General features: G+C 40.3%; 3 protein-coding genes across 6 annotated transcripts in view; 2 read left to right on the top strand and 1 right to left on the bottom strand.

Annotated features, from left to right (window-relative positions):
* The window catches only part of LOC126469879 (uncharacterized), a 406,588-nt gene extending 377,274 nt beyond the window's left edge, over positions 1-29,314 (top strand). For all 3 annotated transcript variants that reach the window (XM_050097207.1, XM_050097205.1, XM_050097206.1), the window contains exons 9-10: positions 12,826-12,968; positions 27,985-29,314. In XM_050097207.1, the coding sequence (XP_049953164.1) occupies positions 12,826-12,968; positions 27,985-28,104 (263 nt within the window). In that variant the 3' untranslated portion in view covers positions 28,105-29,314. The remainder of the gene's footprint in view (positions 1-12,825; positions 12,969-27,984) is intronic.
* Positions 29,315-90,872: 61,558 nt separating this feature from the next.
* Positions 90,873-183,881, bottom strand: LOC126469878 (ER membrane protein complex subunit 7 homolog). Of its 2 annotated transcripts, none has more exons than XM_050097204.1 (4): positions 183,577-183,881; positions 159,045-159,303; positions 136,581-136,655; positions 90,873-91,189 (listed from the first exon to the last, which is right to left on the bottom strand). In XM_050097204.1, exons 1-4 carry the CDS (start codon positions 183,777-183,779, stop codon positions 91,061-91,063), a joined length of 666 nt encoding a protein of 221 aa, XP_049953161.1. In that variant the 5' UTR covers positions 183,780-183,881; the 3' UTR covers positions 90,873-91,060. The 2 variants fall into 2 exon arrangements, with proteins under 2 accessions (XP_049953161.1, XP_049953160.1); XM_050097203.1 differs by lacking the exon at positions 90,873-91,189 and adding an exon at positions 133,160-136,084 and having other exon boundaries at positions 183,577-183,880.
* Positions 183,882-184,015: 134 nt separating this feature from the next.
* LOC126469877 (protein unc-50 homolog A) lies at positions 184,016-281,634 on the top strand. The gene is made up of 7 exons (XM_050097202.1): positions 184,016-184,442; positions 184,549-184,700; positions 214,802-214,867; positions 221,309-221,429; positions 257,331-257,470; positions 272,373-272,474; positions 281,260-281,634. The coding sequence occupies exons 1-7, from the start codon at positions 184,336-184,338 to the stop codon at positions 281,394-281,396; spliced, it is 825 nt and encodes a 274-aa protein (XP_049953159.1). The 5' UTR covers positions 184,016-184,335; the 3' UTR covers positions 281,397-281,634.
* The last annotated feature ends 6,724 nt before the right edge of the window (positions 281,635-288,358 follow it).

Here is a 288,358-nt window from a genome sequence, read left to right as displayed (position 1 = left end):
TGGGATTGACTCGACCTGCTCTTTAATAGTATCAAGCTTAGTAGCAACATACTCAGTTAGCTCTAGGCGTAACTTCTTCGCATTTTCATTACACTGCTGTGTGACTTGCTCAGTTTGAGCAGCTAATTTTAATTCTTTCTTTTCATTCTGAATTTTCAATTCTTCCGCAGTTTTATTTAATTTATCATCAAGTTTCTGGAAACTCTCTACTAATTTATTATTTAATTCCACTTTATTGGCTGCTAATTGTTCATTTATTTCCCTTTTAGTCTCTATTTGCGCTTTAGTTAAGTCTGTTACATTTTTGGCTAACAGTGTTAACTGCTGCATGATTACAGTCAATGGGTTTATTTTGTCCTGCTCAGATGACATCGAAACACTTAAGCTTTGTTGTGGGGCCTGACAATGGAGGTAAGAATAAGGGGAGATGGCGCTACGTATCCCAGCCGTACTACGTTTTGAAGCCATGAGGGCGTGGCTCGGTGCCATGACACTCTGACCAAAACATTGCCAGTGTGCTATAGCGCTGCGTGTATTACAATAATAATAATAATAATAATTTTATTGTCATTCGGCCATTACTTTTTTTTTCCTTCTCTCTTTCTGGCTTCGCGGTATCCAGTATGCAGCAGCATTGCGGTTTACCGAGGCGTGTAATACGGACAGTCCTCATGATTACATACTTCGATGCGTCGCTGCGATTAGCCTAGCAGCATCAGAGCGTTTTCAATAACACGTACTACCGACGAACAGCGGGTGGGGAGATGGGTGGATACTACAGTCGCTAATTGCACCATATACGCATGTAACGTCATCAGATTGGTTGTTTCAAAGTTTTTGTTTAAAATAAAATCTCGCAAAGGCGAAATTCCGCGTTTCTTCTGATTAAAAATAGTTTTTAATGTAATATTACGAATAGCTAGCCTTCAATGTAAACGATACAATTTTGTTAATTCAGTAATAAACGTATATCACAAACTAAATAATAGAAACTGAAAACTAAGTTAGCTATACCCTCCCTCCAAAGCCCCATAAATACATCTTGTTTGTAATACGTACTGGGACATTTCACTTACGTTACACTACTGGGAAACACTGTTCATTACCACCAATATTTACTGAAATACGGTACACAGAATGGCAAATCTACACAGTGTCCTGTTTAGGCCTATACTTTACGCCAGTTAATGTAGTGTTAGCTTTTAATTTGGTACATGATGAAGACAAAGTGAGTTACTCAACACTTCGATTATCGGCTATACGTACGTATTATACTGAAACATGAACTTGAAAACTAAGAATTTAATTCTTTGAATCAACATACCTTTTGCAAATGTTTTGGGTGTGTAGGGAAAACTGATGCTACAGCATTTTCTCGGAGCCTTACTGTTGAAAGGGAAGTTCGGTCTATGTCCTCTTCTCGGAAATGCTGAGAACATACAGAGCTCCATTTAGACGCACGCCAATTCTTCCTCCTCACGGTATTCTCCCACAGAGCTTTCCGACTTTCATTTTTAGGAAATCTATAAAATCATACAGGAGAAAAACACGCTATAGTATAAGTACCGCTGTAGCACACGTTCATTCACAGTGAAGTTGTAGAATCACACTTAACGAGACAACTTACACATGAAATGTTATTCCCTTCGATTTCGCATCCCAATCAGAACGATTCGTACATCCGAACACCACCCAAGTCACCATAATAGCGCAAAATCCTTCCAAAAGCGAGCGACAAGCCTATGCACACACGCTTACAGCAGCAATGTTATGGTCGGATTGAGATGGCTACCCTCGGCTTCACATAGTTTCACAGCTGTGACGTCACGGCGTCTCCCTCTATTCTTACCTCCATGGGCCTGACTAATGCTGCTCGAGGCACTACTTCAGTTAAGCTAGCGTCTAATGTTTCACTAACCTCAGAAACAGCTGAGGGCTGTTGTGATTCGCTCTGCTGTTGCATTGCCATTTTATAAGCCGCCCTAGTAAGAACCACTAATACACCGAACAACAAATATATAAAGTCACTCGCATCTGAGTTAATAATGTCACTGACCTAAATTTTGCATAATACTCACTTATAATAAACACTTCCTGTCTAAAGTTCAACTCAACATTCACTTAATGAATCTGATTCAAACCGATAGACGTTTAAATAGTTATTCTAAATTTCTATTTACAAAAATTTAATTGTATATTGTCTGGCCTGAACGACGTTCTCGTAGGTTGTGGCGAAATTGTGACTTCTGGAACAGGCCTCGTCTTCTTTTCTCTCGTGCACATGCAACATAAAATTCACACAATATTTAAGTAATGCTCAAAAATGTGTCCTGTCACAGTGAAGCCAAATTTAATATTTCTAAAATTTAAAGAACCTCTCTCACACCGGCCTGATTTAGCTTCACTGATCAGGATAGTAAAAAAACATGCGTATATTAAGGGAATTTTCATTGACAAAGCAGGCTTATCACATTCACACAGTTCAATACTGTTCTATCCTGATTAAATTGAGCTTAACTTAAATTCCATAAGGTAGTGAAGCAATTTCGAAGTCTCGGTGCGACGAAAATTGTCAGTCGATCTCCTGGAAACATTTGTAATAATTATTAACTTTCGGTGATCACATGGGGAAGACCGGAGATCTGCTGGTAAGACCGTGTTAGCCTATTTATTTGAAGTAACTGGATATCTTGAGCATACAAAACGGCAGGTTCGTCCAGTGTAAATCAGACGTTCCCCACTGATCCCGTGCAACACAGCGTAGTAAGCAGACACTGTCAATAATAATAATCCGTTAAATAATACGCGAACACACTTACTTCAGTTTAGTTCATGTATTAAATTCCTTCTCATACAGAATCTCATCAAGATGGCGACTAGCTCAACAATACATACATATACATCCTTCTGTCACGACTAATCGGCAAGAAGTCCCCTATTCTTTTTCCTAAGAGAAAACATAGATAGCAGAGAAGCTATTCCATGGAGTAAATGGACGCTCCAAGGAATAATTGGGCTTGAAACTACTTTGCATTGATAATCGGTAAGATAAGAAGAGATATTTCGAGATACGTACTGAGTTATATAATTTATAAAATTTCTGAAAATATCGTGGAGAGACCGCTGCAAGAGACATTACAGTATCTCTGGCCTTTTTTCTGGTACTAAACACTTTCAGTTTCTATTCTTTATCCTTATCACTAGTATGTATCCATTCCATGGGTATTTGATGGATTCCTTCCAGATATTTTATGGTGGTGTATAAACTAGCTGAATCAGCACAACTTTAACAGTACATACGTGATAAAGCAAAGTTATGTGTTTTTTCTGTTATAGGTACAAAAGGCTATAATCCTGCAGGAGAGTCCTTCTGTGCTTGTTGAAACTGTATCAGAAATTGCTTAGATCTAACTTCATATGGTACATTACGTCTGTCTTTTACTTTGTTAGGCAACTTCTCTTTTTCTGGTAATGGTGAAGAGACTTGTGGTAATGTATCAATCACTTGTTTAAACGGCTTCTCTCTACTGGCATAGACTACAGATGTCTCATTTGATAGTTGTAGTTTTACATTTACCAGTGAAGTTGTCAACAGTTTGGTATGGGTCGTTGATATTAGTTAAGAACTTTTTTGTTTTGCCCTTTGGGATATAAACGTTTGTTGGTAACATCCTATGCCCTATCCTGTATTGTAGTAGTTCACTTGCATGTTGCCCAACACACTCTTGATTTTCCAAAACCATAATGCTGGCATGTTTTATTTTCTGCCAAACTTCTCTTAACCATTTTGCAAATAGTTTGACCAGTTCACCTTGTGTCCCTAATTTTGGATGGATCATGCCAAAAGGTGGTGGCATTTTCCACCTATAAACTACTTCATACAGTGCAAGACCCATTCTGGTGTGAATTTTTTAATTAAATGTACTGACTACAAAGCTTAAATAGGTATCCCAGTCTACATGTTTGCTATTCATGTAATGACTTAGCATTTTCGATATTGTGCAATGAGTTCTTTCCATTTGTCCATTTGTTTGCGGATGGAATGGGCTGGTACATAACTTCTAGATTCACAGTAAATAACATAACTGTTTCGTCAGATCAGATGCAAAGTTAGTCCCTTGATACGTGATTATGCCCTCTGGTACACCAAACTTTAGTAACCAATTATTTACGATTTCCTGTGCAACAGTACGAACTTTCTGATCTGAGATTGTGACCGTTACTAGATATCTCGAAAAATGATCAATCATCATGAGTAAATATTTGTTAGCAGCAGGAGTTCTGTTGAAAGGTGCAAACACATCAAATCCTACCATTTCCTCTGTAACTGTAGTTTTGATAACTTCAGTCTCTATCTGCAGTCATGGGATGCAGTTTTCAACGCGTTTCTGTCCATCACTAAGCTGTGTTTCCCATCAAAAGCTTTTCGCAGTTTGTTTATCAGTTGTCCTCCTACCCCCATGACCCAATAGTACATGTCATGTACCTGTTGGAATACTTCGTTCTGAGTGTTATGGGAACCACAGTGGATGGACTGCACTTTGCAGACCTGCACAGTAAGCCCTTATGTGTTACAAACTGAGGTTGTGTTTTAAATGATTGACATTTACTGTCAGCTGCCTGTGCATTTTTCCAACCTGCAACACTTGCCTAGTGCCTGTAATATTGCTACTTTTCTATTAAGGGTGTCTGCATTTGTATGCTTTACTCCTGGCTTGTGAACCATAACATAATCAAACTTGCTCAGTTTGGATGACCATCTTGTTAACCAACTTGAAGGTTCTTTTAGGCCTAACAACCACTTCAAGGATGCATGATCTGTTATTTCTTTAAGTTTTCAACCATACAAATAATAACAAAAATAAGAAATTCCATATATTACTGCCAACATCTCCTTTTCAGTTGTTAAGTAATTTCCTCAGCCTTTTTCAACTGTCAGGATATGTATACCAGCAGGTGTTCCTTTCCATTGTAATTCTGACTCAGAATACAACCTAAGGCACTGTTTCTATAAGGACCAGTGAAATGAAAACTGAACACCCACCGCTGTATGATCACAGAATGGTTATATTAAAAAGTAATCGCCACACACATTAAGATATGTTTCCCACTGACAGACAAGACTATCAATTCTGTTACGTAGAACACAGTCAACTGTTGACAGATCCTCAACCGCACCCACTCATGCACCTCCTCGTCCACCTGAAACTGACGTCCACACATGTCTTTCTTCAGTTTAATTAAAGATGTGAAAATCACATGGTGAAGGACCCAGCTGTATGGAGGATGCTGCAGTTTTTCCCAACCAAATCACTCAAGCATAGCTTTTGTTTGATTGGCAACGTCGGGGTGAGCTTTATCATGCAACAGGATGATTCCATCAGATATTATTTGTGGGTGTTTTTAACTTTATGGCATGTCACAGTTTCTACAAGGTGTTGCTTGGTTGGTTTGGGGAAGGAGACTAGACATCGTGGTCATCGGTCTCATCGGATTAGGGAAAGATGGGGAAGGAAGTCGGCCGTGCCCTTTTAGAGGAACCATCCCGGCATTTGCCTAGAGTGATTTAGGGAAATCACAGAAAACCTAAATCAGGATAGCCGGACGTGGGATTGAACCATCGTCCTCCCGAATGCGAGTCCAGTGTCTAACCACTGCGCCACCTCGCTCGGTTCTACAAGGTGTCTTAATAGTGCTGCACACTGAGTGTTGTTCCACGCTCGAGGACCTCATCGAATGGAGGCCCCCTGCAGTCGAAGAAGAAGGTCATTATGACTTAAATGGAACTTGTGTGAACAGCTTTGTATTTCTTTTGTGGGGGAGATGTGGGAAGTTTCCACTGTTTGCTTTGCCATTTGCCCTTAGGTTGTCAGAATTATTTCAGGTGCACAATAATGCCCAACCCACACTGCCAATCAGATGAAGGCTACACTGCAGTGGTTTGGCTGGAAACACTACAATATCCCCCATACTGCCTGGCTACTTCACTGTGATCCGCCAGCGGCCAACCACATTCTACGAAAGAGGCATTGATTGTCTCATCTCCCAGTGGGATAAATGTCTTGACACATATGGTGATTACTTTTGACTGGAACCACTCCATGGTCCCATTGACAGGTCTTCAATTTTCTTTTGACTGTCCCTCAAAGCGTGACAGAAAAGCATGAATTCCTTCTCGAAATCATGGAATACTAACACAGGATCTGACATAAGTTGTTTCTTCAGCTTCTGAAACACTTCCTGATGCTCTGCGGACCATTGATTGAAACTTAACTCCCTTGTGATGTACCTGAGTTAATGGTTGCACAATTTCAGTAAATCCCCTTACAAATTTACGATAATAATTACATAAGTCAAGAAATGATTGCAAATGTTTTGTTGTCTTTGGTGTTGCAAAATCATGCACAGCTGATGTGAGATGAGAATCTGCCCTTACTCCCTCTTGACCAGTGATATGTGCGAGGCGGTTGCAAAATCATGCACAACTGACATGAGACGAGAATCTCCCCTTAGTCCCACTTGACCAGTAATATGTGTAAGGTAATTAACTTTTTCTGATACAAAATGAAACTTCTCTATGTTAAGTGTAAGACATGCTGTTCTCTGTCTGCTGAATACTTCATCCAAGCATGTAAAGCGCTCTTTTACATATCTGGAAAAAGCTATTATGTCGGCAAGATACACCATACATCTCTTTGGTTTCATCCCATGAAGTAGTCTGTCTAACAAGTGTTGGAACATAATCAGGAGCATTTTGTTACTCCATATGGCATCATGCAGTATTGATAATGAACTGACGGTGCTGTGAATGCTGTTATAGGCTCTGTCTTCTGTATGTACTTCGAGCTGCTGATAACCACTTCTAATATCCATTGTTGAAAAATATTTACATTGCTGAAGTTGTCTAATGTCTCCGTGATGTTCAGGATTGGATACGCATCTATTATAGTGCGTGCATTTAGGAAAAAGTAGTCACAACAGAATCTGTACTTATTGTTTTCATTGGATGACTTATTTGGTACAGTTACAATATTCTCTGACCGGGGACTATCACAAGTTTCGATAATGGCTTCAGTTAGCTGTTCATCTGTAAATTCGTCTTCCAGTGGTTGTAGGTGCTGTGATATTGTATATAGCTTCTTGTAGATTGGTGTATTACCACCTGTTGGAATGCAGTGTTGTGTTCCGGGTGTTGCTGGCAATGGACGATGTGACATAAACAAGTCTGAGTATTCTAACGATAAAGTTTCAATATCTTGCCATTCACTGTCTTTCAAGTGAAGAACCCAGACACTAGTGCAGATGCATTGACGGTTTGCTTGAGGCTGTGATTATCTGATGATCTATCCAAATCATCCTCATTGAGTATCTCTAAAGTTTCTTCTATTAATCCTTTCAAGAGACTCATACTGACCATCTCAAAATTATCCAGGTTTACCAGAACCACAAATTCACCATTTACGTTGCTTATGCACTCTACACTTCTTCATATAAAACAATGCCTTCCATCTAATGCATCATCTTCTGCAGGGGCTCAACCACACATAATACCCTTTGTGTTAAGTCAACATCCATGGTTACCCAAATTGACTTGCCTGTACGTGCAAGTACTTTCTCATCCGAAACTGTCTTTAATGCACCTTTTCACAGTTCAGTTGGTGGTTGGTGATACCTTAGAAGTCTGGCAGTTGTTACACCCATTGAAAATGAATTCCCTTTTAAGTTCAACCCCACATTACCAAACATTAGCTCTGGCATAATGTCTGTCCAGGAAGTCAAGTCTGAGAGCCACACAATGTCCTTGTCTGACAGTTGTCAACACTTACATGTGCTCACATAACTCTTTAGTTCCTACCTTAAAGCTGAGCCGTGTTGTCTGAAATGATTCCGTGTCATTAATTCCTACTCCACATAATTTGTACCTTGGAATGTTTGTGCTCCTGTCCACGAGGTCTAGACTAATGACCTACACATGTGTTGATTAAGCCCATTAAGCAGCAAACCATTTTTGTGCATGTATTTGCAGATTATGGTTTACTGGGAATGTTTCGTGATGGATGAAACATTCCCACTTGTATTTTAACTCCTGCTTCTGTTTGTTTCATTTAACCTGTTTCTTGTGTCTACATTTGTTTCCTTGTGGCCAAAGTGTTCTGGCGTCGTTGTACCTTCAGATGTCCCCTTTTCCCACATCAGTAACATCCTTTTTCAGAAGCAAAGATTAGTCGATTATTGCATACTTTTGTAACAGTGTCGATTTACTGTAAGTGTATGACAAAGCAAACTGCTGCAATAAATCATCCAGATATCCTGTACTGATTCTACGTGAAAATTCTGTTGGAATTCCCCATAGAAAGATGTCTGGAGCCCTATTTTCCACTTCTCTGTGCATGAGTGAATCTGCTTCTGGATTTTGTGTCAGCTCAAATTTCTGCACATTCAGTTTTCATATTCTGTCAGAAAAGGCTTTGACACTTTAACTGGCCTTCTGCACTAATCTGCTCAACTTCTCTATAAAAAATCTAGTGCTGTTCAGTTTACAATATCTCTGCCATAAACCGTCGGCTAATTGTTCAAATGTGTGAGTTTTGTTAAGTGTTTCCTGATACATCACATATGTTTTAGCCTCACCCATTAGAAGTAGATTGGCCATCTGCAAACTCATTTCATCTGAACAATTACTCAGTTCGGCTGTGGCTAAAACACCATTTATGAACACTGCCATGTCCTCTGTTGTTTTACCAGAGAAGGGTGTTATTAGGTTAGCTACTGAAGGATCTGTGGAGGAGGAGAGTACACTCACTGTTGCCTTAACATCATCTGAACCTGACTTCTAGTTGCTTGCATAACTCATCAGTAATCAACCTCTGCTGAGTATTATCCTCTCACAATTTTGATGCCTACTCCATTGGAATGGCTACAGTATTATTTGTATTAGCTGAAAGTGTTTCCAGCATCTCTGTGCAGTGTATTACTACTTTTGCACTTGCAAACCTAATATGAACTAAACACTTCCTCGTTTGAAAGCAATAGCAAAAATCAATAATCACACCCAAAACGTATACAAATAATCTTGAGTAATCTTTACGCCTGATCGTTGCCCAATAACACTTGGTACAATCATGTGCTGCATGACCATAACATCTGGAGCAAGTTACTGGTTCCATTCTACTATATGCTACACAATGCCCAATTAAACTACAGATTTCACATCTCACAGGTACCAAATAAATTTCCCTACAATTACCTCTAAATCGTGACTAGATCTACCGGTTCTTCAGGTTTGACAAAAGTCACTTTCCACATTGCATGCCAATCTCTACATCCAGTTCTGGCCATAACAAAATGACAATATAAAAGGGCCAGTAGAAAATGTTCTTCAGATTAAGCACATTGTGGTTGTAGCTGGTTCGTCAATCACTCCAGGACATCAATGTTGTATAGACCTTGCCGAAGAACTACTTCTGACTCTAAATTGTAGGAGTTCCAAGCACAGAAACCTCTGTGTTATCTGAATGATGTTGTGAAACCTGTGAAGTGTCTTTCGGCACTAGTAAAGCATGGTTAGCAAGTTAACATTTATTCATTCACATTTATAGTTCTGAATCTTCTTGTCAGCCTTGACTGACATCTCATGCCAGTGACACGGTGAAATCCTCCTGACTCCATTTGTCAGCTCAGCTGGCTGCCAAGGCCACTGCACCAACATTTTGGTGAAAGTGGTGTGGGCTGTTAGTCTGCAGGCGAAGCCATAGCTTGAAATTATGCTCCCACACTGTGGTAGAGCCTCCTTGATCCTGTTCCAGAAGATGATAATGACCCACAGTGGCCCATTGGGGTTGTACTGCGCTGTCAGAAGTCATGTAATCAGCTGATCGTGACCACACCATATAGGTAGACTCTTGGCACCGGAAGTGCCTGCAGCGATGACCAAGAACAGAGGCATCTTTGATCCTGCTCCAGAAAATGATGATGACCCACAGTGGCCCATTGGAATGTAGTAGTAATTCAACTAAAAGAATCCAGGGACATAATTCTGACTGGGAAGGCTCAATCTTAGGTCCACTACTGTTTCTCATATATGTAAATGATCTACCGTTTAATGCACAACAACAAGAATTAGTTCTGTTTGCAGATGACACCAGTATTGTAATCATCCCCAGTATACATACAGACATAGAAGATTTGGTGAACAAAGCTGTCAAAGGTATCATTGACTGGTTTTCTGTGAATGGTCTCACCCTGAATTTTACAGAAACACGTCATATTCAGTTCTGCACCTGTAGGGGTACTGCAATAAGTGTAACGCATGGTGAAGAAATAATACCTAGGGCGGAAACTTCTGAATTCTTAGGTGTCCATATTGATGAGAATTTAAATTGGGAAAAACACGTTTTGAAACTCCTAAAACAACTGAGTTCAGCCACATTTGCACTTAGAATCACAGCAAATTTTGGGGAGAGAGAAATCAGTAAGTTGACGTATTTTGCTTATTTTCATTCAGTAATGTCATATGGAATAATGTTCTGGGGTTACTCATCTTTAAGAAAGAAGGTCTTCATTGCCCAAAAACGTGCTGTAAGAATAATATGTGGTACTCACCCATGATCATCTTGTAGACATCTGTTTAAGGAGTTAGGCATTCTGACAACTGTTTCACAGTATATTTATTCCCTCATGAAGTTTGTTGTAAATAATCCACTTCAGTTCAAAAGAAACAATGAGGTACATAATTACAATAATAGAAGGAAAAATGACATTCATTACTCAACATTAAGGTTGTCTTTAGCACAGAAAGGGGTGCACAATGCTGCAGTAAAAATTTTTGACCACATACTCAGTGACATATAATGTCTAACAGACAGCAAGGTAAATTTTGAAAGTAAATTGAAAAAGTTTATCCCTGACAACTAATGTTCTGTAGAAGAATTTCTATGTTTGTTATGTGTAAAAGGTGGTAGGTAGGAATTGCTGACTCTGTCTGTATATCTTGTTTTCATTTCAGGAGGAGGAGGGGGGGATAATTATATGGTGATGTTTAGAGTACAGATAGATGTACAAATTAATTTGCAATATTAATGTAAAATGACTCATTCCACATCATGACGATTTATCGTGCAAAATGATCGATGGAACATGAGAGTAATAACTAACAGCATTATCAGAAGTCATGTAATCAGCTGATCATGACCATACCATGCAGGTAGGCTCTAGGCATCTGGAAGTGCCTGCAGCGTGATCAGGAACAGAGGCACAGGATGACCCTCTCACCCAGATGTGATGATGATATTAGTGTGATAAGCATAATGGTACCCTCAGTCACATTGGTGATGTGGTAAGTGGCAGACAGTGTGAAGTCCCACAAGCAGCAGGTCATGGTTACTTGGATGTTGCCATCTTGGGAACAGCAAGTAGTATGTTCACGAGAAGTGCTGGAACATCTAATACTCGGATGTCACTACACTACAATAATTATTGAACTGAGTGCTTCGGTATGAACACTATTCATCCAAATGAGCAACTGAATTCAGAGCTGGAGAACTGCAATATTTATGGAGATGGGCAGGAGGTGAATATGTGAGACTGTTCGTTATGCCTGAACATGGTCTGCTCCTTACTAGTTTTGGCAGGCCTCATTCTGCTGTGTTTGCTTCACGGTTTGTTACAGCCTCTGTAACTGCACAGTTAAGTCTCTGAAAGGTGTTATTCCATCCAAGATAAAGCTTGTTGCTTTAAGTAACAAGAGCTAATGAATCTCTGAATCTCTCTCTCTCTCTCTCTCTCTCTCTCTCTCTCTCTCTCTCTCTCTCTCTCTCTCTCTCAGTTGACATCTTGTTGAATGTGTAACTTGTGCCCTGTGATTGGCACCATTGTAGCAACGTATGCTCGTGTACGCAATCAACCTTCAGTGTTCATTGTTTCTTTCTGCTGCATACCTGAGTCACCACATCTGCCTGATGCCACCTGCAGTTTAATTTCTTCCTTCTTTTCTACTTTTTGGCATAATAAATAGAATAACATAGGAGATAACAGAGTGAAAATAACTGAAGTACCAACTTTCACATTTCAGTGTCAGTGAAAGTGGTACTTATCATTATAGTGAAGACAGTAACAATCAGTTAGTACACCTTATGTTGAATGTGAATGTGAGAGCTTGTCAGTTAAAGAAAATATACACCTTGAGGACATCCTTACACTTTTCAAAACTTCCCCGACATCCAAGTGTGAACATGTGCCAAAGCAATTTGAAATAATGAAAATGACAGCAAATAATATACAAAAGACTTCAATATATTTTTATGAACTTTAAAATTTGGAAAAAAATATAACCTAATGACAATTTTCATATTGCTATGCAAATGTTTTGTTTCATAATGAACTATATCAGTCATTTTGTGTAGCCTATTTGTGCTGCTCGATATGACAAGGCAGTTTTCACCTGAAGAACTGCAGGTACAAAAACTGCAGTAATGACTAATGTGTTAAGTATTGTACAGGACTTTATCATCATTGATCATAGTGGATGTTTATGGCATTTGTCCTCTAGGACAATTGAATTTGAAGAGAGAACACTTCAGTATTTATCTCATCAATTGTACAGTATGTTATTAGGAGCAAATGCAAGGCTTAAACATTTCCAGTAATTGAAATATTTTCCTTTGTTATTAATTTTGGATACATTTGGCAGACATGTGTTTGTTGGAGTTCTACAAATATTTGATAGGGAAGTTGTCATTTGTTTATTGATTTGTCTTTTGAGAAGTCACCTATTTACTTCTCAGTTAATCACATTTTTAGCGACATGTTTACCTTTCTGTGTTAAAGGGGCAACAGCCGCTGATTCATTAGCTATTGGATACCGAACTATTCTGATTGATGACTGTTGTCGTGGAGTTGATCTGAGAGATATTGAGAAGACTAGAAACACAGTCACATCAAACAATGGTGTCATTGTGAACTCTACTCAGGTAAGTTTTACTGAATATTTTTTTATACGGAACATTAGGTCATCAGGGTAACAACCTACCTCCTCCCCTTCTTTTTTTAACATGTTTCCTGTTGTAACATGCCTCCATCAATAGTGTCAATATAATAACTTTTCCACAGCATGGATGTTAGTTATTTTGAATGAAACTGGGAAATGATTTTCGTGATGTTGACTTCGTTAACTCTTCCCAGGGGTACAACAATGTCTGCAGGTTTTGCTTGTATGTAGAAAAGGTACTACTTCCAGTACTGTCAGTAACTACCAAACAAAACAGTTTCATCATCATATCTTCTGTATTCTTAATTTCTCTGATTACTGATTGCAGTACTAATAGAACTTTCACATTAATATTATTTTTAATTGCTCACCCAAGCTACAAAGTCCAACATGTCCTACAACTTTCACTGCCTACCTCTACCTTAAAAAATTCTTTAGTACGTTAGAAGTGCAAATGTTTACAGCAGATGTATTCTTGTGTTCACTCATAATTGGTTCCTCTGATTGCTCCTTTACCAACCATCATGGTCATGAACCTTCATTCTGTTGTCCTTTCCTTCATTAAAACTCCATCATAATGTCCATCCAATCAAGTGTAATTGTAATAGTATTTTACTTTGTCAAGTCACCAACAAATTGTTCTACACAGAGTCACAGTTCCCTATCACATGACAAAATATACACATAATAAAAACAAGTAACTGAAATGGTAGTGTTAAAAATTGATAGACAAACAGGTTATAGAATTTGAGGTGAGATTTCTTAACAGTAAACAACTTAATCAACAGGAAGACACACATTGTTTTATTAATTATTACACTAAAGCAAGTTTCATATATGAAGTTAGGTAGTCTCAGATAAATCATAATTAATTTCCTTTACAGCACTCTGTTAGGTTTACTCCGTTTGCTAAATTGTTTATAATTCAACATCTAATTTTAATCTGTGCAGTACAGCATTGAAGATTCTTTACATTAGTATTTTGTGGGATTTGCTGCACACAACTAAGTTTCATCTAACCTTTCCAGTCTCATGACTGTTCCTAACATATTTTCATGTGTCAAGGAATGGCCATCTTCAACATTATCTGCCTGTTTGACAAATGCAGTCACAATTTAGTGGATGTTCAACATTATTTATCTATTTGACAAATGCAATCACAACTGAGTGGACACTCAAATCATTTGCTGTATAGCAGATTATTACATTTCTACGTTATGTACCACACATTCAACACGTGTACAAGTGTCAGTATTAATCAATGTTGATAAGTACCTATATCAAGCAAGAAACATCTTTAAAATATATTGTACTACATGTTCAAATAACAACTACAAGTACACATAAATTCTATATACAACAAAATAGCATCACAAAATGTCAAAAGTTGGTATGTACATTAACAGATAAGTGGAAAGAACCATAGCAGTTCACTGAAATATGTCATAATATGACTTCTAATAATTTAAGTGTGTCGTTCTACATATGTGTAATCTGTTCATGTACAGTAAATTTAATTTAGCAAAGCTTTTTCATATTTTTCAGTAATATCACCCCTACATACCTTTTCCTACATTCTTCATTATAATCATCATTTATATTTGCCACAATTTGTTTCTGCTTATATTAGGATTTTAACATTATTAGTTGTTTTTTCAAACTGTTCTCATCAACACAGTATCACACATATTTGTCACAGTGAAATTATCAGATTTTTTTTATGTTACATGTCTAGTTCCATAGGACAAAATTGAGGAGCAAATCTCCAAGGTCATGGAATGTGTCAGTACATGAAAGTACCACATAAAAGTAATAGCAGATAAAATAAAATGTTTATGGACACAAAAACAGACAAGCCATAAGATTAAGTAAATGTAATCAACAATATGACATAGGAATCAGCTTAATTTTTCATGGAACTCCTCAACGGAATAGAAGGAGTGACCCATGAGGAATCTCTTCAGTTTCGATTTGAAAGTACATGGATTACTGCTAAGATTTTTGAATTCTTGTCATAGCTTCTTGAAAATGGATGCAGAAGTATACTGCACACCTTTCTGCACAAGATTCATGGAAGTGCGATCCAGATGCAGATTGGATTTCAGTCTAGTATTAACTGAATGAAAGCTGCTAATTCTTGGGAATAAGCTGATATTGCTAACAAGAAATGGCAGTAAGGAATATATATATTGAGAGGCCAATGTCAGAATACGCAGACTAGTGAACAGGGGTTGACAAGAGATTCACGAACATACACTTCTTATTGTCCGAACTGTCTATCTCTGACCCAAAAATATCCTTTGAGAATGGGAAGAGTTACCCCAAAATATAATACCATATGATATAAGTGAATGCAAATAAGCAAAGTAGATTAATTTTTCCGTCGAACTATCACTTACTTCAGATACCATTCGAATAGTAAAAATGGCACCATAAAGTTTTTGAACAAGGTCCTGATTTTGGGCTTTCCACGACAGTTTACTATCTATCTTAACACCTAGAAATTTGAACTGTTCGGTTTCACTAATCATATTTATGTTGAATTGCATGTTAGAAACTGTAAAAACTGAGTGGTACTGTGATTTACCGTTAATTTATTTTCTGCAAACCATGAACTTATGTCATAAACTGCACTATTTGTAACAGAGCCAGTGTTCCACACAACATCCTTTACTTCCAAACTAGTGTCATTAGCGAACAGAAATATTTTACATTTATCTGTGATACTAGAAGGCATATAAGGAACAGGAGTGGCCCCAACACTGAGCCCTGGGGCACCCCTCATTTTACTGTACCCCACTCAGACCCCACATCACAGCCATTCTCAACACTGTGAATAACGACCTTTTGCTGTCTGTTGTTAAAGTAAGAGGTTAACCAATTGTCAGCTACTCCCCGAATTCCATAATGGTCCATCTTCTGGAGGAATATTTTGTGATCAACGCAATCAAATACGCCTAGCGTTCGAAACCTTTTGTTTCATCCATCCAGTACTGACAGAGAAAAGACTATATAGCATTTGCAGTTATTAAACCACTTCTAAAGCCAACATGTACATTTGATAGCAAATTATATGATACAAAATGATCAAGTATCCTTATACACAGCCTTTCCAGTAACTTCAGCAAATAATGAGAGCATAGAAGTAGGTCCTAAATTTTCTACGTTCTCTCTTTCTCCCTCATTATAAAGCAGCTTTACTACTGAATACTTTAATCGTTCAGGAAACTTACCATTCATAAAGGAAAAATTACAAATATAGCTAAGTACAGGGCTATCATGTGCAGCACAATACTGTAGTATTCTGGTAGGCACTCCATCATATCCATAAGAGTCCTTAGTTTTCAGTAATTTAATAATTGACTCAATCTCCCCCTTGTCAGTATCACAGAAGAGTATTTCAGACATCAATCTCAGAAAGGCATTTACCAAGAGGGTTATATGATTCCCTGTAGAAACTAAGTTTTTATTTAATTCACCAGCAATGTTCAGAAAATTATTGTTAAATACTGTACATATATCTGACTTATGAGTAACAGAAATTTATTTACTACTAACTGACTTTATATCGTCGACCTTGTGCTGCTGACCACGCACTTCCTTCACAACTGACCATATAGTTTTAATTTTAATCTGTGAATTATCTATTCTGTTTGTATATCACTTACTCTTTGCCTTCCTAATAATATTTTTAATCATCATACAATACTGTTTGCAATGCGCTACTATAGCTTCATTGTGTTTACTTCTAACATTTTGATATAATTCCTGCTTTGTTCTACATGATATCCTTATCTCACTAGTCAACCACCCAGGCTGTCTTTTACTGTTGGTACCCTTTTTAGAAAGTTCTAATGGAAAACAACTCTCAAAGACATGAGAAATGTGTTAAGGAAAGCATTAGATTTGTCATCTATGTTATTGGCACTATGAACATCCTACCATTCTTGTTCCTTAATGAGGTTTAAAAAATTCTCTATTGCCATTGGATTAGCTGTGCTACGAAGTTCGTAATTATATGTAATGTTTGTTTGAGTACAAAAGCCTTTTAGTGTTAAAATTTGTGCATCATGGTCTGACAGGCCATTCACACTTTTACTAACAGAATGCCCATCTAGTAATGAAGAATGAAAAAAGATATTGTCTATGGCTGTGCTACTGTTCCCTGCACCCTGGTTGGAAAAAATACATATGAGTTTCGGAGATCTACCAGCATCCTTCTTCTTGCACAGTCATATACAAAATTAATATTGAAGTCACCACATATAACTAATTTTTGTTACTTCCCATAAAGTGAACCAAGAACCTTCTCTAGCTTGAGCAGAAATGCTCTGAAGTCAGAGTTAGGGGACCTATAAACAACAACAGTTAGAAGTTTAGATTCATTAAATTCAACTGCCCCTGCACAACATTCAAATATCTATTCAGTGCAGTGCCATGATATGTCTACGGACTCAAATGGGATACTGTTTTTTATGTATGTGGCCACTCCCACACTCCACAAAGAACTTCTTGAAAAACAGCCAGCTAATCTGTATCTTGATAAAGGAAGCCTCTGAATTTTCAAATTATTTAAGTGGTGCTCCTATGTACCAATAATGTCAGAGTCAACATCTATAAGCAGTTCACTAACTTTATCTCTAATACCTCTTACATTTTGACGAAATATGCTAATTCCTTCTCTACTTGGAGACCTGACCTCCTATAAAGGTGATTCCTTCATCAGAGCGACTTCCTTTAAGCAGGTATACTTATCTAACAAAGATGCAGCTCTAACATCAACTACTACATCAAATTTTCCATGAGTGATCTCACCACCACCATCACCACCACCACCACCACCTACTACACTGTCACCTGTAAGCTTTGCCAACCTCCCCTTCCCATACCCATTGAGGTGCAAGCCATGCCTAGTAAAACCCAATCTATCAATAGACTCAACTGGTACCACTGCAATGTGAGCCATGCCCTCTGCCACTGGTGCCTTCTTCAGCCACATGTTAACACATGTAACAGCAGCATTAAGATGAGGCTGATCATGACACTGAAACAGTTGCCCGAAATGCACATTTGTGTCACCAGTTTGAGTAGCTATCTTTACCAGGTCACCACCTACATCGTATTCCCTTACCCTATCAAGATTATTCCCTGCTCCATCCACAGTCACTACCTGATCCTCTTTCATAAAATTCCTACATAACTCCCCTATGCTGTCACTCAACCCTGCACGAAGCTTCACATTGCTGGTGACCTGGTACTCACTCCCCAACATTTCCTGCAACTGCTGGCCCTCACCTCTACCATGCGAACTACCTAGCAAGAGAACCTTCTTCTTTCTGTTAGAATTTGCAACTAACTTAGGTTTCCTGACTGCTGAGGACTACTGCGTGTTTCCCACACCTACAGTTACAAGAGGCTCCTCTCCACTCAACACTGACAGTTGGACCTCTATCCAAATCCATTGCATATATGCAAAGTACAACTGTCTGAATATCTCCTCCTCACTAAGTGCCAGTTCACATTCCTCAGCACCCTTCATTCTCCTCAACCTATATAGTTCCTCCGTTGTGCCTTGTAACTGAATTGAAGGGCACAGATCTTACACTTCTGCTCCTCTATCAACTTATTTCTGTTACAGATTCTTCATTCCCAGGAGAGAATCTCGCTAGAATGCCCACTGGCTTTCCCACTGCATCCCCCCCCCCCTCCCCCAGTGAAAATTTTTTGAACAGATCCCACAATGTAACCCACTACTCACAAACCTACTTCTCACTCATGGTAAAGTTTTAACAGTTACTGAAAAATCTAAATGTCTACATTACCTGAGTTCAATTACAACAGTAAAACTATTTAAAGAACTAAAAATTGTGGCCTTGAAATTCTCTCTATACTAAGAAAGCAACAACTTTTATTAATACTACCAAACCACAACTTATACCAATACCACAAAAACATCACACAATTTCTTACCTAAAACCAAAAATTCAAGCTGCCACTAGAACACTCAATGAAATTAAAACAGTAAATAAAAACCTTACTGAAATGTTTCAGTACAAACAACAAGAAACATCAGCTGAAAACTACCACACGTAATTTGCTAAACGACTTCATCGCACAGACAGCTCTAAAAAACACAATGGGTGAACATTTCCAAAAGTTTATTAAGCCATTATTTCGCCACAAACACCATGAGACACTGTTGAAAATTACTAAATTTAATAACTGCATAACAGTGCACAAACAACTTTGTCAGAACGAACCGCTACATCTGCAGCTGCACTCTGCGAAATGTAAACAAAATGTTAATATTTGGATAAATGATTGAAAACTACTAAATTGAATATTCGAATACAGTGCACAAATAACTTTGACAGTACTTAACTTTATAACCGCTACAGCTGCAACCACATGCCGTGAAATGTAAACTCACTGCTGAGGCCTGAGTCTTGAATGGACGATGTAAACACACTCACCTATGCAGTACAATTCTTTTCCCTTATAGTACCGTCAGAAGTACAGTCAGCGTACTACATTTTCTCTCATCAATGAAGAGACCTTTACCTGGTTACAATATTGCCATTACTTCTCTGTAATTACATTCCACGTAATTTAATGAATACAGTGCAATTCATTGCAACATCTGTCCTCATCATTATCACACAATATTCATCCATATAACATTTTAAGTTTAAACATCCTCATCATTATAATAGAGCTCTAAACTCTAGCACATAATAATTCATAAAAAATCCATATGCTCCATTATATTCCTCACTTCTTACAATTACCTGAGAACATCATGAAATTACCACATTAATATTCACTACATAACCATCCATTAGAGTATCATAAATGCTGCAACTTAAATATTCATCTTTGCTGTAATGAGATCATGACAAGAACATTCGTAGTTTACATCATTTGATGATTTCCATTTGTCACACTATGTGGTCTGACTTGAAGAACATTTTCCCCATAATTTTACAGTTTTTTCCCAACTATCAATGTAACACTTCTTAAAGAACATTATCATCACAATTGTCTCACTAGTTTTAACAAAACTTTTGTTCTTTCCCCATAAAGTTTTTCATTCATTGCATTAGTAAGTTTCTGACGTCCTTACTTCCACCTAGTAAGTTAACGTAAATATTATTTTAAAGTACACACCGTAATATATTAAATCAAGACCAAGGTGCATGTTAAGACCGGCAACAGTACAAAATAAATAAATAAATAAATAACGGTGACAAATCAAAAGATTTGTAGGGTGACACAAGTATCATAAGAAGATAATTGTGCATGAACAATTGACATCTCAAGACATTTTGTAAAGCTAATGATATTAATTATTTCACCCTATATCTATGATCAGTGTTTTGATTGAGATAAAGAAAAAATACAAGCTATCCCACAGACAATGTGTATAGAAGTATACCAATTGATGAGAAAATATAAAAAGGCCTACACAAAATAAAACATATACCATGTAACTAAATACACTGACATATCATATCAGCACATAGTGAAAATATTGAAAATACAAGTAATAACAGGTTCAAGTAAAAACTGTAAATCTCATTAACTGTACTTTCTACAGTCCCTCACATACAACAGTAATATTCAATCAGTGTAGTTCATAAATATTTCAAAGTGAACGTAATGTATGTATTTTTATACAGCAGAGCCAAGAGCATGTAATCACATAGCGTCAAGATCAAGTTACAGATGGCAGATCCCATTTCCTAATATCTCACAGAGTATAGACAAATATTTTATATTTAATGTTCAAGGTAATAATGAATGTCATCTCTATTGCATTAAAAGGATCAGAAAATCATTAGTGTTCATAATGCAGTAAAATCGTAGTAGCTTCATAACATTTGGATATTCAAAATTCTATTCAGCGGTACATGGGTCTCTCAGTAGAAAGATGTAATGTGTATCTTTCTCAATTTTTGTAATTTCATGTATGGTTTTATGTTTTGTAATAAAATAGTGCAAGTCTGAGCATAAATTAACATAATTAAGAATTACTAACTAATAGAAAAGAATAGTATTTATAGAAGGAATTAACATCAGTAGACTGACAGGATATAGTAATGCGAAATGTGTGTGTGACTAGGGCCTCACGTCGGGCGGATCGGTTACAAGGTGCATGCAAGTCTTTTTTACCTGACGCCACTTCGATGACTTGCATGTTGGTTGATGAGGATGAAATGATGATGAAGAGAACACAACACCCAGTCCACAAGTGAAGAAAATCTCTGACGCAGCCAGAAATCGAATATTGGCTCCTTGGATAGTGCCACAACAGCTGAAGCTCTGTGCTTGCCATGACGCAAAATGTACAAAGTGTGTATGTTCCCCTGAGGTTTTCTGTTGAATATGACAAAATCCATACAGAACACCAATTGTTGATGTAATGTGGAACAATGTATCTTTACACCTACATTCAAGGATGTTTGTAAACAATAGAGTAACTGTAATTAACATTTGACAAGATTTTTTAGTGAGAAGTTTTCCTTTAGGTGAATAGCAAAAATTGCAGCCTAAGTTTATGTAATCATCAACTTTTTAAACACCCCGAATGTGTGGTTTCAGTTCAGTAATAGTCTTTAATCCAAACAGCTTTCTAGATTTTGGGTAAATATCTCAGATTGATCTATGTAACTGTCAAAAAATTTCTTCAACTCGGCTATCTCTCATGAGCCTAAAACCATGTCTCCTACATTTAACTGTGTTATTTTAACCTTAGCATCATGTCTCCTTCTTTGTGTTTGACCTGGTTTCTTCATTACTTCTCTTACAATGACTTCTATTCCTTGTGCTGAAATAGGTTTACATTTGGAATTTCAATGAGACCATCCATGAGATTAGCCACTTTTTTAGTCAGATAGTATTTCATTTATGGTGAAGAGCTTGTGAAGGAATCTTGCAAACTGTTCATCTCATCTTCAAAGTTGGATAAGTGTTCACTCCAGGATGCGTATTTGTGACTGCATTAAGTCCTGCTCAACCTACCAGTTTGTCTCAGGCAGCTCCCTACAAGATTACTGGGTTGATGATAAGCAGATATTAAAATGATTTTTATTCCTGATCTCTGAGTCAGTGGCTTCCATGATATTGAGACAAATTGTTATCCATTATCAGACATTGCTGCTCATTGGTTTTGGTACCAGAAACTCTGCAGTGGCTCTAATTTTGTCCAGCAGTATACCTTTTCAGTAGTGCAGTGTCTCCATAAAGTTATATTTTTTTAATTTCAGTGCATAAAGTAATCCTTTTCTATTTTCAGAACCGCTGCTACACTTGTGGCTTTCGTAAAAAGGTTTTCTGGAAGTATTTTCCGCATGTATCCATGACAAGTTCTGTTACACTTACCTTCACAAATTGACATCTGTCACAGGTTGAAATTGTTTTCTGACCCTTTTTGCCATATTGTAAAAATATATACTTTCTTGTAACTTGTATAAGAAATTTTGAACACCGTAGCTTTCATGAGTGTCCATAATAAGTCTGCCAACATACTGTTGTGGCCATCACAGTTTTCAGTTATATGAGTCTAAACTGGTTCTTCGAAGTAGAATTCCCATGTGTATTTTGTCATATTCATCAACTTTGTCAGAATCCCTTGTGCCAGCACAACTCGTCAGTAGTCTTCAATTATCACCATAATTCTGGTTGTTATGAATGTTATTACATAAGGTCCCTATTACTTTTTCATCTTCAATCCCTTTTGTCTTCCTCCTCCTCCTCCTCAGTACTGTTTTTGTCCCCTTGTGTAGGCAACCGAGACAGTGCATCTGCAAGTAGATTTTCAGATCCCATAGCATACCTAATTTCATAGTCAAATTGTACTGGTTAACCTGCTATAATACAGTTTGCATTCTTGTAAGTAACGTAAGGCCATGTGGTCTGATTACACAGTTGTTTTGTGCCCTGACAGGTAATTTTTAAATTTAGTAAAAGGTCAATGTAATGTGCAGCTAGCAATTCGTTCACAGTTACAGTGTAATTTCTTTCATGTTTTTGGAACATCCTAATAGCAACAGCAATTGACTGGTGTTTATCATTCTCATTCACAGTTTCATCTGAAGTAGATATGCACCAAGACCTTAGTCACTACCATCACAAGATAGATAAGATCACAAGGATAAATGTGGTCTGTCCACACTGTTGCAGTTACACAGAACACATTTCATAAAATTCAAATTTTCTTGCCACTCTTGATCCCATACCCAAACAGAATTCTTTTTTAAAAAGTCATGCAAAAAGGAGCATTTATACGTAGACTACTAATGCACTTCCTATAATATCCACAAATGGCAAAGAAGGACTTTGTTTCTTATTTCTAGGCTTTAATTTTGTCAAGGTCTGGCAACATCACTACTAATGCATTTTTATAATATCCACACATGGCAAAGAAGGACTTTGATTGTTTCTTATTTCTAGGTACTGGAAACTCAGTGATGGCTTTAATTTTGTCAATGTCTGGCAATATACCTTTTTCAGTAACACAATGTCCAAAAATTTTAGCTCATTATCTTATAATAATAAATAATGCTCATTAAAACTGTGACTGCTAAGCAAAGTGTCATCAACATTTATGGTTAATTAAGAAGACAATTCATGGCTTAAAACATGACCCAAGATTTTGATGTACTCTGCCGCAGAAACATTTAAACCAAAGGACACAATGCAATGCTGATGAAATTTACCATTGTACAAAAATGCAGTGTTAAATCAAAACTTATCATCAACTTAATAAACTCAAACTTAGGTAATAACTCATTTCTATTTTCAGGATGGTAATTTTCTGATGTATGGATTTTTTGAAATGCTTGGAATCAAAGGCAAGTCTCACACCTCCATCACATTTTGCCACAACTACTGAAATACTATTATAATCAGTGGTACTTCTTTTATTATACCATGCCTTCACATCTTTTGCAACTCATTTCCAACAGCTGGTCTTCTTGTAAATAGTACATTACATGGTTTTATAAAAATGGCTTATGAGGTTTCACATTCAAAATTCTGTACAGTACCTAGTGTCCATATATTGCCACAACAAACCTTTGAGCTCATTCTTTTGTTCATAATTCACCCCTACAGTTTCAGATACTCTTCCGCAATAGTTCATGTGATCATTTCCATAACTGAATGGTTTGCATCGCTGTCTGGAAGGACCCAGGTTCCGTTCACCATACTTCCTTGGTTTTTTCTGACGTAAGGAGGTGTGGAACGGGTTTCACTTGGCCTTGTGAGGCTGAGTGAGGAACTCCCTGAATAAAGGAGCTACAGCACCATCAGGGTTCATCCACTGGCAATAACTGCTGGAAGGATTGACAACATGCTTATCACATTTCCCACCATTGTAAATCACTCCTCATACAGTCGGCCAGTTGGAACAGGCCCAAGGCCCAATCCATGAGAGTTGTTTATGTTTAGTTTTCAGTAACTCTTCTCTTTCAACTTCTAGTTCTGTATTGTCTTCTACTAATTCTGTATTGTCTTCTACTACATAATTTCCCTCTTTCATAAATGACAACCTATTTTCTACCACTGCCAGTTCAATGTAGTTCTTATTGTAATTTTATTACTCAAAGGTTCTGATATTCCAGAAATTGTGCTGCCTGAATAAACTCCAATTTACATAAGTAACATAACCTTACTATTTTGGATACCTTTGTTCTTTCTTCTGGTCAAGTCACTAAACTTGTTCATCTAATCAATTTCTGAATCAGAACTGTCACTGCCACTTACACTATTCTTATCATTGGACAAGTTATCAAAGAATATAGTCAAATCTTCATTCATTTGTGCCTTTTTGTGACATGATTCATAGATTTCATTACAGTTCTCTTTTCTTCAATCAAGATAAAGTTCTTCGCACAAAAATGCAATTTTTTCTCAAATTAAGTTATTAAATAGATCTTCCCAACATTTATCCAAACTTTGCACACAAATCTCTTGTTACTAACTTCAGAATGTTAATCTATAGATTAACCAGACAACTTACAGACGTATTTGTTCCCTATACCTGGACCAACTAGTCTATGTGCTTCATTTGACTTTGTCCATATGATGGATTCAGACATTTCATTTACAACTTCATTCACGTTTTCACTTACCTCTGTCAACTCGATAAAAAAACATAGAATCAGTATCTTTCTTCTCCAACAAATCTGTAGCAGTCTGGGGTCCGAAGTGTGCAGGGGGACGCTGTGCGGTGCCAGACAAACAGCCAAAAGTTTCCAAATAGCTTTATTGCAGCTCCCAACCGTGGTCTCGTACAGGTAGCAGTGCCATAGCTGAGGCATCCAGTGGCCTCCTGTCTCTTGTCATCCAGCAATGCTGACAGGGTGCAGCTTTGGCTGAGTGACGGCACGTGACACAGCTGCTTCTGTTAGCAACAACTCTGGTCCTGGCAGCCTCCTAGCTATGGCTGCAAGAGTGTGGTGCAGCTCACACCACAAGCACTGTCCAGCAGGTGGCAAGCAGTTGGTGTAATGGCCTCAGACCACTGTCCCATTTTGATAGCCGGCAAACTGCTTCTCCAGACTGGTGTGGTGACAGCTCCAGCTCCCATGGTTTCAGGGAAGACTGCCCTGTTGTAGAGTCAAACTGTGGTTCTCGAATGACATCCTGGATGGCTCTCCAAGCCTGACAGCTTTGTAATAGTAGAACTGTGATGGTAAGGAAAGGGACTGTAATACAAAATGGCTCGGTATTTGTATGCTTTCAGACTGCACTCACTCGAGCTTTAGTGTGCCTTGCAGCACATATGGTAAACATTTCTACAGCTGCAGGTGTGTAAAGGCATCCATGTTCTTCTGCTTAGGTACTGATGAGTCAGCTGTGTCCACACCTTGACAGGACGGCTTGCCTCACAACACTTGCCAGCTACGTTGCATTCTGTAAGTCACAATGTCTACACTTGCCTGTGGTTTGTGATGCTGAATTCTACTTCCTAATCTGTTCATTTCTGGCCGAATATGGTTGGTGCGCTACAAATTGTATTTAACCCAAGAAAATGATCTACATTTTCATCTATTTAATTACTTGGAAATCTCCATCATGATGAACATCACTTACATTACAGGTACTAACTGTTTTTTCATCTACCATGTGTTTATCATTATGCACATGTTCCATTACCTCTTCACTTTCAGAAAAGATCTCATAAAAATTTATCTTCACTAATCTCCTTAAAAAATTTGTCATATCCATATTGTAAAAGTTTTATAGATCCCCTTCTTGTAATTTATAATTAGGACTTTTGTTTCTACTTTACTTTGCTCCTCAACCCAATTTTACTGGAAATTACTCCATAACACTTGGTCCACTCTAATTTTATTAACTTGCCACTCTAGTGTACTTATCCTTTTACTATTTTGGTTTGTATAACAGCCATGATTATTGGTCCATGTCTTAAATTTAATTTTCCTTGCTCTCACATTGTGGACCTCCAACAGAGTGACTCTTAGTTTACTTGCTCAGTGATTTTAGCACCCTGATTGATATGTTGATTATGACTCCAGTTTATGTTACTTCTTTTGTGGTCTGCTATTTCTTTCCAATGCCCTATACAACTTGACTAGAGATTTAGAAACTGTTCAGCTAACACACAAAACCAATAGAACATTTTCAGGTAACCTTCTCTTCAATGTGTGAATTTATCAAAAAGTTGGTGCAATTGTACAAGTTTCTTTAATTGTTTTACGAGATTCTTTCGTGCCCCCTGTGTGGGCTCTGTAACTTGGTCAGTTGATGAATTAACTTGTAATCCTAACCTGTCCCGATCCTGACCAAAATTTATTAAGAAAATGTTTTCACAATCTTGATACATTAAATCCTGTGTACACGACATATTTTCCAACAATAGTACAGTCCCATCAAAATATATTTTCACAAATTTAATTTTAAGATTGTCAGTCATGTCAGGAATAAAATTGTCTTTACAGTGTTGTAGCAAATCAAAGAATGCAAACTACCACATGCACGAAAACTTTTCGCTGTCATGTTAGACAAAACATTGCAACCTGACTCAAAGAAGTTTTTGCAGCATACCTTCATGCAAATCACACAATTGTTTTGGAACATAAAACAATAATTCTCGAAAGATGATTCACTATTCTTACATTCGTAGTCTTTTTCACTGCTGGTCTTTTTGACTCCAACAACATTTTCATTTAAATTGCAAAGTTTTGTTTTGCAACTAATGGTAACAAATTGAACTTTTTTACATAAATTACTTATTAAATCAGAAATTTCACCTCACAAGTTTATTTCCAGATCAGTTCCTCTTTGATCAGGAAGTTGAACTCTGGATTCTGTGTTTGTGATTGTCATCTAATGTTACAATTTTTGAATTCGTGATTGCAACTTGATTACTTAGTTGATTTTTGACAGTAAGGATTTGATTACTTAGTCCTTCCTTGAATGTCAGAATCTGAGTGCCTGACTCCAATTTAACAGCAAAACAGTTTCTCACACAAACAAGAGTCACTGATAATTGGTTTTGTCACTGTTTCCTACTCTGATGAGAAAATTAAAGAAGGGAGTTGAGATTTACGTAACTTCACTGTTGTAGGTCCAGTTACATCTGCTTGGTTGTGCAGTCCCTTTGTTCACAGATTGTTGTAATTGGTTTCCAGTACAGCTTCCACTCCAATAAATGTTAGATATGTCCAAGTCTCTTTCAGGTTAACTGAAAAATGGGTCAGTGATTAATATTTCCTCATATGATATTAGATCCCAGACAACACCACCACCACCACATGTAATGTGCCTCTTTCAATAATTGCTATACAGTAACTTATCCACAGCACAGATGGTATTTACTTTGAATGAAATAGAGAAAAAAACATGCACATATTTAAAAAAATCATGTTTAAAAAAATAACAGACGTACGGAAAAATAATGCTTGCAACTTTCTTACTCTTCTCATATTTCATTTTCTTCATGCTATATTAAATCTGTTGTTGTTTTACAGGTTAAGAGCATGGTAGAAGGAAGAGACAGACGACCAGAACTTGGATACAAATTGGCTATGGAACTGAAAAGTGCCCTACATAATAAAACTGATTCAGCAGACCTTTCGGAGAATGCCTGATGCCTCAAAAAATGAGCATTAGCCTTTGTTGCTTTGTATATGCTCTAAAATATTTTTGAGAAGTGTAAAGATTTGTTTTTTTCCCCATGACTGCCTCAGTTCCTTTATATATATTTGTCAAACTTAAAACTCAAGTTTCATTTCCAGACTATATGACTGCACCCCTAAATGGCGATGTGACTTACTAAAAGCATTAAAATTTGTAGTTAGATCAGACATCTGATTCTTGTATTAGAAAGCTGCTGGTGAATGATTATTTGAAACTAGAATACTTCACATTTCATTCACATTAAGAGCGTAATATAAAATCTTTATATATTGTACATATAGTCAACAATAGATTCTTGTATGTTCATTAACCATCAGTCAGTCTCTTTCTTAATTCTGCATGGAGAATTTACAGAGAGTGAAATATCAGAATATTTCATGTTGTTCAGATACAAACATTTTAGAGAGGACACAGTTCAAATTACACACTTGTTCTTCATGCTAAATTACCAGCGAAAAACCATCTCCTGAGAGATTATAAAATGTCAGGTGTGGTACTGAGAAATGGTGGCATGTCTCTTAGTGCGGTTGTGTAGTGTGGCATAAAATGTGGCACTGCAAAAATTATCACCAAATAACTAATGTTCATTCTACTTACTTTTAAAATCATTGATGTAATTTGTCTTAATTGCATGTTATTAAGGATTTCAGTTAGTGCCATGTCTATTCACATATGCTCTCTCTCTCTCTCTCTCTCTCACACACACACACACACACACACACACACACACACACACACACACACACACACATTTCTGCTGTTAAATGTATGTTTTCTTAGACATTGAACACATTCCAGCTACATTAGCCTTGAGTTGGGTACTTAAGTTAGCATTTGTTTCTAAGCAGTTTAGTCCTTCACTTTTTAATGGAATTATTGTATCCTTAGGTTAAGAAGCAAGTGTACTTACAATGCATGCCTCTCATCTAAAGAACATATAAATAATACACATGAATAATTGGAAAGCTTCTAGTTGTAATAACTGAATACAAAACCCAGAAGAAAACAGATAAATTTTATTTTATGGAACACAAAAGTTGTTTTTGTTTGTAAGTAATTACTGTATGAGTTGCTATTCAAGCATTAGTGTCTGAGATGGTTTTTGCCTGTTCTTTTATATCTTTGTAACAGTAATGCAATTGCGGAAAATAAATACCCTGATTAAATACCATACTTGTTCATTTCTTCACACTGATAGTAAATCTGACCTTCATCCTCCATGTTGGAAATTGTGTGTGGGGCCTAACATCCACACACTGCGTAAGTATCACCATCAGAAAAAGCTAGCAAGAAACCTTTTAATGGATTTATGCTCTGTAACAAGAGAGCAAAAAAACAGGAACTTAGATTTGGATCTTGGAATGTGTTACTTATAGAAAATCAAGGAACAGTGATTGTTGTTTCTGAAATTAACACATATACACTGAAGCACCAAAGAATGGGACACAGCATCTGTGAGGTAGCAATGAAGGGGGAATTTTACTGTATGACTATTTCAAGAGTGTACCATAAATATCAAGAATCTGGTAAAACTTCAAATCTCGAACATCATTGTGGTTGGAAAAAACTCCTGCAAGAATGGGGTGAACGAGGACCGAAGAGAATCACTCAACGTGACAGAAGTGCAACCCTTCTGCAAATTGTTGCAGATTTCAAAGTGAAGCCATCAGCAAGTGTCAGCGTGTGAACCATTCAACAAAACATCATCAATATGGGCCTTTGGAGCCAAAGACCCACTTGTGTACCCTGGATGACTGCACAACACAAAGCTTTATGCCTCACCTGGGCCCGTCAACACTGACATTGGGCTGTTGATGACTGGAAACATGAGTCTCGTTATAAATTGTATTGAGTGGATGGATGTGTACGGATATGGAGACAACCTTATAAATCCATGGACCCTGCATGTCAGCAGGGGACTGTTCAAGTTGGTGTAGGCTCTGTAATGGAGTGGGGTGTGTGCAGATGGAGTGATGTGGGACTCCTGAAACGTCTTAGATACGACTCTGACAGATGACATGCACATAAGCATCCTGTCTGATCACCTGCATCCATTCACGTCCATTGTGCATTCCGACGGACTTGGGCCATTCCAGCAGGACAATGTGACACCACACATGTCCAAAACTGTACAGAGTGACTCCAGGAACACTCTTCTGAATTTAAACACTTCCACTGGCCACCAGACTCCCCAGACAAGAACATTATTGATCTTATCTGGAATCCCTTGCAATGTGCTGTTAAGAAGAGATCTCCACCCCCTCGTAATTGTACAGATTTATGGGCAGCTCTGCAGGATGCATGGTGTCAATGCCCTCCAGCACTACTTCAGATACTAGTCGAGTCCACGTCATGTTGTGTTGCGGTGCTTCTGCATGATCACTGGGGCCCTGCACGATATTAGGCAGGTGTACCAGTTTCTTTGGCTCTTCAGTGTATGAGGGTACTTCAAAAAGTTTTACACTTTATTATGGCAGGCCAAGTAACTTTTATTAAATGCTGTACTACGCATAAAAGTGAAACAGATGCGTGACACTACTTTTCAATGTAGTCACCACGTCTTTGTAAACAACAGTCAGAATCACAATTAAAATAATACTCTGAGCTGTTAGGCCATGGCTGTATGGATTTCACATTGAAACCCTTTATGTCCCCCTCCAGGAGATTTTTTAGGGGGATCGTTTGAGAGTGCTATTTACCCCTTGGCTCACTACTGACTTCAGTACAATTCCATTTATGCATGCTTGTGCACAGTGAAGTGATATAATGCTTTAATGTCTGGGCAAAACTGTCCATTGTTGGTTGCTGTTGTCTGTTGTTGCTATCACCCTATGGTGGAAGACTTGAACACATCTTCGGCACTGGGATCCAGGTGTCACTCGGTTTTATGCCCTCCTCCTTCCTACTGAAATTTCTGGGGTGTTTAACAATCTGTATTGGCTCTCTGTATAGCCTTTTATGGGTATCCACTTGTTGCTGCCAGTCTATGAGTCATATCAAAAACGAATGTGGTGGTCTCCTGACTGCACACGACAGCTGATCTGTCAGTATCTCCCCCTTCTGCAGTTTCTCTTGTGCTCTTCTTGTCATTTTTGACTGTTCTTTTTGTAGTACCTACATACACCTCCTCACAGCTACACAGAATCCTATAAATACCTGCTTTTTCCAGCAGTTCACAAGCATTCTTGGCTAATTTTAGGTGATCTTCTGGGAGGGTTTGTAGATTGCCACGAGGTTCCATTTTGTCAAGACAATTGTGAGAGCACAAAGCATTTGACACAGTTCCCCACAGTAGTTTAATGAACAAAGTAAGAGCACATGGACTACCTATCCAATTGTGTGATTGGATTGAAGGTTTCCTAGATAACAGAATGCAGCATGTCATTCTCAATGGAGAGAAGTCTTTCGAAGTTAGGATGATTTCTTGTGTGCCACAGGAGAGTTTTGTAGGACCGTTGCTATTTACAATATATATAAATGACCTGTGGATAACATCAGAAGTTCATGAAGGCTTTTTGCAGATGATGCTGTAGTAAATCGAGAGGTTGTAACAATGGAAAATTGTACTGAAATGTAGGAGGATTTGAAATGAATTGACGCATGGTGCAGGGAATTACAATTGAATCTCAATGTAGACAAGTGTAATGTGCTGCGAATACATAGAAAGAAAGATCTTTTATTATTTAGCTACAATACAGCAGGTCAGCAACTGGAAGCAGTTAATTCCATAAATTATCTGGTAGTATGCATTAGGAGTGATTTAAAATGGAATGACCATATAAAATTAATTGTTGGTAAAGCAGATGCCAGACTGAGATTCATTGGAAGAATCCTAAGGAAATGCAGTCCGAAAACAAAGGAAGTTGGTTACAGTACACTTGTTTGCCCACTGCTTGAATACTGCTCACCGGTGTGGGATCTTTACCAGATAGGGTTGATAGAAGAGCTAGAGAAGATTCAATGGAGAGCTGCACACTTCGTTACAGGATCATTTAGTAATCACGAAAGCGTTACAGAGATGATAGATAAACTCCAGTGGAAGACTCTGCAAGAGAGACACTTAGTAGCTCGGTATGGGCTTTTGTTGAAGTATCGAGAATATACCTTCACCAAGGTGAGCTGTATATTGATCCCTTCTACATATATCTCACGAAGAGACCATGAGGATAAAATCAGAGACATAAGAGCCCACACAGAGGCATACCGACAATCTTTCTTTCCACATACAATACGAGACTGGAATAGAAGGGAGAACCAATAGATGTCTCAAGGTACCCTCCGCCATACACCATCAGGTGGCTTGTGGAGTATGGATGTAGATGTAGGTGTAGAGGAGGATAGATTGACAGAACAGCTGCTGCAGAACATGCTTTGCAGCCAGGAAGCCACCACATATCATGAAAGGCTATACAGAGAGGCCTTAGAGATCGATAAACACCCCAGGAATTTCTATAGGAAGGAGGGTGGCATGAAGTTGAATGACATCTGGATCCTGGTGCTGAAGATGTGTTAGTCTCCCAGCATAGGACAATAGCAACAGAGGATGACAGCAGCCAACATCAGCCATTTGCACTCTGGTATTCAAAGCATGTGACATCACACCAATGCGCAGGAGTAGGTGTGAACAGAACTGTGCTGCAGGCGGTAGTGAGCCAGGGTGTGAATTTGAGACTAAAGGAAGCTACAATACCCCTTGACAATGTCCTCTGCAGATGAGGATGTAACATTTGGTTTTAATGTGAAATCCATCCAACCGTGATGTAATAGCCCAGAATATTTGCTTAATTGTGACATATCCAGCCAAGAAAGTCTATATTTTATAATGGGCAGAATGTTCTATAAGTCATTCAATTCTTTGACAGTATAAATCTGCTGCATGGTCACAGAGCCATCGGAGAACCTTTGTATGATTGTCCTCATTGTCGGAAAATCTGTGATTGGTGCAAATCACTTCCTTGAATGTGTGGACATTTTCGTCAGTGGCCTCCCTTCCCAATCAGCACCATTCATGTCTGTGAGGCCTTGGTCATATTATTGGCACCATTTCACTATACCTGGGTGTGAAATTGCATTTGATCCACGTACTGCCTTCATCGTGAATTTGTTTGCAATTTAGACATTTTGCCCACAAGAATAATATTGTCCTGCATATTTCAACTTTGGAGTATTTTCCAGTTGCTGCACCATTTCATTCCCACACTGTGATGCACATGTTATGCATACCTCAGCAGAACTGTATCTGTGGGAGACCTGGAATATGTACTCTTTTCTGACAAGGCACCACTCATTAGTGCACTGGTCTTAGTGTGGGGTAACATGTGCAGCTTAACTTAATTTCTGCAGTTCCCATGTAATTTAGATGTCATAGCTCTACAGGAAATAAAATGACTAGGTGAAGGAGCAGTAAATATTTCTGTCTACATCTGAACCCTAGAGGCTACTTTATGGTGTGTGGCGTAGGGTATTTCGTGTACCACACAAACTTTCTCGCTTTTCTTGTTCCAGTTGTTAATGGTCAGTGTAGTATCTACAGTTCTTTATTGACAATGACCAACACACAAACAATAGTGAATAGAGCAGCTGAATCGCAAAGGCATGAGAGAACGCTAACAGAAGGATTGCAGTCCACCTGAGTCCAATAACTTGCAATGTTCGTACAACATCACAGAATTTTCTTAGTCGGTAAGTGAAACATTCACTGAGCATGGCTAAAGCAAGAAATCCCTCTCCTCCTCTGGTGCGTCAGTGCCGCAGACATCAGTGGATAAAGGTGAAGGAACAACTGGTGGGGCTGCTGGAGATGGATGCAAGCTTAGACCGTGTCAAGGCTGGAGAAGGAAATTGGCCATGCACTTTCAAAGGAGACATCCCAGCATTTGTCTGGAGTAATTTAGGGCAATCATGGAAAACCTAAATCTGGATGGTTGGACGTGTATTTGAACTGTCATCCTCCCAAATGTGAGTCCAGTTTGATAGACACTGTGTCACCTCACTCTGTCTGAGGAGACCACTGGGTCCACCCAGGTGACTCAAAGGCAATGGCATGACAGCAGGTAGTTGGGTGTTGATGTTTGCCTCCATTAGCTTGTTGGTATCTGAAGAGGCACTGCTATCACAAGGCTGGACTGTCTGCTGTCTCCAGCCTGGCAGGGCACTTGGTCAGAAGTGACCACTATGATGGCAAACTGAGCAAAGGAACAACCCTGCACAGAGCAGCAAAAGCTGCACCACCTGTGTCGAAAGATGGTGACAGTGACAACAGGGAAGGGACTGATTGGTGCTCGTGTGGAAGGGCAGCAGCCAGCCAGCTGCTGTTACACACTGCCTAAAGGTCCAGCATAGTGGACAGCTGCATCTTGACATTGCCACCACCCAACAGCACATCAAATGCAAATGACCCGATGATGTGAGGCCTCTTGAGTGTAGTGCCACTTATGAGAGGGCTCCCTGCCAGCAGTCGTATTCACAGTGGGTCAGTGTCCCACTGAGGGCACAGCTGGTTCTGATGGCAGGAGAACAGCACCGCACTGACATCCATAGTGAATATTCAACTAGCGTGTGTTGCTCTCACCGTCGCTGGCACCTGTCCAGCCTGCTGACCGCAGATGCGAGCCCAGAGAGGGTTGCCTGGAGCATATTGAGAAGGACACGAATGCACCTCTGGCCATGTTGCAGGGCAGAGTAGGTGCAGCAGCAGCAGCTGGGGCCACCAGCCATGGATGATCACTGCTGTGGTATGGCCACACCGAGTCTGCAGATGAATCTGCTAAGTACTTTTTAAGTGTGTCTTAATAGTGTGCAACATATGCTCCACCTCCCAATTCGATTGAAGGTAGAATGGAGTGGACACGAGATGGGTAATACCATTGTGGGTGCATAATTCCTGGAACAATGCCAAAGCAAAGTAGCCCCCCAGGGGTATCATTCTTACATGAGTTCATGACTGGCTACCACGGAGCCCCAGCCTTTGCAGCACTTTCACCCTTCCATGCTGCATGTCTATCCTCCTGCTTTTCTTTTTCTCCTCCCATGGGGAACATGTCTAAGATATTTTTGAGAATGTGTTCTGAATTTTCAGTAGCCTGACATTGGAACAGTCCCTCCACTGCTTTTTCTTTCTTTCTTCATTCTCCTTCTCCTATCCTTTCTCTGCTTAAGCATTTGAGGTTCCTCCTTGTTCCTTCTTCCTGAAGGCCGCCCATGCATCTCGCATGTAACAGGTGACTTGGTAACGCGTAATTCCCAGCCCGGGTTGACAGGTAGGGTTTGCACGTACCGCCTGGTACAGACCAGGCCCAGGGAGGGTTGATTGCCTTCCCAGATTGCTAATTCATCCCTCTGTCAGGAGTTTTGGAGGTGTGACCTGAGCTGTGAACAATCACCAGAGGCAGGTGAGCCCTCTTTTGAGGGGGCTCCCCCAGTTGGAAGGAGCACGCGATTGGAGACACTGGCACCAAAGGGGGATTTTCTCGCAATGAGCCAGTCATCTTCATCTCAGTCTACGTCTACTAAATGTAAATGGAATGAGGCTACAGATTCAATGACTCTCCCTGCTGCACCTCGGTTCCTTGTGATTTCACGTACTGAAGACGGTCAGTCCTTTCCATTTATTATTCAGAAAAGTGTTGATGCAATTATAGGCCCTGTGGAATCCTGCTTATGCAATGACACTTTGCTTTTGGAGACTAATTGTGATTCCCAGGCACAACAACTGCTTGCAGCTTCATTCCTCCATTCTAACCTGTCGAGGCCCATCAAACAATGAATTCTTCATGCGTTGTTTGTTACAGTATGTTGCTCAATGGTCTGACTGAGGGAGGAATCCATTGGGTGATGAAAAAGGTTGATCCATCCTTAGTGCCTACACACACTCTTTTTCTCATGTTTGATACAGTAGTGCTTCCATCAAAGATCAAAGCAGCCTATGAAATCATCACACTCCAGCCGTACATTTCAAACATGATGTGCTGCTACCAGTGACAATGTTAAAACCTCAATCAAATGTCCTGTCAAAACCTGGACAAATGTGTTACTTGTGGTAGGGATGCTCACGAGGGCTCATTCCCGCTGTATCAAATGCAATGGTGACCATGCACACTCATCACAAGATTGTCCTGTGTATTTCAATGAGCAGGCCATCCAGGACATCAAGGTGAAGGAAAAAGTGCCTTATCCTGTTACCCACAAGTTGTTGGCTAGTCGAAAGCCCTGTGTTTTACCGTCTGGCACTTACAGTACCATTCTTGCTACACCTTGCTCCACAAAGGACATAGCCACACAGACTTGCGACGTCAAATCCAGCTCCATGGTTGTAAAATCGTCCAGTGTCATGGTAGCATCCCCATCTTCTTCTCATCCAACTGTGCCACAAGCCACCAAACTTTCGCCTCCAGCAGTGGAATCACCTGCTACACAACTGCCAGACAGGAAAGGACCAAAGGAATACTCTCGCAAAGACTTTATGTCCCTCCATCCAACAGACATCTGAGTCTTCATCTGCCAACCACAAAGGCTTCAAGAAATCGAACAAAGGCAAATGGTCTTCACCGTTGTCAACTCGGAGATCCTCATCAACGATGTCAGCACATGATACGCTCACCTGGCCAACCTCTGTTTCAGCTGTGTGCACCAGCAACTGTTTGTCTGCCCAGGAATCTGCAGACCAACTGAGGGAGAGTGCTGATGCCTTTGTAAATCTCATGGAGCAGGATTCTGCAACCTGTGCATCCTGTAGTAGTGAGTCATCGAAGGATGGCATTCAGCAGCCGCTGAGATGACAACCCCTCATTTTTTTCCCTCCTCCCCTTTCCCTGCCATATATCTCATCCAAAGGAACATTTGTGGCATTAGATGTAACAGGAAGAAATTACGGCTGCTCTTGGAATTGCTGCATCCACTTGTTTCCTGCCTCCAGGAAACAAACCTCTGTCACCTCTTGCATTTCTCTCCGGTCCACTTTGACGTTCCCTCAAGGGTGGCATTCCGTCTCATGAGGGAGTCATTCTCCTCATCCAGGATGACATTCATAGCCAAATCATCTCACTGAAAGCTGTTGTAGTCCACATTTTCCTTCCTCACTTCACCCTTTCTCTTTGTACCGTCTACATCCCTCTGTCACTCGGTGTCACCACCAAAAACTTTCTCCAGCTTATTGGGCAGCTCCCTCACCCCTTTTTGCTGCTCAGTGACTTTAATGTGCACCATCCCCTTTGAGGCTCTCCCAGAACCTATCAGAGAGGTGCCCTTCTAGCTGGCCTTCCTAATCAACTCAACCTCATCTGCCCTAACACAGGAGCACCCACATTCCTTTCAGACTCCACGGACACCTATTCCCATTTGGACTTCTCGTTCTGCACTGCACAATTTGTCAGTTGTGTCGAGTGGCCCGTTCTCTCTGACACATACTCGAGCAACCCACGTGCCGTCTGTTTGCTGACTCTTACCCCTCCTATGTGTAAACCCAGTTGGTAGCTTTCTAAGGCCAACTGGAGGCTTTACTCCTCCCTGTCGAACTTTGATGAACAGCATTTCCCCAGTTGTGATGACCAGGCAGAGTGCTTGACAAACATTATCCACTGCAGAACGTTCCATTCCCTGCCCTTCGCCTGTACTGCACCAAGTCCTGGGCCCTTGGTGTACTGAGGCATGCCACAATGCAGTTCGCACACGGAGACATGTTCTCCACATTTTTAACCTTGATCCTATTGATCCTATGATGGCAAATTGTATTCATTATAAACAGTTGCAGGCACAGTGTCATCGCATTCTTCAGGATAGCAAGAAAGATACCTGGATTTCACTTACTAGTTCTTTTAACAGTTCCACTCCCTCTTCTGTTGTGTGAACCATCCTTCAATGGCTCTTTGGAACCAAGGTCCATTCCCAATTTCCAGCCTGACCATAGCAGATGATGTCATTGTGGACCTTATTGGTATCTCCAACACCTTGGGCCACTACTTCGCAGAGAATTCAAGCTCCACCCACTATCACCCTGCCTTCCTTCATCAGAAACGAGTGGAGGAGGCTCGGGTAATACCCTTCTCTTCTCAGAATCATGAATTCTACAATGCCGCCTTTTCTATGCGAGAGATAGATCATGCTCTCACTTCATCCCAATCTGCCCCAGGGTCAGACGATGTTCACATTTAGATGTTGCTGCATGCTTCACTCACAGGCAAGCACTTTCCCCTTCATATGTAGAACTGCATCTGGGCGGATGGCACTTTTCCCAGACACAGGTGTGAAGCCACTGTCATAGCCATACCTAAGCCTGGTAAGGACAAACACCTTCCTTCTATCTACCACTCCATTTCTCTCACCACCTATCTTTGCAAGGTGATGGAGTGTATGATTCATGCTTGGCAGGTATGCTGTCTCATAATCTACCAACCACTGCACAATGTGGATTTTGAGTGTGCCATTCTGCAGCTGACCATTTATTCACTTTGTCAATCCATGTCATGAACAGTTTTCTGCTGAAATACCAGACTGTAGCCATGTTTTTTGACTTGGAGAAAGCCTATGGCACCTTTTGGAGGACTGGTATCCTCCGTACTTTCTACATGTGGGGCCTCTGAGGCTCCCTGCCCCATTTCCTTCAGGAATTTTTAAAAGGTAGAGTTTTCAAGGTACATGTCGGTTCTGCATTTCCAGGCACCTTTATCCAGAAAAATGGGGTGCCTCAGGGCTCCATCCAGAGTGTTGTCCTCTTTGCTATCAGCATTAACCCTATTATGGCCTGTCTCCCACTGGGTATCTCCGGCTCCCATTTCATTGACAATTTTGTGATCTGTTGCAGTTCACCACAGATTTGTCCCCTTGAGCAGCATCTTCAGCGATGTCTCGATCATCTTTACTTGTGGAGCATCGACAATGGCTTTCGCATTTCCACTGAGAAAACCATTTCTATGAATTTTTGGCAGTGCAATAGGTTTCTTCCACCACCTTATATCTTCGGCCTGTTGCTCTTCCGCTTGCTAAAACTACAAAATTCCTGGGGCTCATGCTTGATAGGAAACTTTCTTGGTCCTCCCACGTGTCTTACTTGGCTGTGTGCTGAACCCAGTCCTTCAATGTCTTACTTGTGCACAGCGGATCTGACCACCCTCCTCCATTTGTACCAATCCCTTGTCCGTTCTAAACTAGGCTATGGGTGTTTTGTTTATGCATCTGCACATCCATCCATGTTATGCCGTCTAAATACAACCCACCATCGTAGCATCCATTTGGACACTGGCACCTTTTACACTAGACTGATTGAGCATCTCAATGCAGAAACTACTGAACTACCCCAGTCATACCGAAGTGATGCTCTCCTCAGTGGATACGCATGCTGTTTTTCTGCCATGAGGCATGCTGTTTTTCTGCCATGATGCATGCTGTTTTTCTACCATGCCTGGCCACCCATCGTATGCTTTTTCCTTTGATGAGTCCTTTGACACCAGTATGGGGCACAACCCTCTTCTCTGTTACCTCCTGGACTTCACTTTCGGCTATTGCTCCAGCAGCTTAACTTCATGGTACCTGCCACTTTTGTGATGGGTGTGAACGCATCGCCACCTTGGCTTTGTGTGGCAGCCCGTGTTCACCTTCCTAAGGACCTTCCTAAGGACACCACTCCAGATTCAATTTATCACAGTAAGTTTCTCAACCTTCGCACGGAACTTTTGTGTACACTGTTAGCTTTCAGACTGACTGTGGTGTCGGGTGGGCCTTCATTATTGGCACTGACCATTTTCAGTATTGTCCTGCTCAGTATTTAAGGCAGAACTCTTCGCCTTGTATCAGGCCACACAGTACATCCAATGACACAGGCTTTTCAATTGTGTCATCTGCTCCAATTCTCTCAGTGCCCTTCAGAGCCTCTGTGTGCTGTACACCATCCATTCCTTAGTACAATGGGTCCAAGAAAGCTTTCACTTGCTCACTCATGCGGGAGCCACTGTGATGTTTATGGGGGGTCCCTGGTCACGTCAGTCAGACAGGAAACAATGCTGCTGAAGCTGCTGCCAAGGGAGCAGTCCTCCTACCTTGGCCCACCTAGTTCCTCCATTCCTTCAGATGATCTCTGTGATGCTGTCTGTCAGCAGGTGGGTCACTCTGCCATCACGACTGGTCTTCCCTTCATGGCAACAAGCTCTGAGGAATTAAACCTCTCCCAGTGACTTGCCCGACCTCCTCTTGCCATGAGCAGACCATTTTAGTTAGGTTGTGTCTTGGGCACTGTTGTTTTACCCATCGCCATTTGTTAAGTGGTGATCCCCCACCACTTTGTGCTCTCTGCCAACTTTTGATGGTTCACCATTTCCCTGACCAAATGTAATTTTTTTTAACCACTTATGTTGTAATGTATGTTTGTCATCTGTGTTATCGGTCATATTACTGAACAATGCTCGAGCTGTCAGCCGCATTTCATCTTCTTCCATTGTAGCAACATGGTGAAGGACATTTGATCTTTTGTTCAGGAGCACCATTGTCTATGGCATATTTTGTCTACCTTTTTCCTCAAGGAAGTCCTTGTTTTTAACTGTCTTTCTTTCCTTTGGTTGGTTTAATGTCTAATCACTTTTAATTCCTTTTTGGTCATAGTGTTCTAAGGTTCTGACATGGGCACATATGACCTTTCTTGTTTTTGTGGCATAAAACAAAACAAATTAAGCAAAGTGTGGGCCATTATCATAATGATCATCTGTTGCAATGATTTGATTGTGAAAACCTGGGTGAGAGCTCACACAATAGCTTCTGTCATGGTGAAATACATGCCTGACGTATGGATAGCTGAACAGTGCATCAACCACCACCAAACACACAGAATTACGGAAGGGGACCATGAAGTGAATGTGGATATGGCCGCAAGGCTTTGGCATGGGCTGTGCTGCAAAAGTGTGTGGCAGTGTTACCTGCTGCTCGGCACATTGTTGGCACTTGTGAATGATCTTCTCAACTGCAAAACAATGCCAGGCCAGTAGACAAAGCAGGACCTTCATGTGAATCATACTCCAATAGCCACAGTGTAGGAGAGCAAGGGTGTGAGGCTGTAGAGACAATGACCCAGGGATCATCAGTCGGTGCTAAGGAGGAGAGTGCCACTGACTACTGCCAGCTAATGGTGAAGGAGGAAATAGTGACAGAGTAGACCAGACTCCTTGGCAGGTAATTGCTCGGGCCAGCCGTTACACGCAAAATGGACCATTTGTTGCAATGGACCTGGCCTGGTGGCCTGCGGCACATGAGGGCCATTACCAGAAGTCTATCCATCATGCTGCAAGTGACTGTCGATCTGGCATCTTCAGTTTCATCTGAGGCTGAGTCGTGTCCCATGGGCAAGTGCACCAGTGCATCCACATTAGCATGCTGTGCAGTCGATCTGTGTAATCGATCTCAAAGTGATACTCCTAAACAAATCCCTGTACTGGAGTCATGTGGTCCTCTTGGGAAGCTGCAAATTGGGACCAAAAAGTGCCACAAGCAGCTTATGGTTGGTGATGAGATGGAATTTATTGCTGTAGAGGAAAACCTGGATCTTCCAGTCTGTGTAAATGGTGGCTATGCTTCTTTTTCTATCTGAGAATAATGGCATTGAACAACTGTCAACATCTTGGAAATATGCATGACAAGCTGTTCAGAGTGATCAACACTTATGTGAGCCAAAACCATCCAAACCTCATAATGGGAGGCATCTGTGGCAGGAAAAGATGTTTATCTGATGTAAAGGTACTGAGGCACAGTGGTGACTTGAGCAATGTCTTGACATGGGCGAGCTCTCTGCCGCAATCCACCAACCAAATGAAAGGAATATCTTTATTACACAATTTGTTCAATGGATGACTGATATCTGCTCCATTAGGGTGAAAATTCTAATAATAACTGACTTTACCCAGAAATGATTGGAGTTCCTTCAGGTTCCATGGTTTATGTAGGTTGCCAATATCTGCTATGTGGTGCTCCTTGGGTTTGATGCCTTCCTTCAAAAGCAGGTGGCCCAAATCTATTTCAGTCTATAAAAACTTTGATATCTACAGATTGCAACTAAGGCCCACCTCTTGCAGTTTAGTGAACAGAATCCAAAGGTTAGTGAGCTTGTCCTGCCTGGAGGAACTTGTGACAATAAGATTATCATCAACATATTCTGCACAGTGCAGGACACATTGCTTTAAATCTTCCAGAATCCCTAGAAAATTGCCGGAGTCCTTGTGATGCCAAATGGAAGGAAGTGTTGATGACCATAACCTGTTGAGAGGCAGAATACAGATGACACTGCAGGTATGCCTCTGCCAAACCAATCTTCAAAACACAGTAATCACCCACCAGCTTAATGAGTACTTCTTGAGGCTTACAAATAGCAACCAGGGATATAGTACACTGCCTGGAAGAAATTTATTCAATGGTGCCCAGGCTGCATCCTGTCCAGTTCATCCTTAACAGCCAGTCACAGAGCAAAGGAATAGGCTGAGCATGAGAAAATTTGGGGACAGGTGATTTGTTAAGGGTGATATGAGTTACATATTCTGTTGCAGCACCCAGACCAGGCAAAAATAGAGATCTGAACTTGGGGCAGATGATGTCCAATGCCTGGAATGGAATGGAGTCAAACAAGATACACAACATCCTGAATTTGAAACAAAAAACCAACGAATGTGAAAAATGTTTTCCATTGTCACATTGTCAATGGCCAAAAACATGAACAGCCTCATGAAATGGAAATACTCAATGTTGATTGTGAACTGGCCTTAAATTTGAATAAGTTGATTGTCATAACCAACCAAACAATGGTTTGCAGAGGAAAGAGTGGGGCAGCCCAAGCGATGACGATAGGTGTTAAGCTTCACGAGAAATGCAGAAACCTCAGTATCAACATGGACACTATGAACTTATATAAACTCTACGTCTGTGTCCAAACGCTGGTTGTGTGGACAGCTACAGCAAGCAGCTGTGACATGTCCATGTTTATGGCAAGCCTCACACTGTTCCTGCTGGTGTGGGCAGCGATAACAGGCCTGCACACAAAAATAATCATGACACAAGGATAAGCTGTGTCTGAAAGGGGCACAGTAGCGAACAGCATGAACCAGATGAGCATGACATTGGTGTTGGTGAATGATGCCTTTGATGTGGAAATGAACAATCTGACACTATGTCCAATATGTCCTCAAACTGCAGTCACAGCCTGTGATACCTAAAATGCCTGAGCAGTAGCCAGAACTTCCTTGACTGTAGGATCTCTTAATGCAAAACCTCAAAATGTACCTCTCTGTCCAAAGCAGAACGAACAGCAACATCATGTAGCAGAGAGTCAGCATAGCACTGTTAACGATGAGCACAAGTAAACTGGCACTTCCTACTTTCACCTAGGTCAGCTACCCATGCTTGATAGGTATAAATCTGTTTCTTTTGTTCCCAGTGAAACTCCAGACTGGCAAATCTTCTGAAAAATCCAGAAGTCTCAGGGAATTAAATTTTATCTGGAAAAATCAGGGAATTTCAGGAATTATGTAAAATCTCTGGGAATTCTGTGTTTTCAACCTTACATTGGAGTTTAATTTTATTGAGCTTTATAAGTCACAAATTTAAAGTACTGAATATTTCAGAGTATGTTAATTTTTTGGATATTAGTCTATGTAAATTATCGATGTTTGAAAACTGCTGTTAAGCTACAGCCGAGAGTAAAGAAAAAAGTTGTTAATTTGAGAAGCTTACCACCACCCCCTAACTCCCTCCCGCTCACCTTTAATTTGTCTGGAGCTTCTTATTACATCATCTTACCTCCCACCCATGGAATGATGCCTTTGATGTGGAAATGAACAATCTGACACTATGTCCCCCCCCCCCTGCCCCCCCCCCCCCCCAAGTTTGAGTAGCCTTCCTGAACTCCACAACGGAGTTCAGACACACACACACACACACACACACACACACACACACACACACACACACACACACTGTCCAGTCACATTAATGTGACCAACTGTCAAAAGCCTGAATAACCACTTCTCACAGTGCAAACTGCTTCAAGATGTGAAGGAAGAGATTCAGTGAGGCTATACCTACAGGGGTGTGGAGCTGTGCCAACTACAGTGCCATGGCCAGCTGAGCTAGGTTTCTTGTTTGGGGTGCAAATAGCCTAGTCAAGGTGGCCCCACAGATTCTTTACTGGCTTTAAATCAGGGGAGTTTGGTGGTCAGAGAAGTACAGTAATCTCATCCCAGAGCTCTGCAAACCACACTTGTACAGTGCAAGCTGTGTGGCATGTTGGATTGTCCTTCTGGTAGATGCCATCGTGCCAAGGAGAAATAAACTACATGTAAGGGTGGATGTGGTCCCCAAAGATAGATGCAAACATTGTGCCTTCCAGAATGATCAGATCATCCAGGTAATGCCATGAAAGCATCCCCCAGACCATAATGCTCCCTCCAGTCTGGACCCTTCTGACAACTGTTGTAGCATGCTTGCTTTCAGATGTTTCACATCCAATGGAGCATAAAATGTGATTCATCTGAAAAGGCCACCTATCACCACTCAGAGGAGGTCCAGTTGCGGAATAGGCATGCAAATTCCAGCCTTTGTCACAGGTGAACAGCAGTCAGCATGGGTGCATAAAACAGACACGTACTGTGGAAGCCCAATACACGGCAACGTTCACTGAATGGTCATTGAGGAAACACTGGTGGTACCCCCTCTGTTCATCTGGGCAGTCAGTTTCTTAACTGTTGCACATCTGTTTGCCTATACACATATCTGCGATTGTCTTTCACCCCTGTCATCTATGGTGTGTGGTATACCACAGTTGCCTCGGTGCCAGTTTTGTTAGATAGTGCTGTTTTGCGATGCACAGTATACTTTAACTGTGACAGAACATGAGTAGTTTACAAACTTAACCATTTCAGAAATGCTTCCACCATTGGCCCGAAAACCAATGATGATGCCCTTTTGGACGTCAGATAAATTGCTTCGCTTCCGCATTATGACAACAACTGTACAGTTCTCCACATCCCCCTGACATGTTTGATATTCACTCCAGTGCCAGCACTACCATCTGCTGTCTGTGAGTGATTATTGCATGTTGACGCCAAACATAGATGGTGTTTTCGAGTGGTTATCAATTTACTGATGCTTTGAAACAGCTTAAATTCATACCATGTATTGTAGGGTAAAGAAAACCCACCAAATACGAAGTTTAACTCCATAAAATATGGCAGTTCCTAAGTTCTGCTTGTGACTCAAAAATTGTGTCACATTTCACTGGCAAAATTCCTCTCCATGTGGCGAAAAATCTGACATGCCAAATTCTCCATTTCATGCTCCACAGTGCAGTGGAACGTGGAATTCCATGCTATGATGTCACTAGCTCCTTTCCCAAGGATGTTTTCACATACCGTGACAGAACGGATTAAGTGGAGTCTTCACTGAGTACAGCTAAAAAAAGAGTGAGTGAGGCCATGCCGATGCAACCACTATTTTGGCGTGAGTGCTGAGAGAGAGTGAAGCAGGCATTCTTGTTTCAGCTTTTCCCTAGTGGAGCTGAATACCAATTCTGTGGTCATGGTGGTGGCATATGCGAGTGTGCCTCTACAGTCTGAAAGAAAAATGATTCTTGGTAAGATTTTAGATTAGATTAGTTTTTCGCACCATAGATCCGTGCTGAGGAGATCCTCGTAGATGTGGAACATGTCAAGGCCTTTTTTTTTTTTTTTTTTTTTTTTTTTTTTTCTTTTTTTTTTTTTTTTTTTTTTTTTTAAAAAAAGGTGGCATAACAATACTAATAGTATGAATATATACAATACATCATTTGTTTCTATTAAAAAATTCGTCAATGGAGTAGAAGGAGTTGGCCACTAGTAAGTCTTTCAGGCTCCTTTTAAACTGATCTTTATTTGTAACTAAATTTTTTATGTTTGCTGGCAAATTATTGAAGATGAGTGTTCCTGAGTAGTGGACCCCTTTTTGAACTAAACTAAGTGCTTTTAAGTCTTTGTGCAGATCATTTTTGTTCCTGGTATTGCACATATGAACTGAGCTGTTTGTTGGAAAAAGACATATATTATTTAGGAGAAATTTCATTAAGGAGTAAATATACTGAGAGGCTGCAGTTAGTATACCCAGTTCTTTGAAGAGGTTTCTACAGGAAGTCTGTGAATTTACTCCACAAATAATACATATTACACGCTTTTGGACTCTGAAAACTTTTGTTTGACTTGAAGAGTTACCCCAAAATATTATACCATATGACATTATGGAATGAAAGTAGGCAAAGTATGCAAGCTTTTTCATTTTTATGTCTGCTAACACTCGAACTGCAAATGCAGATTTGTTAAGGCGTTTCTGCAGTTCTGTCGTGTCCGCCCCAGTAGCTGAGTGGTCAGCGTGACGGATTGCCGTCCTCTGGGCCCGGGTTCGATTCCCGGCTGGGTCGGAGATTTTCTCCGCTCAGGGACTGGGTGTTGTGTTGTGTTCATCATCATTTCATCCCCATCCGGCGTGCAGGTCGCCCAATGTGGCGCCGAATGTAATAAGACCTGCGATATGGCGGCCGGACCTGCCCCGGGAGGGGCCTCCCGGCCAATGACGCCAAACGCTCATCATCATCAGTTCTGTCGTGTGCTCCTCCCAACTGAATTTATTATCAATAGGAATTTAAGACTGTCAACCTCTTCTATCTGCTCTTCTTCATACTTTGTGCATATGCTGGGTGGAAACCTCTTACAGGTTCTGAATTGCATATGGTGAGTCTTTTCGAAGTTTAATGTCAGTGAGCTGGCTTTAAACCATTTATTAATATCCATGAAAATATCATTAGCAGATCTTTTTAGAACTGCACTAGACATACTATTTATTGCAATACTTGTGTCATCTGCAAACAAAACGAATGCTGCCTCTGGCGGTGTAACTGATGAGAGATCATTAATGTACACAAGAAAAAGCAATGGCCCTAAGATGGGTCCTTGTGGGACACCACATGTAATTTCTTTCCATTCTGATGATGACTGATGACTTAATTCACTAGTTCCTTGCTCTGACACCCTTCGTTTCCTGTTAGCGAGGTATGACTTGAACCATTTTGCAGCTCTGCCCGTGACACCATAGAATTCTAATTTAATTAAAAGGATGTTGTGGTTCACACAATCAAATGCCTTTAACAAATCACAGAAAATACCTGCTGCTTGTAACTTGTTATTTAATGAATTAAGTACATTTTCACTGTTGGTGTAAATAGCCTTCTCAATATCAGAACCCTTCAGAAATCCAAACTGTGTTCTTGATAATATGTTATTTGTGGTCAGATGGTTGAGAAGCTGCCTGTACATTACTTTTTCTAAAATTTTTGAGAATACTGGCAAAAGTGAAATTGGTCTATAGTTTGATAGTATCTCTTTATCCCCTTTCTTGAATAGAGGCTTAACATCTGCATATTTTAGCCATTCAGGAAATGTCCCAGTTATAATTGACTGGTTACACAAGTAACTTAGAATTAAACTAAACTCACAAGAACATGCCTTCATTAACATTGTTGATATTTCACCGTAACCACTAGAATGCGTCGTTTTTAAAGATTTTATTATGGAAGTTATTTCTTTTGGTGAAGTGAGTGAGATATTCATGTACCTGAAGTTATTTGTAAAGACTAGTTTCAGATATTCAAGGGCATTATTTACTGACCCTGACAATCCCATTCTATCAGTAACAGATATAAAGTACTTATTAAATAGATTTGCCACACTATGACCATCAGTTACTAATGTGTCATCTACCCTTATCACTATTTGCTCCTGTTCCTTTCTGGTTCTACCAGTCTCCCCCTTCACTATATCCCATATTGTTTTTATTTTGTTCCCTGACATTGCTATCTTCTTCTCGTAGTGCATTTGTTTGGATGTCTGAATTACTTTTTTTTAAATATTTTGTATTTAGCTAAATCATCAGCATTGGAGCTATTCTTGGTCGACAGATACATTTTCCTTTTTGTCTTACAGGAAATCTTTATTCCTTGTGTAATCCATGGTTTTATTATAGACTTCTGTTTCATTTGAGTAACTTTTAGAGGAAAACAGTTTTCAAACATGGTACTGACATTGTTCATGAATGTGTTATATTTTTCATTCATGTCATGAGCACTATAAACATCTTTCCAGTTCATATCTTTGAGCAGTTTTCTAAAACACTCAATTTTTGGTTGATTGACTACTCTCTTGTACTCAGATTTAGCAGTCTTGATAATCTGCTTAGAATTTACATCTAAAACAAGGAGTTGCATGTCATGATCTGATAATCCATTTATAACAGGTTTTATGATATGATTTTGTTCCTTTGATTTGTCTATAAAAATGTTATCAATGGCTGTCCTTGAGGATTTAATGATCCTAGTTGGAAAGTTTACAGTGTGAGTTATATTGAAAGACAACATTACTAACTGCAGTAAATGTTTACTGGAAGATTGCATTAGAAAATCTGTATTAAAGTCACCAGTAATCAAAATTTCTTTGTTTCTTCCTGTTAAATACCCCAAAAGAGCTTCTAGATGATTTATGAATAGATTATAATTTCCTGCAGTTGCTCGGTAAATATTTACTATTATATAGGATCTGTTATGGAACTCTACTTCTGTTGCACATGCTTCTAGATGCTGCTCTAAACAGAATTTATTAATGTCAGTGTTCTTGAATTTATGGTAGTTTTTAATAAATGTGTCTTCATATGAACTTGATTCACTCTGATTTTACCTTCCTGGTCTTTTTGCCAGGTATTATCTAGGAGGAAGTAATATATTGGCTGAAACTTCCTGGCAGATTAAAACTGTGTGCCGGACCGAGACTCGAACTCGGGACCTTTGCCTTTCGCGGGCAAGTGCTCTACCAACTGAGCTACCTAAGCACGACTCACGCCCCATCCTCACAGCTTTACTTCTGCCAGTAACTCATCTCCTACCTTCCAAACTTTACAGAAGCTCTCCTGCGAACCTTGCAGAACTAGCACTCGTGAAAGAAATGATATTGCGGAGACATGGCTTAGCCATCCCCTAGGCTGTCGCTAAGCCATGTCTCCGCAATATCCTTTCTTTCGGGAGTGCTAGTTCTGCAAGGTTTGCAGGAGAGCTTCTGTAAAGTGAGTCGTGCTTGGGTAGCTCAGTTGGTAGAGCACTTGCCCGCGAAAGGCAAAGGTCCCGAGTTCGAGTCTCGGTCCGGCACACAGTTTTAATCTGCCAGGAAGTTTCATATTAGTGCACACTCCGCTGTAGAGTGGATATCTCATTCTGGAATATATCGGCTGACTCTTTAAGCAATGTAGCCCCTTGAAATTTTAACAGTAAAGTACACCATCATGCAGAATGTTTCTCTTGTAGTGTCTGTCACTAGAGTTGGCTGAGCATATCTGTGACCTTCCTGCACTTATGAATTCAGCCTGTACTGAAACATTTTGCTCTTCTACGGAGCTTTTCCATTTATTCTGTCGATCCTATTTGGTACGGATCCTAGACTGATGAGAAATATTCAAGCACTGGTCAAACAAGGGTTTTGTAACCTTTCCTTTGTGGGTGTATTCTTCCATAGAATGTCACTCTGACATCTGCCTTACCTGTAATTAGTGTTATGTAGTCATTCCACTGGAAATTACTGTGTATACATACTCCTACATATTTAATGGATATGACTGTTTCTAGTGATTGTTCTGCAGTTATGTAGTCATACAATAATGGATCTTTTTGCATATTTTTGTGCAACATACTGCGTTTGTTTATTTTGAGAATCATCTTCCAATGCCCGCAACAAGTATAAATCCTCTGCAGGTCTTCTTGCATTTCACTACAGTTGTCTAGTACTGCATCTTCTCTGTATACAACACAATCCTCTACAAAAAGCCTCATGGAACTTCTGACATTATCCACTAGATCACTCTTAATAGGAACGATCCTATAACTCTCCCTCGACGTGTGTGCAAAGTTACTTTTATGGATGAAGGTTTCTCTCTGTTAAGAATGATGTGCTGTGTTCTGTTTTCTAGGAAGTCTGAAATCCAATCACACACCTGGTTTGATACTCTGCACACCCATATTTTGTACATTAGGTGGCGCTGCAGAACTTTATTGAACACATTCTGGAAGTTGAGGACCATGACTTCAACGTGGGTGGTGCTGGGTTGCCCAGATGAATAGAGTAAGCTAGGTTTCACACAATTGTTATTTTCAGAATTCAAGTTGATTCCTTCAGAGAAGAGTTTTGGTCTCCAGAATTGTCATAATGTGCAAGCATAAAACATGTTCTGTATTCTAAAACAAACTAAAATCAGTAATATAGGATTACAGTTTGAATGTCTGTAAAATGGGAATGACTTGCACTTTTTTTTCCAAACATTAGGAACATATCACTCATCTAGCAACCTACTGCACGCTGCCGCTAGAAGAGGAACACATGCTTTGGCATACTCTGTGCGGAATCATATTGGTATCCCTTTCCTCTGTTGAGCAGTTTCAGTCGCTTTTCTGTTCCATGGTCACTTATTTCAATATCTGTCATTTTGACATTTGTGTGACAATTTAAAGAAGGAACTACAGTATGATCTTCCTTTGTGAAACAGTTTTGAAAAAAAGTAACGTAGTATTTCTGCTTTCTCCCTGTCATTCTCCATTTCACTGCCATTATGGTCACAGAGTTTCTCGATGGATGACTTCGATCAGTTTTTAAATTTAACATAAGCCTAAACTTCTTAGGATTTTCTGTCAAGTCGGTGGAAACAATTTTAGTTACGGATTCTTTGAACGTTTTGTGCATGGCTCATCTTAGGTTAATTTTGGATTTATTCAGTTTTTGTTTGTCTGTGAGGCATTGGCTATATTTAAATCTACAATGAAGCTCTCTTTGCTTTCAGAGCAGCTTTCTAGCATGGCTGTGGAACTGTGGGATGTCTTTCTCATCATCCACAACTGGCTCAGCACATACCTGTGTAATGCCAATAGTACAATAATCTCGAACTATGTCCATTAGTGCTCAACATTTTCAGTCTCATATATGAATGTTTTGTGTTGACCACTTAAGTAATTTAAAATCTGTTTTTCATTACACTTGCTAAGCAGAATTATCTTTTTATGCTTCTGTATATTCTTATTTATAGAATATTCAGGACTGCTGTAATGGCCTTGTGATCAAGGATTTCCTGTTCTGTGTTAACTGACTTGAGAATTTCAGGTCTGTTGGAGGCCAGGAGATATAATTCGGTTGTCTGATTAACCGCCGAGGCTGGGGGTAATTCTTGGATAAAGCATTTCATTTGATTATATGTCCCTATTGCCTACCCTAGTCACTTGAACCTCCCGGTCTGTAGCTAATAACTTGAAATCGTAACCTAATAGCATAACATGACCAGGATATTTACATGATATCATTTCCACATTTTCCATCTAATGTACAGCCACTGCTGATCTTCGGGCAGGGCATCTACAAATGCATCCAATTACCATGTTTGATTCATGTGTAACACTTATCTTACCAAAATTATTTTCCATTAGAAATATGTACTAACCTCACTAGATATTATTGTATTATTCATGGCTATGAACATGCCTCTTCCACTGGCACTCGACCTGTCTTTGCAGTAAACATTCAAACCAGAATTTAGAATTTCAGTGCTATAACATCTGATTTCTGGTATCATTTATAAGCGAGACTTGTGCTGGGACCTTACCATGGACGCTTCTTCAGTTTTCACTTAACTAACACTCTATTAACAGTTTATTTCTCCATCCTGCCATGACAAGTGGTGCTATCTTTAATTAATGTGGCTGATATTCTTCCATGCCTGAAATCAGAGTGTATCTTCTCAGGCCCGTGGAAGGATTTCTCCATCCTAAAAAAAACACATCTGCATGCTGCACATTCTTCACTACCCTAGTTGCTACTTCCTGCACATAGTGAAAGTCTGACCTATTAAGGGGAGTCCACCTGATAACGGAAGTATAGAAACTTGCACCTGAGATAATCACAGACTCGTCTGACACTCTGGTTTAAGCCTTCCAGTCAGCTCCAAACCAGAGTCCCAGAATCAACTCTGGGAATGATGCCCAAGATCCACGAGGACCTGGATCAATTCTCGGTATTATGGGAGATTTTTCCTTGGCAGTAGGACTGGAATGGGGTGCACTCTGCCCCATGATGCCAACTGAGGAGATACTTACTTAGAAAGTAATGCCTCCTAGGTCTGGGAAATTGACAATGGCTGGGAGGACAGTATGCTGATTCCATGCCCCTCCATACCACATACAAATGACAGAGAATTACATGTTGGCCAGTCAGTTGTGAGAGACCAACCAGGGTCAGTACTCAGGGCTGGTATTATCCTAGTTAGCTTCATGCTCCAACTGATAACAAAGACAAGGATACATAATGAATTTTCAGAATGCAGTAGAAAGTGCACTCATTTGAAACTTCCTGGTTGATTAAATCTGGATGCTGAACTGAGACTTGAACCCGAAATCTTTGCCTTTTGTGGGCAAATGGTCTGTTGACTGAGCTATCTTGGACTGCCCAGTAAGTAGAGCATTTGTTTGTGAAACACAAATGTTCCAGGTTCAAATTCCAGTCTGGCACACATTTCTAATTTGCCAGGAAATTTCAAAGACAAGGTTAATTTTTATGAAATGCTGAAAAATGTTACGTGTTTTCACCTAGAAAGAGAGTTTTTGTAGAACTTGGCAACTTAATCCTGCAGTGCTCATGCTCTGAAAACTAATGTAAGTGGTTCCACGAATTATGGAGGGGGGGGGGGGGGGGGTAGGGGGGAGGGGGGAGGAGAGGGGGGAGGAGGGAGAAGAAGAAGCCATCGAATTTTTGAAAAAAAATTATTGTATTTTTTTTTGTGTTGCCCATGGTAGTGTTTATTAAAAATGATAAACAAAAAGTAAAACTATTTTGTTATATACGAAAAAAATTACTAAATTTTAATAATAAGTCATAATTTTATCTAAAATAACATGACTGGTGTTGACTGACTTTTAAAAAACACAGAATCTCATAAATATTAATCTAATCACGGTTTTCAGAAGAAGACATACAGATAATTTTGGAATGATCCACAAACACACACACACACACACACACACACACACACACGCACACGCACACACACACACACACACACTGACTTGGACAAAATTTCTAGTTGGTGTGATGACAGGCAGCATGCTCTAAATGTGGAAAAATGTAACTTAATGCAGATGAAAATGAAAAACAAACCAGTAATGTCCTGCTTGGCACAGTCACGTCATTTAAATAACTAGGTGTAATGATGCAAGGTTTGAGGATTGTGGTAGGGAAGGTGAATGGCCAACTTCAATTTATTTGGAGAATTTTGGTAAAGTGTAGTTAATTTGAAACAGAGGCTGCATGTAGTACACTAGTGCAACCTATTCTTGAGTACTGCTGGAGTGCTTGGGATCCACACCTAATTGGATTAAAGGAAGACATCAAAGCTATTCAGAGGTCAGCTGTTAGATTGGTTACCTATAGGTTCAAACAACATGTAAGTATTACAGAGATGCTTCGGGAACTCAAATGGGAATCCCTGGAGGGAAGGTGACATTCTCTACTGCCACTAACATACATCGTGCGTAAGGACCACGAAGGTAAGATACAAGAAATTAGGGCTTGTACAGAGGAATATAGACAGTCATTTTTCCCTGGCTCTATTTGGGAGTGGAATTGGAATGGAAATGGCAAATAGTGGTACAGGGTCGCCTCTGCCATGTATCATATGATGGCATGTGCAGTATGCATGTAGATGTAAAATGATTGGGTCAATTAATTTATTACACACTTTTCAAGTACTTCTATTTCATTTTTTTTTTTTTTTTTCTACAGTGATAGCAGCGACTCCCAGAACTCTTCTGTATCATTCCCAAGGTTGATGGCTGTCTTTACACCAGAGGAATGCCAGAATGCTCTTTCCCAATATATTCTTCATCACTATAACTCAAGTCAGGAATATCATCCTTGTTCTCACTTTCCTCCATGCATGTTTGAATTCAAGCTCTTTGCCTCTGATCTATGATGTTACTAGAATTTAATGAAATTATATGATTATTTCACATGTTTATACATTGTAAAACATCATTTAGTCAATTTAACGAACGTCTTCTAACAATCAAAGTGTAAAAACGCACTAAGGAAAAAAATAATGGACCTACCACAAAAAGACAAAGTGCAGAAATTCACATGAAAGGTCAACACTTGGATGGCATGACTAACATTCATGGCAGTGTTATGTGTGGACTGAAAAACATTCCAAAGAAGGTCTTTTTGGACAGACTGCAACACATACCTCTCCCTGGTCATTGGCTAGATGTACACTGAAGTAAAAGTTGTGCACAAGAGCAGCAGTGAAATGCCATCTTATATAAACAGTGAGTAACTGAAGCTTGATTACTGGCTGCAAATAAGGAACCAGTTTGATAACTAAGGTTGAACATATGAAATAGAGGATGTGTGGCACTAAGGAAGAGTTGCAATAATGAGGGCAGCAGCATTAATAATAACTGGGAGAAAAAGAAAACTGGATGGAAAGAAATGATTTAATGTTATGTGGTAAAGTGCAATTGAATTCAGAAGAAAAATTGGCCAGCTGCGATTAAGACTCATACAAGACTCTGTACAAACGTAGTTATGTATATAGACAGTTTATCCATTCTGAGGATTGAGAATCTCAATGATTTTTACCTGTTATTGACATTGATATGTGCAAGATAATGGTCTCAGAAATTCCTTTAATTTTAAGTTTGAAGTTGGATAATAAATAACTATTTTTTTCATTTGATGTAACTAATAATTAACAGTTTTCAGATTTCTTTTCCTTTAGCTGTTCTGTGAAACCTTGCTTCTTGCCAAATTTCATACCCAGCAGGGTAGCGCAGTGGTTAGCACACTTGAAAGGATGACTCACATTTGAAAGGATGACAGTTCAAACCTGCGTCCGACCATTCTGATTTTTATGTTATCCATTGTTTCCTTAAACAGCTTAAGGGAATTGCTGGGATGGTTCCTTCGACACTCCATCCTTTTCTAATCTGAGCTAGTGCTCCTTTTTTACGATGAGATATTAAACACTGATCCTCCTCCTCCTCTTCCAAATTTCATAATTCTGTGTCAACGAGAGGTACCCTGTAGGTTTTAATAAGTGAGTTTGCGAGTATCAGAATATGTGACATAAGTGGCCATATTCTTTGATTGCATTGATTAAGGAGCTTAACATTTTTGCTCCACCTTAGTATTTGACACAAATTTCAAATTGATACGTCTACCCATTCCTAAGAAAAAGGGGTCTTAAAAGATGGACAGATTCACAACCAGACAAAAAAAAATCTTTTTCATATGATATAGTTTCAGATTAACACTTTTCAGATATTTGCCTTTATATGAATTGTTAAGGTTTGCCTCTTGCCAAACTTCATGGTAGTACCCTACAGGTTTTGAAGAATGAGTTCGCAAATATCTTACATGAATGGCCTCATTTTTTGACTGCATTGACTTAGAAGATTACATGTATTACAATGACAAGGGACTATAGAACTTAGTAAGTGACATAAATATCAATGTGATACATGTACCCGTTCCTGAGAAAAAAGGGGTCTAAACAGATGGACGGATAGACTGTCGGAAGCAAATGACAAAAACAAAATATTTTTCGTGTAGTATAATTACAAATCAACAGTTCTTTTATTTTTTTCATACAGTTGTTCTGTGAAACCTTGCTTTTTGCCAAGTTTCATGTTTCTTGGTCAACAATAAGTACCTCACAGCTTTTGGTGTGCAAGTTTGCGAGTATCAAAATATGTGACAGAAATGGTTGTATCTTTTGACTGCATTGACTTAAAAGCTTCAATTTCTTACAGCATCAAGGGAACATAGATCTTAGTATTTCACATAAATTTCAACATGATACATCTAGCAGTTCTTGAAGAAAATGGCTTTTAACTGTCAGACAGACAGACAGACAGACAACAAGGTAATCCTATAGGTGTTCTGTTTTTACTGATTGAAGTACAGAATCCTAAAAAGAACAGAGAGAAATATCTAGTAGATACAGTGAACAACAGGAAGCAACACTTTTTTCATGTAAGCCAGAAGAGAAGCCCAAAGGAAAAGTGGAGTACGTGATCCAAGTCCTCGAAATGACAAAGCACTACAGTTAGTCCATCCAAGCAATGAAAAACTCAATAGGTGACATGCTCATGAAAATCAGTTTTATTCTAGTTGGCCATAGCAGGCAACAGCGAAGATTTGTCATGAGATGGATAGAATACTTTGACCCCCCTCCTAAATAATAAATATCAATCAGAAATAGCAAAATGTCATGTGATACTGACAGTGGAAGGAGAGGATGGAGGCAAGATAGGAGCATTCAGTATGCAAGAGTTGAAAAGCAACAAGACACTGACAGAATTGAGGCAAACTCAGTGAAAGGAGGGGAGATGTGCTGTATCATGAGGTACTGCATCTAATTACATCAAAACTGGAACACACATAATATACCTTAAGATTGGAAAGGAGCTATTTCATGCTGAACTTATAAAGAAGAGCAGAACATGGCCTGCAAAAACTATCAAGGTATATCAATTCTTACTACAATATATTAAATATTATGTATGATTTTGTTATAAAGACTTCAAAAAGCTGAGGAGCACATCTTGTGGGAGAACCAGACTTTTGCAAGGGACGGTCAGCTGTGGACAATACTTATTCTGAGATGACTATGGAAGAAGTATTATTAGCAATGGTGACATCCAACAAGAGAACTCATGTAATGTACATCTACATCTACATCTACATCTACATCTACATGACTACTCTGGCAGAGAGTTCATCGAACCACTTTCACACTATTTCTCTACCATTCTACTTTTGAAAAGCATTGGGAAAAAAGAACACTTAATTCTTTCTGTGCAAACTCTGATTTCTCCATATGTAGATGGGTACCAACAAAATATTTTCATATTTGAGGAAATGTGACTGGATTTGTGATTTCCTGTCAGAGAGGTCACAGTTCATAGTAACTGTCAGAAAGTCATTGTGTAAAACAGAGGTAATTTCTGGTATTCCCCAAGGTAGTGTTACAGGTACTCTGCTGTTCCTTATGTATGTAAATGATTTAGGAGACAATCTGAGCAGCCATCTTACATTGTTTTCAGATGATGCTGTCATTTTATCATCTAGTAAAATCATCAGAAGATCAAAATGATTTAGAAAATATATCTGTATGGTGCAAAAATTGGCAATTGACCCTAAATAATGAAAAGTGTGAGGTCATCCACACGAGTGGTAAAAGGAATCTGTTAAACTTTGTTTATACAATAAATCAGTCAAATCTGAAGGTCATAAATTTAACTAAATATGTAGGAATTACAATTAAAAACAACTTAAATTGGAAAGAAGGTATAGAAAATTTTGTGGGGAAGGCAAACCAAAGAATGCATTTGGCAGGTCACTTACAAAATTTAACAGATCTACTAAAGAGACTACCTACACTAAGATTGTCCATCCTCTTTTGGAGTGCTGCTGCACTGTTTGGGATCCTTACCAGATAGGATTAATGGATTACATTGAGAAAGTTCAAAGAAGAGCATCATACAGGATTTGGGGTGGACATAATTAAAACAAAGGCATTTTTTGTTGTGGCAGAATCTTCTCACGAAATTTCAATCACCATCTTTCTCCCCCAAATGCAAAAATATTTTGTTGACACTGACCTACATAGTGAGAAATGATCATGATAATAAAATAAGGGAAACCAGAGGTTGCATGGAAAGATATAGGTGTTTGTTTTTTCCATGCACTGTTCGAGAATGGACTAATACAGAATTAATGTCAAGGTGGTTAGATGAACCCTCTTCCAGGCAATGAAGGGTGGTTTTCAGAGTATCAATGTAGATGTAGATGTAGGAGGAGAAGTCTAGAGATTGAAACTTCATGAAAAGACTTCACTGTGATGAACAACATCCTTGTTTTAATGATTGCTCTGTATACAGCAACCATATTTAATGTTGTGGGGAAAGTGAACCAAAGACTGAGTTACTAACAGAACACTCAGAAAATGCAACAGATCCAATAAAGAGACTGCCTAAACTACACTTGTCTGTTCCCATCTGCATTATTGCTGAGCAGTGTGGGATCCTCATGAGATAGGATTGACAGCGGTATTGAAAAAGTTCAAAGAAGCTTAGCTCATTTTGTGTTATCAGGAGTAGGGGAGAGAATACCACAGATATGATATGTGAATTGTAGTGACAATCAATAAAACAAAAATGTTTATCATTGTGGCAGGATCTTGTCATGAAATTTCAACCACCATCTTTCTCCTCTGAATCCATACATAACATAAAAATTGATGTACATATAGTTTTATGTGTATGCACATATGTTCCACATATCATCATAAACCACTGGTCTGATTTCAACCAAACTTGGTACACATATCACCTACTGTCTGGAAAGAATCGTTGTGGAGGTAAGAACTACATACCTATCAATGGGGTTGGGGTGAAAAAGCAGTGCAGCACATGGACACCCAAATACCCATGCTTTAGTCATCTGTTCCTTAAGAAAGAGAGCCCTTAATGACTTGCAAAAAACTGCACACATAATTTGAAACCTTTGCAAAACTTTTTCTTATTTCTTGTTTGTATTTACATATATCACTGAATGTACCAACAAAATTGTATCATTGTACAACACATAGTTCAGGAGACATGACATCATAAACACTGAGTTTCGTGAAAAACTGCCGCATCATGTAAGGCATTTAAATTTATTGTTTTGTTGCTACTAACTCTATTCGCTACAATTTTTGCAGACATTTGCTGCTGAATGTACTTGCAAAATTATATCATTGTACAGCTCATAGTTCAGGAGATAGAACATCTTAAATATTGACCTGTGTGAAAATGAAACTGCAAGACAAAATTCACTAGAGGTACACGTGAAATATGTTTACAGGTCTGTGTGAGATATGTTAAATATTTGTGAAACTAGTTTGACATGTGTATATGCAGCCAAAGTCATGGGTAAAAATCTAATCCTAAGCCCATGAAATGATTTCAACCAAACATGGTACACATTTTAGTTACAATCTTGAAAAAAATATTGTGAATGGTAAGAATCACCAGTCTCCTGTCGGGGTGAGTGTGATAACATGGAGAGAGAAAGGAGGAGGAGTAGATGGACACAGATAGAGGGGAGGAGGATATGGACAGAGAGAGGGAGTGGGAAATGAGCAGAGAGACAGGAGAGGAGGAGATGGACAGAGAAAGAAAAGAGGAGAAGATGGAGAGAGAGAGGGAGGAAGAGACAGGTGGAAGGGGGGAGGAGAAGAACAGAGAGAGGATGAAGAGGAAAAAAACAGAGAAAGAGAAGGGGAAGAGATGGACAGGGAAAGGGGAAAGGAGGAGATGAACATGGAGGAGGGGCAGGGGAGGAGGAGATGGATGGAGAGAGGGGGAAGAAGGAGATGGATAGAGAGTGGAGAGTGGAGAAGATGGACAGAAAGGAGGAGGAGGGGGGGGGGGAGGAAAAGATGAACTAATAGAAGACTGGAATAAATACATACTCAGCTGGAACAAATATTATGTTGGTACCCACCTAGATAAGGAGAAATGAACATCATAATAAGGTAACGGAAACAAGAGCTTGCACACAAACATTTAAGTGTTCATTTGTCCCATGTGCTGTTCAAGAGTGAAACGGTAGAGAAATAGCTTTAATGTGGTTCAGTGAACCAGCTGCCAGGCACTTAATTGAGAATTGCAGAGTAATCATGCAGATGTAGATTATCACCCCAAAAGTGTATCACATGTGTGACACTCTCTCCCCTATTTTGTGATGATACAAAATGAGCTGCCCCTTCTCTGAACTTTTTCAATGTCATCAGTCAGTCCTGACTGGTAAGGATCCTAGACCGCACAGCAAACTCTAGCAGAGGACCAAGAAGCATTGTGTAGGCAGTCGCTTTAGTGGATTTATAGCATCTTCTAAGTGTTCTGCCAATAAAACACAGTCTTGGGTTTGACTCCCCCACAACATTATCTACGTGCTTGTACCAGTTGAAGCTGTTCGTAATTGTTATCCCCATGTATTTAGCTGAATTGACAGCCTTTAGATTTATGAGATGTATCATGTAATTGACATTTAGTGGACTCCTGTGCATGTGCATGATCTCACATTTTTAATTATTTACAGTCAACTGCCAATTTTTACACCATACAAATATCTTGTCTAAATCATTTTGCAATCAATTTTGATCTTCTGATGACTTTACTAGATGATAAAGGAGAGCATCATCTGCAAACATGACTGCTCAGATTGTTTCCTAAATCATTTATATAGATTGGGAACAACAGAGGCTATAGCACTTCCTTGGGGAAGTTCTGTTTTTCTAAATGACTCTCCATCAATTACTATGAATTATGACCTTTCTGACAGGAAATCACAAATCCAGTTACACAACTGCGCAATTTGATTAGGAGTCTCATGTGAGGAATGGTATGAAAAGCCTTCTGGAAGTCTAGAAATATCAAATCAATCTGAGAACCACTGTCAACAGCACATACTTCATGAGAATAAAGAGCTAGTTGTGTTGCACAAGAATGTTATCTTCTAAACGCATGCCAACTATGTATCAGTAGATCATTTTCTTTGAGATAATTCATAATGTTAAAATACAGTACCGGTATATGTTCCAAAATGCTACTGCGAATCGATGTCAGTGGTGTATATCCTTTCTTGAGTATTGATATGACTTGTTCAACTTTCCAGTCTTGCGTCAAACAAGCGGTTGTATATGACTGCTAAATATGGAGCTATTGCATCAGCATACTCTGAAAGGTGCCTAATTGGTATGCAGTGTCGACCAGAACACTTGCCTTTATTACGTTACTTACGTTGCTTTGCTACGTTGAAGATATCTACTTCTAACTTATTTATGTCGGCAGCTGTTCTTCATTTGAGTTTATTTTGTCTTCTTTCCTGAAGGAATTTCAGAATATGATATTTAATCATGCGTAATATTACCATCGCTCTTGTGCGGTGAGGGTACTGATGGTGTCTTTCCGTTGGTGTACTTTACATGCGACAAGAACTTCTTTCTATTTTCTGCTAACTTTGAGGCAGAGTTTCATTTTGGAAGCTATTAAAAGCATCCCACATGGAAATACTCACTAAATTGTGAGCTTCTGTAAAACTTTGCCAATCTTGGGGATTTTACATTCTTTTAAATTTGGTCTGCTTTTTTCATTGCTTCTACAACAGTTTTCTGATCTGTTTTGTGTGCCAAGGGTATCAGTTACATATATCATTACTGTTTCATTGAAACTATGCCACATCTGGTTATATACACTACTGGCCATTAAAATTGCTACACCACAAAGATGACGTGCTACAGACATGAAATTTAACTGACAGTAAGAAGATGCTGTGATATGCAAATGATTAGCTTTTCAGAGCATTCACACAAGGTTGGCGCTGGTGGCAACATCTACAACGTGCTGACATGAGGAAAGTTTCCAACCGATTTCTCGTACACAAACGGCAGTTGACCGGTGTTGCCTGGTGAAACGTTGTTGTGATGCCTCGTGTAAGGAGGAGACTTTGATAAAGGTTGGATTGTAGCCTATCATGATTGTGGTTTATCGCATTGCAACGCTGCTGCTCGCAATGGTCGAGATCCAATGACTGTTAGCAGAATATGGAATCGGTGGGTTCAGGAGGGTAATACGGAACGCTGTGCTGGAATGACAGGCATCTTATCTGCATGGCTGTAATGGATCGTGCAGCCACGTCTCGATCCCTGAGTCAACAAATGGGGACATTTGCAAGACAGCAACCATCTGCACGAACAGTTTGACGACATTTGCATGCAGCATGGACTATCAGCTCGGAGACCGTGGCTGCGGTTACCCTTGACGCTGCATCACAGACAGGAGCGCCTACGATGGTGTACTCAACGATGAACCTGGGTGCATGAATGGGAAAATGTCATTTTTTCGGATGAATCCAGGTTCTGTTTACAGCATCATAATGGTCACATCTGTGCTTGGCGACATCGTGGTGAATGCACATTGGAAGCGTGTATTCGTCATCGCCATACTGGCGTATCACCCGGCGTGATGATATGGGGTGCCATTGGTTACACGTCTCGATCATCTCTTGTTCGCATTGACGGTACTTTGAACAGTGGACGTTACATTTCAGATGTGTTACGACCCGTGGCTCTACCCTTCATTCGATCCCTGCGAAACCCTACATTTCAGCACGATAATACACGACCGCATGTTGCAGGTCCTGTACGGGCCTTTCTGGATACAGAAAATGTTCGACTGCTGCCCTGGCCAGCACATTCTCCAGATCTCTCACCAATTGAAAATGTATGGTCAATGGTAGCCAAGCAACTGGCTCGTAACAATACGCCAGTCACTACTCTTGATGAACTGTGGCATTGTGTTGAAGCTGCATGGGCAGCAGTACCTGTTCACGCTATCCAAGCTCTATAATTGGAAGTAGAAACGGCATTGGTTGAATTGTTTTGTTTTATTATCCGCAAAATGGATTTTTGGTCACTTAGTGACCATCCTCAGTGCTGTAATATATAATTAAAATTGGTAGGCACTGGTATCAACAAGCTTACAGCGATCACTCTAAGCTTTTTGATACCAGTGCCTACCAATTTTAATTGTATATTACAGCACTGAGGATGGTCACTAAGTGACCAAAAATCGATTTTGCGGATAATAAAACAAAAAAATTCGACCAATGCTGTTTCTCCTTCCAATTACATGCATTATCTGGCCGTGGTGCACAGAACGGTTGTTCTGGGTACTGATTTCTCAGGCTCTATGCACCCAAATTGCGTGAAAATGTAATCACATGTCAATTCTAGTATAATATATTTGTCCAATGAATACGCGTTTATCATCTGCATTTCTTCTTGCTGTAGCCATTTTAATGGCCAGTAGTGTAGTTACTTCAGAAGGAATGGAAACTGTCTCTTAGGAAGGCATCAAGTGTATTTTTATCTCCCCTTTTTAAATAGATGAATTTTGCTCTAATTTTTGGTAGGTTTGGATGTTATGGTATTCACCCTTGCTACAATAACCTTGTTGTCACTAATTACTGTATCAGTCACAATGCTTCCTATTTGCTTGGGATTATTTGTCGCTAAAAGGTCAAGTATGTTTTTGCAACCATTTACATTTCAAGTGGACTCCTGAACTAATTGCTCAAAATAATTTTTGGAGAAAACATTTAGACCATTTTTAACAATGTTTTATACCTACAATCAGCTTTGATCAAGTATAATCTCTACCCATATTAACTCACAGGAGCTATCTTCTTCAATTTCATTACAAGATAAACTGTTTCCAACAGCAACAACAAGCTGCCACCGATAGTATTTAACCTATCTTTTCTGAATACCATTATGTCCTTTGTAAAAATTGTGACTGAACTTATGTCCAGCTTTAGCCAAATTTCAGTATCTATAACAATTTGATCTTCAGTGCTTTCAGTGGAACTCAGATTCTTTCCTAACACAGCTATGACAGTTTACTACTATAACACCTATGGTTCATGGCTCAACCCTTGTCCTGTGGTTTCCCTGCAGCCTTTGAGACTGACACACTTCTTGTTATTTCTCAAGATCCTGTAACCTAAAAAACTGCCCAGTCTATTTCATACAGCCCCCACTACCTGTGTAGCTGCCTCCTGTGTGTGATGGACCTTTGACCTATTAAGAGGAACCTGTTGTGCCATCACCCTATGCTGAAAGTTGTGGAATATGCAGCCTAGATGATCATAGAACCATCTGGGCATCTGATTCAGACCCTCCACTCATCTCTGTACCAAAGGTTTGCAAATGGTCATGTCAACAATGTGATAAGTGGTGTGCTCTGCCTTCATCTTTCAAACAAGATTGACTTTCTTTACTACTTCAGTTACCCACCATAAGCCAGAGAGAATGTCTTCTGATCCAAAGTGACACACATCCTTAGTACTGACATGAGCCACCACCTTCAGCTGTCCGCATCCTGTGCTCTTCATGGCATCTGGCAGATACATTGCACATGTGAGATGACTACCACCTCAGGATGCACACAAAGTCCACATTGAATTACTTCTTCTCCTTGGCAGCCACATCACTAATAGTCACCAATTATGCACATAACATTAGAGCTCCCAATTACCAGTAATCCCACCCTCTGTGGATGCCCGGATCTTGCATGCCAAGAGGCCTTTCTCTGTACCTGGAGAAGCAACTGCATCTGGCTCAAGATCTTTATCAGCCACAGACAGCACCTGGAAAATTGTTGTCGTGGCTATAGTAGGGGACCAATCAGGGGGCATGTTTGATGTGCTGGACGTCCCTTGGATCCCTACATCCTGCTCCTCCCTACCCCCCCCCCCCCCTATTAAAAATAATTCTCAAATTAATGCTGTTCTCTCCTGTGGTGCTGCTGGTACAAGAGCTGGATCCATACTGAGAATGTAACAAGAAAGTTTAATTTACCCAAAATGCCAATCATCCTAAAAATAAAGTGAACACAAGCATCAATAGCAGTTCTGTATGATGGAAGGGTGTTAGGGAGGTTTTAAAGAAATGCATACCCAGGCAGGACGATACATCCCCACATTTATTTAATCCAGAGCAGGTATGGCTTACAGACACACAGTAGAGTGATGTAGAATTGAATGCCTCCACAGATGACGACGTGGTGGTGAGCTGAGACAGAGATGAACTGAAAAACAGGTCCATACAGAATGGCAAGCCAGTCTGAGAAAACTTTAAGATTTTTTGCAAAATTTTATTTTGAAGGCATCTATTGCGTCTTTCAGACACTCTTCCAGCCTAAATTCCCCCAGTGAGCATGTGACTGATAGAACCTGTGACATCAGCATCCCACCACACTATTTTTTTTTGCTGACAAAACTAGCTACACACACCACCCAGAATATGGAATGTGGGAAATGGTCTTGGAGGACAGAGCACAGCAGAGACACTCTCTTGTACTTCAGTCATCAGACAGAGCAGATGGCTTCCTGCCATCACCCTCTCTCTGTCTCACTTGTCTCCTATCTTTTCAAAAAAGTAAAATGGCTTAGAATATCTGCCTCTGACTTTGTTCTCCAGGACCAGCCAACAGCCAACTCGAACGTGAACCGCCTCCTCTCTTGCTTCCTAGTTCCTTTATTGTATTTGATCACCTAGAATGGCAGTCACCCTCTACTTCCACCTGAGGTGAACCCATCTGTACCCTGTACTGTCAGAATGTACGAGGGCTATCCACAAAGTACATTACGTTGTGGAATTAAAAATAAATAAAGTATTGGAATTTTTTTTATTATATACAGATGAAAGCCACACTTAAATACTACTTTTCTACATAGTTGCCATTTAAATTAAGGCACTTATCGTAGCCATGGACAAGCTTGGAAATTCCTTCATCGTAAAATTCCCCTGCCTGCGCCTTCAACCATGTAATGACTGTCTTTTGGGACAGAAAATGTGTGATTTTTGTGGATTTCCTGGAAAGAGGCACTACAATAAACTCTCAAAGGTATTGCCAAACTCTGCACAACCTCAGAAGAGCAATACAAAACAAGCACAGGGGAAAGTTGGACTCAAAGATCTTGCTGATCCACGACAACGTCCGGGCTCACACGGCAAATGCCACTCGTGAAGTTCTCGAATCTTTTAAGTGGGAGTTGTTTCCTCATCCGCCGTACAGTCCCGACCTGGCACCGAGCGACTTCCACTTATTCCCAGCAATGAAGAAGTGGTTGGCTATGCAGCGTTTTGATGATGACGCACAGCTTCAAGAAGAGGTAACCACATGGTTGAAGGCGCAGGCGGCCGAATTTTATGATGAAGGAATTTCCAAGCTCGTCCATCGCTATAATAAGTGCCTTAATTTAGATGGCAACTATGTAGAAAAGTAGTATTGAAGTGTGGCTTTCATCTGTATTTAATAAAAAAAATTTCCAATACTTTATTTATTTTTAATTCCAAAACGTAATGTACTTTGTGGATAGCCCTCGTATTTCAAAGTTCAGCGTATTTTTCTCTTTTACCTCGACACTCCCTTTGACACCATTCCCTTAACTAGACTCCACTTTGTATGCCTGTACAGGCCTGAAGATGAGTAAATATTGCAGAACTGAAGTCAATAACAACTGCCAACATGAATAACTTAGAAGTACATATCCTCAATGTAGCGAAGCAGCTTAAATCACTTAATAAAAACAAGGTCTCAGGTCCAGATGATAGACAAGTTAGGTTCCTTTCAGAGTATGCTGATACATTGTGAATTGCGTTTTATTCATCTCATAACATACATATGCTAATCATTTGATTAGAGTACATGAGACACATCAAAATATGGTTAATATAGTTTCACTGATATAAAGTTATAGTTAATAAGATGGAGTTGTATTTAAACATTAATGCAACTTTTTTGTGAAAAGATACCTTTACATATTCACATAACAAGACAATTTTTAAACTGCAATTTTGTCATACGATGACATGGTTGGAGACCGTGGCTGTTATTTGAAGACAAATGTTGGTGTTGGGACAGCAACCAGCCACAAATTTACATTCAGTTCCTTTATTCAAAGGGTACCGTTACCAGTTTTGAATCACTATGATTCATCTTCAGACAGTTTACACGCTTTCCTTATAACATGTGGTGTGTTTTTTACAGATTAATTGTTGTCAAATGTCTGCTCAAATATTCAGTTCATTGTTCACAAAATCTACAGCTGAGTAATAGCATCGCTGAAGCAGAGTATCATGCAGCTTTCTTCTCAGTGAATCTAGGTTCATGCTCAAAATGTTCTTGGCTTTTAATGTCTTATAAATTTTCATTCCCATATACTGGGGAGTCTGAGCATATAAGTTTAAACAATGAGCAGGAAGCATAAAATTTTCCTTATTTCTTGTAAAGTGTGATCAAAGTAGTTCTCCCTGCATAATTGTAAATTGGTATGCAAAAAAATGATAATATCGTAGATATACAGTGAGGGTACTGTTAAAATGTTTGATGTGCTGGATGTCCCTTGGATCCCTACATCTTTACTACTTCAGTGAGGGTACTGTTAAAAGGATATAGGGATTCAGGGACATCCAGCACATCAAACATGTCCCCTGATTGGTCCACTACTGTAGGTGCTGTCTGTGGTTGATAAAGATCTTGAGCCAGATGCAGTTGCTTCTCCAGGTACAGAGAAAGGCCTCTTGGTGTGCGAGATCTGGGCATCCACAGAGGGTGGGATTACTGGTAATTGGGAGCTCCAATGTTATGTGCATAATTGGGAACCATTAGGGATGTGGCTGCCAAGGAGAAGAAGAAATTCAGTGTGGACTCTGTGTGCATCCTGAGGTGGTAGTCATCTCACATGTGCAATGTATCTGCCAGATGCCATGAAGAGCACAGGGTGCAGACAGCTGAAGGTGGTGGCTCATGATTTCCTTGGATGCACAGCACACAGTTTCTAATAGTTCTTTTCTGTAATTTCAGTACACACATTAAGTTACTCAAATTTCCCCAAAAACAATATCATACCTTATAACTGATGTCAGTGGCATTTGCCAATATTTGCACTGCAGATGCAAAGCTATGTAGTTTGTTTACTAGATATTCCACATATGTGTTTCAATTTAAATTCTTGTCAAGTTTTAATTCTGAAAATTTCACAAATCCACTTCTTCTATATTTTGATTATTATGGTTTATTTTAATTTTCTGGGGTGTTGACTGTTTTGTTCTGAACTGGATCACATGAGTTTTTGGAATGTTCAAGGTTAACCCACTGAGATGAAATCTTGTATCTAAATGACCTATTGTGTTGATGATGGAGTCAGCGATAGTTTCTGGCTCATGCTCCTCAATTAGTGCAGATGTGTCATCTGGAAATGAAGTCAATGGGGCATTTATATTGATTGATAGATCATTAATGTACAATAGAAACAAAATAGGTCCTAGGATAGAACCTTGATGACATCTTGTGTTACTGTCTTCCATTCGGAAGAATAATTTGCTGCATTTGTAGAGACAACATCTCTTCGTTTATTATTACACAAGTATGAAGTAAGCCAGTGTAGAACACTACCCTGAATTCCATACCTGTCAAGTTTATGGATAAGACACGGATAAGAAGCTCCATATTTAGCAGTCATTTACCAGGTGGTTATAATGCAAAGTACAGCTACTCATGGAGGTCCAGTGTTGGCTGTAAGTATTGTATGGCAGTAGGTTTGCTAATGCATTACTGTGGAACTGATGGAAAAAATTTTCCCAATTTTAGCCACCAGGTGCAAATCTGACACTGTATAGAATCTTGCCAATGCCTCCAGAGCTCACACTGAACAATTTGTGAAAGTGGCAGTTGGTAATAAAATCAAAATTATGCCTCTCTTGCTTGTTTGAAATTCTTTACCTATATCCCATTCCTGATCCATTACATTTGGAACATTTCTATCCATCATTCTTGCATTCACATTTTTTTTTTCAGTGTAAATTAGTTCTGCATTATTACATTAGAATGTCTACCAAGTTTCACTGCTATATATTAATTACAGCCCACACTGAAACTCCGTGAGTTGCTGCACTTTCATTACAGCCACCTGCTTTAACTGCTCACTCATTGAAAGATCTGTACCTAAAGACTGGAAACTTGCACAGATTATACCAATAACCAGAAAGGAAATAGGAGTAATCCACTAAAATACAGATCCATATAACTAACATCCGTTTGCAATAGTATTTCGGAATATTAAATACTGTGTATCAACACCACAAAATAATTCAAAGAAAATGATTTGTAGACAAATACCCAACGAGGATTCAGAAAACATCATTCTTGTGAAACACAACTGGCTCTTTATTCTCATGAAGTAATGAATGCTATCGACAGGGGATGTCAAATTGGGTCCATATTTTTAGATTTCCAGAAGGCTTTTGACACTGTTCCTTATAAGCGACATTAGTCAAATTGCTTGCCTATGGAGAATCATTTCAGATATGCGGCTGGACTCGTCATTTTCTGTCAGAAATATCACATTTCTGAAAACTTACAGAAATTCATGGAGTAAACAGACGTGATATCTAGCATTCCCCAAGGAAGTGCTACAGGCCCTCTGTTGTTCCTAATCTGTATAAATGATTTATGAGACAATCTGAGCACTCCTCTTAGACTGTTTGCAGATGATGCTGTCATTTACCATCTTGAAAAGTCACTGGATGATCAAAGCCAATTACAAAATGATTTAGATAAGATACCTGTCTGGTGAAAAAATGATAATTGACTCTAAATAATGGAAAGTGTGACATCATCCACGTGAGTACTAAAAGGAATCCATTAAATTTCAGTTACATGATAAATCAGACAAATCAAAAGCCTGTCAGTTCAATTAAATACTTAGGGATTACAATTATATATAACTTAAATTGGAATGATCACACAGATAATGTTCAGGGGAAAGCAAACCGAACACCACAATTTATTGGTAGAACACGTAGAAAATGCAACAGGTCTACTAATAAGACTGCTTACACTACAGTTGCCCATCCTTTTCTAGAGTACTGCTGCATGATGAGGATTGATGGAAGACTTTGATGGAAGACACTGAAAAAATTCAAAGAAGGAGAGCTCATTTTGTATTATCATGAAATGGGGAAGAGAGTGCCACAGATGTGATATGCAAATTGGGGTGGTGATTGTTAAAACAATGTCAATTTTCATTGCGGCAGGATCTTCTCACGAAATTTCAATCACCAAGTTTCTCCTCAGAGTGTGAAAATACTTTGTAGTCACCCACCTACATAGGGAGAAATGATCATTATAATAAAATATGATAAATCTGAGCTCACACTGAAAGATTTAAGTGTTATTTTTCACGCATGCTGTCAAGAGTGGGACAGTTGAGAAATAGCTTGAAGGTGGCTCGCTGACCCTTCTGTCATGAACTTAACTGAATTGCAGAGTATTCATGTACTTGTAGATGTAGGCATCATGCAGCAGGCTTCAGAAGTGAGTTTACAGTTAGACAAAAGTAAGACTGAACATATAGGGTGGTTATAATTAAATTTTTGCTTCTTAAGCCAGTGTATATAACTATTTACCGTATGGATATCCAACATTACAGGAATGATGTTCAGGCTGTGTGCTGCAGGATTTGCTTTGTTAGTATTGTTAGTGTCATGACTTGTCATGAGGTGCCGGTAGTGGTAGATCTTCTGTACTTGAGATTGACATTAACACATAATGGCCATAAGTATCTATGTTTGAAATTTTGTATAAAACTCCTAAAGCCAGTTAGTGATCTACCAATGAATAGTTTCAAGCATTCCGTAGAAGTGTGGTTCAGATGTATGTCTTACTACTCAGTTGATGAGTTTCTGAACAGTGACACCAGTAGATATGCAATAATCAGCTGATAGCTACAGTATGAAGTTTGCCTATATCTGTGTGACAGTAATGTATACACATTTTCACTTTTTTCTACATGGCTGAAATATATTGTATATGATACTATTGCACATGTGATTATTGTAATATGTTATTACTATTATTATTAATGTGTTAACACTGAATAGTACCACTGTATGTATCATTATTGTATTATCATTATTATTTTAGCTTCTGCATCTCCTGCCCTTCACATGCATGTTTATGTAATTATATTGTATTGTTTTATGTACTGAACACACTGACAAAGCCAATTGTATGAGAAACATACCAAAAGGCAAATAAAGATTCTGTTCTATTGTTCTGATTTGATACAATGAAATAGAGTTGAAACAAAAGCATCGATCTGTATTACTGCTGCAGATAGTCAACATGGGTCTGAACAAGCTGTTTTATCAAAATAACAGCTTTAGTGCTGCTGCTCTTTGCAAGTATTGCCACATTAAAGGAATACAGAGAGGTCCTCTTTCTGCAATGGGATTGAAGAACATGGTTTGGAAGTTTGATTTAATAGGCAATTTGTGAACTGTTCCTGGAAGAAGCCGACGTCCAGTTGCATCACTAATTGTTGAAGAAGCTACACTTGCCATGGCTGAGAATGTTGGACGCAATGTGTGATCTTCAAGCAGTGCACAAGCTGTGTCACGACAGCTGAACTTTCTGTGGTCCACCGTTGTTTCAGGCAGCAGTAGAGCAATCTCTAGTGTGTTTCCAGGGTGTTGTGGATGCAAATGGTCTTCACATTGAGCAACGTCTGTAATCTGGAACTTAAACACTGTACATAATTAGCAAATGTTACCCTCTCATGAGGAAATTAAAATATGTTTCTTTCAATGGTTCATTCATTATTTCTCTTCCACATACCCTTACAATTGTTTCCACAAAGTTTCATTTTCCTGCAATCTCTTGTTTTTCATGGAAGCCATCTGAAGCAGCAAAAGTTTAATTATAACAATCCTGTATTATGATGTCAAGGATGACGAAAGTCAAGATCATGGTGTAATGCAGATGGATTGAGGTTTAAATCAATAAAAAAAATCAGATATCTGGTTACAAGATACACTGAATTAAACATTGGTTTAAAGGAGAAAATACAACCAGGAATGAGATACTTTTTCAGTCTAAAAAAAATTCTGAGCTCTAAAGCCCTGTCACACACAAAACATATAAAGATCTACACAATTCACTGGATGTGTTGAACACAGATATGAAAGGAGACAATAGCAAACAAAGAAGCTTGGGACATGATGGGAGACATCAGATTATGAACAATGTGAAAAGCAAGCAGATTCTGTGGTCTGTTCATTTGACATGGTGCCTGAAATGCAATTCCTAGAGTTGAAGTGGATACGGAAAATGAAAGATAGGGCATCTTTGTAGTGCAAGGGTTCCTTGAAGGTTTATACATCCACTGCCAGTACACAAGGATGCTTCAGGTGGTACGCATACAAGGAAACAAAATATATACTGTAATATACAAAATTATTCTCTTACATCACTTTACTTTTAAAGTAAAATGATAGTGATAAAACTGACTGATAAAAGTTGCATCTATAAATATTAAAGAAAATGGATTTACTGCAGAACGTTTGTTTTGGACTGTACCCTCCCTACCCCTCCTGTCATTAGTAGCTGTTGCCTTGGCCAAGAATGACTCATCTTTTTTTGTGTTTGGGATATTTTGATTGGGGCTTGTCGCTGGTTATTCAAAAGTTTTCAGGCGCTTTGCAACTGCTGTCAACTTATGCAGTGCACCAGTAGCAGCTGCTGCAGTAGTCACTGTGCAGTAGTTATTGCCACTTTGTTGGGCATTACATTAAATGGTATCATGATATGAAGAAAACTTGTATTTGTAACCAGGAATATGCGTATTACAATGAACTGATTCTTTACTACTATAATTATCATGTGAAGTTTGTTGTGTGACTTATACATGATTGTGTTTTAAGTTAACCATGAAATGATTTTTAAGCCAGTAAGGTCTTTCTACCTCCAAGGATGCAGTTTAAAAACCTAAACCAACACATAACCACAAGCATGATGAGTCTACTTACAATTTGGCTTTACAGCAAAGGCCATTACAGAAACCAGTGATAAACCCAATTCCCCAGTGTGTTGTATGTGTAGAAATGCTTTCAAACCAAGGCATGAAGTCTTTTTTAGTAAAAGGTCATCAAAGTTCTAAGGCCTATGAACTAGTTGGTAAACCTGTTGACTTTTTTCAAAGGAAGTCTGCATTTTGTAAAAAAGAATCCAATTGCAGGCCAAATTTTAACACTGATCCTAAAAAAAACTTTATAAAAGCTAGTTTTAGAATTGCAAAGGAAGGAAAACCTCATTCAATTAGCGAGTGTCTCCCACCTCCCACAGCTGGAGACATGGTCCAAGGAGCTTTGAGGGGTACTGACGAAAGGTTGTTATTGCCACTGCAAGAGTTCACTTACTTCGTTCTTCAAATAGATGAGTCCACAGCTCTTGGTCTAGTAGCTAGCGTTGCTGCCCACAGATCATGGGGCCTTGGGTTCGATTCCCAGCTGGGCCGGGGATTTTCGCCATCCAGGGACTCGGTGTTTGTATTGACTTTATCATTTCACCATCATTCAGGAAATGGTGACACTGGACAATGAAAAGATTGGAAATTTGTTTTGATGCTGGTAACCCTGCCATTGAGCACTCCACCAACCAAATCATCATCATCATCAGATTGACAACAGTACAGAGAAATTTTGAGTGAGCACTTCCCAGGAAGAGTCGGGCAACATATTACTTCCTGCAAATATGTCTCGGGTAATGACCATAAGAAATTAGAGCCAATTTAGAGGCTTACCGACAATCATTCTTCCCACGTGCTATTTGTGAGCGGAACAGGGTTGGAGAGGTCTCAGAGAGAGAGAGAGAGAGAGAGAGAGAGAGAGAGAGAGAGAGAGAGAGATGCATGATGGGGATTAGGTCTGATTGTGTCTAGTGTCAGAGAGAAGGCAGACACAATTTCCATGTTGCCAAGGATTAAAAACTGTTGCTGTCAACAACAAATATATTTATATCACAACTGAAGTAAGGCTACATAACAGGCTGAAAGAGAGCAGTTATCATCATACAGTGCTGCTCATTGGAAGGTTTCTGGGGAAAGACAAAATCACATTGGCTTGTGGTGGTTAGTAGAGATGGCTGTTTAAAACAGGGCCACCTTATGACATGTTGAGCATTATAGCAGCTTGAGCTGGAAAACTATCTAAACTATCTGGGTGTTTCATGAGATTGGAAGGAAGATGTTCTAGAGTGAAAAAGGTGCATGCAGCTTCTAGTGACAATGCATGGCCTTCCAAGACCTGGGACCACTCAATGATGATCGAGGGAAAGAAAAGTAAGAATGTTCCAGTAATGAGTTGGATTCTTCTCACAACTAATACTGTGTTGCGTGATAGCAGCAACATGAACAAATAAGATGGTTGGTTGTTTCGGGGAAGGAGACCAGACAGCGAGGTCATCGGTCTCATCGGATTAGGGAAGGACGGGGAAGGAAGTTGGCCGTGTCCTTTGAAAGGAACCATCCCGGCATTTGCCTGGAGCGATTTAGGGAAATCACGGAAAACCTAAATCAGGATGGCCGGACGCGGGATTGAACCGTCGTCCTCCCGAATGCGAGTCCAGTGTCTAACCACTGCGCCACCTCGCTCGGTAACAAATAAGACATTTAAGTTATGTAAAATGTTGTGAATTCCATAGACTACATACTGTATCTTCATTTCTGTAATCATCATACAAGCTAAAGACTATGAGAGAGGCAGTCATAAAGACTGCTGCATTGGTAAAGTACCGGAACTTCAAGCGCTGATAGAAACCACCGAAGCTGAAATTGTTATAGGTACAGAAAGCTGGCTGAAGCCAGAGATAAATTCTACCGAAATTTTTACAAAGGTACAGACGGTGTCTAGAAAGGATAGATTGCACGCAACCGGTGGTGGAGCGTTCGTCGCTGTTGGTAGTAGTTTATCCTGTAGTGAAGTAGAAGTGGATAGTTCCTGTGAATTATTATGGGTGGAGGTTATACTCAACAACTGAGCTAGGTTAATAATTGGCTCCTTTTACCGACCTCCCGACTCAGCAGCATTAGTGGCAGAACAACTGAGAGAAAACTTGGAATACATTTCACATAAATTTTCTCAGCATGTTATAGTCTTAGGTGGAGATTTCAATTTACCAGATATAGACTGGGACACTCAGATGTTTAGGACGGGTGGTAGGGACAGAGAATCGAGTGACATTATACTGAGTGCACTATCCGAAAATTACCTCGAGCAATTAAACAGAGAACCGACTCGTGGAGATAACATCTTGGACCTACTGATAACAAACAGACCCGAACTTTTCGACTCTGTAAGCACAGCACATGGAATCAGTGATCATAAGGCCATTGCAGCATCCCTGAATATGGAAGTTAATAGGAATATAAAAAAAGGGAGGAAGGTTTATCTGTTTAGCAAGAGTAATAGAAGGCAGATTTCAGACTACCTAACAGATCATAACGAAAATTTCTGTTCCGACATTGACAATGTTGAGTGTTTATGGAAAAAGTTCAAGGCAATCGTAAAATGCGTTTTAGACAGGTACATGCCGAGTAAAACTGTGAGGGACGGGAAAAACCCACCGTGGTACAACAACAAAGTTAGGAAAATACTGCGAAAGCAAAGAGAGCTTCACTCCAAGTTTAAACGCAGCCAAAACCTCTCAGACAAACAGAAGCTAAATGATGTCAAAGTTAGCATAAGGAGGGCTATGCGTGAAGCGTTCAGTGAATTCGAAAGTAAAATTCTATGTACCGACTTGACAGAAAATCCTAGGAAGTTCTGGTCTTACGTTAAATCAGTAAGTGGCTCAAAACAGCATATCCAGACACTCCGAGATGATGATGGCATTGAAACAGAGAATGACACGCGTAAAGCTGAAATACTAAACACCTTTTTCCAAAGCTGTTTCACAGAGGAAGACCGCACTGCAGTTCCTTCTCTAAATCCTCGCACAAATGAAAAAATGGCTGACATCGAAATAAGTGTCCAAGGAATAGAAAAGCAACTGGAATCACTCAACAGAGGAAAGTCCACTGGACCTGACGGGATACCAATTCGATTCTACACAGAGTATGCGAAAGAACTTGCCCCCCTTCTAACAGCCGTGTACCGCAAGTCCCTAGAGGAACGGAAGGTTCCAAATGATTGGAAAAGAGCACAGGTAGTCTCAGTATTCAAGAAGGGTCGTCGAGCAGATGCGCAAAACTATAGACCTATATCTCTGATGTTGATCTGTTGTAGAATTTTAGAACATGTTTTTTGCTCGAGTATCATGTCGTTTTTGGAAACCCAGAATCTACCATGTAGGAATCAACATGGATTCCGGAAACAGCGATCGTGTGAGACCCAACTCGCTTTATTTGTTCATGAGGCCCAGAAAAGATTAGATACAGGCTCTCAGGTAGATGCTATTTTTCTTGACTTCCGGAAGGTGTTCGATACAGTTCCGCACTGTCGCCTGATAAACAAAGTAAGAGCCTACGAAATATCAGACCAGCTGTGTAGCTGGATTGAAGAGTTTTTAGCAAACAGAACACAGCATGTTGTTATCAATGGAGAAATGTCTACAGATGTTAAAGTAACCTCTGGCGTGCCACAGGGGAGTGTTATGGGACCATTGCTTTTCACAATATATATAAATGACCTAGTAGATAGTGTCGGAAGTTCCATGAGGCTTTTCGCGGATGATGTTGTAGTATACAGAGAAGTTGCAGCATTAGAAAATTGTAGTGAAATGCAGGAAGATCTGCAGCGGATAGGCACTTGGTGCAGGGAGTGGCAACTGACCCTTAACATAGACAAATGTAATGTATTGCGAATACATAGAAAGAAGGATCCTTTATTGTATGATTATATGATAGCAGAACAAACACTGATAGCAGTTACTTCTGTAAAATATCTGGGAGTATGCGTGCAGAACGATTTGAAGTGGAATGATCATATAAAATTAATTGTTGGTAAGGTGGGTACCAGGTTGAGATTCATTGGGAGAGTCCTTAGAAAATGTAGTCCATCAACAAAGGAGGTGGCTTACAAAACACTCGTTTGACCTATACTTGAGTATTGCTCATCAGTGTGGGATCCGTACCAGATCGGGTTGACGGAGGAGATAGAGAAGATCCAAAGAAGAGCGGCGCGTTTCGTCACAGGGTTATTTGGTAACCGTGATAGCGTTACGAAGATGTTTAACAAACTCAAGTGGCAGACTCTGCAAGAGAGGTGCTCTGCATCGCAGTGTAGCTTGCTCGCCAGGTTTCGAGAGGGTGCGTTTCTGGATGAGGTATCGAATATATTGCTTCCCCCTACTTACACCTCCTGAGGAGATCACGAATGTAAAATTAGAGAGATTAGAGTGCGCACGGAGGCTTTCCGACAGTCGTTCTTCCCACGAACCATACGTGACTGGAACAGGAAAGGGAGGTAATGACAGTGGCACGTAAAGTTCCCTCCGCCACACACCGTTGGGTGGCTTGCGGAGTATAAATGTAGATGTAGATGTAGACTTAATTATCACCTAAAAAGAAAGTTACATAATTAATTTGTAACCTATATGATGTAATGAGCTGGCTGAAACCAGAATTGGAAAGTTCTGAGATATTTAGTGAGTCATGGAACATATATTGGAAAGATAGATTAGAGGCCACAGGTGGGGGAGTGTTTGTTATAGTTGACAAAAATATTGTCTCTAGTGAGGTCAAAGTTGAATGTGACAATGAAGTTATCTGGTTGTGTATAACAGGTATAAGTGAAACCAAGTTAATTGTTGGATGTTTTTAACATCTACCCGATTCTGCTGTAATGGTTCTAGAGGCATTCAAACAAAGTCTATGGTTGGTACTGCTTATGATACCCAGGTCATGCAATACTACTAGGAGGTGACTTTAACATACTGAGTATAGACTGAGATGTCCATGGATTCATTGCAGGGGGTAGAGACAGACAGTCATGCAAAATAGTTTCGAACATGTTTGCTGAAAACTGTCTTGAACTGCTAACCTGTTAGCCTAAATGCAATGGAAATATCTTAGACCTTGTAGCTACAAATATCCCAGACCTTATTGACAACATCAGTATAAAAATGGGGATTAGTGATCATGATGTCATTATAGCAACTATGATTACAAAAGTTAATGAATCAGTCAAGAAGGCTAAAAGAGTGTTTCTGGTAGACAGAGCAGATAGCAAGTTGTTAGCATCTCACTTAGATAGTGAACTGACTTCATTTAGTTCCACTAAGATAGTTGTAGGGGAATTATGGACAATGTTTAAGCAGATTGTAAATCATAGCCTAAAGAGTTATGTTTCTAGTAAGTGGACAGAGGATGGAAAAGGCCCACCATGGTTTAATAATGCAATTCAGAAGAAGCTGAGGAAGCAGAGGCTGTTGCACTCTTGATTCAAAAGGGAATGCATGAATGATGACAAGCAAAGGTTAGTAGAGATTTGTGCGGCTGTGAAAAGATCTACGCATGAAGCATACAGCAACTACTGCTGTCACACCTTATCAAAAGATCTGGCAGAGGCCCAAAGGAAATTCTGGTCTTAAACAAAATTGTTAAGTGGGTCTAAGGCATCCATTCAGTCCTTTGTTGACCAGTCTGGTGTGATAGTTGAAGATAGCAAAATGAAAGCTGAAGTTTTAAATTTCACATTCAAGAAATTGTTCACACGGGAGAAACATGCCATCATTTGACCATCAGACAGGCTCCTGTAGCAATGACATAGTAATTAGCATCCCTGGTGTTGAGAAACAACTGAAAGATTTGAAAGCAAATAAATCACCAGGTCTGGAATCCCAGTTCAATTTTAAAAAGAGTATTTCATGGCATTGGCCCCTTATCTAGCCTCACCCCACACAAAGTTGCAAATGACTGGAAAAAAGAGCAAGTGACTCCAGCACATAAGATGGGTAAAAGAACGGACCTGCGAAGTTATAAACCAATATCCCCAACTTCGGTTTGCTGCAGAATCCTTGAGTATATTCTTAGTTTGTATATAAGAAACTTTCTTGACACTGAGAAGTTTATGTCCATGAATCAGCATAGTTTTAGAGAGCATCACTTGTGTGACACTCAGCTTGCCCTTTTCTCAGATAATATACTGTGGACAATTGCTGAAGGTCAACAAGCAGATTCCATATTTCTAGATTTCTGGAAAGCATTTGAAATGGGACTCAACTGCAGGCTGTTAATGGAGGTACAAGTGTATGGAATAAATTCACAGATATGTGAGCAGCTTGAAGACTTCTTAAGTAATAGAACCCAGTATGTTGTCCTCAACTGTGAGTGTTCATCAGAGACAAGAGTATCGTCAGGAGTGCCGCAGGGAAGGGTGATAGGATTTCTGTTGTTCTCAATATACATAAATGATTTGGCAGACAGGGTGGGCAGCATTCTGCAGTTGTTTGCTGATGATGCCATGGTGTACAGTAAGGTGTTGAAGTTGAGTTACTGTAGGAAGATACAAGCTGACTTAGATGAAATTTCCAGCTGGTGCAATGAATGGCAGCTGGTTCTAAATGTGGAAAAATGTAAGTTAATGTGGATGAGTAGGAAGGTAAAACCTGTAATGTTCAGATACAGTATTACTAGTGTCCTCCTTGACACAGTCAAGTCATTTGAACATTTGGGCATAATGATGCAAAGCAATATGAAATGGAACAAGCATGTGAGAACTGTGGTAGGGACGGTGAATGATTGACTTCAGTTTACTGGGAGAATTTTAAGAAAGAGAAGTTCACCTGTAAAGGAGACCTATTCCTGGGATCCATACCAGACTGGATTGATGGAAGAATCAAAGCAATTCAGAGGTGGGCTGCTATATTTGTTACTAGTAGGTTTGAACAACTTGTAAGTGTTACAGAGATGCTTCAGGAACTCAAATGAGAACCTCTGGAGACAAGGTGATGTTCATTTTGAGGAATAATATTGATAAATTTAGAGAACTGGCATCTGAAGCTGACTGCCAAATGATTCTACTGCTGCCAACATACATTGTGTATAATGACCACAAAGATAAGATATGAGAAATTAGGGCTCATGTGGAGACATATAGAATGTCGTTTTTCCTTTGCTCTATTTGTGAGTGGAACAGGGAAGGAAGTGACTAGTAGTGGCACAGGGTACCCTCTACCACACACCCTATGGTGGCTTGCAGAGTATCTGTGAAGATGTAGATACAGAATTAGAAAGCCTAATTTACCCAAAAAGCCAATTTTCAGGAACAGCAACATTCCCTTTGCTGCCAAAAAGGAATTACCACATAATACACCACTTTTTCATTTTGTATCCTTGAGCAGCATACTATGGTACTGTAATGCTGGGATCACAATGTGTAACAGGATTACAAACATGTAGAGCTGACAAAACTGCACTGTTCACATGTCTTGATAAGTTTGGGTATCTTCGGTTATGTACAGCAAACAACAGTGGGAATAAAACACACACTGGTACTGGTGGCAGTGCCTCATGTAACACACTTTTAGGAGTTTATTTCTTCCCTTCTTATTACAATGATTTCACTTATAGATCTTTTTGATTTTCTGTGACTGTTTATAATTACCATATATTGTTTTATATACACACTATAACACTTATTTTTATCTGTTTGAAATGCCAAGGTCTTTCTTTCTCAAATATAAAAATAAAAGCAGATCTGTGTATTTACGTGGTAGCCACATGGCAACGTTTGAAGCTCTGGAGTTCCACATTAATGTTCACGTCCCCTCAATATCATATTTTCCTCTTTACAAGGTATTCTTTGTTGATGTGGTGCACACCTAACACAGACATAACCGAGGTATGCAAAACATGATAACACACTGTGCCATAAACAGGTATATGACAAACAGTCATTTACTGCCAGGATGTCTCAGCATACGCATGTCACGAGAGACAGCATCCTGGAAGTTGTCCAGTATGAGGGTTTCAGTGCACTGTCCCAGTGAAGTGATCCAGTTCCAGCAAGACCAGCTGGAATTGAATTCCATTGACAATTTGTGGGCCAAAATGAAACTTCATGTGAACTTGCACTGGCCTCTGGACCTAGTGTTTGACAAATGGATGAGGCTCATGGACAATGAGACATATTTCCAGAGGCTGACTGCCTCCATGTCTTGTCAGATGAGACAGGTACTTGATGCCAATGGTGGGTGGACCTCATACTAGCCTCATCTCTGATGTGAAACTTCCCTTGTCTTACATTACTCCACTTTATGTTACAACATTTGATACAACTGTATGTTTGTTAATGGAAATCCACATGAAATCATTATACTTTACATTTTATTTGCTGAATTTCTGCTACTTAACACTTAATACAAGTCAGTTTGAAGATAGCTCAAGCAAGTAAATTTGAATTGAAACACACATGATGTTGTAATATGAGAGAGTCAGAGAAAACACTTAATATCAACCACTGCAGAATAAGCATTCATCATCTTCTTCTTCTTTAGATTGCATATCTGAAACATTGCACTCAATCAAATTTGCATCAGACTATGAATGACTGGAAGAATTTCATGCATTTTTCTCTTTTTCTTTTTCAAAAACAAATCTTTTGCTTCTGTCTTCTTACATTCCACTGCAGCTTTCATATCTCTGAATTGTTTCAAACGTTCACTGTGTGGAGACAATGTTAGCTATGTGAGAGATTCAGAATGTGCAGATTTTAGTAGAGCAAGTGGCTCTTGATGTTGCATGCTTATTTTTGTTAGTTTTGCTCATTTTGTACAATAAATCATAACATTGTGGACCGATTCATTTTACATTCACATTCCAAAATAATTTGTACACATGGCTATAGGCTGAACATCGAGTGGTTTTTTTTTCCAAAATATACAGATTTGTGTTAGTAGTTCCTATCAACCACCTATTACACATTACAATAAAAGAAATTTTTCTGTGGCATAGAAGGAGTTGTCAAGGAGAAACTTTTTCAGTTTATTTTCAAATTTTACTTTCCTGATGTTAGATATTTTATATCACTGGGTAAGTGATCAAAAATCTTACTTGCAACATTGTGCCCCCTTTTATGTGCTAAAGATGACCTTAATGTGGAGTAACAAATGTCTTTTCTCTTGCGGTATTTTAATTACGTACATCATTGTTCCTTTTGAACTGTAGTGGATTATTTACTACAAACTTAGCTGGCTGAAGAGCCCCATATTCCAGAGGCTGGTTATAACATTTTCCATCGTTACTGCTCTCAAGCAGGTCACTCCAAATAACCTCTGAATTAAAAATGGGATGCTACATGACCTGAGCAATCAGCATTGATCGCTGCCATTTGACGACGGACCACACTGTTTTCGCTTTACTTTTATGTTGTACAATGAATTTCTTGTTTATCATTTGTTTGGCTGCCTTCACAACTTTCTTAAATATAGCTTTATAATGATAAACATACTCAGTAAAACGTCTGTTTTTATTATATTTCACTTCATTGTGGAGTGTCCTCTTTCTGGCACTAGAATTTTTTATACCCTTGGTTATCCATTTACGTTTATTAGTCATTTTGTTGCATGTGGTTCTAAGTGGAAAAGTTTCATTAAATATTTCAAGAAAGCTACTTAAAAATTGTTAAAGCTACTATTACTTGAAATAAAGCTGTTGTAGGGCCACTCAACCTCTCTTAATTTATTTCTAAATGTAATTGAATTTTTTTCATTGAGGTTCCTTTTCATATGGCTTTTGTTACACAAAATTACTTTCTTAATTTTTGGTAGTTCAGGGAATAATGCAGAATGGTCATAGATTCCTAAATCTGTGCAAAATTTATAAACATCTTCAAATAGATAATTTTTTAGAATATTATCAATACAGGAAGCTGACTGTACATTTACTCTAGTGGGCTGCATGAAGTTTATTTTGAAGTCAAAGTTTCTTATTAAGTCAGTGAATTTGGACACATCATTGCTTTCAACTATGGTATTGATACTGAAGTTTGCAGCTATTACTATCTCTTTCCTTTTTTCTTTACTGAGTTTTTCAAGCAGGCAATGAAATTTCACCGGAAAAGCTTCAATTGTAGCTTTCTCTGGTACTCTATAAATAGAAACTACTAGGCCCTTAACTCGATACAGCAGCTTTCAAATACTATACACACTCTTCATTCAGATTATTAAAATCAATTCTTATTTCATATTTTATATCAGAATGATTAATTATGCTAGAGCCCCCATGTGATTTCTCTCATTTACAAAAGCTGTTGGCTAGTTTGAAATTTTCAATTTTATTAAGAATTTTAATGTTGTCAGATGTAAACCAATGTTCATTGAGGCAAATAACTTTGATATTTCTACATTCAGACAGAATAATTTGTAATTCAGCCATTAACACTATTGTTCAAAAAGTCAGCACTTTAGACCATTTATATTCAGGTGCATTATGTAGGGACATTCTGTTCTATTTATGGTCTCAAGTATACTCTTTCTTGAGTACCATTGTGGTCTTGTCATTTTCATTACCTAACACCGTTTCTCATCCCCGCCATTTCTTATACATTTCCCCTATTTTTAAGAATTGTACATTTTACTAAAATTTTTGGATCCTAACTTATTTAAATGCAGATCATCTTTATCCAAACATTTATTGCTTAACAAAATAAACACTACAAATGGTTCCATATAAAACATTATACATACTACTCAGAGGCATACCACAAAGAAATCCAACAACTACACTATGTGGTGTAGTGCTATACATAACTCCTACAGAAATCTTACAATAGCTAGTAGCTCCATGCAGGTGGTGAGCCACGGCTCTCCCATATGAACCAGCTGCATGATAGTTGTTGTGGCTCCGGCCAAGAGGTGTCACTATTATACAGGTGACAAAATATCAAGCATGCTTTTATTATACTGATGCAGCATTTTCCAAATACTGAATGGAACAAAACTGCATATTTACATATATTAATGACTAGATACCAGCATATATTTAGCTTTTCAGTAACATTGGAAAAACAATACCTGTAAAACACTTTATTTTTCATAAACAATTATATCTTCTGCTGATTGTATGTTTTCATTTAAGTATAGATAATTTCATGTGTTTGATTATTTAAGTGATTGAAGGAATGTGACGGGAATATTTGTATTGCCTTTAACTAAGTATAAAGTAGCATGGGAACATGTATCAGAATTGGTTGTGCGATTCATATACATTGGGGAAATTTGTGGTATGTAATTCACCAGTTTATGGCACTAGGAAAATGTAAAACACACTCCAACTGTTCAGTTATGTAAAGAAAGGATTATTTTACTATTTACAGGTTTTCTGAAATTGTTTATTTAATAATTTTCTCTAAAGAGATATTGATAATGTGATTTGTGACAATAAAAGACGTCGGATAGCTGATAGGCTATCACAGATCTCAGCCAACCAGAAGAGAAAGCATTCATGCACACTTTGTGGGCTAGTGAGATTTATTTCTGGAGTCTGCACATTTGGGGCTCAGACATGATGATGATCAGATGCATTAACATTTCACTCTGAATATATGTTTCAATTTTAAAGCAATAATTCCAGATTTTTTTGTGAACTGTGCCCTTTTTTGAATTACTTAAATCCATGTGGCATATTATACAGATTGTGTCATTTTTCAGGTAACAGGTTAAGGTGTACATAATATGCTAGCTGTTGAGAGTGACTGTGATTATCTGTGAATGCCATAATTTTAACTCCAAAGTAATTTGGACTTGGTAATGAACATGTGTACAAGGTGTGACAATATATCAGAATTTTCATTTGATAATTTTATCTCATTTAGTGGCTAGCCAGACCTGGAACCAGAAAACATTTGCAGCACTCTGTAGATATGTTTAGTATACTGGTTTCTATTACAGCTCTCCCAGTCAAAGAAAGATTATTCATCCCCTCCAGGGCAGTTGTGTGCTGCATAAGAAGTCACCAAGATGTGAGTGGACATATTGTGTAGGAGAACTGGCAGTACCTCCACAATTAGGTAACATAAGCACATCACACAAACATAAAAATGAGATAACGAGGTGCACATCGTCACAAAAACCTGTCATTTAAAGACCATATAAATACAGTAAATGACCAGACCACAAAGATATAACAGGAATTAGCAACAATCAACATCACAGAATACACGCTACCACCGCAATACTTGAAAGTATACGATTGTGCTCTATTTTAGTTGATTGTACAGTTTGCAACAAATTCTGCCTTACTACTAAAGGCATTTTGGTAAAGTGCAGGCATAGGAGTGTACTCTTATTTCTGTCAGGGGCTATTGGTACCACGTTTTAGATTAGATTAGATTTACTTTCATTCCAATTGATCCGCAATGAGGAGGTCCTCCAGGATGTAGAACATCTCAGAAAAACAATACATGACAAATATTTACAACTCAGACAAATAAGCTAATGTACCATTCCACAGGTCCCAAGTGGTATAGTCGTCATTTTTAATGAACACTATAGGAAAGAATAATTTTACAAATACTAATGCATTGAACTTAAAATAAAAAAGTTTTTTATTTATTTATAAGGAAATAAATGTGTAATACAACTACTAAATACTTATTTACAATGAACACACTGTGCAGAAGTTTATATATATATATATAAGAAGTATATATATATATATATATATATATATATATATATATATATATATATATATATATATATATATATATATTATTGAAATTGCAGTACTCAGTATAGTTCTGGGAATAAACCCAGCAGACATCACCATCTGCTACTACACTGCATCAAACTGCCTCAAGATGGGCAGAGTGGACAAAGTAAGTGTGATAACAATATATATATATATATATATTGTTATCACACTTACTTTGTCCACTCTGCCCATCTTGAGGCAGTTTGATGCAGTGTAGTAGCAGATGGTGATGTCTGCTGGGTTTATTCCCAGAACTATACTGAGTACTGCAATTTCAATAACTATATATATATATATATATATATATATATATTGTTATCACACTTACTTTGTCCACTCTGCCCATCTTGAGGCAGTTTGATGCAGTGTAGTAGCAGATGGTGATGTCTGCTGGGTTTATTCCCAGAACTATACTGAGTACTGCAATTTCAATAACTTGCTGAATTTTCAATAACTTCCCAGCAGCCATAAAAACCTTAACAACCAATGAAATTCATTTTAAGAGAAGCCTAAGGAATTTGTTGGTGGCCAACTCCTTCTACTCCATTGATGAATTTCTCAGTAGAACCAACTGATTGGCGAGAAGGGCCAAAGAGTGTACAGTTCCTTTCCTAATATTAAGAAATGGTTGACAATGAAGGATGCCGACCTCAGGTGTGGTACTGTTTATGGTTCAAATGGCTCTGAGCACTATGGGACTCAACTGCTGAGGTCATTAGTCCCCTAGAACTTAGAACTAGTTAAACCTAACTAACCTAAGGACATCACAAACATCCACGCCCGAGGCAGGATTCGAACCTGCGACCGTAGCGGTCTTGCGGTTCCAGACTGCAGCGCCTTTAACCGCACGGCCACTTCGGCCGGCGGTACTGTTTATTTCCCATAAGCATCCTGTGCACCTCCACAAAGAGGACAAGTGCACATTGGAGAAAAAAACTCCTTCAAACACACCACCTTATAGTGAAGACAGTATGCCCATGGAAGACAATTACAGCATGCATATGGTGACATATGAGCTGAGCTGAGCCACATAGCTGACACAATACTGGCACACTTACAAAATAAGTACAGACAGCAAAGGCCACACAGGACAACTGGAATTCGTAACAGACAACATGAAAATGATACAACTCAGGAAGAAGACAAACTGTAACCTAAATGCAAATAGTACTACTCACAAATGCACAAACAAACAAAAAATGAAGTATTAATATAGAATGGAGGAACATTAAGTTGTTATGGGCTCTAATGCTCACCAGAATCACATAAAACTAGCATATAGCTAAGATAGGCTAAATTATGATGGGACATTTCCAAAGAATGTCACGTAAGACATGGAAAATGATAACATAGGCCAACAAAAGACAGATGCATGGCACAACCCCAAACAACTGGACCTGCACAAATCACCTGCTAACAACACTAACATAAGTTAAGCAGGGTTGCTCATCAGGGATGTTAGACTTGAAGTCTCGCCCAAGGTCTCCATCCACAGATAACACAGATGGTGGGATCTTCAGTTACTATAGTTACTATCACTGTCTTCTTTCCTGACATCTTTTACTTTCTTCTTAAATCTAAAATTTCAACACAGATGGTGGGATCTTCAATTACTCTCACTATCTTCTTTTCTATCATCTTTTACTTTCCTCTTAAATCTAAAATTTCAATTGTACATTTCCTCTTTCTTTATTTAATAAGTTTTCAGTATTTTTGCAGTTTACTTCTTAAAAGTAAGTTTGTATCATTAACAAAATGTCAAACTTACATTAACATATTTCCATGTATGATCCATTATAAAACAATAAGACAACAGTTCTTAAGAACTATACAAATAAATAAATAAGTAAATAAATAAATAATAACTAAACAAAAATTTAAAAGCCTTACCACTATAGTGCACTGACCATATTTGGCCATAACACGCAACGTAGGAAGTGACTGGCAGCACTACCAGCTACAGGCAAGGACGGATGTTACGCCTTACAAAATATAATACAACCATTGCAACACTGTGAGCTGAGACAACCTGGTGAGGTGGGGGAAGAGCTGATACAGCAGTGTTTAAGCAGAACAAGACAGAAGCCCTTCCACACTGGCAGCCATGGACGTGTTTAGTACACATGCCACAAGGTATAGCAAAGCGCAGCTTTAAAACATATAAATACCTAGCAACTTAATACTAAAGTCACTTGTGTTAGTATTAAAGTTCTACCACCATGGGGGCTGCGACACTTGGGGTGTCATTAAAAATGCTGTTCCAGGAACACAGTTCAACTCTACTTCATGGCAGCCCACCCTGAGGTTGCAGTGTACAGAGCCACAAGTCCATCAAAGCAGAATGCTGGTGTCAATGTGAGTCAGTGGGCCACAGCCATTACACCATCTGCCACTACTGCTGGCCAAGCCAACATGAGGGATGCAAGATGTACTGTCACACACATGGCTGCAGCCAGCCATAACTGCCAGAACATGGAGTAATTGCTAGCATAAGCAATTGCATAATGTGTCACAGTAGGCCATGGAATCCTGCAGCCATACTGCCACTGTCTGTAATGAATCATGGTGGGAAGCCACAATATAGTAACTTGCACAGCACCAAAATCCTTCCCTCCAGGACGTGCTAAAAATTGACACTCATGAAGTTAGTTTCAATGTGTAACAAGACATGTCTTCAGAATTTGTGTGTCATGTGTAGCATGATAGTACAATGTTTGGTTCTAGCACACACAAAGCAAGTGTCAGTGCAATAAACACTCTGCACTGGTGTTGTGATATGCACGCCTGCTGCATCTCGTGTAAAGAAGTTCATATTGTGTCTGGGTTTTCCTGTAAATCCTGTGCCGACAATAATAAATCTTGAATGCAGTGTGGCGCCCAACATAAAAGAAAGGACTGTCGATTCCATAATGCTACATGTTTTACGTGTGCACAATGGGTTCATGTTCCAATTGTTTATCACTCCAGTAAGCCTAACCGCACACAGCAGCATATGGGCATTAGTATTGTCTCTTCCAGTAGTGCTCCAGTGAATTCAGTGTTTTCCACCCTAACTACGTCTATGCATTGTTGGAAATTGGGCTGGAACTTCCATAGTCGGATTCGGTTGCTCAGTGTATCCCTATTGTGTAACAAGCTACCAGACATCAGTCAGTAGTTACACCGGGATTAGTAGCAGAGCTCATATCTTCCACCACAGGTGATGTTGCAGGTCCTGCACTCCAACCCACTGCTTCTGACCCACTTGGTTGTGGTTGTGTAGACTCCGACAGTCATTTGCCAGACAATGCTTTGAATTGTGAATTTGTGTCAATATCAGGTAGCAATGGTTCAAATCAGGCCAGCAGTTTTGCAGTTAATGTGGTAAACTCTGAGTGTGGACAGCAACATAACAGCCTTTTACACATCAAGTCTGGAGCATAACGTCGACGGGTACATCACAGTGACTTTCAGAACAAACTTCCATCATAACTTATGTCAGTTTCTCTACAGTCTAGTCACACTGCAAACAATTTTTTTATAAAGGGTTACTGGTGGAATTGAAATTGGATATGAGAGCTACTGCCACCTTGTTAAACCAGCATACATATCAGCTCCTCGGTTCCCCTTAGTTGTCCCCCTGTACCAAAGTTTTGTCTGCATACAATCGTGCATCAATCCCAGTCTTAGGTATCTGTGGTTTGTCTGTGCACTACGAAAGTCAGACGCACATGGTTTGTTTTATAGTGTTGGAATCTTTTGAGTCACCTAACATTTTAGGCATTGACACATTCAAAAAGTTTGGTTTTCCTCCTGTGGACAATGTGCTTCAAGTAGCTTCTCATGTACCCCCACAGCAATTTTGGAACCAAATTGCAGAATTTTGAGACAAATATTCTGACATTTTTCAAGAGGGACTTGGTAAAGCTAAGGGGGTTAAAAACCCATATCACTCGATGTCATTCGGCCTATTTCAGCATCTCAGTGGGCATCACCAGTGGCAGTGATAGAGAAACGGACTGGAAAGTTACGGATTTGTGCTGACTTCAAGGCCATGGTTAATCCAGAGCCAGTTGTTGATTCATATCCACTCCCTCAACCTGAAGAATTGATAGACCACCTGAATGGAGGAAAGTATTTTTCCAAAGTTGATTTCTTGCCTCTGGATGATGCTTCCAAACAGTTCGCAGTTATCAATAAGCATATGCAACTGTTTCAGTTTTAATGTCTTCAGTATGGGTCAGTATGGTTGGACAAGACACGCTTTTATGGCAACTGATGCAAGTTCTTGTGGCATTGGTGCAGTCTTGTCTTACCAAGTTGATGGTGTAGAATGTCCCATTGCATTCGCATCTAAGGTCCTCATGCCTACCCAATGAAACTATTCTCAGATAGAGAGAGTCACCTCAGTGATCATATATGGAGTGATGTCTCCAAGGGTCCCACCACTGATATCGTCATTCCTGCTGGCGGACACCCTGAATTTCATCTTTGGATGGCTCCTTACTCCCGCTGCATCCATGGATGCCCTTATCCTACGGTGCCAAAAATATTTGGGGAGGAGGGGTGTTGTGCTGTGCTTTCATACAGCGAGGTTGCTGCACGTAAGACATGGCCACCGCCTTCTCGAGCACCATAGGCTAATGCTCCAGTGGCAGCAGCACGGCATACTTCAAAGTGCTCACAGTGGTGGTGTCACAAGAGATGCAACAGTCATACCGCAGGAGTCAACGGCACCAATCAGGATGCAGACCCATGCGATTAAGTTGCATCGTTCCAGCTCGGAAGGGGAGTCTGCTGATGGACCTCCTGGAGAATGGAGCAGGTCTCCTCTCAGTCATGATGCTGTTACTGTGATAGTGTTTACAGGAGATGAACTTTGGCTACTGATCTGGACACAAGCAATTATGCAGATTTATGATCCACCTTGTTTTCAGAATAAATTTTCTAAGTTGTAATTAATTCCAACTTTCCATTTGGTAGTTTGTACAAATAACATTGTCATAGTTCACGTTTCTGCATTTATCGCACACACATTGGAGAGACCCAAATGTACACTAATCTCTTGCCTATATGTTGGTACTTACAATCCCACATCAGAGTCACACTATGTTGCATACATGCCGTAGCAACACCCTCAAATGGGAACTATTTGATTGATACTTAAATCTCAGCAGTGGCAAACTGCCTAAATCAGTGACCTTTTCAAATGACAGAACAAGATTCAGTGGAAAAACAGTAAAAGCACATTTTGTATGTGAATGATGTTGCCTGAAAAACTACTGTTTGATCTGTACATAAGCACATGATATCTTTACAAATTCAGAACATCGGATAGCACATCGCAAAGTCCAAAGATGAGATACAAACTTTGTAACATTTGTTTAACTATTCCAAAAGTGTGTTCAGTAACTGAGAAGAAACAGAGTCTAAGGAAGGTGTGCTACAGAAGGCCCTTCCAAACTTAAGAAGGCCCTTCCAAGCTTACATTTTGTGTATAATATTAGGGCTTAGTCAAATGAAAACAAGACAGGTGAAAAACTAAGTAAACTGTTTATTATTTCAAAAGTAATTGCCATAACTGTTAATACATTTATTTCACTATAAGACAAGATGGTCAATTCCTTCTCGGAAAAGTTTTGTGATTGTCGATGGAACTCTGATTTTACCCAGGAGTACACTTCTTTATCCAACACAAAGCGACGGCCATGAATGTGTTTCTTTAGGGCTCCAAAAACATGGAAATCATCTGAGGAGAGATTGGGACTGCACACAAGATGTGTAAGGTTTCCCAATGAAACATCTGCAGCATAGTCGAAACAGCCTTGGCAACATGTCGGGATGCATTGTCCTGCAACAGAATGATGCCGTCTGTCAACATGCTGCTCATTGACTTCCTGGAACATAGTTACAAAATCAAGAGGGACATAGGAGAATACGTATAGTTAGTTTCTCCATATTTCATCTCATAATGGAACTCGAAATTAAGCTACTGACATTACACAAACTCTGCTGCATACATTACTGAGATTTGCATGTTGAAGAATCTGCACAACCTGAGTAAAACCACGATAAACTTATTTATAAGTAATTCTGAAAAGCAATAAATAATTCAGGTCTCTTTTTCCATAAAGTATGTGTAATTATGTCCGTTTCTAGAAACTTCGTCCCATCTAGGGTATTGTGTCTTATCACGTTTGTAACTTCAGGATTTCTTGATAGTTTCTCTGTGAGAATTTAAGTTTAAATAAAGTATATATTGAAGAATATCTCACTAGAGGCTTCTGATGTTTGAATACTGCACATTCAGTTTACAAAACTAATTTTTATTAATACTTTCGAATGATGTATGTCATCTGCCATAGTGATGCAGTTATGATCACTAGCTGGTGACATGCGAGACACAGGTTCGATTTTCACAACCTCTAATTATTTATCATATAATAATATCAGTTGTCTTGTGACAGCCAGAGCGAGAGCACCAGCAGCAGCGAGTACTGTTTGTATAAAGCGTTTATTTTTCATTTTGTTTACGACCTTCCACTAAGGAAGGGATTCTATTTGTGTTTATCTGCTCTGCATAGTAACTAACAGTTCTTGATAAAACTTTACGTAGTTTTCGTGTTAGATTTCTTAGTGTTTTCTTGATCGTTTAGAACAGAAAGCGCCCTAAAACCGTCTTTTGTTTGTTTCGCGGCCGTTAGCCACTAGTCACTTGAATCAGCAGTTGTCTTGTGACAGCCAGAGCGAGAGCACCAGCAGCAGCGAGTACTGTTTGTATAAAGCGTTTTTGTACTTATTTGCTGCGCTTAGCTTTTAAATAGTTTTTCTGGGAAAACCTAGCGTAGTTTTCGCGTCTCGTATTTCAGTGAGTGTTTCTTGATTATCAGAGTAGCTCATCAGAAGATTATCTTGGGAATTTGTCACCGTATAGAGTAGGGTAAACATAGTCATGTGTAGGGACTGTGGTTGTTGTGAGCGGACGCAAGGAGAATTGGCCACTCTTCGGGGGCAGGTGGAGGCTTTGTCTGTTAGGCTCATCGAGCTCGAGGCGCAGGCGTCGGCTCGTAGTGGCATTGGGCAACTGTGGTGAGACCTATGCCTACTTCGGTGGCCTTGGAATCACATGGAACCCCTGATGTCGCTGCGTCTTCCGGCAGTGAGCATCTTACCGGTCAGCCATCACTCCAGGGTGAATGGCGGACAGTGGTGGGCTCGCGCGTGCCTGGCCGAAAGGCGAAGGTGGGATCTGGCCGCGTGGCAGCTGCCTTACCCCTTTCCAACAGGTACGGGGTGCTTCCTAGTGGTGATGACATCGTTTCCGAGCCACCACAGGATGCCTCGCCTGTTGGGCCAGTGGCCGATTCTCCGGCAAGGTCCCGACAGTCACAGAGGGCGGGCCTATTAGTTATAGGGAGCTCCAACGTTAGGCGGGTTATGGAGCCCCTCTGGAAAATAGCGGGTAGGTCGGGGAAGAATGCCAGTGTGCACTCGGTGTGCTTGCCGGGGGGGTCTCGTCCGTAATGTGGAGGAGGCCCTTCCGGCAGCTATTGAACGCACTGGGTGTGACCGGCTGCAGATAGTAGCACATGTCGGAACGAATGACGCCTGCCGCTTGGGTTCTGAGGCCATCCTTGGTTCCTTCCGGCGGCTGGCTGATTTGGTGAAGACAACCAGCATCGCACGCGGAGTGCAAGCTGAGCTTAATATCTGCAGCATAGTGCCCAGAGTCGATCGCGGTCCTCTGGTTTGGAGCCGTGTGGAGGGTCTAAACCAGAGGCTCAGACGACTCTGCGACTATAATGGTTGCAAATTCATCGACCTCCGTTATTGGGTGGAGAACTGTAGGGGCCCCCCTAGACAGGTCAGGCGTGCACTACACACCGGAAGCAGCTACTAGGGTAGCAGAGTACGTGTGGCGTGCACACGGGGGTTTTTTAGGTTAGAGGGACCCCCCCTTGGGCGAAACGATAAAATACCTGACGGCTTACCAGAGAGGACATTATCATCGTTGATAAAGAACGTCCGTCCTCAGAGACCAAAAACAGGAAAAGTTAACGTAATATTGGTAAACTGCAGGAGTATCCAGGGCAAGGTTCCTGAATTAGTATCTCTTATTGAAGGAAATAGTGCGCATATAGTATTAGGAACGGAAAGTTGGTTAAAACCGGAAGTGAACAGTAACGAAATCCTAGACACAGAATGGAATATATACCGCAAGGATAGGATAAACGCCAATGGTGGAGGAGTATTTATAGCAGTAAAGAATTCAATAATATCCAGTGAAGTTATTAGCGAATGCGAATGTGAAATAATCTGGGTTAAGTTAAGTATCAAAGGTGGGTCAGATATGATAGTCGGATGCTTCTATAGACCACCTGCAACAGCAACCGTAGTAGTTGAGCGCCTCAGAGAGAACCTGCAGAACGTCGTGAAGAAGTTTCGTGATCATACTATTGTAATAGGGGGAGACTTCAATCTACCAGGTATAGAATGGGATAGTCACACAATCAGAACTGGAGCCAGGGACAGAGACTCTTGTGACATTATCCTGACTGCCTTGTCCGAGAATTACTTCGAGCAGATAGTTAGAGAACCAACTCGTGAAGCTAACGTTTTAGACCTCATAGCAACAAATAGACCGGAACTTTTCGACTCCGTGAATGTAGAAGAGGGTATCAGTGATCATAAGTCAGTGGTTGCATCAATGACTACAAGTGTAATAAGAAATGCCAAGAAAGGAAGGAAAATATATTTGCTTAACAAGAGTGATAGGGCACAAATCGCAGAATATCTGAGTGACCACCATCAAACGTTCATTTCTGAGGAAGAGGATGTGGAACAAAAATGGAAAAAATTCAGAAACATCGTCCAGTACGCCTTAGATAAGTTCGTACCGACTAAGGTCCAAAGCGAGGGGAAAGATCCACCGTGGTATAACAATCATGTACGAAAGGTACTACGGAAACAAAGAAAGCTTCATCATAGGTTTAAGAGTAGTCGAATCATAGCTGATAAGGAAAAGCTGAACGAAGCGAAAAAGAGCGTAAAGAGAGCAATGAGAGAAGCATTCAACGAATTCGAACATAAAACATTGGCAAACAATCTAAACAAGAACCCTAAAAAGTTTTGGTCATATGTAAAATCGGTAAGCGGATCTAAATCCCCTATTCAGTCACTTGTTGACCACGATGGCACCGAAACAGAGGACGACCGAAGAAAGGCAGAAATACTGAATTCAGTGTTCCGAAACTGTTTCACTGCGGAAAATCATAACATGGTCCCTGACTTCAGCCGTCGCACGGATGCCAAAATGGAAAATATTGAAATAAACGATATCGGAATTGAAAAACAACTGCTATCACTTAGTAGTGGAAAAGCATCCGGACCAGACGAGATACCCTTAAGATTCTACAGTGATTATGCTAAAGAACTTGCCCCCTTTCTATCAGCAATTTATCGTAGATCGCTGGAAGAACGTAAAGTACCTAGCGACTGGAAGAAAGCGCAGGTCGTTCCCATTTTCAAGAAGGGTCATAAATCAGATGCGAATAATTATAGGCCTATTTCGCTTACGTCAATCTGTTGTAGAATAATGGAACATGTTTTGTGTTCTCGTATTATGATGTTCTTAGATAATACAAATCTCCTTCATCATAACCAACATGGATTCCGCAAACAGAGATCATGTGAAACTCAGCTCGCCCTATTTGCCCAAGAAATTCACAGTGCCGTAGACACTGGCGAGCAGATTGATGCCGTATTCCTGGACTTCAGGAAGGCATTTGATACGGTTCCGCACTTACGTTTAGTGAAAAAAATACGAGCTTACAGAATATCGGACCAGGTTTGTGATTGGATTCAGGATTTCCTAGAAGAAAGAACACAACATGTCATTCTTAACGGTTCAAAATCTGCAGATGTAGAGGTAATTTCGGGAGTACCGCAGGGAAGCGTGATAGGACCTTTATTGTTTACAATATACATAAATGACTTAGTTGACAACATCGGTAGCTCCGTGAGGCTATTTGCAGATGACACGGTTGTCTACAAGAAAGTAGCAACATCAGAAGACTCGTACGTACTCCAGGAGGACCTGCAGAGGATTAATGCATGGTGCGACAGCTGGCAGCTTTCCCTAAACGTAGATAAATGTAATATAATGCGCATACATAGGGGCAGAAATCCATTCCAGTACGATTATGCCATAGGTGGTAAATCATTGGAAGCGGTAACGACCGTAAAATACTTAGGAGTTACTATCCGGAGCTATCTGAAGTGGAATGATCACATAAAACAAATAGTGGGAAAAGCAGGCGCCAGGTTGAGATTCATAGGAAGAATTCTAAGAAAATGTGACTCATCGACGAAAGAAGTAGCTTACAAAACGCTTGTTCGTCCGATTCTTGAGTATTGCTCATCAGTATGGGACCCTTACCAGGTTGGATTAATAGAAGAGATAGACATGATCCAGCGAAAAGCAGCGCGATTCGTCATGGGGACATTTAGTCAGCGCGAGAGCGTTACGGAGATGCTGAACAAGCTCCAGTGGCGGACACTTCAAGAAAGGCGTTACGCAATACGGAGAGGTTTATTATCGAAATTACGAGAGAGCACATTCCGGGAAGAGATGGGCAACATATTACTACCGCCCACATATATCTCGCGTAATGATCACAACGAAAAGATCCGAGAAATTAGAGCAAATACGGAGACTTACAAGCAGTCGTTCTTCCCACGCACAATTCGTGAATGGAACAGGGAAGGTGGGATCAGATAGTGGTACAATAAGTACCCTCCGCCACACACCGTAAGGTGGCTCGCGGAGTATAGATGTAGATGTAGATGTAGATATAATACTTGTAATTTCTAGAAGGTTCAGGAACTTCCTAAAATTGTATGAGAAGTCAGGATGTCATACACGAAATTCACAAAGTAGTTGAGGAAACGAAGTTCGACATTCTGTGCTTACAGGAACCACACAAAAGGTAGAAAAACCTCTGGACTGCCAGTTGCATCTCAAGCCATCGCATACGGTCCAAAACTGATGACAGCCATTGTCATATTTAATAAGACCATCAAGGTTCTCTACTACAGAGTGACAGCTATGTGAATGACGGTGTGTGAGGAAGAATCCAAGCAACCTGAATGCGATACAGAGGCATCAGTGGTGTTTTTATAGCTGAGATCTTCTTCTTCTCAGCACCTTCCCATTGGAGTGGGTTATGCTTTGTCCATATGATGTCCTCATACCATTGAAGTCTCCATCCTCGCATCTTCTTACTGACTGGAGCACTCCAGTTAGTTGTGGGGTCATTAGAATGCTATCCATCCAAAATCAGAGATACATCGCACAATGGTTAGGCCAGTTGGATTATATAGAATAGTGAGTCACCCCATACCTAGATGTATTCAGACTCACTACATGTCATGGAAATGGAAATAATGAGCAAATCATTAGTCATTTCTCCGCTAGACCACATCAACAATACAATGATCCAACAACTAAATGGAGTGCTCCAATCAATGAGAAGATGCAAGGACAGAGACTTCAGTGGTATAAGGACATCATATGGGCAAAGCATGCCTCACTCCAATGAGAAGGTGCTGATAAGAAGAAGATCTCGGCTATAAAAATAGTGCAATACTATAATGAACACGTGACTTGTGTGGAGGTTCTGGTGGTCATGAGAAGTTTTATTTTTATGTCAATGTATTTCCAGTCCACTGATGTTATAGATCGTTATTTAGAACAATTTAAAGACATTAGTGACTTTGGCCAAAGGAGGCCACTAATCTATACTATGGACATGAATGCTAAATCACCTTTATGATGAAGTTCAGTGCAGAATGAAAGAGACATAATACTACAGGGAATCATAATGGAATTAAATATGGAAGTGGCAAGCAAGTTGAAATCCACCTACATATGAATGTAGGCCTGGTGTGGAGTCAAATATAGACATTACAACAGTTAATGAAAATGCAGCCGGGACAATCACAACATGGAAAGCTGAAAGAGGCCACACCATGAGTGACCACAGCATTATCTTTATAGTTGACTACTGTAGAAATGAGCTCAGAGATGATTATACATTAAACACATTAAATACACATTATAACATTAAAAAAGCCAATTGGAACCATTTAAAGGAGCATTTTCCATTGTCCGAGCCTGGTGGAAGTTATGTTGTGGATACAAAAACTTATGAATTTGTCACTGCATTACAAAAGAACATAAAAGGGGCAATGCCGGTCATAACATCAATGGATTGGAGTTCATAAGTACCAAGGAACAAGGGTCTCCAAAGACTGAGAACAGAAGTCAGAAGGGCTAGAAGATTCTACCAGAGAGACTGCACTGTGGAAGAAAGAGCTCACAGACTGAACAAATAAAGGGGCCTTAATCTGCAATTTAAAGACTACCTGCAGCAGGCAAGAATGGAGAACTGGAACAGATTCATGGCACAGAAACTGCATCTTGACCCACACAAAATCATCTGTCAAAAGATAAAATCTTTTACAATGTTATCAATTCTCAAATCAGCAGAAGGTAGCATAGCAGAAAACTGGCAACAATCTGCACAATTACTGATGGAAACTCTGTATCCAGACGGCACTGGAGACGACAAATTTGATGATCACATTCAACTGTAGGACAAAAGTGGGGAAGTATATGATGGAGATGGGATAGTTTGTCATTTTCGGAAGAGGTGGCGAGGAAATAAATCCTGAAACTGTGAAGGTATAAATTATCTGGTCCTGATGGCATTCCTGCTGAAGTTTTACATGCACTTCATATGCATATTAGTTGATATCGGTGCCAGTCATATAATGTATGTTTTTTCACGATGAAGAATACCAGATATTTGAAAGAAAGCAAATGAGATTATTTTGGGACAGGCTGGAGACAAAGATCCCTCCGCTCCAAAATCCTGTAGACCGATTTGCCTTCTCTATACCCTAGGGAAAGTGCTGGAGAAGCTGATATGTGGTACACTACAGGAAAAAGGACTTTTTCATGGAATGATCTCCCAACAGTATGAATTCAGAAGTGGGAATTTAATAAAAGACACTGTAAATGAAGCAACAAGCCTTGCAAAAAACACTCTGCATAAATATGTTGTAGCCATAATGGTGGACATTGCCGGGGTTTTGATTACTTATTACTTATGGTGGGCACCACCTTTTGACCTCCTGAGGGATTCTGACTGTCCACAAGTATTATACAACAATTTGAAGAACTATTGGCAAAACAAAGAAGCGATTCTGCATGTCCAGGATATACCCTTACAAAAGACATTTTGAAAGGTTGCCCACAGGGTTCTGTATGTGGCACTGTCTTCTGGGATCTAGTACTTGATATAGTGTTAGGAAAGCTACAGGATAACAAAGCAGTCATACATGTAGTGGTATATGCCAACAACCTGATGATCCTTGTAAAGGGAAGCTCCAGAAGCAGCCTGAAAGTTGGATCTAACATAGTCCAACAGTTACTTCAGTGGTACAAAGGAGTTAAAGTATCTGTTGCACCTGAAAACACCATGCACATGTTGTTAAAAGGGAACTTTTTGAGAGACCCAATCATGAAATTAAGCAGCTGGCCCGTAAAGAAAAGTCAGTCACCATATATCTAGGAACCTTCTTGGATGAGCAACAAGATTATAAAGTACATATTGAAGAAATGAGCAAGACATGCAGGAACATGACGAACAAAATTAGTAATCTAGCTAGTAATAATTATGAACTACCAATGCTAACAATAAGACCCCATCATAATGCTAGTCTAACTGAGACCATGGGATACTGTGCGAGTTCTTTGGTGCACAGATATCAGCTCGTAACACCAGCACGGGTAATTTACAGGGTACAATGTGGAATACTTCTTTGGTTGCAGGAGCTTTTGGTACTGTGTCAAATGTGGTGTTGCAACTAATACTTTGGATAGAATGAGTTCGAGTCTTGGTCCGGCACACAGTTTTAATCTGCCAGGAAGATTCAATACTTTGGATACTTCCACTAGATTTCCAGGTATGAAGAAAAGTCATGATGTATTGGCTGAAATAAGAGCATCATCATAAAGTACAGAATTTAATAAGAATACAGATCACAAGTATGCCACAAATTTACAAACACATCTACCTGTGGCACAAATGATGAGATGTTGCTCAAACAGTGAGACACATACGATTTTCTCCCTAAAACAGAGACTGGAAATGAGGCACCTGAACACTTCAAGAGACTTGACTTCTCGACAGGTCATGGGCTACATGCCATCTACTGGCACATAAATGGGAGAAGAAAAACTTCTGAATGTGTCTGTGGTGAAGAAGGTGTGCCAGAACATAGAAGATGTCTGCTGTATGCTGATGTTGCTGACACCGATCATCAGAAACTGAATTGGCGCAGAACACTCAATGTCAAGAAGATACTGCATTGCAAGACAAAATGGCAGATCCTAGAAAATATCAGCAACACTATTTCAAGGACAGTTTGGGTAGTGCCCCAATAGTAGAATGAGGCGCAATTCAGTGAAGACAGCCGAGATCAACAGCTGCAGCAGACGAACAATCAACAGTGGGATACATTGTGATCACGACCACAGAACCTGAGTGGAACCACAGCTATGGGTCATGTCTAATCACCCAAAGAATTAGAACCTGGGAGTCATGTATTGACATGTACCTACAAACCCCACTGCCCCACTGGCAACAATGATGCTCCCTTGGAACAACGGAGCCAGCAGACAATGGAAGAGGCAATTCCCACCACAATACCTTCCACAACACCCAAAGAACTGGCAGGTTTGGTCTGTGGACTGAGTAGTGATGGAGTGCATTGTGGAATGTGGCAGACAAAAAAACTATTTGAATTACATGTAGCATATACTAGTGACAGATAAGACAGAAACAAGTAGTAGGACAATAATAGGGGTACATATAGTTATGTATGATAAAAAGTTTAGTGTTCACTGATAGTGGAAAAAGTTATGGTGATTGGAAGCAGTATTGTGCTAGCTTTAAAAGTGCATTTTGTATCTTTAGATGCTGACGTAAAGGAGGAAGGGGGGGGGGGGGATGACTAGTCATAATAATAATAATTTAAATAGTAAAGAATCCAGCCTTTGTTTAAATTGTAGGTAATAGGCTACATTGTAATAAATAAATACTTCCTTGTGAATGAAATACAGGAATTTACTAAAATATACCCACACACACACTTTTTGTGTGCACTGCTAAGGCAGGCACTTCATTTCTGTCTTTACTTGTGTACTTAACAAATGTGTTTTCATTGCAAAGTTTTAGTTCTTGTTGAGGTCCCTGGGACTTTATTCTGGATTCTAGAAGGCACCTGGCAACTGTAGATGACAACAACTGTACGATGGATATTGCTATACTTTGGTTGAGGTCCTTTCCAACACAATGCATTCTTACCTGCCACCATACTGAGGTTTCATCCAATTGCCCAGATGCCAAAATACAGATAACTAAATAATGTGGCTGTCTATGGAGATTAAGTTGCCGTCAACAAAAATCCTTTGTGGTCAACAGTTGCCAAGTTGTCAGAAAAATTATGAATCTTCCTAAACTGTCCTGATACTAGCCAATTCTGGAGTGCTGTTTTCTGCTTATAATTGTCAGATGAAGATGATTATATTCTGAGATTCATAGGCTATTGTACTGAAGGTTGCAAGTGGAAAATAAATCTAGCCAACAGCAGGGGCACAACTACAGTCACTTAGCCCCTCTGTGATTGTTGGAAGTCAGCTGACTTCATGCTGCTCTGGAATGTTTACGCTTGTTGACAAACTTAACCTACATAATAGTATTGTGTGCCTTAACAATAAGTAGCCGTATGAATATTATGTTGATCCGTGTGTGCTGTTGTGCATAGTGACTGTTAATACTACTAACAAAAACGAGCAAGAGGCTGTACTTGGTCCTTTTAGTGACTCATCATCAACTTTGGTGTCACTTCTGCAATGCATTAACCCATTACATGTTTATTTCTTTCATAAACTATAAGCTGTCTACTCAGGGAGGAGGAGAGGGGGCTTGTCACAGCAGCCAGTGTGCTATGAGCCGACTGCAAGCTTCTCCTCCCAACAGCCTCTGCTCAGGGGCCAAGTAAAAGTGTGCAATCAGTATGTGAAGTGCAGTCCCCCTTCCTCTTCCTCCTTCTCCTCCAAAATTAAAACTTTTTCAAAGGTAGTCTACCTTTGTCTTTAGCAGCTCCATAATGTGAAAAATAATCTTACCAATATTTCTAGTGTATATCAATATTTGAAGTAACTATTAGTCCCTATATCATATCACATAAAACGTACTGTACATTACCAAAGGTGAGTTTTAATGAAATGAAACATTTTTTTTGTGAAAACCTGCATTGAAGTAATCAGATAACCTTCTTTACAAGACAATCCTCTTCCATCCAAAACAAAAACATTACAAATTAATTAATTAAAACACAGACTATTGACACAAGAAATTAAATACTATCTAACACAATACTGTAAAACAAAATGTAAATGAAAAGTCGACTGAAAAATGAAATACATAAATATGAATACGTGTGTTAAAATATATGGAAAATTGTCCATTATTTTATGAAAATTAACATTCCATGATCTTTCATAGTTAGTCATAGTGTTGACAGAGGAGAAAACTGTTCTTGATTCATTGTAGAAAGCAGTACTTTTTGTTACTTTTAGCTTGCAAAAATAACATTCAGGTTTTGCAACAGTCACAGGTGGTGGTGGTTACTTGGGTTGAGGGGGTGCTTGACATCATGGTCAACATGCAAATCTCATGGGTGGGGACGAAGGCTATCCCCACATGCGGAGCAATTTATAACGTGTTAAAGTCTGACGCCCTTCCCCACCAATATAGTCACAAGTAATGTTGAGTAGGACAGCCGATCATAAGTCAAGGGGACTTCATACGTTTTACTATTAACAGGTCTGCTGCATTTTGTGCACCAGGCTGTTTAGATTTTGTATTTTAGATGAAGTTCTCACTAACATCACCTCTCAAGGCAGCAGAGGAGAAATGTCAAGGGAAAATGTCCTCAGTAATGTCATTTTTAACATCTTTGTCACATGTGGTACATAGGGTCTATTGTTTTTACGCATCAGTAACTTGTTTCATTCCATTAAGCCAGATAGAGTACAGGAATGAAGTTGTGCAAGGAGGAAATATTACTCCATATTGCATAGGTTGATACACAATGTGCTTCCCTCAAGAAAAGTGATTTTTGTATCTGTTAGATTACAGAAGTGGTTTGTTGGAATTCGGTTTTCAGTGAGCTGGAACATGCATTACTTATAAAATAGCACTTCACTATTACACAAAAGGCACACTCATTTGGCAGGTGATGCATAACTTTTCGTTGCATGCATATAGGACCGAAAAGATAGAAAATCACGTGAGACTTTATTTGCTATCAAAAAAATAATTTGATTCTGAATTTTGGGATTTAGGTACTTTAGGCTGCAATGTGTGTTACGTTGCAGCTATATTTTTTATATCTCAATAATATTGATCCAATGAAGGCAATGCCGAATTGCATCACAAGGAAAATTTAACACATAATCGTGATATATACAAAAATAGTATGCACTAAAAATGATTGCTAGCCTCTTTACAGATTTACTGTCCTGCAGTGCAAGTATAAATAGTAAAACAATTGAAGAGTTCATTGATGATGCTTTTACTTTTTAATTGTTTAACCCACTGGCATGTACATTCGGCTGCAGGTTTCAAGTCCGTTATTACATTGCAGGCTGTGAGAGGGGCTGAGCAGCTACAGCTGCTTCTTGGTGTTTCTTCTTCTCTCTTAACAGATGGCATAAAATGTTACATACCATTGGAAAGCTGAGAAATCGATATATTTAGTGGTGTATAGCAGACTCAATTTCTTTTGATATTTTGTCATATAAGCAATTGTTTTCAGGTATTGTTAGGATTACAGCCACTGCTGCCGCGGCTAGTGCCAGAACACAAATCCAAAGGTCTCTGTCTCAATCCGCAGATTTTTATGTCACTTATCACTTCCTCCACTTTTGGCAATGATTGTTGGTGTGAAAAATGCTGAGTTACACTGATCCAAGTTAACATGTAGGTCCCCATATCGTATAAGGGGCTGGGCAAGTCAGTTCAAAGATTGCTCTGCCCCCTTGGCCAGAGCATATCACTTCCAATGGGACCATGCCTAGTCAAGCATTGTGGTGTTTAAACCAATCTTTCAATTGGTAACAACTTTACGTACCCCTTCTTGCACAAGTTCACGTTACCAGCAATTTAGCGCATTTTCTCATTTTGCAGTACAATCATCATGGAATAGGAAAAAAGCAAACTGTGGACTTTTGCCATAAAAGTGCCAGGAAGCAAAGCAAAGTATTATGTCTCAGTCATTCAGTCAGAGGATAGTCTACAACAAATTTGAAAAAATAGTCCACAACAAATTTGAAAAAATATTTACTAAAAAAGACTGACCACCCTATGGAAGTTTATTTCTATCAGAGCTGCAACCTCTACCAGTTTCTACAGTACCACTACAAGCAGCACTCTTTGTTGCATCCAAGCTATGATAAAAGAACTACCCATAACGGCACTTAACTTTCACAACTATGATATCAAATCTGACATCAAAAATAACTAAGGGTGAGAGAAGGGTCAGCAATGAAATACAACACTTTGGACAGGAAGTTTGTGTACTACAAACACCATTGTACAGCCAGAATAGAACTGATCATTTGGTTGCAGAATGAAGCTACTTATACAGACATTGAATACTGTAGAATAAACAAACATAAGACATTTCAAGAACCTTCCAAAAATGATAAGTACTATGTAACAAATAATTGCTCAAGGTCGGGTTTGAACGTTCGACTTGCAGCAAGCCATCCAGTGACGCTACCCACTGTGCCACACTGTATACACTACATCTCACAGCATTGTGCGCTCTCTCTCTCTCTCTCTCTCTCTCTCTCTCTCTCTCTCTCTCTCTCTCTCTGTCTTTCATACAGAGGACACCGATGACATCCCTGCACTTTTGCCTTCTTGATGAAGGATTATAATCCTTAACTTCATATTTGATGTCCAAAAAGCAATGACAGACACAATATGGCCCAAAGTAGCACTCGGCTGACTTTTCCTATAGTCCCACTTTCCGCACATATGTAAAAATCAATACCAAATCTCCTGAACCATATCTCACTGGCTAGTGCTTGGCATTGCAGAGGTCTACGTCTTTCTCCTGGGTATCCAGAGTCCATATGAATGCCAGCTGCCTTGCTTTATCAGACCTGGTGAGCAGGTGTTTCACATAGTTATCCTGAGTATCAACCAGCTGTAATGCGAACGGCTTATCCAATGTCATTTAAGCCTTGCAACTGTGGAACAGAAAAAAAAGGTTTTGCTGTTGTATGCAAATGTCATGACAGGCATCCGTATCCCAATCTTTCTGTTTGACATCAAAGGACAATGAGAAATTATCTGTCAACATCTTTTTAAAGCTTTCTGTTAGGCCATTTGTCTGTGGATGGTAGGCAGTCATCATCCTGTGGAGAAGTTATCTCTGATACTAATCTCGATTGGAAAACTTTTTCAAAAACAAAAATCATCTCAAGTGTTGGTTGTGCTCCAAAATGGGGCCTTCTATAAGGAACTCCTTAATTTTTGGAGCTTCAGCAGTTAGCACAGCTTTGGTGACAGCATAGCAGATGTGGTAGTCAGTGTAAGCTATTAGCCATAGATTCCTGTTTGCCTACTATGGGAAGGTCGATTTCAAATTGATGGAATGGCGCTGCTGCAGGTGGGATTGGTACCAGATGCTCTGGAGGCAATAGCAACATGTGATTCCTTTTTTTGGCATTCCTTACAGTGGCTCACATGGTGTCTAACAAATCAGTAGAAACCTAGCCAGTGATACATAATCTGATTCTGTTTAGAGTCTCCACAAATCCGAGGTGACCAAATGTTGTAGAGTTGTGGAAACACTTGAAGACAGCTTGCCACAGATGAAGCGGGATTATGGGCAACCATTCCGCCCCATTGGCTTATACACTGAAGAGTCAAAGAAACTGGTACACCTGCCTAATATCGTGTAGGGCACCCGCAAGCATGCAGAAACACTGCAACACGATGTGGCATGGACTCGACTAATGTCCAAAGTACTGCTGGACAGAATCAACAGCACAAATCCTACAGGGCTGTCCATAAATCCTTAAGATTACAAGGGGGTGGAGATCTCTTCTGAGCAGCATGTTTCAAGGCATCACAGATATCCTCAATAATGTTCATGTCTGGGGAATTTGGTGGCCAGCGGAAGTGTTTAAACTCAGAAGAGTGTTCCTGGAGCCACTCTCTAGCAATTCTGGATGTGTGGGGTGTCACATTGTCATGCTGCAATTGCCCAAGTCCGTTGAAATGCACAATGGACATGACTGAATGCAGGTGACCAGACGGGATGCTTATGTACGTGTCACCTGTCAGAGTCATATCTAGACTATTCAGGGGTCCCGCATCACTCTAACTGCACACACCGCACACCATTACAGAGCCTCCACCATTTTGAGCAGTCCCCTGCTGACATGCAGGGTCCATGGATTCATGAGGTTGTCTCCATACCCGTACATGTCCATCTGCTAAATACAATTTGAAACAAGACTCATCTGACCAGGCAACATGTTTCCAATCATCAACAATCAAATGTTGGTGTTGACGGGCGCAGGTGAGGCGTAAAGCATAGTCGTGCAGTCATCAAGGGTACATCAGTGGGCCTTCAGCTCCAAAAGCCCATATCGAAGTGTTTCCTTGAATGGTTCGTTCACTGACACTTGTTGATGGCCCAGCATTCACATCTGCAGCAATTTGCAGAAGGGTTACACTTCTGTCACTCTGAACGACTCTTCAGTCATTGCCGGTCCCGCTCTTGCAGGATTTTTATCTGGGCGCATCAGTATCAGAGCTTTCATGTTTCACCAGATTCCTGACATTCACGGTACACTCGTGAAATGGCCGTACAGGAAAATCCTCACTTCATCACTACCTCGGAGATGCTGTGCCAAATTGCTCGTGTGCTGACTGTAACACCACATTCAAACTCAAATCTTGATAACCTGCCATTGTGGCCACAGTAACCAATCTAACAACTGTGCCAGACCCTTGTCTTACACAGGCGTTGCCGACCGCAGTGCCGTATTCTACCCGTTTACATATCTCTGTAATTGAATACAGATGACTATATCAGTTTCTTTGGCACTTTAGTGTAGTTTCTCTTCTACAATGCTAAATTTATTACTTATTATTCTTTTTGTTCAGTTCCTCCTCATCCAAGGCTTCTACACTTTTCGGCAGTGGTCACAGAAATGTCATTTAATGCAGTGATGACTCTGATTTTATCAACACAGCAGTGTTCTGTCAAAAGATTGCTTGAAAGGCAGTCAGCATCTTAGTGTGTGTGTCTACTTTTGTATACCGAAGTGATGTCACATTCCTGAAGCCTCAATGCCCATCCCACCGGTTGACTCAACAGGTCCTACAGGTTTGTCAGCCAGCAGAGGGAATTGTGGTCCATCACAACAGTAATTGGTTTGCTAAATAACTGCAGTCTGAATTTTTTGATGGCCTGAACAACTGCATGGCACTCTTTCTCAGTTCATCTCAGACTACGAGGGTACACTGGAAGAACAAACTAACATCTTTTCAGTGTCTTCCTGAATTTTCACTAGTACCGCTAGTATCCCATAATTCCTAGTGTCAGTGTGAAGGTCTATCTCGGCATTCTTGTCATACAATACTATGATTGGAGATGTTAGCACCTCCTTAAGAACAAGGAAAGACCCTTCTTGCATCTCGTTCTGGGAATATATAATGTCTTCCTTTGCATGACCCTTCTTGCAAGGGTCATGCAAAGAAGGCCTTTATCAATCATGGCTGGTATATAGGAGTACATTACAAGAAGAAACACATCACAAATATGCCGAGAGTCAGAAAATGTGTGTCTGCTCGTATTTTCTCTGCATCATGGCAGACTCAAATGCCATTCATAAGATGTAGAGGCACTTATTGGGATTCAGTTGGAGGCCTGCCATATGGACACATTTCCACCCAGTAGTCATGCAACTTAGATGTTCTTCAAATGTGTTTGAAAAACAACACTGTTATCCAGAAAACAAAGAGAAGTTGGACATTTAAGATGTTGAAAAGGATGTCCCATCATCATACACTCAAACATGGATCAACCATAACGCAGTCACAACAGCATAACTTGAACTCAATAAGACTGTCAGGAGTTACGAAGGCACTCTTTTTCCAGTCAGCCTCAACAACCTTAATTTACCAGTCCCCCGTCTGAATATCCACAGCCAAGACATACATATTTCTTTTCAATCAGTCTAGTATGTCACCAAGTTGTGGCCATGAGTAGAAATCTTTTTTGTGATTTTGTTCAGTAGCTGATGTAGGAACACTATGTGCCATCATCCTGCTTCACAAGGACACACTGAAGACTCAATGATGTCAACCTGCAGATCATCTCCACTTCCTCCTGTATTATCAGTCATTCAGGTGGTGACACCTTATATGAGTGCTGGCTAATTGGTGGATGATCCCTACTGTTGATTTCCCATGGACCCCTTAGTCTGTCTTCTTCCACTCCTGATTTGAAAGCATCCGAAAAATGACACAGAATGGCTAACTCTCACTGACGTTGTTCCTAGCTCAGGCCAGATCTACTTGTGATGCCTGCAAGGAGTCCCCTCCAAGCATAATCTTACGACTACAATCTGTCAGAACAACAAACTCGAAGGACTGTGTTCAGTCGTTGATAGTTATACCTGCAATACACAATCCTGTCAGTTGGAGTATTTCCTATTTTTGACCTTCAACATGATTGCTGTCATACCAAAGAACTTAGTCTTTAGCTGGTGATGATAAGACTTCATCATCACAGAAGAAGTGGTCCCCGAGTTGACTAGTGCCGGAGAGATTGGCCGTCTATGACGACATGGATGAGATTCCATCATCTTGGTAAAGGCCATCCATGGAGGATTTTCGCCTGTGGCGAACTCACCTCCACTGGTCGTTGACTGACTAAGTTTTCCTAAATTCACTGACTAGATGAATGGTTGGTACCTCTGTATTGTGTGTTGGGGAATGACTTTGTCCAGAGTACTGCAATGGCCTTCGCCCTACAAGTTGGCTATAATCGTCTGCAAACGACTAGAGCAAATAGGACTGTGGTGATGGTTGACATCTAGCGGTGTAACAGTCTTATTTCTCTGCAGTCGCGTACAATGTGTCCAGGGTGTCCACAGTGAAAATAGACCACCATCTTGTCCTCAGACTTACAAATGTCTATTCTCCTGTGGGGCATTATACTTGGCAGAGAAGCTGGTTGTGTCTGCATTGGTTTGATGCTGGGTTGTCGTTAGACAGTTGTGGCATTGCCCCAATTGATCCAGGCTCATTATGTCCCTGGTTGACAACAGCCTGTATTGAGAGGATAACTATCAATTATAAACAACAGTCCTTCAAACTTGCCATTTAAACAGAATGAAGACATAATGTTATCACTGAATGTGACTTCTTGCAGGCATCTCGAGCAGACAGACAGTGGAAGACAGGAGCTCCAGGGACATTTATCTACCAATAAAGAGAGATTTTCCCACCATCACTGAGATAACTTCTAGACAACAGTCTTGACACTCAGTTAAAACACTGACTACCAAAAGGCTGCTTTGTTAAACTGTGAAGCTCCAGTCATGTGCAAAAAAAGTCAAAAGCATTCTATAGGCTAGTACATTTGTAGACATAACAAGAGGGCGAGGAGAGCTCTGAATATTCAATTGCCATGAACAGCCACAATTCATATATAGCAGCATGTGCATATGGATAGCTGAACCACTTCAGAAGGGTCATATCACGGTCTTCCATGGAGAATCATGTGATGCTACCACTACACACTACTGATTATCCACTGAGGAATCAATTACCCAGTCACAAATAGAGCCTGGATTCACTAACGAAGGTTGGTGAATGTCATCCATTCTACATCAACTTTTGTGAAACTTATAACCCAGAAAGGAGACAAGGCACGCCAAGTGACCCTATGTGAAACACCATATCAACACTGGGGGTCATCTCTCAATCAGCCTGAAATTATATGAGGAGAGTCTAGCTGAATGACAGACAATTCAGCAGTGGAGAAGATACTGCAAGACATCATCATTCAACTGTCAAAAATCTGTGCTGATTACTGCTGGTTGAATCAAACCATCATAAAAGATTTATACCCATTGCCAAAAACCGATGAAACTTTGGACTGCCTGAAGGGAGCAAAGTATTCTCCACTATGCACCTGCAGACTGACTACTAGCAGATAGAGACTGACACCACTGACTAGGAAAAAGGCTACTTTCATAACACTTCTGGCCTCTAAGACTATAAAGCTTTGCCATTTGGCCTGTGCAATGCTCTAACCATCTTTCAACGCATGATGATCAACCTCCTTCAATATCTTAAATGAAAGACGAGTCCTTGTTATCTGGATAACATTGTTTCTTCAAAGATACATGGAGAGCATCTAAGCTGCTTCACAACTGTGCTGAAGTGCGTCCACGATTCAGGTATTCATCTGAATCCGAGAAAGTGGCTCTTTGTTATCCAAGAACATTGAAGCAACTAGTCATTGAATATGGAGTCAGTTCTGATCCAGAAAAAGTAAGAGATATAATAGATTTTCCAACTTCTCAGCACATTCATCATGTGAGAAGCACCTTCAGAATGTTTTGATCCTAAACACAATTCATACACACGGTCTAGTCACATTAATGTGATCACTGGGAGGGAACACAGAAAACAGTGCACTTGTCATTATTGTGCGAAAATGGAGTGATGTAGCTGATGTCCAAAAAAGCATGATCATTGGCTTTCGGGTCAGTGGTGGAAGCATTTCCAAAAGGCTAAGTTTGTAAAACTGTTCATGTGCCACTGTGGTTAAGGTATACCGTGCATGGCAAAATAGCACTATCCAAAATGCTGCTGAGGTAACTGTGGTGCACCATGGGCTACAAATGACAGTGCATGCCAGTACCACAACTGGATGTCCATTGAATGGTGATGGGTGGCCTTTTCAGATGAATCACATTTTATGCTCCATCAGAAAAATGGCTGTAGGCATGTAAAGTATGAAATGTTTGACATCGAACACCCTGCAACAATTGTCAGAAGTGTCCATGCTGCAGGAGAGCTTTATGGTCTGAGGAATGTTTTCATGGCATTCCCCGAGTAATCTCATTATTCTGGAAGGCACAATGGCTAGACACTAGTATGCATCTATCCTTGGGGACCATGCCCACCCCCCTATGCAGTTTGTTTTTCCTTGGCACAATGGCTTCTACCAGCATCACAATGCAACAAGTCACACTCCTTGCTATGTACATGCATGGTTTGAAGAGCACCAAAATGAGTTTATCGTACTCCCCTAGCCATCAAACTTCCTGGATTTAAAGAGAATCTGTGAGATCACCTGTATAGGGCTGTACAAGCCATCTACATCTACATCTACATCTATACTCCGCGAGCCACCTTACGGTGTGTGGCGGAGGGTACTTATTGTACCACTATCTGATCCCACCTTCCCTGTTCCATTCACGAATTGTGCGTGGGAAGAACGACTGCTTGTAAGTCTCCGTATTTGCTCTAATTTCTCGGATCTTTTCGTTGTGATCATTACGCGAGATATATGTGGGCGGTAGTAATATGTTGCCCATCTCTTCCCGGAATGTGCTCTCTCGTAATTTCGATAATAAACCTCTCCGTATTGCGTAACGCCTTTCTTGAAGTGTCCGCCACTGGAGCTTGTTCAGCATCTCCGTAACGCTCTCGCGCTGACTAAATGTCCCCATGACGAATCGCGCTACTTTTCGCTGGATCATGTCTATCTCTTCTATTAATCCAACCTGGTAAGGGTCCCATACAGATGAGCAATACTCAAGAATCGGACGAACAAGCGTTTTGTAAGCTACTTCTTTCGTCGATGAGTCACATTTTCTTAGAATTCTTCCTATGAATCTCAACCTGGCGCCTGCTTTTCCCACTATTTGTTTTATGTGATCATTCCACTTCAGATCGCTCCGGATAGTAACTCCTAAGTATTTTACGGTCGTTACCGCTTCCAATGATTTACCACCTATGGCATAATCATACTGGAATGGATTTCTGCCCCTATGTATGCGCATTATATTACATTTATCTACGTTTAGGGAAAGCTGCCAGCTGTCGCACCATGCATTAATCCTCTGCAGGTCCTCCTGGAGTACGTACGAGTCTTCTGATGTTGCTACTTTCTTGTAGACAACCGTGTCATCTGCAAATAGCCTCACGGAGCTACCGATGTTGTCAACTAAGTCATTTATGTATATTGTAAACAATAAAGGTCCTATCACGCTTCCCTGCGGTACTCCCGAAATTACCTCTACATCTGCAGATTTTGAACCGTTAAGAATGACATGTTGTGTTCTTTCTTCTAGGAAATCCTGAATCCAATCACAAACCTGGTCCGATATTCTGTAAGCTCGTATTTTTTTCACTAAACGTAAGTGCGGAACCGTATCAAATGCCTTCCTGAAGTCCAGGAATACGGCATCAATCTGCTCGCCAGTGTCTACGGCACTGTGAATTTCTTGGGCAAATAGGGCGAGCTGAGTTTCACATGATCTCTGTTTGCGGAATCCATGTTGGTTATGATGAAGGAGATTTGTATTATCTAAGAACGTCATAATACGAGAACACAAAACATGTTCCATTATTCTACAACAGATTGACGTAAGCGAAATAGGCCTATAATTATTCGCATCTGATTTATGACCCTTCTTGAAAATGGGAACGACCTGCGCTTTCTTCCAGTCGCTAGGTACTTTACGTTCTTCCAGCGATCTACGATAAATTGCTGATAGAAAGGGGGCAAGTTCTTTAGCATAATCACTGTAGAATCTTAAGGGTATCTCGTCTGGTCCGGATGCTTTTCCACTACTAAGTGATAGCAGTTGTTTTTCAATTCCGATATCGTTTATTTCAATATTTTCCATTTTGGCATCCGTGCGACGGCTGAAGTCAGGGACCATGTTACGATTTTCCGCAGTGAAACAGTTTCGGAACACTGAATTCAGTATTTCTGCCTTTCTTCGGTCGTCCTCTGTTTCGGTGCCATCGTGGTCAACGAGTGACTGAATAGGGGATTTAGATCCGCTTACCGATTTTACATATGACCAAAACTTTTTAGGGTTCTTGTTTAGATTGTTTGCCAATGTTTTATGTTCGAATTCGTTGAATGCTTCTCTCATTGCTCTCTTTACGCTCTTTTTCGCTTCGTTCAGCTTTTCCTTATCAGCTATGATTCGACTACTCTTAAACCTATGATGAAGCTTTCTTTGTTTCCGTAGTACCTTTCGTACATGATTGTTATACCACGGTGGATCTTTCCCCTCGCTTTGGACCTTAGTCGGTACGAACTTATCTAAGGCGTACTGGACGATGTTTCTGAATTTTTTCCATTTTTGTTCCACATCCTCTTCCTCAGAAATGAACGTTTGATGGTGGTCACTCAGATATTCTGCGATTTGTGCCCTATCACTCTTGTTAAGCAAATATATTTTCCTTCCTTTCTTGGCATTTCTTATTACACTTGTAGTCATTGATGCAACCACTGACTTATGATCACTGATACCCTCTTCTACATTCACGGAGTCGAAAAGTTCCGGTCTATTTGTTGCTATGAGGTCTAAAACGTTAGCTTCACGAGTTGGTTCTCTAACTATCTGCTCGAAGTAATTCTATAGATCCTCAACTGAGAAACCTAGTGCAGATGGCCAGGCACTGGAGTTGACATGGCTCCATCCCTGTTGGTACCTTCCAGACCCTCAATGACAACCTTCCTGCATATCTCACAGTGGACTGCACCGCAAAAGGTGTTACATAAGTGTGACAGGAGGCAGTGTAGGATTTAAATTGCAAGGCACAGCCATTACAAATACTGCTGCAGTGGGATGTTTTTAGAGGAAAGATATGTCCGTATCTTTAAGGAGGTGCTGTCATCTTCACTAGTCCTGGAACATTTTGTTGAGAGTGACCAGACAGAACTACACACTTATGCTGCTGGTTATGGGACAGGTGCAGCTCAAGTGTAAATCCCGGAAGCCACAGAAAGATAGGTGGTTGGTTGATTGGGTTGGGGGATTAAGGGACTAAATGGCAAGGTCATCTGTTCCTCAATCCAAGCATGATGCATCCAGAAGTAGAGTCATAAAATGAGAATGTGACCTGATCTGGTTGGGAGATGCATAATGGTAAAACAGAATGGTAAAACCCAACGGTGAGGTCATCAGCGCCCTTACACTTATAAAAACAAACAAATGTGGAGATGAACTAAAAGTTCTGTACGTGCCTGCACTCAAAATGACCACACAGTCACTCTGTATCACATACACTCTCACATGCACTAAAATCAATTAGGAGGGAAGAGAGCTAATCAAGAAATTAAAACACAAAGAAAAGCAAAACACAGAAGAACTAAAAGAAAAGCACAGGGAAATGTGACTGGCTGACCACTTACAAAAATTTAGGGTGAACCAGCCACCTTTGACACATTATGAACATCTCCCTAAAATCTTGTTAAAGCGTTGAACAATTCACAAAACTTTAAAACCCTAACCACATTCGTTTCATCATTACATAAAATAGATGGCAGATCCACCAACCAATCCACTGCAGTCTGCTGGTTAGCAAATAAAATGCAATCCAATAAATGTGGGGTACTATGATCTGCACGCCACAAGAACCACACATTGGAGGGTCCTCTTGCCGGTGTAACAATCCATCTGTCATTGGGCTGTGGCCTATGAAAAGATGAGTAAGAATGACCTTGTCCCATCGAGATGGCTGGAAGGAAGTGCTCCATGGCTGAGTTCTGGGCTTGATGACATGGAGCTTGTTATTGGTCACTGCCAGTCACTCGTCTTCCCATTGACACACAACTTTGTACCTCAGCAGCAAGGTGATAGCATGCAGGAGGATAGCACATCGAAATACCAGAGGATCAAGACATGCCTCCTTGGCTGCTCAGTCCACCCTTTCATTCCCTGAAACTCCAATGTGACCAGGTACCCAGCAGAAAGACACCTCCTTCCTCAGTCATTGTAGTGTAGGAAGGCATCCTGGATATTCTGCGTTACTGTATCTGCTGGGTACAAACGTTAGAGAGAGTAAAGGGCACACACAGATTCTGAGCAGATGAGAAATCTAACACTGGGAGAACATCTCATCTGTTCCGGTGCTCGCAAGATTTCATATAATTCTGCGTTGAAGACGGTAAATTCTGGAGGCAATCTGACCTTGAAGACACGGTCTGGGAAAATGATAGAGCAACCAACAGAGTGCCCTTGCTTAGACCCATCCGTGAAAACAGCAACATGGTCGTGGTACTCAGATAAAATATCAGAGAATATCACATTAAAAATGGAAGCAGGAGTGCTATCTCTCCTGTATCACACCAAATCTAAAACCACTCTGGACTTCTCCAGTGACCAGGGTGACAGGCAGTTAAAACCTTGGATTTGAGGACTCCACACTAAGTGACTCCAGCACATGTTGCACACAAATCCTGAGTGGCATTGTGGTTCGTGGACAGTTGGACGAAAGGCATTCTAGAGGTGGACGAGCAACAGTATGGTGTGCAGGTGAAGTTGGATCTGCAAGGAACTTACACGCCTAATGCACCATGAGGAGCTGGCGCCGGATGGTAAGTGCTGCTTTCTCTGCCTCAGCACACATGCTAGGCATGGGACTGGTCCGATTAGCACCCGTGAACAGCTGAATCCCTCCATGATGGACAGCATCAATGACACACAACTAAGAGGGTCTCGATGACCCATACACCGTGAAACATAGTCCGACCGCGAACGCACAAAAGCCTGATAACATTGAAGGAGACGCACCCTGTCCACTCCCCAAGACCTGTGGCTAAGGCACTTTATGATGTTCAGTGCCTTCAGGGTTCTGGCTTTCAGGTATCGCAGGAGTGGTAACCACGACAATCTGGAGTCAAAAATGAGGCCCACAAACCACACTGTGTCTCTAAAATGTAGGATAGTATCCCCCATATTCAAGGCATGCAAATTAAAAAGACAATGAGAAGGATTAAAATGAACACACACACACTTATCTGCAGAAAACCCGTCTTTGCAGCACATTCCTCTAACCACTGCACTGTAAGTTGCAACTGACAGCTTGCTATTGCAACACTGGAGGAGGAACAGAAAACAGCAAAATCGTATACAAATAAGGAGCACTGTACAGGACTCCTTACTGTAGACATGATACTGTTGATGGCTATGGCAAAGAGAGTAACACTTGAAGCACTGCCCTGAGGAACATCATTCTCCTGCTCAATTTGATCAGACAGTGTGTCACCAACTCGGGACCTAAAAGACCGCCGAGACAGAAAAGACCGTATGAAGATGGGGAGGTGGCCTCAAAAACCCCACTGATTCAGTTGTACAAAAATACAGTGTATCCAAGTAGTATCGTATGCCTTACTTGTATTGAAGAATATGCCGATACAGGGATGCTTACGGAGGAAAGCCTGCTGAATAGCTGCCTCTGGGAGACACACATTGTCAACAGTGGACAGAAATCTTCGAAATCCACACTGAGAACGGTTAAGGAATTGCCTGGTCTTTAACAGCCACACCAGATGACAGTTAACCATTCACTCCAGGGTCTTTCCTACACAGCTCTTTAAGGCACTACTCTGATAACTACAGTCCGATAACAGTCTTTTACTGGTTTGAGGAGAGGGATCAGAATTGCCTTTCTCCACGAGTTGGGGAAGTTGCCTGTCTGCCACATTAGATTAAAACATTTGAATAGGATTTCCTTTGATGCTGCTGGCAAATGTCGAAGCAGTACCAGATTTGGTCATGACCGGGTGCAGAGTCACGAATCTCAGTCAATGTCGATTCGAGCTCCCACATGGAGAAAGGAACTGTTGGACCCGAAGTCCAACTTTTCCCTATCCACAGTCGCATGATAGCAACGAAATGCCAGATCCTGGCTTGCATTGGCAGCCAGTGCCTGAGCAATGTCTCTGGGGTTGTTTGGAGGCACCCCTGTTTCAGTATTGATGCTATTGGTAAATGGCTCTGTTTACCAGAAATCCTCCGGATGGCTTCCCATACTTTTATAGAAGAAGTGGAACAATTGATGGAGTCCAGGAACCCTTGCCATAACCTTTTCTTACTCTCCCTAATGATGCATCGAGCCTTGGCCCTTGAGACTCAAAAGGCCCTAAGATTGCCTGCTGTCTGTCGGCATTTAAAATTTTGAAAACTCACACGCCTCTCATGGATCGTGGAATGGCACTAATCTGTCTACCAAGGTAGTGGTCGCCACCTAAGATGACGCTAGGACTGTGGGATGGAGAAGTCAGTGGCATGATGGACCACTCTTATGATGTGTTCCAACCATCCTTGGACACTGTCGCAGTGATCAAACACAGCCAGCTGGCTGAGACGCGTCCAGTTAGCCCTGCTGGCCATCCATTTTGAGAGCTTAACTTGAGGTGGTGAGCCTTTTAGTAGGTGAAGATGGATTGGGAAGTGGTCACTGGAATGAAGGTCGTCAGTGACCTCCCACTGAACAGAATCAACGAGGGTGGGAGAACAGAGAGGTCGATGGCTGAGAATGACCCAGTAGCAGTAGAGAATTGTGTGTGAGGATGCACAGCTCGTGAGATGACATGAGGCCCTCCAAAACCTGACCCTGAGGGCAAGTATTGGTTGAGCCCCACAGGACACTATGCGCATTGAAGTCTCCCAGGAGGAGGAATGGTCATGTGAGTTGTGCAATAAGATCCATGAGAGCCTCAGAGTCTAGTGCATCTTGCGGAGGTAAATACAGTGAGCAAACAGTGATCCTTCGACACACATGAACTTGAACTACAACTACTTGCAGGTCAGTAGCCAAGGGAAGAGCAGAGGAGTGACGCACAGTAGTGATATACACTGCGACACCTCCCTTGGCCCTTTCCCCTGATAGGTCATCCTTGCGCTATAGCGTATGTGGCTGTAGCACACGGACATCTGTATCTTTAAAATGTGTTTCTTGTAAACAAAAGTACAAGGGACATGCCTGTACTAGAAGTTTCAGTTCCTCCACCCGAGTCCTGAACACATTCATGTTCCAACTGTAGTATGGAAGCCACGTCATCGGTGCAGTTTTAATTTACCCCTATCTTTGGGCTGGGGAGGTGAAGCACTTTAACGAGGTGAAGGGGCTGCCTGGATCTAAGACATCTAACTCCATGATAGCCTCTTCATCAGTTAGATAGGAAAGAATGACATCTGACGGCACTTGAGGCAGCTTTCGACCCGAACGTTGCTTTGTCCCTTTGAGGATGAGGGCGAAAAGGGGTGTTGAGAGGCACTCTGCTTCACTTGTACCTTCTGGATGCTCCTGCAGAACTGTTATTGGTTGTTACTGGTGCAGCTGCCAAAGTGTCCACCTTGGGAATAGGTTTCAACAGCATGGAAGAATATGAGTGGCAAAGACAGAGGGTTTCATCGCCCCCCCCCCCCCCCTTTTTTTTGGCTTTGGCATAGGGAATCCGCTTGGTCACTCATGTTATGTATTTTGAGTTCTTCAGAAAAATACAGGGCAGTCTCAGCTCCAGACTGGGTAGTTTCCAGAGCAACTGATGCAGATCATCGGAGCTGGGCAGTCAGTCCCAGCACCATGAGCGGCTTTTCCGCAGATTGCTTCACCTCCACAACTCATGGTTGTATGGCCCAAACACTGGCATTCATAGCATCACATAGGGTTTGGAATGAAAGGTGGATCATTAACTCAAAGGAACCCCGCCAGAAGACGTTCAGACAGTGTCAGAGAATTGAATGTGACAGTGAAAGTGGCAGTCTTTTCAGTTGCTTCATCATTCCTGTGTGTTCACTGCTCCACATTGACTATTCCCTGGGATGCCCATTCTTGCTTCAGTTCTGCTAAGTCCATGTCCATGATATCTCAGCATGTGACAACACTCATACTGGAGTTGAGAGAGGTGTGCATTTCAACAGTGATAGCATAGTCACCCAGTTTCTGCGATTTCTTAAGATCTACCTGCTTTGACATGTTAGTTTTGACCAACAATGAGACATTACATAATCATTTTATAGATTTTAATGTTCCAGCAAGGCCTTCCAAACCCTAATGGATTTAAAAGGCGGACACTTTTTCAAATGTCCCCTCCTTCCTCTTCATCATCAGAAACACATTGTTATTCACGATTCCATGAGCCCTGTTGCTGCAGTCCAAAGTATTCTTATTATCAGGAGGACTAGTCTCTCAGTCTTTTGGATAAATGGGTGTGAATACTCCCAGTCAGTCGGTACACCCTTCCCGTTGGGAGGAGAAGAAGATGGTTTCGAGGGTTCCATCTCGGTCCCACAAGCAGCTAGGGAAATACGGGTCCACTCCGACAGAGCCCTGTGTGCCTGAGTAAGCCTTATACAACAGAGGTGCAGTGGCAGGTAACCCAGAGGTTGCCCGCTAATGACTGTTCCACCTCAACAGCCATGCATCCCATCAGCGTGCAGCACACCTTGAGAGTGAGATTTTTTTTTTTTTTTTTTTATATAGAGGTTTATCCCATCCTCATGATCTGGGCGGTCAAGCCAAGATCCACATTCCCTGAGACACACAACATTCCACCGCTGCACCATGTGCTGGTCACTGAAGCATGCACAGATCTTACAGTGATGGGACTGGCGACACTTACCAGTCCCCAGCTCAGGAACTCTGGAGTCGCCAAGCCCATACCCAGAAAATCAATGCCGAGTCCCTGCGGGCAGCAAGATGAAAGAAACAGGAGGGTAATAAGAGCAGCATCCCTGGGGCTCTGTATGTGACACGAAATATCGTACCCACAGCTGTCCCACCCCTGGTCCAAGAGTCACAAGCAGCCACAATTCGACAGTGTGACACACAGAATGGAAAACTGGGCAGAAAGGGGGCAAACCGAATCCAAAAGCAATTGAAACAGAGTAAAAGAGAGATTAAAGAGTGGTCTGACCAATGAGGTAGGGTCGGGAGACCCCTGACCCAGCATAGAGTGGGAGACGCCACAGTGACAGCCCCAGCCCCAGTGGTAGAATAAAATCATATAAAAACCACTTTATTGGAGAAAACTGGGAATCAGCTCAACGATCCATGAATCGCCTGCCAATAGTAGGGGCAATGTGTACAGAATTCCATATTTAGCAGGGTAAGACTCCACAACCACAATGTGGGTATGGTGCATTAAAAAAAACAACTAAGTGTTAACCTGATATGCTTGATGTAGAAATGACATAGGACTGTGGATTCTTTGTGGGAGAAACTGAAGATAGAGCCCCATGCTGCAGCAGTCTCCTTGGATTGTGTGGAGTTTATTAGATGAGACACTAGCCCACCAGATGTCGTTCAATTTCTGAGTGAGCAAAGATCTTATGTGCTCCCACAAATCTGTACGTGGGATCGTAAAAGCAAATGGAGAGAGAATGAGTGTTCTGCTAGCCAAATGGTTGGAAAGTTTATTCCTCAGGATACCCACATGACTTAGGACCCACAGAAAGACAACTGAGCTGGCAGCATAACAAAGGTCAGTGAGGTGGTCATGGATAGTGGAGACCAAAGGATGGCAAAAACAGACTGCTTGTTGAATCAGTATCTATTAAAATATGATTAAGGGAGCCCAGTTTAATAAAATGGAGAGTCCTACCAATGGCTGTCAGCTCTGCTGTCAACATACTACATGTATCTGGCAGTGTATGGTGTTCCATACTGGCAGGAAATGAGTAAGCATATCTTGTATGATCCAAAGTTTTAGAGCTGTCACTGTGTAGCATCCTGGTTGGTTCTAATCCATGGCCAGGGCACCACCCAAGCAGGAGTGTGTGAGAAAACACAGGGAGCACAGTACATGGAGGGAACATGAAGATCTTGGTAGAGGGAAGAGAAGCACGTTCCAGCTGGTAATCCCACCTGAGGGTGGGTATCAGGATGACAACACCCCTTGTATGCAATGCTAATGGGATACATGAGACAAGCAGGGAATTTTCAGACAGAGACTGCAGAGACAAGCAGGGAATTTTCAGACAGAGACTGCAGAGCAGACCAAGGCTGGTACCATCGAATCTGAAGAGGGAAGCTCCCCACTTCAGCAAGGAGACTGTCTACTGGACTTTCCTGGAAGGCACAACTGACGAGAGGCATGTGACAACAATGGAACGGATCTAAGTTTCAAAGCTGAAGGGGTCACTGAGCAATAAACCTGGCATCGTAGTCTGCTCAGGATGAAACCAGGACCTGGTAAAAACAGGTAAGACTAGCACAATCCACACTCCAAAATTTGTGGGCAAGGAAGCAAGGAGCATTAAACTTCTACCTTCGGCTAGTCTTCAGTAAATGAATATGGGGCAGCCAAGTCAGCTTTTTATCAAAAAGGAAGCCCATGAAACAGGGCCATGCTACAATGTCCCACTGCTGGGTACCTGAGTATAGTTCAGGGTCAGGATGGAGCACAGTAAGACGACAGGAATGTATGACCTGCATTTTTTGCAGGAGAGAACTGGAAACCATGGGAAAGAGCGATGTCGAGGCCTGACAGATGGCACCTTGGAGCCGGCACCTTGGAGCCGGCATTTAGCACTGGCTACCAAGTGGGAGATGTACCAAATGAAAAATTGTCAACACGGAACACAGGGGTAACCAGCAGCCCAACAGACATCATTAGCCCACTAATGGAGATGAGAAAGGGGGTGAATCAAAAACACAGAGTCAAACTCTGAACAACCAGTGGGATATAAACTTATGAATAAAAATCAATAGGGAACCCTGAAAGCCCCAATTATGGATGGTAAGTAAAATGTGATGATGCCAAGCGGTATCGTACAGCTTATGTAGGTCAAAAAAGACTGCAACAAGGTGTCTGCATTTAGAAAAAGTCTGCTGGATAGCTGTTTCCAACTTACACATGTGATCAGGTGGAGATTGTCCCTCCCAGAAACCACATTGGTAGGTGAACGAAAGGCCCCAAGATATGAGAACCCAGCATAATCTACGGGCAAGCATCCTTTCATGCAGCTTACAGGGTATATTGGTCAGACTAATTGGCTGTTAGCTGTCGAGAGACGTTGCTTTCTTGCCTGGCTTAAGGATTTGGACAACTATGCCATCTTGTCACTGCGAGGGGAAGATACCTCAGAGCCATGTAAAGCTGAAAAACCCGAGTACATGTTGCCTTTGGAGAGCATTCAGGTGTCTGCCTTGAATCATGGCCTGGAGCTGTGTTGTGGGACAACCTAAGAGCATGAAGCAGTTCCCAGTCAGTAACGGGTTCATTATAGGATTCAGCTTGGTGGGGAGTGAAACGGGGATGCATTCAACTTCTGTAGTAGAAAGGTAGCCAGATAGGAAGAGGTGGTCGATGCTGTCACAAAGTGGGTTGCAAGGTGTTAGGCAAGAACCGATGAATTGGTACAAAGATTGCCCCCACAGCACACACCCCAGAACAGCTGTTGATCATTGGTAGCCTAGAAGACAACAGGGCTCGGCCCACACCTGAGATGAAGAGAGATATCGTTCCCAGCAGGCCTTAGCATGAAGTAGCTTTGAAAGTGGTAGGGTTGGTCTGCAATGGATGTCATTCAAATCTTTGCAGGGCTCATCAATGATCCTGAACAGCAACTGCAATCTCTGGTCCACCATGGCACCAGCCGACAGTGGGGGGTAACTGATGCAAGGGGGATAGCAGTAGCATGGATGATCACATCTGAGACGCCTTCCACAACTTCATTAATACAATCCAACAGAGACGGTGAATCTAATGGCAGAGATGTACAAATGCCAGTAGGCTCTGAAGTGCCCAACATGGTAGTCATTCTGTTTAGCGACATCAAGGAAGTGAGAGGACCATCAAAATGTGGTCATTGTCACAAAGGCCATAGTGTAGTGACCACAGTAATGCAACCACAAGATTCAAAGAGAAGAGACCGTTATATTGATGGCTGGAAAGGTGCCATAGATGGCACTGAAGTGCGTAGAACCATCATTGAGGCGGCACAGATCATGGTCTGCAAGGAGCTGGTACCCCTACCATACAAAGTGGAACTCCCCCACAAGGGGTTGTGTCTGTTGAAGTCACCAGGTAGGAGAAAACTGGAAAGTTTTTGGATTAAGGTGGTCAGTTCAACATAAGTAAGTGGCCTGCCTGAGGGTAGGTCCATGTTGCAAGTGGTGATCGCTGAGGCCGTTTGCACCTGCACTGCTATTGCTTCCAGTGTGGTACAAATGGGAATCTATTCGCTGGTGACACCAGTGCAAACCAATGTACAGACCTCTCCAGATGCCCTGTAGGGGCTAGTTTAGTCCCAAAAAACACATGATAACCACGGAGCATTGGAGAACAGTCATCAGTGAAGTCCATTTCTTGGAGAGCAATACAAATCACCGTAGAGCAGGAAATAAGGTGGTGTATTTCCGGCAGGCGGCAGTAATACCCATTATAATTCCACTTCGTGATCACGTGACTGGTGACCAGGTTACGCATGAGGGAGCCAGGAGGACCAGTCATGGTACAGGATCACTGCCTGTCACCAGTGGCAATGGAATTACATCCACATACAGCGGCTCAGAATCCGAATGTATAGGAGGGGCTCTGGCGCCTATGGGGGCACTGAAGGAGCCTTGTCCTAATTCTGATTTTCCTCCGTGACCTTTGGTGGGCAAGGTTCATTCAAGGGGCTATCCGCAGAGAGCACGGGGACAGATGAAGAGTACGCAGCCCTATTTGGCAACGGGCCTTTGGTCTGTGGGTTACCAGAAAGAGGTCCTGAAAGTCAGCCTGCCACTGGTAGACACTGAAGAAGGGGAATGCTGCTCCAGCCAGGTGCGGGAAGTGGTTCCTGAAGAAGGTACTGTGGGAACCGTAGGAGAGGAGGGTGATGGGAGATCTGGTCTGGGTAAGGTTGAGGTGGGTGGGGCAATTGTCATGATTTTTGTGTAATAGAAAGTCATTCACAGGATGTAGGAATTCATATTTCTCCTGTGCTCAGTATACAATAGGCAATCATGAGATTTGTATTCCCGGAACTTCTGTTCTTTCTTAAAAAATTGACAAATTGGCAAACATGGAGCTGACATACAATGGAAGATGTTCACAAGGAGTATCTCCGTGGAGTGATCACCCACAGTTGCCATATTTTGGGTCTGCCATATGCCCAAAGCATAAACATCTGAAGCACTGCATAGGTGGTGGGACGTACGGTTCCACATCACACCTGTACACCATAACCGTAACATTCCCTTCAAAGGTTAAAATCTAAGCATCTGTGTCCATACAATTATCCTTGGGCCTTTATGTACACATCTAACAGAGGCATCGCCCCTTGAGATTAGCCTGGAGTTCTTCATCTGTTTAGAGCATAAGGTCTCCATGGAGGATGTTTCCTTGGACCATGTTCAACATTTTGTGTGGAGTAATAGTCACAGGTATGTCATCTAGTTGATCATATGCATGAGGAGCTGTAGACTGGGCAGCAGAGGAAGTTATAATTAATAACAAACTGTCTCACATTTATCCCAAAGACTCAACTTCACCAAAACTGTCCTCAATTTTTTCAACAAAATATAATGGTTTCGTTGAGTAAAAGTATACCCATCAGTCCCAGTACATACCAAGTACTGGGCGAAGTGTTTCACTCGTAGACATCTGGCTTGTACTTCTTTCCACAGCGTAGCTAGGGAAGGAACCATGGGTTCATCTCTCTCTGAATTATAATAATCTTTCCTATCTAAAGAGAACACTGGGGCCTTGCGGCCACCAGCAGAAGAAAGTCTGAGTTGCTTCATGGTATTCCCGCAAGCAGCTACAGATGGAATGTCCACCCAGACAGCCACAGATATATAGAAGTTTTAACCATCCTCACAATCTGGGCGGCTAAGCCAATATACCCATTTACTGAGAACACAATGTTCCACCACTGTACGTGTGGTGGTTGCTGAAGCATGCCCAGGGCTTATGGTTACAAAGGACTGGTGGCACCCTCCACCCCCCCCCCCCCCTCCCCCAGCTCAAGAGATCCAAGTGTCCAAAAACTGAAAACCAAATCTAAGCAGGGTTGACATCAGAAAGACCATCCAATGAAAAGGCAGAGAGGAAAAAAATAATAGAATGAACTTGCAGCATGGAAACGGAAGTAGTACTGCAAAGTGCACAGGCTGGGGCACCATACTAGCTAAACTCGAACTCACGAAAACGAAAGCAATGTGGCGGACCCCCCTCCCCTCCTAGGGCAGGGGTGGGGGTTGCATTTGTGATTGGGGGTGTGGGTGGAGCACAAAGAGTGAGTGCTTATCCCTCCAGAATACACTCTTAAGTCTGAGAAGAGCTACTCTGTGACCAAGAAAGAGTGACTTGCAGTTTTGACAATCAGAAAGTTCTGACCCTACTTATACAGAAGAGTATTCACTGCAGTGACTGAGCAGCATACTTTTGACAGCTGACAAGCCTGAAAAATCTATCTGGACAATTTGCAAGATAAGCATTGGACCTTTATTATGTCACAGTAGTGGACAGAATTAGCCACAAACACAAGGATGCCAACTGCCTTTTTACTGTAAGAACATTATAACACTGCTGATACCTCACTCACTGCAGCACAAACAAACTGCAGCTGAACCAAGGAATGATCCAGAATTAATGAAGACCAGAGATGCCTCATAGAAAGATGAAACTGTCACATAGGAATTAAGACTAATAGCTGGAACATTATATACAAGGAACTTAAACCCAATGGGACAGCAATGGTTTCTCATCATTCTAGCATCCAGGCAGTCATACTGAAGATTGACACTTTGCCTTCAAATCCTCAAGAATTTGGAAAGACCACTGCTACAATCAGAAACAAGTATCAGTGTCCTTGTGTCTAACAATCTGTCAGACATTATGTAAGCCCAGTGTCCTTGTGTCTAACAATCTGTCAGACATTATGTAAGCCATTGCAGGGCATGATAGTGATAGAAATAAGTGCCTCAGTTACCCCAGAATGTTGGGTTCCATTTCCTCTCACAGTTGCTCCATTTCACTACATTGAAATCAACCACTTGCATACGTTTTTCGATTTGAGAAATGGAAGGAAATGGATAACAGCATACACAGACTGCCGCACTTGCTAAGCTGTCACCAAGGCTGTTCCCAAAGTCAAAGTTCATGAATGTGCCAGGTTTCTTGTAAAAGATATAATTTTTAAGCACAAAGCATCTGTTGTAATGATTTATAGTTGTGGAAAACACACACACGACGACAATTTCCTACCATTCATGGATGAATAGCCTCGCAGAGCATTTTAATAAGACACTGGCAGATATGCTGTCAATTTATGTTGGTTTTAAACAGAGAGACTGGGATACAATAATGTTGGTCATGACATTTATGCACAACACAGCAAAGCATGACAGTACAAGTTTTATACCTTTTGATCCTGACCCACAGTCAAGAGGCGGAAATGACAATGGATATTTTATTTCTGTTTCAAAATGATAATACTGAGGGTGATTGGATCAAACAGCTCATCACCACAACTAAAACAACAAGACAGCTGGCATAAATATGTGCTTTGGCTGGGCAAGGGTAAGGACCATGAAAGTACAAACGTCAAAAATAAACCCAAAAGCTACAGCTCAGGTGACCTAAGGATTATTATATTTTTTTGCAAGTTCTAACTACTAGGAAACTTATAAGAGCACTACTTTGGCCTACAGTGAATCCTGCATCACTCTTCACATTTTAACTATGATGTCAATTATAATCCTTCACCGAGTGGACAAAAAGTGCAGACACTTCATCTGTGTCCTCTGCACAAGGTTCTAACAGACCTATGGCATGGTTCAATAATACAGCTTTCCAATAAAAGAAACACACAGAACTTCCCAACAACACAATGCCTCAGTGGAAGTAACTCCATCTCAGTGTCCAGAGACCATAAGCACATGATGATACGACTACAGCATGAGGGTCCAGCATCACCACTATACACTTAGGATCACTGACTAGTTCCATATCCATGAATCTATAGCCCATTCTGAAACAGCAGGTCGGCATATTGTCAGGAGCATGCTGTATGTCACAGTGTAGGAGTTATGGAGGCTAGTTGGTGATGTGACAGTTACGGTTTGATTTTTTGCAGTTATTTGTAATTTCTGGGACTAATTAATAGTGTGGTTCCAGGTGTTCTGCAGAGTTGTTTCAGAGACAACTACTCAGCAGAACACCTGGAAGCACTCTATTAAACATGCCAAGAAAATCTGAGAGACTATTTATGGGATATTTGAATTACTTAACATTTTCTGTACATGTGAACAAGAGCACACACTGCCAAGGCAGGTAGTTTTTCTCTATACTTTCTTCTGTGTTTAATAAACACACATTCAGTGTAATGAGTTAAGTTCTTGCTGGCATCCCCCTCTTAACTGGTGCCTGATATTGGATTCTAGGTGCCAAAACGGTCACATATCACATCTTGTGTACCTGATAACAATTCGGATTTTCCGCCAGGCTTAGTATCGATTTGGAATTGGAGACTTTGCAGCTGGAAAGTAGTAACAGTTCCTTGCAAACTGCTACAACATATGCTGTGAGTATAATGGGTGCAACCTCTGGCAGAGTTCTGTGCTTAAATGTGCACAAATGGTCATGTACTGGCAACTGCTTGCTATCAGCTGAAGCCTTCAGACCACACCATTTGATACAGTGACTAGCTATTGCTTGTTTCACTGCTCTCTCTCTTTTAATTGTCACTCTGGCATGATCTTGCACACCTACAATGACTTTGCTGTGTTTTGGGATACATTTCTAGTTAGGTGTTCATTATGTCAACTTAGTTTTTGGCAACCGTTCAGAACTGTCACTTGTTTTATGAATCACCATGCCACTGTGCCAAGTAATACTGAACTTTTGCTAAATACACCAAGCAGGATAATGAATACTGAAGTGAGGATGAGGAAGTAACTAACTGTGCAATCACCGATCCGGAGTTTCGAAGTAGCGACAACAGCCGGTGGAGCTATAACAGCAGCACATGGAACTATAACACTCTCTGTATCTTTGTTAGACATGCACAGAAAAAACTTTTTGGTTCACTGTCATTTTGTCCCACAGTGAATGACAGTTCATGAAAATATTTTCGACACATCACTGTCCACAACCCTCAGAAAAGTCAGGCTGGATAAATCATGTACAGACTGTGGCAGCAGAAACCAGTTAAGTCACTGGCCATCCTGTGATGCCAGTTGTTTTGCCTGGGCGTTTTCCACAACCAGAAATGAAAAACACATTGCTACATACCATGCATTTAATTCTCTTGCAGGGCCAAACAACAGTCTCTGCTAAGTATACGAAGGTAGCTAGACAAATAAGATCTTAAGTAGTGAATTTCTGTATGGCAAGTAACATTTTTGGGCTGGCTGTATTCACAGTTTTTTGTTTCTGGGTTGAAGACAAAGTTAACATAGTCTATCACACAAACTCATTCAAGGAACTTGATTCATTACATATGCAGTACAAACAGCTTTTTGAATCTACCTTATGGCACACTGTGAATCTTGAGATGCCCATTTCATTAAAACCATCAGCAGTATCTAAGTTGTGGAGAGCAAACCTTTTGTAATTTGTTAAGCACATGCAAGTTATGGCAAACACAGATGGGTGGCAAAGTCAGTGGTTCATTTCATCTGTATCCTCAAATCAATGGCCAGCACCGTCGGTAGTTGTTAATAATCCAAACTTGGCAATCAAATTGTGAGATAATTTCAAAGTTCCAGCAAATGCTCAGTCATATATTGAACTATATCTGGTTGTTAGACCAGAGGACTTGCCAGTCATATTGACAGGGTGCCATTTGTTTCCAATGAATCCTGGTCATTAAAGAGCCTTTTGGCACAGTTTGATGCAACAGAGTTGCAACAACTCTCGCGATTGTTTCAGAAGTATCTCAGACAGTTAATTCTGGGCATACCAAACTCAACAAATTAATTGGATGATATAATCTTAATAAGGGCTACAACCAGGGAGCAACATTTACAATACTTGTAGGCATCTTCTGAGCAGCTGTGAGCCCACAGAATTCAATGTTGGCTTGACAAGACTAACTTTTTTAGAACAAGTGTTAAGTGAGCAAAAAGGGGCTAACTCCCATGCAAGATTACATAGAGGTCATAGATATGTTGCCCATCCTGGAGAACCTAAAAGTGTTGCAGTCATTCCTTGGTAAAGTAAGTTATTAAGCAAAGTTCATGCCACAAGCAGCCCAGATTTGCACCAACTCAAACTGCTGCATAAGAAAGGGGTGAAATTTGTCTGGTTGAAAGGGTGCCACAAAGCATTTCTGAAAATAAAGAAGTGTCTTTGAACAATTCCCTATCTGGCTACATTTACTGCTGGTAAATGTCTTATTCTGATAATGGACACTTGAGATTATGGTATGTGTCACTTTATCACATAAGCATACTCATGGCACACAACGGCCGACTGAATTTGCTTCCAAAATACTGACGGCAGTGCAACACAATTACTCACAAATCACGAGGTGGTCTTGGGTGATTATTTGTAGAATAAAAAATTTGCAAATTTTTCTCTACAGGATCAAATTGCACCTTATCTCACATCGTAGAAAACCCCAGATACCACTGTTTGGTCCACATTCCAAGGTCTTGGTTAAGAGGGCACAGTGGCTGCAATGATGAGATCTGTTTTTAAATAATTATACGTACCAGATTCAATTCAGGGCCCACCACGCAGCACACCAATGCGGACTCTCTTTCCTGCCTGCTGTGCACGCTGGACACACACTTCGACAAGCAAGAAGTGTGTTTTATGTTAGACATAAATCAAAGAAACATACTCAGTAAATCTGTGAATAAGGCTTGTGGACTCTTGAGTTAAGCCAACAGCAATCCATTGCTTCACAAGGTCTTGTCAACTGCACAATGGTGCTGGGCAACACATCTTGCAAGAACATGGACTCAGTATTGCAAACTTTTCATTGTAACACACTTCAATATAACACATTGTGTCCTCTCTTAGCTACTGACAAATGTGAATAGCTGCCCTTTTATTTAGACTATGCTCATCTCTGTATTCTTAATCTACTGAGGTACCTGTATATATATGATGATGACATTAGAGCAGGGCTACATTTATTGGCCTCGCACTGATGCCACCATGAAACATATAATCTGGAACTGTCATGTCTGTGGTCACAACCTACTGTCTCCAGCACAGTGTTTAAACCCATGGCCTCACACTTAGTACCCTTCGAAATAGTTCACATTGAATTCATCAAACTGTTCTAGGGAGAAATATGGTTGCTTGTCAGTGCCCTCTCTAACTTCTGGTATGTTGCATGAATGGCTACTACAACAATGTCCACTACCTACTGTGCCTTGTCTACTATTTTTGTCATAAAAGTTGCACCACAAACTGTCATCTCTGATGACTCATTTTAAGGAATCTGAGTTTCTGTATTTTTATCAACACAATGATAGTGAGCATCTTACCACAACTCTGTTTCACCAAGTGTCAAATTCAGAGGCAGATCAGCTGGTCATAACATTCACAATGCAGATGTACAAAACTGTGGTGACTGCTATTTCCAAGGAAGCATTCAACAAGTTATTTGTCAACTGTTGCTTTATTATACTAGCATGGTTACATATTGTCATTTGCTTTTTATCACTTGAGGCCTCCACAGAACGTCCAATCCGACAAAATGTTCAACTACTGCTCATTTTACAGTTTTCTCTCATTTAGTATCCACTTTGGACTGAGCTTGTACATATTCATATGACATTTGTGTGTTTTGGACTATGTTTTTAGCCATCTGTTTACTATGTAAGCTTAGTAGTTACCTACCACTCATAACTGCCATTTGTTCCATCAGTAACCATGCCTGTGAGCTGAGTGATACAGAACTTTTGCTTCGTACACCGAGTAGGACAGTAACTAACACATTTCTGGATGCCACCATTATGAGGAGATGGCTATGGCTATTGTAAGAAAATCCATAACTAAGTTCACAGTATGCTGTAGAATCTAACAGATATAAAGTCCCCCCCACAATGTATCAGCATATGGTGGACAGTAGTTGAAAATAGATCCCCATCTATCAATTTATCATGCATCTGGCACAGAATACAAACACAAAACCATCATATCTGAGAACTCTCCTCCCTCCCCCCTGACCCTTCCTCCTGCTACATCAAATAACTTACATGTGGTACTTGCTGAACAGCATGTTAATATCATATAAAACTGCAATTTGTGTTGTTATACAAATATATTTTTGAGAGCCGAATTTAAAACTTCCACTTTCTTTTACTACTTCCAGGCAAGTGAGTAATTTTTGGCAATTGATAAAAGATTTAAATTAATCAAACAAGGTGCCTTTTAACCGAAGTTCTGTAGGTAGTGAGATGCCAGAATTAGAAGTGTGAGCTTCAACCCATTTTTTTTAACTCTTCAGAGGTGTTTTTAGTTATTTAACTTTTGTGTATAACTTACCATGGAATATATATAAATTATTTTCAATTTTTTTCCTAATGCTGTTATTGAACTATGTTATGTATTTCTAGCACCTTGTTATACTTTGTCCATTTCTTCTCAATACGTACTGAGTGCAATAAAGTGTGCTTAAGTTTAAACACAAAGCATTTAACCACAAAACAATGTTTGTAGAAAACTGTATACGCATTTCTCACTGTTTCACTTTGATTTTCTTGCACTACCAGGAAATATCATTCCAATATTTAATCGAGTTTGGACTCTAAACTGGTTTCATTATGCTGGCACATACATCCCCCCATATCTTTTTCTTATTGTAATGTCTCAGATGCTTATATAAAGGTGGAGTGACTAACAAGAAGCTTTGAGTAGTCCATAGAAACGTAACTCACTTTATGCCCACTGTTTTGCAAGTTACTCCAAATCATCTTTAAGCGATGGGAGTAAATTGTCTTCTTGACCAAATGAGTCCTGAACACACTAGTCCTAATACCTACACACTAGTCCTAATACCTTAAACGAAAAATATTCAGTACTTGTCCAACCACATGGTAACATTAACGTGATGTAACAAATTACAAATAATATAAAAGAACTTACAGAAAATAATGTCAAATTTTAAATTTGCCCTTAACACTGTTTATTATGACTAAATGTAAAATAATTTTACTTAATTCTACAGTATGACAATTTTATGTGTAAGAAGAGCAGTGTGTGCTATAAAATCTTCTGGCCTTGAAATGATTAAACTAAAGCCTATTCACCTAATATAATAAAATCACTAGTGCAAGCAACATTTTTCTCAGAAAGTACAATAATTTCTCATTACAATAATTTCTTGACTGAAAAAATAATTCGGTCACATTCTGTGGAAACATCTTATCTTGTCTACAAAGATACTACCCACACAGCCAACTGCTATAGCACCAGACCTTTAGAAACAATTACAGTATTGTCAGGTCTAATAGATAAAAAATTATCTTCTGAACATGAAAAATCTTTGCAAAACCGATGAGAAATTGCCAAAAACCAGGCTAATCAGCTGATGTTTTGGCAGGAATATAACCTATGCAAGTGCTATTAGTTTCTGGATATCAATGACACACAACCATTTTCATTAGTAATAATTCAATGCGGTACAATGCTGGTAAGAGTGCACTGTTGACAATTGCCAAAGTTTTGAAGGAAATGTGTTGATTATGTTAACAGGATGTTAAACTTATGTGGGCAGAAAAGAACAAATATATATTGTTACATGATTTCCTTTTTTATTCTTGTTCAATAAATGTAACAAACTACTCAGACCATTGTAACAGTGTAAAAGTCATATTGCTTTTTGTTGGTGTTCAGTAGCACATCAGTCAAAGGCTTGAATACTCTATTGTGTATGGCTATGACAATGCTAGATGTGTAAATAAAAAAATAAAATAACTTACTGGATCAAGAGTGAACACATTACCACTGGGTGAAACACATTGAGTCCCTTACATGTGTTATTAAGTGTAAAAAAAAAAAACACAACTGGCAATGTACTGCCTCCACCAAATCAGGTTTGACCCTATTGTAAACAATACGAGTCCTGTTATAACTTTCAGTCCAGCAAAACAAAACTGTTCATATAACTTTTATTCCACAAACTTACAAGCACAAATTTGTGGATACTTAAAAAAATTCTGCAACAGTGGCACTGCTGGTGACAATTTGTGCGGTAACTGCTACTATAAGCAAAAGGAGTGACCGAGTGAAGGTCTTTGTCCTGAAGTTTAACCTTGTGTGTGTGTGTGTGTGTGTGTGTGTGTGTGTGTGTGTGTGTGTGTGTGTGTGTGTGTGTGTGTGTGTGTACGCGCATGCAGTGGTGAACGCACATGCATGTACACATTTACATTTTTTAAGGGATGGTGGCACAAAGAGAATAGAGGGTTAGGTTGGGTCAGAGTCAAATTAAAAGGGATTGCTTTGAAAAAATTATGGCTCTCAATTAATGGGGTCTAAGGTAACAGTGTATTGACCCGCACTCATTGTTTTTGAGAATTTGTTTTTACAGACAGTATCCAAGAAGAAGCATTTAATACAAACACAAAATTAGGAAGTATGGTATTGAAACAAAGATCATCTGAAAGTTTCCTCTTCATGCCTCACAATTCTCAAGAAAATGCAATTCTCAAAACTATTTACCCAGTGTAGCAATACATAATTCCTACATACTGCCCTTTTATTTCACAGGCCACAATTTACAATCAAAATTCACACACTATCACTGCACTAAAGAGAATATGATATGCATATAACAAAATTGTTTTTATATTAGGAGTACATAGATTCTACTACTATCAAAATACAATGATTGTAAGATAATGAAATTTTGATGTTTCAATTAGTTGTACCCAAACGAAATGGTCCTCTGGCTTCCCCCCCTCAGTAATCATATTTGTAAAGAATTATTTTGGATTTCATTATTAAAATGTACAATATATAGATCATAAACAAGGAGATGAAATAAGGCACACGTTTGCGTACTATGCAGTACCAGCTGCATATGATGTACTGCATTCACATCTGTTTCTCAAGAATGGTCAACTGTAGTAACAGGAATAGCTAAATGTTTGGGTTTTCCTTGCAGAAGCGTGACTTTGCTAAAACTTAAGACTTCTGCATAGAAAAATTTGTCCACAGCACTCACACGAACACAAAATTTTTTTTAGACATTTCTGCTGAAAATTAATCACTCGCAACATTTTCCATAAGTATAGAATGACTAGGACACACATTCATGTATTCCAGCTATAAATTTTCACTTAATATTTACAAATAAACATCAGCTGACTAACAGACAATAAAATTACTTTTAGTAGACTCAAGTATTAATAACAAATACTCCTAACAATGGCAATGTCTTTTCTCAGACTTCTTACTCAACAAATTGTTTCTTTTACAGTCTAACAGTGAATTTTTTCCATTACGAATGTAATTGTCTTATTGTATCAAGAAAAATCTCCTCAGAAAATGAAATGACGTATGCATAAAAAACAAATAAAAAACACTAAGATAGTTTGCAGAAAGCAGGGGAATCTGTATTACAAATGAAAGATGCAAGCACAGCCAGAGTGAGACCAAAGATAATGTTAATTCATTAACTGCAAGGTGAGACATTACAGGAAAGTCACTTACAGCACGAATAAAATAAGTTTGCAATTGAGAGATTGCTGTGGTTGTGGGTGAGGTGAGGTGAGGGGTGTGTGTGTGTGTGTGTGTGTGTGTGTGTGTGTGTGTGTGTGATTTTTTTGGGGGGGGGGGGGGGGGGGGGGAGGAGGAGTTCTGCTAGCCTGCAAGCACGCACACTTGACAAGACTCTGCAAGTACCTACAAAACAGGCAACACAGCAAATACACTGTGTTCTATAATTGGGTGGCAGCTGGCCCCAATACTTGACATCTATAACAATGTTACTTTAATCTAAGTATAGTGACCCATGAAGTCTAATTAAATCAGACAATCTAGAGGAGAATTAGATTAGGAACAGACACATGGGATGTGGTACATGAGTTTTGATATTTGGACAGAAAAATTACTGCCAATGGCCAAAGTAAAGAGAATATAAAATGCAGGCTGGCAATAGCAAGAAAAGTGTTTCTCAAAAGAAAAGCTGTTTGACATCAAATACAAATTTAAATGTTATGTTGTCTTTTCTGAAGGGATCTATCTGAATTATAGCCTTGTATGGAAGTGAAACACAGACAAACAATACAAACAGGAAGAAAATAGAAGCTTATGAAATATGGTGCTGCAGAAGACTCCTGATGATTAGATGGGAAGAGAAGATAACTAATGAAAAGGTACTGAGCCAAATTGGAGAGTAAAGAAATGTACGGCCCAACTGGACTAAAAGAAAGGAACGGTTGGTAGAACTCATTCTGCGACATTAAGGAACAGTCAGTGTGATAATAAAGGGAAGTGTGATGGTACAAATTTTAGAGGGAAAACAAGAATTGGGCAGAGTTCAAAGGGATGTAAGTTGGAATAGTTATTACAGAGATGAATAGGTTTGCATAGAATAGAAAAGCTGCATCAAACCAGTCTTCTCACTGAAGAAAATAACAACAACTATTACTACAACTACTGTGATCCATTCCACTGCATGTGGAAATACAGAACATAATAATGAATTTTTTATATAAACTAAAACAATGCTACAGTGGTAGCATAGATAAGCAGACAATAGATAAAACAAAAAGTTTCAGAGCATATAAGAGGTTAGAGCATAACTAAGACAAGTTGTCTTCAGTTTTACCACAATAAGTGATATATCAGAGAAAAACTTTCTAAGAGTAATAATTCACACTGAAAGTCAATAACAACCTTGTGCAAAAAGTTACTACCCGATTCCAATGCATGAATGTATCAAAATACTGCCAGCAAGAAGGAAACAAGAGGATTACTTTCCCACACCAGTATATTATGTTTTTCTTTTTTTTAGTCTTAAAGGAACAACCATTCATGATTCTTACAGAGCATCCTTTGGGCTGAAAAATAAATTCCAAACGGATCTTGTTCCCATATGTAATATCTGTCATGTCTATCAAAAGCACAAACACAAGCATATGACCCCACCCACCCACACACACACACACACACACACACACACACACACACACAAAGCAATTCTGAGATATTCGTTTTCAGATCACCTTTCATGCATTAACCCTTTAGAGCACATTTTGTAAAATAAAAACTAAATCTTTAACAAACTGATGTTCGAGCCATGATCTATAAACAATTGTGAAAAATATTCAGTAGTTTGCCAAATACTAATCACTAATAGATTTCCAACTGTGATTAAATCAGTTCACTGTGATGCTGTACTCCAAGATATAAATATCAAATAAAAACATGTAAAGCATGATAGAGTCTTAAATTCTTTATGAAAATGAAAATTTCACATTCCATTTTTATACATCATCTTCTTCTGTTACTGTCTCTTTTTGCTTGGTTTGACTGCTCTGGATTTCTGTTTTTCTCCACCAGCAAAAAATGAAGTCAGTACTTCTGACATTTCTGGCATATCATACTTAGTTAAATTATTGATCTGCTCCATCTCCTGTTACGAAAATATCAGCATATAATTAATATACTACAGAATAAGTGGTAAGAGTAACTAAAGGATGAAAAGAAATTTGGATGAACAATCAAGAGTACATATGCTGAATCTTGGAATGAAATCGATTTCACATATGCACTGATGATACACTGATGCACAACAACTAACACTTCCCTTAACAACGCATTTATTTATTACGAATGACAACCAAATGTTAAGGGATTATCGTACACCTGGCATGTGAAGACAACACAGAAAACGGCAGGAGTAGGGTAATTACGGCGTATGTAATAAATGAACTACATAAATTATGGTAAAAGCTACTGTTATTAATGATTAATGAGGCAATTTGATGTGCTGAGAATGACACACACTTAAAGACCTCTTCTATTAACAAAAATTGCAAAAACACAAAACTGTTATCACTGAATGTAATTTATCTCATTAGTTACTGGAAAAATAAAACAAATTAAAGTATTTAAATTGACAATATTACCTTTCTTGTTTCTGGATCATTCATCATTTTTGGGAGTACCATGATAAGTAACAACGGTAGTACCATCATAAGTACCTGAAATTAGTAAAGGGTGTATTTTAAACTTACCACATTACAGAAAATATTAGAAATTAAAAAGATTATGAACCAAAGAAATTAAACTAATTTGGTTTAGAAAGTCTTACAAAATTACTGCCTGCAGAAGAAATGGTAGTAATTATAAGAGTTAAATAACATTTAGCTCTTAAAAGTAACACAAATGAAGACCTATACAGTAAAGAAGGAAAATAGACAATTAAAAGAGTGATAGAACTTTCTCAAAACTTTCGGAGTGACACACACAGGCCAAGAATGTCAATAACAGGAAAACCTGGCTGATTTTGGGATGGGATTCGTGGCAGAATTGAAGCAAGGGTATTTATTTTACCTGGAGTAATTTACAATTACTTCAAATCACAAGAACACTGAATCGGCATCTCCAAATGAACCGATATTTAGTACTATAGAAGGATGGTTCACATCCCAATGTCGTACACTGTGTGTTTAAATACTGAACACCCATGTATAATGAATGCATAGATCCCACAAGAAGAGAAGAACCAAGAAAAATAGAAGGGTCAACCACCAGTCTCTGAATAATCTGGCAACAGGGAATGTATAAACAACGAGTGTATGACAACACAATTCATACAGCCTCTACATAAGTAAATTGTAATCTAGCATTAAATTTAAAAATCACCCAATTTTCTAGCTATGGATATATTATACTCCTTGAAATTGTACTTCAAACACTGCTTTATATATGTCTTAATCTCCCTAAAGAAGTCAATGGTGATTCTGGTACAAACAGTACAAACAGCAGTTTTAGCACACTTCTAATTCATTTTTATTGAGTCACACAAGCACACCCCTTCTCACTTTGTAACCCTAGAAAAACCAAACATGGCTTTCAGCACACACATTCGGCTCCCTGTGCTCACTTTTCTGGCGTAAGTTATTGTAAACAATGATGGTGCACTTTCTGCATAACCTTACAAGAATTTTCCTTCCTTTTCCGTAAATCTTGCAAAAGCACATATTGTTTAATAATAATAATAATCTCATCATGTACTGCACCTATTAGAGGAAAGTCCTGTCTACAATCACTACCAAATTGAACAAATTGTAGCATAGCCACGTACACTATCTGTATAAGATCTTACTTAGTTTCATATTTGCAATGAGTAATAGCTTCACCACGACAGAGGGTCTGGTGTGAACCAGCTGCAGCTTAAGCCACCACCATCCAAAGCAACGAAATATTACTAGCATTATAATAAATTAAATTTGACCTTGGCCATACACCAAATGGAATAAAACTTTCTGTTATGTCAATAGCTAACAACAGTGTTAATTCCAGTGTTGTGTCTACAGTACTTTTAGAGATACACAAAATGCAGAATTTAGGACTTCCATGAGAAATTAACACCCTGTCAAGTCCATATGTATCAGTTAAAAGCAAATGATGTTTAATGACTTATCAAGCCATCCAATAACATAAAAATCACATAATTAGAAAAACAAAACAATTTCACATAATTTTATATTCTAATTACATCATGATTTATGTTAAGTATTGCCAATTTGATTTGTTTTATTGCTTGAGCAGAAAGGAAGGAGTAAGTGTGATATGTGTATGACACGAAAATCTTTCCAACTGTAACTGAGCATATACAAGTGTGGGAACCTGAATGTGACACACTGATTGTTAGCTATGTATGTAGGGGGCGACGTGAATTGTGAAGCAGCCACTTTAAGGTGCTATGGAATAATAATACCTCCTACAGTTCTTCACACAATTGATGAAAAAGTTAATATGATATGTTTTTTGTGGTGCTTATTATTCAATAATTCTGTCTAAAGTAACTTCAATATGGGATTGGTTCAAGGCAGAGAACATGGGGATTCCATGGATCTAAATATATAAAACTGATTGGCTAAATTCCAACTGAGCCAATCAAAGCAAGACAGTCCATTAGGGCTAGGAGCGAAGTTTGGTGTATGGGTCTGGAGGAGTCAGTGCCCAACTGAGCTGGGTAAAAATGTTTAATTTTGAGTAAATGTTGGATTTAAATGATTGTGGAGTATCAGGAAGTGTTACCTAATGAACTACAATGACGATTGTGTGAATTTTGTATCTTTTATGTATAAAGTCTCCAGGTTGTGCAGTTGTAACTGAGAACTTTTAGTTCAAAGTAAACATTCACAAAGTATTGTGTGAGCAGTCGAACTATACAGAAATCCATATGTATTTTTGGTATCAAGTCAGGGTTGAGATCTTAAACTGGCTACTAAGAGTGACTGTGGTAGACGTGTGAAAGTCGAATTGGAAACTGTAACAACTGCGGGCTCGGTAAATTAAAACTGTACAAATTGTGACAATACACTGGAGTTTTCATTCTACAGCTCTCTCATTTTGTCATTTGCGACACCTGGAACTTAATTTTTGCTCCTTGTCAACACATTTAGAGTGGCTAGTTCCTATTACAGCTTTTCTAGCTGAGAAACATTATACATCATCATGTCAGGCCAGATGTGTTACAGAAGGTCAGCTAAAGATGGCTGGAGCATTCTTGTATACACACAATGAAATGTGCCACCACAAAATGCTTCAAAAGCAGTTTCAATGGACACTTCCTTCTCACTGATCTGATATCTTGTTGATCAAAAGTTTGTGCAAGGCCCAGAAATCATCCTACTATTCTCATGACAGACTTCTTCAAATATTTTCAGTTATGAATATCATTCAGTCTTGCTTCAACTGTGACTGAAACATATGAAGACCTACATAAAGCTTCGATAAAATTATTGCTGGCAAGTTGTCTGCCTCCCAAGTTTTGCCACTTACATCTTTCTTTATGTTGATTTTTGTAAAGCTAAAATTTCTTCAAAATCTGTAAAAGATATAGAAGTGGATCAGTTCTTTTACCCCTCTTGCATAAAGGAGTCACCTGCACTTTTTCCCAGTTGCTTGGGACATTGCACTGGTCAAGAGATTCATGATAAATTCAAGCAAAGTAAGGGGCCAATCCCATAGAATACTCTTTGTAAATCCTAGCTGGGATTCCATCAGGGCCTGGCGACTTACTTGCTTCACACTCTTTCAGTTTATTCTATATGCCACAGATGCCTGCTGCTATGTTCTCAGTACAGGAATCTGTGCAATGATCATACAACGATGTTTGGTACAATCCTCCTGCATGAACAATTTCTTTAATGTGAAATTTAATACTTCAGCTTTCCTTTTGCTATCTTCCACTGCCACATCAGATTGGTCAATGAGTGTCTGGGTAGAAGCCTCCAACCTGGTTAGCAATTTTACATAAGACCAGAATTTTCTTGGGTTCTCGACTAGATCCTTTGCTAAGGTATGACAGTGGTAGTTGTTTCATGCTTCACGCATTGATGTTTTCAGAGACACACGAATCTCAAAATTAATTTTTTCCTGTTATCATTTGCGCATTCTCTTTTAAGCTGATAGTGTAACAGTACAAGAAGATGAAAACAACTGGACTAAAAAATAACCTAAATATTGGCACCCTTAATATATTAACCCTGCTCTTTCTAGAAAAAATACTCCCCTAGCCCAATTTATTATAAGGGTGGTTTGAAAAGTTCTCTGAACGGAATAGAAAAAAAGTACTTACATCACTGAAACTTTTTTTTTATTTTTCAATTTAGTCTCGTTTTAGATTAATGCACTTGGTCCAACTATGTCCCAGTTCCTTGATCCCATCTCGAAAATGAGTTTTCTCCAGGCCTGCAAGATAGTTATCAACTCCAGATATCAATTCTTCGTTTGAAGTCAATCTTCATCCACCAAAAATTTTTTAGTTTTGAGAAGAGATGGAAGTCTGACGGAGCCATATCAGGTGAATAAGGTGGGTGTGGCAACAATTCCAACCTCAGTTTGTGTAATTTTGCCATGGCGACAACACGTGTGTAGGCGCATTGTCTTGATGGAAGATGACTTTCTTCCTTGCTAAACCTGCCTTTTTTCACGTGTATTTTGTTGCAATTTGTCCAGGAGGTTAACACGGTATTCTACAGTATTGTTTGCCCAGTGGTGAGATAATCTACAAACATAATTCCCTTCCCATCCTAGAACACTGATGCCATGACCTTTCACACCGAAGGAATTGTCTTTGCTTTCTTTGGTGGTGGAGAATCAGCATGTTTCCACCGTTTTGACTGTTGTTTTGTCTCTGGGTATAGTAGTGCGCCTAAGTTTCATCTATGGTCAAAAAACAGAACAAAAAAATCTTGTTTGTTTCTCCTTTCGGGCCAAATATTGTTCCGATATGTCCATTCTCATGCGTTTTTGATCCAGCGGCAGGAGTCACGGCACCCATATTGCAGAAAATGTTTTCATTTCCAATTTTGCAGTTAAAATGTGATATACCCTTTCAGATGATATCTGGCAAGTGCAAGAAATTTCATGCACTTTCAATCAGCAATCCTCCATGACCATTTTGTGCACTTTTGAAATGATTTCTGGGGTAATAACACATCTTGGCCAACCACTGCGTGGAAAATCACCTAAGTTCTCCTGACCACATTTAAATTCATTTTTCAACTTGGAAAGTTGAATATGAAGGCGCAGAGCCCCCAGTGCATTCCGGAAATCGGCTTTCATACTTTTCTTTATGAAGTACTTAATCATGGCTCGGACCTCTTTTTTCCATCTTCACAAATCACTATGTGGGAACAATAGAGCCACATCACCACCACAGCTCTCTTCCAAGAGCGCTGACATGGCACGTGTTTATAGGCAATAGTCCAATGAATATCATGTGAACAACTCATTGCGCTAAAGCTGACCTCTCGTAGGGATTCCGAGAACTTTTCAAACCACTCTTGTAACTTTTAGTAAACATTGTCACTATAGATACATCTTTATCACTAATCCCTGTCTCTATACTGACACCACTGATAAGCTGAGGCCTGTTTGTCACTACAAGGTCTAAAATATTTCCGCTGCATGTGGGCTGTTGAACTAGCTGCTCAAGACAGTTTTCAGAGACCTGTGTTCAAAAGTACTTTGCAAGACTGCCTGTCCATAACTCCGGCACTGAATCCATAGATGTCCCAGTCTGTACTCGGTAGGTTAAAGTTGCCTCCAACTAGTATTGCATAATCTGGGCATTCCTGTGTTACTAAGTGTACACTTACTTTGAATGATGCTCAAACTGTAACAGTGTAATCTGGCAGCCGTTAAAAACATCCAACAAATAACTTCATTTCACCTAGAGCTGTCATATGCATCCAGGTAACTTCACAGTCAAACTCAAATTTTACCTTGATAGAGAGAATATTTTTGTCGACTGCAATGAACACTCCACCCCCTACAGCATCTAATCTGTCTTACTCATATATGTTCCACGACTCGCTAAATATTTTGGAGCTTTCTACTTCAGGTTTCAGCTAGCTCTTGGCCCTGAGAATAACAGGCTGTGTACCAAACCTCATGGAGGGCAATAAATTCGGAAACTCTAATGGGTACTGCGACAATTTACTTATAAAATATCGCCAGTCAAAGTGTCTTTAGTCTGTACCTGGTCTGATTTTGCTGTCTGTGTGTCAACTGCAGAGAGTTTATCAGAGTACCTTAAGCTACCACCTAGCATAAAAAACCTCATTTACCCTCCACGAGTAATCTGCTATCCTAGTTGCGATTTCCTTTGTGTAATGCACTCCTGGCCTATCAACTGACATGCTAGTAGTCTCCATCTGATAATGTAGATCCAGAAATACGCAGCCAAGACCATCACAGAGTCGATGAAGTCTTTGCCCAAGACCCTCCACTCAGCTCCAAACCAAAGGACCCCAATCAACTGCGAGCTCTGACTGCACCCCAGAGCACAAGGCCAGCAGCCTTCGCTACTTCTGCCAGCCACCTGTATGAACCGAGAAAGGCCTCAGAACCCAAGCGACAGGCATCATTGGTGCTGATGTGAGCCACAACTTTCAGGCAATTGCACCTTGCATTCTCGATAGCCGAGGCAAGGCCACCTCCACATCTCTGATGAGGCCGCCCATCAGACAGGCTGAGTGCACATTGGCTTTCTTTCTGTCTCTGAGCAGTATTTCCCTGAGAGGTTCCATAACTTGTCTAACATTGGAGCTCCCAATGACAAGCAAATCTGTCCCCCCCCCCCCCCCCACGTGGCTGCTCAGGCCCTGCTGAAGAAGCAGCCACCTGTACACTAATCAGGTGAGTAAGCAAGGCCAGATAGCCAGCCTTCACATTGGTCCTCTACCTTGAGGTATGTGAATGCGTTACTACCTGCCACTCATCCTGTAATGCGGTCAGATGACCCACTTGGGTTCCACTGGAATATGCATTGGCAGCAGAGCTTCAGAGTGAAACACGTGACAATTGATGTATCCCATGCAATGGGACAAATGTTCCGCCACCACGACACTCTGAGGCAGTAGCCTGAAGACAGCTGACCGTACCCAAAAGCACATTCAGCTGCTTACAAACTGGCCAGGTGCTGCTGTGTCCGCACACAGCACGCACACAACCTATTCATCCCAGCATACTAAGAAAACAAAGGAAGAACTAAATACATAACCTGCTGCTCTGCAGGTGTTTAATAGGTGACAGTCCTGGTTCTTCAAAACAAACAAGTGAATAATAACTGCACTAAAGACTGCCAGAATTTACACTTTTAAGTTACAAAATGTGAGATTACACCTCCTAAGTAGAAAAAGACACAGCTTATTTAAGAGTTAAACTACTAAGAAAGCACAGAAATAACTAAATACCTAACTTGCTGCCCTACAAGTGTGTGGCAGGTGACAGTTGTAAACTCTCTCATACTCATGTATTGATTGAACCTACTGGTAACAAATTGTGGTAGACCAAGATTAATTGTAATTAGGCCAACTGAATCTTATGATACCATATGTGAAGAACATGATCCAATCTGTGTTATAAATTATGTGAAAGAATTTTTTTTGTAAGACTGTGATACCCTGGAGTGTTTTTGAACTATAAATTTTCCATATTTATTTATTAACTTAAAAAACATTTTTGTGAGATATAATCTGAAACATCACAACTGGAAAAGATAGTAATCCTACTGATTTCACTTTAAAAGTGAATGGAAACATTATTTTGAGGGAAATTTATATCTGTGGGGATGTAATGCGCCTTCATTTCAGTCATAAACAAATGCCACATATACTCACAAAATCTTCAAAATTTTATTTAAGTTGTACGAAACCATAATTTATTATCTCTCAGATAAACAGCCACCATTTTATCATGAAAATACAGTTAACTCCACTAGAAACAAACCCACTTGATACAAAAAACACAATATTTTCAAATGTAAACAACATTTTACACAGAGAATATTTTGGAAGTTTCAGTTTTTAATTTAGGAGAATTTCATATATCATTTATAACTATTTTGATTCTTGGATTTTTCTAATCACGAAGCTGTACTACTTTACCTAAATTTTCACTGTTATTAATACTGCATGTTACCATCATAATGAATCTGAAAAATTTCCAGGACATTCTGGTGCAAAATGTTAAGTTAAAAATGTGTCTCCAAATGTGAACCAAACAAGCTGTTTCATATTTGTACTGAGACACATTATGGTTCGCACACATCTGCAAGTAGTTCATAGTTAGTATGTCTTTTGTCCACCAAAAATGCTCCTTTGCTACAAATACAAACACTGTTGTCAAAGAGTTTTATGGTGTGAACTTCCTGTACTGCTGAGTGAAAACGTGAATTTTCTTTTAATGTGACAATTTGTTGGGAAAATTCTTCAATTGCTCAAGTAAATGTGGAGTAGTGCAGACAACATTAATGACAGATGAGGCATAAAAATCAAATACTGAATAAACAATAAAACAGTGTTTTTTCTTGCAATAAAGACCCAAGTGACCTGTTAAACAGCCTAATCAATGAGAACCACGATTCAAGGAAGACCAGCCAACGATGAGTATTTTGATCCACCTGACAATAAAAACACTTCATTAGCAATATATCGGCTAGAAGTGTGTATCTAAATTCTGAACATTATTTGAACTTGTATATTTCAAAAGAGATTGATCAATTTTATGGTGAATGGGTACAGAGGGTAGTTTTAAGTGTTTGGCTCATCTGGATGTTATTTCTCTGATGAGTTTCAAAATCTAGCAGCATACCTCAGAGTTCCTTTGACAAACTCCTTTAATTTGACATGGTTGGGATTCCAAAACACTCTGGGAAGGGTCACTCTTGTCTTCTGTACACAGTCTCCTTTATAAATGAGCTACACTTCCTTAGAATTCTCCCAATGAACCAAAGTCAACTATTCGACTTCCCTATTACGAACCTTAAGTGCATTTTCCATCTCATGTTACTTTGCAGCATTACGCCTACAAATTTAATCGATGCAACTGTAAAGCAGCACATGAATAACATTGTACTAGAACATTACATATTTATTTTCCTACTCATCTGCATTTTTGGCCTTTAGAATCAACGAGAACCACGATTCAAGGAAGACCAGCCAACGATGAGTATTTTGATCCACCTGACAATAAAAACACTTCATTAGCAATATATCGGCTAGAAGTGCACCAAACAAATTTCATCTAAGGCATCCGTATCATCCTACAGTCACTCATCGATGACACTTTCCTGTACGTCATAGCATCTTCTGCAAACAGCTGCAGATTGCTGTTCACCCTATCTGTATTGCTGTTCACCCTATCTGTCAGATCATTTACGCATACAGAGAACGAGTATTCCTGTAACACTTCCAAGGGTCACTCCTGGTGATATCATTGTCTCAGATGATTGCACCAATAGCTCTACTGCAATCCTTCCCTTGTTCCAAGAAAGAACTCTGAATAGTTTCACTACAGCAGCAAGGATACTGTCACGCCACCAAAAAATCATCTTAATAAGTCCCACTAGTATATCTCTAGAATGGATATTCAGTTGTAGCAACATGTTACAGAGAATACTGTTAGGGTGAGATCTGAGTTCTCCAGCTGACACAAGACAGGCACTAATTTCTACATGGAGAAGTGGCAGTTCTCTGTGTTAAGCAACTCTAAGCCCAGTCTTCTCACCTATCCAGTCTCCTAATGGTGTCAGAATATGGAATACTACCTGACACGAGATGATACAGTGTCAAATATTCTGTCATCGTCTACATAATAATGCATGTTGGAATTGCTGGTCATTACTTACCTTCAGGAAATGAAGTGTATAGTACTGCCAATACACAAACATAAAAGGCTCATACCCCTGTTGCCGGAACGGAACAGTCAATAGGTATCAGAAAGTATTATCATTACCTCTTCTTACTTTCATTAATCACTCAACAAGTCTATGCCTGCAGCTGACCATAAGGTTGCTAGTTTGTATCACCTAATATGGACCAGAAGTGATATTCATCTATCCTCACTGCCCGAGTGACATTTTTCATTTCACAACATAGCAGTTTGCTTATTATGTTCTGCTAAGTGTTTTCGAATTGATGTGTATGCAGCTTGGGAGAACCAGCCAGTTGTACAACATCCGAACTGCTTTGTTAAGCATCCATAATCACGCCATGTAAATAGACTGCTATCTGAGATGTGCAGGCAACAAATAAGTGGTCATTTGAATGGAGATTGGTACCAGCTGCCCATTGGACTGTGTCTATAAGGACACAGAGCAAAAGAAAAAAAACTGATGGCAGAGAATGATACAGCTAATAAGTTCAAGCACATCAATTCTTTTCTGTTCAAAATACATATATCCTCTGGGTCCCTTAGGACTTAGTCTTCCTTAGGCAATAGAAGTCCTATAATTAACTCTCTGCAGGCCCCTATTAAGAGAGCTGAAATGGTTGGAGGGGAACCAAACACACATAATTGGAACACTTTCACTGAACTTGACACAAGCAACAGTATGAGCCCACTTAGCTTATCCTTATAAACATAACCAAAACACACATGCAAGTACATCCACAAGTATATTATTCATACTAGTTTTGTATCTGTGTTTATACAACCAACTGATGAAGTCTTGGAACATTTTTCACTTTCTATTTACTTTTCCTTAGTTGTTTGTGATACATACTCTTCGAAATGATGGGCTAAATAACCAACACTGGAACCTACTAAACACAAAAGGTATGAAAAATTAATCTTCGATCAGTTACTGAGCATATTATAGAAGAATAATGTCTTTAGCAAAAATAAATGAAAGGAAAAGGAGAGGGTGCTGACAGTTATGAGTGTGTGAAAGTTGAACATACAGATGTATTTTGTGATGCAGCAAAATCAGAAATTATTCACAGTAATTGTGTTGAATTCAGTGATGATTTATAGCTCACACACTAACAGCAATAAAAACTGGGTACGCTATGGAACAAAGAAACAACATTCATTGTCATCCATTTTCCAAACAAGAATGTTTACTTATTCATCCTACAGCAATAAATCAATATATTTCTTTATGTTACTTTTTACATATGATTTGCTTCAGCTTGTAGCTAATGAAACAATGCAAACAAAATATTTATCGGCAAAATAATATGGATTGGACTAGACTTTTTCACTGGAAACCTCAAAGCATAAATGAAGTACTTGTCTTGAGCCTTTCAATACACATGAATAATGTAAAACTCATTTGATTAAAAGACTACTGGAAGAAATATTTTCGAAAAATAGAGGAACCTGCATGAATATGAGCAAGGTGTTCATTACGTTTGTTAAAAATCCAGAGCTCAGAAACCATATGGTACAAGCTACAGTCTATCTTACATTATTTCAACAGCAAGATATATTCTTCAGGAAGAGATCTATCTTTACTATACCAATGACTGGCTGGTGAAGAAGACTGTAATTTAGGTGGTGTATATGAAACAAGGCATACCTGACCAAACAGCTGAGTGTGTTACTAGGTCCCTTCTGGGATTCTCAGAGGCAAGTCTACCTGGATTGAATCTGTCTTGCAGACTGACAATGAGGACTGGTGAGCCAGGAAACATGGATGTAGTTTTTAGGCATCAGAAAGTATTATCATGACCTCCTCTTACTTTCTTTAATATGCCTGCAGCTGACCATAAGGGTGCTTGTTTGCATCACCTAATATGAACTAGTAGTGATATTCATCTCTCCTCAATGCCCAAGTGACATTTTTCATTTCACAACATAGCAGAGAGTTGAAATGGTTGGAGGGACATCCAGCTAGGTAACTACTGTGCTGGTATCTATGTCCCACCTCAGACACACAGTAAGCAAACATTTAGAAAACATTCTCACATTTTAACACGACATTTACTCCAGATGCAGACATGGTGTACACAGACTCCATCCTGGGGGTAGTGGTGGTGTCAGCAAGGGCATCCCTCCACTAACTGCATTGACATTGCCAAAACCCACATCATATTGCTAACCCTGAAGAGAAATGGAAGAAGATGAAATGATGAAGAAAATGATGATGAAGAATAAGAAGAAGAAGATATGAATATGAAACAAAGAGTGTAATAATGCTATCACGATGAACATGAATGATATAAATGAGTGCAAAAGAATGCATGATGAAATGGGGGAGAAGATCATTCTGAAATTGTTGGAGGACAGCTGCATATTGGGCAACATGTTGTTGTTGTTGTTGTTGTTGTTTTCAGTTCCAAGACTGGTTTGATGTAGTTCTCCGTGCCACCCTACCCTGTGCAAGCCTCTTCATTTTCGAATAACTACTGCAACCTACAGTCTTCTGAATCTTTTTAAGAATAGAAATCAGCCAGCCATCAGCTGCACAAATTTTTATTAAGTTAACTTCTCGACTACTTTCAGTAAATCAATTTGCCATCCTTAGAAGATCATACAATTACAGACTGTTGGTGCTAATCATATCATCATATGTCTTATGGTTTTTTAATATTTTACTTATGATACCAAGTTTTCTTGGTCACCATATCTTCACATTTTTACATTACTTTTTAAACTGCTTGACAGCACTATATAACAAATTTAAACTAAGGGCTCCATCGTCCAGAGTTTGCTTGACAATTGCTTTCCAATGTAAGCTTAATTGTATGATCTTCTGAGGATGGCAAATTAATTTGCCAAAACCAGTCAAGAAATTAATTTAACAAAAATTTGTGCAGATGATGACCGATTATTTCTATTCTTAAAACATGCTTCACAGCTGCTGATTGACAGTCATGAATATAATTTTAAACCTTCTGAATCGGCTTACTGTATTCATCTCTTGGTATCCCCTCTATGATTTTTACTCCCCAAACTTGCCTCAAATACTAGACTGATGATCCCTTGATGTCTCAGAATGTATCCTATTAACTGATCCCTTGTTGTCGTCAAGTTGTGTCACAAAATTATTGTCTCCTCGACTATATTCGGTACCTCTCATTAGTTCTGTGACCTACCCATCTAATCCTCAGCATTCTTCCGTAGCACCACATTTCAAAAGCCTCTATACTCTTCTTGTTTAAACTGTTTATCCTCCTTGTTTCACTTCCATACATGGCTATACTCCATAAAAATATTTCCAAAAAAAGACTTCCTAACACTTAAATCTATTTTCAGTGTTAGCAAATTTCTCTTCTTCAAAAATGCTTTCCTTGTCATTGACAGTCTACATTTTATATCCTCCATAATTTGGCCATTGTCAGTTATTTCAGTGCCCAACTAGCATAACTCACCTACTACTATTAGTATCTTGTTTCCTAATCTAATTCCCTAAACATCAACCGATTTAATTTGACTGTATTCCATTTATCCTCATTTTGTTTTTGCTGTGTCTAACAGAATTACAATGCCATCAGCAAACCTAAAATATTTTATTTTTTCTCCCTGAATTTTAGTTTCTACTCCAAATTTTATTTGGTCTCCTTTACTGCTTGCTCAATGTACACACTGAATAACATCAGGGATAGGCTACAGCCCTGTCTCACTCCCTTCTCAATAAGTGCTTCCCTTTCATGCCCCTTAATTCATATAACAGCTGTATGGTTCCTGTACAAGTTGCATATAGCCTTTTTCTCCCTATATTTCACCACTTCTATAAGATGAATTTCGAAGAAAGTACTCCAGTCAGCATCATCAACAATTTGTTCTAAGTCTACAGATCCTGTAAACATAGGTTTGCATTTCTTTGATCTCTCTTTTAAGTGAAGCATAAGGTCAGAGATGCCTTGCGTGTCCCAACAATACTCCGGAATCCAAGCTCATCTTCCTTGAGGTTGACTTCTAGTCTTTTTATTCTTCTGTAAGGAATTTGCATTAGTATTTTGGAACTATGATTTATTAAACTGAATAGTAATATTCACATCTGTTGGCATGTGATTTTTTTGGAATTGGAATTACTACATTCTTTTCAAAGGGTGAGGGTATTTTGCTTGCCTCAAATTTTGCACACCAAGCGGAATAGTTTAGTCACGAGTGGTTCTCCAAAGGCTATCAATAGTTCTGATGGAATGCTGTCTACTCCAGATGCCTTGTTTTTACTTAGGTCTTTCAGTGCTCTATCAAATTCTTCTTTCAGTATCATACCTCCCATCATATTTTTATGGTTAGTTATTACTTTAGTGTTGTGACTTTTGAAACTCTTGAATCTGAAAAAGTGTTGTACTGAGACACTACAGTTGAAGAGGAAGAATAGAATAGTAGAAGCTGTATTGGTAAAATTAAAAATATAAACACCTAGGAAGCAAATGCAGACAAGGAAAGACCTTTGACCAAAAAATGATTATCTCAGCACCATGCCAGGCATTTCAGAGTAAGCTCGGAAACAAATTCAGAAGCACAAGAGAAAAACTATCAGACTATACTCAATATAAAATTCAACAAAATCTATTTCTCTCATAAAGTAATAGCTAAATATGTACATTTAATTGTAAACATTATGTCACCTGCAGCACAACATGCTAAACACAAAGCAGAAGTAGGTTGGCTGAAACAGTAAATTAAATGTCTGCATTCCAAGAGGGACATGCTCACCCCTGACCTGTTCAAAATTCATCTTGAACTTGCAAATCATATAAAAATATCAGAAATATTTATTGATATCATGAATAGAGTCAAGAAACACACAAATTCTAATGGAAAGAAAGTGGGGCAAACATCAACAAAAATTACAAACACTTATAGAAACTAACACACCAGCTAACAATAGATAAACAAACCACACATTCCACATATAAATGGTCAATCTCATTGACATACAATTCACAAAACAAAAACTAAACCTACTAGAACGAGGATCTCCGTACAATGTCAACACACAGGGTACACACAAGGCAATAGGGAACCTAACAACAGAAAGTTAATATAAAATAAAACAAGAGAAGAAGAACAGCTGTAATTTCACAGTGGGGCTAACAGGAGAGCTAACGGCAGAGGAAAACATATGCATAATATAGGAAAACAAAAATGAACACTGACAGCAACCAAAAATGAGGAAGAAAACAGATCCAGAAAAATAAGAAATAAGCTTAGAAGGAATGGAGCTCTCTCATCATAAAATTGGACAAGAGCAACACCATGGTAGCAAGAAAACAGGAGGAATACAAAACTAAAACCCCAAAATTTACAGAAGAGAATAACATAATGAAACTAACCACTGATCCAGTACAAAGATACCAGAAACACACACACACACACACACACACACACACACACACACACACACACACACCCCTCTCTAAAAACATCTCATATATACTCACAAAACAGAAAGTAATATGTCTCAAACAAAAAAACCTCAAGGAGTCCACATCAAACAGCCTAACAAATATCCACAAACTAGAGACACCAATATGCCCACATATAAATTACAGAAGTGCACCCACTTATCACCTAGCCAAAGAAAGGCACACATACTTACAGGAACATTTTACACACACACACACACACACACACACACACACACACACACACACACACACACACACAAAACAACTGAAGTATACACGACACTGAAGAGCTTATAGAAAAGATCAAACATCAACATAGCAACAACAGCCAAACTCACATCATTTGACATCACATCCATGTACACCAATATTCCCACCACAGAAACCATCAACATCATAAAACAAAAATTAGAACAACAAAAACACATTCCTAATCCCACATAAAAGAAATAACAAACATTCTAAAATTAAACACAGAACAAAACTATTTCACATCTGACAAACCACTTCTACTCACAATAGGATGTACTCCCCATGGGATCACCAATCACTGGAATCCTAGCCAACATCTTCCTAAATCACATTGAAAACAAAATATTTGAAACCATAGTGAAACCCAAACAATACAGAATAATATATCGTTATGTGGATGATATTGTATGGTTTCTAGATGAAACATCCGACTGCATACAACTACTCCACAATGAAATAAGTACAGTTCACCCATAGATAAAATTCCCCTTAGAATCAAACAAGGAAAAAAAGCTAAATTTCTTAGACATCACAATACACAGACACAAAAACTGACAGCAATTTTCAATATTAAGAAAACCCACAAGCACCAGTACAACCACAGATCAACACTCAAACCACCCCATTACCCAAAAGGAAGCTGGGTTGCAACACATGGTACACATATAGAATCAAACTGCCCTCAATGGTGGAGGACAACTACAAAAATGAGGTACAAATAATCGAACAAACAGCAGTTGAAAATGGATGCAAAACAAACATGATAGGCGAACTAATCCAAAAAATTAAAACAAAAACAAAAATTGCATTCAACACACAGCAGCAAACAGATCGACACCAATGCGCAACCACAGGCACACAGAACACACCTGAAAAAAAAAGAAGCATCCACAAGGACAAATGGCACACACTTACCTACAACAACAGAACAGCTCACAGAATATGCAATATATTCAATAAACAAGGACCGAAAATTGCCTAAAGAACAAACAACTCTATACAAAAGAAACTGAGGGCAACTAACACAACACATCTGGGATCTACCAACTCATGGATCAAAACTGCAACTCAGTTTTACTGGACAAACGAGTAGAAATTTCAACGTCACATACACTGAACAAACAAGGGCACTTACGAGTAACAGCAGTAATTCCACATTAACATGTCACCTCACAGACAAGAAACACAGACAAACAGACATAAACATAGACTTAAAAGTTCTTAAATGCGGGAAAATCATTCCACAGAAAATTATAACAATCAAAGACACCCTCCACTCCTCCTTCCCCAGCCCAGTGTCACTGCAAAACTCAAAGTTCCCACCCAGAACATGTAAACATCACACAAGCAGTGAAACAGTGTTTGTTACGAAGCTCCACTCAAACACCCGGTAGAAGCACGAAAACATTAAAAAAGTAAGTACACACATTTACATACATAGTCTACTCCCTCTCCGCAATCAACTTTTCACAAAGCCAAACAGCATACATTTCAACACATTTTTCAAGAATTAGTACTATAACCTAAAAAATGTTAGTCACGTAGTAAAATAGCAAACTTTCATTTAAGAAACAATATAATGACAGTATTACTCCAGGGAGAAAAAGAATCAACATCATATTAGGCCTAAAATTTTGAGAAATTAGGCAATAAAACATTGATAACCACATATTAATCACAGATGACATACTGGGAGGCAATCATTATAGCTGTGCTGCAAACACCAGAGAGATTTGTGAACACCAATATGTAATAATTAGGTATGTATTTATACTTCATGTTAATATTTCTGTCAATACTTGTACTAATGTAAACACTATAATCTCAAAAATTGGTAACTATCTTAGTGCATAAATTCTTTGTATATTGTTCAACAGATAATAAATAAAACCCAATGAATATGGAGGAACACGTCTGAAACTTGTGTGGGTAGTAAAACAAGCAAGATTGTATTTGTTCAAGGCAGAACCACATTTCCTTATTACATAAAGGAAACACTATTTATCAGTATTTGTACGGATTGATTCTTTTTAATTGGAAGGACAGGTGAGAGCTTTGTAACATTTCTAAAGATATGTAAATATGTGTCAAATACATGCCATAAAGTAACTTCAAAAACTGTCAATTGACAAATATAATATATTTATGTCCTGCACTGATAGGTAGCAGATGTAATATCAATATTTATGAGAATGAAGACCATATGTCGGCACAAAAACCGTTTTTTTTTTTTTGTTGTATAAATAACATGCTACCCCTCATTACATCTGCAGTACATAATGGGGAAATAAAATAACACTGTATGAATGCAGCTCAAAGATAATAATGTGTGTGTAAATTGAAGGGGGTTTACTGCAACCAGCTGCAGTGAGACATTAAATGGAATTGGTGGCGATGAGTGGAAATGTCCCTTCAATTTATATATAGTGCTCCACAGCTGCAGGATCAGCATGGTGCTGTTGTTTCAATGGAACAAACACTACACATTCTCACTAAAGGAAAGTCCAAGAAGTATCAGAAAGATATTGAAATGAAAAGCGCTCTCTCTCTCTCTCTCTCTCTCTCTCTCTCTCTCTCTCTGTGTGTGTGTGTGTGTGTGTGTGTGTGTGTGTGTGTGTGTGTGTGTGTGTGTGTGTGTGTGTGTGTGTTACCCTTACCTGTAGGATGATCTGCCTTTCTCAGTTGGATGTATTGAGCAAAATGTGCCAGAAAACAATAGGTTCAAAAAGCATTTTTGTGCAGCTATAGTCATAAAATGGCAGCCAATCAATGGCAAGCTAAAACCCACACCTGTTCTGGTATCCAACTCCACAGAAGTTAAATGCTCCCCAGAGGAAATGGACCCACATGGTCGTCAGAGGGCACAGTCTCACCACAGTGCTGCACTCACAGCATAAGCATACCACTTGTCCTGCCACATGAATATGCCAGCCAATAGTGCTCCTCACAGCCAATATAAATACAACCACCCAGTGAATGGTCAGTCAGTTCTGTACTATACTAACATCTGGAAACTATCATCACAGCACTACAGGCTATTCAATGACTACCTCACTTGGCACTTGGTCTTTCTCTCTGGTTGCAATTTGGATTGTATTTCTATTTGCTCTTTGTCTGTTGATACTGATGTGGCAGAGGTTTCTGCTTTGCTTTTCATTGTTTACATATGTTGCTTTGGTCTTATCCTTTCCTGTGTCCTGTCCACTGTCAATCAGCTGTGTTTAGCTTAGGTACAGCTTCCTATTGTGTTCTCTTCTGCAGGCAGTCCACCTTGCAGCTTCATGTGTTTCTGTTCTGGGTTCTGAGCATGCACTGATATCCCGCTACTCGCGGATATAGCACCCATGAAGAACTTGGAAGCAAGAATTTTGAGCCCACAGGGGTCCATCAATAATGTCAACTTTGTAGTGACGTTGGAAGTGGAAATTTTAAGCATTGACGGTAAAAACTGTTATTTGAGAAGAAAAAAATTTTAAAATTTAATTTCAGTTTTCTTTTTCACTATAGTCTTAGTTCACACATGCTAATCTACAGTACCTTTTAGAATAAGAGTTCATCCAAGCTGTCTGTGCTGCAGCAAAAATTAAAACACACAATGTTTAGATTTAATTATTAATAACATTACAACTTACAGAAACACATGTCGACTATCTCGCCATGCCACAGTGCTGTCATGTAGTATAGCTCATTTTCTAACCAAATAAATGGCAGTATGGTAGTTTTACCATAGCTGATTTAGTAGTCAAGCTTTATCCATCAAACATCACAGAAAATTTGTCTCTGTAACTTGTCACGGACAATAATTTAAAGTTTTCTTAGTTTTAACTGCTTAGCTGAAACCATTACCTTCAAATGGTTTAATTAGTGGGTGCACAATTTAATGCAACATGTATTAGTTGGGGCAAGTTAGTTGGGGCCACTCCTGTTCCTTATTTCCATAAATGATATGCCCTCTAGTATTATGGGTAACGTTAAAATATTTCTGTTTGCTGATGACACTAGCTTGGTAGTAAAGGATGTTGTGTGCAACATTGGCTTGGTATCAAATAGTGCAGTCCTTGACATAAGTTCATGGCTTATAGAAAAAAGTTCATGGTTTATAGAAAATAAACTAACACTAAATTACAGTAAGACTCAGTTTTTACAGTTTCTAAGACACAATTCAATAAAACCCGATGTTTTAATTTCATAGAACGGGCATATGACTAGTGAAACTGAACAGTTCAAATTTCTAGGTGTTCAGATATACAAGGTGTCCCAAAAAAAAGACCCGATTTTAACTTATAATAATATTGAGGCAAATGTCACTAGGTAACTGAAACAGTGCTAGATGTAATTGGCACGGTCTAGAGTTACAGAAAAAATCCACTAGACGTCGCTACCAGTGCTGATCTGGAGCGTGCAGCCAGTCTCGCACAATATGGCGTTCACGCAACGGAAGGCGTATTATGATATTGAATTTAGTCATACTCAATCATTGATTGCAGTTCAGCGGGGCTTTTCATAATTGATTTTGTGCTGTCGTGCTAGCTAAAAACGTATGTTACTGCGCATGATAGTGTGGCGTGTGTAACAGTATCGTTTAGGCCTCAAACCATACTGATTACAACCTGGTACAAGCTCTTCGAAATACTGACAAAGTGAAGCGAGTAGACTTTAGCAATGCTATTCTAGAGGACATGGAAGATGACACTTATGTCGCAGTTGATATTCAGTGATGAGGCAACTTTCCACATTAGTGGTAAGGTTCACCGTCATAATGTGCGTATATGGGGGCTCGAAAATCCTCATGAAACAATTGAACACGAATGTGATTAGCCAAAAGTGAATTTTTTTTGTGCTGTTTTGCAAAGCGAGGTTTATGGACCCTACTTTTTTGAGGAAGAAACTGTAACACGACAATTATATCTTGCAATGCTACGGAACTGGTTATTCTCACAACTTGACTGACAATTTCATCTAGCAGCAAAATGGAGCACCACCGCACTGTCACAATAACGCACGCAGTTCCCTCAATGCCAACGTGCCTCAACGTTGGATAGGGTGTACAGGACCGAGAGACCAGGCTTTACACTCTTTGCCTTCTAGGTTCCCTGACTTAACACCATCTGATTTCTTCCTGCGGGGATATGTTAAACAATGAGTTTACGTTCCTCCCTTACCTCATGACACTGATGAACTAAAAGCCAGAATATCAGCTGCTGTAGCTTCAGTGACAGAAGACACCTTACGCCCAGTTTGGGACAAATTCGACTATCGGCTAGATGTCGCCCGTGCAGCCAATGGAGGGCATACTGAACATTTATGATGGATTTTTATAAACTTCTGTCTTTTCTGAGTAATTTAGTATGCAATTCTTCCTAATAAATAATTCTATTTAAAATCAGGTCACTCTTTTTGGGACACCATGTACAGTAAACTGTCGTGGAAAGCCCACATTCAGGATCTTGTTCAAAGACTTAATGCTGCCATTTTTACTATTCGAACGTTATCTGAAGTAAGTGATTGTTCCACACGAAAACTAGTCAACTTTGCCTATTTTTATTTGCTTTTGTCTTATGGTATTATATTTTGAGGTAACTCTTCCCATTCCAAAAGAATATTTTTGGTTAAGAAATGGGGGGTTCGGGCAATAAGTTGTGTAAGTTTGTGAACCTCTTGTCGACCCCGCTAGACGTCGCTCACACACACACACACACACACACACACACACACACACACACACTCTCTCTCTCTCTCTCTCTCTCTCTCTCTCTCTCTCTCTCTCTCTCTCTCTCTCTCTCTCTTTACTGTCATTTCTTAACAATATCAGCTTATTCGCAAGAATAAGCAGTTTTGACTCAGTTAATACTCGGCATAAATCCAACCTGCATTTGGATCAGACTTCCGTAACCCTTGTGCAGAAAGGCGTGCAGTATACTGCTGCATGCATTTTTAATAAGTTACCACAAGAATTTAAAAATCTTTCACGTAATAGACACACTTTCAAATTGAAACTGAAGAGTTTCCTCATGGATCACTCCTCCTATTCTGTTGATGGAGTTCCTTGAAAAATTAAGCTGATTCTTATGTTATATTGTTGACTGTGTTTACTTAAACTTATGGCTTCACTTTTCTCAGTTCATAAACATTTTATTTTTATCTGTTATTACTTTTATGTTTTAATTTATGTACTGACATGTTCCATGACCTTGGAGATTTGCTCCTCAATTCGGTCCTATGGAACTTGACATATAAAAAAAGTGATTTCCATTAAACATCCTGCTCTTACTGACAAATAATGTGATTCTGTACAAATTTTTTACCATTTCACAGTAATATAAAACCGCTGAAAAATAGTATTCTTAAAAAGTTACACACAAATTATCATAAGAAATATTTGTGATAAAAATTACACTTATACTTTCAGGAGGAGTATGAAAGTTTAATCCACGATGCTTCATGAAGTAATTTTTGCACTTATTTAAACCAAATCACCAACCACCAGGAGCTGTAATGTGTTAAAATGCAGTGTATGCCTAGACTAGCTTAAAACACAAGAAACTGAAAAGAAACAATAAATTGCAATTATTTGATATTATACCACTACAATAATTTCCTATTGATAAAGAATACTGTGTATATTGTTGAGTGTAACATGGAAAGTGCTACACATTTGCTGTCAATCTGGTTCTAAAAATATGGGATGAAAACCAAAACCTACCACATCTCAAAGTAAGTGAAAGCAAACTGTCACATTCATGCAAGTCACATAAGTAACAGAGTTCAAATAAACAGTAAGGCTTTACAGTGATCTACTACATGAAAGGATGGGAAAGTGTATGGAAGAGAGAAACAAAACTTTTTGACAAGTGATTCTTTTTCTTTTCTTTACTACCACGGTGTACTGTCTGCACAACTTTACCACTAAAAACATGAGAATGACTGCTTCAGCTGGAGAGCCAACACTCAGTCAGGAGATTTCACATAAACTACTTGTATAGCTATGGACCAGTGGCTAGTAATGACTGAATTCAATGCAGAAGAACCCATGAAACAACTTAATGTAACGACCTCAGTCAATCAAAGAAAATTTTGTTAGCTAACAGCAGCAAAAATATTTAAATGAAGTTGTAAGAATTAGTTCTAGTAACGTATCTCTCTCTTCATCAGACAGTATGTTGGCAAACTACTAATAAGAAGCAGACGTCTCACTGGTGGCAGAGGAAACAAAGGTTGAGGCCACAGCAGCAGCAGAAAGTTTGATTAATTTATATACCACACAAAAAGCTGTTCAATGAACTATAAGTAACATAAATAAGATTGGATTATGCTAACAAGCACAAAATACTAAAAATCTGTCTTGGACATGTTTAAGTAATTTTACTAAGTTACAGATCAGTTTTCAGACATTACTTTAGTTCCCTCGGGAAGATTACTAAGACTATAGGATCCACAGTGTTTCAACAGTATTTTGCCTCACTGAAATTGTAAGACAATATACAATACTACACAATATATACTCACCATAGGACTGAACAGGAAATCTGTGATTCTCCATTGCTCTCTTGCCTGGAAATACCTTAAGCGAGACAGAGCCTTCAGTTTTAAAGGGTATGTCACTGGTATCACTTGAGATGTCTGTATATAATTTACTTTTCTTGCTCTATATTTGCCTTTAGAATTTATTTCCACTCTCACAGGTTCATAGGCATAATCCGGATTGACTACTTCTAGTACATATGATCCTGAAGGCACATTATGTATGGTGAAAGTACCGTCCTCTCTGTAAAAGTATGCATATAATTTATTTCAGAAACACACACACACACACACACACACAAATAATTATTTCATTTATAAATTAAAATCAGATCAAATATATAACTTGAAATTTTCATGTAAAGCTGTAATCTTTCTCAGTCAAGTACCAAATTTACAACTATTAATCACTCTCATATCCTTAGTCATGCTGCACTTCTTATTTTACAATTTCATTGAAATTGGTTTCCTTATTGCACTTTCTGGGAGACAGTATAACTCTAATGTACAGTATCTTAGTACTTGTCACCAATTAATGAGGTTCTTAAGAAGACTACTGTTTACAAGTTAAGGATAGTAAAGAAATGAGAGCAAATTTTGTGATCAAGGTATTGGGAAGTTTACAGCAAACAACACTTTTAGCATAAAACAGTCTCCACAAAAACAATTACAAATTTCTGAAAATGAAAATATACATTTTAAAAATCAATAACAAAACCAGAAAATCCCGTCCTCAACAAAACAGTTCATAAGCAACATGATTACTTATAGCTGCCTCAATTTTGGCAGCAATGTGGCATGGTTCCTATGAGGCCATCCAAGAAGTTATTGGTATTGGAAAGTTGATTTAGTGGAGTGGTACCTGAAATGCCAAAATTTGTGTACCCAACACAGCCCATGCATGCTCTTACCAGCTCTTGCGTTGAATGTCTTCACCTGTGAGAAATTCATCAGTCACCATACCTTGATAAGAAAAGAAGTGAATATCCATGAAGATGTCTGGATAAACGGCCTCACCGGCAAGTTGCACATGTGGTTGACATATCGCATCACTGTGTATCAAGACGTTAACAGCATCTCTCTCCTCGTCAATGAATATATGAGGCCCCGTACGCCCCTACAACATGCAATCTCCCCACATCAGAAATCCATCACCCCCAAATTGATCTCTTTACATGAGGTTTCTTGACTGTACTAGCTAACTACCACCTTCCCATCAGACATAAGAGCAATAAAAAGTATTTTGAAAAGAGAGGCACGATTTGTGTGTGATAAAACACATTCCTTGTCCAACTTCAATGTAGTTAACTTCAGAGGAAATCTTTGTGCTCTGATATGATTAACATTGGACAGATTTTTTTCCGGCCTCTAGAAACCCCCCCATGAACCATGGACCTTGCCGTTGGTGGGGAGGCTTGCGTGCCTCAGCGATACAGATAGCCGTACCGTAGGTGCAACCACAACGGAGGGGTATCTGTTGAGAGGCCAGACAAACGTGTGGTTCCTGAAGAGGGGCAGCAGCCTTTTCAGTAGTTGCAAGGGCAACAGTCTGGATGATTGACTGATCTGGCCTTGTAACAATAACCAAAACGGCCTTGCTGTGCTGGTACTGCGAACGGCTGAAAGCAAGGGGAAACTACAGCCGTAATTTTTCCCGAGGGCATGCAGCTTTACTGTATGATTACATGATGATGGCGTCCTCTTGGGTAAAATATTCCGGAGGTAAAATAGTCCCCCATTCGGATCTCCGGGCGGGGACTACTCAAGAGGATGTCGTTATCAGGAGAAAGAAAACTGGCGTTCTACGGATCGGAGCGTGGAATGTCAGATCCCTTAATCGGGCAGGTAGGTTAGAAAATTTAAAAAGGGAAATGGATAGGTTGAAGTTAGATATAGTGGGAATTAGTGAAGTTCGGTGGCAGGAGGAACAAGACTTCTGGTCAGGTGACTACAGGGTTATAAACACAAAATCAAATAGGGGTAATGCAGGAGTAGGTTCAATAATGAATAGGAAAATAGGAATGCGGGTAAGCTACTACAAACAGCATAGTGAACGCATTATTGTGGCCAAGATAGATACGAAGCCCACACCTACTACAGTAGTACAAGTTTATATGCCAACTAGCTCTGCAGATGACGAAGAAATTGAAGGAATGTATGATGAAATAAAAGAAATTATTCAGATTGTGAAGGGAGACGAAAATTTAATAGTCATGGGTGACTGGAATTCGAGTGTAGGAAAAGGGAGAGAAGGAAACATAGTAGGTGAATATGGATTGGGGGACAGAAATGAAAGAGGAAGCCGTCTGGTAGAATTTTGCACAGAGCATAACTTAATCATAACTAACACTTGGTTTAAGAATCATGAAAGAAGGTTGTATACATGGAAGAACCCTGGAGATACTAAAAGGTATCAGATAGATTATATAATGGTAAGACAGAGATTTAGGAACCAGGTTTTAAATTGTAAGACATTTCCAGGGGCAGATGTGGACTCTGACCACAATCTATTGGTTATGACCTGTAGATTAAAACTGAAGAAACTGCAAAAAGGTGGGAATTTAAGGAGATGGGACCTGGATAAACTGAAAGAACCAGAGGTTGTACAGAGATTCAGGGAGAGCATAAGGGAGCAATTGACAGGAATGGGGGAAATAAATACAGTAGAAGAAGAATGGGTAGCTTTGAGGGATGAAGTAGTGAAGGCAGCAGAGGATCAAGTAGGTAAAAAGACGAGGGCTAGTAGAAATCCTTGGGTAACAGAAGAAATATTGAATTTAATTGATGACAGGAGAAAATATAAAAATGCAGTAAGTGAAACAGGCAAAAAGGAATACAAACGTCTCAAAAATGAGATCGACAGGAAGTGCAAAATGGCTAAGCAGGGATGGCTAGAGGACAAATGTAAGGATGTAGAGGCCTATCTCACTAGGGGTAAGATAGATACCGCCTACAGGAAAATTAAAGAGACCTTTGGAGATAGGAGAACGACTTGTATGAATATCAAGAGCTCAGATGGAAACCCAGTTCTAAGCAAAGAAGGGAAAGCAGAAAGGTGGAAGGAGTATATAGAGGGTCTATACAAGGGCGATGTACTTGAGGACAATATTATGGAAATGGAAGAGGATGTAGATGAAGATGAAATGGGAGATACGATACTGCGTGAAGAGTTTGACAGAGCACTGAAAGACCTGAGTCGAAACAAGGCCCCCGGAGTAGACAATATTCCATTGGAACTACTGACGGCCGTGGGAGAGCCAGTCCTGACAAAACTCTACCATCTGGTGAGCAAGATGTAGGAAACAGGCGAAATACCCTCAGACTTCAAGAAGAATATAATAATTCCAATCCCGAAGAAAGCAGGTGTTGACAGATGTGAAAATTACCGAACTATCAGCTTAATAAGTCACAGCTGCAAAATACTAACACGAATTCTTTACAGACGAATGGAAAAACTAGTAGAAGCCAACCTCGGGGAAGATCAGTTTGGATTCCGTAGAAACACTGGAACACGTGAGGCAATACTGACCTTACGACTTATCTTAGAAGAAAGATTAAGGAAAGGCAAACCTACGTTTCTAGCATTTGTAGACTTAGAGAAAGCTTTTGACAATGTTGACTGGAATACTCTCTTTCAAATTCTAAAGGTGGCAGGGGTAAAATACAGGGAGCGAAAGGCTATTTACAATTTGTACAGAAACCAGATGGCAGTTATAAGAGTCGAGGGACATGAAAGGGAAGCAGTGGTTGGGAAAGGAGTGAGACAGGGTTGTAGCCTCTCCCCGATGTTGTTCAATCTGTATATTGAGCAAGCAGTAAAGGAAACAAAAGAAAAATTCGGGGTAGGTATTAAAATTCATGGAGAAGAAATAAAAACTTTGAGGTTCGCCGATGACATTGTAATTCTGTCAGAGACAGCAAAGGACTTGGAAGAGCAGTTGAATGGAATGGACAGTGTCTTGAAAGGAGGATATAAGATGAACATCAACAAAAGCAAAACAAGGATAATGGAATGTAGTCTAATTAAGTCGGGTGATGCTGAGGGAATTAGATTAGGAAATGAGGCACTTAAAGTAGTAAAGGAGTTTTGCTATTTGGGGAGCAAAATAACTGATGATGGCCGAAGTAGAGAGGATATAAAATGTAGGCTGGCAATGGCAAGGAAAGCGTTTCTGAAGAAGAGAAATTTGTTAACATCCAGTATTGATTTAAGTGTCAGGAAGTCATTTCTGAAAGTATTCGTATGGAGTGTAGCCATGTATGGAAGTGAAACATGGACGATAAATAGTTTGGACAAGAAGAGAATAGAAGCTTTCGAAATGTGGTGCTACAGAAGAATGCTGAAGATTAGATGGGTGGATCACATAACTAATGAGGAAGTATTGAATAGGATTGGGGAGAAGAGAAGTTGTGGCACAACTTGACCAGAAGAAGGGATCGGTTGGTAGGACATGTTCTGAGGCATCAAGGGATCACCAATTTAGTATTGGAGGGCAGCGTGGAGGGTAAAAATCGTAGAGGGAGACCAAGAGATGAATACACTAAGCAGATTCAGAAGGATGTAGGTTGCAGTAGGTACTGGGAGATGAAAAAGCTTGCACAGGATAGAGTAGCATGGAGAGCTGCATCAAACCAGTCTCAGGACTGAAGACACAACAACAACAACAGAAACCATAATCAGCATTTTCAGATTACACTTTGTGGTGTCCAACACTTACAGTCTGTATCTGAACTTCAAGGAATTAAAGCCTACAGTGAAAAACTGGATCAAAATGGAGTCTTCTGTAGCATTGGATGGCAAACTTCACCAACAGTCTACACACTGCTCACAACAAAATGGAAATGCACTAGCACATTATAGTACCACTGCATTTACTTTCATTATCTTCTAATCCTGTGCCCATTTGGCACATGGTGTACTATTTTATCACACAGATAAAACAATTCCAGTTTGTGAGTAAATGTTGATCAGTTACTGAGGTTGTTCACAGCTTCTTTTTTCATTTCACTTTTCTACAACTGGACACTACTGCAGCATGTTGACAGCAGTGCTAATAAAAATTATGACACACATAGACGGTATAAATACAGAAATATCCATAACACAAAGAATGAAACACCAGTATTAGGAGGCATATCGAATTCTGCCAAGAGCACTGACACAACTCAAAAATGCAATACTCTGGAAAACTCCACCTAAAGAATTAATTATATGAAACATATACTGAAATAGTAAAAGCGCCTTCTAACTAAAAGTAAGTATTGTTGGCACTACTTTTCTTGCTGGAGTGTGACTTGGAGAGTTAAATGCCATCCTTTGCAACTGTATAACAGGACAGTAATAAGGAAAGTGTCTTACCTTTTGTCTCCCATGGTCTAAGAATTTCTGAACATAAACACTGGGAAAAACTGAAAGAAAACAGTGAACTACATCTACAACAGTTGTGTGAAATTAAGATTAACATATTTTGACATTTCTAACACTGTGCGCCTCAAAAATCACTGATGAAATTACCAACTAAGCAAAGTTGTTTGCACTGAAAGTCTTTAATTATCACCTTAGCAACATTTGGGAAAGTCTACAGATGAAGGGTAAATTGGGTGCTATTGTACACAGAATGAAAAAATAATCCTAAGAAATGATAAGCTTTTGCATGTGCAAGCTAGTGGTATTGTTCACAGGACTGAAAAACAAAATCATTCATAAAACAGGTAGTAAAGTAGCTGTACACTTGATGTCCCTCCTAAGAGTTGTCAGGTACATTTTCTATGAGGTTTTGACAGATATTTGCAATTTCATTTTTTCAATGAGTAGCTGCAGTCAGCTCGTCATGTCTTTCACATGATGCCCAGTGTCAATGGAAAGTGTCAGTTTGCTTCCACTTTGATGAAGAAGAAAAAGGATTTTAAAGTCGAATTTTACATGCTCATTTAACAAAGCACTCCCAAAATAGTTTAGTGCAATATCTGTGTTACTGATATGTGTAAAAAGGGGGAAGTAAAACACAAAGAATAGCCAGTATCGTCCCAGTGACAGAGCAATGCTGCTGTGTGGTAGTAGCAGTCAGCGTGGGCCAGGGTGGTGCTGTTGCTGCTGGTGCACTGGTTATTCTTCACCTTCTATAACTTTTACTGTCTCCATTAACACACATTGTTAAAACAAATATGGCACTTGATTAATGTGGGTCCACTCTATTCAATGGGCAGATAAAATTCATAGCACCTAAGGCATTGGAGTTTCATTTAGGAGCAGTGAGTTTCAGGTTCCAATACAGCACTCCACATTTAGGTTTTCTGTTTCATTAAATCAGTTCAGGTCTTTCCCTATATTTATATCCAACTGGGAATGGGGACCTACAGCTTAACATGGAATTTGAACCACATTTCATTTATGGTGATGTGCACGTCATTGAGAGATGAATGACAGTTTAAAAGTCAGAGTGAAAAATGAGTGGGTCACACGGAATTTGAGTCTGCAACATTTCAGTTTCCAGGCATGTACTTTACCGGTAGACCACCAGGCCAGAAACAGGTTTAGATTAAGCTTCGCTGCCCTCTCAAGTTGTGGTGGCACAACTCCTAGATGGCAACGGCATCATATTCACAGTCCAGGAGAATAATTCATCACAGTTCTGCCAATTTCCACAAAATATTTGCAAATGATGTACACAAATCTTACTTGTTAATCAATACCTCTCTCAGTCAAAACCGGACCAAATATACAGGCAGAAAGCATGCCATGGGACTTCAATTTATGGATGTACGGAAGATAGAAGATCAATAGATGTAAACAACTCATTTTTCAGATACGCTTTTCTTACTGTTTCAGTCTATATTTTATATCCTCTCCCGATCAGCCCTCATCAGTTATTTTGCTGCCAAAATATCAACTTATATACTACTTTTACTGTGTCATTTCCTTATTTAATTCCCTTAGCATAGCCTGATTTAACTTGATAACATTCAATTAGCCCTTTTTCCTTGTGTTTTATTAATCTTATATCCTCTTTCCAAGGGGGAGGGGGGAGGGAGGGGGAGAGGAGTGCCCCACCAACTCCTTGGTTTCTTTTACTAATTGCGCAATGCAGAGATTGTGTAACATTTAGGATAGACAGACCTCTAAAACATGACATTTAAAGAAAAAGTAAAGCAGGGAAGGCTAGAGGGGAATGTGAAGCTGTACAAGCATGAATGAAGAGGGGGATGAAAGATGGTGTGCATGGGAAAATTAAACAAACCTTTGGAAGAAAGAGAAGCAGCTAGTGAATAGCACGAGCTCAGACGGTACGCCATTACCATGCAAAGAAGGAAACGCTGAATGGTGGAAGGAATGTACAGAAGGGCTATACAAAGGAAAGAAACATGAAAACAATATTACAAAAAGGAAACTTGACAAGGCACTAAATGGCTTAAGTTGAAACATGGCATATGGAACACATGACATTCTGTGAAAATTACTGAGATCCTTGGGAGGACTAGTCATGACAACAACACTATTCAATCTAGTATGCAAGATACACAGGATAGGTGAAATAGCATCAGACACCAAGAACAATCTAATAATCCTAATTCCAATGAAAGCATGTGGTAACAGGTAATAAATATTACCAGACCATCAGCTTAATAAGTCATGGTTGGAAAATACTAACAAATTATTTACACAAGAATGGAAAGACTGGTAGAACTCAGCTTCAAAAATTAGTTTGGGCTCCAGAAAAAATGTAGAAACATGTGAAGCAATACTGATCCTGCAACTTGTCTGAGAAGATAGAATAAAAGAAAAGAAATCCTGCATTTGTAGACTTAGGGAAAAACATTTGACAATGTTGACTGGAATACACTTTCTGAAATTCTTAAGGTAACAGGGATAAAACACAAGGAGAAAACATTTTCTACAATTTGTACAGAAATCAGACTGCAGCTTAAGAGACAAACGAGATAGAAGGGAAGCAGGTGGTGGTGGTGGTGGTGGTGGTGGTGGTGGTGGTGGTGGTGGGGGGGGGGGGGGGGGAGGGAGGGGGAGAGGGGGCAGGGAGTTGCAACCTATCCCCAAAATTATGCAGCCTATACATTGAGAAAACAGAACTTTCAAAACAAAATTAAAGTTCAGGGAGATAAAGAAAAATTTTGAGGTTTGCTGGTGACATTGTAATTCTGTCACAGACAGCAAAAGAACTTTGAATATAAGCTGAAGAGAATGAATGATGTCTTGGAAAGATGATGATGATGATGATGATGACGACGACTGGTTTGTAGGACGCTCAACTGGGTGGTCATCAGCGCTCGAAAAGTCCCAATTTTTTTCCAGTAAATTATTATTATTATTTTTTTTTTCCTTCACAGTCCAATCTAGCCACTGTCCCAAATGGTGAGGAGGATGACGAAATGATGAGGACAACACGAACACCCAGTCCCCAAAGCAGAGAAAATCTCCAACCCAGCCGGGAATGTCTTGGAAAGAGAATATAAAGTGAATATCAACAAACGTAAAACAATGATAATGGAACACAGTAGAATTAATTCATGCAATGTGGAGGGAATTATATAAGGAAACGAGACACTAAGGATAGTAGACGACTTTTGCTATTTGCACAGCAAAATAAGTAATGACGACCAAAGCAGAGACAATATAAAATTCTGAGCAGCAATAACAATAGAAGAGTTTCTGAGAAAGAGAAGTGAAAATGGCTAGTATGAAACAAATTTAAATGTTAGACAGACTTCTCTGAAGGTATTTGTCTATAGTACAGCTTCATATAGAAGTGGAACGCAGACAAACAGTACAGACAAGAAGAGAATAGAAGAGTGTGGAATATTATATGCCTTAAACTGGGTGGGGGGGTGGCAGGGGGGTGGGGGGTAAGTGGGTGGGTAAGTAGGTAGGTTAGAGAGCTTGAAAAAAAGCAACTGAAATGTTGGATTCAGATGTAGGGGTAAGAAGAACGGGACTTCAACATTTGGGTACTGTAGTAATGCAGGAACAGGTTTAACAATGAATAATACGGTAGCGATGTGGGTAAGCTAACTCAAACATTTTATCATACAGACAATAGACATACAGCCAACAACCACCACAGTTGGACAAGTTTTTATGACTATTAGCTACACAGATGATAAAATGATTTAAAGAATACATGATGGAGAAAAGAATTTATTCTGACAGTTAAGGGAGAAAAAAAATTTAATTGTGACTAAAGACTTGAATTTTATAGTAGGAAGAGGAAGAGAAGGAAAAATAATAGGAGAACATGGGTTGCAAGAAAGAAATGTCAGGGGAAGCTGCCTGGCAGAATTCTGTACACAGCACAATTTAATCATTGTTAACACTTTGTTTAAAAATCATGATAGAAGGTTGTACATGTGACAGAGACCTTGAGACACCAGAAGGTTTGAGACAGATTATATAGAGGTAACACAGAAATTCAAAACATGATTTTATGCAAAACATTTCAGGGGACAGATGTGAACTCTGACCATAATTTATTCTTATGAACAGCAAATATAAAAACTGAATTAATTGTAGAAAGGGAGGAAATATAGATGGAACACACACACACACACACACACACACACACACACACACACACACACACACACACACACACACACACACAGAGAGAGAGAGAGAGAGAGAGAGAGAGAGAGAGAGAGAGAGAGAGAGAGAGAGAGAGATTCTTGAGGGCTTCAAAGGGAGAATTGTGTAATGGCTGACTGAAACAGAGGAATGGAATACAAAAGAAGATGAATGTGTAGTTTTGAGAGACTGAATAGAAAAAGGCAACAGAGGAACAAAACGGCATAAAGACAAGGCCCCATAGAATCCATCGGATGACACACCAGATATTGAATTTATCAAAGCTGGGCATACTTGTCACTCAGTTACCGGTGATCCGTATTTGTAGAAAACATACTTATTTTCCATCTGCTGAGCACTGTTATTATTATTATTATTATTATTACAATCTGACCAGTTTCGGACAGTGTTGCCCATCTTCAGATCTGTGAAACGATCTCTATTACTAAATAGCTAACCAGGAATATGGGTCCAGTTGCAGGTTGCCTAACAGCTTCCAGGGCTATAAAAACTATTTTCAATATTTCATAAAGTATTGACCAAATTTAATAATTTAGAATGATGTAATAATCTACTCATTAAGAACCATAATCTTATGTTAATAGTTTAACACAAGTCATGTATTACAGCTGGACACTTTATGCCCTGAGATAGCATAACTCAAAGCATGCAAATTAGCCAGACTGCATACATCCAGTACTTGAGAAAGAATGATTAGTGACTTCCAGCAAACTTTACACACAATTTCAAACCATTTTCCGCTTACATTCTTCATGACAAATATTTGAATGTATTAACTCATTTCTAAAGTAATCAAATATATGAAACTGTTTAATACATAGGAGTTAAATTCCTTAAAGAATCGAGTTTGAGGGGTTTACTGGTATAAGAATAAATAACAATTGTGTTTTAGTACCATGGTTAGAACATTACAGAGCTAGTTTTTTTATGCCATTAGAATATAAACACTGTATAACATTATTTTCCATAGTTACAGAGTAACCAGTCTTATCAGACCTATCAATTTTACTGTAATATATTAAAGCCAAACTAGTATGCTTTTCGTTTGTATTATGATTTTAAAAGAAATCTGATTGATGTAAAAACCCTGGAGTGTTAATAAGTGCCCTCCATAGTCACTAGCAGCTTTAAAAATACCATCTTGAAATAATTTACAATATAAAATATTCCAAAGCATTAAAAACAAAAACATTATAGTGGATTTCCTAGATTGACAAAAATATTTTATTAAAAAGAAAAAGTTAAACTTTAAAGGATATGCCCCACCTTCTTTTTTGTTAAACTATCATCAGCTGAGCTGCATAAGTGCAAAGCTGAAAGTAGTGCTGTGGTAGCGTTTCTCTTCATCATGTCAATCCTGGCACAGGTAGTGTGCTGTGGGCCGCATAGCAGATGGGTTGTAAAGTGTTCCATCATATCCCAATAGGATAGACTGATGAAGGTTAGAACAGGTCTTTAAAAATTTCATAATATTTACAAATGTGCAAAATGACTTTGTTCAACAGTTCTGTTGGAGTTTTTAGCTGGTGGGCATATATCGCAAGTTGTTATAGCACACTCGAATAAAAACTCTTTGAATCTTTGATCAGTATTTTCATCTGTTCCCCTACTGTACTAAGTTCATGTTAACAGGATTTTTGTGTGCCCAAAATGCTGTCCTATTTGTGTTGACAATGTTCTTTATAACAGATCTAAAAATTCAGCCTATTTATCACACAACATTTATTACATGTTACACATTTGACATTATACACCCCAGAATTATTGTATTGGTTCTTTTTTGCCATGCTGAGTTTATGCCTTAATCTGTGTACAATTTATCCTTCATTCCAATACACTACAGCTACGTAGTCTGGAAAAAAATGTAGCAATTCTTTCTGTGATTCATCCTCTGCATCAAAGCGACAAATATTTTCTTAACTTTCACTTTCTTACTTTCAGTATTTCTGTTTGCAATTTCATTTATTTATTTTTAAACATGCACGATATCCTGTCAGCTATATCAATTCTCTGTTGCTATTTGTTTAATAACCCTAATTCTCTTTGCAATTTGTCTTTCATGAATGTCAGTCTGAGGGCTCTGTACCACATAGCATAAAAGTATGCTCTCTTATGTTGAGCTGGGTAGCACAGAACCTCTCTTACAATATTATATAATCATGTATCCTTTCTAAAGAAGTTGGAAATGTGCCTCCTCCTCTTCCCTTTGATGTCCAGCTCTACAAAGTTAATTGTTACATTCTTTTCCAGTTCTAGTATGAAGATTTTCAGATGCTGGTTGTTTTAACATTTCCATCAGTCCAATTACATCATTTTTCTTCCCTTTGCACAACACAGTGGATTCAATGACATACTGTATGCAACAAAATCATCATCTCTCTAATTCCTGGGAAAGGGCCGAAAAAATTATTCTTTAGGCTGTTCCCAAATATTTTTGCCAACATGCCTATTAGGCATTTGTCCATGGCTAAACTACTGGAAATACTACACACAGCTTCAAAGGGTTTTTATCTGAATGTGCTAGAACTTGAGATTTATGCCCAGCAATTAACGACTCTACAAGAACTGTTGAACAAACAAAGTGCTTTTGCACATCATAATTATCATCAAAATTTTAAAGACATGCTTTAGTCTTGATCAATGCATTGTGCTTGAATAGGACGGGATGTTTTAACATGCACCTACTATGGTGGTGACATGCCATGCATTGGCAGCATCAAGTTCGACACCCTGAAGGAAGCCTCCATATGGCACTACTTTCAGCCTAGGATGCTTTAATGGCATAGAATATAGGATAAATATAAGCTTTTTAACTATTTCCCTTTAGTATAATATTGTTGTCACCATAGGAAGACCTCTGTGAAGTTTTATGTTTAATGCTCTGGTATAATGTGTGTGTAAATTATTACAAGATTGTATTTTTAAATCCACTATGTCACAGACATCCTGCATCTTCAGGTGTTCCGTCTTGTGTAACAGTACTGTGGTGCCATATTTCAACAGAAAACTGCTCGTCCACACATGGCACATATCTCTTAGAACTGTCTGCATGATGTTGAGGTACCCTCGTTGCCAGCAAGATCCCCTGATCTTTCCCCGATAGAGCACGTTTGGGACCACTCGGACATCAATATTGTCTCAATGGCAGTATATGGTACACCAAGATACAGTTATAACAGCTGTGGTCTAGCTTGCCTCAGGAGACAATACAACACTTTATGACACTCTTCCCAACTGAATTAGTGCACGCATCCAGGCCAGAGCAGATACAATGTCATAGTGAAGCTTGGGTAAGGTTTGTTAATACTTGCTTTACGACTAGTGATTTCATGGTGGGATTTCAAGATTATGTGTGGGGTACTGTCTTTTCATGAGTAGATATAACTGAAGAGAGAATTGCTAAATCGAGTTAACATAGTGCAAGAATAGTATTTATGCGCATCTGAAACTTTATAAGGAATTTGGTATCTGAAACTTTGTAGGGAATTTGGTATATCTTAAAGATATGCTTTTTGATTCTTGATTTTAATGATGTGGAAGCATCATCATAACCAAACCCAACACAGCTGCAACAAATTAATGAGCAACAAATGAAATATTTGAAAGCATTTTCGAATGGTTCTTCGTAAATGATCCATCACTTAACTTAGGAGGAAAAAAAGTTCAACTTGCGGCCTCGTTTTGTAAAAAAAGGGTTATTAACTTGAAAGTAAGCAGGATAATTAGGAAAGAATAATTAGTGATCAGAGGGAAAATTATACAATGAATTTCAGTTCGAGATTTCACAGGCAAAAAAAGTGTGAAAAACTGACAAATTGATATCAAATAGGACATCATGAGAACTAACTTTGGAAAAAAAAGTAATACCTTTAAAATAATCACGGCAATAAAGAAAACTTCATTAGTTATTTGAGAGAAAAGTGAAATAGTTCACAAACAGCTGCTATTACTTACATAAATGAAGTGTCAAAAAGTTCATCTCTTCAAGGCCTAACTAGTTTGCATCTAAAAAGTTACTTTGGTGTGATATTTAACTGTCAAAATGGTTTCTTCAAATAAACTACTAAATTCGGAACATTTTGAGGCCAGAAGACATTAGGAAAGCAAATGAGGTGTCAATAAGATTAATGAACAAAACAAACATTGAATACAACTGGGGCACATAATATTTGAGAAAGTGGTATTTCTTATTCAGGAAACAAATGTAACAATGGTAGACGCAAATATCCACAACTTAATACTACTCTTTCACAGAAAGGACCAAAGTACTTGACAACCTCTCTTGTTATTTAAAGGTGTTGTTAGTTAATGAAATTGGGATCATTTCTCTCTGATAATTCCCTCTGTTCCATAGATGATTTTCTAGGTAGTGTTGATGTGGTTTTGTTGAAGATGAAAAAAAAACAATTCAGTTAAACATATGACCATCATGGAGCCATGTTCTTCAAAGAGTAAATGTATTTATGAACCTACTGACACATTCCACATTATGGTGAGTTTTCATGAATATGAGCCACAGAACATGCAAAAAGAAGTGTGAAACAATCAGTAGCTACGGCAAACCAAACTGAACAACGTGATATGTATTAAGACAGGTTCCATTTTTAGATTTAAAGTTATTAACTTTTTAAAGAAACCATAATTATTCATGTCATTACAGAAAGTACTCTAAGTGAGAACCTGTGGCTTGACTAATAGAATATTATACTGTTTCCACAACAAATGAATAAGTCATGCAGAACCTTCTGGCCTACACATTACCCAGACTTAAATCATTAGGTCTGTATTTTGTATTTTAGTAGCTCTCTGAAAGGAATTGTTTGTTCAGAGCTCTTGACTGAAACAACCCTACAAGCTCCTTGTACTTTCGAAACCTCCAACATTCAATTGGTGTCAGAAAACAAGAATCTAGACACAACGTGTTATATCAAAATGTGCTTGTGCAGCTGAAGGACGGACATCCAAATCAGATGAGGAAGATGGTCGGGCCATAACCATGAAACAAAGAGAAGGAATATGAATTTTAGATATGACCATGATAAACTAGCAATGAGTTGTGTAAATTACTTGCAGACAGAGCCATTCAAATGAAGTGTAGAGCACACACTTTTCAAATTCATGGTAAAACTTTATGGTTGTTGTGTTGATATACCATGATTTTTGACTAGTTCACACACATCATTGTTCATGGAACACAGATGTTGATGAGTATAACACTTGTCAAAACATTGTTGTACTTATGCGCTGCAACTCTACTGGAAACCCGAAAGCTCTTTATCTACAGTATAGATAGGGAAAAATCAAATGTTCTTACACTCAGCAAATCTTTTTCACTCCCAGAAGTAATAAAATTTTTAGCTTTGGATGTTTTCTATTTACCTTTGTCCATGGTCTTCCTATGTTTTATAAATGCTGTCACTTATAGTTTGGAAATGAAGCACATTTCAAACAAGTAGTATTTAGTTTGGTGCTTTGGTTCCACTGGTGCAATAAGTCTTACATATTAAGGATTATTGTATATTGTGCAAACATTTATAGAAGCTAGAAGGACATCGCAGGTTTGGCTCAAGTCTAGATCAGGGCCAGAAGCAGTCACAGCTGCGCTTATCTGCTATTCATTGGTTGGCAATGCGCCAGTTTTATGTAGCCAGGGGGATGATTCTTTAGCATAATCAATGTGAGGTGAGAACAGAGGCAATGTATTTCTAGTGCTGAAATTGAAACCATTGTCTTGTTTGCTGTTCTTCAGTGTATTAGTTAGTTTTGAGAGAAATATCTTGTGATTATGGCAGTGGGTGCTATAAAGTGGACTGATTTAAGTAATTTAGGTCTGCATGGTGATGCCGTATGTTGGTGCATGTCTTATGGATTAATTGCAGAGACATTAATATATCAAAAGTAGTGGTGAAATTGCTCTTGAAGGTTTGTGTGGATGGATAATCTGGAAGTGCGACAAAAGCCACTACTTTGAGTAAATGGATCAATGTTTTTTTTTTTTTAATTCAATCACAGGAGAAGAAAGGCAGATCAGTGTTATCAATAATAAAGTCACATTTTCAATATATTAATAAACACTGATCCACATACCTTCTTCCATAATTTAATTAAAATAATTGACCAACTTATTTGGTGTGCTCGAGCAGATCAATTGCATAGCAACATAGAACACAGCTATATTTCACTTCTTTTTGAAATATATCACAGATTGAGACGCTGTCCTTGGTTTGCAGATACCAGCCCAGTGTACATAGCTGTGATTCAAACAAGGAGCAATTAAATTTATAATCCTCACTTACAGCAATTTTTCACCCTTTCTTCTGAATGCATTATTTCAAAACACGTCATCTCCCTGCTGCTCTCTCATTGGCTGCATAACACAAACAGCTACATCATCTTTTGTTCCCATCATACCGCACAATAAGTGCTGACAACATTCTTGCACGAAACACACAAGTCCACCACTGGCCCTATTCTAGACGTTTACAAGCAGTGTTGGCTCTATCAAAAAGAGAGTTCTGTAATATTGTTTTATGAAATTCACACAAATGTGTACATAAAAAAAATTGCAGTCAAGACCATAATTATAGGTCTAGCATTAATGGAAATTAATTTATATATTTCTGAGACCTCTGGGAGAAGTGTTAACTGTGCCATAACATGATTTTGGGCACAAAGGCTATTAAAGAAAACGTTGGTAATATTTTCTATTGTAATGGAAGGAGGGCTCTAACACCACGGAAGAGTCTACTGAAAATATAATAATCACATGTGGTAAACATTTGTGACATTGTGATGGCATGTGAACAGTAAAATTTTTTGTAACATTTCACACATATAATTTGCATATGTATGTAGTATACATTACTTAGGATCTAAATATTGTTACAATATAGTGTATATGGAGGGGGGGGGGGGGGGGAGGGAGATAAAGCAAATCTTACATTACCAGTCAAGTAATCGCCTTCTCTTAATGTAACAGTCCAACTGCAGTGGAGGGTGACTTACTGAACAAAAAGTCACAAAGTTCGAAAAACATCGGTCAGTATGAGTGCCTTTAACATTTTGTCAAGACAGTAAACATACTTTGTAGCACATAAATATCAACAACATTTAGTAATGCTGTACGTATGTTTTATTTATTTAATCCGAGGATCATCTCACATTGATATACACAAAAATAAAATTGTTTAGCGTTATTTTGTCTTGCAAGCTCCTTATCTTGGACATAGAGCAATCACAACTCTTGTTTCGGCACTTAACCCATTCTCAAGTGTGCATTCATTAGTAACCACAAGAGTCATTTTCTAAGCCCATGACTCTGCTCTAGGTATGAAAGTAACTAGTTTTACCATTATACAAAAATGGAGATCCACTGTGCTCTAGCAACTACAGATCATTTAGCCTACTGCCAATTAAAAATTTACTGAAAACAAATATACATTAGATTTATGTCACATTTTGAAATAAATGACACCATAAATGGTAGATTATTTGGAATCCAGAAAGGAAAATCAAGTTTCAGCATCAATTGCGTGTACAAGTATAACCTCACATATTTTAGATCACAGCCAAAATTCTTTTTATGTATTCTGTGACTTATCAAAAAATTTCGATGTAACTGACCTTGATATTTTATTAAGGAAACACAATCACTATGGGATTTGAAGAACAGCTCTTATTAGCATTAAATTCTACTTATAACTTATAGAGTGCAGCAATCAGTCATCCTTTTTTCGATTTTTTTTACACAAATCCAGATTTCAGCTAGTGGCTAGCCATTCTCAATGCACAATTTTTGCATAAAAAAATCTAAAAAAGGATGACTGATTGCTGCACTCTATAAGTTATAAGCCACATAATAGTTACTGAGAATTTTTACGGGTTGTATGGCCGTGGTCCATGGAACTCTTCAATCCCTGATGTTTCGTCCAAGGCTATGTTGGACATCTTCAGAGGTGCCCCTGGTTGTGCTGAGTTTTGTCAACTCGGCAAGACTCAGCATAACCAGGAGCTCCTCCAGAGGTGAGTTCCACGGACCACGGCCATACAACCCAGAAAAATTCTCAGCAGCTGAAACATCCAGTTGTGAAAGCCTTCATTGTATCACATCACATTGTATCATCATTTCGAAAAAGTAATGTACAGTCGTCTTTATAACCATCTTATCTCAAATAACATACTGTCAAAGTCACAGTTTGGATTTCTAAAAGGTTCTGATATTGAGAAGGCTATCTACACTTACAGTGAAAATGTACTTAATTCATTAGACAAAAAATTGCAGGCAACTGGTATATTTTGTGATTTGTCAAAGGCATTTGACTGTGTAAATCACAATATCCTTTTAAGTAAACTAGAATATTATAGTGTAACAGGAAATGCTGCAAAATGGTTCAAATCTTATATCTCTGGCAGGAAACAAAGGGTGTTATTAGGAAAGAGACATGTATCAAGCTATCAGGCATCATCCAACTGGGAACTAATTACATGTGGGGTCCCACAAGGTTCCATTTTGGGGCCCTTACTTTTTCTTGTGTATATCAATGACCTTTCATCAGTAACATTACCAGATGCCAAGTTTGTTTTGTTTGCTGATGATACAAACATTGCAATAAATAGCAAATCAAGTGTAGTCTTAGAAAGATCAGCCAATAAAATATTTGTAGACATTAATCACTGGTTCCTAGCCAATTCTTTGTCACTAAACTTTGAAAAAACACACTACATGCAGTTCAGAACTTGTAAGGGGTGTCCCAAGAGTATATGTCTAACATATGATGACAAGAAGATAGAAGAAGTGGACGGTGTTAAATTCTTGGGATTACAGCTTGATAATAAATTCAACTGGGAGGAGCACACCACAGAACTGCTGAAGCGTCTTAACAAATCTCTGTTTGCAATGCGAATTTTGTCAGACATAGGGGATATAAAAATGAAAAAGCTGGCATACTATGCTTACTTTCATTCCATAATGTCATATGGGATTATTTTCTGGGGTAATTCATCAAGCCAAGCTAAAGTTTTCCGGGCACAAAAACGTGCAGTAAGAATTATATGTGGTGTGAACTCAAGAACATCCTGCAGAAGCCTGTTTAGGGAACTAGGGATACTAACTACAGCTTCCCAATATATTTATTCCTTAATGAAATTTGTCATTAAAAATATATCACTTTTTCAAACCAACAGCTCAATTCATGGAATCAATACTAGAAATAAGAATAATCTTCACAAGGATTTAAAGTCACTTAGTCTTGTACAAAAAGGTGTGCATTATTCAGGAACACACATTTTCAATAACTTGCCAGCAGCCATAAAAAGCTTAACAACCAATGAAATTCAGTTTAAGAGAAGCCTAAAGGATTTATTGGTGGCCAACTCCTTCTACTCCATTGATGAATTTCTGAGGAAAACCAACTGATTTGTATATAAGTACAACATAACTTCTGCACAATTTCAGTGCAGTAATGTGTTCACTGAAAATTTGTGTGTGTGTGTGTGTGTGTGTGTGTGTGTGTGTGTGTAAGTATAATCTAACTTCTGCACCATTTCAGTGCAGTAATGTGTTCATTGTAAATAAGTATTACAGTAGTTGTATTACATGTTTCTTATCTTATAAATAAATATAAAACTTTTTTATTTTAAATTCAGTGCAATAGTATTTGTAAAATGACTCTTAGTGTTCATTAAAAAATGACGATCATTCCACTTGGGACCTGTGGAATGGTACATTAGCTTATTTGTTTTAGTTTAAATATTTGTCATGTATTGTTGTTTTTCTGACATGTTCCACATCCTGGAGGACCTCCTCACTACGGATCAATTGGAATGAAAGTAAATCTAATCTAATCTAATCTAATCTAATCATAACAGGTGCTGAGTACACCCAGGTAACTTGATTAAATCCTACATTCAAAAAAGGAAAGAAGCAGTAGAAATACAATTTGAATGAAAGAAACATTATCAGAATTTCAACAAATAAATCATAGTGTAACACAAAGTAGCACATTAGGACCACTATTGTTTCTGATATACAGGGTGTCTCAGAAATGTTACGACAAACTTTGAGGAGTTATAGAGGGTGTCTTGATGAACAAATCAAGGATAGGAACCCATGTCCACAAACTTCGTCCAACTATACTACTGAGCACTGATGTGGTGGTGCCTACCACTAGGTCATCCCTTTGGCATCAAACATGGCTTTGTGTGCTGATGGACTGCAGGCAGAATGTCTTGCAATGTTTGCTATTGATTGTCACAATCGCCAATGGAGAAGCTGAAGCTAGCTGCTGCATAGACAGGCCTTGTCTCCTAGGAACATGATGCACTGTTGCTTTAATGGATACCAGTTTCGGACATTCGTCTCCATCTGCAATATATTTTTCTCCTGTATACTGAAAAAGGCTGGAGATTTTCGAGGATTCGAAAAGAAAACTAAACTTTGGCTGAAAACGTGCCCGAAACTGTCATCCCTCCAAGGCAACAGAGCTTCGAATTCATATGAGATGAGGCTCTCTATAAAGCAGCCAGCTCCACCTTCTCCACTGGTGAATGGAGGCAATCAGTAGAAGTCACTGAACAACTTTGTGAGACTTTCGAATCGAGCTGTAAAAAGTAACCATCAGTATAATGGCTAATGTAACAAGAAGAAACAGCTGTAGGGCCCTATTCAAAAAACTTAAATTTTAACTTTTCATTCTTTTGTGTGTGTGTGGGGGGGGAGGGGGGGGGGGTGCACACACAACAAAGCACACAGCTAACCTAGAAAGAAGTACGGCTTATATGGCAATAAAACTGTACAACTTTTTACCATTTCTTATTTTAAAAATTAACTTTAAAGCTAAATTTAAGCAGACAATAAAATTATTGCTTAAAGAAAGTCCTTTCTAGTCAGTCAATGAATATACACCAAATGCAAAATATTTGAAACAGACCTACAGTGTAATGGAATTGAAACACGTGTAGACAGGTATGCAGGCTAGTAAACCAAAAGATGTTTCTTATGTATGGTAAAATAGAAATAAACTGTGTGTAGATAGACTTCAGTAGATATAAAATGTGTACTTATGTACGACGCTACTGTACGATATTCCTTGATAAGTAGTGTATGTGATCATTATTGTGTCTGACACTGAAAATATGTACTTGGATCTGATCCGCGTACGTACATTCAAATATGCTAAATAGAGGTACACTTTCACATATATGTGACTCATGCTGTGCTAACAAATGAATGATCACTTGAGAAAGGCACAGATGCCAAAACAAGAATAAGACGTAGGTTTTTAAATGGCAATGACAAGAAATTCATTTTTATTCAATTGTTTAGTGAAATAGACACTATCAAGAGCACTTAATGTTGTTATGATAAAGATCCAAAGATTGATTTATCATCACAGTACTTTACTAGGATTAACACTACTGGGGGCTGTATGGCAAGCTGTTTACTGCAGATCCACCTTGTGAAATAGCACACTACGAGTATATAGAACGATCTTCACACAAATAGCATCTAATCTTGGCCACGTGACATGGAAAAGAAAGTGTCATATGAAACATCATCACTGGGATTTTTTAAATCCAAGATTTGTGCACATGGCCACCAAATGGTAGAACAGAAAATCCACATCCTTCATTGAAATGGTGCCTCACACCATCAGGCTAGGTTCCCGTATCTAATGGAAACTCGCACATGCATAACATCACTACCAGATTTATTCCCTCCATACTTTCTCCATCTAAGGATCTGAAAACTTCACTTAGGATACCTGAGAATAGTTTTGATGAATAGATTGAAGATTTCAATATTAGATGTAAACTCTGACCCACAATGTAATAATGTTTTGACATCATATGACTAGAAACAGGACATAATGCAAACAATTTTTATTTACTTTATTAACATTGCAGGCGGTGACAGACTGATACATAGTATAGTAAGAAATCCAAGTTAGGTTGGAACTGACTGGCTGTGAGTTATGGGAAGTTGAAGAATGTAAATATGAAACCTTAATTGTGACACATTGATCTGTAGTACATCCTTAAGTAGCAAGGTAACAGTATGGCTGTAAGTTGGTGAAGTATTTTATGAAAACTGGATTTTTATGAGCTTTCTTGTGAATGACAAAACCATTTTTAAAAAAACTGCCATAGGCTGTCAATCCTATTATGCAAGATGATGTTTATCACATCATGTATGATGATGATGTTTGGTTTGTGGGGCACTCAACTGTGCATGTCGTCAGCGCTTGTACAAGGTCCCAATTTTTACACAGCCCAATTTTTTACACAGTTCAATCGAGCCATTGTCACAAGTGATGAGGATGAAATAATGAGGACAACACAATCCCCCAGTCTTCAACCAGGCTGTGAATCGAACCCAGGACCCCATGATCCAGAGACAGCAATGCTAACCACTACACCATTAGCTGCGGACAATGTTGGCAGACAGTGTTACTTTGATTCTAGTTGCATATAAAATTATTTTTAAAGCAGAATTTTACATGCCCATCCAACAGAGTGGTCCTAGATTAGTCTAGTGCAACTTTTGTTTTACCAATGCGTACTAACAGCGAGAGTAAAACATACAAAAACCAGTACTCCAGCAATTACTGAGCAGTGCTGCTGCACTGCAGTAGGAGTCAGTGGAGGAAAGTGTGGTGCTGACGCTGATGAAGTGCTACAGGTGCCTTGTTTCAACTTTTTCAATGCTCTGTCAAGTTGTTCTCATAGTATCACATTTCCCATCTCATCTTTTTCCTCAGCTTTTCATAATATTTTATTCAAGTTTATTTACTTTGTAAACCCCTTCTATATATCTTGCCAGCCTTCACTTCTTTACTTAGTAGTGACTTTCAGTCTGAGCACCTTATGTTCATACAGTAGCCCCAGATTTCTCCAAAGGTTTCTTCAGTTTTCTTAAATGCAGCTTTTACATTCTTCATATATATGCAAGCTTTGCATTTCTCCTCTGGCCATTCCTGCAGAGCAATTCTGCACTTCCTGCCAATCTTTTGTTACACATCTGTATTATTTTTGTCTATTTCCTCTTTTTTTTTTCTTTCATAAATTAAATTCAGTGAGTCTGTTATCCAAGAATTCATATTGGGCCTTGTTATTTACCTGCAGACTCCACTATTTCATCTCTAAAAGTTACTCATTCATCATCTACAGTAACGCTTCCACTTATTTCAATCAGTTGTTGCCTAATGCCCTCTTTTAACAGTCTCAGCAAGCTATGGTTGCTTCAAGTTGTTCAAGTGCAACCTTTTTGTAATTTCTTCCACTTTTCCCCATACTTTATATATATGTCATTATTTTTAAACCAAATATTAGCAATGACTGAACTGCATTCCACTCAAAATTCTACTAGGTGACTGCTCCTCTCATTCATTTCTCTCAGCCCATCTCATCCCTTATTCTCTTCATTTTTGTAAGACTGAAATGCAGTCCCCCAGAGGATGTTAGCTTTGTATCTATCATGGCTCCAATGTGTTGACCTATGTTGTTCATAGCAACTTATCACATTCCTATTGTATTCTTCTTTATTAGAACTAGTGATGCATTATCCCTATTTAATTTTGTGACAACCCTATTAACTTACAAGACCACAAATTTTATTCTTCCTGCCACCTCACATCACCAGTTCCACTACATCCACACTTTTAAATTTTCTCAGCTTTTAATGAATCTAATACTACACACACTGACTTGTCAGATTTGTTTATATACTTCCCTCTAAGTGTTTTCCACTTGGAGACCTGAAAGGACTACTACTTTACCATACTGTACAGCTGCATGTCATCCACCAATATAACAGTTTTAGCTTTCCGCTGTGTAAAGTACCAGCATAGCAGGGCAATGTTGTGTAATGTCATAAGAGCAGATCAGTCAGTCATCCAAAATGTTACACCTTTTTTTTCAATAGCTCACAACCTTGTCATTACCTTCAAACCTAACACAGAGATTGCATTACAATGCAAATGAGTGACATCAATGTTATTTTTCTACAGAATGAGTCAAAAGGGTATAACAAATCAACTGGCTACACTATTTCACACATTTTAAACCATATACACTGCCACTTCCATTAGAAAGTGTTGCCAATGTTCCTTCTGTCTGGACATATTCAGAGTGTCCTTCGCTTTATCACAATGACTCAACTGCAGCTTCAACACCAAAAGAGCCACAATATATACTTATATGACAATGTAGAATGAATGAGTTGTTTAAGTTGGCTACTCTATGTAAACTGCCGGTTTTCCTCTTCATTTTCAACTATTAAACCATAAAAAATAGAAAATAAAAAACCTCATGTGGGAACATTTTGGAAAGTATATCAGCAATGTAGACAACATTTGACTTAAACACTATGTAACTTAGGGAAGTTGCTTCACTATTAAATGTAGTCAAGGTCGGGAAGCAAAGAGATGTGATCCTCAAATGGAAGCCATAAGCCATAGCAGTCCTCAAACATTTCTCACAGGTCATAAGGGAAGTTACATTAAGTGTTAACATATAATCATTGTAGCTATCTAATATTTACGTAACAATCGAGCTTTTTGTTAATATCACACTCGCAAGTTATTCCCTGTCATGGTGTGACGGGATCCAACCCCGCGGAAACAAATTAGGATATGACAGATTCTTCTATAGAAGCCTTAACCACTTTGACAAAGACGAAATGGCATATTTTGACGCCAATATTCCACTGTAGTTAACAGCGTAATTATTTTAAATTTACAAAATAAACACTGATATTTACAGCAGAGCAATTATTGCGACACTGTCAAATGAGGACATTATCACATTCAAAGACGTGAGAGGAGTAGATACTAAGATATATACGAAATTATACTTAAATACAGAATTAATTGTATAACGTTAATTCTACAACCATTAAAAACGATTCTTTCGTTGACCACTTACTTCAAAAAGCCTATAAACTCACCACCATTAACAAGCACTTTAGTTACAACTTGCCAGTTACTCAACACTTGTGCCTCAGGGGGATATATTTTCCCTTCTATATCATACAGTTCTGATAACGAATTCGAATCGGCACTTATGTGTGAAAACGACCTCTCAATCACATTTATTAAAAAAATAAGTACTACGATATCACAATACATTTCGTCAACTCAGCATTCCACACAGCACACACCATAATACCAGACCCTATCGTCTGCAAGATACACTTCTCTCGTGAAGAATAGACACAGACCAAAGATCTTCACATTGTGTCGAAGATGTGTGTAGTTTCAATAAGTAAACAGAAACACAAGTAATGTAGAACGCGTGATAAATATTTATGTTTATGTTTACAAAACTGTTTCGTTCAAAACGTTTAGCGATCATATAATGCCACTTCAATAACTGCGACTAAAGTGAAGGTAACAGAGGTAACTATATCGTTTACTTAATGAGAACGCAGAAACAGATGAAGATTGAGGTACGCAATTTGAGTGACGTTTGAGGATGTGTTGATGTTGTGGTGGAATGAGACGTTTGTCTCTTTGGCTGTGGAACGATTTAGCTATTAATGTTCCTTTCCCATATTTCATACACATATTTGAAGAAATTTTACGTTCGTGGTATCCTCATGTCAAAATAAAAACGTAGTTCAAATCACTCCTCTGATGTTCGTCAGTTTGTGTAAATGTAACATCAGAGGTGCAGTTTCATATCATGCCGGGCAATAGATATCAGTCTTCTCCTTTGCCCAGCAGAAGCTCTTCTTCGTTAAGCAATAATATTAGGCCAGGCTCACCATTGCCCGTACCAGTGGGATATAGGTATGTCAACTTCCAGAAGATGTAAAAATGAGCTACAAAGTGTGTCGTGTCTATTGACACCTATATTGTAAAAACATTTCGACGTTTTTTTTTCGCGTTGTTTCAGATTGGACTGTATGAGTGCTGCAGCGAAACGATACAAATACCTAAGGAGACTCGTGAAGTTCCATCAGATGGACTTCGAGTTCGCAGCATGGCAGATGATATACCTATTCGTTTCGCCCCAACGAGTTTATAGGAATTTTCACTACCGAAAACGTAAGTGTCGATATGACTAGTGAACACCTTGTGTCTAAAAATGTGCAAACGGATAGTATATTGTTATTCAGGTCGAGTAGTAAAATTTTGATCGAGGGAAAAATATTTGAAGAGGGACATTTAACAGCGCTATCATTTCTCTGTGAGGTGTGTATGTTAATGGAATTGAAAATATGGCAAATTAGTGTTTCATTAAACTGAAGATTTGTTTTATATTTCGTTGGTATGTGAACTTTTAGGGCTAATTGATTTTGCTGTTAACTGTTCAGTGTGTGTGGTAAAAGGAAATTATCAGATTGTATGCACTTGACGAATGTAGCATTCTAGATAGCTACAGTTGGAAGCACCTTTTGTGAAAGATTTTAAATGCACATAATACGTTGGTTTACCACAAGACCTGCCCATGGCCAATTAGGCGAATGTAGTTCATGTTTTAAGATTTTGTAAGGAGTCAGGGCTGCTTCCCAATATATTGGATGTGCAATTTGTGTACGTCGCAGAGTTGCTTCATCACCTTTCATTTCTAGGTAGTCAGCTTGCCACAGTAATCTGGCCCATTGAAAATGCATCTGAACTGGTATTTTATACTTGATTTTATCAAATGATTGTGTTGTGTTTATCTGCATTTATTGGATGGTCTTATGTGTATCTCCCAATGTTGTTGTTTGTTAAATTCGATTTTGTTGATACAGTTTTGTTTCAGACTTTGTTACTTTGTAATAGATTTTAACAGCCCTCGTCTCTGTTTCAAGTAAGGGCACTGATTTCATTGCCATTTAATACCATAAAACAGCAATCACATAACTATTGTGCAACATGGAGTGAAATATTACTTCTTAAACAGAACAAGTATATAACTGTCTATTCATTAAGTATACTTCATCAAATTTAAGCAGCTGTTGAATCAAAAACTTTCATTAAAGGTATAAAAGTGTAAAAGACCAAAATGCAATGTCAGCAATTGTGTAACACTTGTACAGTGCCATTTCTAGTTGAAATGAAAAGACTTTATGGAACAGGCTCCAAAACATTTTAGTTCCAGTAGTCTTTTGTGGGTTAGATTTGAAAATATGTTGCATTACGCTTGGCTCTTTTGGTTAAGAGTATCAACAGAATATCTTACTTATGAGGTTCTACAAATAAAGAAAAAATATGGAGTAACTGCAGAATGAAATTTTATCATGAAGTTTGGAATATTATCAAGTTATTAATAACTTCTACTTCAATATAATCATTACGTACTACAAAATGATATTGTTTATGTGATCTGCATATCAATATACAGAGATGCAGATCGCAAACACTATTATGCCTCAGGCTATGTTACAGATCATCGCTACCTATGTTCCAACGGGTAATGTTGCTGTTATGCTCTTCAGTCCAAAGACTAGTTTGATGCAACTTTCCACACTATCTAGGGCAAGCTTTACCTCTGAATAACTGCTGCAGCTGACATCCATTTGCACCTGCTGACTGTCCATGACTCCTCGTTTCCCTTTATTTTTATGCCCCACACTTCCCTCCAACACTAAATTGATGATTCCTTGATATCTCATAGTGTGTCCTGTCAACCAGCCCCTTCTTTCCCCCTACGTGTCTAATTCTATTCGGTACTTCCTGATAAGTCACACGATCTGTCGATCTAATCTTCAGCCTTCTTCTGTAGCACCACATATCAGTTCCTTCTATTCTCTTCTTATCTGAACTGCTCACTGACCATGTTTCACTTCATTACATGGCTACACTCCAGACAAATACCTCCAGAAAGACTTCCTAATGCTTACATTAGATGTTCAAAAATTTCTCTTACTGAGAAATGCTTTTCTTGCAATAGCCACCCTTCATTTTACATCCTCTCTAATTTAGCCCTCATCAATTATTTTCCTGCCCAAGTAGCAAAACCTGTGTACTACATTTAGTGTCTCATTCCCTAATATAATTCCCTCATCACCACCTACATACATACTCCACAAGCCACCACATGGTTCAAGGTGGAGGGTACCTTGTATCACTACTAGACATTTCCTTTCTTGTTCTATTCACAAACGAGGGAAAATTTCTGGTATTTCATCTTCGTGGTCCTTAAACAAAGTGTACCTTGGCCTCAGCAGAATTGTTGTGCAGTTTAATTCCAGTGCTGGTTCTCTTAAGTTTCTCAATAGTTTTTCATGGGGGAAAAAAAAAAGTTGTCTTCCCTCCAGGGATTCCCGTTTGCATTCATGGAGCATCTCCATAACACTTGCATTTTGATTGAACATACTGGTAACAAATTTGGCAGTGTTCATTTTAATTGTGTTAATGTCTTCCTTTAATCTGACTTGGTGTGTCTCCCAAACACAAAAGCAGTAGTGAAGAATCTATTGCACAAATGTTCTGTGTGTGCTCAACCTCCGTAGATGCGCAACACCTGCCTGAAACTCTTCCAATTAACCAAAATGGACTATTCGCCTTCCCTACTACCATCCTTACATGCTCATTCCATTTCATATTGCTTCACACCATTACCTCTAGATATTTAATCAATGTGACTGAATCAAACAGCACATTACTAATGCTGTATTCGAACATAATGGGAGTATTTTTTCTACTCATTTGCATTAACTTAAATTTTTTGTACATCTACAGCCATACTCTGCAGACCACCATGAAGTACATGGCAAGGGCTTGTCCTGTTGTACCAGTTCCTTCCCATTTCATTGACATATGGACTGCAGGAAGAATGATTGAATGCCTCTGTGCATGCTGTAATTATTGGAATCTTGCTGACGATCCTCATATGAGAGATATGTAGGGGCTTGTAGTATAGTTCTAGAGCCATCATTTAAATCTGGTTTTTGAAACTTTGTTAGTAGACTTTCTTGCAATAGTTTATGTTTGTCTTCAAGAGTCTACCAGTTTAGTTTCTTCAGCATCTCTGTGACACTCTCTCACCTGTGACAATTTGTTCTGCCCTTCTCTGTATACATTCAATAACCTCCATTAGTCCTATTTGATCAGAGTGCCACACATTTGAGCAATATTCTAGAGTGGGTCACACAAGTGATTCATAAGCAATCTTACTTGTAGATTGATTGTGTTTCCCAGTATTCTACCAATGAACTCAAGTCTACCACTTACTTTACACGCAACAAGGCCTATGTGATCATTCTGTTTCATATCCCTACAAAGTGGTACAACCAGGTATTTGTATGATTGGATGATTGCAACTGTGACTCATTGATATTATAGAATAGAATTTTTTGTTAAGTGAACAGTTTTACAGTACTGAACATTTAAAGCAAGTTGGCAACCTTTGCACCACTTTGAAATCTTGTCAAGATTTGATTGAATGTTTAGCATGTTCTTTTATACAGTACTTAGTTATAGATAACTGTATCATCTGCAAGAAGTCAGAAATTAATATTGATATTGTCTGCAAGGCCATTATTTTAGAACGTGAACAGCAGAGGTCCCAACACATTTTCCTGGGACACTTGCAAAGTTACTTCTTCATCTGATGGTGACTCTCCATTCAAGATAACATGCTGTGTCCTCCCTACCAAAATGTCCTCAATCCAGTCACAAATTTCGCTTGATACACCATATAATCGACCTTTTGACAATAAGCGTAGGTGTGGTTCTTAGTCAAATTCATTTCAGAAACCAAAAAATACTCCATCTGCCTGACTTCCTTGATCCATGTGAGAAAAGACTGAGTTGGGTTTCACATGATCGATGCTTTCGGAATGTGTGCTGGTTGGCATTGAGGAGGTCATTCTGTTCAAGATACCTCATTATGTCTGAGCTCAGAATGTATTCGAAAATTCTGCAATAAATTGATATCAGGGACATTAGATAGCAGTTTCATGATCACTTTCACTACCGTTCTTATAGACGGGTGTGACCTGTGCTTTCTTCCAACTACTGGGCACAATATTTTGTTTGAGGTATCTATGATAAATTATAGTTAGAAGAGGGGCTAACTCAGCTGCAAATTGAGTATAGAATTTGATAGGGATTCTATTGGGCCCTGAAGCTTTGTTCAGTTTTAATGATTTCAGCTGTTTCTTGACACTACTGACACTCATACTGATTACACTCATCTTTTCAGTGGCATAGGGATTAAACGGGGGCAAGTCACCTGGGTTTTCCTTTATAAAGGAACATTTGAAAATGGAGTGAAGCATTTCAGCTTTTACTTCACTACTCCGTTTCAGTTCCTGTCTCATCTGCTAGGGACTGGACAATGACTTTGGTGCCACTAATAGCCTTTACATACTACCAGAATTTCATTGAGTTTTGTGAAATATAATTTGACAATGTTCTGCTGTGGTAGTTATTAAAGGCTTCACGCATTGGTTTCTTGACAGCCAAATGTGTTGCACTCAGAATTACACTATCTATAGTCCTATGCTTTGTTCGCACCTTTGATTTAGTAGTCTCTGTTTCTTCAGAAGTTTCCTTACAGTGGATGCAGTTTAGAAAAACTGGTGTTGGTGGGAAGGATCCAGTTGCCACAGGCTGTGAAATAGTAATGGAAATGAAGAATGTTGTGTTGGGCAGCATGCTTAGCAGTGGGATGTTCCAACTGTGTCTTTGCTACAATTTATCAATGGCCATTCATGCGGACAGACAGCTGCTTCGTTGTTATGCCAACATGGAATGCAGCACAGTGGTTGCAGCTTAGCTTGTAGATAACATGTTTGGTTTAACAGGTAGCCCTGCCTTTGAGCAGGCTGGGGTGGCCGAGCGGTTCTAGGCGCTACAGTCTGGAACCGCGCGACCACTATGGTCTAGGGGACTGATGACCTGAGAAGTTAGGTCCCATAGTGCTCAGAGCCATTTCAACCTGCCTTTGATGGGGTAGATGATGCTTCTGACCAGACTGGAATAGGTGGTGGTAGGAAGATGTATGGGATAGGTCTTGCATCTGGATCTGTTACAGATATATGAGCCATCAAGCAAGGGGTTGGGAGCAAGGGTTGCTTGGGGTTGGGCAAGGAGATTGTGTAGATTCGTTGGGCAGGAGAATACCACTGTAGTATTGGTGGGAAGGATAGTGGGTAGGATACTCCTCATTTCAGGACACAATGAGAGGTGGTTGAAACCCTGGCAGAGAATATGATTCAATTGCTCCAGTCCTGGGTGGTACTGAGTCACAGGGGAATGCTCCTCTGTGGCCAGACGTCAGGACTTTATGGGGTGGTGGGTGAATGATGAGATAAGGTGCAGGATATCTGTTTTTGTATGAGGTTGGGAGGGTAATTACGGTCTGTGAAGGCCTCAGTGAGACCCTCGGTATATTTTGAGAGGGACCGATTGTCACTACAGATTTGACGGCCATGGGTGCTTAGACTATGTAGAAGGGACTTCTTGGTATGGAATGGGTGAAAAGTTGGAGGGTCAGTACTGCCTCACATGTTCCTACATGTCTCCTCAACTATGAATAATTAAAGTAATAGTTTGACAATTTTCACACCTGTTGGCACCTGATTTCTTTGGAATTGGAATTATTACATGCTTTTTGAAGCCTGTGGATACTTTTCCTGTCTCGTCCATCTTGCACACCAGGTAGAAATTTTTGACATGACTGGCTCCCCCATGGCTATCATTAGTTCTGACTGAATGTTGTCTACTCCAGGGGCACTCTTTTCACTTAGATCTTTCACTGCTTTTTCAAAGTCTTCTTGCAGTGTTACATCTCCCATCTCATTGTTATATTCCACTCCCCTTTGTATAATATTGCCTTCAGATTCGTTTCCTTGTCCTTCTATATACCCCTCCACCTCTCAGCTTTCTCTTCTTTGCTTAGTACTGGTTTCCCATCAGAGTTCCTGATATTCACAAAGATCTTACTCTTTTCTTCAAAGGTCTCTTTTAATTTTCCTATGGGCAGTACCAAAAGAGAGTAGGAAGAAGAGAGTCCTGCTGCTAGGTATTAGCCAAGGGAGGGGTTAGGCCAGATGGTACAGGACAGATTAGGAACAGGGTGCCAGGTCACAAATATTGTGAAGCCAAACGCCTTAGCCAGGTGATAGAGGACAGGGAATTTGTGCAAGGATTTTGGCAAAGAGGATTAGATTTTTGTAATACGTGGAGCGGAGGACAGTTAAGGACAGTAATAACAGCATTAGGTGTGGCCTGGGTGAAATAGGAGTAGCAACTACTCTCACATGTGTGGGTTTTATGGAGGTCCTTCAGCACCATGACCAGCCCTGGGTTAACATGGCTGTGAGCCATGTGAACACGGAGTTAAGTAAGCTGCTGCTGACTGAAATGAAATCACATGTGGGTGCAGTGCCTGTTCTACAATTGGGAGATGGTGTTATACTAGATATGGCCTATACCTGAATTGGAGAGGGAAAGGCAGGTTGGCTAAGTTTCTTGCAGGTATTGTACAGGGGATCAGCGTCACACAAAGCACGATCCTTTTGATTAGTGGTGTCAGGGAAATATCTTTTTAGATTAGAATCAGGATTCAGGCACCCCGAATTAAAAGTAGTCAAAATAACAGAAGAGCCCCACAAAATGCCTAAGAATGCACAGGAAAGCCATAAGGTGGAAGAGCTTCTTGTCTGTTTGAAAAATTTAGAGAGCTCTGAAAAGACAGACATCCTCTACACATCTGAGTGTCACTTAACCACAGGGTTAGATATTTTACAAATAAAAGATACACTCAAGCAGTTTGTGCAGAACTAATATGGGAAAAGGAGGAGCGTAACAGAACCCAAGTACAAAAACCTTGAGACAAGTAGATTTTGTAATGATCAGCACATAGATGTGTGTACTTGTGAATTAATACTGGAAATTAGTTAGTTGTTAATTGTAACTTTATACAGATCTGTTTGAGCAATCTGGATTCCTTACTTTGCTATCTGTTAGACAGCGGCATGCAGTTGATAATCTGTGGTGACTTCATTGTAGATTTTTTAAAGGATTCTGATAGGAAAAATGATTTAGTAACCTTATTTGCATCCTACAATTTGATCTCGGTAACTGACTTTCCAATACGGTGGATAAAGGCACTAGGCCCCTAATTGATGATTTCTTTGGTGAAACTCAGAGAAAGAAAATACTGTTTATCCAGTAACATATGCTGTCTCTGGTGATGGACAGTTGGGATAAATAACATAATACCTTACAGTTAGGATAAACCTCACTGGAAATCAGTAAGAACAATTAATGACTCCAGGGCTAATGTTTTATGAATAGTTTACAGGAGATGGCGTGGGTAAAAATTTATAATGACCCAGACACTAACATAAAATTTAATATATTCCATGATACATTCTTACTATTATTTAAAGCTAATCAGAAGCTAACCAGAAAGGGCATTAAACAGATATTTAAAAAACAATGGACCACTAGAGGGATTAACGTGTCTTGTGAAAAGAAGAGGGAAGTGTATCTGTTGGCAAGAACAGTTGCACACAGTGTCAGAAATTAGTAATTCAGACAACAGACTTAGCGCTACATGGAATGTAGTGAAATAAGAGACAGGACAACCAGCCACAGAGCAGGATAACATCACTAGTGAACTAAAATGGAAGGGCTATAAATGATGAGTCAAAGGTAACAAATATATTTGGTAATCATTTCTTAAATATAGTGGAAAGTATAGGGACAAACAGTTCAAGAGTAAATTCACAACAGTATGTTGAAAAAGTAATTTTCATAAAATTCGATCATATGGACGTATCATCGACTTCTCCTTCTGAACATAAGAAAATTATAAATTTGCTCAAAGTAAAAGCTAATATGTTTTGATCATGTTTTCAATTTGTTCCCATATAATAAGCCCAGTCTTATCTGAAATGTATAGTAAATGACTAACTAAAGGCAGTTTTCCAGAAAGGCAGCAATATGCCATTGTCAAACCTGTATTTAAGAAAGGTGATAGGAGAGATGTCAGTAACTACTGACTTGTCTCACTGCTGCTATCATTTTCCATAATTTTTGAGGTGGTAATTTGTTCTACAGTACTATCACCTCTAAGCAACAATAACATCCTCAGCAAACCACAGTTTTGATTGGACAAGAGTTACATTACCAAGAATGCCATTTCCCTATTCGCTCACAAAATATTACAAGCATTAAACAATAAAATAGCACCAGTTGGTATTTTCTGTGACTTGATGAAGGCATTTGACTGTGTGAACCACGGTATTCTCCAAAGTAAATGGTTTCATCTGTTTCTCAACACCACTGACACTAGTTCTTGTTTCATTCATCTTTTCAGTGGCATGAGGATTAAATTGGGGAAATTCTCCTGGGTTTTCCAGTGTAAAGGAACATTTGAAACTGGAATTACGCATTTCAGCTTTTACTTTGCTACCCTCAGTTTCGGTTCCTGTCTCATTTGCTAGGGTCTGGACACTAACTTTGGTGCCGCTACAGCCTTTACGTACTGCCAGAATTTCTTTGGGTTTCGTGAAATATTGTTTGACAATATTCTGCTATGGTAGCCATTGAAGGCATCACACATTGTTCTCTTGATGTCCAAACATGTTTCATTCAGCACCTCTCTCTCTATAGCCCTATGCTTGGTTTTACACCTGTTATGCAGTAATCTGTTTTTTTTACAAGTTTCTTTTCAGTGACTGTATACCACGGAGCTTCCCTCCCATTATGAACTGCATTATGGGTACATATCTATCCATTAAATTTGAGCAATATTTCTTTTGCATGCTCCTGCTGTGTGCTGAAAGTTTTGAGTTCCCATTGAGATATGACACTACTGATTTTTGTATTTAGTCTACTGTAAGTATGTATCTTTCTGCTTGTTTAATTGTCCTTTGTACTTTGGTAATTATGGTTGCCACAACCGCATCATGTTCACTGATACCAGTTTCAATGTGGATGTCCTCAAAGAGGTCAGGTCTATTTGTTACAATTAGATTCAATATATTTTCTTCATGAGTGGGGTTCCCAACTATATGTTCTAGTTAGTTTTCAGAGAAGGCATTTAGTAATGTCCTACCATAACCACCACTAATAAAACTGTAATTTTCCCAATCAATTGCAGGATGATTAAAGTCTCCAATGGTTGCAGTACAGTTGGAGAAAAGGGAAGATGGAAAAATGGCACATAATGACAAGGAAAATGCCGAAATCATAGCAAAAGCATTTAGTAAACTATTGAATTGTGAAGAACTCCAGGAACTTTTAGCAATTAACACACACACACACACACACACACACACACACACACACACACACACACACACACACACACCCATCAAGACTCCACCTGATCTCATGAATTCTCCAACAATCCAGAGAGATGAAAAATATAAGGCATGCGGAGAAGACCAAGTTTTTGCTGAAATGTGGAAATATTCCAGTGATACAGTTTGAACATTCTTACACATAGCCCTAACAAAAATCTGGCTAACAGAAAAGTTTCCCTAACATTGGACCACAGCCATAATCCAACCACTCCACAAAAAAGGAGATAAAAGCAACCCAGATAATTACAGAGGTATCTCTCTCTTAGACTGCACATACCAGAGTTTCTCCAGACTCCTATACAAGAGGATCAAAGAGCAACTAGAGGAAGAATTAGGTGAACACCAAGGAGGCTTCAAACCTTGGAGAAGCTGTGCAGAGCAGATAATCACTTTAAAATTAGCCATAGCATATTACAAGAAACGAAATAAACCTCTTGTAATAACCTCCGTGGACTTTAAAAAAGCATATGACTGTATCCATAGACCTTCAATGTTAAAAATCTTAAGAAACTTTGAGCTCCATACAAAATTAATCAAATTGATAGAACTCACCTTAACCAACACTGTATCAAAAGTCAAGTTCAGGGGGCAACTCTCTGAGTCATTCATCATAAAAACAGGTTTAAGACAATGAGGTTGCTTGGCACCCCTGCTGTTCAACTGTGCTTTAAAATACATAATGAGGAAATGGTACAAGACTAACTCAAAGAACATCCAAACTGGAACACGCAAAGACAATATAAGTTTAAATTGTCTAGGATTTGCTGATGACCTTGCTCTCTTGTCCAACAGTATTCAGGAAACCAAACAAGAAGTTATCTCACTACAGGAAGCAGCACAGAAAATTGGTCTTGGAATATCCTTTAAAAAAAAAACAGTCATCATGTTAACTGACCCACCACTCATAAACAAAATTGCCATAGGAAACCAAGAAATCAAAATTTTAGATAAATTTAAATATCTGGGAGAAATCGTAACATATAACCTCAGTGAAAAGCCAACATGGCATAAAAGAATAAACAAATTGACTAGAGCACAATGTATCACCAAGAACACCTACAACAAAAAGAGCCTGTCAATAGCAACAAAATTAAAACACTGCAAAACAGCCACTCAACCAGAAATAACATACGCAAGTGAAACCATCTTCAAAACAACTAACACTGTACAAATAGACAAAAATACTCAAAATAGAGAGAAGAATCATCAGAACGTGCATCAACGAATCGTACCAGAAAGATGGACACTGGAGAGTAGCTACAAATGAAACAGTCTACAAGGAAATAGAACCGGTAATGAGTACAATCAGGAAGAAACGAATTTCATTTTTCAGACATCTAATCAGAATGCCAGGAACATCAGGAGACTAATAGAAAAATTGTAGAATAGTAAGTGCGACATTAAGTGGATTACAGAAATCACGGAAGATATGGATGAGCTAGAGATTACTTTGGAAGACCTAAGAAACAAAACTGACAAAATTGGGAAACTCGCAGACAAACAAACCAGACTGCAAACGAGAATCAACAAACAGACAATAGGAAGAGTGATTTCCACTGAAGAAAGAAAGATGAGATCCAAGAGAATGAAGAAGTACTGGGCTGACAGGAAACTGAAAAATTCTTTGTATAAAGTTGGCTAGGGTGGTACAATGAAGGCCATAAAATGTAAATAATAACAGTAATAATAATAATTGGAGAACTCAAGTGCAAGTGAACTGAGATTTTCTCTAAAGTTTTCGGTTACATCAGGAGATCAGGCTGGTGGGTGATAGAAGGATCCAATTTTCATTTTATGCCCACCTCTGATACTGAGTCTTGCCCAACCAGTCTCACGTGCAGCTTTAATTTCTATCTCAGTGGATTAGAGTTTCTTGTCTACTGCGACAAATACACCACTTGCATTTCCCATTTGCCTATCCTTTCGATATACTCACAGATTTTCCACAAAAATCTCACTGCTATCAATTTCAGGTTTCAACCAGTTTTCTGTACCTATCATTAAGTGAGCTGCACTGCTTTTCAGAAGCACTTCAAATTCTGGCACTTTGTTGCAAATGCTTCGGCAGTTAACCATTAGAATTTTAGTACTTTCACATGTGGGAGGCATTTACTTCGATCTTATACTGATACTTGTAGATTTCCTACAGCTATCATTATCTAACTTGAATGGAGAGATGCCTAATCAAAAAAAAAAAAAAAAAAAAAAAAAAAAAAAAAAAAAAAAAAAAAAAAAAAACAACAACAACACACGTTGCGTGCACCCCACACACTGTCAGCTACCTGAGGCAACCTCTGATGTGTAGTGCACACGTGACCCACTTAGGGGGTCCCTACAGTTCCCAACTCTTATGGTACAAGTGCAGGAAGTTGCAGCCTAGCTTGTCACAGAACCTTCGTAATCTCTGGTTCAGTACTTCCACTCAACTAAGAACCAAAGGGCCATGATGAGTTCTGGGGGCAGTGCTGCAAATCGTAAACTTCATTGAAACTCCATGCACATGGCTGGTCATCTCAACCTCTGCCATTCACTGGAACAACTGAGCCCATATGACAAGCATCATTTCTTCCAACGTGTGCCACTATCTGCAGTTGATTGCACCCTGTTTCCTCAGTGGATGCTGCAATAGCCTCTTTAACGTGTTGAATGAGAACCCCAGGCATAAACACTTAGTGCATCTGGTGTCCTCTCGTGCCCTTTGCTCCATTTCCGAAGGGGTACCATCATTTGTTGTACATTTGAACTGCTGATGGTTAACAGGCCCCTACCATTTTGTGTTTGCCTCCTCTTCATGCTGAACAAAACAGGTTTGCCCAAAACAGGTGAAGTGAGTGCCACTGGCTCAGTTTCATTTTCAGTGAAACACAACACCTCAAACTTAGGGGGATTGGTACAACACCCTGGGTTCTCTCTGGTCCCCATCCACTCTGTGCAGGATGCCTGGATCTACCATTGACACACCCCTCACAGTCAAGTGGACAAGTAATGACAGATTCTGTACTTTTTGCAGAGGAGAAAGGATCCACAGGAGAGGATAGGACAAGATATCTCTGGTACTGGTGTCACAGCTACGCAACTCTCAGGAGCTCTTCCAACATACTGATTTGCACCAGCTGCCAGTCGTTTGGCAATAGTCATGGTGATTTCCAGCTGCTTACGAATGTCAAGCATCTCATCCCATGTTCGAGAACAGCATTTACAGTGGGACTGCATTTTAGCTGACGTGCTGAATTACAGGGCAGTGAACAAATAATTTTAAATTAAGCCTGCTTGATTATCTTTTAATCTATTTAACTAAAAAGTTGCTAATTCCCTATAAGAATTGGAGCAAATACACAAAACGAGATTTTTCTCAAGCCAACACAAAAGCCTGTGGTAAAAATTACTAGTTTCCTAAAATGCTTTGAGGTTAATTACAGTTGTTAGAGTTAACTCAAAACCAGAGTAAATTGACTATTAATGTAGATAATGTATAGGGCTTCTCCTCTTTAACGGAAAACTAAATGTTACACAATATGTTAATTAGAATATCTGCTACAGTAATTAAATCACTGCCTATTACTTGTAGATTATGCAAAGGACAGTGGTAGCTTCTGAAAATTCTCAATGTGCGTTCATAGACAATGAAATTCAGGGATGATGTATTCTTTGGCAGTAACTGTGAACCACAAATACTGATTTGCTATGCAAGTAGTTACGTATCAAAAACACTTGTGCCAGTAAATTATGAAAATATTGTTTTGTAAGTGTCCAAAAATTCTCAGAAATAAGTAAAAAAATTTTAAAGAGCACAATTAAGCTTAAGCCTACAATTGATGGTAACCATACTCCCAAATGTTTGAAATTTCACAATATATCGCAGTACGAACAGGTATTGATACAAGCAATGAAAGATTATACAGAAGCAACGCGAACAGTAAAATATTTGAATCTAGGACTTGAAATCGGCATACGAATATTTTATACACAGTCTCACTTAAAGAAAAATTTGGAAGTCATCTTTTATGTATAGATCAACGTTCATATTGCATGGATTTTTCACTTAGCTATTTCTATACACACTTCTACACCTTCATGCCAAAGAAGAGCACTGCAGCATGAGTTTATCTCTGTCACAATCGCTAAAATATGCAGCACCAGCAAAGCATGTCTTCTGCGTGTTGCAGCTAACAGTGTTCACATTTGTAGGGATATGAGACTGTATGTACACATAGCCTCACTGACAGGTAAAGATGGTGGCAGATTTTGATTCACTTGTAGAATACTAGGGAAATGCAATCACTCTACAAAGGGGACTCGTACAACACAGTTGGGTGACCCATTCTAGAGTACAGCTGAAGTGACTGGAACCTGTACCAAATAGGACTAAAAGGGGATATTGAAGAGATACGAAGAAGGGTGGTAATAATTGTCACAGGTTTGTTTGACCCATGGGAGATGCTGAAAGAACTGAACTGGTTGACACTTTATGATAGATGTAAACTGTGCTATGTGATCAAAAGTATCCGGACACCTGGCTGAAAAAATTTAAAAGTTCATGGTGCCCTCCATCGGTAATGCTGGAATTCTATATGGTGTTGGTCTACCCTTAGCCTTGATGACAGCTTCCACTCTCGCAGGTATACATTCAGTCATATGCTAGAAGGTTGCATGGGGAATGGCAGCCCATTCTTCACGGAGTGCTGCACTGAGGAGAGATATCGATGTCGCTCGATGAGGCCTGGCGCGAAGTCAGCATTCCAAAACAGCCCAAAGGTGTTCTATAGGATTCAGGTGAGGACTCTGTGCAGGCCAGTCCATTACAGGGATATTATCATCGTGTAATCACTCGGCCAAAGGCTGTGCGTTATGAACAGGTGCTCGATCATGTTGAAAGGTGCAATCGCCATCCTCAAATTTCTCTTAAACAGTGGGAACCAAGAAAGTGCTTAAAACATCAATGTAGGCGTGTGCTGTGATAGTGCCACACAAAACAATAAGGGCTGCAAGCCCCCTCCATGAAAAACATGACCATACCATTACACCACAGCCTCCGAAATTTACCCCCTGGGGGTCCAGGGGGTAGAAGAGGCTCAAGGTAATCCTGCCTGTAGTATGAGGCAACTAAAAGAAGTCTCACAGTTTTCGGCTCTATGAGCTCAGGTCCCATTCTATGGTTTGACCTGCCACTTTCAAAACTGTACAGAAGTGCGGGCCTTATGGGGAAGGATGCCTTACGTGGTGCACAAGTGCCCTTAGATTTGATTTCCTGAATCTCTTGTCATGGCTTTGCATCTTCACCTGCGATTCAGCTGTTTGGGCAAGGATACTTTCCAGGGTATGCCATCTTCTTCCATTGTCTCCTTTCCTCTTTCACCCCTATGACAATATTGAATTTCTCTGCATCCAATATCCAGCACAGTAGCCAGTCCATTGTGGTGGGGCCATCATGTACCCATTTGGTGGTAACCCCTGACAACACAGGGATCTCACTGTTGATGCTCTTTGGGGAGAGCCCCTGACCGGGCGGATGACTCACAATGAAATGGACTAAGTGTAACCGTACTGTGCCAGCAGTCCCTAAGAAGGGCAAGATAGAGTACAATGCCGACAGGTATGACCCTAAATCGTTTACCTCCCTTGCTACATCATGGGAGGAACGTACAGTTACAGAACGGAGAGAGCCATATTAGCATCAGTTTTTAGTCTGTAGCAGAACCGATGGGAACTCTTTTCTACCGACAAAGCCTCAATTTTTCGTTGAACACCTTGAGGATAAGTTTGGAGAAGTGATGGCACTGTCCAAGATGCGAAACAGCGCAGTCTTGATTCAGACAGCATCCCCAGTCCAATCCCGAGCATTACTCGCCTGTAACAAGCTGGGTGATATTCCTGTTTCCATCATTCCCCACAAAAGCCTCAACATAGTCCAGGGGATTATTTTCCATTGTGACCTCCTGTTGCTGTCTGACGATGAGCTATGCGCCAATTTAGAACGGCTGGGTGTTCGTTTCTTCCGTCGTGTATACAGGGGACCCAAAGACAACAGGGTTGCTACCGGTGCCTTCATCTTGGGCTTTGAGGGTGATTCATTGCCTGAAAAGTCAAGGTGATGGTTTACTGTTGTGACGTTAAACCATACGTCCTGCCCCCTATGCGGTGCTTTAAGTGCTGGAAGTTTGGGCACATTCTTCCCACTGCACTTCCAGTGACACATGTCGAGACAGCGGATGTCCACTGCACCAAGATACTCCATGTGCGCCACCTCCCACTTGCATCAGCTGTGGAGACCACCACTCCCCTTGCTCGCCAGACTGCCCAGTACTCCAAAAGGAACGGAAGATTATGGAGCACAAGACCCTGGAGAGGTTGATTTACACAGAAGCTAAACGTAAATTTGAAAGATTACAGCCTATTCGGTTGACGTCGACATACACTGCAGCTACATCACCATCGCCATCCGAAGTGCCAGTGGCTCCTCACTCTGTGCCACAAACAGTGGACCCTCCAGGCCACCAGAATACATACACCTCCTTGGTGGTATGGGGCAAATCTTCCTCCGTTGCTCCCAGAGCACGTACTTCGGGAGCAAGGCCCCCCCCAAACACATTGGACATCAGTCCCCTCCCCCCTGCTGGACAAGCAACAGCCACCTCCGGCTCCTCTCGTGCGGAAGGGATCCCTTGGGTTCCTCTCTTCCAAGGTATCCACTAATGCCACAGTGGACACTTGCCAGTGGCTCAAGGAGCCAAAAGCTGTTGGACAAAGAGCTTCATGGTCTTCCTCAATGGCTGAAGCTGCTTCGGAGAAATCTTCCCAGCAAGAGAAGCGAGAGAGCAAGCAAACAAAGAAGTCTGCTAAGAAACAGGGCCCTCTGGCGGCCCTAACACCACCACCACTCCCTATCAATTCCGTATCTGAGGATGCAGTGGAGATCTTAGCGTCCCATGCGGACCTGGATCTCACTGATGCCTCATCCACCATAGAAATGCCTACAAATACTCAGTTGGAGGCAGCAGGTGACCCTGAGACATAACCTGCCTCCTTGTGCCCTTCATGCCTTCCCAGCCTCATGATAAAGTCATCCTCCAGTGGAATTGTGGCAGTTTTTTCCACCACCTGGCTGAGCTACGGCAACTGTTAAGCTTTACACCTGCTTTCTGCGTTGCCCTCTAGGGAACCTAGTTCCTGGCAATGCGGGCTCCTGCCCTCCGTGGCTATAAGGGATATTGCAGGAACCATAACAACTATAATAGTGTGTCAGGTGGAGTTTGCGTCTATGTCCTGAACTCAGTATGCAGTGAACCTGTGCCCCTTCAAACCCCTCTTGAAGCTGTGGCTGTCAGAATAAGGATGATGCAGGAAATAACTGTCTGCAATGTATATCTTCCTCCAGATGGTACAATACCCCTGAATGCATTGGCTGCACTGATTGATCAACTCCCTAAACCATTCCTACTTTTGGGAGATTTTAATGCCCATAACCCCTTGTGGGGTGGCACCGTTCTTGCTGGTCGAGGCAGAGATGTCGAAACATCAGTTCGATCTCTGCCTCTTAAATACTGGGGCCGCCACGCATTTCAGTGTGGCTCATGGTACATATTCAGCCATTGATCTCTCGGTTTGCAATCCTGGCTTTCTCCCACCTGTCCACTGGAGAGCACATGATGACCTGTGTGGTAGTGACCACTCCTGCATCTTCCTGCCACTGCCCCAGTGTCAGGCCCATGCACACCTACCCGGATGGGCTGAAAACAAGGCAGACTAGGAAGCTTTCAATTCTGCTGTCACTGTTGATTCTCCCCCACATGGTAACATCAATGTGGTGGTTGAGCAGGTAACTACAACGATCATTTCTGCAGCGTAAAACACAGTCCCTCATTCTTTAGGGTGCCCCGGCAAAAGACAGCCCCTTGGTGGTCGCCAGAAGTCGCTGAAGCAATTAAGGAGCATCAGCAAGCTCTACAGTGGCATAAGTGGCACCCTTCCCTGGAGCACCTCATAGCCATTAAATGGCTCCGTGCCTGCATTCGCCAGCTTATCAAAAGACGGAAACAGGAGTGTTGGGAGAGGTACGTGTCGGTCATTGGGTGCCATACGTCATCTTCTCAAGTCTGGGCAAAGATCAAACCCCAAGAGGTGTTCCTGGTGTTAACGTAGATGGCGTGTTATCTACCGATGCACACACTATTGCCGAGCACTTTGCTGAGCACTATGCTTGTGCCTCTGCATCGGAGAATTACCCCCCTGCCTTTTGCCGTCTCAAATGGTGGATGGAAGAGAAAGTCCTCTCATTCACTACACGCCACACTGAGCCTTATAATTCCCCATTTACAGTGTGGGAACTCCTCCGAGCCCTTGCATTTTACCCCGACTCAGATCCTGGGGCAGATCGGATCCACAGTTAGATGATTAAACATCTCTCATCTGCCTACAAGCAACATCTCCTCATCATCTTCAACTGGATCTGGTGCGATGGCATTTTTCCATCGCACTGGTGGGAGAGCACCATCATACCAGTGCTCAAATCCAGTAAAAACCAGCTTGATGTGGATAGCTATCGGCCCATCAGCCTCACCAACGTTCTTTGTAAGCTGCTGGAACGTATGGTGTGTCGGTGGTTGGGTTGGGTCCTGGAATCATGTGGCCTACTGGCTCTGTGTTAGGGCGGCTTCCACCTGGGTCACTCTACCACTGATAATATTGCGTCCCTCGAGTCTGCCATCCGAACAGCCTTTTCCAGATGCCAACACCTTGTTGCCGTCTTTTTTCGCTTTACAAAAAGCGTATGACACCATCTTGTAACATCATCTCCTTGGCACAATATACAAGTGGGGTATCCGAGGGCCACTCTCGATTTTTATCCAGAATTTCCTGTTGCTTCATACTTTCTGTCTCCAAGTTGGTGCCTCCCATAGTTCCCCCCATATGCAGGAGAATGGTGTCCCACAGAGGTCTGTATTGAGTGTATCTCTATTTCTAGTGGCCATTAATGATCTAGCAGCAGCTGTAGGGTGGTCCGTCTCACCCTCTCTGTATGAAGACGACTTTTGCATTTCGTACTGCTCCACCAGTACTGGTGTTGCTGAGCGGCACCTACAGGGAGCCATCGACAATACACAGTCATGGGCTCTAGCCCATGGCTTTCATCTTTTGGCCGCAAAGTCGTGTATTATGCACTTTTGTTGGCGCCGTACCATTCATCCGAAACCAGAACTTTACCTTATTGATGATCCCCTCACTGTAGTGGAGACGTATTAATTTTTAGGACTGGTTTTCGATGCCTGATTGACTCGGCTTCCTCACCTTTGTCAGCTTAAGCAGAAGTGCTGGCAGCACCTCAGTGCCTTCTGCTGCCTGAGCAACACCAACTGGGGTGCAGATCGCTCTACGCTGCAGCAGCTATACAGAGCCCTTTTTCAATCTCAGGACTATGGGAGTGTGATTTATGGTTTGGCGGCGCCCTCAGCATTGCTTTACTCGACCCAGTGTACCACTGTGGCATTCAGCTAGCGACAGGAGCTTTTACGACAAGACTGGCGGCCAGCATCCTTGTGGAGGCTTGAGTTCGTCCATTGCACGTCAGGCGTGCACAACTGCTCACCAGTTGTGTTGCACATGTTCGTAGTTCTCCTGTGCATCCAAATTACCGTCTCCTTTTCCCATCCATGGCAGTTCATATCCCACATTGGCGGCCCAGGTCAAAGCTTGCAATTGCAGTTCGCTTCCGATCCCTTCTATCTGAAGTGGAGTCATTGCTTTTACCACCTGTATTTGAGGTCCAATCAATACACCTCCATGGTGTACTCCTAGCCCACGGCTTCGCCTGGACCTTTCACATGGCCCAAAGGACTCAGTTCACCCCTATGCTCTCCGCTGTCACTTCATCTTGATTCTTGACATGTACTGAGGCCATGAAGTGATTTACACCGAAGACTCGATGGCTGATGGTCATGTCGGCTTCGCATATGTCCATGGAGGACATATTGAACAGCAGTCCTTGCCCGATGGCTGCAGAGTTCTCACTGCAGAGCTGGTGGCTGTATCTCGTGCTTTTGAGCACATCCGTTCATGCCCTGGGCAGTCGTTTCTTCTGTGTACTGACTCCTTGAGCATCCTACAAACTATCGACCAGTGCTACCCTCGTCATCCTTTGGTAGCGACCAACCAGGAGTTCATCTATGCCCTGGAATGGTCTGGTCATTCAGTGGTGTTTGTGTGGACCCCAGGATATGTCAGAATCCCAGGAAATGAACTTGCCGACAGGCTGGCCAAACAGGCTACACGGAAACCACTTATGGAGATTGGCATTCCAATAACTGACCTGCATTTGTTTTTACGTCACCAGGTTTTTTGGCTATGGGAGACAGAGTGGCATAGTCTCAGTACACACAGCAAACTGCGTGCCATTAAGGAGACTACGAATGTGTGGCAGTCCTCCATGCGAGCCTCTCACTGGCACTCTGTGGGTCTCTGCTGGCTCCGCATTGGCCACGCTTGGGTGACCCACGGTTACCTCCTGCACCATGGAGACCCGCCTCAGTGTCGGTGCAGCACCTGGTTGACAGTGGCCCATATTCTGGTGCACTGTCCCACTTTGACTGCCGTGCAACAAAATCTTCGGTTACTGGACTCGTTGCCGCTAATTTTATCTGACAATGCTTCATCAGCTGATTTAATTTTACGTTTTATTCATGAGGGTGGTTTTTATCATGTGATCTAAATTTCAGCACATGTCCTTTGTCCCTCTGTGTCCTCAACCCTAGTGCTTTTAGGGTGGAGGTTTTAATGTGTTGTAGAGTGGCTGGCTTCTCCTTTTTATTCTCTATGTTCAGCCAGCCATGGTAATCTGTTTTGCCGTTTTAATCTCTTGTACCTGTTTCTTGCGTTTCTGTGGTTTTCTTCTCCCCTTTTTTCAATTAAGTGTTTTGTTGCCCTTCGGTCGTTCTTGTGGTTTTTCCTTTCTCTCCATTTTGTGTTGTCAGTCTTGCTTGTTTTATTCTCACCCTTGTGGCATTGTTTTATTCGGAACAAGGGACCGATGACCTAGCTGTTTGATCCCTTCCTCCCTATTTTAAACCAACCTACCTACCTACCTCTAAAATTTACTGTTGGCACTACATACGGTGGCAGATGACGTTCACCAGGTATTCGCCATACCCACACCCTGGTATCAGATTGCCACATTGTGTACCATGATTCGTCACTCCACACAACAGTTTTTCCACTGTTCAGTCATCCAATATTTACGCTCCTTACACCTAGCGAGGCGTTGTTTGGCATTTACTAGTGTGATGTGTGGGTTATGAGCAGCCGCTCGACCATGAAATCCAAGTTTTCTCACCTCCCACCTAACTGTCATAGTACTTGCAGTGGATCCTGATGCAGTTTGGAATTCCTGTGTGATGGTATGGATAGATGTCTGCCTATTACACATAATGACTCTCTTCAACTGTCGGTGATCTTAGTCAGTCAATAGACAAGGTCGGCCTCTGTGCTTCTGTGCTGTATGTGTCCCTTCACATTTCCACTTCACTATCACATCAGAAACAATGGACCTAGGGATATTTGGGAGTGTGGAAATCTCACATACAGATGTATGAAACAAGTGACACCCAATCACCTGACCATGTTAGAAGTCCACGAGTTCCACGGAGCTCTCCATTCTGCTCTCTCACAATGTCTAATGACTACTGAGGTCAATGATATGGAATACCTGGCAGTAGGTGGCAGCACAATGCACCTAATATGAAAAATATATGTTTTGGTGGTGTCCGTATACTTTTGATCAGGTAGTGTGTCTTGTGAAAACATACTTACAAAGAACCCCTTGAGTGCGAGATCCCAATTTCAATCTTTAGTAAGGCTCACTTGAATATGTTGGGTTAACAGCTATGGCAGTAAAAGTATTTGCTGCTGATGGCTCACTGTCTGCATCAGGAGAGTGAATGACTGGCAGGTGCAGATATCAACCTTCTGTGGGATGTTATGCATAACATTCCACAAAATGGACATTGTCAACATTCAAGAAATTTTCAAAGCAAACTATTAACTTGCACATGAGTACTGAATGAGAAATGGTGCGCCTCAGTGATCACAGAGGTTTTTACCATCGAGGTTGAAGACGAACTTCTGAAGAGTTGCAAACCATGCAGGAGGTTCAGCCAGATATCCACTCTTATAGAATGCATTCAGAATGTGATGGCATGCAACCAAATGCGGAAGTCTGTCATGGAGCTTATCATGAAACTGACTGCAGATTGTGTGATAATGTTTTATACGCATGGGAAAAACAAACATCCAGAGGCTGAATTTGTTGAGTGGTTCAATGACACTTACTTTTCAGGAGGTATGGTTTGCTCTAAAGGAGTATGATTTTTATACACAGACCAAGAATAAAGCAAAAGCAATTTACTCTGACCAGCTGTCACCAAAAGCAGTGCTTGTAACATAGTTGTAATTCTCTCACACCCATTTTCCCACTCTTGTTTACTGTAAAGTAAATATTCCCTACTGCCCTTGCAAGATCACACACATGAAAAGAATTGTAAGGGGGCGCATCACCTCCAACTTCTTGCGGTGCAGTAAATAACTTTCCAGTTAATTTACCATCCAGATTAACAGTCAGCATAATTGTATACAAATGCGTTAATGCATTGACGTTAAGTGATTTTGATGCACCTCTCTTGGTAACTGTAATAACCAGGGTTACCCTCTGCGGGTTCGGGGGTAAGAATAGGCCCGCGGTATTCCTGCCTGTCGTAAGAGGTGACAAAAAGGAGTCTCAAACGTTTCGGCCTTATGTGGTGGTCCCCTGTCGGGTTTGACCTCCATATCTCAAAATTTTTCCAAAGAGCGAGCCGATTGGGGAAGGGCGCCTTACTTGGTGCATTGTGTCCATCTTGCGTTGAGAACTTTCGCCAGCTTATTCGTCATTGCGTTGCAGTCCTGCCCGCTCTACATTTCTTGGGCATGGATACGCTCCTGCATGCACTTTCTGCCAAGCAATGTGCAGGGCCACTTTCTGCACTGACGGCGACCATGGACCACATGTCACCTAACATCCAGCACGGTAGCCAGTCCGTTGTGGTGGGGCCGCCATGTACCCTGTTGGTTGTAGCCCCCTGACAACACAGGGATCACTCTACTGATGCCTGTGCCGTTAACTCCCCACGTATGCCAAGGAGTAGATGCCCATCTCCCTGGGGCATCAGGACTCCCGGCAATGGTCATCCTGCCAGGTGGCCTTTGCTGTGGCTGGGTGGCGCCCGTGGGGAGGGCCCTTGGTCGGAGTAGGTGGCATGAGGGTGGATGACACGCAATGAAGCGTGGAACATCTTTTCTTGCTGGTGGCCAGCCACCAGCAGTCTCTAAGTGTTTGAGGGCCCATTTTAAAGGTAACATTTATGACCCCAAATCGTTCCTCTCCCTCGCCACACCATGGGAGAAACGAAAGGCTATGAATGAGAGCGACAGGTATTCACCCAGGTATCTCGTCTGTACCATAGCTGATGGGGAATCGTTTGTGTCTGTGAAGCCTCAGTTCTTTGTCGAACATTTAGAGGACAAGTTCGGGGAGGTGGAGGGCTTGTCCAAGATGCGGTCAGGGTCAGTCTTAATAAAAACAGCATCCTCTGCCTCTGTCACCCCACATAAAAGCTTAAATATGGTCCAGGGAATTATTTTTCACCGAGATCTCCTTTTACAGTCCAATGACGAGCTGCGCACCAACTTAGAGCGACGAGAGGTCCATTTCGTCCGGCGCGTCCACCGGGGTCTGAGGGATCACCAAGTTGCAACCGGTGCCTTCATCTTGGCCTTCGAGGGTGACACGTTACCTGAGAAGGTCAAGGTGATGGTATACCGTTGTGATGTCAAGCCCTATATCCCTCCCCCGATGCGGTGCTTCAAGTGTTGGAAGTTCGGCCATATGTCTTCTCGCTGTGCTTCCAGCCTCATTTGTCGTGATTGTGGTCGACCGTCCCATCCTGATACTCCATGTGCTCCGCCTCCCATCTGTGTCAACTGCGGGGAGCACCATCCGCCTTGCTCGCCGGACTGTAAGAGTCTCCAGAAGGAGCGGAAAATAATGGAATACAAGACCCTGGATAGGCTGACCTACACTGAGGCTAAGCGTAAGTTTGAACGACTGCATCCAGTACGAATGACGTCCACTTATGCCGCCACTGTCGCTCCTGTTACAGTTCCTATAGCTGCACCACACACCGTTAGCTCTCAGAGCCAGAGAACCACACCTGCCCCCTTGATGGTGGGGGGCACTACACTCCCTGTTGCTCCTGCTCCATCTCCTTCAGGAGCAACGCCCCCCCCAACCATCGGGGACATCAGTTCCCCCTTCCCAGCCGGAGAAGTGTAAGACTTCTTTGGCTCCTCTCGCCAGGGAGGGGTCCCTTGGGGACCTCCCTTCGCAAGTTCCAACCAGTACCAAAGCCGACAGCCGCAAGTGGCTCAAACAACCGCCGGTCCCTGGTCGTAGGGACACACGGTCGTCGTCTGTCCCTGAGACTGACCCAGTGACGCCCTCCCAGCCTGAACCACCAAAGGCACAGCGAGAGAAGCAGAAGAAGAAGAAAGTCCCCAAGGGTAACGACATTGCGGTGGCATCCATCCCACCGCTTCCTACAAGCTCTGCGTCTGAGGATGAGGTGGAGATTCTGGCGTCTGCTGAGGACCTTAATCTCACCGGTCCCTCCAACGCCATGGAAAGCACTAGCACAGGTGCTCAATCGGAGGCAGCAGGTGACCCAGCGCCGTAATCTGCCTTCCCAGTCCCGTCACGCCTTTCTCAACCATGGCCAATACCATCCTCCAGTGGAACTGCAGCGGTTTCTTCCATCATCTAGCTGAGCTCCGACAACTTATCAGCCTTCACCCTTTCTTCTGCATTGCTCTTCAGGAAACTTGGTTTCCAGCAATGCGAACCCCCGCCCTCTGTGGCTATCAGGGTTATTATAAGAACCGAGCAGCTTATGAAAGGGTGTCTGGTGGCGTCTGCATCTATGTCCTTAACTCTCTTCACAGCGAGTCTGTCCCTCTACAAACAGGTTTAGAGGCTGTCGCTGTTAGGGTGTGGACGCCACAGGCTATTACCGTCTGCAGTCTTTACCTTCCACCGGATGGTGATGTCGCGCTGCATGTCCTGGCTGCACTGATAGCCCAATTGCCGCCACCTTTCTTGTTACTGGGCGATTTCAATGCCCACAACCCTCTATGGGGTGGGACTGTCTCCGATGACCGCGGTCATGCCGTGGAGCATGTGTTGGCTCAGCTCAATCTTAGCCTCTTGAATACCGGTGCTCCCACACATTTCAGTGTGGCCCATGGCTCGTTCTCGGCCATCGATCTGTCTCTTTGCAGCCCCGGACTTGTCCCATCCCTCCACTGGAGAGCGCATCCTGACCTGTGTGGTAGTGACCATTTTCCCATCTATTTGTCACTGCCCCAGTCCCGCTGGGCTCTCCATAGGGCTGACTGGCCGGCTTTTACTTCCGCTGCAACCATTGAGTCTCCCCCACAGGGTGACATTGACAAGGTGGTCCGTGTCTTAACCACGTCAATCATTTCGGCAGCTGAGGCTGCCATCCCCCTCTCTTCTGGACTCCCTCGGAGGAAGACTGTACCCTGGTGGTCGCCGGAGATTGCTGAGGCTATTAGCGGCCGTAGGCGGGCTCTCCAGCATCATAGGCGGCACCCGTCTCTAGAGACCCTCATCGCCTTTAAGAGGCTCCGTGCCTTGGCCCATCGTCTTATTGCACGGCGTAGGCAGGAGTGCTGGGAGAGGTATGTCTCATCCTTGGGCTCCCGTGTCTCCCCCTCGCTCGTGTGGTCCCGGATCCGGCGGATTTATGGATACCAGACCCCTATGGGTGTCCCTGGGATCTCCTTGGATGCCGCTGCCTGCACGGACGCTGCCGCCATTGCTGAACACCTCGCCGCGCACTTTGCTAAGAGCTCTGTGACTGCAGCTTACCCCCCCTCCCGCCTTTTGCTCTCTAAAGGAGCGAGCTGAGCAGACGCCATTATCATTCCCCACCCCCACACGCGTCGTTCTGAAAAATACAATGCTCCTTTCAGCGAGAGGGAATTCCTCGCTGCCCTCGCCGATTGCCCTGATACAGCACCAGGACCAGACTGCATCCACGCGCAGATGCTGAAGCATCTCTCCAGGGACTGCCAGAGACACATCCTCATCATCTTTAACCGCATTTGGAGCGAGGGCGTGTTCCCGTCGCAATGGCGAGAGGGTGTTATTGTCCCCATCTTGAAGCCCGGTGCGGACCCACTGGCGGTGGACAGTTTGTGTTGGGTCCTTGAGTCGCGCGGTCTCCTCGCTCCATCCTAGGGTGGCTTCCGTCGGGGCCGGTCTGCTGCGGACAATTTGGTGCGGCTGGAATTTGCTATCTGTACAGCCTTTACCCGACGTCAGCATCTCGTTGCTGTATTTTTTGATCTGCGGAAGGCGTACGACACAACATGGAGGCATCACATCCTTGCTACGTTGCATGAGTGGGGTCTTCATGGTTGGCTCCCGGCTTTTCTTCAAACCTTTTTATTGCGCCGCTCTTTCTGGATGCAAGTCGGTGCCGCCTCTAGTTCATCTTATATACAGGAAAATGGGGTCCCGCAGGGCTCAGTGTTGAGCGTCTCCTTATTTCTAGTGGCCATTAATGGTCTGGCTGCAGCCGTGGGGTCGTCGGTGTCTCCTTCTTTGTATGCCGACGACTTCTGCATCTCTTTTACCTCAACGACTACGGGCGTCGCCGAACGCTGGCTGCAAGTCGCTGTTCACAAGGCGGCATCATGGGCTCTGACTCATGGTTTTCAGTTCTCTGCAGCCAAGACTCGAGTTATGCACTTCTGCAGGCGTCGGATGGTCCACCCTCATCCTGAACTTTACCTCGATGGCCACCTCCTTGAAGTGGTGGACACTAGCTGCTTCTTAGGACTCGTCTTTGATGTCCGGCTCACATGGCTTCCTCATATTACTCAGCTGAAGCAAAAGTGCTTGCGACATCTCAACGCCCTCCGCTGCCTGAGCCACACGTCTTGGGGTGCAGATCGCTGCACGCTGTTGCGATTGTACAGAGCCCTTGTGCGGTCCAGGCTTGATTATGGGAGCCTGGCCTATGAGTCTGCATCACCCTCAGTGTTGACGTTGTTGGACCCTATACACCACTGTGGAGTTCGGCTTGCAACTGGCACTTTCCGTACGAGCCCCGTGGATAGTCTACTGGTGGAGGCCGGGGTTCCCCCGCTGCGGATTCGCCGCCATCGATTGCTTGCTGACTATGCTGTCCACGTGCATTGCTAGCCGTGCCATCCCAATCATCGCCTGCTTTTCCCTGCCATGGTCCTCCATCTGCCCGAACGGCGATCTCGGTCTGGGCTTTCCATAGCTGTCCGCGTCCAGTCCCTGCTGTCAGAACTGGGTTCATTCCCTCTTCTGCCTCCCTTCCGGGTCCGTGCACCTACGCCTCCCTGGTGTTTGCCCCGTCCGTCCGTCCATCTGGACCTGGCACAGGGACCCAAGGACTCGGTTCTGCCTGTGGCCCTCCGTTGCAGTTTTCTTGCGCTCCTCGCCTCATTTTCGGGCTGTGAGACTGTCTACACTGATGGTTCCCTCGTTGATGGTTGCACTGCCTACGCTTTTGCTCATGCTGCAAATGTTGAACAGCGCTCCTTGCCGGCTGGCTGCAGTATTTTTACTGCAGAGCTGGTGGCCATATTGCGCGCTCTTGAGCATAGGCATTCCTGCTCAGGTACGTCCATCGTCATCTGCAGTGACTCCCTGAGCAGCCTCCAGGCCATCGACCACTGCTATCCCTCTTCTCCTCTGGCATCCTCTATTCGGGAGTCTGTTTCCGCCATTACCCGCTCTGGTCATTCGGTGGTCTTTGTTTGGATGCCAGGTCATGTTGGCATCCCGGGGAACGAACGTGTCGACAGGCTGGCCAAAGGGGCGATCGATGCCCCAGCTTTGGAGATCAGCCTCCCGGCTCGTGATCAGCAGTTGGTGTTGCGCCGTAAGGTGCTTGGGATGTGGGCTGATGAGTGGCGTGGCCTGACATCCCCGAATAAACTGCGGGCTGTTAAGGAGACGACCGATGTGCGGCGGTCCTCCCTGCGGGCTTCTCGCAGGGACTCTGTCATCCTGTGTCGGCTCCGCATCGGCCATACCTACCTGACGCACGGCCATCTTTTGCATCAGGAGGATCTCCCCCTATGTCGGTGTGGGTCCCGGCTGACGGTCGCCCACATTTTGTTGGAGTGTCCCCGACTGCGCACCCTCCGGCAGTCTTTTAATCTCCCGGGCACTTTGCCTTTGGTTTTATGCGACGATGCCTCCATGGCTGACGACGTTTTAAATTTTATCCGTGGTAGTCCTTTTTATGGTTCCATTTAGGGAGGTCCTGCACCTTTCCCTTTCTGTGTCTCTTGTCCTCGAGTCTCTCATATTTGGTTGCAGATTTTAGTGTGTAGTCGGATGGTTGACGCTTTCCCTTTTTTTGTTCTCGTGGTCAGTCAACCAGTCTCCGGCCATCTTCTTTTCTTCTGTTTCTTTCTGTCTGATGTTCATCTGTACTCTTCTTGTCTGTAGTGTTCGTTGCCGCATTTGTGTTCTTTCAGTGCCTGGGGGGGAGTCTCCTTCCCCTTGGGGTTTTACCTGCTCTGCAAATTTATGTCTCGCCTGTTTTTGGAATGGGGGACTGATGACCTTAGCTGTTTAGTCCCCCTTAAACATCCCAACAACCACCACCTAACCAGGGTTTCTTTCACATGTGTTTCCTTTTCAAAACCTGACTGGCTGGAGTTGGAAACAAATTTCTTAGAGAGTTATAAGATAGTTTATCTAATTTACAAATTTATGGACTAATTCTGCTGTTTGCTGTGCATCATCAAGTTGACTCCGTGCTTGCCTTGAAAGTATGAAGTTATTTTGTCTACTCATATGAGAAAACTGGACAGTATATGCTAGGGAAGTACAGCCTCTCTCTAAACCTAAAAGCAAGTAGGGTTTTGGTGGGGTGTTTCCATTCCTGGAAGAATGCTACAGCTGCCGTACAGGATGACAAAGAATCAATTTCCCTCTAGCAGTGTAGAATAATATGCAGAAACTTGCATAGAATCTGTCCATATGCATTTATTATGTTGGCATTATTAGTAATTCATATCTGTATTCAGTGTAGTGTAAATGCACTTTGTGGAAAATAAACACCCCAGGGCATCTGTACACTGCATCACCAGTGATTCATAAGGCAAGTTGCGGAAGGCTTGGCGTAACTTTGTGACTTTTGTGATGTAGTGGGTTAGTGTGTGGGGACTCACCTGCTCGCTCTTCAGTTCACAGATCTACAGAGGAGGGTATTGCATGACCACAGCCTTCCCTCATGCATCTACCTTTCAGCCACCACCCTATGCCTCCTCCATCCAACTTTGTCACACAGCCAGAATATAGATTCTCCCTTAATAGTTTCTGATGCACTTAGATGTTTCACACACATTTAGTGTTTGTTCACCTGTTTCACTTATCAATAAACATTAAATTAAACCATTAAAACACTTTTTTAATAATCTGCAATTTTCCCATCCCCTGTAATGTGGGAACTATTACTCCTAGAGAAAAAATGAATAGAAACCTTTTTGTGGAAAATTTAATGTACTTTAAATTTGTTATGGGAACATTTTTGCTAGAAGTGCAGATTTTGAGATATTCAAGAAAAACTTATGCTGACCCCCCTCCCCTGCCGCCCTCTTCCCCCCACACGAATGGTTGTTAGGAATGGTGTCATGACCAGTAAACATGGACTACTGATGAATGATATTGCATTGTGCTCAGCAATGAATATTTTGGTTCTGCACCAACACAGATCACCATGGTTAGCATGTGTGACAGTGACCTGGATAGAGTTCCCATTCTTCCAACATTTTGAAGAGGCTCTGTGGTAATACTCCTGGCATCATGGTGTGTGGAGCTGTAGGATATGACTTCAGGTCATGGCTGGTAGTGATTGAGGGAACTGTGACAGCACAGTGATATGTCATGGATATCCTCAGTCCTCGTGTGTTACCACTGGTGTGACAGTATTGTGGTGACATTTTTCAACAGGATGATGTCCATGCACACAAAGTACATGTCAGTATGAACTGTCTGTGTGCTCTTGAGGTACTCCGTTGGCCAGCGAGATCCTCTGATCTGTCCCCAGTGCAATACATGTGGGACAATGTCCCAGAGCCCGTATCCAGGACATGAAGGACAAATTACAGCAGTTGTTGATCAGATTGCCTCAGATGAGAATTCAACAGCTTTATGACACCCTTTGCAACTCAATCGGTGCATTCATTCAGCGTTGGGGTTGGGGGGGGTGGTTGCAACATTTTAACATTTTGTACTAAGTGGTCTCATACTGCCAAGTTATTTGTAAATTTGAGTCATTATTCTAGTTGTTGAAATAACATCATATGCCCTTTCAACATATAAGGTTTCACTTTGTTTCTTCTTCCCCCTTTTGGGTGCTTCGTGTTTTAATTTGCAGCATTTCCACCAAGAAACAGAATGAAAGTCCAGGTAATTGTGCACAGAGACATAGGCTCAAATCCAATGTGAACTACTTGACCTTTGCTTGCTTCTGATAATGTTATTACTTAATTATTGTTGACATAATCAAAATTTTAGTTCCTGAAAATTTAACAATGTGTCTGACTTTTGTGGAATTTGAAGAGTGGCTTCTGATGAAAATGTGAAGCATATTAATTGTTGTGGTGACTTCAATCTTTCTTCTCACTGGTAATCATTATGATGGAAATGAGAAAATATTTTTGGTTTATTTGACTGTTGTGAATATTCTTGGAATCTTTATTACTATTTATTAATTTAGGCATTTATCATTTCAGAAACAAAATCACAGTTTGCAAGGGATGATCCAGCATTTCTTGTTCTCCTGATGTTTTGGTTGTGTGGTATGTACTCTTGAATCTTAAGAAAATCTAATATAACAGAAATATTTTAGAGGTAACATTTTACGCTGAGGTTTTTTCCATGTAAATGCATTATATTTCAGAATGGGTGGCATCCACAACAATCTTGTGTTAATGCAGTTTAATAAATGTAAATGTGTTGTGTGTCCCACAAAGACAGACTGGCAGCTAAATAACAAAATTGGACTGCTGTGAACGTATCTTTACATATATATGTAGCACGATTCACGTGTCTCACCAAACTCGCTGGACCCTTGCATGATAAGGTGCGTTGGGTAGAATTGTTCTAGGCCTTACTGCCATATGTGAACTCATGGGATGTCAGTATTCTTACCTGGGTGAAAGACTATTGGGCATAGTAAACTTGGACAATGGCTTTAGTCCATAGGGCACACCAGATATTTCTGCACCAGTTTTGGCTAAATGAAGCACTACATAACCCTTAGACACAAAACTGCTTTTATGACCTCTTATTCAGGGACGACAAATTGTGGAACTTTGGGATCTGAAGATAGGTCAGTGGTGTTGAAAGAAGAGTTACATAGCATCAAATGAGATATGTTAAGGTCATCAGGAAAGCAGTGGTATAATAAAGACGAAATCAAACTAAAAACAGAAAATATTTTGCTGTACTGAGAAACAGAACATGTCTGAAATCCAGAGTTAGTGTTATTTGTAAATGATAAAATAAAAGAAACAGTTTTATTGATATTGAAGGAATCCGAGAGAGAATAGCAAAGCTCTTTTTAAAGTAAATAAGGTATTCCAAGAAAATCATGTCAGTCTATACACCAGCATGCTCAAATTCTTATGAGGGGTCAAGAGTTAAAAAAAACTGTTAAACTATGGCAAATTCCAGTAGGAGATAATGGTGGGGGATTTTATCACACATGTAAAACCAAAAAAACTGAAGAATGATTATTTAATGAGAAACTTTATATGCCATTGTGGAAGTCATTGAGGCCATATATTATTTACATTTATAAAGAAAGATGTCTTTTATTAACACATTGTTCTGGTTGAATACAAATAGTGAAAGCAATTGACAATGATCAAATGGGCAAAACATGAAATTACAGCTTGTTATGTGACAGCAAAGAAATTAATAAAAAACTTAATAATAAAATGTCTGCTGTCTTTAAATAGCATCTTTTAATTGTCATTGTTCACTTTGAGGACCAGGTTCATCTTTAGGGCTTTAGTTGTCTACTGAGGGACCTAAATTGTGATGTCAGTGTGACAGAAACCTGTATTTTCTAAAAGAAATTACCAAAGTTATTGTAGAACATACACAATATTATGGTTGAAAATAAGCAGGTTTTTACTAGAAACATGTAATTTATGTATGAACTGTGAATCTTTCTGTTGCATATAACATCACAGTGAAGTAGCTTCCTCATGGATAAAATTCAAAATCAGTTCCTTGTATTCAAAAAAAGTGTGTTTGAAATCAACACTTACACAAAGTACAGTTCAAATTAAGTTTTAGGCTCCACAGACTGCTGTATGGACAATCTACTAATATGATTGAAAAAGTGCAAGATATTCGATCAGTTCAGAACTAAAAATGTGAATAATCTCCAGGAGCTCACACAATAGGAAGGAAAGTGTAGGACAAAGTGAAAACAAAATTTTATCCAGTAGTTAACATCACAGACATTCACATCATCGACCAAGAGTTAGCTTAGCAAAGGCCTCAAACACAATATATAACATTCATCTTCCAAACGAACTGCTCACATGCTTATTACTGATGTAACTGTAATTACTTCTTTTGCTGTATCTGATTAAATTTATAGCACAATTGCAACACACAAAATTCAGGAAGCAGTTCAGAAAGAAATACAAAAATCACAAGTATCTTTTAACATGTTGCAATATGGTATGTGAAGCTGCCTGCAGGAGGGGCAGTGCATCGGGCTCTAAGGCACCTCTGATGTAGTGGTTGCTGTTCAGATTGCCCTTAGTACGTAGGAAGTGGGATCACATGTTGTAGCCAGTGGTACTCCAAACCGCCACATTTGTCATTTGTCAATTATACCACTCAGCAGTGCAGTCTGCCAGATATGTGGCACCATGATAACATCTACACACGTGCTACCATCACTGTAGGACAAGTTAAAGTGGAACACATTCGAAAACGCTAAATTTTCGTACTCAACATGCCAGTGATGGCGTTTACATGTGCTTAGCAGACAAATGAATTGGTGGTTTCGGAACATTGGAAGCTAATGCAATGGCATGTGTGTCACCAGTCAAGTCCTCAGCAGAAGGCATTGAACCATAAATGCAGACATGTCGACACCCATTGCAGCACTCCATGTCAAGTCAGTGCTATGGATGAAGCTGTTTCATCAGTTAGCATCATGTGGACAAGATGGCTGTCGTCCTGAGCTGTAGTCACATTACATGATCGAGTACCCGCTCATCGCTGAGTACGACCTTCCTCTGTCCACTGGTTTCACACAAGCATTACTGTCACAGCAACATGCCCTGTGTGAGCCATAATGTCACAGTATGGCAAGCTCATTTCCAGGAGACCAATCATTCTGCCCCGTTTGAACTCTCACACGTGCTCGTATTGCACCCTTTTATATTGATGAGCATACCAGATCTTCCTTGCACACCAGATCTTCCTTGCACATTTCCACTTTGTTGAAAGTTTTGTACAAGCTGAGTATGGGGTAACACTGACGTGTCTGGACATACAAAAGGGGCATTTCTGACCCTACGTGCCACTAGAGTGTAACAATTTTATGTTGACTGTATAAGAAATGGTCTTGTAGTGATGTGAACCCACAAGCATCAGTATTCAGATCACAGACCACAATTCACAATGCTAACACACTTATTAGACCAATTGTAAATTCACAGGGTGAAACTGCATTTAAAGTTAACAAGAAAAGATTAAAAACATCATAGAAAAATCATATGTTTTTTTAAAGAAACTCTTTGATTAAGAGCAACATTGAATTAAAAAAGTTCACCCCAGACCCATACCAAGTAACTGCATAGTAGCCTTTTTAGCTATAGGAAACATATTCCAAAATGTAAAGGTGGACCCAAATAATAAAAGATAATCTATACAAACACAAAGTATGTAAATACTGCTATTTCCAAACTCTTGGATTTATTAAAATTAGTACCAGATCATAATTACCTTAAATTTACTGGTAGAATATAAATAAGCCAATGAATTTGCTGTGGGCAGTAGCTTACCTATCTTCTATAATGGAGGGTGAAGCATTGACGATTACAGCTATTCATGCTGGCAAAATGTCAGAATAATCATCAGATGAATGTTGGCCAAAGAAGCCAAGACAGAAACCAACAAACAATTTAATGTACAATAAACAGTTCACTAACTGTGATGCTATAGAAGAATACTGTTGATTAAAATGGGTAAATTGGACAGCTAATGAAAAGGTCCTGAATTGAATGTTGAGAAAAAGAAAATTTGTTGCACAACTTGACTAAAAATAGATCAGTTGATCGAACACATTCTGGGGCATTGAGAAATAGTCAAATTGTTGATGGAGACCAACTGTTGAGTACAGTTCACAGGGATAAAGTTTGCAGGAATTATGATGGAGCTTACATAGGATAGAATACCGTGGAAAGCTGCATGAAACCAACCAGTCTTCAGACTGTGTGCCGGACTAACACCTGAAAGCCCAAGTGAGCTTTCCAGTCACTACTCGTGACTGCTGTCACATCTTTACTTGTGCTATAACCTCTCTTCCCCTTTCCAGACTTCCAGGAGTTCTCTTGCGCACCAAGTGGGACTAGAATTTTTTGAAGAGAGGATATTGCAGAGAAATAGCTTAGTCACAGATGAGGGGTCTGTCTTGAGAATCAGTCTTTTACTCTGGAAGAGTGTGTGTGCTGTTTGGAACCTTCCTGGCAGTGGAAAACTGTGTGATAGACTTGGACTCGAATCCAGATGGTTGCCTTTTGCACGCAATGCTTTTACCAACTGTGGTACCAAGGCCTAATGCACAACCCATTCTCATAGCTTCAGTTTTGTCAATAGTGCACATTCTGCTGCTTGGTGAAAATTTCATTCTAAACTCATGAATTTAAACGGCCAAGAAAATGTGTAGCTGTCAAATTTTTGACCTAATGGCCTCTGCTGTGCATGCCATTGCTATGCAGTTGAGGTAGACTGTATAATATTGAAAATAATGTATCAGTTAAAAGTGGAGTCACAAGAAACAAAGGACAATAACCTAGAAGATATTAAAAAAAAAAACCCTCATGCAATTTCACAACACTATATTTCCTACATGAATAAGGTTAGAAGCTAGGGGTAGATTTTTGCGTATGCATTGAAACTAAAAGTTTGCTGTGACACCAGTTGTAAGCTTCTGGTTCATGTGGTTGCCAGTAGGGTTCAACCTGGTGCTGATTGCTCACTCCCCTCACTCCCCTGCTTGCTAATTCATTACCCATTTGCAGTGAGTCAAGATGGCTATAACACAGCAACAAAAGGTGTTTTATATTTTCCGTTTAAAGTGAAGTTCAGTTACAACTAAGTGGTGTGATTCTCTTTGAGAGTACAGGCTCAACAGGTGATCAGCTAAAGGCATTACACCAATGGCCTATAAGGTTGCCTGTGGAAGTTAACCACTTCAGCTGTGTGCTTCCCTTTCAACAACTTTGGGTGAGCTATGATGACCACATAGCAACAGGAGTGAATGCAATAACTCCAGGCATGCTCGAAAAAGTATAAGATTAGTTTGACCATCATTTGAATGAAAAGTTTGATCCCAAATGTAATTTTAAGAAGTTTCCCAATGTTGCATGTGCTTTTACATGTATGTAAAAGATATATCTTTGTAAAATCATATGATTCTTTTGAAAATAAAAATTATGTATTTCTATGTGTAAATTAAATTTTATTCCTGGTTTCTATCTTCAGTCATGTAGAAGTTGTATTCTTTTCAAATCAGACATTTCTTTTTAAAACACTGTAAATTTCATGAAATCTACTATTGGAGCTTTTAGACACACTGATGATATTAATTCAGTCTAAACTTGAGTAGATGATGACCCCATGAAGTGTGTATGTTATTAATGTAATAGGATATGCCAGTATGGCAAACCCTGAAAGATGTCTACATTATCTTCTTGATTTTTTGAACATCTCCAAAATGTCCATATGTTTAAAGAAATGAGGACTATTAGCAAGATGATCTGTGACTGTAATAAATATACATAAGACAGTTTGATGAAGTGGGCTGTGCAGTTTTTACACTGTTCTTGCCACATGGGGCATTGTTGTATTATATTAGGCATTGTGAACACTGTGGATGTTGGCATCGTGCAAGGATCTGCTGTGAAACACTAAAATTTAATTTGTATTGTCCAGTTTGCAGTGTTCAACTAGTAATTTTTCCTACCTTTCATACAGTAGGGTTGCAATACATCTTGGCAAATATTGTTTGAAAATGAATACACTGTAATATGTAACACAATTATTCCTCAGATGGAGAGGGAGTTTTGCTTGATTCACATCACCATCACACTATTAAGTAAAGTGGTCATGATTATCGTATACCATATTGTGTTGTTAACAACACACATCTGATGTCCGGTCACTTACAAATCACACCTTCTAAACTAATTACCTGTTAACATACATAGTATTTGTATTGCTGTTGCCATTGTGCAACAAGGCCATCCAACACCTTGATTAAAAGGAACTTTTGCACAGATGGATGTAGCAGGTGTGAATGTTCTTTTGTAGCATCTTACATGTCAAACTGTAGTCACCTGTAGTTGCTTGTGAAACTGTAGTCCTAGGATGTTTTTTATGTAGCAGAAGTTGTTGTTTTGAATTGGAAGGAAACTGATAGTTTAAGCAGAACTTATCTTCATAACACTAAGATATTTTCTCGTTGATATTAAATGACATTAAGCCAATGCTGTGACTGCATGAATAAATTTTTACAAGCTTCTAATTATTAGTCAGTATTGTATAGTTTACTGTCAAATTTGTAACTAACATTGATGCTGTACTGGTGTAGGCGTAAAAACATAACAGTAATATACTTTGCAATATAGAACATTGGTACACATGCTGGATACATTTAAGTATTTCTTCAAGAGAAAGCTATATTAGTTTGTTAAGGGCCAAAAATGTGTGTACTGCTTAAAATTATATACTGTGTGAAGAAAGAGATTGACCTGTGGCTATCATAGATGAATAGAAGATGAAATTGGACAGATGAAACTTTGTGCAAGTTGAATGCTGTTTGGTTCAGAGAATAGTTTTATCTGTATTCGGAGTCTGTTGCCAGAAAATGTTTCAGTTATATTGATATTACATACCTGATACACCAGTGTTGAAAGTGTATTCATATATACAATTATTACTAGTATTTTGGATTCAGCTGTGTAACTTAACATTCTTTATTTCAGCATCATCTGTTGGATTTGCCATTCTTCTGCACTTGTCATTCTGGGAGTATTTCAAATTCCTGCTCTATGTGGTATTTGTAGACTGTATTGGAGTTGGTCTCCTAATAGCTACTTTTCTGTGGTAAGTAGATAAATTTTATCTAAACTTTCTGCATATTTTGTGTCAGAAAAGCAATTGTTTACAATATTTGTGCAATAGAAAATAGTAACAGTTTTAAGAGTGTAAAATCATAGACAAGATATCATGTATGGATTGTGGGCTGGTCTTCTGGTGCTGGTGCATGGTCATTGCTTCCACAAGCAAAGTAATGAAGGCTAAAAGTTTTCATTGTTTAAGAACACATTATAATATCTAATCACTTCATTAATGCCATTATAAGGAAGGCCTCTGCCACTCTGTCACATTCAAAAGGCTAGTTTCCTTACGTATGGAAGAGATTAATACATGACTGACATAATGATAGCAAACTATGGAAACTCCAGGTAGGAATATCAACAATGTAGAAAAAGTTATATTGCTACTTACTGTAAAGAAGACACATCAAGTTGCAGACAGGCATGCTTAAGACACTTATACAAGGTTTTTGGCGATAGCCTTCAACAGTGAAGGAAACACACACCATTCATGCACACAAGCAAGCACACCTCACGCACACACGACTGCAAACTCCAGCACCTCTGGTTGGAATGCAAGTATCACATGGGATGCAAGCAGCAATCTGGAGAGGGCATGGAAGTGGAAAGGATAGTAATCTGGAGAGGGCATGGAAGAGGAAAGGATAGTAGTGTATGGGTGGGGAGAGAGAACAGTGTCTGGTGGAGTGTACAGGGACTAGACTGCCAAAAGGTGCAACATCAGGAGGTAGAGGGGCAGGGAGGTGTGGGGAAAAAATGACAAAAAAAGGAGAAGAGCAGCAAAAGATAGGCGGATATGTTGTCAGAGGGCTGAAAATAAACAGGCTGGGAGATGAGAATGGGGAGGAGATGAGAGGACAGAGGGGGTGGAAACTTTTGGGTGGTCAATTTGGGGACAGTATATTACCTTAGACTGAGGCCGGGATAATTATGGGAGCAGAGAATGTATTGTAAGGATGAATTCCATTTGCAAAGTTCAGAAAAGCTGGTAGTGGAGGGAAGGATCCTGATGGCTCAGGTAGTGAAGCAGCCATTGAAATAAACTGTCTTATGTTCAACTGCATGTTGAACCACAGTGTGATCTACTTTGCTCTTGGTCACAGCTTGGCAGTGGGCATTCATCCTGGTGGACAGCTGGTTGGTAGTCATACCAATATAAAAAGCTGAGCAGTAATTGCAGCAGAGCTGGTAAATGACATTGCTCCTTTCACAGGTGTCCTGGCACCTGATGGGGTAGGATAAACCTATGACAGGACTGGAGGAGGGTGCTGGGTGGGTAGATTGGGGAGGTTTTGTACCTAGGTCTTCCACAGGGATATGATCCTTGTGGCTAGGGGTTGGGTTAGGAGTGAGATAGGGATGGACTAGGATGTTGTGGAGGTTGGGTGGGTAACGGAGAACTGCTTTAGGAGGGGTGGGAAGTATCTCGGGTAAGATGTCCCTCATTTCTGGGCATAACAATAGGTAATCAAAGCTCTGGCGAAGGATGTGGTTCAGTTGTTCCAGCCCGGGGTGGTAGTGGGTGATGAAGGGGACACTTCTTTGTGGCTGGCTCTTGAGCATGGAGGGAGGATTGGGGGTGTGAGGGGGAATGGCACAGGAGATATGTTTGCTGTTTAGGTCTGGGCATGGTGCCTAATTGTGAGGGCCTTGATGAAACCCTCAGAATACTGTGCAGATACGCCATCCCTAGGTAGCCAGGCTGTATGGGCAAGATTTGCTGGTGTGAAAGAGATGAGTGCTGTCAAAATGCAGGTACTGTTGGTCATTGGTGGATTTAATGTGAACAGAGGTGCAGATGGAGCCATTAGAGAGGAGGATGTCAACATCTAGGCATGTGGCATGCTGGGTTGAGGAGGACAGCTGTTATCCCTTCACACTAAAATCTCTCCAATACAACCTGGCCACCTAGGGATGATGTATCTGTAGTGACAAAAACTCCCTTGCTCAGTATGCTGAGGGTTTAATCATGGCCTTCACAGGCAGGCACCATACCCAAACCTAGTCTGCAAACATCTCCTGTGCCATTTCCCCTCACATCCCCAATCCTCCCACCACCTCTAAGAACCAGCCCCAAAGGAGTGTTCCCTTTATCACCCAGTACCACCCCAGACTGGGACGACTGAACCACATTTTTAGCCAGGGCTTTGATTACCTATCATCATGCCCTGAAATGAGGGACATCCTACTCGAAATACTGCCCACCCAACCTCAACAACACCCTAGTCCATCCCTATGCCACTCCCAATCCTAACTTCTTGCCACAAGGATCATATCCCTGTGGAAGATCCAGTTGCAAAATCTGCCCCATCCACCCACCCAGCACTTACTACTCAAGTCCTGTCACAGGTTTATCCTACCCCATTAGGTGCCTGGCCATCTGTGAAAGCAGGCATGTCATTTACCAGCTCTGCTGCAATCACTGCTCAGCTTTTTATATTGGTATGACTACCAACCAGCTGTCCACCAGGATGAATGCCCACTGCCAAGCTGTGGCCAAGAGAAAGTAGACCACACTGTGGCACAACATGAAGTTGAACATAAGACAGTTTATTTCAATGGCTGCTTCACTTCCCGAGCAATCTGGATTCTTCCCTCCACCTCCAGCTTTTCTGAACTGTGCAGATTGGATTCATCCTTACAACACATTCTGTGCTCCTGTAATTATCCTGGCCTCAAACTACAGTAACATACTGTTCGCACACCTTCCCTCCAACAGTTTCCACCCCCTCTGTCCTACCATCTTCTCCCCATTCTTATCTCTCACCCTGTTTATTTGCAGCCCCCTGCCAACACATTCACCTGTCTTTCACTGCTCCTCTCCTTTTTTGCTCTCTTTTTTGTTTTTCCCCCTCCATCTCCCTGCCCCTCAACCTCATGATGTGCCTGTTGGCAGTCTAGTCCCTGCGCACTCTACCAGACAGTGTTCGCCTCTCGCCCCACGTGTACATTACTATCCTTTCTCGTTCCCAGCCCCCCTCCAGATTGCTGGTTGCACCCCCACTTGATGGTTGCAGTCCAACCCAAGATGCTGGAGTTGACTGTGTGTGTGTGTGTGTGTGTGTGTGTGTGTGTGTGTGTGTGTCTTTTACTGGTGAAGACACTGGCTGAAACCATTATGAAAGTGTCTTTTAATTGTGCCTGTCTACAACTTGATGTATCTTCTATATGGTAAGTAGCAATCTGTCTTTTCCTACATTATTGACATAATGATATATAAGAAGTCATGAGTAAATTAATATTCTGATGAAGAAAGGAGAGCTGCAACATTTTAGAATAAGAAAACCAATTTGAGCACAAGAGTAGATCTGGGGTTACATCTTGTTGGCAAGAAACATACATCTTTGTTTTTATGTTTACTGAGTACTATGTTGTCACGATATTCTCATTGTTGGTATCTTATTAATTATATATTTACATACAGTTTCATACACTTGGTTATATCAGTAGGCCTGTAATAATGCTACTAGTAGTAAGAGTAGAAGAAAGGGTTACAGGAGAACGTGAGCTTGGTACTAGGAATGAGAGAGGAGAAAGACCAATTAGATTCTGCAGTAAAATTCAGATGGTAATAGTCAATGCTCTGTTCATGAATCACAAGAGAAGTAGGTATACTTGGAAAAGACTTGGAGATATGATATGATTTCAGTTAGATTAAATCATGGTGAGGCAGAGATTCTGAAATCAAATATGGGATTATAAGGCTGACCCAGGGGCATATATAGACTCAGATGTCAATTTGCTAATGATGAAGAGTAAGCTGAAGTTTAAGAGACTAGTCAGCAATAATTGGTGTGCAAAGAAGTGGGATAAGGAAGTGCTAAGGAATGAAGAGAGATGGTTGAAGTTCTCTGAGGGCTATAGATACTGTGATAATGAATAACAATTGTGATAATGAATAGCTCAATAGGCAGTTCAATTGAAGAGGAATGGGCATCTCTAAAAAGAGCAATCAGAGAAGTTGAAGAGAAAAACATAGGTACAAGGAAGGTATTGTGAAGAAACCGTTGGTAACAGAAAAAATACTTCAATTGATTGATGAAAGAAGGAAATACAAAAATTTTCAGGGAAATACAGAAATAAATGTCACTCAGGAATGAAATAAATAGGAATTGCAAGGAGGCTAAAGTGAAATGCCTACATGAAATATGTGAAGAAATCTAAAAAGAAATGATTATAAGGAGGACTGACTTGGCGTATAAAAAAGTCAAAACAACCTTTAGGGAAGTTAAAAGTGGGGATTCCACTGTTAAATGCAGAGGAGAGAGCAGTTAGGTGGAGAGAGTACATTGAGGGACTGTATGAGGGGGAGGACTTACCTGATGATGTGACAGAGCAAAAAACAGGAGTCAAAATGGAAGAGGTAGGGGATCCAGTATTAGAATCAGAATTTAGTAGAGCTTTGGAAGACTTAAAATCAAATAAGGCAGAAGGAATGGATACCATTCCATTGAAATTTCTAAAATCATGGGGGGAGTGATCAAAAAGTAGATGAAGGACATAAAAAATAGATTAGAATTGGTAAAACAGCATTCCTGGCCAAGAGAATTCTATTAGTCTAAAAAAAAAGGCTTAATTTGAGGAAGAAATTTCTGTGCATGTACATTTGTAGCACAGTATTGTATGGCAGTGAGGCATGGACTGTGGGGAAACCAGAACACAAGAGAATAGAAGCATTTGAGATGTGTGCTACAGAAGAATGTTGAAAATCAGGTGGACTGAGAAGGTAAGGAATGAGGAGGTGCACCGCAAAATCGCTGAGGAAAGGAATGTATGGAAAACACTGACAAGAAGAAGGGACAGGATGACAGGACATCTCTTAAGACATCAGGGAATGAATATCTTATGGTACTGTAGCTGTGGAGGGTAAAAACTGTAGTGGAAGACAGAGATTGGGATACATCCAGCAAATGGAGGATGTAGGCTGCAAGTGCTTCTCTGAGATGAAAAGGTTGGCACAGGAGAGGAATTCATGGAAGGACTCCATCAAACCGGTCAGAAGATTGGTGACTCAAAAAAACCTAGTAATAATAATGGGTTACTTGAAGCCTTCGGTTCTGCCAGTCAGGTTTGACCAGTGACAACATCAAAATGTCGGATGTAGACTCATCGAAATTTAAACGTAGCATACAGAGCGTAACAAGAATTATACTTATTTTCATTAAATGACATTTGTCAATTTAGTCATCTCTCAACCAAACTGTCAATTTTCAATGTAACCTTGATATCAGGCTATGCAAAATATCAGTATTTCACCACAGCCTACATTCCAAAAAAGTATTACAAACAAAAAGCAAAAATTGTCTTTGTTGTGTTATCTTTCTATTTGTGCACATATGACATCGAAAGCCACATCATTATGTAACAGATCAAAGGTGATGCCTGTTATTGGTAACCCATAATCATTTATTAATCCAGGGATACATTTTTGCAGTACGTAAGATCAGTTTAATATGAGGAAAAACATAATTCACATATACGGACATATAAATGTATGCAGATTAGTTTAACAAGGATAGGACAAAAGATGCCTAGGTTTTATATGATGCTGCAGTAATAGCTGAGAGCAAGAAACAAACTTATAAATATAACATTCCAAATTTTTGTAATTTTCTTGAACTGCTGTGAACAATTAATATATGCTCCAATTTTGTGGATAAAACTTCTTGTCCATTAGTGGTATATCAATCAGGCGTTCATATTGAGAAAACAACAAATGCTACAGGCAAATGATTTTAACACTTCTATTAAACCTTTAACTGCTCTGGACGTGTTAACGCGCGCGCCTTTGTACCTGTCCCTGTGTGCTCTGAGTGTGTTTATGTGCGCCACCAGTCTACATGTAGGCACATTCAGAGTACCAGGTAGAAGGACTGGTGGCCTGTGTAAACACGTTCAGAGACCACAGGAACAGGTACAAAGGCACACGCGTTAACATGTCCAGAGCAGTTAAAGGGTTAAATGTTTTCATATTCATATGTGAATTAGTGTCAAGTTCACTGTAAAAATCAAATTTTAAGATGCAAGCAACTTTGCAATATGTGGAATTGAGGCTAGATGCTGTTTTTTCTCAGACTTCCTTTATATAGTAAATATTCCCCACACTCTATACTTGAAATACTGATACATATTAGGGAGATCAGTGCAGTTCAGTCACTGACAACTCACAAAATTATGTTGTGCAGAGTAATGTGGCACAGTTGTAAAGACACTAGACTTTTGTTTTTGGCCAAAGCCGTGGCGAGTTTCGTTCTCAAAGATTATGCTCTATCTCAGATGACCTCTACGTTGATGGAATGTGAAACTCCAATAAGTGTTTTTCTTTATCATGTTCATTATTGTTACCAGTTCATAGAATACTGCTATTGAATGCTCAGCTCTAATGATCTCTTTGTCAACACTGGACCTCAAACATTACACTCCCTTTTAATGTTGCAGGTGGGTGTAAAATTTTAGATCACAATAAGGGACACTGTTATAGTACCCTTCAACACAGATGTATGTGTACTCCACTAAAAAGAATCCTTCCATGTAGTCAAACTCTTAAAATAGTCTTTCAGTTCAGCCAGATGATGTCTTCACAAGCTAGACTTATGATGAAAAAGATGTTCATTCCTTGAGAATCTTATTATCTCCCATACCTACTTCATTTGGTTCTCCACTGCTTACCAAGCCATCTACCTTGATATTGACTGCAATCTCTCAAATGGTTCCTTAAGAATCCCTGACCACATTAAAAGCAACAAAGGTCAACAGTAATTGCTCTTTAACAGCTTAACTCCTTCCACACCAAATTATTTATGTCATATAGTCTAGCTGCTCGGGTATTCAGTCACAAGCAGTTCATCTCCAAATATGTAAAATAATATCCCTATCTAGACTATTAAAATATTAGTTGACAATTCATGTATCACTAGCAGCCATTCAAAAAGTAGCAGTCTCCTCATCACACATTAATTTTTGAACTCAAACATCCATTTCTTGAACTCTAAACACCTTTTGTAGTGCACTGAAATGATGTATTGCATACTGAAGATTCTAGTTGCAACATGCTCCATAGTGAAATATCAGTGTTACAGTGTACAGTCCAGAAGAGACCCCAGTCGTACTAAATACCTGCAACTCACTGTGGAGAAAATAATGCCTTAAATGGAAATTTAATTGGTTGTGATGGTAACTGTAACACTGAAATACATTAGATGGAAAACTAAAATGGACTGGCACATTATATTACTGAATAAGAAAATGTCACTTCTTTAAAGTACAGAAATCTACCAGTTAGATAGTGGGGAAATGATCATTTTTATTCCCTTGACAGAATCTCAGCCCAATAAGCAATGCATAACTCAAAAATTACAAAAATGAGCATGGTCCACCTTTTTACTTGGGTATCCAAAATGTTTGAATTTATTTGATACACTACAGATGACCTGATTAATTTTGTAGTTTCCTAAGGGTTTTATTTTTTTAATTAATGTCTGTTGGTGGTGCATGCTGTGTTTACGGAAGTTGTCTGCAGCAACAGCTTTTGCTTGCTAACTTCACTCAGTCCACATGCCTGAAGGCTATCTTTCATGATGGAATTTACAGAAAACAGTTTTTGAATGAATGAATGAATGAATGCTGGAGAAGATTGGACCTTCACTAATGGTATGCACTTATATCTGTACAACACGAACAATGTTATTATTTCCGTGAGCTGGTGTGTTTCTGTGTTCAACGACACTTACAGGTGCATGTTTGCTAAGTCACCTTTCAGAGGGGAGAGGGACTTTGACCTTCGATGCTGTCTCTACTATGTGTGATGTGGCATACATTTCTGAAGTTACTTGTGTGGTGGTTGTTGTTCAAAAATTAGCAAACAAGTGAAATATACTGAATAAAATGTTTCAGGTTTCCAGCTGTGTAAAGTTGTTGGAAAGCCATGACCTTTTGAGCAAGCCCTCCGTGGCCATTGTCAAGTAGAATGACTACTGAGGGCTACTGGTATACCCTTATGGACTCTAGCTGCCAGCCATGATACCACTGGTGCTCACAGCATCATTATATATGAGCATATGTTTAATTCGTGTTCAATGTGCCAGCTTCAACATCATAATCACTTATCTTACACCATGATGAGCTGCAGGCTGTCTCTATTAAGGGCGTTATCGGTGATTTTTATTGCAGTGGCCTCTTTAATTACATAATAAGCTGTTATCGTGAGCAACAACAGAGGTTTTCATCAAATTTGATCCAGTGACCATTTTCTATACTATGCTCAGGTAAAGCAGATTTTTCATGATAGCTTAATCGATAAAACCTCTTGTGCTCCTTCCTGCGTTCATCTACAGTGCACACTATTTGTCCAGCCTAAGGTTGGCCTCATTCACATGCTATTTTGTAAACTATAGGCGCTCTGAGACCTCTGCATCTTTAACTGATTTCAATAATTGCTAAATTTTTTTGTCAGAATGCTAAGACTGATTTGGTTTTGTGTATTTCAGCAGGTAACTTATCTTGCCCTATACAGAGCCACAGAGGGACAAAAAAGCAAGTTTTTTTCCTGCTCTACATCCGTGATCTTACTGTGATTCTTGCTTGAGGTCACTTCATTTCTTTGGCGAACATAGTAGCCGTTGTTCTGGGAGACCTTGCATGGGTGACTCAGCTCATGCAGCAGGTTATCAACATCTGGTATCATTCTTACACGATGCACGAATGGTTGAAACACGATGTGCGTCTGTGCCAGTTAGTTGGTGATGACTGATATTGTGCAAGAACAGATTGATGTGCATACATTTTCTGTAAATGCTGTGGCCGAGGCATCCTTTTCATTTGTGGTGGATGAACTTTAGCTCAGCATGCTCTAAAAATGATAAATGGATCAAATTTGATGAAATCTGTGTTGTGGGTCACACTAATTGCTTCTGGGATTGTGTAATTAAAGAAGCTATGAAAATAAAAATGACTGATAACATCTTTAATAGAGACAGTGGCCAGCAGCTCAGCATGGTGTCGGATATAGCAGTCAGGAGGTTGAAGCAGGTGCAGTGAACACAGAGTCAACGTGTCCTCACACCGAGCACCAGTGATGTGACTGCTAGTAGCTGTAGTTGATAAGGGCATACTAGCATCCCATCAGCAGTTGTTCCACTTAATGACCAAGGATTGCTCGGTCAAAAGCTCATGGAATTTTAACCACTTGATGTGGCTGGAAACCTGAGTACATTTTATTCAATGTTACTGCCACAATACTCTGCATTTTTACAGGTGGCATACACTGTTTGATTTTATAATTAGAACTATTGATGCTACTCATTGATTACAAGGAATAGGTTATAAAATTCATTGAGCATTCAGTGCATCACTCTTTGTTTCTACAGCATCTTTGAGACTAAATGAAATAGAGCAAGTGAGATGGCTTCTGAAACACCACTATGGGCATGGGAGAGATAGACTAATAGTCTCCCAGGGTTTAGAGAAAGCATATAACACTATATCCAGAAGTAGATTTTGGAGTCACTATGAATGAAAATGGGTGAGAAATAGACTGTACTAGTAAGTGTAATTGTGTGAGAATGGGTGGAGAGAGAACAGGGCAGCTGAAGCAGTAAAACTGTCTGAAAGAAGAAAGCACACTATGACTTTTTATGGTGGTGATTGATGACATAACAACACTAATCAGAAGAGGGAGAGGAGACTGGTTGAAAGCAATATTGTTTGTTGACAGTTTAATGCTGTTGGGGATCTGCGAGGATGGTGTCCTGAGGAAGGTAGTTGCTTGTGAAAAAGCTATGCTAGGGAATGATCTAAAATTTAATTCAAAGAAATGTGTGTTAGTGCTCACAAAAAGAAAAAAAGCAGATGTTGTAGTAAACATGGCACTGGGTGGAGAACAGCTGAAAATGGAGTAGTACAGCTCACAAAAATGGAAGAAATGGCCGTGAGGTAAGTGAATGTACAAGATAAGCTAATAACTTCATGAGAAGAGCGAAAGGAATAGTGTGAGAAAAGGAGTTCCCCAGAAAGGTAAGAAGGTGATACAAAAACATATTATGTGCAAATCTTTTGTATGTTGTAGAAACGTCAGTCTTGAAGGCAAAGAAAAAAAGTAAGTTGCAAGCTGATGGAATAAAGTTGTTGAGAAGTCAAGAGAGGTGTAACAAAATTGGAAAAGATGAGAAATGAAAGTGTCAAGGAGATAACACATGAGAAATGCTTGCAGAAGAAAATGGAAGGGAAAAGATTAAAATGTTTTGGGCATGTGAAGATAATAGATGGAAAAAGGATGCTTAGGAAGACATTAAAGATGACGATGGAAGACAAGAAACCAATGGGAAAACCAAAAACACATTACTAATAAGAGTGTAAGAAAGCATTGGAAGACGGGTTAAGACTGGGTCAGAGTATTGATATAGAGGTAGTACGAAGAACGGAGGAGATGGAGAGGCTCGTGTTCCAAGCATACCCTGCCAGTGGCAGGAAAATTGCACAAGATGAGAATGACAACAGTGGCAATGTCAGCTTACATTGTGATATGACCCCTGAATTTATGCACTCATCTTAGCTCTTGACACTCTGTTCCATCTTAAACTGGACTAGTAGATCACAAATGCTAGAAGTAATCTGAAGTTCCTGCAGGGCAGGGCAGCCAACCTAGTGCTGTGTGGAGATGGTGCTTACAGCAGCAGATGTGCTTGTCGGCTGCCAGTGTAAGTGCCTAACCCAGTTGTGATTGCAGTAACATGCAGAACATAATTGCAGCATATAGTGTCTGCAAGAAAGTGATAATGCTGATGAATCAGTGTCTGATGTCATTTATAATAAATGATACTGGGTGGTACTTCAACCAGTGCTGCACCTGTGATCAATTGAGACCACGCAGTCAGTGGGTCATCAAACTTAATTACTATTATTATGTCTTATAGTATGTTGTTTAACCACTGTAATACTTTCTTTACAAGTTCCTCATTGGGAGTGAACTTCTTGAAGTAATGAGTCTGCATAAGACTGTGTGCACTTTGGGTTTTCATGCATTTGTATATCCGTTTGTGGCTAAGATAGGTAGTGGTATTGTCGGAACAGTAATCTTATTGACACGTTGAGGTTGTAAAAGTATTTGGTGGGCCCCAACACATGCTGGGAGGACAATCAGTTGCGAAGGTGAATGCAGAAATCTCAAACATTTGAGATGCCATTTGAGGCAAACCTACTTGTGAAAGCAGCCATATCTCTACTAACTTATTGCAACCAGTGCACAGCATTCTGTGTCAGTATGATGATACACGGACTCAAGTGACGAGTCTGTATCGGTTTTGATAGCTAAGATGACTGCCAGGATGGTTGTGGATTTATGTCAGATCCGTGTTCGAAAGATTTTTTTTATGCAGAAGGTGTCATTGTTGGCAGCTGATACCTGCACCCACAAATAATGGAAGTGTCTCTTATTTGAGTGTGTTTTGTGAAAGAGACATTGACTGTAAATAAATCAAAGTGAGCATTTAAAGTTTTTAGTGTGATTGGCCACTGCCAGCATGATGGAATCCTCACCCTTCCTTTGGGGCAGTGTGTGACTTAGTATTCGTGCTATATCGGTGTGCTATGCATTGTCAGATGAGGAGGAGAATGTGGATGACAGCACTGTGTCAGGTGCTTGCTGCCAGCTGCTGTGCCGTCCCAGGCTATTCCAGCCGATGCAAAGTCAGACACCTGGCACTTATGTCACTAGTTCTGGTGACTCATTGAATGATCCCATATAGAAGGCAGCTGAGCAGTTTAACATGAAGAGGCCATGCACCATTGCAAGTTTGGCATCAAATGGGAAAACTGATGTAACCAGGATGGCTACCTGCATAGGAACAACAGCAACTGGCTTGGCTAATTAAAACAATAATGCTGAAGAGAAAACGGCGACAATTTGAGAAGCAGCGGACGTGAAACAAGGTATGAAGACTTGATAGTAACGGGTGGCTCATAGTAGAGAGGCAGCCAAAACAGCTCCAGATGCTATCATCGCAGCTGTGCAAACAACACAACAAACTCCTTTGTTCATAAAATCTAGACCAAATGAAGAGGCAAAGGTAGTGCAACAAAAACTAATGATCTTAATAAACTCCACCAAAGAGAAATTGTCCATAAAGATCAAGGAAACTAATAATGTAGTTCCCTGGAAACATCTACACAAAGTGATATGGAAAAGACAATGAACAACAAACAGATGAAGAGACACTGATGTGTGAACAGCCTAAGAAAAAAAAAAGAGACTTTTGATGAGGTTGTAAAAGAGAACACAGATGCAAAGACGCTAAAACAGACAATATATATGCATAACCTTGAAGATGAACTGACCAAGGAAACCTTCAAAAGTGCCATTACAGTAAAATTTGCGATAGGATCAGTAGGAAGAAAAGTGGTCCACCAAGTTATTGAAGTGAGCTCTGAGGTTAGAACAGCTCTCAAGCAGTGACATAGTATATCTCAGATTTCATTTAGCTTTAGGGAAAGACTACCTAGTAGTGAAGCAGTGCATGCAATGCCAAGACCTTGCTCATGTGGCAAAACATTGTGATAAACAACAAGTAATTTGTGGAAACTGTGGGGGAGGAAGCCATACCAGAAGAGACTGCGGTAAAAGCAAACAATTGGCAGCACATGTGCTATGTAAATATAGGGGTAAAAAGGCACAGGTAGCCAAGATTAATGTTAAGAGTATTAAACCCTGCTAAGCTAGCAGATTTTTAAGAACAGATTATGGGTAGGTGTCTCATACCAATAGAAATCAATGAAGGTTCTAATGACATCATTAAGTGCCATCTAAATAAAAAACCTAAATCACCGTCTGGGAGGGTAAGGATGTTGAAGAGCAAGGAATTTCTGCCAAAAAGTGAACTGTGACTGCCATAGAAAAGATTATGCAACACAAGCCTGGAGTAGAGCTTCATGCACGTATGAAAAAGCAGAAAAGAAGTTTTTGGTAAAAATTCAGAACTTTGCAGTATAACGGAGAAGCAAGGTCATAGATGGAAGCAGGAGTTACATATGATGCAGCTGAGTAGGAGTTGGTGACAGAAATTTGGCAGCTGTACGTAGAATGCAACAGCGCACAGCCAGAGCTGTCACTGCAGGATATAAATCTGCAATTGAAATAGTATGAGACAGAGTCAGTTCTTGTTGGAAACAAGGACTTTTTACAGAGACATATCCAATAGGACAAAGTCCAGAGCAGATCAACAACAGATTTATAAAGCATAGAGAATGTGATGCAACTCATTAGGCTGGAAGAGCTGACAGCACTTTCTACATTGTTAAGGCATCAGGTAAGGAATATGCACCCAGAAGGATAGTATACTACTTCTTTTCCTGTAAATGACGTGTTAGATAGAATCCATCTCAAAGTGAACAATCCGCCAACAGAAGTGGAAAAACTGAAGAATTTATTGAAACAGGTTTCTGCCAAAAGGATTGAATTATTTTTCTTAGAGGCATTACACAAGCACTTTGTGATATGGCATGGTCATGTAGCATGATACAGTCACGAATGGCCAGATTATTTAATATATTTATCAATAATTCCCAATGGAGATAAAAATAGGACAGTTTAATACCATGAGCAGTGTCAGTGTATTACACAAGGCTAGAAAACTGGGAGAAGAGTTGTACTTAGATGTAGTGTCTCTCCAAGAACCATATACTAAGGGAGGAAAGATCCCCAGTACTAGGTGCTCATCCAAGGGCAGTGTCCTCTGACAGCAATAATAGGGCAGTGCCCTCTGACAGCAATAATAGCATTTATCAAGGCCATTACAGTGACAAGAATATCACAGTACTGTTCAGAAAATGTAATCTATGTGGAATTGTCAACAGGAAAGTAGAATTGAATCCTGGTCCCCATGTATTTTCATTTTAGTTATAAGATCAAGAGTATCTACCATGGCTAAAATATATTAGAATAATGTGTGTTTTACACTGTAGTCGCATTTTCTACCACCGTTGGCAAGCAGTAGCATGCAGTTGTCATACATGCTTCCCAAGTACATGTGTCAAAGTTGTATGTATATGACACACCTATTTGGGATGCAAGCATGTTGACTGCATGACAGGAACTGGCCTGAAGATGATACCGTGTACGAAAACCGGTTATCAATAGACAAAATTAAAAATTGCAACTGTAGATTAAAATATATACTTACCTGATTGTGTTGGTCACTGTTCCAAATGTTGGAAATATGTAAAGGATATTAGTCACTTAGGACAAATTAAGCCTCTTTTGTACACACCAATGGTGCATCCACGAAGTCAGTATTGTGGTTGATGACTGTAGAAGACAACTAGAAGCAGCCATCATGGAACTCGGCAGACAGGTGTTGAATACAACTTGCAATCCACCAACCAGCAAAGGTAGGGTTGGAGCAACTTCAGACAAATGATACTAATAAATATGCCAGCAGTGCGCCATTTGAAAGTGGAATGACATCGAGTGATTGCTGTATTGTACACTGTACCATCACTGGAAGGGAAATCAAAGACACTACAGAAAACATGCACATAAGACCAAAATACATATTCAAGGAGGTTAACTGGGAAGAACTGAGAAGGGTGTTCCAGTGTCCGGAAAGTTCATCATTGCATGATGATGTGGATGCTAAAGGGCAGTGACCATATATAGGGAAATGAACATGTCTATACCTATGAGGAGAGGTCCTAGAGGGATACCTTGCATCTGGACCACTGTAGAAATTAAGATGTGAAACAAGAAGAGCCAGGAGGCTATACCAGAGCAACACGATCCAAAAATAAAGAATCCTAAGGCTGCATAGATACATGCGTGTCAAACAAAATTTTAAGGAAGAGTTATGGAAAACAAACATACGTGGTGTACATGAAGTCTGGGAACACTTTGAATTATTTATTGCACAAGAACCAAACACTGTACAGACATCATACATATGTCATTTTGAAGAGAAATCCTGAAAGTTTTTTTCATGTATACTGCCATGACATAGTTTGGTAATTTGCCGATAGTCAGCGCTAGTCAGAAACATTGCGAGCTCAGATGTGGTGTGAGCTTTCTGTGTGTTGGAGTTCGACAAAAACAAGTGTGCTACAGCTGTGCAACAGATGTGTAGAACCAATTACGGTAAGAAGCCACCAACAAGGAAGGCCATTTACCATGGACACAACGAATTTGTTAGGATGGGTTGCTTGTGTCTGGCAAAGAGAAGTGGACATCCCAGTGTGCGTGAAGTGAGAGAGCACTGTCACTGGCTATTCCTACTTGGACATGTTGCAGCAATGCCTGATGCGTCAAATTCAATCGGATTCTCCGTTCATCTTTCAGCAGGATGGTGTAACTCTACGCTACTGCGCACAATACTTATTAAAGCTTGTACTATGGTAAGTTGACGGGCTTCACCTTATAAGAAAGGATTTTGGTATATATGTTGACCGCGTGTACCTGTATGGAGGCAAAATAAGATTTTCACCCACTCAGTAACAACAATGATACGTCAAACAAGTCTGAAGTGCAACTACACGTTAGGACGGACAAGAAACAACACAGCAGATGCTACCAAATTGTTAATAATACGGTCGCCAGCCTAATTAGGCATTAACTGAGTTTCTTCCCAGTACAAGTTGATGTACGTTCATACAAAACAACACGTAATGACACTGCATAATATGGTAAATTTTAGAACCTGAAAATCTACTGAACTAATAATTTCACTTTCTATACTAATATGAACAAGCCATAAATACACAACAATACACTGTAATGTTTACTACAAACTTCGTACTGTCTACTGATCTGATTAAAATCGGGCGTAGGTTACCCTAGAAATACTACTTTCAAAATGTACATACAATGTCAATTTTGAAAAAGGTAAAACACTAATAAATTTTGGTTTTATATTGACTTTAGCTTTGCTGGTCAAATCAGTTCAGTACACTTCAGAATTTAAATGAATAGAAAAGAAAAAGGGGGGGGGGGGACCCTGAAACTGTTATGATCACTGTACTGAAATTTTTGATTATCGAAATCGTTAAGCACTCAAGATTTCCAATATATGAGTTACTACTCTTTTTGTCTTATTTCTTGCTCATTTAACTACCATTATTTTTGTCTCAAATTAACTAAACTTCATTACTAAACCAATTTCAACATTATCTTCCAACTTTGTCAGACCTTTGTTCTTTACTTATTGATTCATTAACAACAAAGTTCTTTAAACATCATTCTAACATAGATAGGTCAGCAGGTAATTATTATTAACATAAACTTTAAATCTTCATTTCGGGACACTCGGATTGCACAACATGTGGAAAGGACCCTGTCTAGGTTAGTGATGAGGATAATTAAATGATAGGACAGTTCTGGTAAAAGTTAAGTTGTTATTGAACAGTCAGAAACAAAAGTAACACTGGTCCACACGAATACAGTACTAAAAGTTTCAACCTGTTCGTATCGATGCGGCAGTTGGCGGGCGGCGAGATGGTGAGGCGCAGAGCACACATACAATCACAGCTATGGCTCTTGATGTATCAGCACTTTACTTCTTCTTAGCGTCACAATATTTTTCCATTTAGTGCCTATGGAATATTGCCATGCTGTATAGGCGTCGGAAACGGCACATCCGAGGCTCAACGAAATCACGTTTTCCAGGAGAGCCTCCTCGATCCAGAACGTTGTTACTCAGACCAATGCCCAATTCAGACTACTACTGCTGAGTCCATTATGCCGTGCCGCGCCCGTGTGCATTTTCCCGCGCTCGCCTGCCATCCACCTTTTACTGCTCCCCTACAGACAGGGTATTCACCCGAGGTTTTGCATTCTACATATCCTAATACATTGCCTACGTATGGACCATGCGCACAATTACAACTTTAACATCTTACAACAGTTTCAACATTTCTTACATTTCCATTTTGTTATAATATTGCTTGCAATTTGACATAAACATTAATATTCACATCGAAAATTGTTTACAGTTTCTTTAACATAATGACATGAAAAGAAAAAAGAAATGAAATCAGAACATTGCTTACACTAATTTATCGAAAATCAGAAGAAAAAATTATTATATGTGCAATAGTATAACGTTGTTGTTGTTACAATGGGACTCCACCCCGTTTTCATACTGAAGTTCGTGAGTACCTGAACACAGAGCAGCTACATTGATGGATCAGCCGTGCTACAGAACGGGACAGCTGTTTCATGAAATGGCCTTCCCGGTCACCAGATCTCACTCCGTGTGACTTTTTTCTGTGGGGACACATTAAAGATCTGGTGTATGTACCACCTCTACCACATGACGTAACAGAGCTCCGGGAGAGAATACAGGAAGTGACTGCTACAGTCGACGATGCCATGTTGGGATCGGTATGGCAGGAATTTGATTACCGCATTGACGTCTGCCAGGTTACTCATGGTTCAATTATCGAATCTTTGTAAAAAAAACGTTAGAGTTTTTCTTCAAAATGCAATATGTATGACAGCTGTACAATGTTTAGTTCTTGTGCAATAAATGATTGAAAGTGTTCCCAGACTTTATGAACACCTTGTAGAATGGCGGAAACAATTCATGGAGGCTAACTTAGAAACCAATCCCCGGAGAATACCATACAGAGTAGTTTGTGAGAAAATATGATCACCAGTAATCTTATCCACTCTCAAAAGAAATGATGGGACAGTGACAGAAAATTGTAAACAGCCAGCTGACCTGCTAATGGAAACACTGCTTCCTGATGATGATGATGATGATGATGATGATGATGACGAAGAAGGACAACCAGTACAGAACAGTGTTATAGGAAGACTATGGAAACAATAAGCTTGTGAACTCCTTCAGACAAGATGAAATTAGGCAAGACTTAACAGAAAAAATCTCCAGGACTGGGTAGAAGCCCTACTGAAATAATAAGCCTTATTTGACCACTTGGATGTCTACTTGAATGAACTGTAAGATCATCTCTTCCAGGGAAGGATCCCTTCCTTGTCGAAGAATGGTGATTATTAGTAAAGGGCAAGCCAATGATTCCCAAGTGACGCAGACCAATTTGTCTTCTGAAATACTGATAAGATATTTGGAAAACTACTATGCAAAAGATTACAAGATCATAGATTGCTTCACAGGATGAGCCCTCACCATTATGAGTTGGGAAGAAGCAAACCAACATAGTACTCAATTAATAAGGCAATATCACTAGCAACAGACACTCATTTTAGATACATGATAGTGGTGATGATTGATGTTACTAGCACTTTTGATACTCTGTGATGACCATCATTATTTGGTTGCTTTAGAGAATTGGTGTGTCCAGAAATGCTGTGCAACTGTCTTGGAGCCCATACTACAGAAGTTACATGATAGCAGTAATGTAAGTTAAGTGGTACCATTTGCAGACGACTTGTTGTTTGTCGTAAACGATGTCTCCAGAAGACTTATAGAAGACTTGAAGGAGGTGTTTTAAGTGTTACATTGTCAGTAGCACCCCACAAAACTATCTACCTCTCGCTAAAAGGAACCTAGCAAGAAATCCTAAAATAAAACCAAACAATGTATCTGTTAGGAGCAGCATAGTAATGAGGTATCTGGAGGTATTTCTGGACAAATGTTGTAATTTTGCACATCATTTAGAGGAGGCAGGCAGAACAGGTACAAACATAATGCAGAAATAAGCCACCTTCATTAGCCATAAGAGTTCGAAGAAAAGTGTTACTAAGATTAATGGGCAGCTACTGCACTGCCCCAAATGATGCATTGTTTATAGTTCTAGCAACACACCCTTTGGACTTAGAAATCAGGAAAAGGGAAGCCCTTCATAGGTTAAAGAAAAGCAATCAAATAGAAGTATGGAGGGTACTTGGAACTTAGGTGAATACTAAAAATCTAAAACAAGATTGCAAACTACAACTGTGGCAGAAATGTGGCACTTCAGTCTCAGGCGGAGAACATAAGAATTTCTCCCTAATGTCAGCAAGAGAATAAAAATGAGATTTATTCACCCATTAAGTGGGCTGATACATTCATTACCTGACCAATCATGGCCTGTATGCAAGTATCTGTACAAAATCAAAAGACAGGTGAAGATATTTGTGCCGGTAGTAGAGTGGGCACTCCAGAGCACACATTATGTGACTTCGGAGTCTACAAAGGTGCAGCAGCTAATGGTCTAAGGATTCAGGATGTGAAAGCAGCACTGAGAAACAAGTCAGTCTGGCACATCTTGGATGATACTGCAGCCATAGTATTCAAGGAGGCCAAGGAAGAATTTATGAGGCATTCAACTTGTTGAACACAGGTCGTGCGTTGCCTGTTGTCAGTGACTCAGCCCAATCGCAGAAGGATGCAGCGGCATGCATCCCTGCAGCCTGGCGTTTCTGTGAACATCTGTCAGACTCTTGGTGCTCTCACTGAGTGAAGCTACTCTTAGGCTCAGCCCCAGAAATCTGCATGCCCCTATTGTCAGTTGTCGAGATGGTATGTAGGTGGAAGACCCAGCTGCAACATGAAGGACAGCCTGAATGGCGGTCCCTGTGTACAGCCAGTAAGGTGGTACTTGTACTGCCCTAGTAGCAATGACACAGAGCCCAAGTTGAACAGCTTGCAGGTGGGCACATTGGTTCTTCATCCACAGAAGATCACTCTGCCCTCTATACTCAGTCAGTTGCCATTGTGATCAGCAGCACTGCAGCTTACACATTAGAAGTCCCCTCCACGGCCTGACGGTTGTAGATTTGCAGCAGTGGACTCCAAGCTGGTGGCAGCTTGTTGACACTTGTTGAATTCAGTAAAGTGTTCTGCAACTTAAGAGAACTGGTCTACCATTGATGTACTTTGTGCAGATGGAAAGGCCTCACTATGTGAATAATTGTGAGGAGGGCGGAGGCTTTATAGCAGCTAATGACGTGACCAGTGGTGACCAAATGTGCTCGCATTTTCCGAGCCTGTCAGCGCTTTCGGCTGCTCTAGTATTTAACTTTAGGATTTCAGTGTGTTCCTTTATATGAAGCTTGCATCCTAAAAGGTTTTCTTATGACATCTCTAAGTGAAGTTACTACATTTAGCTTTGTGACAATAGCACATTCTGTCTGTTCACCATTGTTGTCGAAGTGCTGAATCAGTTTCTCCTGGCTTCCCTCTCACAAAGTCTGATGAAATGAGCTCATAGCTTATTTAGCTTATTTGTACTTCAGACCCCCCATGTTGTCATTCAGTTAAAACACCATTGCGTACCCAACAGATCCGCCCCACATAGTCATCTCCATTCGTTCTTTACAAAGATTTACTCCTGTACTTACTATTCTACTATGCAATTTTGTAAAAATAGAACTTTTTACATTTTTGCAACAGAAGAGAGATTGGTTGATAGAAGCTAATGGCAGTTTGTGCATCTGTAACAAGGGATGTCTGTGTAGCCTGCAATAATTTCCACAGTCAGATCTTTGTTAAGAATTTTACGAAAGTAATAGGAAGTTCCAGAGGTATGTAAAGTTGGTGAATGGTTAAAAATCGCCCATTGTATCTTTCTCGATTTATTCTGATGTTGAAACTAAAAACAACAGACAGAAAGCTGACATTTAAATTCCATTTTTAAAACCATTTTCATATATGAGAATACTGTCTTACCAATATTTGACTGCCTTTCTCACATGTGGTTGGCAGTAAAATGAGATTAACTATTAAAACCATTCAAAGTGAACAAGGTACAAGACCCTGATTGACTTCCTATTAGATATTGTATTGAATACACAGTAGAATTGGCCCTTTTCCTGGCTTGTATTGATCAGAATCCTATTGTGCTGCAAATAGGACTTTCTGGTTGGAAAACAGTACCATTCATTCTTGTGTAAAAAGATGTTTTAAAGAATAGATGCACAGAATTACAGACTATTATCCCTAACATCCTTCTGATGTTGGAGCCAAGAGCATTTTTCTAAACTGAAATATTATGGGAAGGAAAGGATCTTCTCACAAAAAGTTTGCATAAGTTCAGGAAACATACTGTACTTCTTTTGAAAACAGTAAATACAGATGAAAAGGTTGAATCCATCGTCCTACATTTCAGAAAAGCATTATGCAATGTGCTACCTTGTTAAATGATAACCAGATTATAATCATATGAAGTAGCTTTAATAATATGTGAGTGGCTCAAAGACTTTTTGAGTAATTAAACCAGAATCAAGATGGTAGGAAGTCCGAGTGAACCCACCTACTTTCAGGTTGAGGAGAAAGAGTGGCCTTATTATACTGGATGGCGAATATTCAAAAGAAACGAAAGCAATGTTGACTGTGTCCCAAGCAAACAATTTATCAGATTGTCAGCAGCACTCCCAAATTGTTCACTGATGGTTCAGTTGTCAACAGGTAAGTATTGTTGCTCACTGATTGTAAGGAAATGCAGAATGAGTTTGAGTTGGACAGCATTTCCACTTGTTATCTAGAATTTCAGTTGTCTTTAAATGTGGAAAAATGCAAGATGATTCCAGGAACAGAGGGAAAGAACATGAAACTATCATATGAAAACATTAGTGGTAAACCTCTAAAGCAAGTTGTATGTTCTACAGTATGATCTACAGCTAATACTAAGAAGTGATATGAAATTGAGCACACACATGAATTCAGTAGTAGGGAAGACATATTTAAGATTTTAACTTGTTGGATATTTTTACTTATTTTGTGACACAGATTCAAGCAATTCAGCCTTCTTAAAATGTCCTTTGAGATCCACATCCCATCCTCTGAGTGACAGAAAAATTTTGTCATTACTTGTTTTTGTAGTTATTCTTCTCATGAACAATAAAATTATGCCAATTGTTGTCCTAAGCAATGATAAATGGCCTTGTGAGATTTGCCTTTAGCGAAGTTTTGAACTTTTTCTGAAAAATCACTCTGTTCATCTCTTCTTGATAATTACTTGTCTTTTTGAATGAAACATTATCAGACAAGTTTGCACGAAACCGTCTGATGTACCTGCATGTGAAACAATAATTCACCCTCCTTTTCCAGAAGGCACTGTCATTATCCCCTCCAGGGTTCCATCACTCCAACTACTACTTAATAAATGACTTCCATTAACCGAAGTATCCTTGGGCTACAAAGAAGTCTTGTGTTCAGTCTACATCATGCCAGTCTTTTTTTAATTTTGTAAGTTTTCAAATATCCTCTGCAGTCTGCCTTGTCACATTAATTGGATGAAGCAATAGCCAGTTAGCAATTGTAGCACAGAATTGATGACTCAACAGAATTTTGCATCTGAGGTGCATTTCATATTCTCATGTCATCTGTATTTCAGCGTAAGGTGCATGAACAGCTTTCGGTAAATGACATAAGTATACCACATACTTCAGTGTATTGGAATTAGAGAGTTGTATTCAGTGGTACCCTTCTGAAATTGATGCTCATGGGGAATCATGTAAACCAGTACTATGATATCCAGTAACCAGCCTGTCTGTTCACATCTTTGACAACAATTGTCCCCAATGTAGAATCCTGAACCTGACTCCCCCTCATCGGTTCACAACTCTTTTGTGAGTATATGTCGGCTACCAAGGAGGTAGCATTACTTACTTTCTGTGCAGCATTCCTGTACTTCCTCTATCCCTTTCCCCCTCTGCCTCTCCATCAGATGGTTTTCTTGACACCGACCCTGCTTGGACGTGGTTTACGATTAGACCTCGAGGTTCCACTTCCGATGTATTCTCCAACTTTTCATTAAATAAACACATGGTCCCTATTGTTTGGTTTGACCTGCCACCAGATTTCAAAATTCCCCAGAAGTGCGGGTCGTGCAGGGAAGATCACACAATGCTGTGCATGCTCTGTCTTTGTGCCTTTCCACCTGTGCACCCTTCCCTTTAATATAGTAATACATCCAAAACCCAGCATGGTAGCCATCCCATTGTGGGGGTGGGGGTGTCAAGTACCTGCACAGTGGTTGCCCCCTGACCATGCAGGGATCATACTGTTGGTGCCTGAGCTGAAAATTCCCCGTGTATGCCAAGGACTATGTGCCCATTGTGACTGGGGCATGGAGACTTCGAGCAATTGATTACTGGCCAGGAAGCTGTTGCTGAGGCCCATGGGGAGAACTCCCGTTGGAGTGGGTGATGCTGTGGTGGATCAGCTGCACATGAAACTGATGAACGGATCTTCCACTGATGACCGTACGGTTGCAGCAGTCACTATGAAAGGACAGTCCTCTTTCAATACAGAGAGATACGGCCCTAAAATGTTTCCTTCCTGCACTATGCCATGGGAGGAATGTGGGGCTAAGCAGCAAGCAGAGCAATATTTGGTTTGTACTAGGACTGCTGGTGATTTCTTCTTGGCCACAAAGCTCATGTTCTTTGTGGAGAACTTAGAAGACAAATTTTGGGAAGTGGCAGTCATCTATAAAATGAAAATTGTGTCAGTTTTGATGAAAACGGCATCTGGTATCTGGTCACGGGCACTGCTCACTTGTAACAAGTTGGGAGACTGTTACTCCCCATAACAGTCTAAATTTAGTTCAGGACATCATTTTCCTGCTCTTACAATCTCATAAGGAGCTACTCACCAACTTGGAGCAGTGGGGTGTACACATTGTCCATCATTTACTTAGGGGCCAAAGGACAATATAGTTGCTATTGGTGTCTTCATCCTGGAATTTGAGAGTAATTCATTGCCTGAAGAGGTCAAGGTGATGGTATACCTATGTGATATGGAACTGTATGCCCCCCCCTCCACATGCAGTGCTTAGAGTGCTTGAAATTTGGGCATATGTCTTCGCATTGCAACGCTAGCCCCATCTGTAGAGATTGTGGATGAGCGCTACTTCTGAACACTTCCTGCGGAGCTGCCCCCATCTATGTCAACTGTGGAAAGCACCATTCTCCCTGCTGCCCCCCCCCCCCCCCCCCCCCCCCGGGCTTGCCACTCTTTGGCAGGTTAATGCTTGGCTACCACAGGGTCCCAGCCTTTGCATCATATTTTCCCTTCCATGCTGCATGTCTATCCTCTCACTATTCTTTTTCCTCAACCATGGGGAAAATGTCTGCATTCTCTGTCACTGACATAAGAACAGTCTCACCAATGTTTTTTGCTTCCTTTTCCTTTCTTTGTTTCCCTTCTCCTTTCGTTCCTCCGCTTCGGTGTTTGAGGTTCCTATTTTTCTTCTTCCTCCCTTGCGCTCCTGAAGGCCGGCCCATGCATCTGACGTGTAGCTGTTGACTGGGTAATGCATAATTCCCAGCCCTGGGTCAACAGGTAGTGTTCGCACGTACCCCCTGGTACAGGCCAGGCCCAGAGAGGGGTGACTGCCTGAGGTACAACCTTCCCAAATTGCCAATTGGTCCCTATATCAGGTGTTCGGGAGGTGCGACCTGAGGTGTGAACAATCACCTAAGGCAGGTCGCCCCCTTGTGAAGGGGGCCTCCAGTTGGAAGGAGCATGCCATCAGAGACACTGGCGATCATGGAGGATTTCCTCGCAATGAGTCAATCAACATCTACAAAACATAAACATAATGAGGCTAATGATTCAAAGATCCTTACCGCTGCACCACGGTTCCCCATGGTCTCACATACTGAAGATGGTCAGTCATTTGCCACAGTAAATCCGTTTATTATTCAGAAAGGCTTTGATGCAATTGGTGCAATTGCTCCCCCTGTGAAATCCTGCTCTCATTTACAGAATGGCACTTTGCTTTTGGAGACTAATTCTGATTCTCAAGCACTACAACTGCTTGACACCTCACTTCATGGCTACCCTGTTTGTGTCGAGGCCCATAGAACTTTGAATTCTTCCGGTGGTGTTATTTACACCAGGCTTCTCGACGGTCTGAGGTCAAAATCCAATCTTACCTCTCTCATCAGGGTGTCATATCTGTCCATCGTGTAATGAAAAAGGTAGATTCCTCCTTAGTACTCACCCGCACTCTGTCTCTCACTTTTTATAGAGTGGTGCTTATGTCCAAGATCAAAGCAGGCTGTGAAATTATCATAATCCGCCCATACATTCCAAACACGATATTTTGCTACCAGTGTCATAACCACACTGGAAAGTCTTATCCACACGGATGCACACAAGGGCGATTGTCTGCCTCCTCCTCCCCGCTGTATCAACTGCAATGGCGACCATGCCGCCTCCTCTCAGGATTGTCCTTGATGAGCGGACTGTTAAAGAGATCTGGGTAAAGTAAAAAGTGCCTTACCCAGTTGCTGGCAAGTTATTGGCTATTCACAAACCCTGCATTCTCCCATCTGGCACCTATAGTTCTGTTCTTGTTACCCTTGCTTCATGCAGGACATGGCCACACAGACATGCGACCTCCAATTCAGCTCTGAGGTTATGCAATTGGGTCAGTGTTAAGGTAGCATTGCCATTCCCTGTCCAGCTTTGCAGCAAACCATCAAACTCTTGCCTCAAGTGGCGAAGCCACTAGCTACACAACCAGTAGGCCGGAAAGGACAGGAGGAGTACTGCCGTGAAAACTTCTTATGTCCCTCAAGTCAAACAACACCCGAGTCTCCCTCTAACTGGAAAGGCTCAAAAAAGTCCACCAATGTCAAACGGTCTTCTCCTTTGCCGACTCGAATATCCTCTTCGAAAGTGCAGCCACCTGATATCTTAGCCCGGCCGGCCTCCGTGTCGCCAGTGCACACCACCAACCGTTTTTCAGTGTTGGAGTCCACAGACTGACTGCACAAGCTGATGCTTCTGTGGACCGCATGGGCCAAGATCCTCCTGCTTCTATGCCCTGTAATAGTGACTCTTCATAGGCTGTTACTCGGCAGCTGCCGAAGTGACACCCCTACGTCTCTTCCTCATCGTGACTCTCCTCCAATGGAACATTCACGGCCTTTGATTCCACAAAGAGGATTTAGCATCACAGTATCCCCTTGTACTCTGCCCTCTGGAAACAAAATTGCGCTCTCATGACTGCTGTGAGCTTTCGAATTTCTTATTGATTCATTTTGACCTTCCCCCTGAGGTCAGCATTCCATCTCATGGGGTGGTCATGCTGCTCATACAGGATGACATTCATAGTCAGCCCATCTCCCTGACTACCCATCTTCAAGCTGTTGCAGTTCGCCTTTTCCTTCCCCACCTGACTTTTTCCCTCTGTGCCATTTATGTCCCTCCATCATTCAGTGTCACCAGGGCAGACTCCTTCAGCTTATTAGGCAGCTACCTCCCCCATTTTTTCTACTCGGTGACTTTAAAGTGCATCATCCCCTTTGGGGTTCTCCCAGGACCTGTCAGAGAAGTGCCCTCTTGGCTGACTTTCATAACCTCTTCTGCCTTAACACTGGAGCACCCACTTTCCTGTCCGACTCCTCGCACACCTATTCCCATTTGGACTTATCCTTCTGCACTGTCCAGCTTGCCCATCCTCTTTAGTGGTCCGTTCTTTCTGACACCTACTCGAGTGACCGTTTCCCGTGTGCTGTCTGTTTGCTGAATCCTACCCCATCCGTGTGCGCACCCAAATGACAGCTTACTAAGGCTGACTGGCATCTTTAGTCCTCCTTGTCGACCTTCGAAGAACAATATTTCCCCAGTTGTGATGACCAGGTGGAATATCTCACAAATGTTATCCTTAAGAACGTTCCATTCCTCGCACTTCCTCTTTACCACATTGTGTCCCAGTCGTGAGGCATGCTGCGACACAATTCACGCACAGAGACTTGCTCGCCGCCTTTTTAACAGTCATCCTACGATGGCAAACTGCATTCATTATAAACAGATGCGTGCAAAGTGTTGTTGTGTTCTTCGGGATAGCAAACAAGCTAGCTGTATTTCATTCACTAGTTCTTTTAACAGTTCCACACCTTCCTCTGTCATGTGGGCCAACCTCAGACGGCTCTCTGGGACCAAGATCCATTCCCCCATTGCCAGTCTCACAGTAGCAGACGATGTTATTACTATCTCCAACATCTTGGGCCACCATTTTCCAGAAGTTTCAAGCTCTTCTCACTATCACTTCCTTCATTGGAAACAAGCGGAGGAGGCTTGGGCGATACTCTTCTCTTCTTCTCCTAATCGTGAGTTCTACAATGCCACCTTTACTAAGAGAGAGGTAGAGCATGCTCTCAGTTCAACCCAATACTCCACCTCAGGGCCAGATGCTATCCACATTCAGATGTTGCAGCACCTTTCTCTTGTGGGCAGGCACTTTGTGCTTAACATGTACAACCGCATCTGAGCAGAGGGCACATTTCCCGGATGATGGCGTGAAGCCATCATCATGCCCATACCTAAGCCCGGTAAGGACAAAAATCTTCCGTCTAGCTACTGCCCCATCTCTCTTACCAGCTGCAGTTACAAGGTGATGGAATGTATGATTCATGCCCGGCTGGTATGGTGGCTCAAAACTCACAGTTTACTGATGAATGAAGAGTGTGAATTTAGATCGCGGTGTTCTGCAGTTGACCATCTTGTTACTTTGTCCACCCATGTCATGAATGGTTTTCTGCGGAAATCCCAGACTGTGGCTGTGTTTTTGGATTTTGGGAAGGCGTATGACACCTGCTGTAGAACTGGCATCCTCCGTACTCTTTACATGTGGGGCTTCTGTGGGTGCCTGCCCCGTTTCCTTCAGGCATTTTTAAAAGACTGAGTTTTCAAGGTGCATGTGGGTTCTGCCTTGTTGGACACCTTTATCCAGAAAATGCTGTGCTTCAGGGTTCTGTCCAGCCTTGCTATCGCCACTAACCTTATAATGGCCTGTCTCCTGCCAGGCATCTCCGGCTCTCTTTTTATTGACAATTTTGCCATCTCTTGCAGTTCTCTACAGACCTGTCTCACTGAGTGGCGTCTTCAGCGATGTCTTTACTCCTGGAGCATCGACAATGGCTTTCACTTTTCCACTGACAAAACAGTCTGTATGAATTTCTGACGATGCAATTGATTTCTCCCACCATCTTTACATCTTGGGCCTGTTGCCATTCCATTAATTGAAAGTACGAAATTCCTGGGCTCATGCTTGACAGGAAACTCTCTTGGTCCTCCCATGTGTCTTACCTGGCAGCCCACTGTACGTGGTTCCTCAATGGTATTTCCTAGGGTGACGATCAAACCACACTCCTCCATTTGTACTGGTCCCTTATTTGTTCGAAACTCGACTATGGGTGCTTTGTTTCTGTGTCTGCAAGTCCATCCTTCTTATGCCATCTCAACACTATCCACCATTGTGGCATTCATTTGGCCACTGGCATCTTTTACACTAGCCCAGTTGAGAGCTGAACTACCAGTGCCTCCCACTGTGACTTTCTCCTCAGCAGGTATGCATGCCGTTTGTCTGCCATGTGTGGCCACCCATCCTATGCCTCCTTCTTTGATGATTCCTTTGTTTGCCAGTATGGGGCACATCCCTCTTCTCTGTTACCTCCTGGAATCCGCTTTCGGCACTTGCTTCAGCGGCTTAACTTCACACTACCTGCAACTTTCCCGGTTAGTGTGAACCCTTCACCACCTTGGCTTCATGAAGTGGCCCATGTTATCCTTGGCCTTCATTTGCTTCCGAAGGACACTTCTCCAGCCTTGCTTTACTGCCTTCATTTTCACGACCTTCGCATGGAACTTTGCGTTAGTACCTTTGTATACACTGATGGCTCTCAGACTGACCGCGGGGTCGGGTGTGCCTTTGTCATTGGCATTGGCATCTATATCGGCTTCCAGCACACTGCTCATTATTTACAGCTGAGCTCTTCACCCTGTATCAGGTCATGGAGTAAATCTAGCGACACAACGTTTTCAATTGTGTCCTCTACTCAGACTCATTCAGCACCCTTCAAAATCTATGTGCACTGAACATCACCCATCCCTTAGTGCAGCGGGTTCAGGAGAACTGTCACTTGCTCCCTCTAGGTGGGTCCAGTGTGATGTTTCTGTGGGTTCCTGGTCATATCAGTCTGCCAATAAAGGACGCTGCTGATGCTCAGACCGTGCGTGTGCCTATATACCCTCCGATGATCTCTGTGTCGCCGTCTGTCAGGAGGTGGTGTCCCTTTGGCATCGCCAGTAGTCCTCCCTTCACGGGAATAAGCTCTGGCTAATTAAGCCTCTCCCAGTGGCTTGGACGACCACCTCTCAGCCCTCCCACCAGGAGGAGGGCATTTTAACTAGGCTGCATATTGGGCACTGTCGTTTTAGCCATTGTCATTTGATAAGTGGCATTACCCCAGCACTTTGTACACATTGTGCCCAAGTTTTAACTGTCAGCCATTTCCTGATGGAATGCCCATTTTTTAACTGTTTACGTTCTTGCTTGGGTTTGCTGTCTGAGTTATCAGCTGTTTTAGCAAATGACGCGGGAGGTGTTGACCGCGTTTTACTTTTTATCCTCCAAAGCAATATGGCGAAGGCCATTTCGTTTTTAGTATTGGTCCTCCGTTTCTGTATGGTCTCTCTTTTAGCCCTTTTTTCACATGCCTGTTTGTAGCAGCCTTCTGTTATGTCAATAGGGGCTGATGTATAATCATTTTTATCGCCTCTGTGTCTTTGTATTCTATAGTTTTTACTTGGGCGCATATGACCCCAGTTGTTTTTTGTGCCCTAAAGCAAACCAAAACCAAAACCAATCCCTGCTGATCAGATTAAACTGTTTTCCAGAGAGGAAAGAAAATACAAGAATACAACGCTCTGGACAACTCTGTTACCAAGAGGCCAAGTAGTAGTTCGAGCAGTTACACCCAGCATGTCAAACAATGTTGTATGCTGCAGCTACGATGACGTCGCCCCATTTGGCAAAGGTATTCCCACCTGTTACACCTCCTGCAGTGGGCCCTCAGGGGTGCTCAACCCTGCCTGCCCCTGTAATGGTTGGGAGGTACCCTCTTACTGCTCCCCCACACCTGTTTTGGGTTCAGTGGCTTCCCACCCACCAGAGACGTTCATACCCACCTCCCAGCCAGAGAGAAATCACCTTCCTCCAGCTCCTCTCACCAGGAAGGGCTCGATACACTTTCTTCAAAGGTCTCCACCGGCCTACAACCAGGCACAAGCCAGTGGCTGAAGGAGCTACAGACTGTTGCTCGCAGAGCTCCATGATCATCACCTTTACCTGAAACTGATTCAGGGAAGCTCTCGTGATCGTTGAAATCTTCTAAGGAGAGGAAAGACAAGAAGAAGTGCTCCAATAAGGACGACCAACCAATGCCCCCATGCCATCAGATCCCGCCTGTACCACTCATGTGGCCGAGTCAGAGATTCCGGCAGCCCCTGAGGCCCCAGTTCGCACCACACAATGGAAGCTGAAACCTATATATATTGATGCCAGAACCCCTCAACCAGTGGTGGCAGGTGACCCAAAGGCATAACCTGCCTCCATGGTCTCTTCATGGCCTCACTGTACATCAACATCATTATTCTCCAGTGGAATTGTAGCAGTTTTTTCTATGATGTGGCTGAGCTACATCTTCTTTTAAGCACTTCACCTGCCTTCTGTATTGCACTTCTGGAGACATGGTTTCTAATAACGCAGATCCCAGCTCTCTATGGATACCAGGGATGTAATAAGGATCATGCTGCCTATGACAGTGTGCCGGGTGGAGTTTGCACGTACAAACAATGTATATAGTGAACTCTTGCCTCTTAATACACTTTTGGAGACTGTGGCTGTTCGGGTTAGGGGATTTCAGGATATTACCATCTGAAATGTTTACCTCCCTCCCGATGATGAAGTGTCTCAGAACATACTGTTTGCATTCGTTTTTCACCTCCCCCCACCTTTCCTAATCTAGGGTGGAACGATGGTCACTGGCCATGGTAAAGACCCCGAAAATTTACTGGCAGAACTTGACCTTTGCCTCTTGTGTACTGGTACCCCCACACACTCGGCCACTGACCTTTCCATTTGCAGCCCTTGTCTTCTCCCATCCATCTACTGGAGGGTCCATGCTGAGCTGTGTGGTAGTGACCATTTCCTGATCTTCCTGTCCCTCCCTCAGTGTCACTCCCCTGGTCACGTGCCCAGGTGGGCTCTCAAGACGTGACCTTGGCTGCCCCCCCCCCCCCCCCCCCCCCCCATATGGAGATTTCGATGAGGCAGTCCAGAACACAACTATGACCATTCTTTTTGCAACTGATTTAGCAATCCCCTGTTCCTCGAGCCTGTCCAAACACAAGACGTGATCTTGGTAGTTCACGGAAATTGCAGAGGCATTAGAGATCGTAGGCGGACTTTCCAACACCACAAGTGGTACCCATCGTTGGAGCACCTCATTGCCTTTAAGCGGCTCCATGCCTGGGTTCGCCACTAATAAAAAGATGAAAGCTAGAACGCTATGTTTCAACCATTGGACCACATGCCTCTCCTTTACAGGTTTAGGCTAAGATCAGACGTCTCTGTGGATATCAGACACCTGCAGGTGTACCTGGTATTATCTTGAGTGGCACTGTCTGTACTGGCCCATATGCCATCAACGAAGATTTTGATCTGCACTATACTCAAGCCTCAGCGTCGGAGAATTATCAACCTGCCTTTCATGTTCTAAACCAGTGGGTGGAGCGAAAGCAATTACTTTGTGCTACACACCACCTCGAGCCATATAATGCTCCATTCAATGAGTGGAAATTAGTCAATGTCCTAACCCAGTGGCCTGATACAGCCCCAGAGCCAGACAGCATTCATAACCAAATGACCAAACATCTACTGGTGGGTTGTCTGCATCATATCCTTGCCATCTTTAACCGCATATGGAGCGAGGGCGAGTTCCCATTGCAGTCGTGAGAGAGCATCGTTGTCCCAGTACTGAAACCGAGTAAGCACCATCTAGAGATGGACAGTTATTGCCCTATAAGTCTCACCAATGTTCTCTGTAAGTTGTGTGAATGCATGGTGAGCTGGCAGCTGTGTTGGCTCCTTGAGTCTCGGGGTCTTCTGGCTCTGTCCCAGGGTGGTTTTCACCAAGGCTGTTCCACTGCTGATAACCCCCTCTCCTCCTCCCCCACCATATCCAAGAGAATGGGTGCCCGCATTGCTCTGTACTGAGTGTGCCTCTCTTTCTGGTAGCCATCAGTGGTCTAGCAGCAGCTGCTAGGTCCTCAGTACTACCCTTCTTTTATGCTGACGACTTTTGCCACTACTATTGCTCCTCTGGTGTGGGTGTCACTGAATGTCGACTGCAAGGCTCTATACAAAACATTCAGTCATGGGGTGTCACCCATGGCTTTAGATTTTCCACTGCCAAGACTCACGTCATGCACTTCTGTCAATGTACAATTCACTTACAACCAGAACTTTACCTCGACGACCAGCTACTCAGTGTGGTGAAGACACACAGCTTTTTAGGACTGGTCTTCAATTCTCAGTTGACATGGATTCCCCCATCTTTGCCATCTTAAGCAAAAGTGCTGGCTGCACCTTAATACAATTTGCTGCCTGAGTAACACCAGTTGGGGTGCAAATCACTCTACCCTTCTGCAGCTGTACAAAGCCCTGGTACAATCTCACCTTGATTATGGGTGTCTGGCATACAGTTTGACATCGCCCTCAGCATTGCAGATATTGGATCCAACATTCCACTGTGGGTTTCAACTTGCGGCAGGAACCTTTGGAACTAGATCTGTGAACAGCTTCCTAATGGAAGCTGGGTCCCTCCATTGCAGATCAGGCATCAACAACAGCTGGTCAGTTACAGTCACTAAGCATCTGAATTACTGTCTTCTCTTTCCAAACACTGTAATCAGTCTCCTGCAATGACAGTCTCAATCAGGGATTACAGTTGCACTCTGCATCCAGTTTATCCTCTCTGCACTTCAGTTGTTTCCTCTTTCGCATCTCCTCTAGACTCACTGCCATATACCTCCATGGTGCATCCCTCAGCCATAGCTTCGTCTTGACCTATCACAAGGTCCGAAAGACTTGGTTCATCGCAAGGCCCTGCGCCACCAGTTTTTCTCCATCCTTGGCACATCCCAAGATCCAGAAGTTGTCTACCCTGATGGCTCGATGGTTGCTAATCATCTAGACTTTGCTTATACTCACGTAGGACATACTGAACTACTCTCCTTGCCAGATGGCTGCAGTGTTGTCACTGCGGAGGTGGTAGCCATCTCTTGTGCTCTTGAACATATCCATTCCTGCACTGGTGGGTCCTTTCTCATCTACAGCGACTTGAAAAGTTTGCAAAATCTTGACCAGTGCTACCATCACCATCCCTTAGTCATTGTTATTCAGGATTCCCTGTATGTCTTTGAACAGTGTGGATGCTCAGTGACCTTCGTCTGGACCCTGGGCCATGTTAGGATCCCAGGGAATGAACTTGCTGATAGTCTGGCCAAACTGGCTACCAGTAAACTGACTCTTGAGATTGGAATTCTGGAAACAGACCTCCAATTGGTATTACGCTGACAAGTTTTAGGTGCCTGGAATATGGAATGCTCACACTGACTTTACCAAACTAAATACAGGTGATAAAGGAGACTACGAATCTGTGGAGTTCCTCCTGCTGGGCTCTCGCAAGGACTCCACTGTCCTTTACCAGCTCTGCATTGGCCATACTTGGCTAACTCATGGTCATCTCCTCCGTAGTGAGGACCCACCCCACTGTCATGGTTCTTGTTTGACGGACGTCTACATTTTGCTGGGCTGTCCCAACCTAGTGACCCTACAGAAGACTCTTAATGTCCCTGATTACTTACCACTAGTGTTAGGAGATGATGCCCCACAGCTGACTTAGGTTTTTAGGTTTTATTTATGACACGTTCTTTTACCACGCTCTTTAAGGGAGCGCTGCTTAGCCTTATCAGCCCATTGAGGGATTGGCAGAACACTCATATGCGCCTCTTCCCAAACTGGGCTGCAGCCTTCTGGGCTTGATAGTCCATCCTGATCCTCTCATTACCTGCTCTTTTACTCTTCTCTCCCCCCCCCCCAACCCCCCCTCCTCCCCTTCATGTGGTGTGTTAAGACTTGTTCATCTTTTGTTTCTCCAAGGTAATCTCAGAGTAAAGTACCTCTGTTAAATGGCAGGGGCTGGGGGGTGTATGTCCCCTCATTGCACTCTGCTATCAGGGGCTTCCGGCTGCTCCCTAGATGAGGCACCTTCCTTCCCTTTCTTCCTTTGCCTCCTTGTCTTCTTTTTGTCCTTTACCTCAACTTTGCTGATGTTAGTAAATCTTGGTTTTCTCTTCCCCTGAGTTTTGTGCAGTAGGCTACCTCTGATCTACAGTCATACAGACCTGTTTGTTCGAAGGCAAAGCGACTGGTGACCTAGTAGTTTGGTCCTTTAAACCATCAAGCCAAACAACCAAGCTGAAGCTCTCTGCAATTGCAGAAGGTTCTGAACAAATATGGGACCTACACGCAGAAATAACAGCTAAACCTTACTGTCCCTGGTTCCATAAAAACCATTCTCTTTTTAAAATGATACTATCCAGACATAGCTCCAGCAGATTGAGTAATAAACACTGCTATCCTCCCATGTTCTTATAACATTGGTGCCAGAAGAAGAAGATATGGATACAGCAGTTGTCTGTGATAGTTTAAGCCGTGCCATCTTGTATGAGTCATTGGGAACATTCCACTGTGATAGCTCTAAGAGATACCAGTGAGAAATCCTGTGCCGTAAACTGAACAGATTAGTCAGGAAGTAGCAGATATTATGTAATTATAAAATCCACCTTTGGTATCATGATGATAATGAAAGCAGTGAAAGCTATATTTTATCAGTTTGACCATTTTCCCTTTTCACATATTCAGTTTTGCTAGGAAAAAAAAAAGTAATGCAGGACAGGCCCTGTCACCCCAATAACAATTCTGACATGCATGCTGTGGCAATGACTTGACAAGACACATGATCCATGCATTCTCAGTAGCTCTTGGCAGATCAGTTTTTGCAGTCCAAGATGTGAACATTCCAGTTTTTTACAGTAGCATGATGAAAGTATCTGTTTTTTCATATCTCAAACAGGTTGCTGAGGTGGACAATCTGGTTCTCATGCTGTGCCAGCAGATGTCTGTATCATTTCCTTGTGATTGGTAGTAACAAACATATCAGGCATCCCATTCATCCCATCTAAAAATTTCCACCACCACTGGCCTGAACTGTACCAAACTGAAAAGACAGATGCATCACCATACATATTTTTCAATGCGCTTGTCCCCCGTCATTAACCTGTACTAAGATTTACCACAACTCAAAAGCCAGGTGGTTTGTTTACCTTTTTATAAAATATCCTGTGATGGTTTTTTTGTGATCATGCCAAGCACTGTGGTCTTTTATATATATGTATCAGAGTTATTCAAGTGTGCTGCTGGTTCCTGCAACCCATAACGAGTATAGATTGTTCTAAATAGTATGGCTGCTCACATGCAGCTTCTTACAGCATTGAATTGGCTAATAATCTGCTACACTGTGGCCTGTCATATCTGCAATTAAAATCCAGTACAACAAAAGGCAGTGTATGAAATTTCTACTATTCGTGGTACTTGTAGTGACCATAGACAAGGTAGACCGTGGAAAAATCATTCCCTCCTGGATTTCATAGGTGGCATACCCTGTCATCCATAGCTATTCCACAGCTAGAAACACTGTTTACTGCCAAAACAGTTGTAAGTATCGTGTGCATATGTCAGATGTACAGTATCACATGTGAGAGACTTGCAAAGGAAAGCAGTGTGTCTAACTGGCTCCTATCATACTACAGGTCTTCTAAATATGGTCTGTTGCTTGCCGATTGGTTGTTCATCTTTTTTGCTTTCAAATGAAAAAGTTAGTGACCAGTGATAGTAATTGTGTTTGTAATTATAAGTTCACATTTCAAACTGTTTGTAGAATTGATCAAATGTTTTAAAAATGTAAATAAACTACATTAAACACATTTTCTTTTTGCAAATGTCTTAGAATGTTGGTTTCAACTTTGTAAATTGTAGGGTAATAGCAGACTGTAAGTACAAAATCGTAATTTCTTTTTTTCAGGTTTGTTACTAACAGATACATGATAAAACCGTCATGTCGAGATCAGGATGTTGAGTGGGGTTATGCATTTGATGTTCATCTCAATGCTTTCTTTCCTGTCCTGATTATTCTACATGTGTTCCAACTGTTTTTCTATAGAGGTAAGTTCACAGGAATTACCTTATTTCTACTATTGATTAGTTACAGCCTACACCGTAGTTTTATCAGGTCCTTTAGCTTAGGCAGTTATGTAGTTTGCCCTGCAATTGTATTGTGTTATCAATTTTCATCTCTTTTATTTTATTTATGGATGGCTAACAATCGAGTACATTGTGTACTAACCTATTTATTCATTGATTCTGTTATACGTATCAGTGAATGCTAGAATAAGCTGTTTAACATTGTTGGTATAAGTTTCTAGCTTCATCTGGCATGAATGTCCATGGATCAGTGTATTGTACATGAGGGATATACAACAACCAGCACAATATCTGGCACTTTTTGGCATTTAGTTCATGAATAAGATTGTGATGGTTTTTACATCTCACTAGGATGTGACACAGTGGGATGTTGGTGTAAATAAGTGAAATTCTTAAGTTGAGATGAATTAAAGAGAAACATAACAAATGAAATTAAGGTGTTTTGCAAACAGTAGCTAATAAATGAATTGGAACATAATTGTTCATCAAGGCTTACATTTTTGTCCCAAAGTGTGAACATCCTTGTTCAGTGCCAGATTGCATCTGTGCTCCAGGATGCCAAAACTCAAGACTGGTGTGATCATATTATGTTTACTGCTTTATAAATGGGGAAGTATTTTTCACACAAAGCTTTAACTCATACTAGAAAGTTCAAAATTCTTTTCTCTGTAGAAATATTGCAGTGTATGTTGTCCCATTTAATGTAAAGAGATTAAGAACTTGACTTGAAAGGGAATCCCGTCTCTAATGACCTTGTTGTCGACGGGACATTAAACACTAATCTCCTCCTCCTCCTCCTCAAAAAGGAATCCTAAATGGTGAACTACAAAACAGTGTTGCTATGCAGGTGTTTCATAGGCATGAACATATTGTTTGAATGTATCCTGTGTTAACAGTTCACAGGGAGCACCTGGGCTCAAATCAGCAATAACTACTATTCTGATATGTTACAATTCTATGCAGTTTCTGTGGTTTCATGTTCGAAAGGATGTACATCATTGTATTCTGATGACATTTTCAATGAGTTATGTTGATTGTAGTGTGTGTTGACTCTTAACATGAGCTTTTTTGTGTGGGTGTCTCAGAGGTTATATTTAGCAACAAGATATGGGTATGGAAAGGTGCCACATAAAGGACAGAATTTCATGCTCATAACTGCTGTGTTTAATATCTCAAGCTGCAAAGCTGCTGGAGTCATTGCTGTGACATCACTCTCAATGTAAATTTTCTCTTGTATCACTTTCTATTGACAGTTACATCATCTTTCCTGGTCTAGAAAAAGACTCAGTTAGTATCACCTTGGTCACATTCTCCTTTAGCCTTTTTGCCTCATCCACCTGGTTAGCTTAGTGCATTAACAAACTGCTTCTGGGATTCGGGGAAATAAGCCTGATCTGGATCATATTTGCTTCACAGATTAACTGTGAGGTCTGGTGAACTGGCCAGCCTGCACATGATTTTTACCTCTTTTCCCATATCCCAGTGAGTAAATATTGGACTGATACCCACATTTCACTTCAGATACCTGCTATAAAAACATTTCGAAAATGTTTTCACACTTGCACCTAGGATTAACTGTAGATGCAGACAGATGGGGCACATAGATTGTTCCGGGGCGGGGGAGGGGAGAGGGTAAATAAGAGGCTGGTGATGGTAGAAGTTTAATCTCTTCAGGCCTTAAGCAGCAGCAGCAGCAGCAGCAACAGCCTTTGTTACATCTGCTTCTGTCATGTAAAAAAGATGCAAGTATTACTTCTGTTTTCATCTTTTATAATTACTGATAACACTTCAACTACTGCTTCTATTACAACAGCAAAAAAAGATAAATCTTAGATATTAATAACCATTCTGAGCAATGAATTGTTTTATCACAGTAGTATTGTTATGTACATGCTTTTTGCTATGAAAAGCAAATACATCATTGTTCAGAGATGACAACATTCTATTTGTCTCACAGTAGATCGGCCATACTGCACTTATTTTTGGCACTTCTTCAGAGGGGTAAAAATGCTTTGCTTGTGGCTACCTGATGTGTGGTCCTGTATTTAACTGCTGTGTAACTCCCGTTACTAGACCTGTTTCCTGAATTGTGTAACACGGTTTATCAGTAAATAAAAGAAATCATACTTTTCTTATTTCTTCATACTATACTATTTCCAAGCACTGCAAAATATTCAGTTGTATTTTTGTCATATTTTTTGAAGACCAGGGCTTGAGATTTTTATTTATTACATCGTAGCATGTTACTTAAAATTTAAACACAGCCTGTATTCACTCATTCACATATTATAACTACCAACAGCAATGTTCTCTCTATACTTCAGAAACTAATTATACAATATGTATTATTACATCCAAACAACACTGCTTCTCATTTCCATAGCAATTTCTACTATTGATAAATAAAACCTACACCTACTATCAAATCTGTCTACCACTATTATAACAAAAACAGTGCTTATCTACCACATTCCACAATGCACTCCACTGCTCCCCAGTTCGTAGGCACATCCTGTCAGTTCCTTAGTTGCAGGGAACAGCTTCCCAGTGTGGAGGGAGTTGCCAGTGAGGATTATAGTCACTCCAGATCTGTTTCCTTGGGTGATGAGACACTGCCTACAGGTACGCTTACAGTGCAGTGGTGGTGTTCAGATAGCTATCCATGCTATGTTAGCTGTTCATCTGCCACAACTGTTGACCTCAACTGTCTTCACTGTGTTGCTTCTCAATCTTCTGTCACAATCTACTGCAGTGCACTAGATGGGGGTTGATTGGTAATGTAAGATGCTACCCCAGCCTTTCTTGAAATAGCATGAACAGTATTGTCCAGCCTCTGCCTTTCTGCCTCGCAGAGGAGTGTCTTGTTGGCACCAAGTCTTCTGTGCCGGTTCAGCTGCTGCTGATTAGTATCAGTAAAATTGGCATCCTGTGGACATCCCCAGTGAGTATGTTCAGGCATGCCCACTTAACTGCAGGTACATTTAGAAACCTCTAAATGTACCTGCAGTTAAGTGGATAGTAGGTGGCGCAAGGCCCATAACCCATCAAGAAGTGTGTCAAGCCTCTTGAGGGATTCTGGTGCCTCATTCCCTGTGTGTGTGTGTGTGTGTGTGTGTGTGTGTGTGTGTGTGAGTGATTGTTTTATTTTTACATTTGAGACAAAACCATAGATGTGTCACAGGTGGAGGGTCAGATTGTGAATTTGCTGCTTGCTTGCAGCCCGCTTTCCTTATAATTTTGTGATTTATGGTATTTTTGTTTCTTCGGCCAATACATTGCCACTTTCTTCTGTATCTGGAGGTCCGAGTGGACGTATTCGAGGTATTACTTGCAATGCCTCAGTTGACACTGTACGAAAAGCTCTCATCAGCTGAAGTAGTTTTCTGAAATTTGTTCACCAAAGAAGACCAAGTAAACATTCCAAAATTTGAAGTAAGAATAGCTACTGACATGACATGACATGACTAACTGAGAAGCAGATATCCTTGGTGTACTGAAGCAGCTTAAATTATTTAATAAAGCCAAGTCTTACAGTCCAGATTGTATAGCAGTTGGGTTCCATTCAGAGTACACTGATGTAATAGCTCCATACTTAGCAATCATATAAAACTGCTTGCTCTATGAAAAATTAGTACCTAAAGGCTATATAGTTTCGCAGGTCAGACCAATATTCAGGAAAGGAAATAGAAGTATCTGCTGAGCTACAGACCCATATCATTGATGTTGATTTGCAGAAGGATTGTGGAAAATACACTGTTTTCGAACATTATGAATTACCTCAAAGAAAACAATCTATTGAGACATAATCAGCGTGGATTCAGAAAATATTGCTCTTATGTAACAAAACTAGCTCTTTATCCTTATGAATTAAGGAGTGCTACCTACAGGGGAACACACATTGATTCCATATTTATGAATTTACAGAAGACTAATGACACTGCTCCTCACAAGTAGCTTCTAATCAAATTGTGCGAGTTTGCAGTATTGTCTCAGTTGTGTTACTGGATTTGTGGTTTCTTGTCAGAAAGTCACAATTTATACTAACTGATATCTGAACAGCTGTTTGCAGATGATACTCTCATTTACTGTATAGTAACGTCATCAGAAGATCAAAACCATTTGCAAAATGATTTATACAAGACAGTGTTAAAAATGGCCATTGACTCTAAATAATGACGAGTGTGAGATAATCCACACGAGTTCTCGAAGTAGTCCGTTAAATGTTGGTTACATGGTAAATCACACAAATTTAAAGGTTGTCAGTTCAACTAAATATCTGGAAATTACAATTACAGATAAAAAATTGGAACAATCAAATAGATAATGTTGTAGGGAGGATGAACCAAAGATTTACTTTTATTGGCAAAACACTTAAAAAGATGCAACAGATCTACCATAGTGACTGCTTACACTAAGTTTTTCCGTCATCTGCTACAGTACTGCTGTATGGTATGGAATCCTTACCAGTCGGGATTGATGGAGGACATCAAAAAATTTCAAAGAATGGCAGCTCATTGTGTTCTATCATGAAATGGATATGATGTACAAGTTGGGATGGCAATCATTAAAACAAAAGTAATTTTCGTTGCAGGAATATCTTTTCACAACATTTCAATCACCAAATTTCTCCTCCAAATGTGAAAATATTCTGTTGACACCCACCTACATAGGGAGGAATGATCGTCGTAATAAAATAAATCAGAGTTTGCATAGAAAAATTTAAGTGCTCCTTTTTTCCCCATTTGATGTTCAAGGGAACAGTAGAGAAATAGTGTGAAAGAGGATTGATGAACCCATTGTCAGACGTTTATATGTGGAACGCAATGTAGTCATGTAGATGTGGAAGCATTCCATTTTGCACCCTGTTAACTACCTTTGCTGGTGTTAAGAGTAGTAGTCTGTGGACCCAAGAACTTGCACAATATCCAATTATTGCAGTTAGGTTAGCATTACAACATGTTCTTATTGTTTGCAATGGTATTTAAATCATAACTGACTAGACTAATAATTTTGTTCATCATGTTCCTGCATCTGTTGCTCATTTCTTCAATATATGCACTATAATATTGTCACTTGGCTAAGAAATTGCCCACTTATATGGTGACTGCTTTTCTTTTTGTGGACCTGTTGCTTAATTTCATGACTTTGCCTCTTAAAAGTTTCCATTTATCAACACGTACAGGGTCTTTTCAGGCTCAAAAGGCAATTTAACTCCTTGGTAACACTAAGGTAATTGTTGAAGGACTATGTTCCATCAAACTTCCAGGTTGCCTCTGGAACTTCCCTTCACAAGGATCATCAGGTCATTGACATGTACCTGGGTATGGCAGAGTTGTTTCTCTGTTTTGAAAATAGTTCATAACAGTTGTGTAATGCTTATGGGCAGTCAAACTCCATCAGGCGCTTATAAAGTGCTGGCCACCATAAGTGATCGAAAGCCTCGGCGATGTTCACCATTACGGCTACAACATATTTATTCTTAGCCCTTTTTTTTTTTTTCCCACCTCATTTACTTCATCTTCCGTTGATTTTCTGTTTGCATGCTACACACATTGGACCTACACCTGGAGTTATGGTCTGGGGTGCAATTTCGTATGACAGCAGGAGCACTCTCATGGTTATCCCACATGCCCTGACTGCTAAATTGTGTGTGTCCTGTGATTTGACATGTTGTGCTGTCATTCATGAATGGCTTTCCAGTATGGCTTACGGTAATCAGCAGTGCTGCTATTGACAACATCTCTATGGACTCATCGAGTAAATTGTCTAAATATTTTCAATTAAATTATAAGACTAATGAATAAAAAGAAATTGAGAACTAATAAACATAAAATGAATTGCATTAGCACACTGGAGCGATGTACTCACCCCATTTGACATCAGTGAAAAATTTAATATATTCTGCAAAGTAACTTACAGTTCCTAAGGAAAGAATTCAAAACAAATTTAATAAATTATCATTATCATTAAAAAAAAATAAAAATTGTTTTGCAAGTATTCTTGAAGATACCTAAATCAGCTGCAACTGCCAGTAAATGTAGCAGAACTTCTTGACACAGATACGTTTGTAATACTGGTTGAAATTTCTTGGCAAATCTCTTGTCTAGGGTTTCAAGGCGAGCAACTGATTATAGGCAGTATCACATTCAATGGATCGCTGCTTGTGTGGGGCCCTTAACAGGTTGCAGAAAAATATTGTGAATGGTGATTTTAGAAGCATTACTTTCAAAGTAAATTTCCATTTATGCAAGATGTGAGATGAATTTCTTAAAACACCCCTATCAAACACTTTGAAGGTCAACCACATAGAAAAATTTTGGACTCTGAAGACCAGCCATTTATGCCATTGTTTAAAATTTGACTGACATATTTGTGTTGTGTTTCTTGTAGCTGTACTGTATGTGTATTAATTTAAACCATTAACTTTTCCTAGTTGTGTGTTTGCGCTACTTAACAGTGATGTTGCTATTGGCTGACTACATCACATGTCCTATGGCCTGAATATCTGCTGTCATTGGCTGGCGAGATCAAATGACATGAGCTATGATTGGCAGACAAAGCACATTGCAATCTGGATTTCAGTGCTTCAGAAGCTACCTAGCTGTATTTAGTGGAATTCATATTTATATTTTCAAAATACGAAAATGTGCAATGTAAACATTGCCACGTATCAAAGATCTTTCCGAAACACTTTTTTTTTTTCTTCTGGGTTTCATTTCCTAAAGTGTTGGAAGTTCTATGCTGGTGTATTAAACCTTTAGCATTCAAAGGACTGATAAGCTTTACCCTCCAAGGAAGAGTATATTGTCATTTAACATGGAAAAAACTTGCTTTCACTCAGGAAAGTGTGTTTTTAATCGGGAACTCAGGGAAAAATCCAGGAACTTTTTTTCTTTCTTGTCCGTGTACGCACCCTGAATAATGTTGAATAGTGAGTGTACTGTGCGAAGAAATTAAGAGGTCAGTGTGCCCATGCAACATAACACCTCCTTGTCCAATAATACCTGGACCACTGAAATGATCATGTTCGACAATGTTCCGGGGTGTATTACATGTTCCCACTCCTCGCCAAGTGAGGGTATATCCAACGTTGTCAAACAGGATCGTTCTGGTGGTTCAGATGTTGTGCTGTATGGAGGCACAATGTTGCGTAGGTGTACCAACATCCTAGTCTGTGAACGCAGCACCCTCACTGGCCAGTGTTATTTTGACACTGTACTCCTCCTCTGCATATATCTTCAAAGGGGTTGCATTCGACTATTTGACTGTGATTTAATTTTTAAGGGTGACAATGCATGACCACATCTACTGGAGGAGCTCTATGAATGAGTGGATATTCAGCAAACAAACTGGTCTGCCAGTCCCTCCCACCCCGAATTAAGTATCATGGAGCACTTGTTGGGAAAGACATTTTGGAGCATGTCCATATGCACCGATGACCATCCAGCAGTTGTAAACTGCACTGGTGGAGGAATGGGATGTCCTATCACAAGAACTCCTTACGAATATTGTTGCCATTGTGAGATCACACACCCTATTAAAAACCATATCCAATTGTTGTGATGCCCAGGGGATCATCATGAATCATCGAGGCTTTAGTTTAATTATTGTCTTTGAATAAAAGTGTCACATCTGTTCATCTCATTCCTTATTTCTTTCAGTTACATTCTGTACTATACTGTAGCAGTTCTTTCAATGTATAGTCCAAATTTCATCGAACTGTGTTATGTAGCAGTGGCACATCAGGCGGAAGTTACTTTCGTCCATCGGTTTTGCACATCAGTGTACATTCATTAGACCACCAGTAAACCCTCAGAACTGTTGGACATTTTCTGGAATACAATTTGATAGGCTATAGTTTACCTTTTCCACTATCCCTTCATCCAACACATTTTTACTTCTTTTCATGTACATAGTTGTAACTTAAATTGGGTTTCGCTCAACTGTTTTTTGCAGCTTTATTTTCTTTGTATTTTCCCTTCCCTTTCCCTCCCTTCCTTTCAGCCATTTCCTATCTCACATTTTGAGAAGCCCATGTGTATCACTTTTATTTTTCAGTTTTTCTTCTCCCACCTTTCCATTTTTTATGTATCATTCCCACTTATACATTGGCATTATTTCTTTCCAGATGGGATGGGAGTGTACACTGCTCATTATTTAAAAAAAAAAAAAATTGTCTTATTTAGCTAATGTACGGAGGGGGGGGGACTCTCTCTCTCTCTCTCTCTCTCTCTCTCTCTCTCTCTCTCTCTCTCTCTCTCTCTCTCTCTCTGTGTGTGTGTGTGTGTGTGTGTGTGTGTGTGTGTGTGTGTGTTCTGTTGCCTGTAGCCATTGGCTATGGTGAATCAGCTCATAGGCAAGGCTAAGCGATTCAGTATTGAATGGTGCTTGTATACTGAATCGCTTAGCCTTTGAATGGTGCTTGTTTTTGACAATGTTGACTGGAATACTCTCTTTCAAATTCTAAAAGTGGCAGGGGTAAAATACAGGGAGCGAAAGGCTATTTACAATTTGTACAGAAACCAGATGGCAGTTATAAGAGTCGAGGGACATGAAAGGGAAGCAGTGGTTGGGAAGGGAGTAAGACAGGGTTGTAGCCTCTCCTCGATGTTGTTCAATCTGTATATTGAGCAAGCAGTAAAGGAAACAAAAGAAAAATTCGGAGTAGGTATTAAAATTCATGGAGAAGAAATAAAAACTTTGAGGTTCGCCGATGACATTGTAATTCTGTCAGAGACAGCAAAGGACTTGGAAGAGCAGTTGAATGGAATGGACAGTGTCTTGAAAGGAGGATATAAGATGAACATCAACAAAAGCAAAACAAGGATAATGGAATGTAGTCGAATAAAGTCGGGTGATGCTGAGGGAATTAGATTAGGAAATGAGGCACTTAAAGTAGTAAAGGAGTTTTGCTATTTGGGGAGCAAAATAACTGATGATGGTCGAAGTAGAGAGGATATAAAATGTAGGCTGGCAATGGCAAGGAAAGCGTTTCTGAAGAAGAGAAATTTGTTAACATCCAGTATTGATTTAAGTGTCAGGAAGTCATTTCTGAAAGTATTCGTATGGAGTGTAGCCATGTATGGAAGTGAAACATGGACGATAAATAGTTTGGACAAGAAGAGAATAGAAGCTTTCGAAATGTGGTGCTACAGAAGAATGCTGAAGATTAGATGGGTAGATCACATAACTAATGAGGAAGTATTGAATAGGATTGGGGAGAAGAGAAGTTTGTGGCAAAACTTGACCAGAAGAAGGGATCAGTTGGTAGGACATGTTCTGAGGCATCAAGGGATCACCAATTTAGTATTGGAGGGCAGCGTGGAAGGTAAAAATCGTAGAGGGAGACCAAGAGATGAATACACTAAGCAGATTCAGAAGGATGTAGGTTGCAATAGGTACTGGGAGATGAAAAAGCTTGCACAGGATAGAGTAGCATGGAGAGCTGCATCAAACCAGTCTCAGGACTGAAGACCACAACAACAACAACAACAATGGTGCTTGTTGTGAGTGAGTCAGTTGCTGTGCAGTAAATATTAGCAGTCATTCTGATGATGACTAATTGTTGCTTTTAGTTGCACTCTCTTTGAGAAAACAAAGAATGTGATCATACCATATTAATAAAAATCTTTGGAAGGAACTATGGTCATGTGAACACAGTTTTCTTAGTTGTTTTCGTATTTCTTGTGAACAATTTGAAATATTACGCAAACTCATTGAACTAGAAATCTTTACTAGCTCCAGTTTTTGTACCATTAATCACCTAGTCAAAAGGTAGATATCTAAGAATAGAATCGTTAGCTCTAAGTTCACACAAGCATATTATAATAGCAATTGAACTATGTTTTGCACAACAATACTCATTTTACAGTATACAATTACAAGTACCAGTATGCATCTGTTTATAAATTCTCTTCCTGTCTAAACTATTTATCGTCCATGTTTCACTTCTATGCAAGGCCACACTCCATACAAATACCTTCAGAAAAGACTTCCTGACACTTAAATCTATACTCGATGATAACAAATTTCTCTTCTTTATAAATGCTTTCCTTGCCATTGTCAGTCTACATTTTATATCCTCTTTGCTTTGACCGTCATCAGTTATTTTGCTTTCCAAATAGCAAAACTCCTTTACTACTTTAAGTGTCTCATTTCCTAATCTAATTCCTTCAGCATCACCCAACTTAATTCGACTACATTCCATTATCCTTGTTTTGCTTTTGTTAATGTTCATTTTATATTCTCCTTTCAAGACACTGTCTATTACATTCAACTGCTCTTCCAAGTCCTTCATTGTCTCTGACAGAATTACAATGTCATCAGCAAAGTCAAGGTTTTTATTTCTTCTCCCTGGATTTTAATTCCTACTCCAAATTTTTCTTTTCTTTCCTTTACTGCTTGCTTAATATTCAGATTGAATGACATTGGTGATAGGCTAAAACCCTGTCTCACTCCCTTCCCAACCACTGCTTTTCTTTCATGCCCATCGACTCTTATAACTGCCATTTGGTTTCTTTACAAATTGTAAATAGCCTTTTGCTCTCTGTATTATATCCCTGCCACATTCAGATTTTGAAAGAGAGTATTCCAGTCAACATTGTCAAAAGCTTTCTCTATGTCAACAAATGCTATTAACGTTGGTTTGCCTTTCCTTATACACACGTCAAAAAAAGTTTATCACCCTGGTTCCCAGAACTCCTGAAGATAGATGTTGACTGTGGGGATATTGTATCACAGGCACAGTCCCTTTGACTGTTCAGAGATGCCACTAAACCTGCCCAAAGATGTAAACAACAATGCATGAGCAGTGCCTATTAGACAGAGGGGGGTCCGAGAGCCGATCAGTTCCAGTCATTCCATCAGGAAGGAGGTACACGGCTCATGTTGTCTGTAGTTCAACCATGCTTAGACGGTCAGTCCTGCGGTTCGATCGTGTCCGCATTGTTACTTTGTGCCAGGAAGGGCGCTCATCTCCGAGTGAACCAAAGCGATGTTGTTCTGATATGTAGGAGATACAGAGAGATAGGAACTGTCGATGACATGCCTTGCTCAGGCTGCTCAAAGGCTATTGCTGCAGTGGATGACCACTACCTACAGCTTATGGCTCGGAGGAACCCCGAAAGCAATATCATGTGGAATAATGCTTTTCGTGCAGACACAGGACATCGTGTTATGACTAAAACAGTGCGCAATATGCTGCATGATGCGCAACTTCACTCCCGACGTCCATGGCGAGGTCCATCTTTGCAACCATGACACCATGCGGCATGGTACAGATGGGCCCAACAACATGCTGAATGGACCTCTCAGGATTGGCATGATGTTCTCTTCACTGATGAGTGTCGCATATGCCTTCAACCAGACAATCGTCAGACGTGTTTGGAGGCAACCTGATCAGGCTGAATGCCTTAGACACACTGTCCAGCGAGTGCAGCAAGGTGGAGGTTCCCTGCTGTTTTGGGGTGACATTATGTGGGGCTGACTTACTCCACTGGTCGACTAGAGTGTGCAGCATGTTCTCCAGACATGAACCCTATTGAACATGCCTGGGATAGATTGAAAAGGGCTGTTTATGGACAATGTGACCTACCAACCACACTGCGGGATCTACGCTGAATTGCCATCGAGGATTGGGACAATCTGGACCAACTGTGCCTTGATGAACTTGTGGATAGTACGCCATGACAAATACAGGCATGCACCCTTGTAAGAGGACATGCTACTGGGTATTATAGATATTGGTGTGTACAGCAATCTGGACCACCACCTCTGAAGGTCTCGCTGTATGGTGGTACATCATGCAATGTGTGGTTTTCATGAGCAACAAAAAGGGCAGAAATAATGTTTATGGTCATCTGTATTCCAGTTTTCTATACAGGTTCAAGAAATCTTGGAACCAAGGTGATGCAAACCTTTTTTTGATGTGTGTATTCTAAGATAAATCATAGGGTCAGTATTGCCTCGCTTGTTCCTACATTTATACATAATCCAAACTGATCTTCCCCAAGGTCAGCTTCTACCAATTTTTCCATTTGTCTCTAAAGAATTTGTTAGTATTTTGCACCTATGACTTATTAAACTGATAGAGTGGTAATTTTCACACTTGTCAGCGCCTGCTTTCTTTGGAATTGGAATTATAATATTCTTCATGAAGTCTGAGGGTATTTCACCTGCCTCATACATTTTGCTCCAGATGGAAGAGTTTTGCCATGGTTCGCTCTCCCAAGGCTTTCAGTAGTTCTAATGGAATGTTGTGTACTCCCAGGGCCTTGTTTTGACTTAGATCTTTCAGTGTTCTGTCAAATTCTTCATGCTGTATCATATCTTCCATCTTATCCTCATCTACATCCTCTTCCATTTCCATAATATTGCCCTAAAGTATATCACCCTTGTATAGATCCTGTGTGTACTCCTTCAACCTTCCTCCTTTCCCGTTTAGGATTGGTTTTCCATCTGAGCTCTTGATATTCGTACAGGATGTTCTCTTTTCTCCAAAGGTCTCTGTAAGTTTCCTTTAGATTCATCTATCTTACTCCCTAGTGATAACATGCTTAAATTACATCCTTACATTTGCCCTCTAGCCATTCCTACTTAGCCATTTTGCACTTCCCGTCAATCTCATTTTTGATATGTTTGTATTCCTTTTCACCTGTTTCATTTGCTGCGTTTTTATGTTTTCTCATTTCTTTGATTAAATTCAATATCTCTTGTGTTACCCAAGGATTTCTACTAGCCCTAGTCTTTTTATCTGTTTTATCCTCTGCTGCCTTCACTATTTCATCCCTCAGAGCCACCCATTCTTCTTCTACTGTATTCCTTTCCCCTTTTCTTGTTAAACATTCCGTAATGCTCCCTCTAAAACTCTCAACAACTGCTAGTTCATTCAGTTCCCACCTCCTTACCGTTTTGCAGTTTCTTCAGTTTTAATCTACAGTTCATAACCATTAAGTTGTGATCAGAGTCCATATCTGGCCCTGGGAATTTAAGACCTAGTTTCTAAATCTCTGTCGTACCATTATATAATCAGACTGAAACCTTCTGGTGTCTCCAGCTCTCTTCCACATATACAGCCTTCTTTCATGATTCTTAAATATATGAAATATATTAATACCTGTTTGATTCAGACTTGGAACCACTTCCCTCAGTGTTTCCACATTTTTGTCATTGGTATGGCAAGTATCGTACAAAAACATTGCATGCACCAAATCAATTAACCATTTGGGTTCTTATCACATTTCTCCCATTTGCACACTGTAGTCTCTTAAAAAAAAATCAAGCTGCCTGCTTTGGGCAAGAGCAACACAGCGCAGGTGTCCATCCACTTTCTATTTCACCAAGACAATGTCATAGTGTGTAACATACCACTGTGGGCTGCAGGCACTGCTCGTTCTCTGTTTATCACTTGGGACTGCTGTTAGCAATTTGTAATTGCCCTTTTCTACATGCTTGTTCATTGCTCGGCATGTCCTCTATTTGGTAGTGATCTGTCGCCATATGTTTAATTTCCATCCTGCGTTTTCCCTCAGTTTAATAAAAAAAGTTTGGGTTAGAATAAAGTCACGTAAGAGACGCTTAGAACCTGTAATGAACAAGTTAACTCTGTAACTGGATCAAAATAACAAATTGATTCCAACAGGAGAATTTCTGAGCATGGAAAAGGATGATGCTGGTTCAACAGACCCAAGTGTTCAGTATGGCTGCAGCAGCAACAGCTTTGTGTTTCATACCAGATAAGCTGATACGCTGTCTATTAATGTGCAGCATTGCCCTTTGCAGTCACAAAATAACCTTTTCACTTTTCTGCATACCTTCACTCTTAGCATGCTACACAGAGCAACAAAATGCTAACTACACAAAAAACCTTGTCACTTTTCTGTGTACCTTCTGTGTTAAGCATGCTACACAGAGCAACAAAATGCGCAATAAAATTGAATCACAACATTTACATTACTGTTCACAAGCATTGTCTGCTGCTGTTTCTGAAATGAAAACTATGAACAGAAAAGAACACACTACCAAACCATGCTCGGTTTGATTGTTGCTGTGGTAACTGTCCTGTACACTAATAGTTGTCAGTCGCTTTGTTATTGTGATCCAGGAATTAGTGAAAGACTCGCTGTTAGTTATGGTGCTAAACATCACACTCAGTTTAAATACTTGAAGATGTGTGAAGGGCAAGGAAGAGATTGTGAGGTGGAACAGGTCATTAGCCCTAATCCTGGGTGGCAGAAGAAGAAGATTTTTAAAACAAAGAAATGTACATTTCTGTTGGCCATTGTTCCTGACATAGTTACTTTCTACCATGGGAAAGACTGCCCATTCTTTGAACTCGTGTATTTCTAAGCTGAGGAGAAGACTCATACATATCTTATCTGTGATTAATGTAGACTATGTCTCCTGTGTTTTAACTGTTGATGTTTTGTCATGTCTTAATGCAAATAAGAGTAGAAAACCTTCAGACACAACCAAATGTGCATGACAGATCGTCCATCTCTAATATGACTTGTAGATTCTCTATATCTATCGAGGTAATCATCTACATGTTGCACAGTATGAGGAAATTAGTTTGCATAATTACTTTTTAAAAATGTCAGTGACAATTTGATTATACCTAATTCCAATTGAAGACCCTTGATACTTTTTTGCATGTTCAGGAATTTCATTGTGAAAATAAATGAGGGTAGTTAATCATCTTACACTGAATCTTTAAAATTTTTGTGAAGCACTGATACATTGTATCAAATGTATTACTTTGTAATAGACTTATTTTCAGAATATTCTCATGAGATGATTTAATAACATTTCTGTGATGGAATACATATATAATATATATATTAAATGCTTGTTGTTTCCTTTCCAGCTTTTCTGTATCAACCCTGGTTCGTGGCCAGATTATTTGGAAATACCCTGTGGCTGATCGCCCTTGGCTATTACATCTATATCACATTTTTAGGCTACAGTTGTAAGTATTTGGATATCACTGTCTCTGTGTGTGTGTGTGTGTGTGTGTGTGTGTGTGTGTGTGTGTGTGTGTGTGTGTGTGGTTCTTTTTTTAAGGAACAAAAGTACATTATAAAAGGTCTTTTGTTTATAATCATTTGTATAAGTGTACATTACATTGGAGTGATGCATTTTATTTATTAATACCAGTTGTTCATGATACGCGTCATAGTTTTTGTGGTCCTCTCCTTCCCCAAATATGACTTCGTAATGCAGATGCTACGAGCATTTTAATGGTACAAGTGTACAGTTTTTATATACTAGAGTCTCTTTTACTGTGAAACATTTTAAAGTAGAGTAATTCATTGTAGGTACTTGTTAGCAAAAATTTTGTCTTTGCTATCTTGAAATTACATGTTGAGATACATATTTGTAATTGATCAGTTTTTTCTGACAAAAATTGTATTGAATAGTTCAATGTCAAAGTTAGTTCTTTGATGGTCCATCATTTTAGTAATTTTAGTATAAAGGAAACACAGACCTCAACCTGAATTAACTGACTTACTCAGTGAGTTATGGAAGGACCTACTGTTTAATATGGATTCAAAAACAGGATTTAACTTGGAATTTTTGGATACACTATCTGATAAAAACTATCCAGACATCTATTAGGAGACCTTAATATGCAGTGTGTCCACCTTCATCTTTGACAGCATGAACCCTACTAGGGAGCCCTTCAATGAGGTGTCTGAATGTCTGTAGAGGCATGGCAGCCCATTCTTCCTCGAGATCCAAAACCAGAAAAGGTAGTGATTTTTTTACCCCAGGTTCTGGTGTGAAGTTAAAGTTCTAACCTATCCCTAAAGTGTTTCAATGGGTTCAACTTGGAACTCTGGGCAGGCTTTCCATTTCCGGAACATTTTGTCCACAAACCATCACCTCATTTACACTGCTTTATGACAGGGTGCATTGTCATTCTAGTATGAGTTCTCATCACCAAACTGTTCCTCTACTGTATGCAATACAAAATGCTTTAAAATGTATTCATATCCTTTCGCATTTAGCATTTTCTTACGAACAATAAGGGGACCACAACCTAACCATGAAAAACTCTGCCATACCATAAGTTGACCTTTTTTTGTGCTTCACTGTTGGCACTACACATGATGGCATGTAGCATTCTCCAAGCATTCACCAACCCCAAACCCTTCCATCAAATCACCACTGCAAATCACCAGTCAACCACTGTTCAGTTGTGTTGCTTGTTACACCACCTGAAGCATCAATTAACGTTGACTATAGAAATGTGTGGCGTATGAGGACCATTGTACCTCATCCTTTTTAACGCCCTATACACGGTCATTATGCTACCTGGACTGCTGGTAGCATTTTGGAACTCACAAGTGATTCATTTTGCTGACTTCATGTGTTTTTTTACATGGATGAATTGTACTCTGCTTGGGTACTCTTGATAAATCATAAGCTTACCCATTCATAAGTTTTCTGTAGCAATTATTAATCAAAGTAAATAAATTGTGCCTCTAACACACTGTCTTTTATTAAAGGCTACTGTTTTCATAAGATTAATCCTCCATCATGAAAATAAGGGCCAATCGTACCAAACTGGGGTCCTGTAACATAAGACGTATTAAGGGGCAAATTTGATTCACTGTTCCCCCTCCCCTCCCCCCCCCCCCCCCCCACTCGGCATTTCTGTTCTCCACAGATAGATTTAAATGCGCTAAAATGGCTCAACTGAAGGATGGCAGCTGTACCAGATGAGGCAGCCTTATCATTCTGTAAAGAGTATGCGAAAGAACTTGCTCCCCTTCTAACAGTAGTTTGGCATATCTTGATAAGCGACAAACCCCCCCCGAGTGGTTTTTTTTATTGTGAAGGGTGATGGGGGGGGGGGGGGGGGGGGGGGTTGAACCCACAGGTCATTTCCATTTCAAGAATTATTTTCGGACTGTAGCATATAAGTACAGGTCTATATTGCTGATTTCACTCTGCTTTATAACTATGGAACATATTTTATGCTTGTGAATCATTACCATTTCGGAGACTGAAAAGCTCCTGTTTAGGATTCAACAGATATTCATCATACAAGTATTTTATGCAACTCTGATCACTTTGTTCATCCAGATAGGTAGTTTCATGTGGAAATATTGTGAGATAGAAAGGTAGCTTTGGGCATACCCTTAGGGAGTGTTGTACATCTGATACTTTTCACAACATATACAAATTGGGTAGTTGGTAAGTTACAAGTGGTGGTTTGTAAATCATACTATTGCATATAGGGATTTTGTAACACACAGGATTAGTTCAGAAAGGAGGAAGCCTTCTAGAATATCTACCCTGGGTCCAGGGATTGACAATTGACACTCATCATAAACGAATTTTATTTGTTATGTATAAGTAGGGGGAAACCCCCATTTCTTTAATTACACACATCAAAAAAAGGTTTGCATCACTTCGGTACCGAGAGTTCGGGGACGTGTACAGAAAATTGGAATAGAGATCAACATAAACATCTCTTCCGCCCTTTTAATTGCTCATGAAAACCACACATTACATGTTGTACCACATACAGTGAGACCTTCAGAGGTGGTGGTCCAGATTTCTATACACACTGGTAACTCTAATACCGAGTAGCACGTCCTCATACATTGATGCATGCTTGTATTCATCATGGCATACTATCCATAAGTTCATCAAGATACTGTTGGTACAGATTGTTCCATTTCGTAATGGTGATTCGGCATAGATCCCTCAGAGTGGTTGGTGGGTCACGTTGTCCATAAACAGCCCTTTTTAATCTGTACCAGGTATGTTCGATAGGGTTCATGTCTGGAGAACATGCTGGCCACTCTAGTCGAGCGATGATGTTATCCTGAAGGAAGTCATTCACAAAATGTGCATGTGGGGGCGTGAATTGTTGTCCATGAAGACGAATACCTCACCAATATGCTGCCGATATGGTTGCACTGCCGGTTGTAGGATGGCATTCACGTATTGTACAGCCATTACGGCGCATTCCATGACCACCAGTGGCGTATGTCCACCCCAAAACAACAGGTAACCTCCACCTTGCTGCACTCGCTGGACAGTGTGTCTAATGCGTTCAGCCTGATCGGGTTGCCTCCAAACACGTCTCCGACGATTGTCTGGTTGAACGCGTATGCGACACTCATCGGTAAGAGAACGTGATGCGAATCCTGAGCGGTCCATTTGGCATGTTGTTGGATCCAACTTTACTGCACTGCATGGTGTTGTGGTTGCAAAGATGGACCTTGCCATGGATGTTGGTAGTGAAGTTGCACATCATGCAGCCTATTGCACACAGTTTGAGTCCTAACACGACATCCTGTGGGTGCACAAAAAGCATTATTCAACATGATGGTGTTGCTTTCAGGGTTCCTCCTAGCCATAATCCGTAGGTAGCAGTCATCCACTGCAGTAGTAGCCCTTGCGCAGCCCAAGCAAGACATGTCATCGACAGTTACTGCCTCTGTGTCTCCTCCACATCCAAACAACATAGCTTTGATTCATTCCGAGACGCCTGGACACTTCCCTTGTTGAGAGCCCTTCCTGGCACAAAGCAACAATGCGGATGCAGTCGAACTGTGGGATTGACCGTCTAAGCATGGTTGAACTACAGACAACATGAGCCGTGTACTACTTCCTAGTGGAATGACCTTGTACTCATCGGCATTCGGACCCCCTCCGTCTAATAGGCACTGCTCATGCAGGGTTGTTTACATCTTTGGGCGGGTTTAGTGACATCTCTGGACAGTCAAAGGGACTGTGTCTGTGATACAATATCCACAGTCACTGCCTATCTTCAGGAGTTCTGGGAACTGGGGTGATGCAAAACTTTTTTTGATGTGTGTATTTATTCATCCATCAGATTCTGTTTGTCCATGCAAGCCAAAGCTACCTGCTTATGGAAAAAGTCAGCACAGAGTTCACAAATTAATGCTAAGAAAACTTATAAACAAAAGACACAAAAAATTTATAAACACCAAAACATCAGAGAATAAATAATACATTACAGAGAAAAGTTCTCAACTACTGCAAGGAACTAATGTGCAAACCTTTCAGCTTAGATCTGAAGATTTGTCAGTTATACAACTGGCCCTCAATCACTGGGAACAGTTACCAACGGTTAAATATCTAGTCATATAGTAAAGAGAAAAGCCTCAGATAGATGCTGATTTAACTCCAATAGCAGACTGTAAAAGAATTGTTGTACTTGATTGACATATTTACTATTGTGTGTACATTCCAAGGAGAGTTAATGCACATAATACCTCCTCCCATGTAACCTAACAAAATGCCTATGATGGTTAGTACCGCATTTTTAAAATGTGACCGCGCCTATTCAGGCTGTTTTAGTTTTATTTCTAGACCATGCCCTCTTAGACAAATTAGATTCAGGTATATCTTCTGAAGAAGGCTCAATTATTTGGGCTGAAACCTTGGTAAAGGTTGGCTTCATTAGTGCAGTCGAGACGGATAGTTTCTTATATATTAGAGAAATTTGAGCTAATTTGGAAGTTTACCAAGGATCATCATTCCTGCACAAGATCTTTAAATGAAACAAGGAAGTTAGGTAAGCTAACATAAAGTTTTACATTCGGGAACTAAACGGGCCAGTTGGCCCAACCAACTGCTGTGTCATCCTCTGCCAATAGTGTTATTGGATGTGGTATTAAGGGGCATGTGGTCAACACACTACTCTCCCAATCATTGCCAGGTTTCTTGACCTTTGAACCACTACTAATCGGTTGAGTAGTTCCTCAGTTGGCCTCCCGAGGCTAAGTGCACCTCCTACCAGTCCTCTCACCAAGGGAATATCCTTGCCAGTACCAGAAATTGAACCTGGGTCCTCCGCATAGCAATAGGCATGCAGACCACTCAGCTTTTGTGTCTTTTTCCTGTCTTAATATGCATTTCTTTGCATTTATGTATGTTAAGGATCAGCACCAAGGATTAATTTCCTTCTAATCTTCTTGCATTTTGTAACAGTTTTCTTATGATATGAACTCTCCTTACAAATACGTTTCATCTGCAAACAGTCTCAGATAGTAAGAAGTGTTTCTGGTATATTGTTTATATATCACCAACAATGACAGTTCTATCAAACATCCTTTTTGTACACCAAATGCTACTTTGATTTATTATGTTGCCACCCTGCTATTAGAAAGTAACCTCCCATTCACATATCTGTTACAGTGTACCATAAGTATGTGATTTTGCCTGCTAGATGATGGTACAGAACTGAATTGAAGGTTTCCTGAAATAAAGAAACATGGAATTAATTTGAGCTCCACAACATAGCCCCTGTACCTCTTCAGTCAACAAGGCAACTGAGTTTCACAAAACTGGTGTTTGCCAAGTTCATGTTGTTTCCTACATGAGAGTTTTTCAGTTTCCAGAAAAGCTGTGAAACATGAGAATAAAATATGTTCTATTATTTTGAAACAATTTGACATCAATGAGATAGTTCTCTAGTTCTGTGCACCTGTTCTGTGACTTTTCTTGAAGACTGAAATCACATATGCCATTTTCCAAGGGCACTTCATCAATCCAGCCACCAGGATCAGCCAATTCTCATGCATAATTAACATAAAATCTAATGGTACTGCACTAGGTGCAGTGGGCTTTTCTCTATCAAAAGTGTTCATTTATGTTTTATTTCGAATTTGACTCATTTCTGTCTGTCACTTCTGCATCCATGCAGTGGTCACAAATAGGAAATGTATTGTGATCTTCTATGGTAAAGGACTTTTAAAATATAATCTTTTTTAATCCAGCATGGTAAATGAACATCTAAACAGGTAACTTTGATCCATTAAATGGATTTATGGAGGACCTTTTTAGAATTTTTTCAAAACTCCATAGGCTAGATCTTTCTTTTGAATTCAGTGAATCCTTCAGGGTTAACAGACCTTATGTGTATTTTTAGTTTCTTCTGCATTTGTTTCTTGCCAAGGAGCTGGCTGAATTTGAAACAGCTATGTAGCTCTTTGTGCCATCATGGTAACTTTCTAGTATTGTTTTTGAGTGTTGAGTGTCTGCTAGCCCTGACACTCTCTTCCATAGTATAAATGTGCCTAGCACATGGCCTATAATAATTCTGAATTTGGGCAGTAATGTTCTTCTTCATGGAACTGAATGTTTTCTGTTGACTGTTCATGTTGTTTATCATCATCTTATGGTCACACATGTTAATCAGAAATATCTTCCCACTTTTCTGTTCTTGTTCAGGTCTAGTGATCGGTGATGTTGTAATAACCTTGTGCATGCTTATTCTTGCCTGGCAAGTGGAAAATTAAGCCAAGGGTGAATAAATGGTGCATATGAGAGTGGGGGGATCACACAAGTAGTGACACAGGTGCGTAGTGAGTAAGAGGTGAGGCTGGGTAGGTGAACAGTGCTATCAGAGGCAGAAACTGAACTAGCAGTGTAATAAAATGGCATGTTGAAACAAAGATGTGTGCGAGTAAAGTGCACCGGGATAACCAACCGTAGGCACTGTCACAGGGTAGTGTATAATTGGTCTGCGAAACATCTTAATAGCAAAAAATTGCGAATGTAATTAATACCTTAGAAAAACATTTGTGGATCTTTGGACACTTCTAGAAATGCTAAACCTCAAGATCAATGAATATTTGAGGGTCCAGAACTAGCTCAAATATAAATAAAAATGCAGTTCTGTTTCTTATTGTTATCAACTTTATATATTGTAACACTGCCAACTGAGGGCATCATTAAGCTTGCAGTAGGCCTACTTGAAAGGTATAATTTTTGCGGTATATAAAGTATGTATATTTAAATTGCAACAGACAGACAATTTTCAAAACAGCAAACACTTGTCCATTGTCTAAATGGGCTACACAATGAGTGAGTACTATGATCAGAATAGAGCAAATCTTCCCTCCCCCCCCCCCCCCCCCCACCCCCCGCACCACACACACACACACACACACACACACACACACACACACACACACACACACACACACACACACACACTAGTTTTTAAGTAACAGCAGACATATAGATATTAAATTAATAGCAATTCTTGTCAGAGAACATAATGGCTACTTCTATTTGTGATTTACTAATTATTCTAAAAGATGTCACTATTGACTTCTGGGGCATAAAATTTATTGGCTCTGCTGTCTTTGTGCCACAGTGCAGATATTTTCTGACTTTGTGATTTGTCAAAAGACCTGCTCCTACATTTGGACATACAGTTTTACCACATCCTTTGCCATGATGTGCAGGTGTCATTGATATTCTGCCGCAGGTCCACATCTTGCTTCTTTCAAGCTCCAACTTGCTGTGTATTTAATGTGTCTGCACTAACTGTATCTTAGCCTTTGAAGTGTTTTTCTTCCATTGACTCATTTTTAATAGTTAGCTGAGGATCCTTGGGCTTCTACGTGCAAGACTCATTGTTGGAAATATTGGGAATACTGGTTTTTTGCTTTTTATCTGATTCATAGTTGTAGTAATACTTAGCAGAAAGTGGTTCCCAGTAATCACTTGACTACTATTCTGTGTTCTGTCAACAGAGCTTGTGTAAAAGATGTCTTTAGCCTTCAACAAGTTGAGGACAAGAATGTTTGGCTGCATCTCAATTAACCAGATGTTACTCTGCTTGGTTTTAATCATCTTGTGGTGTTGCAGCTCTTCTTATGTCCATGCTTGATATGAAAATAGGACGAGGAATTCTGCCTTATGCAAGACACCTTTGCCCAGACATGTTTCAGCACTTTTTGTGCTATCTTCAGTGGTTTATTTTATTTTCTTACTGTAAAATTGTTGTCACATATTAAAATTTAGAGGAATTTTTGGTACAAAATATTTACCCAGCCTCTGTCACAGTTGTAAATATTTTGTACCAAAAGTTAATATGTAACAACAATTTTATAGCAAGAAAATAAGATAACCCACTGAAGATAGTACAAAAAGTGCTGAAACATGTCTGGGTAAAACAAAACTGAAAAGGCATAAGGCAGCATTCCACATCCTATCTGCTTGGTTTTATTTACTTCTTTAACCAGAGTTTAAAAAATGGACTCAGTCATTTGAAATGTAACACTGTCGAAGTATATTTTAAAAAAATACGAATACTGAACGTGATAAGAGTTAGATTTTCACATGGGAAGCAAGAGTAAAATGTGGATCAGATGTTGACAATTCATATTACACTCTGATTAAAATTACTTTGTGATTGATGTTTCAGTGAGCTGAGTGATAGGGGTCTCGTGCCAGCTAATCGCAATTGGTGTAGTTAAGTGCAAAGTCATTTGGCTGTGGTATGCATTCATTTCAAAAGTTGGACTACAAAATAAACATTTACCTTTTCTGTAATGCTGAAGGTCATTTGTGAATATTAAATCAGTGCGTTTATATTTCTTTTGGGGTCCGAAGGAAATTTTTATCTCCTTGAACAATAAATCACTTAGTACTCTAAAAATGTGCAACTAATTCCACTTACACTTAACTTTGTAATTTCTCTTCGTTACTGGTTGTGTAAATGTAGAGAAACTTTTTATCAAAGTGAGTTGGGAACATTTTTATCTTATTTCTTTACTACATTTTTACAAGTGTAAGAAATTGTTGCTGTGATCAGTGCTGTAATTATCTGTTCATGATTGTCGGTAACTTGGAGACTATAAACTGAGGGTTTTGTGGCTGCAGATAGTCTTACCTGTAGGAACATCTTTTCTTAAATTGTTTCATATTTTTGTATCTCCACCAAAATTTTTCTTCTTCTTTTCCTGTTGCAGGTTTGCAAATTCTGCAGAGAACTCATATACTTCTTTATCCACTGACAGTGTTGCTGGCATTGTATGTTATAACATTGATGTCTGGTTGGAATATATCTCAAGATATGATGAACTTTTATGAAAGAAGAGTAACGTAACTGAAGACGTGAATCAGTGAAGTGTTGAATATGTATAACATGTATTATAACAAAGTATCAGAGTGGTAACAAAGGAGATGTTGTAATGTGACAGTATTGTCATAAACAGTGTTCGTGACATTAACTTTTTGTACCCAAGGCAGTGAAAAAAAATAATAATTTGCCTTATTTTCGGTAATGTAAATTAGTTAAATTGTTTCTTTTAATATGTGATTGTAAATATATATTTCAGAGTTTTGATATTTGTTGTTACAGTATAGTGAAAAGTTTTTGCTTTCCCTGAATTAGGTCTTTCACACAAATATATGCAGTCTTCCAGTTTTGTTACTATCACTTACAGGTAAGTTTATTAGATACATGGTGTTTGAAGTGATCAGATTATCACAAAATGTATAATTACAAGAAGCAATTACATTTTAAACCAGGAATCAAAATAATTTATTGTACAAACATTGCCATGACTTTTTATTGCTAATGAAAACTAGACAAACAGGTAAGAAATAACCTGTAGTAGCAGTAATTAAGATTATCAAACAGGCATGTAATCTTTGAGAGATCTGGAAATGTGTCTCATCATTGGAAACACTTCAGGGGAAAAAAAGGACCTCTGTATGTTGTATCATTGTTGACAAGCTGAAATTTATTAATACATATTTGACAGTAAAAAACACACCTGTGCTTACTGCGTCCTATTGCAGTTCCACGGTAGTGTGTTTCTCATTCTTAAATATTTCTATAACTACTTACCAGCTGTTTAACAGTGACCATTGCCACATTTGAGCCTACATATTGTAATGGTATATCAATTGAAGGCATCTTTCAGTATAAATTATACCTCTTTAACACAGATTGACCATATTATAATAGTATGGAAGATTTTGGCAAAAACCTAAGTCTTAGATTGCTTCAGAAATTACAGTGTCATTTTTACATACAACTCCCCCCCTATAAATACGTATTACTTTATGTGATACTGAAATGTGTTTCCAAAAGTGGACTCAAAAGTAAGATGAAACTTTCAGTCTCCTGTAAAAAGCAATGTTTTTATCGTACTGCTATGTCCTTGGGACAGCTTTGTACTGGATTATAGAAGATTTGTAGAGATATATGAGAAAACAAACTGTGTTAAATTTGAAGGATTGCCTTTTGAAAGGATTCTATAAAGATTCCTTCAGTCAGAAATACTATTGTTGATTTCATGTGTAATGTTATTACAGAACGAATTGTTGTTGACAAACCACATACAACTGTTTCAGATGTTTTATCACATGTATCAAACATTATTTACGTACTCAGGAAACATGGTGTCTCTCTAACTTTTTGTGATTTATAAACACAGTACAAAGTACCTCAAATAATGCCACTGTGTAGTTTTTAGTGAAAGAGAGGAACTCAAGGTGCCTTTCTTACATCTTTTTATTAATTTGAAATAGCAGTTTTAGTTGTAGTTGTACAGTCTTCATTTAAGTGTGGACTACCTTGGAGGGCATTCTACTTTTATTTGCATTTTCACTAATAACATGTATCAATACATGCGAGGTGTTATCAATATGAAGCGTACCTTTATATAAAGTAAATTATTTTATAGCATTATAGCACAATATATATGCATGTTTTTATTAAAAGTTTCTAAAACACCATTATGCCTAAACATGTTTATTCCTTAAGAGACTGCAGTTTTAGTTTTCAGCTTTAGGTAAACTTACAAATAAGCAATGACTTATTTAGTTCTTTGATCTTTCTCTCTGTCTTTTCATTTTATTTGCTAATGAGTTTTTATAACTGAATCTCATCTTGAAGCTGTGCGCCAATGTGTCATTGAAGATACAGTCATTTTTTTTTTAAACTTGACGTTACATTTCTATAGTTGGTACTTGGATTTACTTTATATGTTATTCACAATGTCTTCTGTAAAATAAAAATATTGTGTTTTATGTACCTCCCTACCCTACAATAATGCATCATGTGAAAGAAATCCGTGTGAGCAAAATATTCCATCTGTAAGATTTGGTATCGCCTACTTGTATTCAACTTTCATCTTTTTATCTGTTCTTTCTTCCATTTCATATGATAATACTCTAATCATTGTGAATCCTTCCATTGGTATATTTTCAACAGACAATAGATGCCACATTCTCTAAAACATACCAGCTCTCGTCCTCAGGGGCTCAGCATTTGTTTGCTGGGTGTGGGCTTGGTGATGCTGGGGTTCCTGAGCTGGAGACTGGTAAGTGCTGCCAGTATTCTGTCATTGTAAGTTGTAGGCATGCTTCAGGGACCACCGTATGGCACAGCAGTGGTACATTGTGTGTGCTATAGGAAATGGGATCTTGGCTTGACCACCTGGATTGCAAGGATATAAAAATGTTTATGAAAAGTACCCTCAATCTCAAGGTGTGCCGCACACCGATGTGATGAATGGCTGTTTAGGTGCAACAGTTGTTAGTGGGCAACCTCTGGGGAAACTGCTATACCTCTGTTGTATAAGGCTTACTCAGCAAGTGGGCTTTGTCTGAGTGTGCCCTTATTGCCCTAGCTGTTCTTCGAACCAAGATGGATCCCTCGAAATTTTCTCATCCATCTCCCAGTGGAATGGGTGGGCTTCTGGGAGGTAACAACATCCAGTCTCTCAAAAGGTGTCATATGACGAGTCCTCCAGATTCTAGTTCAGGGTAGTTCAGTCTTTTGTAAAAGAACACATGCTGTGGGTCAGAATGTGTTTCTCATAGTTAAACAAAGGAACGAAATGTTTGAGAAAGTTTCCCCTTTCTACATTCAAAAGGGTTTAGAGGGCATAGAAGGTATATTCAAATCCATCAAGTGTGTGCACATTGCAATGTTGTTGGTTGAAATATGTAGTTCCCAACATGCAACAAACCTCAGAATGTGAAACCTCGGGGAATTCCATTGAAACTGAGCTACACACCACCATGAATTACAGCAGAGGTGCTGCATCGTGCAGGGATCTGGTGGACATTGCCAAAGAACAGAAAACTGAGTGGCCCATAGAAGGCATTGTTGAGATGCTGAACTTGTGAAAAGCGTGAATGCTGATCAGGCCAAATCTGACTTGTTCATTCTCCCTTTCAGTAGCACAAATCTACCAGAGTATGTGAAGGTAGGTTTTCATCATTTAAATATGTGGCCTTATGTCCTCAAGCCAATGCACTGTTTTAAGTGCCAGCACTTTGGGCACACTACTCTTGGGTGTAAGGGAGAAGCTACTTGTGATAAGTGTGTTAACACCACCCGTGAAGGAGTTGTTTGTTCAACTTAGAAATGTGTGAATTGCTCTGGGGATCACCCTGTCTGGAATAGGGACTACAGTGTATATCTTGAAGAATGGAAGATAAAAGAGCTTTTAACTAGGAAGTGCATCCCGTATGGTGAGGCCAAAAAGATGTGTAAGGCCAAGCTGCCACCCTCCCCTCTGCCCCCACATTCACTACCTCCTTTGCTTCACTTTGTAAAAAGCCTTCTGCCCTCCCCTCTGCCCGCACATTCACTCCCTCCTTTGCTTCACTTTGTAAAAAGCCTTTTCAGAAAACTGCTACTGTTACACAAACAGAGGATGTTAGTATCAGCTCTAGTACTTGCATTTATCAATGCATTTGTGCTGCTGCAGTTATTTCAACCCCCCGCCCTCCAGAACATCAGGAAAGGCCATGTTTGCTGACAATGCGGAGCTCCCCGCCCTCGAAAGATTCAATCCAGTCCAAAGTCCAGTGCTGCCACTACCAGTGCTGCAGTTGTGGTTCCAAAGCAAAATAAAAGTCAAAGCATCAGTCACTGATGGAAATGGCAGGTAAACAGTCCGATATCGACATCCTTCTATCTGACGCCTTCCGAGCTGATGGAACGTGATGTTGTGCGGGGCCACTCATCGTGCTGCAAGTCAGAGCCTCCACACATTGTGGGCACATCTCCCCAGTGGAGAGACCGAGTGAAAGTGCAACACCCATCATAAATGGCTCCCATACTACACTGGAACATTAATGGGTTCAGAACACGTGAAGGAACTATCTGATGCCCTCATACTATGGGGCTATACCAGCCATTGCAAGGATGACCTGACTGGAGAAAGTACCAGGGGAGGTGTCTCTGTGTTTGTTTATGATGTGCACCACTTCCCTGCTCTCCCCCAGGCTACTGACCTGGGAGAAATTGCAGCTGAAAATCGTGTGTCATAGAGGTTCATTGTTTGCTCATTATATTTACCTCCACAAGATGAAATAGACTCTTAATAATCTCATTGATCTTATAGAACAACTCCTCCAACCATTTCTCCCACTGAGAGACTTCAATGTCCATCATGTATTGTGGGACTCAGCCTCTGCTTGCCTCATGACGTCTCACAAGCTATGCATCCTCAGCACAGGCACTCCCACTCATTTCTGTGCTGCTGCTAGGTCATCCTCAGGATTCACCTACTGGATGGAGCTCCCTCTTAATAGAAGCAATCACACTGGATGATCAGAAGAGCCAACTGGATTCTGTTCAGCTAGGTGACATGACAGCGTCCAGGGCCATATCACCTGAGTCATCGAGCATCCTTCTGACTTCTCCATCCGAAAGTTCTCATGTTATCTTAGGAGGCGACCTGGCCCTTGGTTGACTGGTGAGTGCCATTTAGTAATCTGGGTCAGGCGTGCAGTTCTGCGACAGTCTAAGTGCCTCCCAGTGGCATAAAACCTTAAGCCCTTCAATTAGCAAGGGCCAAGGCTTGACGCATCATCAAGGAGAGCAAGAGAAGGTAATGGCAAGCATTCCTGAACTCACTAAACTGCTTCACTTGTTCTACAACAGTATGGGAAGCCATCAGTAGGATTTTCAGTAAAGGCATTTGGTTACTTACAGTAACATTGAAACGGGTGTCTCCAAACAACACCTGGAGACATTGTGCAGACAGTGGCAGAGCATTTTACACTGACTTCTGCCAATGCCAGCCAGAGTCCAGTGTTATGTCATTACCATGCCACCATGAAGAAGGTTGAGTTGGACTTCCACCAATTTGGAATCCTACAACTGTCCGTACTTCATGTGGGAGCTGGATTTATGATGTGGCAAATTAGGTACAACATGCTGCAGCATTTGCAAACAGTGTCATAGGAAATCTTCTTACAATGTTTTAATTTAGTATGACTGACAGGCCATTTTCCTAACTCATGGTGATATCTCTCTGCAAACCAGGATAGGACCAAATGTGTTCTTATAGTTACCAGTGAATTGCCTTAACGAGCTGTGTAGGGAAGATCCTAGGGTGCTTGATCAACCATTGTCTAGTTTTGATGTTAGAGATCAGGCAGCTCCTTAGCTGATCTCAGTGTTGATTCGGGAGGCATCAATCAACTGTTGACAACCTGACCCTGTTAGAGGCGGAAATCCAGCAAGCTGTTGTATGTAAAGAGCATTGCTTAGGGGTATTTTTTGAGATCAGTGAGGCGTATGATACTACTTGTAGGCACAATATTCTTAGACAACTACACCAAAGGGGCTTTTATATCCACCTCCCTATCTTCATTCAGTCCTTCCTCTCCAGATGCCTTTTTAGGTACAGAGTTGGTGATGGTCCGTCACATGGGAATGCTGTTCCCTAGGGCAGTGTTCTAAGTGTCACCATCTTTGCTGTAACTATTAACGGTATAACATGCACAGTAAGGAGTCCTGTCAAACACTCCTTATTTGTGGATGATTTTACAATCTTCTGGTCTTCCTTCAGTACTGCAACAGGGACTTGTCAGTTGCAGTTTATGATGAAGAGATTGGAGGAGTGGGCCACAAAGACTAGTTTCACATTTTATGCATGTTCATTTTAATCATTGTCTTTTTATGTCACATGAATTGCATATGTGGGGCACCTTTTTCCCTTTTAAAGTCTGTGTGAGGTTTCTGGGCCTCGTTTTTGGCTCCAAACTGCCTCGGTTACCACACTTGAAGGACCTGAAGGTAAGGGTGCAGAAAGCATTGAATGTCTTGAAGTGTCTTAGCCACAGGTTTGGGGAGTGGGCAGGGCATGTCTGCTCCAGTTTTAGAGAGCCTTTGTGTGATCACGGCTGGACTATAGGTGCACTTTGTACTGGTCAGTGAGGTCTTCTTACCTCAAATACAGTGATTTAACTGCCTGCCAGCCTGGTTACTGCAGAGGCCCAGAGTAATTTTGGATTTATGGCATGCTGGGGAAGTCGCACACGTGTGTGTGTGTGTGTGTGTGTGTGTGTGTGTGTGTGTGTGTGTGTGTGTGTGTGTGTGTTCTACTACATTATTTTATGACTTTTAACTGAGTGCCACACCCCTGTAGCATTATTTATGGATGGTTCTAAACATGCAGAATCTGTTGGTTGCTCATTTTCTCCCTGATCGTGTCTTTGAGATCCTACTGGGGCAGATGCGAGATGTTCTGAGTGATCAATTCCTTGTCTGTCCACATTCCCTGTGTGACCTTCACTCTCTACAATGCTTGTATCCAGGAGATAAAGTAGTCCAGAATATCCAGTATGCCTTCATCCAATCACAAAGGCTGAAGAAGAAGGTGTCTTTCAGCTGGGTATCAGGGCACATGGATATTGTGTGATGCTATCTCTTCGTTGTTGAGGTTCAGAGTTATGCGTAGGTGAGAAGAAGAGTGGCTGACAGTGATAGACAATAAGCAGTGTCTGGTAAAGCCCACAATCTGGGCATGTGGGCATGGTGTACCTTCTTCCAACCAAGCAGACAAGATGAGATTCTTCTCACTTGTCTTTGAGTGGGGCACAGCCCTTTGACGCATGGTTTCTTGCTCCAGTGAGGGGACCCTTTGATGTTGGGTGCTTGTGGCATACAGATTACTGTGTGCCATGTTTTACAAGACTGTTTTATTTTCAGACCATTGGTCAGCAGCATATCTGCTGACAGATCTGCCCTCTATTTTAAGAGACATCCAAACGAATGTGGTTAGTTTTGAGGTTTTATGAAATGTCCAGCTT

Source organism: Schistocerca serialis, chromosome 3 (assembly GCF_023864345.2).
Source record: "Schistocerca serialis cubense isolate TAMUIC-IGC-003099 chromosome 3, iqSchSeri2.2, whole genome shotgun sequence".
Taxonomy (NCBI): Eukaryota; Metazoa; Arthropoda; class Insecta; order Orthoptera; family Acrididae; genus Schistocerca; species Schistocerca serialis.
The sequence above is the reverse complement of the archived record's forward strand: the minus strand, read 5'-3'. Positions and strand labels throughout refer to the sequence as shown.

Bases quoted from the DNA above. Each gene is read 5' to 3' on its own strand.
- LOC126469877 (XM_050097202.1), top strand. From the start codon at position 184,336: ATGCCGGGCAATAGATATCAGTCTTCTCCTTTGCCCAGCAGAAGCTCT. The intron at 184,701-214,801 runs GTAAGTGTCGAT...TTATCATTTCAG, and splicing joins GAATTTTCACTACCGAAAAC to AAACAAAATCACAGTTTGCA. The intron at 221,430-257,330 runs GTAAGTAGATAA...TCTTTTTTTCAG, and splicing joins CTAATAGCTACTTTTCTGTG to GTTTGTTACTAACAGATACA.
- LOC126469878 (XM_050097204.1), bottom strand. From the start codon at position 183,779: ATGTATTGTGATATCGTAGTACTTATTTTTTTAATAAATGTGATTGAG. The intron at 159,304-183,576 runs GTAAGTGGTCAA...ATACTTTTACAG, and splicing joins GAGTTTATAGGCTTTTTGAA to AGAGGACGGTACTTTCACCA. The intron at 136,656-159,044 runs GTGAGTATATAT...TACTAATTTCAG, and splicing joins ATTTCCTGTTCAGTCCTATG to GTACTTATGATGGTACTACC.